General features: G+C 39.4%; 3 protein-coding genes across 10 annotated transcripts; 2 read left to right on the forward strand and 1 right to left on the reverse strand.

Moving 5' to 3' along the window:
* The first annotated feature begins 12,940 nt into the window (after window positions 1-12,940).
* On the forward strand, window positions 12,941-32,181 carry NTPCR (nucleoside-triphosphatase, cancer-related). Of its 3 annotated transcripts, none has more exons than XR_007903936.1 (6): window positions 12,941-13,043; window positions 15,564-15,726; window positions 16,830-16,923; window positions 19,669-19,878; window positions 24,440-24,631; window positions 31,881-32,181. XR_007903936.1 is itself a non-coding variant. In XM_051783478.1 (5 exons), the coding sequence occupies exons 1-5, from the start codon at window positions 13,010-13,012 to the stop codon at window positions 24,506-24,508; spliced, it is 570 nt and encodes a 189-aa protein (XP_051639438.1). In that variant the 5' UTR covers window positions 12,941-13,009; the 3' UTR covers window positions 24,509-26,906. The 3 variants fall into 3 exon arrangements, 1 of the variants encoding a protein (XP_051639438.1); XR_007903935.1 differs by lacking the exon at window positions 31,881-32,181 and adding an exon at window positions 28,697-29,649; XM_051783478.1 differs by lacking the exon at window positions 31,881-32,181 and having other exon boundaries at window positions 24,440-26,906.
* Window positions 30,502-186,678, reverse strand: PCNX2 (pecanex 2). The gene is made up of 34 exons (XM_051783458.1): window positions 186,502-186,678; window positions 180,179-180,378; window positions 177,649-177,763; window positions 175,365-175,401; window positions 173,719-175,008; window positions 163,426-163,573; window positions 163,112-163,257; window positions 161,811-161,904; window positions 148,603-148,738; window positions 145,364-145,506; window positions 143,875-144,028; window positions 143,748-143,780; window positions 137,223-137,394; window positions 132,177-132,287; window positions 130,519-130,610; window positions 119,791-119,900; window positions 117,369-117,465; window positions 110,697-110,789; window positions 110,046-110,196; window positions 106,148-106,289; window positions 102,507-102,684; window positions 90,095-90,204; window positions 85,324-85,452; window positions 71,629-71,687; window positions 69,047-69,262; window positions 57,944-58,197; window positions 53,345-53,578; window positions 51,076-51,179; window positions 43,499-43,643; window positions 42,255-42,485; window positions 41,633-41,907; window positions 40,443-40,630; window positions 34,322-34,770; window positions 30,502-32,301 (listed from the first exon to the last, which is right to left on the reverse strand). The coding sequence occupies exons 1-34, from the start codon at window positions 186,652-186,654 to the stop codon at window positions 32,128-32,130; spliced, it is 6,363 nt and encodes a 2,120-aa protein (XP_051639418.1). The 5' UTR covers window positions 186,655-186,678; the 3' UTR covers window positions 30,502-32,127.
* A 6,039-nt stretch (window positions 186,679-192,717) lies between these two features.
* MAP3K21 (mitogen-activated protein kinase kinase kinase 21) lies at window positions 192,718-242,608 on the forward strand. Of its 6 annotated transcripts, none has more exons than XR_007903932.1 (12): window positions 192,722-193,603; window positions 212,143-212,323; window positions 217,271-217,419; window positions 218,164-218,339; window positions 222,520-222,760; window positions 224,606-224,728; window positions 227,255-227,371; window positions 227,927-228,077; window positions 229,124-229,218; window positions 230,545-231,330; window positions 231,858-235,472; window positions 236,375-242,607. XR_007903932.1 is itself a non-coding variant. In XM_051783464.1 (11 exons), exons 1-11 carry the CDS (start codon window positions 192,868-192,870, stop codon window positions 232,020-232,022), a joined length of 2,670 nt encoding a protein of 889 aa, XP_051639424.1. In that variant the 5' UTR covers window positions 192,718-192,867; the 3' UTR covers window positions 232,023-232,152. The 6 variants fall into 6 exon arrangements, 3 of the variants coding, with proteins under 3 accessions (XP_051639424.1, XP_051639422.1, XP_051639423.1); XR_007903931.1 differs by having other exon boundaries at window positions 231,858-239,616; window positions 242,022-242,603; XR_007903933.1 differs by having other exon boundaries at window positions 239,515-242,600.
* Window positions 242,609-288,358: the final 45,750 nt, after the last annotated feature.

Genomic DNA, 288,358 nt, shown 5'->3' on the forward strand with positions numbered 1-288,358 from the left:
ATAAATCGTGAGATGCAATGAAGAAATTTATTCTCATGCTATTTAATTTTAGCAGCATAGGATAGTAAACCTATATAGCATCTCCCTAGATTTGACTGTTTCATCTGATAACAATCTGAATGCTCATTTGGACTGAATTTTAACTCCCTGAAGGTTCATCTATCACCAGCTTATAGACTGCAGGAACAAGAACACTATTTACTTTATATTTTGTTATTCTTATCTTTCTTCCCCCCCTCGCCCTCAAATTTGCTACTTGTGAAAGGTCCAAAATTACTGTAACTGGAGAGTAGACTGGATAAAAAGATATTCTCTTTGTCACCAGAAAAACTGCCCTTGTTCTCTCACAAAAACATAAGTCTGAAGCTTAAAACTAGCTGCCAGATTCTGACTACTAACATGTCTTTCATCATTGTGCATTTAATAGAAACTTTATGGCCCAGTTTGAAACTCCCTGTTCAGCATTCAGGGAAGTCAAAATACATAAAGAATTCTACAGCTAAGGACAAGACAAAGCTTCTAGGTCAATGTAACTTATTTTATTAGACCAACGGGTACAGCTTTTTGAAAAACCTGAATAAGCTTTTGGATACTCAATCCCTTCTTGGGGTATGAAATACACAGTAGAAAAAGTCTACTTAAGAACTACATAGCAATGGAGAAACCTGAGAACTGTGATAATTACAATAAAACATCATAAGACCATTGAAGGCACTAAATTGTGCTATTTGCAATTGAGACTACACAAGATAAAGGCAGTAGCCAAGTTAAATGTGACATCTCTTTCCTAAGAGACCATAGAGACACTGCTATTAGCCCTACAGTAAAAAGCATGTGACTAAAAGCTAGTTCATGTCCCAGGCTGTGCAACTATGCTATTCTGTTACTATGTGCAAAACTGTAGTAGCAACTTTCTACCTATTCCAGCAGAGCAGGTTCACCCCAGTTACATTAATATGTGTAAATTACATCTAGAACTTCAAAGGAAAGCACTGTGAAGTACAAAGGATTGTATAATGAATAGCACTTGAAAGAAAAGCACTAAGAACATACAGTGTTAAGCCCTAAATATTCACAATTATCCGACCACCGGGTTTTGCCTCTAGCTAGAGTTCTGCACAAAACTTTGGAAGAAAACAGTGGAAGCAGAAATCATGGATGACATAACAGGAATGAACCTTAAGACCATTTCATTTGTTGAGATCAGTGAGTCCTGCTGAAACTACAAGATCCGAGTCAGTACAGGTGAGAAGGGGAACTCTTCTGGTTTAAAGAGCCCTTTCCCTTCCAAGGCCAGCAACTATATCAGCCTATTTGGAGCAAAGGGGGGCTCAGACTTGCAAGCACAGGGGCAGCAAGCCTGCTGTCTCTCATGCTGATGGGATGTAACTGCAATCGCCCAGAGTTTCCAGTCCTTGAGGCAAGTGGCTCGAGTTTAAAGTAAAGCCCATCCTTTGGTTTGATTACGGTTGCTGGGAGTTGCCAGCAGTTTTATTTATAAGGGAGGAAAGAACAAAAACAACAACAAAAAACCCCAATAATAAAAGTTAAAAAACACAGAAGAGGGCAATAGGAGCCAGGAGCCAAGAGACAACATAACAAGTTATAGGAGGACAACATGCAGGATATATATGTACGTGTGTGTCAGTGCCTGTGCAGTACTAACCCTTCCCACAAAGTTTAGCTATATGCCAGAACTTGGCTTACCATTGATCATGATAATTTAAGACATCAGTGACTGGTATTCTCAGGGGACATTTAGTATCACTGTTCACTAGGCATGATTCCTAAATGTAATTCCATCCCTGGAGGAATTATATGTCAAACTTAAGATGTATATTACTTTAAATAGTGATATATTCTTTGTATGCAGCTTCGATTGATATAGGTTTTAAAGCAGCTAATAGCACCTACTGGAAAAGGCATTGGGACCAGTTTGTGCTGAAAAAATGGTTAGTTGTTAGAGCCAGGATTCTATTTAATCTCCTTAAATAAAACCCCAAAACATTAGGATTAAACAAAAGCAGAAAAAGCACTGTAGAACTAGCACTACCAGCAAGGAAAGGGTGTTAGAAGTATATTTAAGACTCTCCAAGCAGCATTCCAGTTTTATAACAGTAGCGATAATGATCTTACACTTACGGAGCATCTTTCATCCAGAAGGATTCATTTATGGGCTATGTGCATAACATGGGAATAACTGTCCTCCTTTCTGCCAGCTTACACAGTGAAAAGCTGTTTACACCTCTGGAGGAAAATGTTGTGCTATGCGAATTGCTACGTCACAACCAAAATGGATTAGGACAGGCAAAGCCAAGTGTTACAACAGTCAAATACAAAACATAGTGGGGAATTTGAAGAAACAGAACATAAATAGTCAAAATCATGTTCTGGTCAGGATGGTGAGATTAACAGAGAAACTTCTAAAATGTATCATGGTATCAGTCATCAAACTTTTGCTTTGAAATCCCCACTGTACCTTTTGGCTCTCAGTTTCTCTTAATGTAAATTCATATAGGCTGCTCTCTAAAACATTATCAACCAATCAGCTGGGCCTGACAGGGTTGTTTCAAAAACTTAAATAGCTACATTACATAAAATAGATGGTAATTGCTAGTTTTTTAGTTGTACTCAGTGTAAAACAAGAAGGATTGCAAATCAAATAACATGAACAAAAAGCATTTATAGAATAGCATTTATATTTTAAATGAATTAGGATAGTTCTCACTAGGTTCAACTACTCTCTTTAATTCAATCTGTTTCTGACTTAGTCCCATTATCTTTACTTACAGGAGTTGTTTTTTCCCTAAAGATGGTAAAGAACAGGACTGCCCACAGAGATAACAGGAGCAAACTCAGGATTTCTGCAACAGAAGAAAGATAATACGAAAATTATATGGACTGCAACATTGTAATTAAGGCTGGGGTAAATTTGCACTTGTCAGATTGCAGTGAGGCTTTGCGGGAGTGGATATGGGCTGAGGCCAGGGCCCTCTTAATGCATAAAGCAGAGACTGCACTTTGTCACATGGCAACCAACTTCATGGTAGAATACGTAGGGGACAAAAAGCTCAAATCCAGTCTGAGCTCCTTTTGCTCAATCTCCAACAGAGGGAAGTGTTCTATTTTCATATAACAAGAAGGAAGCAAAGCCACAACAAAGCTTTTCTGGCCTTGGGTCAAGGCAATCCAGGGTTATATCCTTCCAACTAACCAATCAACCAACCAAACTACTTATAAAGGCCCTGCTCTCAGGTTAGAAGCTAAGGACAAGAGCACAGACAGAATGGTTCTTGCTATTCTTTCAGCACAACACTAGTCTACAGCACAATCCAAATAAATAATGTAACCACTGATGTTTTCAATGAAGAGTCTTGGTCAAGAGGCTTATGACTGAGGGAAAAGAGAGCATCTTAATGAGCCTTAACTGTTTCCCCCACCTCCATCTTTTCTTCCTTTCGAGGTCTCTCCAATTAAGAAAGTACTTTTGTCATATAATCTTCCATTAACTTAACAAGTCAGAGCAGTCAGCTCTCCTTTTGACACCAGATTGCTCAGGTGAGCTTTAGATGTTACTTTCCCAAATATACTTTCCAACACTTAACTCCAAGTTAACACAGATTTTCCCCTCTATGGAATAGGAATAATACTAAATGGGGAAAGGCTTTCTAGTGCAAAGGTAGGTATTTTCAAATTAAATTGGAAGGAGGGAGCCTTCCACCACCCCTAGGAACAGATCATGTCATTGCTGGTCCATGAAGGACTAACAATGGCAAGGCTGAATACAAACCAAAGTGCTTTCAGAATGATGGCCAACCTCTAGCACAAGGTCATAAGGCAGAGATCTATTCTTTACTATATTTTAAAATGTTAAATGTGTTGCTTTGCTAAATTTACCCACTTGGTGTTGATCCACTTGCTTCACTCACAAAGGATTTTTACTTGAAAAGCACCTAAACTACAGATGGACTCCAAATATCAAATATCAGTCATGCAGACAAAGCACGTATTAAGAACAAGTAAATAACAAGCTTTTCTTCTGGGAAGAAAACAAATCCTCAATTCCTGGCAAGGAGGCAAACCACTGTTTCCAGCAACCAAGACTTCAGAACAACAATCTAAACTGATGAATCAGAATTCATAATGACAGAAACAGAATTATACACAGCTCTTTACAAGGGTTTATAGGAGAAATTAAACATAACTACATTACCAGTAACATGACAAATGCAGCTAGGCTAGAAAACACATGATAAAAAATGATAACTAAAACAAATGGTAACCATGAAGATGGTTTTATAATTTAAAAAATTAATTTCAAGCATCTGATTGCTCAAATTGTATTTTTTTCCCAGTAATATTGAGCTGAATTGGCTATTTAGCAATGTCAATACCATTAACTGCTAATGCTGAAATAGGGTTTTGTTTTCCACATGAGGCAATAAATGATTGACAGCCATGCCAGAGTTTGTATAGATTTAGGGACAGGAGAGACTGTTTGTTTACTCTCTGTGCTTTTCCTCATTGTGGCAGGGCAAAAAACATGGTGGCACTAAGAGGAATTTATTTAGCAGACAGAATTTCTTTCCTTTATTTCTTTTCTTGGTGGAAAAAGAAGGAATAGAAAAGTAAGTACCATTGACTGAATTTCTTGAGAAAATGTGTTTGTTCTTATAAAAAGAGCAGGGGTACAGGATGTCCCTTAAACTAACAACTAGGGTGAGGAGGAAGATGTTACAAGAGAAATGTACAGGCATTCCTTTGATGCTGACACAAATGTGAGTACACTGAGTATCAGATAAGTAGAACAGCATCCAGGTTCTAAAATAGACAAAGACATAGCAAGATTCACTGTTGTAAACCAGAAAAATCTGACCAGAAAGAGAAATGCAAATTTTAAATAAAGATAACAGAACACTGGGATATATTATTGAAACGTGTTGGTAGATTCCTTAGCATCCCACTTGGATAGCTTTCTATAAGATAAACCCTCAAATGACAACAGTGCTTTAGGGTTCACACAGAATAAGTGGGTACTGGCATCTGTTATAACACAGATATGAGTAGATGTCCATAATGGTCTCTGCTGACCCTGAATGATGAAAGGCTTTAATCTAAAATCAATATACAAAAGAACAAGAAAACTGTGGGGTTTGTTTATGTAGCTTTCCAACAGCTTCAGTTATGCTGATTAGTATCTTATTGGATAATGAAATCTAACTGAAATAATTTTAAGGTATCACTAGTGTAAGTAAGACTGGAAAAATAGGAAACTTCCTGTTTTATGGAAATTAGATTTTGTAGTTATGCCGTCTCTACATTTCTTCAGACTTAATAACTTTTGAAAGTAAAAACTAATTTGAAAAATAAATGGGACTCAGAAATTAAATTCTTGAAGCTGATGGACGAGGCACATAATTTGCTTTTCCTCATTGCCTTCAAGAATCAACCTATTGACATACTGTACTGGGTTTCTGTGGCTGGGTTTTGATAGCGGGGGCAGCTACAGGGGTGGCTTCTGTTAGAACCTGCCAGAAGCTTCCCCTGTCCACTGAAGCCAATGCCAGCTGGTTCCAGGATGGGCTTCCTGCCACTGGCCAAGGCTGAACCCATCAGGAGTGACAGTAACGCCTCTGTGATAACATTTAAGAACAGAAAGGTATTGCACAGGAAGAATTCCAGACAGGGAAGAGTGGAGTGAGAGCATGAGAACAACAATGCAGACACCAAGGTCAGTGCAGAAGGAGGGGCAGGAGGTGCTCCAGGCACCGGGGCCTCACAGCCCATGGAGGACCATCGGGGTGCAGAGACCCACCTGCAGCCCATGGAGGAGCCCATGCTGGAGCAGGTGGATGCATGAAGGAGGCTGTGACCCCATGGGAGGCCCAAGATGGAGCAGGGTCCTGCCAGAGACCTTTGGCCTGTGGAGAGGGAAGCCCACGCTGGAGCAGGTTTTTCCTGGGTAGGACTTGTGGCCCCTGTGGGGGACCAATGTCAGCACAGCTCATTCACGAAGGACTGCACCCCATGGAGGAGTGACCCACAGGACAGCAGTTTGGGAAGAACTGCTGCCCGAGGGATGGACTCACGTTTGAGAGGTCCATGAAGAACTGTCTCCTGTGGGAGGGACCCCACAGGAGCAGGGGAAGGACTCCTCTCTCTGGGCAGCAGCAGAAACAACAACTGACCGTAACCCCCATTCCCTGTCCCGCTGCAGTGCTGGGGGGGAGGAGGGAGAACATGGAAGAAAGGAGGGGTGGGGGGAAGGTGTTTTTAAGACTATTTTACTTCTCACTCTTTTCCTCTGACCCTGTTAGTAATAAATTCAGTTAATATCCCCACTTTGAGTCTGTTTTGCCCATGATGGTGATCAGTAAGTGACCTCTCCCAGCTCTTATCTCAACTTATGAATCCTTCACTATTTTTTCTTCCTCTGTTTTTGTACTGTCCAGTTGCAGAGGGGAGCTAGAGAGTGGCTGTAGTGAGTACCTGGTGTACAGCCAGGGTCAAACCACTACATACATTCATGTCTGGAGACTTAGTACAAGCATATGGTGTCTGGTCCTGGCAAGAAACCAGTCACGTTTCACAGATCTCCTAGATTTTGTTAGAGCATGTGGAAATAGATTATCCAAATGAAAAAGTTCATTTGGGTTTCCAACAGGCCTTGAAAGGTCACTCACCTAAGGTCTTTGAAGAGACAAACTGCCATGGAATAAATTCATCACCAGATGATCATCTGCATCTACACTAGGGGCTATTTTATTCAACTTCATCACAAATTATAGAGAGAAGAGTGAACAGCAAAGTGACAAAGCTTCCTGCTGTTGCTAAATTATTCAAGATAGAAGAAAAACTGAATGGCAAAAATTACAGAATTATAGAATCATAGATTTATGAAGGTTGAAAAGACCTTTAAGATCATCAATTACAACTGTCAACCTGGCATCACCACCATGTTCACCATTAAGCCATGTCCTCAAGTTATCCACATGTTTTTTGAACACTTCCAGGGATGATGACTCCACCATCTCCCTGGCAGTCTATTCCAATGCTTGACAACCCTTTCCACGAAGAAATTCTTCCTAATGTTCAACCTGAATTACTGCCTAATGCACTTGTTTTAGTATAGCAGCTTGTGCCAAGCACCCTGCCAACTATCACTCAAAGCAGTACAGAAATTCACTTATGTTGCTGCCTATTTAAACCAACAATCACAAGAATGACATTTGCTTGACAAAACTGTTACACCTTGAAAAACAGCAATTGAAAAATTTAGCAATACAATCAAATTTGTTCTCTATTGCAATTATGTTCTTTCTCAATTAAAGATTATTTCATTGACATCTGACATACAGCAGAATTCAGCTGAAATTTGAAATTTTCAGGTGTCTCTGTCAAAATAACAGATTAACACAGTAAATTTGTTTTTATCATCCCGTAACAAACCATGCTGGATTTTTTTTTTCAAGTGAATGTATCTTGCTATTTCTATTAAAAATATAAGTGTACTATACAAAATATCATGCAGTTTCAAGGACACTCTTTTCTTTTTTGAGAAGTATGAGGTGGAAGACTAAAAGAGCAAACAAGCAAACTATTTCACTGAAAAATGAAATTGAAACCTGGTTTCCTATGAATTTATGCAGTGGATTGAGCTCTGTGTGACTTCTTTCCTGCCTAATTAGTACTCTGTTTATGCTGCATAAAAGATCATTAAAAGGGTCTTCCTCTTATATCCAGCTATGTACATTTGAAAGAATGTATCGCAACTTATTAGATTTTTTTGACTTTTTCATCTCTGGCTGCAATTGCCCAGAAGGTTCAAAATGCTGTGCTGGAAGAGACAGAGGACTATGGCTCTCCGTTTATAGTAGTAAATTCAATTTCACAAATATACCCCATATAAAGGGTATTTACAACATTTGATATCATTTTTTTCTTATGGATATTTTCAGGAAATACTTTCCGGAATTTCTTCTGTTTTGGGGAACACAACTATTGGTGGAACACAAAGGATTTCTACTGCATGACTTACACAAAAAAAAGTTCTATAGGTAAATCTCTGAGAGAGGCTGTACCCAAGTTTTTATCTAGAGGAAGCCCTGCATGTAGCTAATGGTTTCTCTCTCTGGGAAGTTTAAGATTAAAGACTGGTAGGCTGTAGATGCTCAGTGTTTACTCTTAGACACCTGCTGATGCTATGATTACTCCAGAGGTAAAACAAAAGTCAACTCAGAAACACCATCACTAATATCATCAGATGGCCAGTGACCTACAGCTACACTCACTATCTGTAAGTCAGAACATTCTCTGCAGGTGAGAACAAGGGCAAAATAAGGAACTCTCTAAAATGAAATCTTATTTCTAAAAAAAGTGTACTTCCCTATCCTGATGTAAGCAAACTGCTGTAAAAGCTTGAGGTACTGTGAATCAAAAAGACAAGTTCTATTGGAGAGAAAGTAAGGGGTTTCAACCTAACCATTCTCTCTTCCATCAGTGGAAAAGCCTCCAAAACCTAACACCAAATAAACCAAGGACTAAAATTGTAACAAGGTACTGTGCCTTCTTTGAGGCAGTGCTGAAATGCAAACTCCTGCCTACTGAGGCAGGTCAGAGATGGTAGATTACACTCTCATTCCTTCCAGCTTCTACTCTAGGGAATACCATAAATATCATAAATGACCTCTTTTCTTAGTCACTGGTCTGGAAACTTGCAGTTAATTAATTTTGCCCCATTCAACATAAAGGTCTAGGACTCTATCCAAGTTTTTTTTAGTGAACATCCAGCAATAAATGCAAATTTCCCCAGGCTTAGCTAACAGTTTGTAACAATGATTGGCAGCTCCTCCAAAAGTCTCCACAGTCACCCAGAATCAGATCCTGCCCGTGGGGGGAGTCTTTTTGTAAATACTTCTTTCATGGCCTTGCCCAATCATACAATTCATTTCATCATGAGTGGAGTTTTACTGACACTCACCTAGCAAAACCAGAGTCTAGATAGTTGATCAGGAAAATATTTTGAGCTAAGAATCTCTCAGGAATAAGTAACTACAAATTAACCTACCCATACCCGCAGAGGAAAAGCTGAGGTTTTCTCTCCTCATCCTGGAAGGAGTAAAACCTACTTACTTATTTTCTTTTAGAGTTATCTATACTGCTAGGGTATGTGCTATTTCTACTTATTTCAGCTAACCATCTCCAGCCAAGCATGCAAAAATGTCAAGATCAGGAGAGCACACAGGCTGGCTCCAAAGACTACTGGTCATAGCATACAGGCACAGAGAAGACAACATGCACCCTGCAGCTCGTGCTTCTTGAACAACCTGCATCTTCTATGCAGTCACTGGATTATAGAATAAAGATACCAAAGGGAACAAACTTAAATAGTAAATCTTTGATAAAACATACATAAAAATTCCAATTCATTTAGCAAACATAAGGTCCTCCTAACAGCAAAAACTACAAAAGCACAATTGGCATATCTACTTCCTGGTTTTGGTGCTTTTAAATGACTTTGGCCTAGACAGAGTATCCAGAAGGAGAGAACATTTTATGGTAGAAATTACTATGGAAATCAAAGGGAAATGCTAACTAATTAAAGCCCTGGTCCTGCAACTACTTTATTCACACATTTGTTTGTAAGACAAAGGTCTCAGCCCCACAGTGAAATAACTCTGAGTCCTGTATCTGAGAAAAGGATGAAATAGTTCTTAGAATATGATACTGATGTCTAAAAGTGCTAAGGAAAAAAATCTCCGAAGTGCTTAATTGAGGGTGAGATAAGGAAAGGGTTTAATTTGTGTCTAGGCATAGATGTTACAGGACGCGCACTGGCCGTGCCTGAGATGTTACATTTTATAATACTGCCCGACCAATCCAAGTTTTGCCCATCCCGTAGCTTTTGCCCTGGTCCACCCCCTGGCCCACCCCCTGGGAACTGGGTCTGTGGGCTTTTGGGACCACTTCTTCATCATCTTCAGAGCACAAAGGGTACCCTGTTACCTAGTTCCTGACTGTGTTCTGTTGTTCAGGCCACAATATGAGTGTTCTCTAAACAGCGTAGGCCTTGCCTTGACAAAAGACTAAACATTTCTACTGAATTCAGGGGTAGGATTGATATGGGGAGCGTGGAATGGGGTAAGAGGGTTGAGGAATGTGTAAACTAAAGGGTGCTAAAGGGTGAGGGATAAGGGCTGCAGCTTCTAAAATCTACTTCTACTTCTTATAAAACTTATAAAGCTTACAAAATTAGAAAAATAAGAAACTAAAAGGGTCTTAAGGCATTAATACCAGAAAACAAGGGTTCTGTCAAACAGTAGCGATAGCCTTAAAATTCTCCACATGCATTTCTGAAAATGAAAGGTTGATTTGTAAAACCTAGTAAAACTCTGTGTGGAACAAAACAACATTGTCTGGGTCTCTTAATATGGCCTTCCTGGGCGACTAGCCAATAGACTGAAATAGTTTAATATTATACAGAAAACCTACCTGTAAAATCAATCACAGTAAGCTCTGCACAGGAAGTTCAGGGCAAGGGTGAAGTAGCCAGTTATAAAGCGTTGTTCTTGTGTTAATAATCTATTAAATATGCAGTTCTTCTCCGTGATTCTTTCTTTAGATTAAAGATGCCTGACAAACCCCACAGGAAGCTGTAAGTTAATATTACGATTTCATTGATTCTAAAAAAAACACAAAACAAAATACTGGAATGTAAACTATGAAAATACAGTTTTCATTTTAGATGACAAGGGAAGCTGTCTTGTTACCTCTCAACCCTGCAACCCCGCAAAAGGCATACCAGAGTTGTCCAGTTTTTTTAATTAAATATTAAGGATGAAACATGTTCCACACTACTCATGCTAAATGAGAAATAAAAGTCATTATGTTTAAGACAAAGATAAATTAACTGAATTGAATCATGGATGAAAGCAGAGAACAAGCAAACAAGAATTTGGAGTTACAATCTCCCTTCTGAAATGACCTCTGGCCACATCCAGTGAAACAGTTAAAAAATGTACAGATGTTCTAAACTATGGTAAGAACAATCCCTGGTCTGCTCAGAAGTAACACTTGAGTTTTGCTTCTCATGACCCCAAATTTTATGTAAACATAAGTATATTGATTATATCTAACATATCCAGTGAATTAATTATATGTAATATATCCACTGACTGTTCAATGTCAATGAGGGCAGAAATTAGGTCTTCCTTCCTCTACATTAACATCTTAACTGTGCTCTGTCTGGCCCAATCAGCTTGAATATGTGGCTCTACTGTGTCTCAAACTTAATAGGAAAAGCCTGTAAATCTGGTTACAAGGATACTCTCCTGGCATATGGACAATATGGATTTCAACTCCCTTAAGGCCACAGTTGAAGAGGATGCATGTTTTCTACCACCTGACTAATACAAGGAATAGTGGCCATATGAGATGTACACATCAAAAATATTTTGTTCAATTAATGGAAATACCCATCAATCGTGATGTGCAGTCTACCTGCTGATCTGCATATGCCATTTGGCTGTCAATGATACTCATTATCTTTGTGAAAATGATGAATAACCTTTACCTCCTCAGGAAATTACTGAAAATGAAAGCCAGACAAAAATGTGCTGAACCTGAAGAGATCTATTCTAGCTGAAGCAAGTACAAAATGGGACGTATCCTTCTCATAGCCCAGGATTTTTGGGTAACCATTTTAGTGCTTATGGCCAGGCAGGCAGCAGTACATCTCGGTGGCAGGTCATCACTTCACCCAGACAGAAGCCTGTGTACCACAGTCATCCACACATAAATCCTTTTCCCTGCTCTCTTACTGCTCCTCACACCCAAGTGTAAACAAATACAGAGGCCATACGCATATAGCATTTTGGGATGCAGATGTCTATCAGTGTCTTAGTTAAACCTGCCAGACCTTTTCATTTGTGACTCAATTCTCTCAGCTTTGTAACAACCCCCAGGGTGTGTATTAACCCCCCCTTATTACATTTGGTGTCTACACTAAGATATCAGACAAACCATTCCTCTTTTAATTGACGTGTTTGCTGCACCTTGGAGTACATTTCTTGCTTGTAACAGGTAAAAAGCTCTAGGGCGAGTTCATTATTGTAACTCTGCTCTCATGAGACCCCACCTGGAGTACTGCATACAGTTCTGGTGTCCCAAACATAAGGAGGACATGGAACTGTTGAAGCAAGTCCACAGGAGGGCCATAAAGTTGATAAGAGGACTGAAGCACTTCTGCCACAAAGACAGGCTGAGAAAGTTGGGGTTATTCAGCCTGGAGAAGGTTGTGTGGAGACTCCATAGCAACCTTCCAGTACCTGAAGGGGGCCTACAGGGAAGCTGGAGAGAGACTCTTCATCTAGAACTATAGTGGTAGGACAAGGAGTTATCAGTTAAAAATTGAACAGGGAAATTAGGTTAGATATTATAAAAAATTTCTTACTGTGAGGGTGGTGAGATACTGGAACAGGTTGTGGATGCCCCAACACTGGCAGCGTTCAAAGCCAGGTTGGATAAAGCCTTGAGCAACCCAGTCTAGTGGGAGGTGTCCCTGCACATGGCAGGGAGGGCTGGGATGAAATGATCTTTAAAGTCCATTCCAACCCTTAACATTCTATGATTCTATTAACATACTCATCAACGTAACAGGTCAAACTGACTAGACAAAGAAAACGCTGACCTCATTTAGGAACTAATTAGGTTGTTTTTTTTCCTTCTCCCCTCACGTTAAGTGCCGTCAATATTATGGAAAACACCACAGCACCCGCCCACCCTTGGGCCACGCCTCCGAGGCCGCCTCAGGCCGGGAACGGCCCGTCGTCCCTTAGCGCTCACCCCCCGACCCTGGGGGGGCACTGCCTGCCCCGGGGTTTAGTAATCTTCTGCTCCGGAGTTTGGGGCTGGGGCGATGCCTGGGTGTGGGGCGGGGCCGGGCCAGGCCGGGGGCGGAGCGGGGGCGGTGCAGCGCCGGGCGGGGGCGAGGGCGGAGCGCGGCCCCGCCATGTCCAGGCACGTGTTTCTCACAGGACCCCCAGGTAACGGGGGCGGGAGGAGCCCCGGCAGCGGGGCAGGGGGAGGCGGTGCGCTCGCACGGCCTGCTCTGGGGCACGGCGCGGCCCAGCCCGGCCCGGCCCGACCTGGCTTAGCTTGGTTTAGCCTGGCCGGGCCCGTCTCGGCCTCGGCCGCCGCCCTGTACGGTGCCGGCGGGGCTGTGGGGCACTTGAAGCCGGGTAAAGGCACCTGCTGCCGGGCCCCGCCGCCGGCCCGCACTCCCAGGTGCCCCGGGAGCGCCTCCAGCTCCAGCGGGGCTCGGCAGCTGCCTCCAGGGACCCCCGGCGTGTGGGCCCGGAGCTGCTGCGCTCCCCCTGTGCTGGGGTCAGAGCTGTTCCTAAAACGCTCATTAGTTTGTTCCTAATGAAAGGCAGTGTTATCTCTCCATCCAGTCCCCTATGTTACGTACTTCTCCAGGCACTACTAATTTGTCCCTGGCTCCAGCCCTGCAGTTCGGTGTTGGGGAAAAAACCTACCTCCCGGACAACTAATCCTGTTTCGATGTAAACTGCATCCATGAATAATTTCTGAGAGCTCGTGTTTTCTGTAACTTAATTGTAGTGATTTAGCACTTCCAACCTAAGTGACGTGCAGATATAGGTAATAATTGATATCCCAGATGGACAGGCTTTGACTGAAGCACTGCAGTAGTTCATCAAGGTAGAGGAATCAGATTATTGTGGAGGCAGAGTGGGGTATAGTATGAGGGTTGACCTATATGGTTGAGAAAGAAATTAACCAGTTATTATGATTGCAAACGTTTCTTTTGCAGTGTGGGAGTAAAGCAGTGGACCTAATTCTCCTTTCTGTGAACCTCTTGTAGATGCCTGTCTTGCCTGCAATTAATTTAAAATGCTGCTGCTAAGCTGAGATAGGAATACATTCTACCCCCTTCATTCTGTCTTTCCATCCACTTGAATGAAGGCAGCCCTCTGGGAGACTCAGGGGTTAGGCCTGCTTAGGCCTTGTCTCTTGTCATTTATCTGAAATTGAATGTACTGTTTTGATTAGCTAAATGTATAACTTCAAGCTTTCTTAAACTTAGTTTGAATCATTCTAGCTTTCTTCGGCAATTTACTGAATGAAGGTAACCAAATTAGAGATAGCAAATCCACTTAGCCAAATTAGTATAAATTCGCTTATAGAGACAAGGCCTTGGAAAGATGTTAGATACTGAGGGTGCCACATTTGTTATTTTATTGTTGTTCAACTGCCAGAAAGCCCTTTTCTTCAGTTTTGAAAAGTTTGTTTAAGAGTTTGGCTAGATGCCCTTGAAGGCACAGTGTATTTTGTCATTGATACTGACTGTTAGGAAAAAGGAGAAATTTGGTGTGTGCATGTTGAAATGATTTCTTTTGGCATCTTTAGGCATCTCACATTTGGTCTGTGTTCTTGGTCTCTGGGAATTAATTCTGCAGGACTGTTTTCTATCTACGGATTTTTTTAGAGCAGTGATTAAAAATGAAGTGATAGCATTAAATTTTGTGAGAGGTGATAAAGATGAATTTAAAAGGAGATTGTCAAGGGATGGAAAGGAGAAGAAGTTGCTCCCTTGGGGGACGTGAAAGGATGCCTGGGGCATGACCAGTGTTTACACTGTAAAAGGTATATCAGAATGTGCAAGGAGACATCAGGTGGTGAGGATTTTAAGGACCTGTCTTAGGGTAAGAAAATGGATTAAAGGGAAGGGTACCAGGATAATTCATGTAAAAGGAACTTCAAGAGATGTAACAGAGGGTCAGCTATGAGGCCAGACCAGGTTGCTCAAGGCCATATCCAGTCATGTCTTGAAAACCTCAAAGAACATGAAGACTGCATGGCCTCTACAGGCAACCTGTTTCAGGCTTCATTGGCCTCACAATAAAAAAGCTTTTCCCTATGTCTAGTCAAAATGTCTCTTGATTCAGTTACCAGAAGATTTTTTCTATTGTTGGGTATACTTTTTGCCATGTAGGACCTGGTATCTCACGGGCATCGAGTGCTTCTGATTTCTAGGACATCAGCGAAGGTAGTGTGTTCTTTGCGCCAGTTAGGCTTCTGTTAATAGCCGTCTGCTTTGACCTTTTGATCTAAAAAGGGGGTAAACTTAGCTCTGTTCTTAAAAAGGAGTGAATATCAGTGGTAGAAAGGGAGATTCATCAGTCAGTTTTCCAGCAAGCTTGAATATCAGTTGTGTAACAGTATGGCTCTCATGTATTTACCTGTCTTGGGGTAAGTTTTGTGGCCTGCCTGTGTGCTATCTAAGCTATTTCAGTGGTAGCCTGGGATATTTTTACCATTCTGTTGTGAACTTCTTAAATGCTAATAAAACTTTACCGTTTCAGTACAGGATGAACTTTAAAAGGTGCTTCTGTTCTTTCCTACCATTTAAAAAAAAATAATTTGCAAACTTCAAAAGTAATCAGTGTTCCTGCCGAACTGAATCATTACTGTGGTGTTTAAAAATGGGCTTTTAGTGCAGAAGAAGATTAATGCTCTGTGCTTTTTTTCTTCTTTATTTTTAGGAGTTGGAAAGACTACTTTGATCCAGAAAGTCACTCAAGCTCTAAAATCCTCAGGCATTCCCATTGATGGATTTTACACAGAGGAAGTTAGAGAAGGTGGCAGGAGAACAGGATTTGATGTTGTCACTTTGTCTGGAAACCGAGGACCTTTATCTAGAGTCAGGTACTGAGATTTTAATAACTGTAAGCGGCTTATTGTTTTATGTGTCTGCTTCATCCATCAGCATGTTAAATGCTCTTCCAGAAGGTGATTTCCAGCACACATATGGCTTTCATGGTCAGGTTCATTGTTTAGTTTTTGTTCCTGGCTGATACCTATACTGTATATGCAGGCAGTGTCTCTGTTGCATACTGAAATATTGAAAATGTGCTGGGGGGATGTTCTCTCTTACTGCCCATTTTACACCAGATAAAGAGTAAGCACTGACGAGCCTTTTATTATGAGGCCAAGTCTCTTTGGAATACAGTTAGTAGCTTATTGTAGGCAGGGAGGAAGTTTTTTGTGTTTCCACCGGCTAATTTTTGGAGACAGAGGTAGAAAATAAAGAGGGAAATTGCCTATAACATTGTTTTAAAGAACCATTGACTGGCCCTCAAAACTCACATGTGAATTTTAAGAAAAAGGGTTTCAGAGCCACACTAAGAGAGGGGCCTCTGAAGTGCAGAGGAGCTCACAGTCTCTCCTGATTCTCTAACCTTAGATTTTCCCACTTTGAGCAAAACTTAGTCCAGGTCCACGTGTGACCTTAGCACCTCACTCAGACAGAGCTGATCTGACTAAATAATTTACATTCTGCTAATAACAGAGCTTCACCTAGGATAGTGTGGTGCAGCACACGCAAACTGAGTATTTTTCTGGGATTGTTTTAGGGTTTCACAGCCTATACTGAGATTTGGGCTACTGCTGTGATGCTGTCTGTAGTGTCACATTACCAAATTCAAAGATCTGAACTGCAGACATGAGTTTTGATTTCAGTGTAAATATACCTGCTGACTTTTAGATGCCATTGTCCTTCCATACACTGTTCAAACTTGAGCTTGCATAGTTGTGAAGGTAGCTTATGGTATAAATATCATCTAAAAGCAAGCTATCTGCAATATGACTTAATCATGGTTTGCAGAGTTTATTTCCCATCCTTTCTTAGAAGAATTGAGGGCATTTGATTTATTTGAATAAATTCCCATAAAGCCACTTGAAATGACTGCAGTGAATTCTCACTAAACTCAGTACTGAGAAGGAATTTTGTGTCTCTTTTTCAACTTCAGTTCTAATTCTACTTCAAGATGTGAATACCGGGTTGGACAGTATGTTGTAGACCTTGTTTCCTTTGAGGGGTTGGTTCTACCTATGCTAAGAAATGTGAGTATTCTATGAAAGCTGCTGAAAAATATGTGTTTTATGATGATCAGTGTTACTGGAAGGCCCTTCTACAGCACTAGTTTTTGATATTAATAAATGACCTGTTTCTTGGGTTTTGCTGATTCTGATTGACTTGGGATGAGGAATCTGGAGGGAGAAGTCTGGCTTGTTCTCTTGTCATTACTGTGGTTTTGCAGAGATTGCAGTCTCTTCTTTTTCTTGATCTGATGTCATCCTGTGGTCAAGACCTCCTTGGCCTGAAGAGGCAGCTAGTAGAAAGTTTCTTCCTATGCCACTGTCTTACATATTGGAAAGCAAACAAAATGTACTAACAACTTAACATGGAGAATTGAGTCAGTGGGTGCAAGAAAAAGGCTTTTGCTGCTGCTCTTCTTTAGAGCCCTTTTCCCCCACTTCCTCTGATTTTCATCTTCTTCCAGTAGAAGCATTTGTTTCTTAAATCCGGTGGGTATTTTTGATTACCACTGTATCAGTACCTACAGACTTATAATAAGCAGCCTCATTATTTGGGATTTAGCCTGCTGCACAAGGAGTGCTCTGACTGTGACAAGACTTTCCACACAGTCTTTTTCCTATCCTTCTGCTAATATTCTGTTACTGCCTTTTTCCTTCTCTTTCCTCTCTCACTCCAACCTTTCACCTCTCTAAAATTAAACAAGAACAGATCTGATTTTGGCAATAACATCACAAACAGTGTGCAGCAGCTGCTGAACTGTACTACTAAAAAAATCCTATTGTGATTTTTCTACTCTGCCAAAGCTCAAGGGGACAAGGAAGAAGGGACTTTTTTGATGAACTTAGAACAAAAAACCACAGAAGTGCAAGGAGCAAAAATAAGATTGACGATCTGATTCTTGGTTTTGTCAAGGAACATTAAAGTCTGACAGTAGGGAAACAAAGATGTTGGGGCAAGGGAGAAAGGAAATATTAATAAAATGGAACTATTTTTATATGTTTAATTTTGCTGCAACTGTATTTATGATGTTAGTAAGTACTAAGATAGTTTAATATAAATACTTCATGTAGCCAGTACTGCATTTGGAATCCTTTCACTACCGAATTAATATGAAGTCCAGGAGAGATCTTCCTAGAAAATTGTTAGCAGTGTTGAATTTTTCAGTTTCTTATATAGCTTACTGCAAGTACAAGAAGGTGAAGAGAAGAACTGGGGCCAGCAGAGTTACATAGTGCATGATCCTGTGCTCACCGAAAGCACTGTTTGTCAGTTTTGTAGGAATGTGGTCATGCATGTAGGTGGCCCAAAGTGGAAGAGGAGAGTGAGGAAGATCACAGAACTGAAACAAGAAGAGACAAATGAAGAATGAGGTCAGGAGAGTCATAGGTATGGTCTGGTTTGATCAGAGAGCAGCATGAAATGGGCACATGCCCAATTAGTCTTGACGGCAGCTCTTACGGCTTTATTCACTCCAGTGAGAATGGGGTAGATCCTGCAATGGAAGATCTCTCTGGTTCTGCAAACTTTAGCAGGCAGGACTGATAAAGTTTTTTCAGTTTCTTTCAGAGCAAAGTGCTGTGTTTCTCGGTGTGTGACCTAGTGTCTGGTATTGGCTTTTTGGCTCACTGATCTATGAAAGGATTTTAGATAAAACAGCTACTCAGTAGGGACTCAGCTTGAAAAGATTTATACATTTTATACAGTTCTTTTACTTTCCCAGAAGCAAACACTTTGCCTTCACAAGGGAGAATGCCTCTATTTTTTTTAGGTTCTGTGTAATATGGCTTGTTTTGGTACATATTAACGGATCTGTAGTGATGTTTTGAATTTAGCTGGGTTCCTCCTTGCTTCTGTAAATAATGGAGCACACTTCTGAGTTACTTTTACAAAACAGGGTAGGCATTGCACTTGTTTTTCTGTTGAAAAGTTCCTCAGCTTTAGGAGCTGCTTTTTCCTCAGTAGCAGTCACCCATCTTTTTTTGCAGACATCACTGCTGCTTGCACCAGCCTGCAGCACGGTACTGTTTGGCACAGTATTCACTTCATGAAAAAAGCAAACAAACCACAAATGTGGTTAATTGTTAGTATGAGTCTCTCCTACAATCCAGGAGGGTGGCTAGGACTATAGAATAAGATAGATCTCAACAAAGAAATGGAAAAGAAGCGACTGTTCTGATGTGGGAAGGACTTGCAATGGCTTGGTTGTTATCCAGGTAACTTTGAAGAAAGCCAGTTGTTCTGAGAGAAGTGCTCCTCCTTCAACCCAACTGAAAGAGAAAAAAATGCCAAATCTAGAGTTAATGGAAGTGTATTTTTTAAATACTTGTTTTATGTAACTGTTGATCTATTCTGTCTATTCTAAATGCATAATTTGATGGGAAGAATAGAGTTTTTAAAAATTGGTGACCCTCAGAATGATTGAGAGCTGCTAGTAGGCAAAGTATAGTTCTTAATTGTCAAATAGCTTGTATGGGAACATTGTGAGAATTCTGCTTTGAAGGAAATCTGATATTATGGATATTTCCTATAGCAGGTGGTATTTACACTGTACATATATTTTCATCCTTCCAAAAATCTGTCCTGAAATAAAAATAGTAGATTTCCAAGTCTGTCATTTGCCAGCAGTAGCTTTGACTCTTCCACTTTCCCCAGTATTACAATTGAATTTATTTATTTAGGAGGTATTTCTTTTATCAGCATAGAAATTATTTCTGTTGCTTTTTCTGAATTCTGTTTTACTTACAGTTTCTTGATGCATTTTTCCACAGGTAAACCACGGCAGTGATACAGAGAGAAGAATTTGTGTCATTGATGAGATTGGTAAAATGGAGCTCTTCAGCCAGGCTTTTATTCAAGCTGTTCGTCAAACGCTGGCTGGCTCAGGGACTGTGGTGCTTGGAACTATTCCAATACCTAAGGGAAAGCCACTGGATCTTGTTGAAGAAATAAGAAGTAGGAAAGATGTTAAAGTGTTCAATGTGAGTAATATTTAATATCCTTCAAGAGCCTTCTGTTCTAGGTTACTGTTTTGTATTTGGCTCTGTTTAAAAACTGTTGCTGCCAATTGATTGCTGTGGGTAGCTTGTATGAAATAAGCTTTTTAGTTTCCATTTTATTCTTAATGGGCAGGTGCTCACATTATTAAAAAAAAAAATCCCATTTGGCACTTGATGTAGCAGGCTCACACAGCTGGCTTTGCTTGTGAGGGGCTGCAGAAGTAATGATATAGTTGTGTTAAAAGGTTTTCTTGCTGTAGTATTATTGCTGCATAAGTATTCATTATTCCTCAGAGTTAAATCTTTTAAAGTACAGTCAGATTTTTAAGCTCTTTTTTTTTTTCCCAGACTGACTTGCAGAAGTATTACCAGTAATTGTATTCATAAAAAAAATAAAAAAAGGCAGCAGTGGAGTTTGCAGAAATGATTTATAGAAGAGAGACACTTGTAAATGGAGTATACTTTCTCTGGAGTCAGTGAACCAATTTTGGAATTCATTATGTTATTTTTACAGACATAATTTTCAGAACACTAGGGCCTCAAAGTGCATTTCTGATCAGGTACAGGGAAGGTCTCAAAAGCTTACCACAAGTTTTTGTTCATAGGAATACATGCATGAGGTTTCCTTAACATCTCTAAGTGTCCTGGATACTTCACAAAATCAAGCTAAATGCATCCCTCACTCCTTTGACGTATGTTTCCTCTTCAAAGTTAGGTTAAAAAAGCTGCAGTGCTCAGAGAAGTTCCTCAACTTTCTTTTAGTTGGGGATCCCATCATCATCTTCAGTTTCTGTTTTTACATTAAATACCAGTTTAATTAAGTGCTAAAGCAATTGTAGGAGCAACTTGGAGAGGCTATTCCTTTTCTTTAATAAGCATTCAACTCCTGCTGTTCCTTTCAGAGATGAAGCCCCAGGTTTTCTACTACCAACCTGATGAATGTTCATTGTCAGGCTATTGAACAGAGATGCACATGAAGATGAGCTCAGTTGGTTAAAGCACAGCACTAGTAATGCCAAGGTTGTGGGTTTGATCCCCACAGGGGCCATTTACTTACCAGTTGGACTTGATGATCCTCGTGGATCCCTTCCAGCTTGGAATATTCTGTGATTCTGTGATATGAATATGAATTTTGTATGACTTGCTGTACAGTGGTAGGACTGGGGAATAGAGAGTGGAGAAGCCTTACTGAAAGCAACAGTCAATGCTTAGGCTGCAGTCACAGCAGGAGAGTAGTGTGTGCATTTTGTACTCTCGGGAGGAAACAGAGTGCTAGAAAATAGCATTTGGCTTTTCAAGGAAGCTTTTGAGGCTCCTGTTGTCTCTTTTTATCAGGTGGTGTTCCAAGGGCGTGTGCTACTCAACACCGGCTTTTTAGCTGTGTCAGTGTTCTGACACATCCTTCTCCCAAGTACTGACTGCAGCCAGAAAAAGTATTTCTGTAAATTTCAACAGAGCAGTGTTTTCTCTAGCTAAAAAATTTTTACTAAAAAAGTGACCCATCCTGTTTATGCTGCTGAGATTAGGACATGCAGGTTTCTTTGATTAAATAGAGTTCTCTGGTGAATCCGTTAGCCAAAAGCATGGATGTGAAATGTGTAACAGACTGCAGTCATTCCCCATGACACAGACCTGCTATGCTGAAGTCTTGTGCAGGAGAGCATCTGTCTCTCTTGCTCCAGTGACACACTATATGCTTTTTCCCAACTGGTTAAAACATGTGCATGACCAGGAACAGAACTGGCCTGTGGGGAGTCAGAAATGTTAGTAGCTGAAGTGAATGTTGAATCACCAGCTCACATATTCTTCGAGGACTGTGGCATGGGGAGAACCTGGATTGTCCAAACAGTTCATGGTCAGTAAGTTCTTACTAACTGTTATGGTGCCTGGAAGTATACAGAAGTAGGAGACTACCTTCCAAAAATATGCTGGCTGCTTCATCACTTAAAATGGAGATTGGCTGCGTTCAAGTAGCTCAGCAAAGTTTTTTCATCCTTCTCTTAGTGTCACAAGGACAGTTCTGATGTTTGATGCCAAGAGCACAGAGACAGCTGTTTGGGGTTTTACAGTCCCTTCTGTCTTGAAAGCTTATTTTGTTGGTGAATGGGCCCAGATGCCCTAAAAACAGTTGAACATTTGTTCTCAAATGTTTAATTTATTATGTTTAAGGCACTTAACGATAGGAGCTCTGATATTTAACACATTTCTTTCCATTGTTGCCCAATTCCATTTTGCTGAAAACTAAACTTTACAGTGAAACTACAGAGGCTCTTTTTGCACTGCATGTGTCTGTGTAGTTTTGCAGACATGGTGTCATGAATAGGATCAGGTTATCCTTAGCAGCTGGCAGATACTAATTTTCTCCCATTTTCCCCATCTAGTAATTTTGCCTCCGTGAAACCCATTAGTGAAGTTTGGTTGCATATGCCTATTAAGAAAGAAAATAGCTGAATGGATGAGACAAAAAGGTTCCATTTGAACAGATTGTAGATGAACAGTTTCCTTCACAGTACTTTTAACAGAGGAAGAGGCTTTTGTCCTCTGCAGTTGCATGCTTGCAGTCTAGGTGGTAATTTCCTCCACCTTACCTAAATGCTTAGTATAAGCAGCATCTACAGGTTTTTTTAACTCCCTGTCTAAAATTGTACCCATCTGTTTGTACATTCAGTACAGATACTGGGAGATTTGTTCTCTCTGGGAAAGCTGCCTGCACAGAATGTCTCCAGATCTTAAGAGGAGACTTATATCTATAAAGCAGCGTTTGTAAAACAGTTGTGAAAATTTCCCAGTGCTTGGCACTGTCTCTCTGCTACTCTCACTGGACTTCTGGCATATAGGTATGGAAAAGGGATAGATAAAATGTAGTATCGTTTTTGTTGGCTGTGAGAGAGTGGGAAGAGTATTAAATGTGCAGAAGGTCCTTTGAAAGTCAGGATATCAGTACACTTGCTGTGAGATTTAGAGTTTGGCTCATATGTGCTGTTTATTGTTTACTTTGGGGTCTCTCAATAGCCTTACTGAAGAGCATTCTTTGTTATCTTGCTCTCTTTGTTATTGTGAGGTTTTTTGTTTATCTTAGAACAGGCTTGGAATGATTCTCAGTAAAACCAGTGACATTTTCAGGCAGATCTTCCCTTTCATTACTCCCCCCCTCCTTTTTTTTTTAATGCCACTTATTCATTAGTCCCATGTTGATCTGCTGTCTTGAATTCAAGTGGGGTAGGTGAGACCATTGTCTGTAGCTTTTACAGACAACACAGCTTTTACTGTGTTGGTTTCCAGCATTTGGATAGGATGTCTGTGACTGTAAATAGTGGAAGGCTCCTAGGGTCAAATTCTTGAGGTAAGGTTGTCACCTATTGAATAATAATAATAACAATATTTCCTCTTGTTCAGTATTGACTGTAGTACTAGGAGGGATACAAACTCTTGTGCTCACATCTTAAATGCAGATAACAGGGAGTGCAGTGAAAACCTTGCTGGTAGAGAGTTTTATGCTGTGCACAGTGTTATGTGTCTCCTTTCTTGTCAAACAGCTTTTCTCCAACTTTATAGGAATGTCATTACTCTTTTTTTGGGGTTAATCTGTCTTTGTCTGATTTTTTCCTCTCTGCAGAGGTCTGAACACTGGGAAAAATTTCTTAGACTTTTTAAAAATGAGGCTTTTGCTGATGCTTCGCAATTGCTTCTTAACCCTTTACCACCCCAGTCATCTCTCAGGTTTTGTTTGAGTTAGTAATGCATGGCACTGTGGGTCACTGGGCTCTGGATCAGGACCTGGTCTGTCAAGAAGGGCTAATTTACACACCCAGAGCCCCCCCCAGCTCTGTGCCTCCAGGAGCTGAGCTTCCTGGCAAGCACAAGCATTTGGTTGGCAGTTTACAGTAATCTGTATGTGCTGGAAAGCAAAAAGACAGGGCACTGGACTACATGGATTTTCACATATGCTGGTCTTAAAGCCCAGCATTCATGGACTGGTCAACCGAGGCTGTTTCTCAGCATGCTACAGAAGACCCCAGCTTTCTCAAGTACTCTTATTTCTTTTTGGAGGTGTTTCTATCTTGCAGTACTAAGGTTTCTCAGAGTGCAGAGTTATGCTTCTAAGCCTGTTTTAAATTTTTTTTTCTCTGCAGATGTTTTTGGCTGGGTCTGTCATCTTAATAAATACAACCCTTGCAAGTAACAAAGGCGTAAGAACACTTTATAGTAGGAAAGTTAAATTTGGTGGTTGAAAACGATTCTAGTAATGACAAAAGTACACGCTGGTTCTTTGAGTGATTCTTGTTAGTTATTCAAGCCCTGAATAATACTGCAAAATGCCATGGATAATTAAATCAAAAAGATCATTGAATATTCAATTATGTATGTTTGTGGGTTTAGTATATTGTGTTCTCAGTAGCAGAAGAAGGCAGGTGTTTGACAGTCAACATTCCTGCACTGAAAAAGAAACGCATTTGAATTTCTCCTTTGATTGTTTTTGAAGTAAACACTGGTATAGAGGCTATTCATCAAATTACATCAGTTTTAATTTCTCTTTCTCTAGGTTAGTAAGGAAAACAGAAACAGCATTTTGCAAGATATCTTGGCAGCTGTGGAATCCTGCAGAAAATGAAGACCTTTTCTTTCCTGTAAACACTAAAGCTTTTATTTCAACAAAACATTTTGCGGATGTTTCAGAGTCTGTCTTTCCTGCTTTAGGCCCTGGAGGCTTTACTGGAGCCTTCAGGGTAGCAAGGTAAAGCTGGTAATAATCTAAAATGTGAAAATGAGATAGCGGGATTTGTGTTTATTTAGTTCACCAAATTAAAAAAATTGAACAGAGTTGTAGCTAACCTCCAGTTCTAATCTGGGTGTTTGGAAGTGAGGTGGTCTAACTCTGATCTAGGTCACCTCATGTAAAAACAATTAACTCCAAAATGTGTTTGAGCTTGCTCTGAAGTACAGAGAGCACTTCAGTGTCTGGAACTTAGCCCTGGTGTAACAGAACAGAACCTGTCCCAAATCTATCTGTGTTCTGCCTGGCTTATGTAGAAATGTCTTTGCTGTTGGCAACCCAGTTTATGTGCATCCAAGTGTGTTTCAGCATGGGTGCTGACAAATCATGAAGTAGAAGGAATAAGCTGATGATCTCTCTCCCTCTACTTCCAGACACCCTTCCCTGCAGTTGCAGTATAAGAAGGGTTAACTAAAGTTTCAAGAAAATTTCCTGCAGTCCCAAGTGACATTTACAGAATTCCACTTTGGGTGTAAAAATAACCAACTCTAACCTCTCCTGCATGGCCCAGACAACAGTTGCTAAGAGGCTGCATTTTGATTTTATTTTCAGTTTTCTGATGGTAATCCTGTCCCACACCCCTTGTAAAATTATATATATGAAACTTCAAGTCTGTGAAGTTCAGTCAAATATTGACGTGTTTTTCATGCAGAGCTTGTTTAATCAGGATTGACTTAATATTGCACTTATCTGTATTTGTTTTACAATCTGTTATGTTTATTGATACTTCTTATTTGTTTGGGTTTTTTTCCTTATTCAGTTCTGTTCATGCTTAATGGTGAAATAAGAAGTGTTTGAGAGTATTAAACAATGTGTTTCCCTATGAGGTGTGCAAATGTGTTCAGGAAAAGTGCTACCACTTAATCAGTTTTGCATGCTGTGAAAACAGAATTCCCTCCCAGGTGCACACTGTTCATTGTACAATTTATTGTCATCTCTGGTTGTAGAAAGTTGTTAAGAATTCAGTTGTTGCTTAACTTTTTTCTGTTCAGTTTAGTAACTTTTAAAATCAGCAAACTATTCAAAGCCATTTTCAAATATAATTTTATTTATTAATTTCTGTAGAACTGACACCCACAGTTGTACAGGGCTGGATGGGGACAGGCATTTTTACCAGGTGTCCTGCAAACAGCCGGGAGCATGGAAGGAATGTCCTTTCTCTTTCCTGTGTTCAGAACAAGGGGGTCTGGTACAAACATTGCCCCTCCCCACATAGTAGGAGGTACATGCAATGTTATAGGATGCCATGGCCTCATTCCCTTCTGCCCAAATCCGTTTGGATGGCAATATTATTTTCATCATATTTGGGAAAAAGAAAATTCCTCTTAGGGTCCCACTCCTTTGAGAATGTACAGCTCCTGGCTGCTTTTTGCAAAATAAGGTTGTGCCCTGGAGATATCGCTAATCCTTTAATTACTTCAGGCATCTTACTCAGACAAAACACCTTTTTAGAGGTGAAGGACTTGGGACCAGTGTAAACCTTTTCAGGGCTCTATGCCATAGATTTTTGAGCAGAAACCTTAAGTATTGGATGTCCTCCTGTTTCAATGTCAAGTCTCTTAAGCTGTAAAATATGCTGCAAAAGAACAGTTCAATGATTAAATAAATACCCAAAGTCTAGCAAGGTTTTAGTGGGATTGCTGTTAAGTCTTAAATGAGGATTGACCTTAAAGCTAAGTAAAGTGGAGAGATTTCACACTTCTCTGTTAGAGGCTGGGGAGGGAAGTTCCTTTAGGAATGATGGCAGAATTGAGTTTTCCAAATTCCAGCTCAGCCAGTCTTGTTGGGAGATGACTTAAAGTGGTATTTGTTCCCCATAAAAATAGATATATTGCCTTGCATATAATGGTATGGTGCCTACTGTAGTCTCATCATATAATAGAGTGGGAAAAAACCCCAAACAATTATAACAACAGGTTTGGGAAACCTGACCAGTACTTTTAAGCCGTTGTCTCATGGTACAAGGAAGACCTTTTGTAGTGAGGCAAGATGGCACTGGAAAATGCAGGTGGATTTTTTTCTTCACTGGAACTGTGAGTGAAGTATCAGCCCTTTTAAACCAAAGCACGTTTGCTACTGACATCAGTGTCTCTTGTTTTCTGCCACCTATCTCAAGATTGGTGAGTCTTTAATTTGGTGTTCGAGTTTTTTGGTTTTTTTTCCAAGTCTATTTTCTCTCTGAACTAGAGTGCTTTTCAAGAGAAATAAAGAGAAATTTTGTAGTCTCTGTTCAGCAGGAGATTGTAGATGACCTTAACACTCATGTCTGGCCTTTAAATGTGAGGCACTCCTGAAGATATGATTTGCCTCTTTCAAATATACTTTGAGTGACTGAGGAAGTAGTACTTCCAACTGAACATAAGTTTTTATGACAACCTATGTTTACTTTAGAGGTAAAAATTTATTGTCTGGTCTTGCACTAGTAAAATATTTGGAAGGCCTTGAGAGCACTGTAACAGCAAACAGAGCATTCACAATTTCCCTGATGGGCCAATTTTACTAATAGCAGACATTTGGTGAAAAGAACCTCTGATGTACCAGCTAGATTCCAGATGACAACATTAGTGCACCTGCAGGTTTTAATTGGTGCAAAAAAGGGGAGAATGTGAGGTACCAATTACTCTCTCAAAGCCCGAGAATCAAGGATGTTTTTGGCAAGGAGGCTTCTAATTCCAGCATAAAATTGCACACAGCATGGAATAAACAGGGCCTGCATTATTTATCATGCATTAGGCAATTTTTGACTTGTAAAACTTTGAGAAGCTGAGAGAGGGGAGTCTTTGACACTGGACCCACTGCAAAGTTAATTATAAGTGATATGTCTGTGTTGCAGATTTAAGGATGTACAAGCACAGTGAAACATGGTAATTAAATACCAGCTCCCAATTCTGGGAGTAATCTAAATATGGCAGTAATTGGGTAGTTGAAAAGAATGCATTGATGAGAAGATGATTATTACATGCTAGAAAATCTCCCTGGTAATTTTAATCTTCTAAAATGAGCTGCACAAAATTCAACTAATCTTTAACTTATATTCTCCAGCATGAGAAGAGCCTGGTGGGCTGGAGACAAATGCAGATGACATTTCTTGCCTTATTCTAATAAACAGTTTTTATAAAAAGCTGTGAATGACATCACAGAGAGCCCTAAGAACTTAACAGTGTAAGAATGTCATTCATAGATATTGAGAGTATCTGGTCATCATGTCAAGGGGAAAAGACTCACACTGATAAGTCCTTTTTGTTGAGATTTGTCTTAAATGCCAAGATTTTCTGCCTGTGGGAATGAGGTGAGACTTTGCAACGAGAACTTCAGTTCCTCAGAGAGAAGTTTGCATGACAAAATGGAGGGAACAGCCAGGACCTCTGGCTTTTATTTTTGGATGAACAGGAATGAACTTTGTAGACTATGGCCCTCACTGGTTCCTGCTTGCTTGCTGTGGTGGTGAACAGCTGGGCTGAAGGCCAGGTGGAGCTTGCTGGTTTACCCGGTGGATGTGAACAGTTCAGCAGGCTGTGGCTGGCTTTGGTAAAAAGTTACTGAAAATCTTTCTACCAGATCTTCAGGCTATGTTTCACCATTAGGAGTGTAGCACCTGGCTTTTACTGTAGGATGTAAACAAGAACCTGTTAGGGAATGGAAAGTTTAGGAAAAAAAATTGGGAGGGAGGTAAGTATCCCATGTTTAGTGCAAGGGCTGAAGTACTGTGTTTCTACTTGTTTTACCATATGCTCATTATCCTCCTTCCTGTAACCTGCTGTATTGTCAGTGTTCCTCTCTGGTTGGGAGGGCCCTGCTGAGCTAGTGTGGATAAAATAATTCCCAGTGTTTTTTTTCAACAGTGGTGATGTTATCTGAGGTTAAACTGGGGGGAGGCAGATAATCCACAACAGCATTTGGTACATGCAGTTCTTTCACAGAAATGTCAGAAGGGATGAAGAGATGGAGGTCTTGAGTACTTGATTTCCTCAAAGGATGCATTCAGCTTGCTAACGAGATGGGAATGTCACCGTTTTCACGTTGTAGAAACAAGAATGTTCTGGGCTGGCTGAATGAACTAAGTGGCCTCTGCACCTCTGGAAAAATCAAGCATAGCACCTGACTCAGAAAACCCTGATGGACCACCTTAGAAAAGGTACTTATGTGTTGGTGGTTGCCCTCCTTCCTGCATCCCAGCTGTAGTAAGAGATCAGCCCTGCAGGCAAAGTGTTAAGCCTGAGCAACTTCAGGGCCAAAGTTTTAACAGTGTTTGGTATTGCAAAACCCATCAGCAGTGTTGAAGATAACATAAAAGCAGTGAAAGTTACCTTTGCTTTTCATTCAGAGGCCAAAACTTACCAACAAGTGGGGTCCTGAGGTGTCACAGTTGCCTCCGTTCTTGCAACTCTGAGGCACCTGGAGTGTGAAGTTAAGTATCAAGCTGCTTAGGTCTTTCAGGAGTAAAGATATGACTCAAAACCTTTATGTGTATGTAGGCATTGGTGCTGAGAACACCATTCCTATGGACTCGGTGCCTTTTGGTGCCATGCAACAGCTGTTCGGAGCAGCTCACTGTTGAAATTAGGTCTTGTGTACAGGTTAGGTTCCTATTTGTTAGCTTTGTGTTCATCAGAGCCTTACATGCATTTTCTGTCACGTGCACAGTAACTGGGTGTATCTCTACCTCGTGCAAAAATGAAGGAGGCCTAATATATGTTTAATCAATACAGCCTCATACCTAGTTGCAGGTTTTATTTCTAACCATCATGTCTGATTATTCAGTAGGATTGGCTCATATTTATAACCACTGCATATAGCAGTAGTCTTATTAATATAAGAGCAGACTGTCTCCAAAAATACGGAGAAATGCAATGTGGGAAAGTTGTGCTCATTTTAATTTTTTTTTTCTGTCTTTGCTATGCTTGTTAGCAGTCACTCTTGGGTTTTTTCAACCCACTAAGCTACAATAACAACTTTAATGCAAAATAAAAACTCTGTAGGACATGGCTACAAAATTTTTGAATCTTGACTCCTCCTTTGCCCTGCTTGCACACTGTGCCTCAACAAATGAGTTGGAACCTGCCTTTTCTGGCAGCCACCCTGTGCAGCAGGAGGCTGGACTTCATGGCACACTGCTGTCCCCAAGGAGCTGTGCTCCAGGGGCTGATGGCTTGAACTAAGTCAGGAACTGTGAGGCAGCAGCATTATTTTAGGATGCAGTACCAGAGACCATGGCGATGGTAGTCTTGCAGAAGTTGTGGTGCAGGGGGAAAGGTGGTGTCACTGGGCCTCAATCCATGCTAAGCAGATACAGTGGCTTGCTATTGAAAGGATTTCTGCACCCATTTCCTGATCTGGTTTAGTATGCTTGAGTTGGATACACAGACTAGTTTAGGTTGATTGGGACTAATGGAATTACTTATTTTTGATGGAAATTAATTCAGATTTAAAGATGTGAAAATTGGAAGCCTAAGTGAGGCTAAGTGAATATGGGAGAGTTCTTACTGCTTTCCACAGCCCCCTGTTTGTCCTGCCTCCATGCAGGAAGACAAAGCTGTGATGGTTTGTCCTGTGGACTACCATGCAAAAGCTCCCAAGGCAGAAATGGGGCTGGTGGCTGTTAGTAAGACCCTCCACAACATCCAGCCTTCATTTGTAATGAAGCACTTAATGAACAGGGTGGTGGGACAAGAGTCACGATCTGCCAGAAGTGGTCAGAAGGGAGCAGCTGAATTCAATTTCCTCTTCCACATCACATCTGGATGCTAGAGGAGACAGTAGTAGGGCCTGAACTGCACTGATGACCATGTGTCTCAGAGGGCTGTACATGACTACTCTGCTTTTGCTCTTGTGAACAGGGGCAGAATTTTTCCTAGGTTCTGTTGACCTTTATAAATAATCAATTCATCAAGATCTGAAGTGAAATAAAAGCTACAGATTTCTTAATTTTGTAAGGCAGAAAGCGAGTGTAAACAATTCCAAATGGAAAAGAAGACCCAAAAACTGCTGTCACACAAAACATACTTGAATCATTTTATTTTCACTCGGTGTTATTTAGTTCTACTACTCAGATCTCAAGTGTGGCACAGTAGGAAGATCAGAATGCAACTGAGTATTGCCTAACAGTAATGAGACTTAGCTACAGCATCTCTTGTTAAGTCGTTCTTGTTAATTGGGACAAGACAGCCTGGCTGCACGTCATCGTGTTGAGATTTAGAAACAATCTATGGTAGTTACAGTAAAGAGGAACAGCAAGACACTGATAGCTGCAATTTTTTTTAATTAAAAAAAAAACGGGAACACACCCGTGTGTGTTTAGACTCTGTAGTAGAGTAAGGATTTGTTGCAGCGTTTTGCCTTCCAAAGTAGTCATGCATTCCTGTAAATCAGTGTTTCTCAAACCCTGTGAAAGTGTGGCCTTCCTTTTTGCATCATCTGTCTTTATGGCCCTATAAAATTGGCAGCAGCTCAGTTTCTATGGGGCAGGGAAATGAGAAGGTTCTGTAATTACTGACTACAAGTGTTTATGGACACTGAGCTGTGTCCAGCAATTAAAGGCATTTAACTGTTCCCTTCCTAACACAAACACTTTCAGACAATAATTACAGCCTGCTTTGCACTTTCCTGTCCTCCTCAAGGATTCCCCTGGGCCCTTTTACAACTCCTAAGGGTACTGTTGCTTGGAATTTGAGAAACACTGCTATAAATCAAACAGGAACACGAGATAATACCTAATTTATGCAAAGCTGCTTTGCAAATAAGGTGCACCATATGCTTTGAAGACTTTCCATGCACTGGATACTTTCTTTTCTTACACTTGACTTTTGTTAATCTGTGTAGCATGGCTCGTTCACACAGTATTTCAGTATGGCTGCATGCAGTATATATGTCTGTGATGCTATGTTGCTATTCAGCGTTAGCACCTGCATAACATGTTAAAGAAAAATAAGAGACTTGCTGTTGGAAAAAAAAAATCAGATTTAGCTCTAATGTTACAGCACATTGTACTGTCCTTTTCTGTGTTCCTTGCTTCTGTTCATAGTTGCCTTTTGCTATATGTTACATATCAAATTTCAGTTAGTTTGCATGCAATCAGCTGTTTAGTTATGGCAGGAAAGAGATGTCTTGTGTGCTTTTCACTGAGTTGTATTAATATTTCCTACTGTATTCATTTGTGATTCTAACCGTTCCAGGGGAAGGAACATTAAACAGGTTGTATTCATTGTTCTAGGATTTACAAGAACCTGAGATGAAGTGGCACTGTGTGTTTTTTAGGATATCTTCCAACCCTACCCATGCGAAGGCCATTAGCTGAAGAGCATCTGCCCTGTAGTATTCTTGTGTAGAAGTTAGAAAAATAAACATTTGAAGGTTGCTTATTACATTTGAAAGAACCTAAACCCGTGTGCAGCTTCCTGACCTAACTCTGTCTTTATTTAATCCTAAGAAGCGCATGGCCCTTCTGCTAGGAGTGCTCCTTACTGCTCCTCAGACAGGCTTTGCTGAGAAGCAGTGTCTTCCAGGGCCATATCTTCTTGGCTGGCCCTTCTGCACTCCAGGTTCCGACTCATGAATGCGGCATGGACTGGACCTGCCTCTCGCTGTGGTCTGGGTTCTGCAGCATCGGTTGCTTCACAGGTCTCAGCGTGTTGCTGGGAAGAAAGAAAGAAAAAATCAACTAGTTTAGGAAATTTCTAAGTAACACTTCAGCTATTTTTTGAAGTGACAGGTGAAAAAAAAGTTAAAAATTGATGTAGGAATGTCATTCTGTGAAACTCCATGGGATTCTTAACATGCATTATTCACAAGGGACTTCTGAAGAGGTACTTGTCACACTTTGTGTAACGCATAAATTTGGAAGGAAAAGCAGACCAGGAGCTAGAGGTTTAGTACCACAGATGTACGTGTATAGAGAGCTGTAAAATAATTTGGATTGAAAAGGACTTCTGGAGGTCATTCAGTCCAAACTGCTGCTCCAAGCAGGGCTGACTTCTAAGTTGTTAAATTGGGTTGCTCTGGGGCTTGCTTTATACACCAAATTTTAAATCCAACTTACAAAGAAACCTTTTCATCAAAACTTGAATGCAATTATCAGTCTGAAAACGTTAAGCACAGTGCCACCCTACTGTAAGGACTCCATTGGTATAAAAGCATTCCAGAACTGTGCTGTGCTAACATTTAAATAAAACACTTCCTCATTACTGCTTTGAATCAAACAGGCACCTGGACTCTGAGCAGTTACTCTGGGCAGGATTCACCTCATCTAAATTTAGCCATGTAACCTTAGTGTGTCATTTAGGCTGCCAATGGTTGGCAGAGAGAGATGAGTCTCCCAGGGGAAAATTTGTTCCTAATAGCTCTTAAGGATGAAGTGGATTGGCCTCTCCAGTGAATACAGAAGCCTCAACAACAATGTACTGAGACTTCGTTCCCAAATTTTAGATGGCTTAAAGTAAGATAAGGTGAATGCTACAATTAATACTTAGTATTGCAGACTTGGCTGAGTTCTTGCAAATTAGGCCATAAACTCGAGAGCCAGAATTATGCCTTGTCATTTGATATGTTCAGCTGCATGTACAGAAATACTATTAATGCTTATTACAGTAACAAAGCAGGATTGGACCCAGATGAGTGATGTTAGTCAACTCCTGCAGACGTTCATGGAAAAACTCGAGGGAACTGTACCATACATGGTATTTTTGGGTTGAGAGCAAAGTACACACAGGCTAAGGAGCTTTTTTCACTTGAGGTTTGGAGAATTATTTGGAAACTAGGGAAGTTATACACAGTTCTTAATGACAGTAACAGAAAAGTGAGTTGGACTTGGATATCCACAGTCTTCCCTTTTATCAGTTTGGTTTTCATTTTGATAGGCCAAATGTGAGTGTCTAATTGTGTTGTCTAGTCACAGTCGCCCTTCATTCTCTAGCTCATCTTCTCATGTTTCTGCTCTCTGGTGCTCAGGTCAAATTTTCAAAGTTCAGGACAGCAACTGATGTCAGCCAAATTTAAATGAATATACTTACATAGACAGTAAAAGGATAATACTACTATGTGCACTGAATTTTCCAGGGAAGATGGGAATCGAACTGGGAGCCTACTGGGAAGAAGTCTGGAAGTTCTTTGTGTGTACTGTTTAATCACAGGGCATGCAGGTTTCCTTTGGTAAATAGTTCCTACAGAATTCCTTTCAGCGACAAGGTTTCAGGTCCTGGATTGAATTTCTGGTCAGAACAAGTGTTGTGTTCAGGGGGAACTGTTGTTTTTCCTACAAATAATTTTAATTCCTGCATAAGCAGGAAAGGAAGGAGCTATTTAGTGTGCTTATGACGGTACTCAGCACTTGGGCTGCAGAACATGGAGATTTAAATCCCTGGTTTGAGTGAAAGAAAGGGACTTTGCCGAAGTTTGCAATTTCAGGTGTGTGAGTAACAGCCAACCTGTCATTTACTTACAAATACGCTCACTCTCATATACACACTAATATTAAACAGTCTCATTTTCATTGTGATGCTGCAAAATCCAAAACAAATACCAAAATCCTGGCATTGTTTTGGAAAAAAATATTTTCTGAAGGAAGAAACCAAATAGTGGTGAGGACAGTTGAAGAACAGGATGGCAGAGCAGTACAGGAGCTCACGCTTAGGGCCGCTGTTTTGGCTTCAGCCTTACCCGAGCTGCCTGACTTGCTGCTCTAGCAGAAGGACCCATGGCAATATTCATACTGCTGGATGACTGGGTGTCACTGGTGTTACCTCCATCTGCAGCTGAGAGCCCAGAAATCACCAAAGCACTTGAAAAACTTCTCTTGCCGAACAGCAGGCTGAGAGTTGAGCTGGTGGAAGAGGCCAGACTGGACCTGAGCATTGCTGCTGCTCGGTCCTGCACAGTCAGCTGGCCAGCAACAGGAACAGCAGGGGACTGGGAAAACACAGATGTTGCTGAATTGTGGAATGACAGCTGACTACTAGAAAGCCTTTGGGCAATTTCGTGAGCAGATGTAGATGTTTGGATGAAAGGCTGGCGGCTTTCTACAATTGGTCCAGAGTGACTTGAAGCTGGGGGCCTTTGGTTTAAAGCAGTGTGTGCCTGGACGGACTGACTCCTGGGTTTTCTCCTGCCTGTAAAAGAAAGATTAATATAGTTAAGTAAGGGGCATTCTGATGAACTCCATGCTATTGACAGTGACCCATGTGTACATATTACCACTAGTTTACCACCATAAGAATCTCAAGAATAACAGGAGTAACATACTGCCAAATCTATGAATCTTTGTGTTTTCCACTACAGGGGTTCAGAGTTTTGGTCAGAATAGCCCTAGTGGTTCTGTACTGCGTCAAAAGAGAGGGAAATAAGACTCCAGGGAAAGTACTCTAATGACAGGCTCACACCTATTCTGCCACATACATTTTAATAAGCTCAGTGAATGATTATGCATAGCTTTGCTGTAGCTGCTCCCTTTTGACAACCACACTAATGCTGAATATCTACCTTAAATGGCTTGGTGTAATTAAATGCAACAATAAAACCAAAAAATTAAAACAATGCCACATTAAAAAGAACTATTCCTGCATATGGGGAGAGAGAATTTGAGAATTCAACCAAGTGGAAGAATACAGCATTCAAGCCATAAGACAGTTTTTAAGACTCTATCTGAGTTCCAAGAGAGATATTTACAGTACACCACAGATTGAAAAGACATGAATGCTTCTAGTTAGGGTAGACTATTGGAGGTCTGAATGAGACCCACATAAGACTTGTCCCATTCTGTGAAGCATCTCAGTGCAACCACTACTGGATAGAGAGTAGATTAGCTATGCTATTCTGACACGCCTAGACAAATTCTTCCTGTGCATATACATCCCCATAGTTAACATTTATATCGACACCTTATGTCATTCAGGCAAACGATTTCTGCATTTCTTATGCTAGCATATTTAAATAGCCATAGAATGAAAAATAATAAAATACTGGCCAGTGAACCCACCAGATACCTGCCTGTACCCAGGCGTTCTGCAAATGGCAGGCAGTGGGCTGGCATGTGCCACAGGCCCCAGAAGAGTTTACTGTTTCTGCAGACAGGCTCTAACCCAGGCTTACACAGCAAATACCCCGTCACATGAGTGCCTGCTTGGCATTTTGCTTTCCAGAAAACTCCAAACATTAACACAAGCTGGCATTTTGGTTTCCTAGCTATAGTTGTGGGGTAGGGAGTTGATGCCAGAAGATCTGTTGAGAGCCATCAACACAGAAACAAGTTTTTCTGGCAGGCATTTCCAGGCTGTTGGGAATATTTTTTTTTTGCTTTGGTTTTCCCCAATACTTGAACTCCTCCAAACACTGAATTTTTGCTGGCATAAAGGAATATAAATCTCACACCATCTTCAGCAGTCACATGACTGCTGAATTCGTACAGGTTCAGCAATGCAGAATTTCATATCCAAGCTATTTACAGCATGTAGCTGAAATACGCTGCTTTACTTCCACAGACCTCCTTTCCAGAGGCTGGTATCATTATCCCCATTTTTCAGATGCTGAAGCAAAGAGAATTTAGGTAACTTGGCATGGAGTCAGATAAGCAGAGCTGGGCTACCCATAACTGGAGCTCTTTAGCTGGACTAAAACCTAGTTGGTTTGGCAAGTATTGAACACTTTCATACCTCATTTACAATGTATCTTTAGTTCTACTTTTATACTACAACCAATAAAATAGTAATTTTCCTAAGATGGCATGGAAAGCAGCGTTCTCTGTAATAAGAGCCCCAAGATCTCTGCTTGAGAGCGAAAGGACAGATGGACATGGCTCTTGGAAGTGCCTGGACAATGCTTTCAGGCACATGATGTGATTCTTGGGGTGGTCCTGTGCAGAGCCAGCAGCTGGACTTTGATAGTCCTTGTGGATCACTTCCAACTCCAGATATTCTATGATCCTATGGCTCCTGGGTACCACATTGCCAGTGTCCTCTGCCCTTCACCTGTGATCAACAGGGGGGCCGTGCACTGTGATGGGGGTCTGGCCTGGCTGCCATGCTGGCAGCTGGTCTCTGCAGGGATTCAGGTTCTTCAAACCCTGGGGTTTGGTTTAAGTGCTTTGGTTTCTACATCTGAAGGTTATTTTAATATGTTACATTTTTAAATAAAAAGAACAGACTGGAATTAAGAACAGAGGGGCTGCGGTGTGTTAGTTTGTGCAGGGGCTAACATGGCCCAACATCTGTTTGTGATTTAAACTGCCAAGCTGACCCCTCTCCAAAAGTATTCTATATTCATCCCAAAGGCAGTGGTTACAGCATTGGACAGGAGACCACCCGCATCTACACATAAATAACCCTGTCCCTGAAAACACTTAGGAAAAACAAAGGCTGTTTTACAAACTGCATCATGAAATAAAGACACTTTGGGGGAGAACCCCACACATTTCCAGTGCTCCTGATTTTGGTCGCACTTTTATAAAGGGCTTTCATTGCATATTGCAGACTCAGTGGCACCGGGCTGCAAAACAAAATATGAAATATGAAAAAATTAGATGCACTTGATTCATAGATTATGAGTCTAGAAGGAATTGCTGTGATCATCTAGTCTGCTCTCCTATATAGCATGGGCCACAGAACTTCCTGGAATTAATTCCTGTGTGGTATTATTAATTACTAGTGTGATTTTTAAAAATGCATCCAGTATCTCCAGTCATGGAGAATTCACCTTAATCCTTAGTCACTTGTTTCACTGTTTATTTATTCTCTCAGTATTAAAAATGTGCTCTTGATCTCAAATCTGAATTTGTTTAGCTTTGTTATATCCAAGTCTGCTAAAATCGATGGTCTTTAGTCACCTTTCATTCCCCAGGTAAGTACTTACTTACAGACTATGATCAAGGCATCTCTTACAATACCAATTGTTTGAAAGCAATGAATCTTTCACTACAGGACTTATTTCCCAGATCTTTGATCATTTTTTGGCTCTTCTTTGAAGTGCTTCCAAACTAAAAATGTCATTCCTAAATTAGGGCACTGGAACTGTGTGAGGTAGCCCAACACTGTCCTGGACAAAAGTCAGACTGACAGACATGCACTATGCAGATCACCCTAGTCATTCTGGTTTTTAACAGGCATAGCATAAGTTCTTTTCCAGTGCTCTGGTATTGCCTTAGTGTCCTGATGCTTATTGAAGATCGAATACACTTTGCTTTTCAACCAGCTCTCTTAAAAACGTTCTTGAATTAGTCACTTGGATTTGCTCAATTAAGCTTTGATAGCCACTATTTCATGTTCTTTGTAGCTGTTAGGATGGATGGAATTGTTTAATGATCAGATCATAGAAACAAATTATCTGCATTTTTCCCAATATAAACCAGAATTTTTTTTTTCATTTCTACAGATTGGCAACTCTACTTTTCTATAGTGACAGATCAAGACCTCTCTTAGGATTTCTTTTGCTTCTTAATACTCTTTAAAAATAAACAGCCACAAACTCACTTTAATCTTTTTGTCCCTAATGGTCCTAGCCAAAACCAACTTCCTTCATTCTCTGTAACCAGTATCTCAGGATTGAATATGGATTTGCATTTGCTATTTTCCACTTCCTTTCATAATGTTGTGCGTTTTGTCATTTTACCCAAAACCAGGTTGCTTTTCTTAACCAAGTGTGACTTTCTCTCTTGATAGTGGTTTTCTGGGCACCCAATATGTTATTTTAGACAACTCACAATTAACTTACTTTATTGTGCTCAGGATCATTATTTCACAATTAAGTTTGCTACTCTGATTATTGTGGTGTCAAGTTATGAGTATGCACACGGGGATTCCTCTAGCATTAGACTCAATTAAAAGCAGCAGTTATTTTATTCTTGTAATATGATTTATATTCAGGGTAAGATTTTTTCCACTTCTGTCCATTATCTTTAATGATAGGTCAAAATAATCTAATGGGAGACAAAGAAGTGTCATACCCCTCTAGTTCTCTGCTTTAATTTATACAGTACTGCCACAAACTTGTTGAAAGGTAGAGTTAATTTGCTTTACATTACAAGTCCTGATCCCACAGTGGTAGATCTCAGAGTGACTCACTGCCAAACTTAGAATCATAGAATGACTTGAGTTGGATGGGACCTTAAAGATCATCAAGTTCCAAACCCCTTGCCATGGACAAAGACACCTCTCACCAGACCAGTTTGCTGAAAGCCCCATTCTGGCCTTGAATACTTCCAGGAGTAGGACATCCACAACTTCTCTGGGCAACCTGTTCCACTGCCTCACCACCCTTACAGTAAAGATTTTTTTCCTAATATCCAATCTAAACCTACTCTCTGTTTAAAGCCATTCTCCTTTGTCCTCTCACTACATACCCTTGTAAAAAGTCTCTCTCCATCCATCTTGTGGGCTTCCTTCAGGTACTGGAAGGCCACAGTTAGGTCACCCTGAAGCCTTCCTTCCTCCAGGCTAAACAAACCCAATTCTCTTCACCTTTCCTCACAGGAGAGGTGCTCCCTCCCTCTGATCATCTTAGTGGACCTCCTGTGGACCTGCTGCAAAGGGTCAATGTCCTTTCTGTACTGGGGACCCCAGAGCTGGATGCAGCACTCCAGGTGAGGTCTCACCAGAGCAGAGGGGCAGAATCACCTCCCTCAATCTTCTGGCCGTGTACCTTTTGATGCAGCCCAGGACACAATTGGCTTTCTGGCCTGCAAGTGCACATTGCTGGCTCATGTCCAGCCTCACATCCACCAGCACCCCCAAATCCTTCTTTGCAGGCTACTCTCGATCTGCCCATCCCCCAGCCCATCTAGGTTCCTCTGACCTAGATGCAGGACCTTGCATTTGGTCTTGTTAAAACTCATGGGATTCCCATGGGCCCACTTCTCAAGCTTGTCCAGGTCCCTCTGGATGGCATCTCGTCCCTCAGGTGCATCAACCACTCCAATCAGCTTGGTGTCACCTGCAGATTTGCTGAGGGCGCACTCGATCTCTCTGTCTGTGTCATTAATAAAGATATTAAATAACACTGGTCCCAGTACGGACCTCTGAGGGACACCACTTGTTACTGATGTCCATTGGGACTGTGAGCCATTGACCTCTGCCCTCCAGATGTGACAGTCCAACCAATTCCTTATCCTTACTACTCAACATACATGTACAATGTCAAGGCCAGTAGTTCTACCCTGTGAATATGTTTGAAGTACTTTTGAATCCATTATTTGAGAAGGGCTCAGCTGTTCATTGACAGAATCATTGGCAGCATTTAATTTTCTCTTGGTAACTGCTGTATAGACATAAGAAGCTATTTTCCATTTGTTTCTTCTCTGCATGTGCTGATGAACAGCCAAACCAATTCCTCAAATAAATTGTCACGGTCCTTCCAAGATAATTAAGATTGTTGTATACTTTCATTCTGCTATTCCCAGCCAACAGTAAGCAGAGGTTCAGTGTGATGAGGGTTCCCTGCATCTCTCATGTACACTCTCTCCCATCTGCATTTCTCTTTCTGGCATTCTTAATGGCACCTGCTAGTCCAAAAATTATACCTAATGAACTTTTGACGGGAAGCTTTGGTGAATCACATTTATCTTACACTGTCCCAGTAAATACCTGGAACAGTATCAGGAAGCCATCTCCTACATGTTCTTGGTCATCAGAAAAGACAAAGCTGTGACAGTTTGAGCCACAATCTCGAACCATGACAAAAGTGCTCTCTTACTGAAATTAGTTTTCCACTGGATTTGAGCATGCCCCTGAGACATCTGCCTATGCAGCCCCTCAGGAGAAAGATACAGAAAAAGCCAAGTAAACTGCACACATACCTGCCCGCTGGTGCACCTCTTGAGACGAAGCTTGTAACTGAGGGGTTCCATTTCTCGTGGGCTGCGAGCTACTGCTCTGGCTTGAATTGCCTGTGGAATGGTTGCCAGATGAAGACCCCCCTCCACTATCCACCTCTTCAACGTTACCTCTCTCGTGGTGAGCTGCTGCATGGCAGTCCTTCCGCATTCTGTTTGCAGGAACACACGCATGGTCAGCCACTTGTTACACGTCAAAATTTGTCACCATTGTTAGGTGCCCTCAAAAATGTGTAATTGTTCTCTCTTACGCCAGTGCAGTCTTCTGACATTTTATGAGATGACAAAGATGATGTGGTAAGCTTACTTGGAACAAAATTGTATATGACACAAATCAGATCTTTCCCTGTCTGTGCTAAGTGGCTTTGAAATGCTGCAAGACCTTAGGGTTCTTTATCTAATGTTACAGTGGTCTCTAAAGATCAACTTCTGCATGAGGTAACCAAGTAGCAAAGAGAAATGGGCTGGAGGGAGCTCGAAGGGATGAGCTGGGTGGGAAACTAGCATGGTAAGCCATGAGATTTAATCTTGACATTTTAACACAGGTCTTAGCATGCGAGCTGGCTCCCATAGTCTCTCCGTGGTGCTCTGCCTTTCCTCAGCTCCAGTGGCAATAGGGCAGGTGGAGGGAATGAGACAAGGGAGTTACTGCTGTACCAAGAGTGCATGTAGGAACAATGTGGCAGGTACTGATCATGCATGCTTAGGGGAAGTCAGGCAGTTTTGGTTGATAGCAAGTATGTTTTCAGATGTGTTTTGGTTAAGAACAATGACTAGGGGATGATTATGTATGCTGCCAAAGCTTTGGAGCATAACCCACCAGCATATTTACTCGTGTTCTGACATGTCAGAGTTACAGAAAAGATACCCTTATTTAGAAGGCATAAACAGTAAAATTCCAAGGAAAAAGGGAAATGTCTGTAGTGCTAAGTGATTTGAATGAATCTTGCTGAACGTGTAGAAAGCTTTGCCATGAATGAGTTAATGAATTTTCTTTCTGCTCTATCTGCAGTACAATTTTGTTACATTTTCAGTTATTTGCAATTAATTTTTTGCTTAGAGATAACAGTACAGAATTACTCTCTTTTAACAGAAAATACAGTGAAACCACGACCACAGGGTCTCTATTGGCATAGCCAAAATTTAACACCTACCTTAACCATTTGGATTTGAACCACTTTTTAATGTTGTCCAAACTGACAGGTCCCCCCCAAATGTTCCTCAGTTGGCTGTGTGTCCCAAGGTACGAGGTGGTTAAAGGGGAAACATACATTGGATATCCCAGTGGCTGATCACATGAAGAATTAATTAAGTTCCGCAAGACCTGTTTATTGTTCTGGATGCTTCCTCTCTCCGGGTTACGATTGCGTAAGAAAATCAGTTCCTGCTGCTGCCCAGCCCAAAGCCCTCTGACGCACTCCTTGTTGACCTACAGGCAGGTTAAAAACATGCGGATCATGGGAAAACATTTGCTACTTAAGATGCAGAACTACAGCATCCAGCTAGAATGGCAGTGGCTGCGTGTGCAAACACCTCATGTCTTTGCACCAACAGCTTTTATGAAGGTTTGCAGCTACTCCCTGCTAAAGCCTGGAATTTCAGGTACACAAACAGGTAGGTGCAAAATGGATGTCAACTGAAGAGAACTTTTTCAGCCTCCAGTCCCTACTCCGATAACTACAATTGACCTCTCCTTTTGACCACATGACTCAGAAATAATATTAGTTACCACAGCCCTAAATTACTGCAATATTAAAAAGATGTTAGATGTTGTACCTTGATCACCTTGAAGCTCAGGTAGCTTTTGTGGAGCATGATAACTTTATATTCATCTGCTCCTTCATCTACCACATGTCTCAGGGTCAGCAGCTCCTCTCGGTTGGAGAGCACAGCGCTGCGCCAGGCTGGGTCCCCTTCGTGACAGATCACAACCTTTTCCTCAAAGGATTGGATTGCTTCATACAAAACTGCTGGGTCCTCGTACTCATCTGGGCAGGTGAACTGGTCCTGGTAGTACAGGAAAAAGTATCACAAAGTCAGGTATATCTGTGAACACACAGAAACTATTAACAATAAACAAAACCCTGTTTTTCAAACAGTTGCCAGCTGACCCCTCCAGTGACTTCCCATTTGATAGCGTGTGTCTTTTGGCAGGTAGAGCAATTAATTTAACGGTAATATAGAAAGATATGATTTTTGCTTTATTGTAACCTGTTCTGGTCTCATGTCTCCACTGGACAAAAACACTTGGAGAATGCCAGCTTACCCACTCTTTTTTTATGAAGTGCAAAACCATGGGAGACAGAACTTTTGGGTAACCTGGAGGGAGACTGGAATCATCGGGGCATTCCACAGTTCTTGTGGAAATCCTTGTTTTTATTCACAAAATCCACGAACAATAGCTGGGACTGGGTATCCATCAACAGATACCACAGTGTTGTAACTTCAGCTGTCCTGCAGCACCACGGCCAGCGAAAAATTATTGTGTCAAAGTATCAGATCAGAATTCACAGCAGTTCAGTAACATTCAGAACAATTATAAATATAATTCATTATAAAGGCATATGATACTAAATCATAACATGCCAGAGCAAGAATAAAATCAACTCCATATTCTATAGGGCCTGACCTGAAATTAGCAATGAAATCAGCTATGAAATCAGTATAATCAATGTATTTCCTTTCAATCTAGAAACCATATTTATAGTATCTGTGCAAGTAAAACATAACAAGACTGTCAGTTTTGTTTTGATAAAAAATGCAGGGTCAAGATCTCTTAAATGAGTGGTTTCAACTGGGCAGCTAGGGGATACAGAAAAGAAGATCAAGTGAATGCAAAATAAATGCCAAGGTTTTCCATCTTGGTGAAGGTGTTTCTCAGAAAAGGCAACAAGTACTCCATTTCTCTCCTTTCCCTCCCCGCCTTCCTTTGGACAGTTGGTAAGGTTTCCTGCATTTTCCTAAGAAAACAGATACAATAGTAAAGTTCAAATAAATAAGTAAATAAATAAATATGCTACCTGGTGTAGCTTCAGCGACATTCGGATTGCAGGGGCAACAACCTTATGCAAGAGATCCATGTCTGCAAAGACCCACTCATCTTTTGCTGCTATCCGAAAGTCTCCTTTGAACAGTGCATGGAGCCCATAAAGAAAAGAGTCCAAGCTGTGAGAGAAAGGCAGCAGTCATTCCCAGAAGTCATTCCCATCTCACCAAACAGGATCTGTCAGCCCCAGCCACATGCTGACTTGTGCAGTGGCCGGTGACCCTCTGGCAAAGGGTGAAAGCTTGTGGTGGGCATAAAGCATCACATATTTCTAATGAAAAAGCATTCCCTGGGGTAGGTGGTTTTCCTTCTGCTTGTGCTGTAAACGCAGACACGAAATGGATGTGGCACCTAGAAAGAAAGATGGCCTCAGGATGGGTGACTGAGTCACAGGGTGCCTCAGGGCACTGCTTCTTTGCAGCTGTGCCAAAGAGACCAGGTCAAAGAGTGCCAGCTGCACTCTCTGTGCAGGCAGCACAAGCTGCTTCCTTATTTGAAAGTTTATTGATAAGTTCTGTTAGCAGTTCTTGTAAGGTGAAAAATCATGATTTAAAAAAAAGCTGTAAAAAATATTTTCAGCAAGACTTTGCCGTGAAACTCAAACCTAAAAGTGAATATTAAAGCAGATGTACTGAGAATACAGTTTCAGGAACTGTGCAGCAAACCAGGTGAGAGCACAAATCAAGCAACACGCGTTTCATACTGAAACAACGAACCCTAAAGCAAATATGCACTAAGTTTCTTTTTTCCAGTCTAAGAAATGAGATGTAACTAGTTCTGCCAGACCTTGGATGATGGTTTGCCTGGACCTGAGACTTAAGCATGAAGTAAAAATTGAAGTAGTTGTTAGAAAACGGTTGCATGAGGGCTTTGTGAAGGGAAACAACCAGCCTTCAGCTCCAGCCTGCATCCCAAATTATGAGCTTCCCATGCCACCACCACAGCCACTTGTATAATGCCTGTAGCAGGGCTGCTGACCTAATGCTGCTCTGAAGAAGTGATCTCAAAATAGAGGAAAACAGACCCATCTGTTAAAAACAGGAATCTCTTGCAAACCCACAGGACATAGTTTCATCTACCTGCCAAGATTTTAGTCAGTCTTACAACAGTTGCTTTTTTAGATTGTAAAGGCTCTGAGGAGAAGCTGCATTAAGATGTTAGTGGTTTTCATTACTGCCCAGCCATTCTCTTGAGAACACATAATCTTTCTACATAATTGAGCTTTCTTATTTTAGAATAAGAAAAAAATCTTTTAAATGTTTTCCCTGAAAGGGAGAAGAGAGATTGGGAGAATGCTTGGTCTATCTTCAGCTCAAAGGTATTCTTATTTTGCTCTTGGTGGGTGGCATGTTTTAGAAATTAAAATGGAAATATATATGTTGTTACCAGAAAAACAGCTGGATACTGGTTTTCTCTGCAAAAGCACCATGTAATACAAATCAACTAATCAGACCAAGGCCAGGGAGGAAGGCAGGGCTGCTGTTGCTGCTGGGAACATGAGGAGTACAGGGAAGCTCCTGTGAATTCTTAAACTGATTTGCATTTATTAGTACCAAGTTACATATTAAAACATGCCTATACTATACAAGACAGGCACTTACACTCAGATCTCCAAAACATTCGAGCACTGATTTCAGTGGGAGTTATTATGTGTCTTCGAGGACTGGGTCCTGATCCCCACTGACTTTCAATCAATCATCTCCACAGTTCAGAAAATGATAATATATTCAAATCCTGCTTAATAACTAGGAAAGCCCCAGAATAAACCATTAAGGGGGAGGGAGGAAATGGTGAATGCAGCTATTGTGGTGAAATATGTGACTATCATCTCCTTTGAAAAGGCTAGACATCAGGAAGGGTCCTTTCACTTGCCTACCCGCTAACCAACATCAGCATACACAGCTCAATTCTTGCCTGGAAAAAATATTTCTGTACCTAAATATTCTTCCCAGGATGAAACTGTAAAAACTACCCTGAATTCTGCACCTAATGATGATCTATAGTATAGTATTTTCCCCATATAACCATCCCTGTATTTGGTCTGAAAAGTTGGCTGGGAGGATGGGAGGAGCAGGCAAGAGAGAGAACTGATTTTTACATCATTAGAGGCTCTCAGCACCAAATCTGAACACCAGAGCAGACAAAGAGTTTGCATTCACATCTAAGTGTCTTACAGGCATCAGCACATGCTAAACAGGCTGGTGTGAACAGCAGTATGTGCTGAAAGCACAGCCAGGACTAGGACAGCTGTGCGAACTGCAGCTGAGCATCAGCAGAGGGAGCAGAGGGAAGCACGTACAGCTCTCACTGGGCTTAGTTAGGGGAGGCTCATCCATTTCTCATCCCTCTGCATAATAAGGTCTCTACCCAGCATTTTTAAGAACAAACATGACTGCTACAAGGAGCAAATCAGTGGTAGGCTGAGAGTCAATTATTTAATGTATCATATTTTCCACCAGAGCAGTCTGGAGGAGATTGCTGTATTCACAAAACCATGGACATCTTTTATTCTCCTGCCAATCGTAATGAGGCTTTTGGGTACATTCTGCCTATAATGTGACACTATCTCAAGCCATTACTTCTGTAACACGCAGCTCTTAATCCATATAAGATACAGTTCTCATTATTCTTCCCATTGTTAAGCTCTCTCCTGAAGACAGTAATGAGATTATAACAAATCTGTAAAGTCAACTGCTTTGATCTCAGGCCTGACTCAAGGTTGTTGCTGCCGTCTTGGCCCACTTTTAACATACCTCAGTTAGTAATCTGCTGCAGTTACAGGCTCGTTCAAAATATTTTAAAAACTAGTTAAGGTAAAATCACATGTCAGAGAAACAACATTAATCTGTAAGAGACATAACTACTATTTCTGGCAACATTTCTAACCCTCTGAGCTAACAACCTGAAAAGCTGCTGTCACAACTGTGAGCTATTTTAGAACAACACTAGTAGGTGCGTGGGAACCGTCGGTCCCTTGAACGTGCAGAAGAGAGGGGATTAAGCAGTGCCACAAATACCAGAGGGAGGGCAACAGTGCCAAAGCAAATACTCCCTCCTACTGCATGCCTTACACTGCTCCAAGATCTGAAACTATAAGCATTTAATGTAATCCTGAAAACAGTATGGATGAAGACTAATGAGCTGATGAATATCTCTGTGTGTATTTTGCACATCAAACCCCATCCTCTGGCTGCAGTTTGTAGACCTTCTCCGATGTTAACTGTAGGTTTATTTAAGGAATAAAGAAACATGCATGTCTGAGAGCTGGCAATGACCTGAATGTTGCAGTTCACCTGAAGTATTTTTAGTGGTAGCCCTTCTCATTTGATATTTTAGACGACAGTGGTTGTGAGCTGAGACTCCACCTTTTATTCCCTCTTGCCCTGCTCACCTCTGGCAGGCATCAAGCTGCACCCTCTGCTTAACTCCTAGGAGCAGTGCAGCATCACCAGCAACATTGTGGCACCATGTCCCACACCCTCTATATCTTTCTCTCCCCTCAGATGCTGGGCAGTGCAATGGGATGCCCAAATGAGAAGGAGCAAGTGGGGGGAACTGTTTCCTTGGGCTTCAGCATAAGCAGTGGTTCCTCCAGGCAGAGGCATTCCTTGGAATGACTCTTTGTCCACACTGAGTGGTAAGACCCAGAGAGAGCTAAGGGAATCTGAGCAGCCAGGCTTGGTAATGTTGGAAGTATCTGATGAGAGATTTTTATATTTTCCCAAATTTGAAATGTATACTAAACATTTATTTACTAGTAGATTTGGTGTCCGAATAGAATTATTCTGTAATTTTTTTACAAATACACACCTAAACATATCACTCATATTTGAATAAACAAATGGTAATGTCATGTCATTCTTCAAATTGCATTTTGTGCAAGATGCCTTCAAATGACAGTTTAAAAGAGCAAATGATTTGCATAGCAATGTTCTGCCTTCTTAATGAATGCATTTATTGTGTAATCTAGTGGTAATGTTAGGTTTCTACTGACATTTACATGAACAGGTACACTGAATAATTATTTACATACATTATATAAGAGCATTTAAAATCTTGGTTTACACAGTGACATTTACTGATTAATAGATTAGACAAAATCATGTGTAAATGAGTGCAAATTGGTAGTTTACATACACAGTGTAAACTTGACTCTCAATTCTGCAGTGCACAGCTCAGTGTAACATTACCCTTCCTTTACTATTTCTGCACAGCAGTTGGATGACTGTCACTCCTCCAAGACACAGCAAGGACCTGACTTAGTCCAGAGAAAGTTTCCTACTACCTGCATAGTCATCCCTGAGAATGAAATATGAACTGCAGAGCACTGATTCTTGGCTAGTTTGCTCACACTGAACACCTGAAAAGCTTCATACAATGAGGAGGAGAAGAGTGCACCACCTATCTGGCCATTACTCAAACTCTAGCGATGCTTTGCAGACAGAACATGCTTTGCACACAGAGTTAATAGAAAGTCCTGACATGATGATCGAGGTAATTTCTCAGTGCTTACCAGAGTAATCTACATCTGCATTTTTGCAATCCAGCATTCAGGTATGACAAAGTGTGTGTTAGGAGCCTTGACCTCTGACAAAATGGGCCAGCTCCCAACAGCCATAGATTCATAGAATGGCCTATTTTGGAAGGGACCTTAAAGATCATCTAGTTCCAACTCCCATACATGCAGTACATCCCCCTCATGCACACAGCTGGCTTTGGGTCTGCCTGCTCTGACCATTCCCGCAGAAAAATAAACCCTCTTCAGCACCAGCAGGCTCCAAAAAGGTCCCCAAAATATCTTGACACCTTTTTAAGGAAGACTGTGAACCATCACCTAAGGAATGGTTCTTCCAGCTTTTGAGGACCTTAAGTACTTCTCCACCATCTGACTGAATGCAGACCTGCAGCAGCGTGGGAGCTGAGGCGAGGACCAGCAATAATGCTCCCAATTACCCTTGGTGAGAGTTGCTGTATCTCTGTCAAACACAGGGAGTGGGCAGGGAGACCTAACTTCAGTGCCTGAAGCTAATTCTTGGGAGCATCTCCTTCTGGCCTCATCAGTTGCACATGTTGGACAAAGTGTCCTTCCCCTGGCATGCTGTATAATTGTATTCCTCCTATCAGAGTCCCACTGACTTACTGCTTCATGGTGTTTAAACCACTTGTGAAGAACTGTATGAAGCAATAAACACAGTAAGTAGGGTTAGAACTTCCCTCCATGCTTAAGTGACTGTATTTGGGGGATTTCTGTTGATAAAGGTCTTGATGTCAGGGGTAGCATACCCACCTTGCTCCTTAGTTAATAATTTCTACTAAATTGGTTTTGTATAGATATATACATTCTCTAAGTCAAGAATAAATGTATTTCACCAAGCTAAAGTCATGTTTTGTAGCTGCAGCAATTTATAACTTCAATTGTGCTACTCAGATTCCTTTTCTATTTCTCCAAATCTTTCTTACAGTGGAAACGTATTAAAGGTAATTTAACCAGGTGGGGAAGTGACACAGTTTTTCCACAGTGAAACTTTTCTAAGGGAAAGCTTTTGTGAAGTAGCACTGAAAAAGATACTGACAGAAGGTTCCACTTAATCCCTTTTATGTCACAAAATACATTTTAAAAATACAATGATTCAGTACTGCCCTGGAGCACTTGTTTAATAAAAAGAAAACCAGGACTTAATTAAAGATAGAGGATTATATAGAATAGATTCAGAAAAAGAGGGACAGAGCTGTTCACCTCCTATGACTACCCCATTTTTTGCCTTTCTACAGACCTTTCTCCTCAAGAAAAATATTTTTAAGTATGGAGTGTCAACTCACCAAAAGATAGGAACTAATTTGGTTTATTGGTAATTTGCCAGATTTTCAAAAGACATGGTATAACTGCCTCCTTATTGTTAAAATCTTTACAGAACACTTAGCAAATAATTATCCTCAACATTCATACTTTCCATGTTAAGCTTTGGAAAATCTGATTTATTATCCCTTTGCATTATCTGCTAATCATGTAAGCCAATACAAATAGGTGACATTTTTATTGTATCTGTACTAGTGCCAAAATATTGTAATGAAGATTTAAAGATCCAGTGGAAAGTACATGCAATGGGATGGCAGTTTGAGGAAGGTTTTGTGATATTTTTAGATGCATTTCTAATATCTCTGTGACCTATCTATTGCATACCCTGATGAAAAATTACTTTAATCTTTTCTCAAACAAAAATCCTAAATGCACATAAACTTTTCCCCAACTCTAAAATCTGGATCATCAAGGAAAAAAAAAAGGACAGTTTTAGAAATATCAGTGACTTACTAAACATCACACTGATTTGAGTGAATTGAAATGAAGGGAGAGGAAATGCAACCCAGAAGAAAACTACTACAGGAAGGGAATGTGCAAGGACTAGTAGAAAAGACACAACAAAAGGCACTTCAGAAAACAGAAATCAGCAGCACACCAAGAAATAAGCCACGTGGACCACAAATATTTTGTGTGACTCACTGAAAGAGGAAGACATAAAACAAAATGTTACATATGTCTCAACAGATAACAAAGCTAGAATGAATATTTAAAAGGACTGTTTTATCTTATAACAAAATGCATTCAAAATCACACATGCTGTCTTTGTTTGCTTGTTAGTAAGACAAATCCTCTCTAAGGAGCACATTGATAGAGGTCTAGGTAGCTTTGCTCGCAGTTCTGTGCCAACATAGCAAGGTCACTTAGAAACTGTGTTTATTCAACTTCTCTATGGTTACTAAACTCCTGTGAACACAGGGAGTTCAAATAAATCTAATAAAAATCTAAAATTAGGTGAGAAGTTAAACTTCATGAAAATTAGGGTTATTACCTTGATAAAATGCCTTATCTATAGAACAGCGTAAATTGTACTGTATAAAACCCAAAAAACTCATAAGTCCTAGTGAAAATGGAAAAATCCCTAAGGAAAATAAAAGATGAAGAAGATATTCAGAAACAATCTTAACCAAACATATTTTAATTAACCAGACTTCCTAGGGAGAAGTGTTTTGAATCAGTGAACAAATGAGTAAGGTAGACTGTGAACAGACAAAGCTGTAGTCTCAGGAGATCCAAGGTTCTGCCTTCCTTAGTTGCCAGAATGAAGTGGCAAATGAACAGGAATACCACCCTAAGGAATACAGAACCCTTATGGATTTATTATTATTTAGCTAGCTAACAGTTTTTTATATATATATACATAAAATAGTTCCTCTTCTGGAAGTATCTTCCTTTTACTGGAATGCTGGAGGAAGCCAGCATTCCAATAGCCAGGCATGAGTGAACACAAGCAATAACCATTGGTACCCATTCTTTCAATGAAAAATTCTGCTTTGGCCTGTGAAATAAAGACTGGTATTAGCTATTTAGCCAACTACAAAGTAAAAGATGATCAGGAACAGCAGAAAACAAAGTATTTTTTGGAGGAATGAGACTTTACTTTGATCTATTATTCTCTTGAGATTCCATATCACGTGAAAAAAGACAAACAGGTCTTTGTTTTAGCATGAGGATAAAGGATTCCTAAAAATTACCTGATGGCCATATTGTGAGATGCAGTTCCCAAAGCTCTTCGACCCAATATACACAAGGCAAAGGAAAGCGTCACTAGAGGAGAATCTTCATCACTGTCCAGGTGCTACAAAATTTTAAGGTTAGCATGTTACTCTAAATGAAAATACCATCTTTTAAAGCACCACAATACTACAAATGGTAACACACATAAAATCTGCATGTAGCTGGACCTACTCACAAAAACATTCTTTGCAATTAAACAGAACAAGAAGGAAGATCATCACCATTAGAGACTTTCTGCAAAATACAACCTTATTTTGCCCACTGGCTAGAAACAGAACATTTTGTTCTCCAGTGGTGAGATCCCAAGGAAGTGCATCTTTGAGGGGGTGGGTATTTTTTTGTGGTGTTTTTTGTTTGGTTCCACTCCTCCCCGACATGACATTCTAAAACACATGAGGTTCCTTATTGTTGAGAGACACTGCAATGGGAGACAGCCAAAACCCTTCTCATGGGATACAGTTCCTATGAAACCCCGCCACAGATTCCAGAAGAACAACCTATCTACAAAAGTTTGGAGGTACACACTTTTCTTGAATAACAATATCTATCTAAATTGTATACCATTGATGACACTGACATCACATTTTAACAAGCAGCCAAAATATGTCATTTACATTTACTAGCTCAGGAGAGTTTCTTTTACTGAAATTTTCATAAAGAAATCAAGCAGGAAGAAAAAACTGAAACAACCCCTCATGCACATTAATTTTCAGGAGGATATGGATTATTATTTCAGGCCATGCAATGAATGATTTCTTATAGCTTTCTTTGACTTTAAAATTGAAAACAATTATAATGGAGAATGTAGCTCCTTCTAGGAAATACATTGATTTTCAAGGTTATGTATACAGTGAAGTTGTTTTTTTTCATCTCATGTCCTACATGAACTTTACCTCTCTATAGTCAGTGAATTAAAAAACAGAGGTAAAAGATGTAAAAAAAAAAGTGTGTGTGTGCATCAGTGCAGGCATTCATTTGTCTTTTTAAGTCTAACTTACATGTTTCAAGTCTATTGGCATCCCTAAGTCTGTTATGTATTTGAAAGTTTCAGCAACAGAACAAGTGAAAAGGTATCATTTAACAGTGCTTTCCCTGCACTGTGCAATTCTTTGTGTGTCAGAACTCGGGAGATGAGACACAGAGATGAGAAAAAAAAGAGGTGAAATGTACCCAGTAGGAGGAAATGGCAGGGAAGGGCTCAGATGACAATCTGGTGAAAACAATACCAATATAATGATAGGCAGAGGAACTGGTGGAATGGTATTTGGCATTACAGACATGAGAAGGAACCAAAGTGGAAAAAAAAACATTCAGTGATGTTACAGGAAACATTCAGTGATATTATACCAGCTGAGGTCAGTGGTAGCAAACGGGATGTGCAGTCTGTGATCCTGAGCGAAAAACACACCAATGTAGTGCCTGGTGGCCAGGAAAGATACACCTCTCCATTTTTGCCATTATCAGCATTAATCAGAAAATTAGATTGAGGCAATATGCTTGTTTGAAACTGTATTCTCCCCCTGGGCTATTTTGAGTATTCCATAGAAATACAGTAGTGCATTTCTGACAAATGACTGCTGACATCAGTAATCTTAGTGGCTCAAAGCATGCAAATGCACAGCTGTAAATCTGCCTCTGACCTTCGAGAGCTGCGAGGCAGTTCCACATGGTTTTGTGGCGTGGTTCACATTTGTTATGAGCTCTCAGAGGTGACCTATGCTAGCAGTGAGTTTGCCATGCACTTCCCTATCTTTCTATAACTGTACCCAAATATAAGCAAATGTTCGAAAAGGATACACAGACATCACAAATGTTTGGCAAATGTACCCAATCACTGGCAACACTGAAGAAACAGTAATTCTCTAATGACATTGCCTGAATGGAGCCAGCTTTAGCAGTACTTCTGCAAGCAATGGATATATCCATGCTTTCTAGAACTGACAAAATATTAACCTTGCTGGAAGCGTGCAAAATAAGGAAATGGTTCCATATTCAAAGACTACCACTCCTTAAAACTCTAGCTTCTGCACAAAGGTAGTCTCCAAAATATGGGTTTTTTTCATTCCACAAAACGTATATTTTCCTTTTATTTTAAATGTAAAAGCTTAAATAAATTTTATTCTACTAATCCTGAGCAAGCAAAAGAGTAACTATGCATCATTTAACTTCTATTCCAAGAATTAAAACTACTACTACTACTACTACTAAAAAAAAAAAGATTCTTACCTCTACTCTTTTTCTAGCACAGAACTGAATCCAGTCCAGATAAACACTGCAGAAACTAGCTCTCGTTATTCCTTGGAGACACGGAACATAATCTTCATCTATGTTAACGTTAAACATTGCAAGGTCACGTTCAATATAATGCCACTTCGCATAAGGCTGTAGTATCTTTTGGATGGATTCATCTTTTATCCAGTCAAGGATTTTGGGAGAACTTGCTGTAAAGTATATTATACTCTGTTGACAAAATGTGCAAACATTAGTCACTCTCATCTCTGATTAAAGCAGATACATTTTACACAGAAGAGAATAAATCAAATGTGATCCTAAATCAAATAGGGCCACATTAACTGAATATAATGGTACATATTTTTCCTATTTTTTACTGCTTGGTATCATTGCTTCACAAAAGTGTTCAAGTTAGAAAGATGATAATAATTGATATCTAAATAGCAGACAGAAAAAGAAGTAATATTTTTAATACTCTTCTAACTTACAGGAAAATTAATACAATTATAGGAATAGAGAGTTCTAGCATTCAAACATGTTAATTAAAGAATACTAGTGGGGTTCTAGAGTCTATCGCCAAGAAGGCAATATTGATAACAGTTTAGGCATATTTTGAAAAAACAGTAGTAGACAATCATATGCTCAAAATAGGGCTCTTTTTTCCTCAATGGACTTACTGTTTTATGGTGATGAAGCTTTCCTAATTCTTTAACAAAAACAGCCCCACCATGATTTAACCATAAAGGTAAGATGTCACAGATGTGTATGACACAGGTCTGAAATGCCCTGTTTTGATTGCTGTTTTCTTTTGGCTTTCAGTAGCACCAGTTTTGTTATTTGTCAATGCAGCTGGTAAAGAATAATGGATTTTTTCTTACATGTCAGTTTAAGAAGCTGATAACTGATATAATTGAGTTTACTTAAAGCACTGAAGGAGGAACAGCACTCAGCAGGAGCTCTTTTATCAAATGCATAAATATTAGAAGGCAGCAACACTGGTATCTCATATCTGTACCTGAGTTTCTAAGTTCTTCTAACCACTGTGTCTGGAGACATTAAAATATTAATAAAGAAAATAGTAATTAAAAAAAATCTATCCAAACAAAACTTAAAGCATATTTTCAAAAGAATATGAAGCTTAAGAAGAAGTTCCAATGCTTTCCATGAACTGGAAAGTCCCATTTTAATGTTTTATGAGTATAGTATTAATATATTAATTTAGAATTGGGTTCCAAAGCAAACAAGGAGCAAGTGTACACAAACGAAGAGGATGTAGTTCTACTTTACACAGTCAATGGAAACACTACTAAGCAAATAAATATATAAAATGAAAAAAGGATGGATTACAAAGGGCAGAACCACTACCAGCCCTTTTAAAACACCCAGATGCTCTCCACAGTTTATCTTTCAAATTGTACAAAAAATATACAAGTAAGAGGAGAATTAAGCTTCAGAGGAAAAAGACAAGTCAGACAGATACAGACTGAGGATGGACCTTTAATTTCTTGGCATGTGGAGAAAATACACTCTTTAGAAAAGATTCATGCAGAAACAATAGGAGCTGAAAATACAGCACTCAGCAAATACAGACTTCTTGAATACTAAAAGATGTTTAAATAAGAATATATTGAGAAGAGATGGAGGAGGCACAAGGGAAAAATATCACAGTAGCTGGGCAGGAAATTATTTCAAAACATATGCAGAAGGGCTACAGGAGCTGACCCACTTTATTTGTGGAGAATAAAAATCCTTTTATAAGAAGAAATATTTCTCAGCTGTCAATGAAACTGCAAATGAAATAAATATGACTTAGGAATAAGATGCTCAGTGCAACTCATTGTTTAAAAGACCGATATGGTAATTATTCTTGAAGGATAGAAGAGCTAAAACAAAGCATACATTTTCTCCATTGATTTTCAAGATAGAGTTTGTTTTTTTTATTATTCTCATCTGTGTTTACAAAGAAGCCAACTCAGCTGGGGAAAAAATCAGACTCGCAATCAGACACAGAAACAGTAAAAACTTCTGTCACCTAATTAAAGTTTGCTCTTGGTAACTCTTCCAAGATATGTTTTGAGCACAAGTACATCCTCAGCTACATTACAATTCAGAAATAATATTTACAATATTGTAAGCTACAGAGAATAAACCAGGAACACCCCAAATGCTCAGTGCAATGGAAGTGCAGTTCCTGCAGAAACTCCAGCCTAAGTGTTTTCAGAGTTTGTGATAAGGATGTGACCCGAATACTGCATTATCTGTAGTTCTTCTTACAATTAGTTTCCTACACCAATAAAAAGGAAGTGTCAGGGCTTTAAAATGTTCACAGTGAAACTGCATAGGGTCTTACTCAAGATTCCCCCATAAGAAAGAGCTGGGAAAGTAATGAATTCTCACCTCTGCTTCTAATACTGTTTGTTTGCAGGCAAGCATTAAAGAAAGAGGACAAAAGCTGATTTGATACATAACAATCTTCTCACCTTCCAAGGCTGTACTAAGGAATTTACCAAATCTTTTTAAAGCTCCTGTTGATGGAAGAAACTAATTAATTTAAGAATAGGAGAAGACAATCTCCATATAATTTCCTTTTGGGGAGTGTCATTCTAAAGAAAAGATCTCCTCAGCTCACTCTTCCTTTACTGAAGGAGCCCCAGCCCAGGCTACTATTGAAGTTGCCAACAGGTTATTATTATCTTTTGTTATTATCTTCTGTTCATCCTTCCCTTAGAAGAGAAGTAGACTAAAGGATCAACACCTTTCTGAGAACGCAGATCTGTCAGTGCAGTGTTATAGTACTGGCTCGACTAAATCCAAGCAGAAGAGATTCAATTTTCACACCTTGGGAGCCAAACATAAAATCTTCATATGGTGGAGATGGAGCCACAGCCACACCTCAGTCGTGTGGAGATCATTTAACCCACATCCCTATTACTCAAAACAGGATCAGCTAACCACACCTGTATCACATGAAAGTTTGTCTAAGCCATCTTACCTTTGTCAGCTGCTTCTCAGGTGTGTCCAGAACTAGAAGCCCTAAACTACCTTTCAGTTAAGTTTTACTTCCCATGTGATGAACCTCACACTTTCCACAAGTCCTCTATATATTAACTGATTTAAAGGTACAAAAAAAGTTCCAGTTTACAAAGCACAGTTCTTCACTGCTGTAAATTAATAAGATGCTCTTTTGACTGCAGCTTAGACTGGGATTTTTTTCAATCTCATTCACCATCAAAAGCTGAGTCATATGTCAGTTTGCATCAGTTTATGTTCCAGTTATTCAGGTTACCTTTTAAAGTAAAGCAAAGCAATAGTAGCAACATACTCATTTGCAGTTTAAAGAAGGGTTGTTTTTTTTTTTTTGTTTGGGTTCTTTTACCTTATATACCTTGCTTTAAATTAATTTATAGCCACAGAACCCACTTATAAAATGAAAAAATCATGCTCACATGCAGTTTTGTTTCTAATTAGTTAATTAAACAAGCAGGCTGGTTACCAGGCTGTACTGCCTCGAAAATTATTTATGAAATCTCAGTCTGCATTTTACAAAGTAATCAACTGCATGATCAAAGCAGTTTTGTAAGGTAATGAGCTTGCTTTTTACTACATTGGCTCATTTGCAAAAAATGGTGATTAACTTATTTACAACGGGTCTCTCTCTGAGGTTGACAGATTGATACAATTGCAGAGATATAAGCAGAAAGGAGATGTCAGGGATGGTTGGGAGCTTTAGTAACTGGCTTTGTGGCAATACCAGTGGCATAGGAAGCAGCATTTGGCTCTTGCTGTTTCAGTAGAAGACTATAAAGCTCAACAAATTCTTCATTTGATGGACTGGGAATTGTTTTGGCAGAGGATGAAGATGTCTTGCTAGATTATAAGGTTCAATTATTTCGACAAATTAGTATCTGTGTGGTTATTGTAGTCTTAATAACAGTGCAACCATAGAAGTGATGTAAATGAACTGCTGTTTAATCAGTGGAATAAACCAACTTCAAATGTGTTGTGCTACGTATGTAAAACAGAAGGTAAGGAGGGAGTTTGCACTACTAAAAAAGTGCATTTGAGAAATAGCTCTTCATATGTTTCCCAAGAACTTTATGCTTGTTAATCTCTTTTTTTTTTTTCCCAGAACAAAAGAGCAGTGGAAAAGCCAAGGCAAGAAGAAATAACAAACTGTCAATGAAGTTTTTTTAGAATGCAACAACAAAAGTAAGAACGCTTCCTCTGACTTTATCACCAGAGGTTGTTCACTCACCTTGATTTCTGCTGAAGCATACCTGAGATTTTCTGTAGTAACTGTAAGTGATCAGAACTAAATTTAGCAAAGGGAGATATGGATTTATTATCCCTATTCTAGTGGAAGGTGTCCCTGCCCATGGCAGAGGGATTGGAACTAGAAGAACTTAAAGATTAACCCAAATGATTCTATGGTTCTATGATCTAACATCGAGTCTGTCCACCTGCCAGAGTGTTGTGCAGATGAATAAACATAAAGCCAAAAATTTCAAATGCTCTTTCTTCTGTAGACAGCCAGCATTTCTTCTATTTGACAAATCTGCCTAGGAATAATGTACACTTTACCGAAGTGTTTACCTTGATATAGTATCTGATAAGTATTCTCCGCAGATCGAACACTTGCAGCATTGTTGCAGCGTTGTTATCAATGATGCTGTATCCTTCTAGGATGTACTGGGTTCGTGTTATTTCCCATGTCAGCCACCGCAGGTTAAAGGCTGCATTACATGATAACAAGTGAGGCAAGTGCCCAGGCTTACAACAGCAGCAGCCTTCGTTGTCTTCATCTCCTTCTGTTATAGCTTCCACTTCTCTCTGCTGGCAGTATGTCCCTTGGCAGTGAGAAAGAGAGAGTATGCTGCCAGTTACTGGGGGAGGAGGAAACAAAGGACTTCTTCCAAGCTGAAATTCAAAGTATGTTTGAAGGCTTTAAGCACTTAGCAAAAATCTAAAAGAGCGAGCCACGGCAACAAATTAGATGTGTTAATTGATCCATGTGCAGCAGCAAATAAAGAGGTGTACATTATTTATTTACTATCACCTAATAAAAGCCAAAAGGGCCTGATCTAATGTTCTGAGCGTTGGGTTCTGAGCGGAGCTAAACTACAGACTGCAGCTTCTGCCTTAATAAAAACTCACCAGGAAGCAACACTAAAGAGTCTCGCTCCATAAGGTACATTAAGCAAATTGATCCAAGTCTCAGTCTGCTTCTTCAACTAACATTAAGAACACAAAGAAAGATTTTACAGTGTGTCAGAGTACTTGTAAAATCTGGGTTTTAGCAAACTATCTTGGAAAGCAGGTTCCAAAAATAACATCTACTGGGTTGTTCTCTCCCACTGGAGTACAAGCTACTCTGGATCAAACATCTCTAATGAATAGCACTAGTGGCAGTACATCTTGAGAAGAGAGCAGCTTTCTAATTAGTCTATTACACAGGCTTTAGATCAGAGTAAATTTTTCTAAAAAAAAATATGTTACCTCAAAAAGAAATCATAAGGCAGATGCAGAAACAATAATGCAGACTCTGCATTTCTAGCTTGTGCTGCACACACTAGATGGTCAAGCTGAGCCCTTGGGGATTTGAAATCTAGGAATGTGGCTTCTATACCATGTACGGCACTACTAGTAAAAGCTGAGGCAGACTGCCATGTGCTCCCCCAGTACTCTCAAAATACATGATCTTTATGTTCATGATTTCTGCATCTTTTTAAAATTACTCTCTGTAGGCTGTTGCAGAGTTTGTCCATAAACCATCTTTCAAGGCCATCTCCTATGATGCAGGTTACACATGTCATGCACAGGCCTTCTGCCAGAGTTTGAGTATCACCCCACGGACTGCTGATCCCATCAGCTTCCAAACAGTCTCAACAGGAGAGGAAGATGCTAGACACTGTGCTGCAGTTTAACAGCTATAATTCCCTCCCTACCAGGACCCAAAGACCTGTTGTGTCACTGTAAATGGAAGAAGAATTTAGCTATGTTCATCACCTGAACGTTGGACCAGGAAAGAATACAATGCCAGCTCCAACTCCCTGCAGACTGCCAGCACCCCAAAAGAGAGCATGGAGCACAGCAGCATCCCAAAGGCCTTTCCATAGAGCATGACAATTGCTGGGCCCTTGACTGTCTATCCTAGTCCCATCACAACCATCTGGTTAACAACCTGTAAACTTTAGTTTGTACCAACAGAAGACGCATTCAGAATATCCCTTTCTCCTCACTAAGAAAAACCTTTGAAAATATAACAAAATATGCTTAAGTATTGCCTATCACCTTCTCTTTTTTTGCCTGTACACCTTCTAAAATGTATGCAACAAACAAAAACATACAAGAAAAAAGAACAGAAAAATCTGTAGGAAATGTGTGAGAAAAAACAGGGTTGTAATCTTAAGATATGGGGGGAAAAGATCCACTATATTCCAGTGATCTCTGTTTAGTTTGCTGTGAATGAAAATTTATACTGTGAACCCAGTATTGTTCACACACTGATACACATTCCTCCTTAGACTTCATGGATAAACAATACAAAAAATTATAAAATACCTTCAGGTCACCCAGATATGAACATCTTTCCTTTCAACACTGCCACGAAGTACAAAACATGACCTATTAAGCTGACATTTCCAGTTGGACTGGACATGAACTGGACTGCTTCTGCTTCATATTTCACATATTTCTACATGAATTAACACTTAATTCCTCCACAACAAAAAACCCAAGAACTGCTCTGGGTCAGCGAATGCTTCTGTGAAGTCAAGTCAAAAGACATCGTACTCAAAACTGAAGTAGGGAAAGCATACTCCTTTGTGCATTGCTGGCAGGAGTAAAATAACTACTCCATGCTGGTGCTGTTACTGTTGCTGTTATGTTTATTTTTGAAAGTTTAAAGGTCTCTCAGTATTACACTGAATTTAAGAGAAGATAAATCTTCATGCCAGGTGCTAAATTAAGTATTGCCAAATATTTATAACTGATGAAAAATGAAAAACAGAAGCCTAATGAACAACTGCCACTGATCCCCTTACAACCTCAGGAAACAAAGATGGCTTTGCTCAATCTGTGAAACCCTATTCTTAAATAATTTTTTTTCTTTTGATATGGAAATATCTCATTTTATTCCTATGGCTATTTCTATGTGTTCTCTGTATTACCTCTATTAATAAATACCAAATATTATTACTGCAGATTCTGTAATTACTACTTTTCTTAGAAGACATATTTTATAAAATACAGGGCCTAAAGAGGCTTCAAAGGCAAATAAAAGGCAAATTCAAGAGACCCTCAATGTTTAAAGGAAACTGTCATCACATGCATAACAAACAGAAGATAATGCCAGAACAATATTTGCATTCTCAGCTAATTCAATAGGATAAAATGTCTCTAAGTCGTCTTTGCTGGGTAATTTTAATCAACTAAAGTTAAAATTATACTACAGTGGGTGCAATTAATGTTGAACCTCAGAAGCAAGAGACATTTTAAAAGGGACTCTGTTATTACAAAAGCTCTGCGAACCAATGAAACGAGTTCATGTGTTTGTTTTACGGATTTATTCCAAAGAATGTGCTCTTCAACATCTGGCAAACATGCACTTGATTAACAAAAGCTGTTTGATGGACTTGGGTACTACCACCTTGGGGATTTGGCGTCTTTATTGCTTGCAGAGCTTCTGGGGTATCCCTGTTAAGTTTAAAGGTGTAATCTGAGCCATGGCCAGTGCTCTGACAAAACACCAAATCCTCATTCCTAGCATCATCTGCTGATTAGTATTTCCAAACAACATCTAGTAAAGGGACTCAAGTCTGCAAAGACAACATTCAGGCTTGATGCTCAAGTATATGTTGGTTCCCTCCCAGTTTTTGCAGTCAGTTCTAGAAAGACTGCCAGTAATTTTCTCTCACCTTTAATGAAGCCTCTCTTTAATCCATAATGCACTGGCTGGACTTCAATCTCAGACTGGCATTTTACTGAAAAATTTCATTTACCAGTGCCTACATCAATCCTTTTTGGCTCATTACTCTAGACTCTGGTACCGCAGAGACTAAGAGCATGCGCTCAGCTTCATGCATTGAGCCAGAAGGGACAAGACACATTAAATGAAGTTAAGCATTTGTGTACATCTTTTACAGAAGGATGACCCTAAACTTTTGCGTATATGTCATAAACTGATGATTTAAATGACAATTTTTTATATTGCTTCTCAAAAATTATCAAGTTCAGGCACCTCTGAGAGAATTATTCATAATACCAAAGAGCAGGGAACAGAACGTGCACTTCAGTTCTGCAATATAATTAAGTGTAGTACCATTAAATATTAAAATACAGGGAAATGTTTTCACTGGTAATTAGTCATTTCTAAATCTGAGGGAATGCTTTTTTTACATTTCTTTCTGCAGTAGAAAGAAATTAAGCTCATGAACTTCACTGAAGTTTAGTCATTCACTCTGACCCTTACTAGTATAGATAAGATCAATTCATTTGTAAAGTATCTAACACTGGATGGTTGCCAAAAATCCATCAGTGTAAAAAACATGTGCCAGCTGAATAAAGCAAGGTCAGCCTTTGTGAGCTGAGGAGAAAACCAGGGTGAGAACTTGGAGCTCTTTGTATTTTCCTGACGCATCAGGATTTCAGGACTGACTTGCGCTCTGCCAGAGTGATCTGACCTAAATGGAAATGGAAAATTGAAACTGAAGACTGTAATCTTGCTCCAAGAGGATACATAAAATACACCTAAATGAATGACCATCTAGCCTTCTAGAATTTAAGGCTGAAACCATAGTGTGTGCTTTTGAATTCAATTTTGAAAACTCAGTGAGTGAAAAGCATTTTTCAAGTTCTGAAGGACCAGAGAGAAAAATCTGTAACACAACCACACAATTCTAGGAGCAGTTTTAGTTTCCATAAAACACTTAAGTTTAACAACACATCCAGAATGGGGACTAATTATTGTGGCTGAAGGCAGTGATAGCTTGAGCACTGAGGATTGCTGACATATCAGCAACTTTGGTGCAAATGTACACAGAAAGGGCTCCGAGGGCTCCTGCACGAACCTCACCCCACAGACATTAAGATCATCATGAATCACTCTCCTGCACTAGGCACTTTAAACTCTGCGATCCCAATATCCAGTTTTGGGCTAGGGAATGTAACTAGGTGTTAAGTCTGAGAGATGGAGCTGGATATGGAAATGGGAGCCACGAAGAAGGACTGAAGCCCCGGGTAACTCCTTTTGTTGCAGCGATCTCTTCACAGACAACTCCACAAAAAAGCCTGGTTTCTCACTATTTGTTTGGCAAAACCACACACACAAATATTTTACAAACAAATGCATTACCGTGGAATTACATGACTCTGCTCCAACAAGCTCTGCAGCAAACATGAGTATTCCCAAATTCTGATGGATTAGGCTCACCCAACATTTTTTTTCTGCTCAGGATAGCAGCTTAATAAGCATCAAGTTATGATGCAAAAGAAGCACAGGGAGCATAATTACAGCCATTGAAAGGCCATCCTCTCCTGAAATACACATCAGATGTAGTTCTAGAAACACAAAAACCCAATACTTCCAAGAGGAGTGAACTGAGCTCACAAATGGAAACTTATGAACCCCAGAACTAGACACATACTGGAAACTAGTGACTTTTTTGGTTCCTTCCTGCTCTTTTTGCTTGTGGAACTGGGATTAAGAACAGTAATTTATAGGCTCTGATAGTCTCAGCTTGTTTCAAAGGAAAATCTCAAGATTTAAAAATGAGTATCAATTCCTCAGACATCAAAGCTGCTAGTTATAAAACTGTGGTTTGGTTTTCAACTGTTTCAGGTACTTGTACGCCTGGAAAATAATGTGGTTTTCAAACCAGATCAGTTGCTCTTATAACAGGCATCCTCTCTCCTCAGAAACCTTTCCTTTCCTTGGTCCACAGAGACACATTAAGAAAGGCCAGGTGGAAGAAAGCATTCTCCAAAGATGTTGGTTGTTAAACTTGCAGCTATGAAATACCACAAAAACCTCTCAGGTCACATCTTTTGGAGTGCAATCAAGATGCAATATTTTGTTTCTGGCAAAGACATTTTCTCAATAAAAAGACTGCAGTGCATCTATTTTTCTTCCTTCCAGAAGTCTTCTCCAGTGCACCCATATATACATATAAAATTGTGGAAGGGAGGAAAGGGAAAAAGACATGAAATATTTATTCTAGTACGTGTTACAGAAACTATTCAAGGCCTATTTGAAATTCACAGACAGCTTCCACCATTGCAGCATCACTGTACACCTAGGAAGGCTTGTATATCACAGATTTCCTGCATTCAACATAAGGTATTCTCTTCCCTGTTTCATGCCATTCTTCCCAATTAAATCACCAAGATTAAAGAAATCCCTTTATATCCTTTCTGACCATGCCTCTAGTATTTCCAAGCATTCTGTCTCTCTGTTCTTTCCCACAAACACTGTACTTTTGGGTTTTAACCTTCTCTCCCAAGGGATGTGTTTAAAATGGCTGTTTTTCTCTGAACTCTTTGTAATTTATCAATACCTTTTAATGGTCTGGTACATACATTGAACATACCTCAAGAGTGGTCTCAGGAAAGACATGAAGGTGGGCATTTTTATTTCCCAACAGCAAGAAGTGATTTGAACAAAGAAATGAAAGTTGCAATCACTCTTTAAATAAAAAACGATTCTTGCTAGTGCTACAGCGCCTTCAGACACAAAAATCAAACACCAATAAATATTCCTTGCACTGGTAATGTATTTGCTACTTTAATAAAACTATGCAGCATACACATATGCTGCAGAAATGAGTAACTGTCCTTATTTCTTAGACATCATTACTGTGTCTGAAGCGTATGTCCTAAACTGGCTTCCCATTTTGCGTGGGAACTAAGCTAGTGAATGCAGAGAAAGCCCCATAGGCGATGCCATACTGCTGCCACAGCTGCCTTCCACTATATACAATTACATCTGTCTCTGCCCTGTGCTTCTTGCCTTGATCCATCTAATGAAGTTCCAGTGAAGCATGGATATTGCATGTGCAACATGCAGTAACAAAAAAATCGCAGCAGAGGTTTAGAAGTGCATTACAAGACTGAAGGATACTGGGCATGAGTTAGAAAACAGCTCCTCAAGACTTCAGCAACACCATCAGTAAGTAGTTTCTTCATTACATTAGGCATTACATGTAATGCCTAACTGAATATTCTCCAAAAGACACTTTGCAGACACACAGACTAAACAGGAAAACATTTTAAATCTTCCTTTTTCTACAGGGAACTCATGCGAGAGATATATTTTGACATTCTTTCTGCTTGTTCCCTGATTGTTGGTTTCCCCATCTCTTCCTTTCAAATTAAATGATACATTATGTATTTCTTCTGGCAGGCTGCTTTTAGCATGCTGCTGTGGTCTAACACAGACAGCAGAGTTACGTTACTGAAGAGCTCAATTCCCCTGCACCAACCTGCAGCTCCTCAGAAGCGTTACCCTCCTCTCAGCTCATTACTACCTTCTCTTTGTTTTCCATGCAGGAGGACTCAGGCATTTCCTCTCAATGCCTGGAGGTCTTGAGCCTCCCCCTGGCTTTACACTCAGGATGAATGATACAACGGAGGCACATCCCCTCCCTGTCCATAGAAGAGGAGAGTGAAGAACTAATTCATACAAGGTGCTTAATATGAACAAGTCCAGAGATGGATGAAAGGAATTCCAGCTTTGCTGACTCTCTTCTTTCAGTCTGCACCTTCTTACCCTGCCTGCAGGGGTTTGTTTGGGTTTGTTTTTTCATTTAAAAGCTAAGACAAATGCTTCTATTACATACAGCTGGAAAGGCATCTGGATCAGTCACTTACAATGCAGACTCTCTATTAGGTTGGACTGCAAACGGAGGAGGCTGTAAGTACATCCTGCCCCTGTACACTTAAATTCAGAAGACTGAAAGATCCCTTCTTCAGGCACTACTGTAGCAGTACTGCCAGCACAGCTTTTCAGCTACCACAATGAGAAACACCCGTAGGAAAATCCAGATCTCCACAATGCAAATATTGCCTTTGGTTTAGTTATGAACAGAAAACAGGCACAGAGAGCACTGTTGTGATTCACTCGTCTCCAAAGCAAACACAGATTTCCTATTTAAGGAACAGCAGATTTTTAGGGCCCTCAATTAAAATTACTTGTTTGAAATTGAAGTTAAGCAGCCAAAGCTCAGAAATTACAGATTTCAAGTTCCTCCTCTAGCCCTTTTTCCCCCTTGCGGGAAACCATTCTGTACAATGAAAGGAATCAGGGTCCTATGTAAAAACAGTGCACGACCAGACATCTAAAAATAGAAATGCAAGATGCCCAAAGCAGAGGAAATGAGTCTTGTGCTTAACAACTGCTATTTGACTTTATAAACCATCAGGTTCTTCCAGGGCAGTTCCAAACACTCTTTCCCACTCCTGCAGAAAAAAAATCCTACAGTATTCAGTCGTACTGCACACCAGCCATTTGCAAGATTTGAAATGGGGAAGAATGTGCCTAGTCCTCACAGGGGATGGCTCTCGGTGCTGCTTTGAGGAAGCTTGCTCTAGTTCCTGTCCATGCAGGCAGCAATCCTGCTCAAAGGAAGGAGCAAAGAATGCCTTGCAAGGAAGAGTTTAAGTCTCAGCTTTCAGAGAACTTCCTTAGAACAGCCTTGGTTCCCCTTATGGAACTTCTGTGTTCAGTTCAGCCCCTCTGGCTCCTTTCACTCAGACTCAGTGCCCGAGTGCCTGGGCACCCTTGTGGCCAATGGTCCCAACCAGAGCAGCCCAGCTCCTGTTGACACAAGAACCAAACGTCTTACAAGCTTACAAGAAGAGGGTGGTTCTGCAGAATAGTTTATCTAAAGCACATCAGCCTTCATGGGTTACCTGGAGACACAAACAACCCTCTGGTGTCAACACACCACCTCAGCAAGTCTCCACTGGGCACACTGACCACTCACATTTTGGCATCCATCAGGCTTTTATTACAGCCTGCATCAGGCAGATCCACCTCATCTGGCTTGTGCCTGGTTCCCCACTGGGCTCCTTTGTTTCTCCTACTCTATCCTTAAGCAGGCTTGTAATTCATGTGGTTTCTCTGGCAGTGGGGTTCAGTTGGTATGTTAAATGCTACTTCTTTGAGCTGTTCTTTTCTAAGGTCAATTCCTTCATTCAACCCTACAAAGCTTCTCTGTTCCAGGCCAAGCAACATGGTAACAACAATCACACTCCTAGTTTCTCTTCCCATAACATCTCTACAAAATATTCTGAATGCTGGAGAAAACTTCCTTACATAGCATGTTGGAGAGGACACAAAAAATAACTACATATTTTCTCTTATTCTTGGAATAGCATCATCCGGAGAGGGAGGAGTGGAATAAGGGACCAAAGACAAGAAGAGATCCCAATTTTCCCACTCCTCTCCTCCTCCTCCTCCAGTAACTGATATGTGCTTTCCTGTTCACAGTTTGCTGTCGCTCTCTTGACCAGGCCCACTGAACATTCAGGTAAGAGGTGCTCTTTGCAGGATGCCAGCCTCCTCATGAGGACTTCAAGAAAGACTGGGAAAGAGGATATTCCTCACGAGAACTCAGCTGGCTCTAAGCAGCAACCCATGAAAGACATGAGAGGCTGTGGAGCTCAGTCCCAGCTGAACTTAAGGACCTGCTGTGGTCGGCAGACACATTGGATCTACGCACAAAGTAAAAACCACTATTAACTACAGTTAATTAACACTGAACAGTGTTGGGCCATCTGCATGGAAAGGTCAATTTTCAGATACATTTAACTACTTAAACTGTGATTTTAGGTAATATAGATATGCCTTGACAGGTGGCACACTGCAATTTTTGAGCTTTGCTCTCAGATCTAAATGCAAAATGGCACTCATTGGCAGTGAATGATTCTGGCTCGAAGTCAAGGAAAGTCTTCCCAAGCCACTTTGCAACAAAACTATTCAGTTGTTCCCCGTTCAACTTCCAGTTCATTAAGCCTGTCTGCTTGGCCCCTGATCTTTTTATCCAGCTAGCACGTGGCTCATATTGTTTCATCTGTTTCCAAGATTTACTTCAACTGCTTTGGGATGGTGATGACAGAGAGAGACCCAGCAGTAGGGGACAACAGCATAAAGGAAAAAAACCTCAAAAAACTCACATAATTTAAGTGGGAGAGTGAGATTTCTTTCTTCTGTCTGTTTCAAATCCTACAGTGATCTATTTTAACACAAAATGATGATCAGCAAAGATAATTTTCAGAAGGTAGAATGCAAGTACCTATCTCTGACACAGCAGCACCATTGTTCACCTTGGGGGCACACAAGGAGAAGGTAATACTTGCACAGATGTCCTAGAAATTGAAGCAAGCCTCAGAACCACACATAGATGATCATGTATCCCTCAACAGTCATCATCATCATCAACAACAAGAAATTATGAGGCTGATAAACAAATTCTCTTATCTTCCTTTCCAGCTGTTTTTTCTTACAGTTTGCCTTTGTACTGAATAAGCATCTCCTCAGGTATTACAATACCAAGCTGTTTTAGGTATTTACTACTGTTTTCTTTCTACATAACTCTGCTTAGGACATGGGAGTGTTATCTTTATCCCCACCATATAGGAAGGAAAGTGTTTACCACAACCTATTCAACATCCAACAGAGAGTCTTGTCACAGAGTCGAGACTGGAGCCCACACATGTTATTTCCTAGTCAAATCCTTCCACGCCTAAGTGCTTTCAGAGAGCCAGTCACGTATTTTCTCACACTCAACCTTGTTGAACAGTCATGTTGATTGTACTCTTCTCTACCATTGCCCATTAGATGCTCAGTCCTTGAGCCTGGGAAGCTGCTTATTCCAGTATTGCAAAACTCCCATCACCTGCAGTTGCAAAGTGGTATCTTTGAAAGGTTAAAAATCCAACCAACAAAACCAGGCAGCCAACATGTGTAGCATGAGCAAAATTTAAAAGCGGTTTAAAAGCTTTGTGGTTTTACTTTCATTTTGCTTCCTACTCCAGGACAACAATAACAACAGCAACTGGCCTCCCAAAAGCCACACTACCGAGGAAGGGGATGCAATTGCCATTCCTTAAAGACGAGTGTCCTGACAGAGGAATAGACTGAATGGTGAGAAAGTAAGGTTCCTTGTTTAACTGAAGGGACAGCATTTCCTAAATAAGAGAAATATGAAGACTTGATTAACTTGCTTCTCTATTGTTCTACTGTGATAGAGACCATGTCAGCACTGGCTACTTGCATGGTCTGACACATGCAAAGATATTTTCTGTGGAAGGAGTCTTATTTAATTTTTTTTTTTTTAAAGACAAGCTTTTGGGGGTTGAAAAATTTTAAGAACAACTTTGATTTTCAATGCTATAGAGGAAAGGAAATAATCTGAAAACATAACTAAGCATTACCCAAAAGATGTATGAACTAAGCAAACAACTCAACAAGCCTTCTTTCTGAAAGTCTTACAATGCTGTAGAACGTGACTCCAAATTTCTTAACATCTAGGTTTCACAGCATCATTCAAATAACGATACAAAGAAGTACCAAGCTTTTAGACAGACAAATATCTGTAAAAAGAGAAAGGTTCTTAAACTCTATGTCCTACTATAGTTTGTGATAAATTAAAAAGACAGAGGAGATTCGTTCTTATTTAAATCACCAGGGATCCTTACCTCGAAATTCGAGCCCTCTGAGCTGAAAGGTGACAAGGCCATTTCCAATTTCGATCAAGTGCACAAAGGCATTTAAATAATCTGATGCCAGAATAAAACAGTCTCCTGTGTTGTAGTTTCCCCAGCGGCCCAGAATCAAATCTCCACAAAGAGACTCCTGCAGAGATCTTGTCAAATGCTCATAAAAAATGGAGTTGAGATTATTGTCATCATTTCCTACAACCAGAGCAGCACACATTTGTAAAGAATGAAAATTATAGTATACAAAGCCATTCTGCATAAAATTCCATATTCATTTTCATTCCTGCTTAATGTCTTCCTGATATGTTACACAATCTTTATTTCCTAGCTGTCCCTTCAGAGAATCAGGTCTGAATTTTTTGTTTAATATGAGCATTACTGTAAACAAAATATCAAATTATTGATAACACATTTTTCAGGCTTACTCAAATAACCTCTATGTTTTACAACAGCGAGATTTTTTTGGCTACATAGAAAGTCTCTGCAATGATAAGTTAATGTCTACATACTGTTCTTAATTAAAAGAATCCAGAAATCATTATTATTTCATTACATATGTTTAAATTTGAATATTTTTTCTGAGATTTTTAAAGACTTTGGTCACACATCTTCCAATGATTTTGTTGGGATTTTTTTCTTTTAGACCTCCAGGAATTTTTCAAGGGTTTTTCCATTAAGTATCTGTTGGTACTTTAGATGATGATACTTACTTTAAAAGAGTTTACTTAGTATATTGAGTATGAATGAAACATTCACCACTAAAATTGCTACCACCTTAAAAACAGTAGCTGTCCAATTACACATTGCTTGGACCAAATGTCCAAAACACCCCATCACAGTCTGGAAGTTTTATCTCATAAAGGTCTATGTCATTTAACTGCATTAAAAGGATCACTTTATGATGGTGATTTGTGAAAGAGACTGAACTTTCACAAATGCCAAGATAGTGCCACATAATCCAACGTGGTGTTGTCTTGTGTTTGCACTCTTTTACATAATAATGTAAATTACATTAATATGCTTGACATATGAACTGTTTTTTTCTTCCATAATGCATCAATGTCTCACCTTCAATACTTTTAAAATGCTGGTGCATGAACACATGTACAAACCAACACCTTGCAGGTTTATTGGTATGACGGTGTATGTGGATACATATGTACAGATACCCTGTGCATATTTAGGAGCAGATCCAATGTGCAGGAAAAAGAAACCCAGAAGAGGAGACTTTCAGAGGCTATAGTTTCCTCTACAAATTGCTCTTCAATGCAAGAGGAGGAGCAGGTGTGTAACTATGCTGTTTTTCATCCCTGTGGCCATTAAGCAGCAAGCCCTGGTATGTACATCCATGTTGTGTGCGTATGCCCATGCAGATAAATTCAGCTATACACCTCCTGGAGTACATGTGGTCAAAATTTAAACAAGTCACAAAATTAATCTTTTAGGCACACACACAAAAGTAATGTTCTGCTTGAGCTACAGGATTAAAAATATAATTAACTTATCGCATTTATAATAATGCTAAAGGTTATTGCTATCAGATGGCAGAATGGCCTTGGGAAACATCCTAGCTCCCTGCCTCGAAATGATAAATAATTAAAGAGCACTATATATGCTTCAAATTATTAATACCTCTCTTGCCTACTTAGACACCCTGGATTTCACCCATTTCTGCTTGAAGACATGTATTTGTTCATGCTACTGATGTAATGGATAAAGGATAAAGGGGGGGGCATAACAGCAATAATTAAAATGTAAACATCTAACTTCACAATACAAGCCCCTGCCATCTCAGCAGCAAAATAAAATCAGCCACAGAATACTAAAGCAGAAGAACCCCATATATGAAACCTTGGCCTCTCTCACTGAGGCTGGGATTTGGTATGAGAGACTGGTATTGGTTTCCCCTGAAAAGGGCTCTATCCCACCATGCACTGAAGAGTGTCAGATGAGGTACCACACACTCTGTGTCCACTGACTTGCCAAAAACTGCTCTCACTTCCCAGTTCACAGGAACAACTGCTGTAGCCTGGGGAGGTGCTTTACACAGCCATGGACTGGTGCTCATTTAATGCATTGTTACCCAGCGGAACAGCCCACCATCTTTCCTACTTCTTTCTCTTGCAAATTTTTCAGTTTCACTTTTTGCCTTCTTTGAAAAGGTTTCTCTCCAGGGAAGAGGAGATACCTGTCAGCCCAAACTGCTCAGCAGTAGGGGCACCACTAACTTACTGCTTTTTTCCAAAGCCTTTCCCTGCCCACAGCTGACCTCTGAGTCCAGCTAGGTTGTCTGCTGCATGTTCCACACAAACAGCAATGTTACGATTAACCAAACAATTCCCAGCCCAGCACTATCTGATCAGCAACACATAACTGAAGAGCAAATTTACTTGTCAGGTCACACAACTTAAACTGGTGCTCTGCTAGATTTAAAATGCTCTGGTTTGTTCACATAACATTTATACCCTTTGCATCTCTTCAGCTTCCCCAGCAAAGCCTTACCAGTGTAAATACATCACATTTTGCAAATCAAACAAGACACCCAAACTCCCAGGCCGTACCTGCATCCTTTTCGATCTGAATTGCCAGTCTGGTGTTGGAATGGTCCGATCTTTTGGTGCTGGAAATAAAGACATGTTGTACAGACAATTCGGTTTTTTTTTTAAAAAAATACAATTCTCATAGTAAACACATTTGTTTTCTTTTTAACATATCTCCTAATTTTGTGTTTATATCATGCAGTTCACACTCTAATCCATTCATCAGGCATACAGAGTTATTTCAGGTCAGTATTGCTACTGATATTGGAGCTTGTCAGCACACAAAAGTGTCTGTGGCCTCTCCTCCTTTTCCTCAAGCCCTTTCTGCCGCATTTTCCTTCTTGTGGGGCACAGTACATTCAGAATTTGGCATCTGTGATAATACACAACACTATGTACTTAAATAATTGAACTGGCTTCAGGTGCCACCAAAACAGCAAATAGAAAGAATATTTAATCAGTCTTTCTTTCCTTCTAAGCCTTAAGGGAAACAGTTGGGCTCAAGGAGTTTTCTTTGTGCGAAAATATTTTTGTGGATGTGTAACATCTGTGGAAAAACAACAACAAAAAAATCACTTTACTTAGTTTGATATTTAGCTAGGCAGCAACGAGAGTGTCCCTGATCATTCTTATTGCTTGAAAAAGAGTAAATTACAGGGCCTTAGTCCATACAGACAGTAACCCTGTCTCCCCTATTAATGGCACATTCTCAATGCAGTATTTTGATTGTAGCGGTGGAACAAAAATACCACAGGAAAAATGGTCACAAAACAGAAAGCAACTAAAAGGTAGATTGGATTGAGCTTTTACTACTACCTCTAACAAACAACACTAATAAAGTCTGAATATAAGGAATGACTAAATCATTCTGGACCAGTAAGTGTTAAACAGAAGGGAGTGATTTTTGTGGTGATCAGGGATATTCAAGTCCAAAGCACCTCCCAAGCCTTCAGGGTACAAGTGAAAGTCTGGCCAACTGAAATGCTATAGTAAATACAAATTTCCCTGAAACACTGCTCTGGCAGGAGTGTTTAGGGATTTCAGGACACTTCATTAAGAATATTGCCTCAAGAGTTTTGCCTTCAACCACTAGCCTTAGCAGAAGATCTATCAATCAAATATGTAAATATTATCATTCCTTGGAAAATGGGGTTAAAGCAAAAAAACAGAGAAAGACCAAGCTCTTTGTCCCAAATAACAGTCAGCATAAGGTTACGTGTGACAGTGTCAAGAGTCTCATCTGTTCAACAGCCTGTAAGCACAGGGGAAAAGCGCCACAGCAGCACCTCCCCTAGCATGGGAACTGAGGGAGTCATCCAGGCGTGGTCCTCATTGTGTCCTTGGTTGAATGGTGATGAAGGTGGCATGGCAAGGTGGGACTGGCTAAGGTCTGGCTCGTGAGGGTGGGGAGCACAGGTCATAGTTGAACAGGCTGACGGCTGGCCAGTCAACTTAAAAAGCCTGAATTTAGCTATTCACTATGAGAAACTTAAGGAGACCACACCAAAGAGGGTATCAGTTATATGGAAGGTTTTCAAACACCTTAAATAACACTGAAAAAGGATGGCATAAACCCAAGTCTCTGAAGCACAGCAGAGACTCTCTGAGAGTCTTCATGTCCTCATCTTAGTACTGGTTCCCAGGACTTCCTGTGTCAATACACAGGTTATTTAAAAGCTTGGAAGTTTCTGAGCTGAAGCTATAAGCTCATGCTGAATCCAACTGTGGGAAGGAGGCCACTGACGTCCCTAATGTTAGAAAGCCTTTTCGTCCACTCCCTACAGTTTCCCCCAAAAAGCTGTGGAAAACTGATCGACAGAAAAATTGCACACGGGGTTCCATTTAGTAGACAGAAGAAGAATAGAATTGCTTTCCTTACCAAAACCAACTTATTTCTGCTCTAAAAAGGCATGTTCTCTACTTTGAAAAAAGCACAATTGGAGAAAATAAGAGTCTTAATTAAAATTATTTGTAATTAAGATACTATCTACATATATTAAAAAATTATTTGATGTATTATTTATCTGCTGGCTGCCGGTTGGTTCAGCTTATTGTAACTGCAATTTTCACTTCCTATGCAACAGAAAATGGCAATGGGGGTAGGGCCTTCTAAGCAGTTTGAAATTTAGAGAATGATTTTACTTCAAAAAGGTTGTCAGAATTCTTCTGCTCTGATACATATCTACCTGCATATGCAAGAGTAAGCATAAACATTATGTTAGGGAATTAAATCAATTTTCTATTCTCAGTAGAGAAACACTGCTCATTTCCAAATGCATATGTTTTAACATTATGAGACTCTTTATTAATTTTCAGTCCCTCTGAAATCAGTGCCAATATGAGGTACATATTAATACTATTCTTTACCCCAATTTTTTACCAACCTATAAAGTATTTCTGTTCTTGAGGCATATTGAGTCCCATACAAATCAACCAATACCCCAGAAAATTCTGATCTGTAATAAACAGGAATCCTTTTGCCCAGCATGCAGCTCTGGCTCCATTTCTTTCCCCCCTTTTTTGTTCAGAGAGAAAGATGCATGAAATAATCAGGGAAAATCACAAGTGCTTCAGACACCCCAAAACAGATAGTGCAGCCTGACTGGGAAGAAAGGAAGGAAATAGAAGATCTCACAAAAACAAAACAAAACCAGGATCAGTTGAGGCTTTATCCTCCATTCCAAGCACAGTAACGATTGTTTAAGCAGCTAAAACATGGGCCTCGGGACATGAGACAAGATTTACCTTTTCAGACACTATCAGAAAAACACAAATATTTATACAGATATTTCGAAATATAATTTTATTCCATTTTTTGAAGACCAAGGGTAATATAGGCAGTTTGTAAAGCAAACTTCTGTCCTAAAACTCAGTTTAGTTGAGTAAAGGCAATCAAGTAATCCATTTTGGATTTTGAAAGTCTCCTACAATTATTAGTAACCAAAGCAATGTTTATATGTTCTTGAAGGCCATGGGAATTTGCATAGGATTAAACTATAATCCTCTGAGCCTAACAATCAAACCAGCAATGCCTTTACTCCGAGGCTTTTCTCTCTCAACTAGGACCTCTCAAAGTGAACTTCTGGGATTAGTGGGTGATTTGGGCTTTCCTCCAGTGGCCTCTTCCTTTAAATTTGGTTGTTACCACTCATCCAATGTGATAATTAGTTCAGTAATTGAATTTCTTCCTGAATTGAATTATTCTTTGCAAACCAAGAGCAGGTCCTTCAGCAATTGGCCTAGAGAGCAAGTGATTGTGTTTGAACAACTTCAGCTATGTCTTCAGCAATTTTAAAGTCAACATCCTGCTTAGTTCCTGAAATATCTATTTCATGATCTTTTAATCCACCATTTACATGGACACTGACACAACCCACTGGTTTGGGTAGCACTGTCCAAGCCATTATAACCATTGCTTCCCTTTGCAAAAAGAAGATCAAGTCACTTCCTATAATCCCTTATCCAAAAATACTGCCTGGAAAGATTTTCTTCTCCCACTTCAGTCTCCTAGTTTCCTTAGAAAGGTAGAAAAAAGGCTGAAGGGGATTTAGGCAGTCTGGGGAACATACAGTGTATGGTGAGCATCAGGCAAAATGAGGGAAAAAATATAAATAAATCATTGATGTGTTTATTTCCAGAAGATCAAAATAAAATTCCACCTCTTTTATCTGCCTTGCTGATGCTGAGTTTTGCCCCAAAACACAAATTCAGGATTTCTAGGATTCCTGCTGTGAAAAATGGGATCCTTACTTTGAAAGAGAACAAAACAAAGAAAAGCAGTTCCCCTCTGGGAGAAGCAAAGATGCCTTTCTAGGGTGGATCCAAAATTTTTCTTTGTCTGTGTCCAATGAATTTTAATCCATCTTACCATGACATCTAACAGGCAAATCTAACAGAGAGAAACTTCACTAAGCTGCAGCCCTATGATTATTCATGGGAATCTGGAAAAAAAGTCCTCAGTATTTTCATGTGAATGTCTGATGCTGCTGGCACTATAAACAGAAGGCTTAGCATTAAAAACACAGTAGCAGTAGGCTACGATGTGAGGCTGGGGGGAGAATGACACGGCAGAATAAGCAGGCACCCACGAATATTCGAAGGACACCAGAGAAAAAATGATGTATTAATTGGAAGGCTAAGGATACCCAAGTAGTTTTAAATCAATTTAATCTAAAACACAGAATGATTTCAGTGTGATTATAACAGCGAAGGCTGACAGCCCCTTCGTGTGTAACCATATCCAGGTTTTCTGGGCAGCTGAATGAAAGATACACCTTAGGTTTCACTCACCTTAATAAAAAAAGATCTCTTAAAAATGAAAAGCAATTTCTCCTTCCTGATCACTCACTATGATTTTTATTTTTCATGCTTTCTTCCTCCTTTCCTGACTTGGCCAGTGTTTCATCTAACAATAATAAAAAGTGGCTTTAATTGTACACTAGGAAACTGGGGGAGGGCTAAGGTATAAGAAGTCCCACTTGTTAAAGACAGCGCTGTTGAAGCATCCTTGTAAAACACAGAAAGATCTTCTTATCAATAATGCTTCTTGTTCTTAGGGTTTATTTTCTTAAAAAGATTTTTATAACTGATTCTGAGAGCTTCTTGGGTTTACTTGGGGTTTTTTGGTGGGGTTTTTTTATGTTTTGGAGGGGTTGGTTTGGGGTTTTTTTTGTTGTTGTTGTTGTTTTTTAGTAGGTGTTAAAACTAGAATTGAGGTAATTTGCTGAGATACTACTCTGCATGCTTTTTTGGCATATTCTAGTACCTTTCCTGAAGATGAGGTTTCTGTGCTCCTGCAGCAATACAGATGAAAATGCAAGATGTAAATTTGAGATCAAAAGCTGAGTGCCCAAACACGGATTAAACAGTGCACCTAAGTGTTCTGACATTCAAAGGTTTAGCTGGGGAATTCACCTCTTATTTGTAAGTCAGGTAATTTAAATATCTGTGTACTTTCAAATATTCACTAATGCTTTACCAAAATGTCACCAATATTCCTGCATTTGTCTTATTTAGCTACTGTGCTACTTAATTTCCTTCCCCTTGTCCAAATATGCTGTTTCGTTTAAAAGGTATTTAATGACTATCTTCAGATATTTTATGGTAAGCAACACAAGACGCTTTATAAGTGGAAAGATTACGCCAACTGCATGGAGACGTTTGTGCTCACTCTTGCATAAGTGGAAAAGGTCTGGGACCCTGATACTCCTATGAGGATGGGGCTTAGCACAGGACCCTGCATCACAGCTGGACCTTGCTGTCTCCAATTGATAGAAATGCTTTTAATTTAAAAGCAAATGTGTTAACTACATTACACAGAAGCATGCATCTGAAATAGTGCGAGTGAGTGTTACTTTTCTGGTTGTCCCATCATGAGCCACCACAAACATTACAGGAAAGGTACGACGCTGTGCCCAGCTCTGGGCAAAGTGCTCTGCAGGACTGATTCACCTGGGCTTTGCACTGGCTCATGAGCCCATGAGTGAAGTGGCAAAAGCCTGAAAAACTGTAAGGACCTGGAGTGTAGAAAGGAGGTGATGAGAAACATCCTGTTGAAGTTTTCACCAGATAGAGAGCAAGAACAGGGAAAAAAACCCCAAAACAAAACAAATGTTGAGAGCTGATTCAGCAAATGAGGCCAAGATGTTTTTCCTCCTTGACTCCATTTCAGTGCTGTAAGTCTGCAAGTGCAGCATCAGTGACACTACATTAAAAAACAAGAAAAATTTTACTGCTACTGTGCAGTTGTACAAAATCCAGTCTAAACCAGGGATAACTTCTAATACCTTTTTTTCATTTCAAGGACTGTTGAGAATGTTAATAATTTACAGCAGTTGTTATGGTAGCCTCTACAGTACTCTTCAGACTGCAAACACCTCTGGTATTTTGAGAGTAAACACTTCTAGTCAAAGGACTTCAAAAAAAAAATCCCCCTAGCATTCATCCAGTATTTACCTAGTCCCAATGAGCACAAAGTTTCAGAGGCAATTCTAAATGCAATAGTGACATAATTCTGCATTACCTCAGAAAGAAGCAAGAGATAGTTTACATTTTGCTCTTATAACCCCCAAGGCAATCTGGGTCCAGTGCATACCCCTGTACACTAGGGGATAACCAAGGCTTGAGCACACTGTAGCATGAACTATTCCCTGCAGCTATCTGTACACAACTTACATATCACCTCTGTTAGGATAGTTACACTTGCTGACCTTCTCCTCTGTGATCTCAGCTTTACTAGTTTTCACATTTTGATAGATGTGGCTTGAATAAGCATTTCCTTGACTGGAAGGTTTGAGTTTAGTACTCTGAACCTCAGCTTGCCCCTAAATGTTTGATTCATTAAATCTAAAACAGGACATGGATCTACATTATCCAACTGAATGGGATGAACACTTCCTGAGAACACTTATTCTTACAGAAATTCAGTCAACCCATTTCAAGAGGTTTCCAATATTCAACATGACAGAAATCTCATGAGTTAAATTGATCTCATTAGATTTACATAATTTGGAAGCTAATCTTTAGATGAACAGCTTATAAATTTTTAGTGCCACTGTATATCCACAGAAGCCCTCAAAATATAACATGCTTCCTATTTCTGATTGGAGTCCATTCCCATCTTTCTCTCAAGTCCTGTTGCTGCCTTCCTTCCCAAATGTCTTTAAAAGTCCTCTTCTATCGTGCTGATGATTTTTTCCCCTCTATAGGTCTGAGTTCTTGCTTATCAATGTCTGTTGCATTACCCTCTCAGACTTGTCACTGCATGCCTTTTCCTTTTTTGCCCATCTATTTCCCTGTTCATTTATCCCACTTATGGTTTTGATCTCCACTTGTGTTCCTCCTGATCTCAGCATGCATTTCCTTTCTGATGTCTCCCTTCTGTCTCTATTCTGTCCTCTTAGAATGTTTCAGTGAATCTGACTTGTGAATGCATCTTTAACTCGGCAGGGAACTACAGAGCACTGAATCAGAATGCGCTCCCAATTAATTATCACACATATGGCTCCTATTCAATTAGCCTCAATTTGTTTTACTGACTGCCAGGGGCAAAAATTTGAGAAGAGATGTTACCGGTTAGAGAGATACTGCCAAACAGTTAAACTACATCTTCGAGTTTTGTATAGCCTCCCTTGAGTGTGAAACTCTGGGCAACTCAAAAAACACGTACTTTAATACCAGACCTATTTGACTAAAGGTGCTTTGTTTTCCTTGCCTATCCTTTCTCACCTTTTCCTAGTTGAGTGTGACTCCACACACTGAGTCAAGTGATGAGCTGAGGGCTGGGTTGGAGAGGAGGTGTGAATACCCCCATGCTACAGCAAGTGGCCAAAGGGGCACACAGGCACACAGGGTCACTTATTCTAGGGGGGGGGGTCACAGCTCAAGACACTGAGGGGAAGCTAGTTTCTAGCAGGGCTTATTTTAGCCTGAGGCTGTACCTGAAACAACACCTCCCACACCTGAATGCTGTGGCTCTGTCACTCCACAAAATCCTACATACCTCCTGAAAGGGATTAAAGACTCCAAAACCAAGCAAGTGTTGAAGGTACAAGTCCATGGGCAATACTGGTGGTGTGCAATGTGAAGACATACAGTGGTTAGGCACCACAGCAGGGAGGAGACAGGGAAGGGTCTTGAGAAGACAGTCAGATGAGTAAGTCTAATGAATAACATGTAACTTCAGAGAGTTCATGAAGAACTAAGGCTGAAGTACAGACAAAGACGTTCTTTGTTCTTCAAACGTTTTGGTTTTCTCTATTCTCTCTGCCAGTGCCAGAACCATGGCCACAAATGCACCTGGAGAACAGGGCACAACTTCCATAAGACCAGTTTATACTCATTGTTTAAACAGAGGAGCACTTTTTCTCCAAAAAATTCATATTTATTGGGAAATCTGCCAGGTTTAAGGGAAGAGCAATGAAGGAAAAATAGCAGCAGTTGTTGCTTTTTTACACCACTGCCAGCCAGGGAGTGCCACTACAATCAGCATGAAGGCTATACTCAAGGATACACAAGTCAGCCCTCAGTACAGGCTGGATTCTCAAGGATCTAAGTCCCTTTGAAGTCTCCAGAAAGACTCTCACCAAATTCTACGTGCTTTGTAAATAGGACCCGTCAGCCCTTCTGATTCGAAGACAACACACCAAAATTTCAGACTAAAACCCGTTAATTCACTGGTTCTATTTGTTTTGACTTTTATGTCCAAGGTACTAATAAGCACCTATTTTGGTTTTATCTACATGCTGATACTTATTTATGCTATTTTTGCAGAGTTCTAAATTAACTCAACTCTCAATAAAAGCTTGTAGGATCCCTGAGGCCAACTCAGTGAAGACCTCTCTTAAAAGCACCGCGGTCATCAAAGGAGCTAGCATCCATAAATGAGTAACAGCTCTGAACAAAGGCACTAGAACCTCAGTACCCTCTAAAGTCGTGCAACTCAACTACAGTGCTTCTTTCTGGTCAGTTCATAAAAAACAGTACAGGAATAGAAGCAGACAGAGAAATACAAAAATTAGCAGAGAAATAAAATCAATTTGGAAGAAACTAAAACAATCACAATGAAAAGTAAAACTGGCTGCAATGAGGCTTTCATGCCAGCTAGTTGGAAATATGTAGGAAAGTTTGAACCCTAAGTAAGTTCGAACCATAAGTAAGGCAGTGACAATAGTCAGAACACAATGCTTCTGAAGTGATATTTGAGGAAAAAAGGCAAACTATCTCCTGTCAACTAGGGGTAAAAAAGGTTCTCCTGTGCTGAGGCTTTGCTATAAATGTTGTCTTCAGAGGTTCATGTACCTTTCTTGAAAGTATTCATTATAAATCAATGTCCAAGCCATTACTGAACTATAAACATAGCTGCAGTTGTTCCTCTGTAAACATCACTACTATGGAGGTCTAAGAACATGTGAAAAGTCAAACAACACACAAGAAAAGACTAAAAAGAAGAAATCCAGTCCTAAAAAGAACAACTTGAAAGGTTTGAGTGTGCAGAACCCAAACAATGCCCATGGACAGTTATGGGTGAATGATATTTTGTGTTCAGAGCAGGGGTTTTAACAGCTGTAACAGATGAGCAAGCTCACAGGGAAACCAGATGCACTAGGGTGTGTTAACAATAAGTGGAGGGCCTGTTATTTTAAGGGAAAAAGGGAGGGAGCAGACAGGTACTTTTCACAGCTCCTTTCCCCACACATGTTCATAATGTGGGGTCTACCCAAATTACGTGTACACTGGGAAAAATCTTCCCATTCCACCTGCATGTTGCTCACAATGGGTAGGTTAAGTGAGCTGGTAGGAAAAGGGAAAAAGCCATCTGCACTACATCTGAAGCAGGGCAGGTTTTCCTCACCCTCCATTTCCAGCTGCATTAACCTTACAGGTAGTTTTTTCCAGACCACAACAGTTGGAACAATAACACAGTGACACAGTTTTTAAAAATATGGAGAAAAGAAAGGCTTCCTCACAGTCTCAAACACAGAGAGGCATCCTGTAATGCCAGTCTGAGATAACTGGCAATTTAATTGCAGCCTCTTTGGAGACACCTAATTAATTCAGTTACATCGCACTGTAATTCACTCACTACGCTTCAAAGCAAATGCAAGCTGTGCCTTACCCAAAAATAGGCACTGAACCAGAAGAACAGAAACAGGAAGGTGCAGGAGAGATGAACAGCTTGTAAACAGCCAAATCTCCAGACTCCTGGTGGCAGTTTGCTGTTTGTGGGGACAAGTCACAGCTGCAGCAGGGAACAGGCTGCTTGACGTGATCCAGCAATTAAACCCACTGGGGAATGAAAGTAAACTTCCTACTCTATTCTGTCCATTGTCATATGCAAGATACAAAGCAAGATAAGAGGAAGGGAGGAGAATGACAGAGTCAGGCTGCAGCATGGCAAAGTATTTGAGGGAAAAAAAGCAAAGCGGGGGAATTGAACAACAGCATTTAAACAAACACTTTATGCTTTTAAGTGCCTATACATTAAACAAGATTTACTGCTATTTCCTTTTCTCTCTCTGACATCTATAGCCTAATCATTCCAACAGCTGTGAAAATAAAGACTAAAACAGCACTCTTCAAACTGGGAAGCAGGACCCAGGCTAACAGCAGGGCAAAGCCAGTGTTGCACCAATCTTTAAAAACAAAACCAAACCAAAACAACAAACAAAAACAAAACCAAAAAAAACCCCAAACGACCACGACCGCAAAAATAAACAGAGAGGGAGAGAAAGAAATTTTCTCATAGTTAACTCCCACAAGGTGATCAGTTCATGAGGAGCAGGCAAACCCTCACGTTTTACACCCTTCTCTTTTCAACAGTGGCAGCAAAAGCTGTAAAACTGTGATTGCATGAAAAGTTGTTCTATCTTAACTTCCTTATTTTTTCTTCTTCTTAAAGTCACCCTTCCTTTTACCCCCAAAAAGATCCCTGACCTCAGTGATGTATTAGTGTGCTAGACTCTGCATGCAGTGAGTACCAAACTGCACAGTAAAAACAAACAGCATCTGCTGATTGCAGGGAAGAACACCCATGCTCTGTGCACACACTGCAAGAGCACAAGCAGGCACAGTATGATTCTTGAATTTTGAAGAGCCTGTTAGGAATTTCACAGTTTGCCTACTATCCAAATGAATCTCTTTTTTTTACCCACTTGAGTTCCTCCGTCTCCTTGAAAAAAACAAACAAACCATCACCTTAATTCTCTAAGACTTTCAGCTCCAGCTTACATCATCTAGAGTGGAAGAAGCCCAGTCAGAAACCTGAGCACTCAAAGTCCTCTTCAGCCAGCAGAAAAAGTGGGACTAAAAGAAACACTGGAAACGCAAGATATGTATGTGTGCACTCAGAAAATACCAGGTAGAGACAACCAAACCAACACTTTAAGGAATAAATGGAGTAGTTTTTAAATTTTTATTAAATTATAAAAAATATAACCCTGGAATTGACAAACTCTAACTTCATATAAATGTAAATGAGTTTTTTTGTAGAGGTCAACATAGCAAGGAAGTGTTTGGAAATGAGTATGCAAAGCAGGCAAAGCAAAAAAGGTATATAAAGTACATTGAAGGTAGCTTTCCCCTGAGCAAAAGTTCCTGTCAACAACAAGTATGGAAATGGCAAAAAAAAAAAATAAATTGAAAGCTTCTGTTTCGTATGAGCTTATCTCATACCTGTGACTTTCCATGAATACCTTGAACTGAATTTGGGAAAATTAACTGTCAAGGCACTCCAAAAAGGAAATCTGTACATCAACTTTCCCTTCTGTTTGTTCTGTCTTAGATGACCTTAAAATTCAGTGCACATTTGGCTGTAAGGAATTGCAGTCCAAAGACAGTGTAGGAGCCAGAACAACTTTCCATTCCAGCTCAAGTTCCTGATCCTATTTAACTACACAGCTCCAAAAGAAAGCAATTATGACATCCTTTTGACTTTTTAGATCTTGAAAGGTCAAGATTCAAAGCAGTAAGGCAACGCCCACTCAATTCAACTATTTTAAGTATTCTGTAGAAAATGTCATTATTCTTAATAAAAAATCACTCCCTCCCCTTGATTTTTTCTGTCTTTTCACTGTGTCCTTTTAATAAACCAGGAGGTTTTCAGTCCCACTCTCACTCACTCCGGTTATTTTCTCATGTGAGCAATAAAATACTGAAATGGAAGGAAGGTAAAGGAGAATCAGAAGTGTTAGAGACAAAATGAATACAAATTTAGGAGTCATCCTTACATGTGCATATTGTGGGATGCCACAGGTTCAGGCAAACATTTATTTCACTTTGACAATCTGAATCTTTTACAAGGCTGTTTTCTACTCCTGAAAGGTTTTTGACAGGTAAAATTGTGGGCTTTAAGTGAGATCCTAAAAGATACATTAGAATTTCTAACAAACAACAAAGCATGATTTTTTACAAAGAGTAACTTAAGCCTTCATATTGAATACAAACTTGTAGTTATTGTTTATTTTGCAAGGACAAGTAGTGGTGGATTAAAGTATTAAAATGGTTTGATTTTTTTGCACTTGGGGTTTTACAGTTTATGGGTAAAATAATTACCTTGCTTTCCAAATTTATTAGCACAAACTTCTTCACTTCCCTTAGAGAGAATAGCAGATGGGTGCTACTGATGAAAATAAGACACCAACGCCCACCCCACTCCACCTCCCACTCTCATTAAAGTATCAAGCATCAGCCATTTTTTGATATTTCCTTTGAGTATCTCCTGTTCATTTTGTCCCAAAAGATTAGACAGACCAAAAGCAAATACAAATGATCCCCTCTATTTCCTTCTACAATAACCTAGAGACTCAACACTAACCTAGCTATATGGAAGTGATGTGCCTACAACTGAGTTTGATTTTCTATTTGGTACCTAGAAAAGAAACCAAAGGCCTTCAGAATGCTCTGGTTGAATTAAAGTGTACCAGATGTTAAAATCCCCACTTCCTACTTCATATTGTTCAAAGTTTTCGTCCAAAAACGTAAAGCTGTCTGTGGGATTAGTGGTAGCTTCCTGCCTTTCCATAACTGCCCTCAGCTTCACTCCCTTGAAATAATTAATCTGTTGACCCAAGCTAAAAAAATGTGTGAGAGAGAATTTTGTTAAAATCTGGCCCCAGTGTACAAAACTCAGCTCCCCTTGAAAGGTTTCCACAAATCTCATCTTATTCAGAAACAAATACAAAGTCTCTCTATATGACTTGGCTCTGTCCGACTAATTTCTTTATAGATGAGTACATACTTATTCATTTGACACAGGTCAGAATCAAACAAAATAAAACTCTTCAAACTAAACAGGCCCTTTTCCCTAAAAGATGGAAAATCAATCACTGTAATTTCTAGTTTTGAATTCTCTTGAGGTTCTCAGATACACCAGCAGCACCAATACAAGAAGTGTGGCCAAGCACACAGCACTTCTCACTGGTCCGGCCAAGCCCTGACTTGGCCAGTATAATTTTCACTGTGTGTCTCATATCACTGTTCTGTAGCTGCAATAAGTTACTCTGAGCCTGCCTACACATTAGTAGGGGGTAAATAGCTCATGCACTGCCCAGAGCACAGGATTCAAAGGACTCACCCTGCCCACTCACTGAATCCAGCCACTAACATCGCAGATGGTCATCCCTTGCAAAAACTACCTCTACCTGGAAAAAGAAGTGGTTCCCTGTCTCCAGTACTCTTCTTGGGAGCCCATTTGATCCCAGTTACAGAGAGCTTTCAAATCCTACTGGGCAGAAGAGGCAGAAGTTATTCAATCTTTATGTCCTTCTTAAACTAAATGAATGGCAGCTAAAATCTGACAACCAATTCTTGAGTCAAGCTCCAAGATCGGACATAACAAGTAATGACACCGTACAATCATCATCACTTTGCTGTGAGAGTTACCTGCCCCACCCCAAAGGGTAACATTTAATCAGGCTAGTTAGTATAAAATGTATTCATGCAGTATGACACCTTGTGCCAAGGGCTTTACAGATTTAGTTGCTAACACTAGCTAGCTGACAGCTGAGAGTTTTACTAATTTTTTTTTTCACAGCTCCCTTACTGAATGTCTGTACAACAAATGCAACATGATCCCTCATCTGTAACAAACCACTAATTGTTTACATACATTTTCAGAAATAACCAAATAACCATGAAATAGTAATACCTCCAGAAATGAAACTAATGAGAGCAAAACCTTTACAAATAACAAGTGTAGAAAATTTCGAATAGTCTTACTTGTAATTTTTCTCCCAGAACTTGATCGGTCTTGCATATGATGCAATAAAGATGACACTACCCAGAAATGGACTTAGTGGTGTAGAAAAGACTGAAGTGGCCAGAGTTTGAAAAAAAAGCATAGCAGAGTCTGAAAATTGCAAGTTAAGGTAACACAAATTATTTCATTATATTTTAAAACACTCTTTGAACTACTTTTTTTGCTGTTGTTTATTTTACCAAAGAGGTGGTAAGTAAAGAAAAGGAAGGCAGGCAGTGCCAAATTACCCATTACTAGCATGTAATCTGTGGCTCTTCAATGTTGTAACAGAGCTGACATGTCTGAACAGAGTACATTATTATCAGGGTGTCCCTGCCTAAGCTCTGCCTCAGGTCAGATCCTGAGCATAGGCAGTACAGTTAAGTGCCCTTTTCCAGCCACCTAGTGTACCTTCTATAACACAGGAGTGCTTCTCCAGAGTCTGACACAGAGTTCAAAACCCACACACACAAAACCAAAAAAATCACTTTCTTGGAAATTCTTCGTTCTCTGCATTGGAGTCTTGCTCTCACTGTGTCCAGTGTTCCATTTCTGCTTGTTTTGGAATGGCCTAGTATGTGGAGAAACTATGCCTCTATAATCCAACCTGCTGGTTTAAAGTCATGCTTTCTTTCTCATGTTAATTCTTACTGACAATTTAATATCCATGCTGACCAAAAGGTAAAAAATGTTCAGCATTTCATACTTTTTGAAATATATACAAAATGAGAAGGTGAGGACAGGGGAATAGTAAATATCACACATAAACATCACAGTGAATGCCTGAATCCATAGCTTACTTTAAATGTAAAGTCATACTTCAGGTTGATGAAAAGCAAGTTAGAGATGGATAAGGATACTGAAAAAGATGCAAATCAAAAGAAACATGATTAAATAAATGCAAGCAAATAAAATGTTAGGCTTAAATTCTTCATTAATTCACACCACATCCATGAAATCTAAGAAAAAAAGACCTCCAAGTTGGCATAAGAGACCAGTTGTCCTTCCTTACACCTCTCTTGGGATGCAGGTGCAAAGTAAAGAAGTCATGAACTAAGGAACCACTATCCAGGTACAGTGATCAAGCGCATCTTAAACTAAATTTCAAGTTAAATCACCCAATAACCACAGTCTTTTAGCTTACCCTCTTATAGCAATATACTGTATGTGTCTCCCACAGTCTCTGAGACCTCACAAAAAACACTTTTACCCATGTAGCATCATTCTTGGTAGAGCATTTCCACATAGAGGCTAGCTAGCCATGCTTTCAAAGTCATTTGCAAAATCTAAAAACAAATGTTGGTCAAAAGATATCTCTCAAATCCCTCAAACTCACTAAAAGAGAATGGTCTGGAATAGTGTCTTTGTGCATTAAAGAGTTTGAAAAATGATCTGCCCTCAGAGTCTGAAGTTTAAAAAGTTGACAGAGAGCACAGAGCAGAAAGCAAGCACATCAAAAAAGTTAAACTGTCACATTACACTGTAGTCATAACCAAGCACTGGTGTGAAAGATGAACAAGAATTTACAAGTGTCAGATAAGGGAAAGAGGCATAGAAGCTGAAGAGACGAAAAGAGAACAAGGAGGACAGATAAGGACAGCAAAGCAAGTTGCCTTTTTTAAAGCAGGTTATAATATCATGATTAATTACGAAAAATTGCCACCATCATAAGTTAAGACATTTTGCACTCCACTGTGAACTGTTCATGTCTAAGACATAATCAGTAGCATCAGGGTTTTTTTCCTAAAAGACATAATACTCTACTAAATGGATGATGGAAGACATTTCCCATTTGACTTGTGAGGAGTGATTTTAACTAACTGTTTCATATCTGTAAGTGTGCCACAAGAGCAAGTTAAAGCCTGACTCTCTAATGTATAGTTGATGTGTGCAGTGGGCAATTATCTGTCTTCGGGGATTTTTTTATTTGAGGGTGTCCAATTTGTTTTTATTAGGTAATTTTTTTTAATAACAACGCTTTAAATATGTCCAAGTAAAAAACAGGAAAGAAGTGTCAAAAACTTAGAAGCATACTTTTTTGCACTATGTCCCAAATCAGGTTTCCTGTGTACTATCTTTGTTAGGCTATACCATCTAGAAGCAGAACTTGTTTCTTTGTGAATAATGGATTTTCTTTTAAAATGGCCAAAATCAAATTTTGAGAACAAAAAAACCCAAACCTAAAAAATCTTCAACCTGAAATAAAGCTTTGTATTTGGAAGATTAACTCTTATAATTTAAAAATCTGTTTAAATTCAAATTGGCTTCAAAACAAGTAATTGAAAGACTGACATTTTTAAAATCTTCCATCCCCTTCTTTTAACACAAAACTATGCAATAAGGCCAGCCAAAATCCTCTGTTTCTCAAACCCCACATTTTCACTTGCAATTTCTATAGGTCCCTGTCAGGCATACAATCACCTAGAGAATGGGAAAATTAAGTGCCACAGGCCTTCATTTTCTAATGTTAGAGCTGTAACCCTGAAACAACCAAAGCAAAAACTCTCCTAAACAGGACAATCTTGACTACAAACTCCTTCCCCACCTCCCCCCAATTTCACTGTTCATTTATTAGGTAAAATCCTCCTTTGAACTACAGATTACACTGACTTTCTCAGTGTGCTGATATTTATACATGCATAACCTCATCTCACCCATTTAAACACTAGGAAAGTTGCAGATCTCTACTCAAGTCAGAAGCCCATTGCCATTCCCATTCCTGGTCTTCTGGGATTAACAGGAACTTTGAGGGATCATCTATCAGACACAAGCAGGATCAGCTAAACCTGTATGATTCCTGATAGACATTCATCTAAATTCCTGAAGATCTCTAATGGTCGAGACTCCACAACCTCCACCAGGGAAAGCTCCACACATGATGCCCTTCATGCCCTGCATGCTGGAATCTAATGCATTAAAGCATGCTGAAATACTCCTATCACTGAGCTCTACCGCAAAAGTTCACCAAAGCACTTCAAAATTTAAACACTTACATCCTGTTTGCAGATGTGATTGAAGCAATCAAGAGCCACAAACAATTAACTCTGCAAAGAAATGGCAGGCTTAGTGCCTCTGCAAACTGGAACACACATTCACCATTACTGTTTGCAGGGTTATGATAACAACAAATAAAAATAATGTGCAAAGAGGTAGAGTTATTGTTGCTGTGGGAATAGTAACTTCAGCATTTAACCATTTAACTTAATTGCAACATTGCTTTAGAAGACATATTTGCATTTACAAAGCATACTACAAATATAAATAATAGAAAGCTAGGTTAGATCACCTTGGCAATAGCTCTGTAAACAAACTAAATCCTGGTTTAACTACTTTCCATTTTACAAAACTTAATCGTTACTTTTATCGAGAGCAAAGTTACCACTGCACAAAATATTTGTGACCAAAGGGAAACCTATTGAAATGTAATCTCAGTTCTTAAAGGTTTTGCTAAATAACTTCAGATACACTTCTCCTGCAATTCACACCTACAACAGAGATGAAAATATTTTTTTGTTGTGAAATTCTGGAATGATTTGCTACAAATCACCTAAAACTCTTAGATCACTGCTTTTATAATGCTTTTCTTCCATAACTAGATAGTTTAAAGCTTTCCCTCTGGGAGTTATTCTGTGTGCACTTCCTTCTGTTTGAGGCTCTTACTCTTTATTCTTCCTATCCAGAAACATAAGCATTGTTAATCAATATTGCATATGTTTCACAGCAAAGAGCAGAGGGAAGAAATCACTCAAGGGAAAAAAAATCCCAACCCTGTGGAATGAAAGGGACAAAGACTTAAGTGTGTATATCTAATAAACAGTACAAAGTAAACTCTTCAGTAAGTCTGAATTAAAAACACTTTGTCAACTCTTCTTCCACAACTTTGGTTAGCAGGGAAGGAAGAAATTAAAAGTTAGTATCTAATAATGCATTAGCTGTCAATAAATTTAAATTTGTTCAGTTAAAATGCTTTCTTTTGTATTAATTTTTTTCTGTATTCAGTCAAGTTTCTAACTGAATTTGTCTTTAAACAGAATGATTTTTGTTCAAAAAATTCAATATACATTTTTTTAACCCTAAAGAAATTTGGGGGGCATTGAACTCTGTGTTTTACTCCCCATACTCACAAACCCAATATTCACAGCCCTTGAACAGAACAAAACCAGACTTCTTCTGAAGGACTGCTTTGGTGTTGATGAATATATATTGTTACTCATAAGACAGAGTGGAAATGTTAAAAAGGAGAAGCACTCCAATGAAAAATTTGCATTAAAATGTTAAAACTCCTCTGCTTCTGAAATAAAATTTTAAAAAAATCAGGACAGTTGCAGCAGAAATTGGCTTACTGAAATCTGAGATACCAATTAGAGGCAACTGAGAAAGGAACTAATATTTGAGAGCTCAGTCAGCCATGAGCCCAGCACTTCACAATATGTCCATCACAACATTTCTTTCTGGATACATCAAAATCAGTGCTGAGGACTAGGGAAGTAAGTGATCTGCAGAATGTGGCTGGGTGGGAAGTGAGCAGGGATAAACACACCAGTTTGAGTCAGAGTTCAGTGTCCTGGTTTCAGATCCTATGCAGGGAAAAAAAAAAAAAGGAGAAAACTGTGTTTCTCAGAAGGTGTTCTAAGCATTTTCACATTTTAAAATAAGTTACCTAGGAATTTCACACCTTGTTCAAACACTGTAAATAAATTACATACATGAAGAAGAATTTAAGAATAAAGAAAAACTAATTTACAAAGGATATGAGGTATTGCAAAGAGCTGAGCAAAAACATGGAATGATGATCCCCAGGCAATCTGCCAGGGAGCAATGTATGTCATGATGAACTGCAACTTCTGCAGTAGGTCCCACAGCTGAAAAAAGAAAAACAGAAAAACAAGGTAACTTTTTAGGCACTGAGACAGTTTCAAAACTAGTATCTGAAAGAGACACTTTAGAACTGTGCCCTGGAACAAACATGAAATAAATTATATTGTGTTATTAGCTTTCATGGGTATAAAGGTCTTAACTTCATTACGGCATAAAAGTACATTCTTCATTCAAAATTCAAACGTGCAATGATGTATGTTTTTAACCACTATACTGAAGTAGTTCCCAGATTACCTTTAAAAAGTATGTCTGCTCTAATTAGAAAGTGGGAAAACAGGTTCTGATATTCACTGAATATAAATCACCACAAGTGAGATGGTTACAGAAGAGGAGACTCCAGGAGAAACTGGGTATAGTGAACAGAAAAAGTTCAATGTGTGACATGAGCGGCTCTGCACATTGAAATCTGACTTATTTCTCAAGAAAACAACATTCTTATTTGTTGACTTAATGGGAGAAGCCACCATGATGTAAGCATAGGCGTGGCATTAGTCATGAATTGTAGCTGCATTTTCAAGACCACTGTACCATAAAAACATTGCATAAATATGAGCTTTTATTGTTGTGCAGTAAAAACTGAAAACCACAATGAATTTACTTTTGCTTTCTGTAAAATATGCTTGGCGCTGCAGCTAGCATTTTCTGATTCAAGAATGATGTGTGCTTATTCCCCAGAATACACTTTTTTCCCTGCCATTTCTCTTGGCATCAGGCCAAAACAGATCTTATGTCTCATCTGCATCAGGCCATCAGATTCGTATTGCAGAGTGGGTTCCTGACAAACTGTCAGGAAAGATTTGGCCATCCACAGACATTAGTGCTCAACACACATGCAAGCTGACAGTGAAACAGGAGCATATGCGATATTTCATGCTTATACAGCAAATACACGTTGAATTTCTTAAAGTAATTTTTTATTTGAGTTAGTGAAAAACAAGATGTTGCCACCATCCTGAAAGACACTGAGACTATATCAATACTTGTACAGTAAAATGCTTCCAGGAATGTTCCCAAGCACTGCTATTGTACGTGTTTTTAAATTGTTAGAAAGGCTTCTGGGAAGGTTTTGGTCTGGCCCAGCTAGCACTCTTCCAAGCAATCCCCAAGAATCCTTTTGAATGAAAACCCTCCACTGTCCATTTTGCATACAGGCTGTGAGAGTTCATTAGCACAGACACAAGCTTCCCCATGACAGCTGGCCTCAGGGTCAGAGCGTGGTTCTAGGCACACTTAATGTACCAGTATGCTGACAGTCAGAGAGGATGCACCTTCTCTGGCCATCTCATTTCATCCCTTAGTTATCATGCCCAAAGTAACACTTGGCTGTCTGGATCAACAGTGGCGATGCATTTACAAGCTGTTTCACTGAGCTGCTCCATGAATTGTTGTAATTGCAAATTAACTGTGAGGAAAGTAAGAATGACTAATAGCATTGACCTGTTTTGGTCTTCCTGCTACCAAATGATCAGAGAAGCAGCTGCTAACTCCAGTTATAACTCATGTCATATTATCTCCAGTTACAATCAATAAACCTTCCAGTTCAGATGCAAGCAGTGCTTCACATGCTTTCTTTGCTTTGGCATGACTCAAATTAGCAGCAATATGCAAAGTATAGATTATATTAACTTTGCACATAGATATACTATTTAAAACAAGCAAAGCCCTGATAGAAACAAGCTGCTGCAAACCCTTCAAGGTTACCCCTACTTAGTTTGAGAAACTCATATCTTACTAACTTTGTTTTTTGTCAAAAATACTACATATGACTTGAAAACTACAGCATTAAAGTAGGCAAGTAAAACTGAACTGAAACTAGAACCAACATTTATTTATTTGAACCTTATTTAGCAGGTTGTGGGGTTGCTTTGTTTTGCTTTATTTTTATTTATCTGAAATGTCTCAATGAACAGCTGGAAGAAGAATTGTATCTGCTAAAGATTTAAATGAAGGGCTGGAAAAAGCTAATGACTTGCATCCGAAACCTCAAAAATTCAAAACTGCAGCACAACCCAGTGAAGCTCTGCCTGTTACAGATTGCAATCACAAAGCCATAAATCACCCCAGCTGTGCTCAAAGCACAGAGTTCATCAAAAGGTTTTCAAACCTCAACTAAAATTCAGGTTTTGCATTTGCTAGGAAACCAAATCCATGAGGACACCCTTCTGGCTACTTGTTCCATTACATAATTTTAAGCATTCTTTAATATTTATACATTCTTGCAAAACAGGCCATGGAGCCCAAGTTCTCTGTTTCATCTAACAAGTCCTACTACTTCTGCATTCACCACTGCTTGAACTTGCTGTTGCTTCTTTCAACACTTGCCTCTCTGCTAACACTTCTACAAGACAGGCAAAGGAGCTCATTTCCATTCACAAGAACATGAATGCAAGAAGAATGCTTTAGTGAACCTCCCTTAGTTTTTGAAAGCCTTACAACACCACACACAAAAGCCTGGAAATGTGTGATTTTCAAGCTACTGCTTTCATTAAGAGTTGTCAAGTGCCTCTATTACCTCTTAAATCCCTGCTTCCAGGGCACGTTCTGCAAACCACCTTTGGAGTAACTTGCCATTAGCATTTTACATATATATTTTACAACTATTATTGCTAAAGGTGATGTCCTCTTAACAACTATAACATTGAGATTTAGGGAAGGGGGACTTGGCTTTACAGTTTCTCTTTTTCATTTTGCTAGAACCATCTGAAAAAATATTCCTCCTTATCAGTTTTATCCAGTTTAAAATATGCTTTCTCCTATATCTAACACAGGAATTCCAAAGAATCACAAAGCTTTTCTCACGGAAAGAAACCGAAGCTGCTAAAAATTGCCTTCATAAAGAGGGGAAGCTTGTCCTCAGAAACAGCCATTCTCTACATGTAGCCATTTTGACTGCAACTAAGTGCGTTTCAGTCTTCAGTAATCTGAAGACACTAGCTAAAGAGGAGAACCTTCATCTTTTTTAAATTGTCAGAAACAATATAGAATTAATTAGAAAGAGATAAGAAAGCCAAGGCCCATCTGGAGCTGAATCTGGCGAGGAAAGCAAAAGGCAACAAGGAGGACTTCTACAGTTATATTGAGGGCAACACAGAGAATAGGAAAAAAACACGTGGATCAGTTGATGAATGGGGCAGGGGACCTGGTGACAAAGGGCACGGGGAAGGCTGAGGTACTCAATGCCTTCTCTACCTTGGTTTTCACTGTTAAGCCTTCAGGAGTCACCAGCCCTTGAGACTTGTGAGAAAGCACGGAGAAATTAAGACACCCTAAATAATGAAGGATTAATTAAGGGTATATTGAACCAAACATTTCCACAGAACTTGATGGGACACCTCAGCCCTTCTGTGATTCTGTGGGACACACAATTTATCCTCAGTAGAGTTTTGTTTGAATGAGGGTGCGAGGTATACTCATTGCGCTAGATACAAAGAGGGAACCTTCCCATACAAACTAACAGCAGGAAAAAAAATCTGCACTGAGTTTTAACTCTCTCTTTATAACCATTTCCTTAAACAAGTATAAAAGATTAATTTTTATTTAAGACTTCTGCATTTTAGTTTAGGAAGATTTATAAAAGAATATTTGTTTTAAGCCTTATTAGATCATCAATGTTTTCTACAGTTCACTAAACAGAACTATTATATGTGATATATTATTTAGGGGGCATGGAAGTTCTAATATTCCTAGATATCTTTACTCATGTGACAGTTTTGCACAGTAAACAGTTTTTAAAGTCTTTGACAAAGAGTTTAAATTATTGGTATGCTCAGTGAATTTCAACCAGCATATTCCCACCATTGACGAGTGAAAGTGCAGAACATGCATCTATCTTTCATATTTATTTTATGTGGACAACATTTTATCTTAATCATCCTTAAGTCTTCTATGAGTTCTGAAGCCTCTACAGACTTCTGGTGAATCAGCTAGCATTCTATATATATATATAAACAAAGCAAAGGCAAAGACTAATCTTTTCAGGACTTTTAAATCTGGTTATTCTTACTCAACCAAATTCAAGTAACATTACAAACTAGAAGTTAATGGAAATTAGTTAACATACATGAAAAAAAAAAAGATTTCAGGAGTCTGAAACATCACTAAAATGGGATCTCCTCAGTTTGGTAGATTTCAATAAACTAGGCAAAGATTAACACTTGAATTTAAATGACACAATGTGAGATGCAGACTACGCAATGCTTTCAGCTTTTGGCAGCCTTTCTATATGTTTAGCATCTGTTGGGACTCTGTGTGGGCAGACTTCTTGGCAATACTGGGACTAAATAATGCAAAAACATTAACATTTTCTTGCTAAGTTTGAATTTTGCTGTGTTTTAAAAAAACTGTATATATATATATTGTTTTTAAACAAAAATAACTGTTATATACATATGGCTATATGTTCTACATGCAACACAAAATTGAGAGATTTAAACAGTTAAGTGCAGAAAGCAATTATTTCCCCATTTCAATAGGTATTTCTTCATATTCCTCTTTAGATCTGAGAACTTGAGATGCTTTGAACTCAGACTCTGAGAGGGGTATTTAGTTTTATATGTTAAGCTAATTCTGGTCAGTTGGTAACTCCAACTCTTGGAATTAAATCCTAATATCTACTGGGTTTTGGGGGTTTTTTGGGTGGTTTTGGTTGGTTGGTTGGTTAGTTTTGTATGTCAATAAAAATTAAGATACATAAAGAGGGTAAAGTTGTGAGTAGGTATATGTTTATGGATACGAAATTAAACTTAGGTGGAATAATTTTACTCTTGTTAATGACTTTTCTTTGCAAATCATTGACTTTCTTGTTTTTATTTAGTACTATTTAAAGCAAACTTCACCTATGAAATCCTACGAAACAAGATTTAATGGAAATACTAAAGGTTTTTAATGTTTATGTCCTAAGTCATTGTGACATTCTATTGCTGTATTTGAACAGCACTATGTTTGAATCTACAACAAGTACTTTCCAGGCTGTCTTTACCTGCATATGCTTACAGACATTTGAAAACTTTATATTGAGGTTTTCAAAATCATTGTCTAATACAATATATACAAGAGGATCAAAACATAACAGAGCCTCCAAGGCTCTGTTATGAAACCTTGGAGGAAGGAATATATTCCTGAAACACAGCATTCAGCACTTAATTTAGACAGTGTACAAAACAGGTATGTTTTAAGCAGTTTGAGTAACAAGCCTTGGAAGCCTTACAATTGAGGTTAAATGTCAACCAGATGTAAGTATGATGAGGATTATAACAATAAGACGATCATAAAACCTAACAGCCCTGGATCTGCTCATGGCAGATGCTGCTTCTTCCTACACTGTCAGTTGATAGCAAGAGCCCAGGGAAGGAGCCTGCAGCACTGTAAAAAAGTAACTTCCATACAGCCAAAAGGGCAAAAAGGACAAGATCAGAGCTCATCAGCTTAATATAGAGAGGGTCAGACAACCAAAATAAATGATGAGTGCACTCATCAGCTGCACTGATCCAGCCTTTTCAGCGAAGCCTTCATAGGCATGGCTTCTGACAACACTATCTTCCCAGAAATTTCCTTTATTAAAGGACTGGGCTAGTGCAAACCTCATGAAGTTCAACAAGGCCAAGTGCAAGGTCCTGCCCCTGAGCTGGGGCAATCCTAAACACAAATACAGGCTGCTAGGAGAATGGATAGAAAGCAGCCCTGAGTAGAAGGACTTGAGGGCGTTGGTGGTGGTTGAGAGGCTGGACATGACCCAGCAATGTGCACTTGCAGCTCAGAAAGCCACTTGTATCCTGGGCTGCATCAAAAATAGTGTGGCCAGCAGGTCGAGGGAGGTGATTCTGCCCCTCTACTCTGCTCTCATGAGATCACACCTGGAGTACTGCATCCAGCTCTGGGACCCCAGCATAAGAAAGGCATGAACCTGTTAGAGTGGTCCAGAGCATGGCAAATAAAGTAATCAGAGGGCTGGAGCACCTCTCCTATGAAGACAGGCTGAGAGAGTTCAGGTTGTTCAGCCTGGTGAAGAGAAGGCTCTAGAGAGACCTTAATCAGCCTTTCAGTACCTAAGGGAGGTCTGGAGAGAGGGGCTTTTTACAAGGGCATGGAGTGATAGGATAAGGTAGAATATTTTTTAACTAAAAGGGAAGAAATATACATGAGGTATGGGGAAGAAATTCTTCCCTATGAGGGTGGTGAGGCACTGGAACAGGTTGCCCAGGGAAGTTGTGGCTGCCCCATCCCTGAAAGTGTTCAAGGCCAGATTGGATGGGGCTTTGAACAACCTGGTCTAGTGGAAGGTGTCCCTGCGCCTGTCAAGGGAATTGGAGCTAGGCAGTCTTTAAGGTCCATTCCAACCCAGACCATTCTATGATTCTGTGGTAAAAGTGGACAGAAGCAAAAGCACAAAGCTGTGCACTGAAATGCTCAAGATTTCTCTTTCAGTCCCTGCATCAACAGACACAAAACACACCTCTATCAGCATGAATGCACATGAATGTGGTCTTCAGTGACTAGTGAGCCAGACTGACCCACCAAGTGGGCGTACAGCTCCCTGAACCCCCAAGTGCATTTGTCCCATTCTAGTTAAAAAAAAAAAAGCCAAACAAAACACACACACAAAAAACAATAGAGAAAATTTAATTTGGGAATAGTGTAAGGAATTAAGTCTGACAAAGAGGTCAGTGATGGAAGGCTGAATGAAAAATCAATTAAACCATTCCTCCAATACTAAAAGGAAACATGAACTGTAAAGTGCCCAAGAGAGTTAAGGAGTCTACAGAAAATACCACTGGGATTATCCTGCCAAATATCAGATGTAGCCTTGGGTATTTTACTCAGCAGAAAGGGTCTTAAAAGGATTTATATGCCAGATATCAAAAGCTGAGGAAACAGCTGTGAGCCAAGAGAGTACACATGATTAAGACATTGGATTTCAGTATGCACAAATGGCAAGGAATGGATTAAAATATGAATTAACAACTTAGTGCCAAAACCTTTGAAGTGAAACATCAGATTTATAGAAGGATGAAAAATCTGAAAGGGAAAGGAAAAAGAGTGAGGCTTCTGACTTCTAAGTAGCACCTAAATCAATGGGACATGCCAACTAACCAAGAGTTTTATTGCCACAAAGGCAATAAAAAGATCCAATAGGTTAATTACTTGACTTCAACAAAGCACCAAGAAGGTCAATGAACATGGCAGCACTTTCTCATAAAATGAAGGAAAACAAGATGACACACATAATTTCTTTCCTGTCCAAAGGATTGTGTTGTGGATGTTGAAAGTTAAGCCTGATCAGCACGGGTCTGTCGAGTTGTTACAAACTGGTTGCCTTAGCTGGATCTACTTTGACATAAATATCATCTTTCAGAAATACATGGTCTTGGATACTATGGCAGAAAGATGTATACAGATAAGGGAAAAATTCTTTTAAAAAAATAAAAAAAAGTAGATTCCTTATTAGCTGGAAAATGTATTCTGGGAAACAAGAAAAAAAATATCAGACAGGGAAATTGTATACTTAAGTGAGCTCAGCAGGAGTAAGAGTACTTAGGCAAATGAATTCAGTGTTAATGAAGGCAAATTTAACAAGCTCTGCTTCTTTGATTTTTTTGCCTTATTCATGAAGACAAATTCAGAACCCTCAGAGGACTTGATGATAAGAAAATATAAGGTGATTTCATATTTTTGTATTGCTAATTAGTTCATCCACACACACAAATTAAGAGGCCATTAAACTGCCTGACAGTAGTATGTAAGACACTGAAAGAGATAAGAAGTTGTAGTCCTATACATTAGAGGGTTAATGATACTGGATCTCATCATTCCCATGCAGATCCATGTAGTAGATGAGTGTAAGCTATGGGTGGCTCCCTCTCTAGGCCTTAAAGGAAGCTACATAGATTTTTTAAAAAATCCATATTCCAAATTACAGGTATCATTTCTCAGTTGTGCTCTACTGATGAAAGAGTTGCTGGTAAAAGTTTAGCAGTTTGGCACACAGGAATCTCCAACATGCTGCTGGTTGCTCCCAGTAGTGAAGAGACTGGTAAAAAGACCCTACCAGCCCTTTGTAGTAGCCACAAGCATACTGCAGCCAGAGGCATCCACATTCACACTACCAGCTGGCTTTGCTCCTTCAGCTCAACATCAGGTCTACTGGAGGTTCCGAAAGCAGTTCAGGGAGATACTATGACCCCTCTCCACCAGCAAAATACAGAGGATGCCTGGGGCACTGGATCTAATGGAACACCACATCTTTAACAGAGCACAGCAAAACAGCTGGGGACAAGTCTTGCCCTGAGCATCTTTGTTACCATTCAGCCAGTTCCAAATTGATATACTTCTTGTTTGAATGATTTGCATTCATTTCTACTTCACACTTAACAATAGCGGTTCATCTTGACTTGAACAGTTGTTATTTCAGACATCCTTTAAAAGCATCTCACACATCTGCCAAGGAGGGCAGTGCTGGGTATATTCCTATTTTACTTTTTTTGTTTGCCTGAAGAAAAATGGACTGGATGAGCTATAATATGCACTTAACCATCCCTATGCTCTTCCTCTCATAAGTTTTGTGTGCATTAGAGTTTTTCCTAAGTTAAATATTGTCAGTAGACAGCAAAAGGATGCAAGAAAGGCCCATCTTTTCATCATTCCCAAATAGTTTATTCAAACTAGCTAATACTTCCACATTTTTTACTCTATTACAGAAAAAGTCTGAGGTTTTTTCTACCTTTAGAAGTCTAGGAAGAAATCTCTTGCATCCTATTATGTATTCCACTTTTGCTCCACCTATGAAGAATATATTCTGGTTTTTGTGGGTTTCCATTTTCACCTGATATGAACATTCTTATTAACCTTTGTAGTGACATTATCTCCTAAAAAGTCTGGGGAGAGCAACCAGCTCATTTGAAAAGTTTACATGGAGTCACGTAGACTGTCTCAATTATCTGGTTTGACTTCCTGTAGAATATACATCAGAGCATTACACCCACATATTTTTAAAAGGCATTCAGCTCTGATTTAAAGATTGTAGACAACAAGAGTTTTGGACAGGAGAATCCCAGGCTGTAGCCAAGGACACAATCTGGGCTGGCTACGTGGAAAGTCTCGGTGTAAGAAAGATGGAGAAGTCCTGTTCCACTTGAATTGAAAGCTGCAATCATTTTCAAAAACAATTAAGAAAGACTTTCCTAAATGTTTATCTTGCTCCCTTCCCAAGGCAATTTGAAAGACAAACCAGCACACTCTGCATATGCCTAATCAACTTTTAGTGTTTCCACATTCTGCCACTTGTCAAAATGCAAACAGCTAATCATTTTTAATATAGAAATTAATTAACTGTGTCACATTACTAAGTCCTAGATGTTAAAAAGACAAAAAAATCTAAGGTGATTAAAAAAATCCTTAGGAATAAACTGAATAGACTCTTGTTCTCTGTGTTATCTCAGTGTGGGTGTCTTGGCTATTTGCAGACAGAGATAAAAATCTGTGAGCAGCAGCTTGGACTTCTGTGTCCCAACTTGTTCAGGGAGAAATAGGCTTATTTGGAGCTTCTGATTTGACTAAATTACGTTAAATCAACATCACAACGAGGAAAACAAGGGAAGTAAAATCAGTGAGATATTCAGAAATACTCTACTCAACACTATCAGCAAAGTTTTATTCCATATAATGTGCATCAAGAGGCACTAGTGCAGTTGTGAATGTTCTTCAGAGCCTGGCAGAAGAAAAAAACATTACCACCGAGCTTTGAGAGTATGCAAATTTTTTTGGAGTAATCTTGCTTAAAAATTACCATCACTATGACTAAGGCACAGCACTTCTAGTGTTTCCGAATTCAGAGGGTTGTAAATTGATGTTTTCAATGTGCAAGCAGAAATTAGTGTAATAAATTAGTGTAATAAATTAGTGTAATAAATTCTGCGTAGCCAAAGGTGATGGTTATAATAGAGACTATTTCAGATTTTGTTTTTATTTGTTAAAATAGTTGCAAATATAAAAATGACTGAACTACAGACAGAACGTGTGAAGACCCATAAAGCTTTCAGGAACAAAGGCGGATGCAGCTTGCGTAGGGTCTGTAGTATGAAATAAACACACATCATCTTTATCCTCAAGTGATCATATCCTTTACTGAAGTTTCACAATACTGAGCTAATTAAAGCTCAAACCTTAATTAGGGTAAAGAAAACTTATGCCCCTTATGATTTGAAATTAAAAGGAATTTAATTGCTATCATCTGCAATGCTATTTTTCATATTGGCTCTAATGATCACTGTGTAACTGTGCATGTGCTTTTGTAATATAAATAATTCAACCACTAGACTTCAATTTTTTTAAATGGAACAAGGACAATTCCACTTGCTGAAATAATGACCTGCAAAATTTCAGATATTATTAGATATGAAGATGGTAGATCACTGCTAAAACTACATTTTCCAAATATGTCTGCAGTATAAGCTTTCAGTCTAGTAGAGCAGTAGCTATTCTAGCAAACATCTCTGTTCAATTTGATAAGCATCCTTTGTTATCTTACTCTTATTGCTAATGCTAGTCTTTCTACTGTGAACAGTAGCTTCCAACTACCCAAGCAATATTCTAAAAAAAAAAAAAAAACATTGAAAAGACTTTACATCTCTCTCTTACAAAAGCATGCAATAATCCACTGCAGTATTTTGTGATATGCTCAAAAGGTCACCATTTCCAAAAGAATTAACAAATAGTGAGACTCTCAATTTTGGTGTGCTAATTTTTTGATCCTGTAGAGAGGTTTTTGGAGAATGAGTTCTAGGATTAAGTAAGCCATTATCCAGACATGGGATGTCGACTGATGCACATCACTGACAAACTTCTCAGGAGATACAAATCTACCCCTTACTCTAGGGAACATGGTAATTGAACAAATACTGAAAACTGGCATAATGCTAGCAAACTCTGCATCTCTTTCACTGGTTATCTTTCACTCCAAGATAAGAAGGTTTAAAAATTACTCTAACCCTAAACCCTACTTTATGATCTTTGGAAGGAGATTCTTCTTAAAGTATAGCTTTGTATCATCTCTTCTACTCCTTTTCTTCTGCCCTTCCTCCCCTACCTTTGCCTCCTCACCCTACCAGAGAGAAACAACACGTCTGAGGGTTGAAGGCTTGAAGCAGGTGAAGCTCCTACTGGAGTGTGGTCCAAGAGTTCAATGAAAAGAGTGAGCTCACCAAGTTGCTCTTCATTCTTTCTCCTCCTCCCTTACAGCAGCACAGAAATAAACCAGGAAAAGCATCTAATTTCTCCTTCACTCTTTCCCTGAATGACTGTGAACTCCCAATGTAACACCAACAACCTGGGCCTCTATTTAAGAAGCCAGAAATTTCCAGGTGGGCATGGACAGCAGTATGAGCTGTTGCCCCTTGAGAAGAAGGCCTAAATATCTCCACAGCACATGCAGCAATTGATATGAAACCATGTCTTTCTCCTCTCAGAAAATAAGTGATGTTAGTGGGTCATACTCATACATGTAGTAAGAATATTTTAGAAAAAGAAACCAACCAAACAAGCCTGACAAAAAAACTAAAATACACCAAACAACATGAATAAAAACCAAACACCTTACCAGAGTTACCCTGGATCAACACTTTCAAGTCTTAAATATTTTCCCATGTTTTACCAAGGTATCAGTTAAACCTGCTTCTTTCAGTAAAACAGCACAGATTCCAAACCAAGATAGGATCTGACCTGATTCATGCAGAAAGGGCTTTTTTCTTTTTTTAAGTAAACTCAAAGAGAGCACACTTCAAGAGTTAACAATGTAACAGAAAGGAGCTCTGAGGTTAAGGTTAAGGGCAGCATCACAAGGATAACAGACTGAAAACAGGAAAAGAAAAATGTTAAGGCTGACATTAGGAAAACATTTATTATCATGAGAATGATTAGATTATGGAATAATTTCCCAAAGGAAGTTGTTGAGTCAACCACTAGAGGCATTCAAAGGAAACCTAGATAAAAACACCAGGCGATTGATCTGGAGGGCAGTCCTGCACTAATGACTCAAGAGGCTCTTTCCAATTCTTTGAGGATTCTCCTCTTGACAACAATTCTGAACTTTATAGAGAAACATGTGAATGAAAAGTAAATGGAAAACATTGCAAAACCTTGTTTTCATTGTAATAGATTTTTTTCTCTATAGTACCAACAATCTGTGTCTATATATGCATACATTACTTCCAAAAAATTCTAACACATTTTGATCAGCACAGTAACATAGAGAAGATATATTTACCAAAGACATTACAGGAGCTATAAAACTTGCCTTATGAAACACAATGGACATCATGAAGAAATCCAGCAAGAAATTTTCTGAAATGTCTCTGTAGTCAAATCGGAAGAAGATTACAGTAAAGCTCAAAGTAACAAACTGATTAATAGGATTACAGAATGAGGAGCGGAGGAGTTTCATCCCGGCAACTGTTATCAGGATAATGTCACAGCTGTAAGAAAGGCAGAGAGAAAAACCTAATCAAGTCACAAAGCAATAAATTATTAAGCTCTAAAATACAAATATCTGTATCAGTTGTATTTTAGATTGCTATGTATATCTAAATCTACACAACTTATTTATTAAAAGAGCATAGGATTAATATCAGAAATCATCACATTTATTTTACCTACATGCAACTTTGTGATTTTCCCTTATCATTATCACACACTGGTAAACTGTAATAAAGAACATTGTACTAAAAAGAGTAGTACTGACTACCAAACCCCAAGAATCTAGAACAGACATTTTTATATACCTTTAAAAATAAAACCTAAGTTTGGGAAATATCCTGGCACTTTCATTAATACATTACTGTAATTTGAAAAAAAAAAACTTGAACGTGATTTTTTTCTTTTACAAGAAATTTCACTTGATTACAGAATTTATAATCTTACTCCTAATCTCATTACACATTGCCAAAATTCTGGATAGCAACACACATAGATGTGAAGTGCTTGAAATGATCATTGTTCTTGACTGAATGGTTGAATACTCTATACAGTAATTCATCAGATGAAAAGAAATCGTGTTGCACCTACGTCTTGTAAAATGCAAGAACTTCAATGTATAATGCCTTACAGGTTTGGTATTTGCAAAGCACATGGAAGGTTCTCCTTCATCTTGCTGCGAACCAGGAGAATACTTGTTGCCATGACTGATACTTGACAGGCCAGAAAGCTCTAAACAGGTTTTCATCATTCTAGCAAGGTTCATAAGCCTGTGCTTTTCCAGGCTTATTTTATGTGGTATTTATTCATTATTGTCTATCTCCCATAATGCAGATGCAACTTTATTAGAGTGCAGGTCATTCTAAGGGATCACTGGGACCTCACTGTTGGAATGAAATGCCAAGCTTACCTTATCTTCCACCTTGTCAAAGCTGTTCTTTTCAATTTGCCCCAGATTTCTGAATGGAAAACCTAGCGACTATGCTAAATAGATTCTGAAGTCACTAGAAGCCATTTCAGTGTGATACCAGGCATCCTATATGAACCAGGTGGATCTCTCATTCTTCAGAAAGAAGAAAATTTTTGCAACACGGAGGAATTTTCACATGGAAACTTAAAGATCATAAGGCAAAAGGAAGACTTTTTCTCACTGTACCTGTTAACACGCAGAAAATGTCACCAAAAAATGACACGCTATAAATGAATGCCCTCAGAGGTAACAGAAAACAATTTGCTCATTATCTCTCTTTAAAAATACTGTCACACAAGATGCATTTCCTGGGGCTTTAACTTCCAGCAGAGAGAAAGTAGGAGAGCACAAGAAGGAGGGGCTCATTTCTGACACCTCTGTGGCAGGTAACAGGGGCAGGCATTTCAGCTCGTCAGCATGGGTCCCACTATAAGCAGCACATCAGCCTGTAAAGCTCAAGCAAACTCCTGGGTATGAAGGAGCTGTTCTACCTCCTCTAAAAGCAAACTATTTCAGTCATTTAAATCACAAAGCAAGACAAACCTTCTTTAAAAACATATTCAATTTGAGAAAAACACTAACATCAAATCATGCAAAACACACCACCTCAGACACTTTTGGACAGAGTGGGACAATATCTTCCCTTTTCTACAGCATGATGAGATCTGATCTTTGGGTGGTCAATAATAAGGAATGTTCCAACAACAGAAATCAGTATTTATGCATTAAAGCACAGAAAGTACAACCCTCAGTAACACTGTATATGAAAGCAGCAAGGAGAATCCAGGATCCCTTATGGGCTTATAGAGTTGAGAAAGAGGTAGGATCTGAAGATGAATGCTTCGTATGTGGCATTTAGATGGCAACTGCAGGGAAAGCATATCCAAGAGGAGCACCAGAGGAGAAGGGCTACTGGGAGCTTTGTGGATAGACCACAGTTACAAGAAAAAGGAGAAAACACGAGTTTTAAATCCAAGGTGATCACACAGACACAAGGGGGATGGGAAGGAAAGGACTGCCACGGTATTCCCCCACAGGCCAAACAATCAGAGGCAGACAAATGTAATTACTTTCTTTAATCTCAAGACTTCTGGGGGTCTGACTCATTCCTTCTGAACACTTGAGGGAGGTGAAACTTTAAAGTGCGATCTAGCTTGGAGGAAAGACTATGTAAAAATAGCACCTTCCTAACCCCTACATATTTGCTCCGTGCATGTATTCAGTCACGTCTTCTAACTAGTAACAAATGACATTTTGATTACTTTTAATTCTCCCAGCCTTGCAGACCTACACAGAGGGATGAGTGTGGACTCAGTTTCACCCTGGACAATACACCTAAACTCTTGAAGCATCTTCCAAGTGCCTGAGGGGGAAAAGGTCAATGGGGAACTAGAGAGGCTATCAATGAGTGACTGGTGAGAGTCTCTCTGGAAAAGTAGTTGTCTGGGAGAAATATGTAGAAAATTTGACTAATGCCCTAGTCCAAGTTTCAGGCCCTAAAAGCAGGGGGCACCTTTTCCTTATGTATCATATGTATCTATCTGCAGTTCCTAAAGCTGTGTTGCTCCTCAAGAGAGACGAATAATTACATTAACATGCAATTTTTCTATCAAAGTTTGTTTATCTAATACTTAAAATTAAGAATCTGTATTATTATAAATACTGAGGAACTGTCCCCCCACACCTCCTAGCAGTTTTTCCTGCTACTGGAACATTCCAAGGCTGTTTCTTTGTTTTATCATCTGCATCACTGTCATTCTGATAAAAGGACTGCAGAAACTCTGCTCACTGGGGATACTGCAGTCACTAAGCCTGCTGAATATCTGCAGTAGGCAAGTCACTGACTAAAATATTTACCATAAAAGGCTGTCTGCAATGATCATACTGTGAGACCATGGATCAGCATCGCCAGTTCTGCTTAATATCTGAGACATCAGACTTCATCAAAACTAGTATGCTTACCTTTCTCAAACACTCAGTGCAGGACTACCCACTATTCTACACTGTTTAATATTTTATTCAGTCTTGCCTTAAAAGACTTTTGTGGTGAAGCTTCTGATAACTCCTTTGGGAAACTACAGCATAGTGTTAAAAATCCTCAGATAGGAAACGTTTCCTGATATCCAGCCTAGATTTCTCATTATCATCTGATTAATTCCAGTTACCCCACTGAGTTTATGCCCATCAAACACCTGCAGCCTGGTATAGTGTGTCTTGCTTTTAATTGACATTTAGACGTTTCATATGTATCTATATATAGCTCTTTAATCTTTTAATTTCACTGTCTCTCACTGGAGTCATGTCTTAGTGTGTGCTAAGGTAGTTTTGCTTTTTTCTTGCAGCAAAGCCAGTTATTATTGTATACTGAACTAATACGCGTGAAAGCAAACTGCGACAAGATTATAGGCTTATTTAAAAACAAATTCCATTTCTCAACCTTCAGTCTGAAAACAAATATTCTACTAATCACATGCTTTGAGTTACAATCTACTTACTGTGCACCAAGCTTCTTGTATTTACTAATTGAGAAAGCATCAATCGTGAGTGCATTCAGTATTATAGCTGGATATAAAATGTATTTCTCAAAGCACTGTAGCCACACATAGAGCCTTTCAAACCACATCAAATGAGCAGCATCTGAAATAGAAATTCAGATTACAAATCATCATCAAACTATGAGCATTTTTTGCACTGCAATACCATAGAAGACATGAGTTAGCTCATATTTATATTAACTGCATACTTTTAGTGATGCAATGACCCTAGAGAGGCCATCTCCAGCTCTGGCACTGACCTGATCAATGACCTAAGGAACCTCATTTGACCTCTGTGCCTCTCCTTCCCCATCTTATAGTGGCCAAACACCGTTCATTAGACTGTAAAATATCACTGACCTCAAAAATGAAACACCCCTTAAGATCTAAAAACTGAAGAATTATCAGGAGCTAGAAATTTCCCATAGATATTTCATAGATATGTCCCAAAACATTTAAACAGCCAAAACTGTGAAAACTATCTGCCAGGATTACACCATTCCCCAGTAGGGAATAACTTTTTTTGCAGTAGACTTTTCAATACACAACAATACCATAGTTCTTATTATGAGTATTAAACAAGAACTGAATGCTCCATGCAATTCAACTGCTATGAGAACATGGGTAAACTGAGTGCAGAAACACTTCTGTACAGACAAAAACAATGTCTTTATCCTCATGTGAGCTCAGCTAGACAAGGTTATTGGAAAAACAGTGAATTCAAAAAGGCAGAACTTGCTATTGACTCAGAAATAACCATGTCAGTTACTGAATCCCCAATAATCTTCCCTGCAGAAATGAAAACAATTATGTATACACATCCCACTCTCCTATACACACCTTCTCAATGACAGGCAAAGAAGACATGCTGTATCAACAGATTTCTATGTTCTGTAGGCACAGTTGTATATTGGATAGATTCTAAAAGAAAGATCTAAAAACAATTCTTCCAAATCATCTTGAAGTCATGCTTTGCCAATACCTTAAGCTAAGGTAACGTCTTTGCAAAAAATCTTCCTTCAAAAAATATGTTTCTTGCTATAACATGAAAATATTTTGTCCTCTTACAACCTAAAGGCCACCTCCTAAAAGTTCCTACACGAAGCAAAACGTCCATTTTGGAACCCAGCTGTTTTCATCCATTCCTCTCTCCTCCTCCTGAACTACAGACTGTTCTCAGAGTTTCACTGACGAACTTCATCCATGTCCAAAGCTGAGCTCTGTGTAAGAACTCAAGCTTCAGTAAAGAGATATGCATATCACACAGACCAAATAGAAGGTAGTTGCATGAACAGAGAGAGATCTGTGCAGACAATGCAGATAGAAAAAAGAGCTCGCATTCAGAGGAACTCCAGGGAAAGATGTGGCTGATTTGAAAATGGCTTACATGAATTTGTGTGGTATAAAAACAGTAGTGGTAAGGAAGGAGAATTAAAAAACAGCCTAGTGTATTAGGGTTTCTTCCTCGCTTAGTCCTGCACTAGTTTCTACACATCTATTACACCACAAGCTCATACATCTTGAACTCAGCCTTTCCTCCTGCAGCCAGGCAAAACAAAGACAAGTAATAACTGAGTTATCTCACATGGGTATCATGACAACTGGTCCAATAATTGCTATTCTATGGATTATCTGAAAGTTTGAGCAGCTCATCCAGAGTCTATGATAAACAAAGCCAGGAATAAATTTGTGGAACTGTCATTACCAGTTGCTTGTCTAATTGGAAGCAGTAATTTGTCTCCCCCATAGCACTACCCTTGTCAAAAAAATAGAAAGCTGAAAAATTAAAGTCTATGCAGTAAGAACTCCTCACAGACATCTTGTTTTGTGTACTTGTCCTTTCATTGTCCACTCCTACCTCTATGGGATATTACTATCCTTTCTCCAAGCTTCTCTTTCTATACAAACAAGGAACATTTAAGTTCAGTTCCTACACTTTTATTACAGGGCAAAAGAAAGAAGACAGCCTGTCAGACATATCTATCAAAGGGATTACCTTTTCCTCAGTCTGTCTCATCTCAGAACATGATAAAAAACCTCTGCACCTCTGCAGCAGCCTAAGGGACTGAAATATATATTTTTTTACTCTTGTTTTCTAATACTCAACACCAGCTACATTGTAATAATTCTTAAGCCCCAAAGTGCAGGAACGGACCATATATAAATGAGGACTGCAAAAGAAGGAAAAAAGCCTACTGCCCACAGCAGGTAGCACGAGAAATGCAGCTGGATCTCAAAACAGAAGGAAACCCATCTGTGGAGATCAGTCCCGCAGGTCTCTACCTTCAACCTTTTCAAAAGCTGAGTCACCGCATTTAGGAAAACAATGTTTTCTGACAAATGAAGACAGACTTAATCAGGACAAGGCAAAGAAATCCTACAGTAGTCTTTTATGATTAAGCGATGAAACAAACAATAAAACTTGGGTGTTTATCAGAATTACTGGTTATCATGGACAGGAAGTCCTGAACACTGCTTTCAGTTGGGCACGATGCTTAAAAAGATTTATATTTCTATTACACTCACCTACCTAGGTGTATTGGAGGAAAAGTTAAAAGGCAATCTTCAATCAAGTCTCTTGGGTACTTTTTTCATACCCAATCCTTGTTTGGAAAGGAATCATTTTGAAATACATGACTTTTTAAAATAAGAGACATTTAAATCCTTAATGTATGGTTTTGCAGAGAGTGATCTAAACTCTTTTGTTGTCTAGTTGAAGAATAGACTACAGCCCCTCAGCAGACTGTGTTCTGACAATGCTGTCTTCAAACACTTCAAGAACATATATTGAGAATTATTAAGGCACGAGATCCATCAAGAAATGACAAGCAAGCTTTTGGCTGGTAGCAAAGGCAAGATGAGAGCTGGGGCAGAGAGGGGAAGCTGTGCTTCTCAAAGCACACTGCCTGCTTGCAGAAATAACTGTATCAGGAAATCAGATCTCGACATCCTAAAATATTGACTGATACTTGCATGTATCAGGGCACTACCCACTGAAGCTAGCAGACAATAGCAAGAACAAATTTTAAAGAAAATGTCACCATTTCTTTCAGCTGTAATGTTTCTCTAGAAGTGCTACAATTGGAAACAGAACTCTAAGTTGCACTACGCTTGCTGGTATGACAGAAAGTAGAAAAAAAATCTGCCTCAATTTCGTCAATCTTTTATGTTTTTAAATTACACAAAATGCCAAGAGATGAATTGTAACATATTAAGCAACACAGCAAGTAACAGTGCTGCAATGAAAAAACAAAAAGCAGATCAGACAGTGGCTCATGAAAGATCACAAAGGGCTGGTAAAATGATTAAGGGACAGGAGCATTTGACATAGATGGAGAGACTGAGAGAGCTGGGATTGCTTAGCCTGGAGAAGGAAAGCATCAGGGAGCATCTTATTAATGCCTGATGGGGCATTAAAACAAAAAAATATCCTAAACTAAAAAAAACTCCCACAAGTCAAAGCAACCTTTCTTAGTGTAAGGATGATAGAATGCTATTACAGGTTGTCCAGAAAGGTTCTGGAGTCTCCATGCTTGATAATACTAAAAAGTGGACACGGCCCTGAGCAACCTGCTCTAGCTGACCCTGCTCTGAGCAAGGGCGTTGGACTAGACAGTATCCAGAGATGTCTGCCCAGCCTCAGCCCTCCTGTACAGTGGTCTCAGAAGACAACTCCTACAGGGTCACAGATCTGTTGGTGATTGGGTGAAAAAAATGAAAATGATTGGCTATGTATGCTATTCAAAAGTAAAATCATAGTTTATTCTCCCTGCTTTTTTCCTTCTGGATTTTTTTTCCTGCAAACCCAGACAAGCTGAAAGTCATTGCACCATTGTTTAGAAAAGACTTTATTACAAACCTCTCACTTCCCGCTGCTGGTGCTCTTTGCTTTTAAGTATGGGATGGGAGATCCACAGCCAGGGGTGATGCTTGCGAAGCTGAGGAAGTAGGTAATGTGTTACAAATCCCACGGTCCATGCCAAAGCAAACAGGACAATGCTGAGAAATGGCTGGGCCAAAGCAAAAAAAAATGAAACATAGTTATAATTTGCAAACAACATTTTTATATATACATTTTAAACATTTTTAACAGTTTCCATGATTGTATTTTTGTACAGTTAGTATTTATTCCTGTGTTCAAACTCTGACTTCACAAGTGAATATGGATTTTTAGATATGTATTTTGCACACACAGTTAAACAATTTTTTCCTCCATGACTGAAGGAAAAAAAGGCAAAAGATCAGGTTTGTTCATTCTGTCCCCTGGGTTCCATATCTTAAGAGCTGTGGACACGCAGAGGAAAGAGACATTAAGTAAGTAATACTGAAATTAATACAAATATCCATAAACTAACAGCCTTGCACATATATAATAATGTTATAATGACCGGTAAATACATTTTCACTAACTTATCTTCCCACAAGCTCTATTCTTTCCAGTTAAGTACCCTGTGATTTTGCATAAAAAAGATAATATACCTTAAGGGAAAAAAAAAAGACAGATACACACCCTTAATGATAGAAATACAGTACTGGCACTGACAGCAAATGACAGAACAGCAGCCGCTGTGCAAACAATGAGATCCGATTTCAAGATTTCTTTCTGTGAAAATAATTATTTTATACAAAATTAGTAAGCTGATACTATTTTAACCAAAGTATATTACTCTGTTCTCAATTACTTACACTCTGCATTGTGATAAGGCTAATCAGCACTCCCTAATAAAAAAGTATTTTCTCCACTCTGCTTTGGAAAATTATTTCTTCACACTCAAGGTTTGTTGAAGTAATCACATTTTAATTCTTCACGCCTAATTTTGCACTATATTTTTAAATAACGAAGTTATAATACTGAAGAAATGAAAGCAATACATTTTAATACTGACTCTTCTTAAGGAATATAACTCTTTTACATTATGACTTTTTTATATTTGGAAATGAAAATTCTGGTTCCATTTCCTATTTGCAAGTATTAAGATTCCTTCAAATTTCCTTTCTCTTCCATTATCAAAATGAGTCACGCTTTTCTGTAATGTCTTCCAAGACACAATGTTAATACATTTTCTATGTTCTAAAGTGACATGTCCCATTCTCTGATTTTCTGTATTGAAAGTCAAATTTCAGGAAGATTTTATGGATTTTAGACAAGGCCTTTTTCTAGTGTCAGTGAACGATAATGAAAGGACACGTCTGCCTTTATGTAAAGATCTATAACTAGGGTAGGAGTAATCTTGTTTCTAAAGATTGGAAAATATCATTGTCTTTACAGCCCATTTTTCTTGTGATTAAAATGTCATTCTCAGTAAACAAATAAACAAGATAGCTTGCAATCTGTGTGGTCTTCTGAATTGTACTTCAGAGGTCACCCAAATGTTTTTGTGAGTAAATGAAAATCTTGTCTCAGATTTATCAGAAGGGCATTTAGGTTCAGAACTCAATACTGCTGCTAAATTACAAAATGAGTAACTGGTTTAGAAACTGACTTATGCTTTAATTCAAAGACATCTAGAAACAACATGTGAAAAGCAACAGTTTTGCTGGAATTAGAAGCTCATCTGATTTCATGGTGCTGCAGTCTAGGTAGGTTCATGTATCTCATCAGAGAAAAAGAAAGAAATCTAAAATAATGATAGGAAGGCAAATCCATGAATAAGGGGGATAAAAAGAAAGCAAGCAGAACAAGTGAACAACAGAAGGGTTGCGAATTACAGGGGAAGCTGGTAGCAACCACTATATTTAGGCTGCCTATCACTCCCTGTTATGAAAGATTCTTCTTAGTAAAAGGTCACCAGCGTCAGCACTTCCACTTACTGCAGCAGCCCTTTGAAATGCAGCAGGACTAAAAAGCCTTCAGGCTCAAGAAGTACTTTCGTTTTGTCCCAGGAAACTCCAATCCGATTTAGCTGAAATCTCAAGCCACCACCATTGTCCTTCGCCTTCCCAGGCTCTCAGGAGTATGTATGCAACTCCAAAAGAAAAGTGCTCCCTCTGCTCTCAGAGCTTTGCCTTCTCCAGACAGCTCTGTGCGCTACGTGGACTACATGCCATAGTCCATGAGGAAGGTGGAGGAGCAGAGTTAGGTCTTCATAACTCTTCCTGACCATCTTTTCAAAAACTACCTCTGATAGCCTTGCTCCTTGTTTCTTGGTTGTCACATTCAACAGCAAAACTACAACATAAGGGAGCTCACAGGAAAAGCCTTCTCTTCCCTGAACAAAACTGTGATCCCTGCCTGTCCCCACAAATCCTCTCCATTCAGTTAAAACCTTCTCTCACTAGCAAGCTGTGTATCCATCTCTAACTCAAATGGTTTTAGTATGTGGAGCAGTACTGAAAAAACACGGTCTGATAAAAATTAATAAGGAAATTATTACCATTGGAAGTTATTTTTTTAACCTTTCCAAATATTTTTAAAGATTACTGCAGATATTTAGCTTCTAAAATCTGGCATCTGAGAAAGTTAAGCTGTGTTAAATTTATATAGTACCATTTCAGCCCTTTGGTGAATACATAGTACGAAAAGTCTTGATCAAGTATCATTTTCTGCACAGCTGAATCCAACTACTCAACAGTCCAAAACAAGCTTATAAGAACAACAAACACACTCCAATCATATTTACATATTTCTGTACAATCAGAAAGGATTACTATTAAAATTATTGATTTCTCTCACAATCACGTGACTGAAAAAGTTGCTGTTTTAAGAACAACATCAAATATTAAGAATTTAGCTGTAAAATCAGCAGAGGAGATAACAATGGACATTTGGGGAGAAGCAGCATCCTAACTTTCCATTCCGTGCTAGATCACCAAAAAGAATATTTTCAAACATTACATTCAAAAGAGAATTAATTACACAGATTATATTGCAAAGGACTTGTATTTCCCACCTTTTCCATATTTCATTTTGTAACTGTCCTTTTTATAGTGTTCTCATTGCTTTTAACACATTAACAATCCCATACAGAAAATGTTTTTAAGGACATTATTATTATTATTATTATTCAGATATTCAAACCCAAATTTGACAATTGCATTCCAATTCTGGCAATATCGAAAGTGTTGAAAGTATCATATGTGCCCAGGTTTGTCCTTTTGCCCTTGCACTGAATTGCTTCAAAATATAAATGTACTGCTCAGCTGCTGACTTGCACAACGGTCCCCACAGGAGCTCCTTCTTGATGTGGCCAAGGCTTTCAAACTTCTCACAAAATTCACGGTTTTTTCCTTCTAAAAAAATCTGAGCAGTGGTTCCTTTTGTTTTGTGTCATTGCATAGTGGCCAGTGCCCCCCAGGAAATGGCTGACCCTGGGCAGTGATCTCTCTGGCTGAGGGGCACACAGAGCTACCTTCCAGGAGAAAAACTTAGGCATCCACCTACACCCTGCTGTGGGTGGATCTGTGGCTTCCACCCTTCCTGTGGAAGGCAGTTGGTTCCTGCAAAGCATGTGCCTACACTGGATGTAACTCTGTTCTCCATCTTGCCTTTAGACCCAACTGTCTAAAGCAGAATTTTGGATGCCATTCCCAAGGCATTCAACTTAGGAGTTGAATACTGAATAGCCCTACAACATGATGTTTGAGTCCATCACTGCAATTGGTCTAAAATGGAAAAATTAAGCTCTATTTTCACAGTTTAAATCTCTGCAGTGAGAGATAATGACTGTTATAGCTTGGATTGAAAGCAGGTTGTCTTTTTTTCTCCATTTTACACTTTAGGAAAGAAATAACCCCCAAATCAACATTGCTACATCTGATGCCTCAGAGATTTCATAAGCAGAAATTATTAGAGTGGCACTTTTTTTTTGGTTGTAATTATTATCACAAAATGTGTTCAAAAAGATGTTTAAGATCAGCACATCCAACCACTATTTTCAATTATGTTTTTGGAGCACTGTACAAATCCTTTTATTAGCTATCTAAATGTTTGCACTAAAGACCAGGAAGGATACTTGAGTTTTAATGTAACACATTATCACCCTCAGGCCACTGCTCAATCTAGTAATCAGCCATGTGGATGCCTACAGAAATTAATTATAATGGTAGGAAGCTCCATTCTCAAAGTTGAATGGTCAATTATCCATCACAGCTGCTTTATAATTCAGGCTTCCAAAACTGGCAATTCTTACACAGCTATTCAAGCAAAGGAAAAGAGTAAAGGTCATGTAACTAAACACTGGAGATGCTGTATTTATTATTCCTAACATTAACACAAAGCCACTGCAGAATACAACACATTAATTATCAATATTAACCTTCTTTGCTTTCAGCTCCTTGGGGAGGTGATTTGGTTCTGTATGTTTCAGACTTTCTGATTAAAATGGGTTTTATTTAAATGGCATGTTACATAGACCCTACATCTGTATGTAGACCAAAACAAGGCTGGCTGTTGTGTTGCATCCTGCCATCTCTTGCCACTGACAGGGGGTTAGGAATACCCTTCTCGCAGAGAAACACCTCAAGAAAACCTGAACTACCATCATGAAATCTCCAAATACTGACATATTGTTTCACCCAGCTTCCCCTTGCAAAAGTTCTGGAAATTACTTAAAATTGCCTTTGAAGAGTCAACTGACTCCTACATCCTAAACACGACTGCTATTGCCGAAGCAAGTCAGCAGAGACTATGGCTTAATTGTGCTCCTCAAACCTGATGCACATGCATTTTCTCCTGCCTTAATTCTTCCCTACTTGCTCTACTAGCACTGCACTGCGAGATAGCAGGAGGAGTCTCCTGGCAAACTGGTTAGTGTTTAACTGAGACAGAGGTACCAGATAACAGAGGGGTTAGACAAGGAACCCACATTAATCAGAAATTGCCCTCTCCTTCTTTAGGAGGTCTCCCAGTGTGGGGGAACTAACACTGCTAATTGACATAACAAGCAAACACTTTTACTTACTGTTTTTATAGATATTGAAGGAAGCCCAGACAGAAGGAAAAGAAAAAGAAGACAAAGAACTGGCAAGCTCCAGCAACACTGAAGGAAAGCAGCCTCTTCCTAACAGCAGTAGCAGCAGCATGGCATATCAAATGTACAGAGCAGAAAAGTACCAATTCCCTAAACCAGGCACATCCTGGAAAGCAAAAGGTGCCAGGAATCCCACTTAATTAATGCTAAAAAAAGTGTGGCAAAACATGACAGGAACAAGATGTTGTAAAGTGATGAACTGAAGTTCTATGTCTGGTAAATCCCACTGCAGTCCTCCCTATGCTTCTGCATCTTACACCCCAGTGGTCCAAGGGCCCAAGTGCAGTTGAACTGTGTTAGTACAAGACAACAATCCACACCACTGACACAAAAATAGTTCGAGAGTCTGAAGTATGAGTCCATTCTGAAAATACAGGAAGGATCTTAGATGCAAATTTGGTCATTCTTTTGACTATTTTTTTCAATATATTGAAGCCTTGCTCAAGGTTTCCCTCTGCACTGTGCAATGAAACCAGTTAAGTGGACAGCTGCAGTTACTGTTTCAGTCCTCTAGCTGGGCTCCATCTGCAGAACAGATGAGATCAGACTCCATATCACTCCTAGAAAGGTACTATCAGCAAAAGACAGAACTACAGGGGAACAGGAAGCTTTCCATTATATCTGCTATACAGTCCCCATGTACAGGAATGGAATGTCCATGAACCATGGCAATAACCCACACACCAGAAATATCACAGAATACAGCAAATATTTAACATAAATATTTTATGTTTACTCTGTTACTAGATGGACATTCATATTCCAGTGTCATCCTGTTGGAAACAGTTTAGTTTGCAAGGAACTGTAGCTTAATACAAGCAGCAAAAAATAGCCATATCACTTAATCTTAGGTGGACCTTATTAGAGTAAGCAGTTTAAAATAACATTACACATGGCAAAAATGACAATCTAAGCAGCAGCTTAGCAAAGAAAAGTAGAAAACATTGGTAGCGCAGCATCAACTCATACACTGAATGTAGTCTGTGTAATACTTTATAAAATGCCTATGGAATGATTTGACATGTACAGGAGAGATGCATCCCTTTGAAGTGACATCTGGAAGCCAGGTCAGCTACTACACTAGGCACTATGGACTCTTGGGACATGTCCACGAGTCAAAAAAGGCAGTCTGTCTTTCCAGAGACACTTTCTGAATGCTCCTTGCTTTTGCAAGAATTCAGAAGTTTAGGAGTAACTCCTAGACTGCAAATGCTTGGATGCAGGTGGTTGGGATGTGGTCAGGAGGAAGGGCTGTCTGACAGCCAGGAAGCAGGACAGTTCACATGACTCTAAGAATGTCAAACACCCCTTAACGTTACTGGAAACTTGATGATCTTCCCACATGAACTCCTTATAACATCAACCTCCCCTGGTTAACAGTAAACTTTTTTGTTTTAATATAAAAAGACACAAAAAGGAAGATGGGTCACTTCAGATATTTATGCTGAGGTGGGAAATAAGCTGACACAAACTTAGAACAATGTGCCAGACAGTAGTAAATAAACACCCTGCCAAGCAAAGAAGAGGTGATGAGATGGCAGCGCTTGGCACCAGGCATGTACTTCCCTTTCCCATACTAGTCCAATTTTATATGCTTATTCCATCTCTGGATGCCAAGTCTGCCAGCATGCTCCACCTGGCTTGGCTGGGGTGAAGGGGACACAGTCAAGGGTACTTCCTGGCACAGAAAAAGGTACTCCTGAAAACCAGGCCAAGCTCTAGTAATAGAAAAATAAAGAATAAGAGCTGTTTTAAATACAATTCTGTGGACTAAATCCTGTTCCTCTCCAATGCAGACAGGGAGTTTGGCAGGACTGCTCACCTTTTTGAACATTTCTGAACAATCCAGCCTACCTTGTACACATCAGATTGGCAGACTGTAACTCCAAGCACAGAACCTGCATTAGCTCTCCGAGTACCAGGACAAGAGATGTACCATTCTCCAAGCTCTAAGAGTGCATGTCCCATCAATTGTATTAAAGAATCAATGTTGCAGAGCCCTTCAAAGGAGCCCTTCAGAAAGGAAATTCGTGTATATCCCCCTTCTCGCTCCTGGCCTCACTTTGAAGAAGATCTAGAAGAACTTCTCTTCCCATTTTCTGTGCTTTTAGTAATTTAAAGTACTAAATGAGACTATTTAAAAGGTTCCTCAGTGGGTAAAATGGGTGAGAAAGAGAGTTTTGAACAGAAATTAATGAAAGAAAAAGTCTTACCACCGATTCTCTCATTTTTTCTGGGAGTGGATCTGCTGATGAATCTTCAAATCGTTGGCGTAGGTAGTGAGGGACATATTTGCATTGAATAAGGGACCTGTTTAAAAAAAAATCCTAGTTAGGATACTCCTGAACATGCCTAACAGATACAAATATTCCTGGAGGGTAGAAGAGGAAGAACAGCCTCAGATTTCCTTCCTCATGTAGTCATTAGCTATCTTATCTCTGTATAGTCAGAGACTGACAGAAACCAGCTCTACCTGTGATTAGGGTAGAAATTCCTCATCAAAAAGTCAAGGAGTCTCAGCAGCCCAATCAATGTGTCTCAGTCACATAGAGGAGTAAGCAGAGAGGGTTCTGTTCCATTTATGCCTTTTATTAATGTTTCAGCTAATTTGAAACTGAAATGAGAGCCCTTTAGACCCACATTAAAAAGGCCAAGGAAACTATTTCTGTACAAACAGTATATTAATCCTCTCTTCAAGATTTATGTGCTACCTCCTCCTTCATCTTGAAGTTTATGCCACAGGCCATCCCTTAAATACTGTTTCCAGTCTCCTTAACCTCCTTTAAATAAGTTCAGAGTTGTTTAAAAAAAAATCTTAAATCTCTTCTTTTTAAGGATTGTACATTTTTATGATTGCACAATAAACATTTGATGCTGATGTACACATATTCTTAATTTTAAGATTTTTAACAACCATTTTAGCTGTTGAAGATTTCATGAAGAATGTTATAAAATTAGTAGCTAGATTTACAAGTTAAAATGGATTTGATTGTTTAAGATTACTTCCTTAAAAAAAAGTTTCAAGGAAGACAAGTTTCTCTTTCATTAAAGAAGTTAATGAATTGGTGTGTCTTTCCTGGGGAATGGGAGAAAAGAATACATTTAAATTATCTCAAAATTGAAAGAGTTCTCAATTCCATGCTGATTTGCAATTTATCTGTGAATATTTTACTCCAAAGCAAAGAAATATCCCTAATACAGCACACAGCTTCACCTCCTTTCGTACCCAAGTTCCACACTGCAATAGTCAATGAACTGTTGATCCAGTTCACACAAAGTTCACACCTGATCCAGATCTACTTGACATCAGTGCCAGACACAGTAGGTTTTGGGTAAAGTTAATAGCAATAGATGCAAGCAATTCTTGTTGCTTTATCACACCAAAACCTAGTAATGTATAAATATCAGATTCCCTGAATCTTTTGGATGGTAAAGAAAGAATTTCTCAACTCTTCAGTAAGACTTACTGGGATTCCAATTTCCTACTATTGCTCCATATCCCTTCCTTCCTCATCAGTGTTGTTCTCCTTTTCCCAAGTTTCTCTACTCAAATAAAATACTGAATGCCCTAAAAAGCCCTCCACTTCCCCTTCCTTTCTCCTGCATTACAGAATTGTGCATCCTACTGCACTGACTACAAATGCCTATTGCACTGACTATATGCCTACTACAAATTTTCATGCACTTCAGAGCCTCAGAAATCACAGCTAGTCACAGAATCACAAAATATTCTGAGTTGGAAGGGACCCACACGGATCACTAAGTCCAACTCACCTCAAGACACATACAACACACCTCATGAATCAGAGAGAATCTGTGGGTTTCCTCATAGGTCCTCTGCACTGTTCTAGGATAAAACCAAGCTGTCTGTGAAGCAGAGTTCCAGATGGCATGGTGATACTGGCTGCACAAAACCCACTTGCTTGCTTAACCTCACAGCCACATATGTAGTCATGCAGCTGCTTGTGGACCACCCCAGCCCTCCTAACAGCCAGATATCGCACTTTCCTCATAGGAAAACTTGCATCTGCTGCCCCGAGCTGTGGATCTATGGGCCTCCCTTTCTCTCACATCATCTCAGCCCACAGATCACAGTGTTGGGACTTCTCCCCTGGACCTCCCTTATTTGCAGTGTCAGCTCTTAACACACACTTCCTTTCCTCAGTTCCTCTAGCAGACTGTGTCAGAGCAAAAAAGGAAGGAGTGAATCTCACACAGAAAGCCATAGTAATCCTCAGCAGGAGCTGGAATTCAGTCATCTTCCCAGCACATCAAATGTCCCTTCTCTTGGCCACAGTCCTACTCAATGCACATTCTGCAAACCCAGTAGCCTGAGCACCCCCTCAACTAAATCACTGTCTTCCAACCTGGCAAACACACAATTTCCCAGAGGGGGGAAATCTGCTTCAGAGAATTTGGATAGTTCTGTTTAAAGAGCACCAGCCTCACTGGTGCTCTGACGGCAGCACTTAATTTATTTACAGAACTGATACCAACCATGCAGATGTGGCAAGGAATTTCACCTCACCACAGTACTTTGAGGAGGCAATCCCTGTGGTGCTGAAACCCAGGCATCACTCTGGTTGTGTGCTGTACAGAGTAATCAATGAATAACATTTATGGATGGCAACTTACATCAGTACAGATGGGTCACTGCTTTGTCTGCTGAGGTGATAAGAAAGTGCAACTAGCAGACCACAGAAAGCAGAGAACAGCGCTGGAATGTGTTGTGCATCCCAGGGTTCCTGAAGAGAATGAGAGAAAATAAACTATTTGTAAGTTAGGAATGCAGAACTTGAAAAAAAAATAATTAAGTAGGTTAAGCCACACACACAACGTTAAATACACGCCATCTAAATTTGTACAACATCTACCAGGGACTGAAAATCCTTTTTCATATCAAAGTTTATTATTGTGAAAAAAACCCTGCAATTAAAGGCATGTTTTGTGCTCATATTATGCAACTCCTCTATAATCAGCAATTAGCTAGGAAGCCATATGAAAGGCAGGTTTTCTTTCCTCTTTAATGAAGCACTAGAGGAAAATTCTCATTAAAATGAGATCTGAGTGAAATCAGTTGCACTGTACTTATCTAAACGCTACATTGATAATGCAGTTACTTGACCTGTAGCCAGATTGCATGCAACAAATGACAATATCACCTAGATCACGCAGTGGGGTAGAGTTTTGGCACCTTTGACATCTTTCTGCTGCTTTGCACATTACATCCAGGCCCTGTCTGGATGCTAACACAGTGAGAGGGAGAGCGCTTGCCACTGTACCTGACATTTCTGAGTAGGAAAAGAAGAGACAACTGACACACTTGCCAGCACACTCTGGACATAACCAAGATGAGAAAATCTCTCTGACTGACTTAAACAGCTAGAAATTGGCTAGAAATAACAAGAGAAAGAATATGAAGCTTAAGGAATATTTATCAAGATTACCTTCATCTGTGAAGTCCTCAGCTACAAATTCAGGATCCTAAGACATACTTATGAGTCCTAGCTGTAAGGAACACAATTTTTGTCTGTGAAAGACAGAGACACTTGGTGGATCAAATCCATAGCCATTTCACCTATTAAATGTGTTCCGAGCCTCCACACAACTTCTACCTGATCATCAGATGTGAGTTCAGCAGATCCTGACATCAGAGTTCTTTCTGGGTAGGTTTTGAGAAACTATGCTTAAAAGATCAGTGAAATTTTAGGCTAGTACAAAAACAATGCATCTTCTGCACCATATCTCTCACTTTAAAAACTTCACAATTAGTACAGGACCAATATTTTCAGAGGATAAAGTAGGTTTATTAGTCTTATTTTTCCCAGTGATATACATGATTTCTTAGCGAAGCTGACTCACATTAAGAAATACTCAATTTCTTTCAGGCACAATGAATACCTGAGCAAGACAAAATAATTTTAAGTGACAAACATCCCCCCGACTGCAACATAGGATTTTTGAATTTAACTATGAAATTGTTATCATAAAAGTAGTATCACAAAAGTGAAATTTTAATTTCAAGAATCACCTTCCCCTCATCATAATACTGAACATCACAAAGATTAAAGACAGAATCATCTAGTTCTACTAAACAATCCTACCCAAAACAGTCATTATAAACAAAAGAGAGATTTACACGGTATTATTGAAAGAATCCAGCACCATCTATTTGACAACTTTACCATCCAATGCCACCTTTCATGTCACTGTTCCCAGTTTGGGGGCCAAATACATTTTGGTCAAATTTGGGCCAAATACTTTTCCCATGCTTAGTCTCTCATCAGAAATTCATATTCTTCAAAACATTGAAGAAAATTAACTGAAGCTAAAATATTCTGAAAATGGTTGAATCACAGCCTAGCCAAACATCCATTGCATTTCCAGGGCAATACAACTGTGTACAGTTCTATCCAGCAGCTTCTAGTGCATAACTGCTTCTCTTCGCTGCAACTTCTTTTGAAAGCAAAATACTATGAAGCACCAAGCAATATTTCAGGTATTGAAATATATCAGTAGCTAGTTCGAAAAATCATTCTGCCCTCCTTCTACTGTAAAACTGTACATGGTTGAATTTCCATATTAATATCTTCGCAACTCTTTATTTCCACATTTTCTGCATATTATCCACAGCTTATGCATTTGGCTGTGCTCCAATTCTGAACTGTCATTGTCCTCTCAAAACTCAGACATCAGGGAGCCAGGAAGGCAGGTAGGACAGGCATAATATATGCTATGTGCCTAGAGAGCACGATTTTCCAGAAAAAAGCTACACAAGGTTGTACAAAAGATGAGAATGAACAAAGATGCCATTTCTCCGATATCGATGTGATGTACCCTGCTCCATTTTGTCATTTTCCTCCCCCTCTAATGACACCTGGTAGCTTTAAATTAAAAAGATGAAAAAAACAATACAGCTGATAATTGGACAATTATTCTTCTCAGTGGGAAAACAGGAATGACGGGTTTTAGCCTTGGAAGCTGGTATTATCTGTCATACTAGACAGGGAGTTTGACTTCCTAGTTTACCATATTGAGTTGAGGTGACATGTAGTGCTTTCATATACAGTTTTGACTTCAATGCAGACACTCACGTAGTCATTTTTTAAAAAAAATGAAACAGAGTTACAGGGTTAAGGATGAAAGTGATGAATTACAACAGACCTAGTGGTGGGGGTGTTCCATTCCAACCACAGAATCACCTAATCCCAAAACCATCCACTAAAAAGGAAGATAAAGGTGTCTTTGAACTTATGAGCTTTTTACCACTGCTAGAGGTGGGACAGCAAATGTATTTTCAAAAAGTGGTGATATAGTTTTCTGTCCTACATTATTTATCCTTTTTACTTCTTTCTTCCCTTAAAAAAAATGCATGTAGTACACTTATCTTTCAGAGATATTCTCAAATCATATGTTCTACTCCAGAGACAAAAAGTGCTCTGAATGGAGTACCATTTGTGCTAAGCCGAAATTCTTGTTACCTTTTTTTTATTTCAGAGTATTCCTCTCAACTTGACAAGGACTTTTCAGACTGATGCAGTATTAGCATCATTGAAGGTGAAGGTGTTGGCATAGTGGCTGACATTTTAAATCTGGAGACAAACTCCGGTTGCTCTTTACGCACCTCATTTTCCACTCTCTCATGATTTCATCATTATTCATAGAGATATAGAACAGTTTGGGTTGGAATGGACCTTTAAAAGTCACCCAGTCCAAACCCCATGCAATTCAAACTTTCTTTGGTCTTTCTCCTTACCTTCACACCCCACCAGGGATCTGTGCTACTGTTCACGTATCAAGCAATAAGCAGGACGTGTTGACGATCAGCCATTCCACACATGTGATGGTAAAGTGAAAGATATATTATCATCCTATTTCTGAACATCTAAAACACTGGCTTTCTGAAAGAGGTGGTAAAAGGAAACCCTCCTCACCCCCAAGAGTATGAGAATATAGTAAGAACTTGTTCTCTACAAGGTTAACTGTAAGTTTAATGCTATATTGCCATGGATACTCATTTTTCAGTGAACACTAACAACCAAAAAATGTGAATTAATGAGCCTTGTTTTACACTGGTTAGAGACAAATTCTACAAAGAGATGCCCACCAGCCATATCTTCCCATCATCCATGGAAAACAAAACATTACTTTCCTAGATGATCTCCAAAAACTTGAGAAGTGACAAGCTACCAGAATACAGACATCAATGCCCATTACGAGTAACATTGTCTCTGTTCCTCTGCACTCCCACCTGCTATCTTGGACTGTATTTTCACTGCTGAAATTTAAACTTCATTAGGATAAGACTGACACAAGGGTGTCTATGTGCATGCACACACGCCACCTTACACAACAACAGAGTCCCAGACTGTGAGCAGGATTCCTTGGCTAAAAAGTAAGATGAGCAAGAGCTTCAGGCAGGAGGAATGGATACTCATGTTTCACATAATGGTGAGTTTATCCTAAAGAAGTGGTGCAGATTTCTACATTCCTATAGAGTGACATACAGTAAGAGCCACCCTGGGCCACGTCGGATTCTACAGGCATAATTTACTTTTTCTGTTATATCTGGAAAATAAGTCCCTATTATGCACTGAAAATGAAGACCATAACTATTGAAGTTATGTCTACAGTGCAAGGCTGCAAGACTATGGTTGCAAACATCATTTACTGAAATGTGGGGTATCTGGCAATACTCTCCAAAATTAACACCCCTAACAGCTCTTGTTTGAACCTCGGGGCTCTCTGAATTGTAAAGAACATAAAATTGATGAGCCCTGCCTTCAAAACCTCTGGAATTGGAGACAAAGAAAAAAACCAAAAAAACTGGAGATAAAGAAAAAAACAAAAACCCAAAAGAACTGGAAGTATTTTATGAAGTAAAAACAAAGCTGCCTAGTAATACTAGGTTTCCATTTTTGGTCACTTAGACATCCAGGAATTCTGTCTATACACATGAGCCCATTCAGTGCTGTTTAGAAATTTATTTGGGCAGTCTTAGCAGATTGAGGGAGACATATGCTTGCAATTCTTTCCCACTATAAAACCCGAAGACAAATATTTCAAAATTATTAGGACACAGATGCAGACTGCATCATTGAAAATAGGAATCAAGAAGCACTGTTATTCTGATTAATGAGTTTAAAACTCATTAAACAAACCAAACTACATCAGTGTGAGTTGAGAACAGTTTAAAATCCACACATGATTTTTAGTAACTGTTCACTGAAGTGATAAATAAGCTACCAGAAAATACTGTCTTCAGGTATGAGGTAACGGAAACTATTTAACTTACATTTTAAAATATATACACTTACTGGAATAAGCAACTGTGCTACATATGAACACATTCACATCAGTTTAATTTTTCTGACCCCCAAGTTGAAAAATCTGATTTTTTGCCAGGCAGATTAATATAAACTGCAAGTTCCTTAAAAAAAAATGCTGTATGACAAGTAATTAACTGGTTTTGGATAAGTTTCAAAATCAAGCCAACTGATTTGAACAGAAGGCAGAAGACAAAGACTGATTGATTCCAGAAACATTCAAGGATGTGCTCTTCTGCCCCACAGCAAAACACTGGAACACTGGAATGCTAAAGACTGATACCAGAATGGCTAAATTCCAGACTGAATATTTGTGGAAAAAGTGGGAGGGTATACCTGATTTTTTTTTTTAAATATCTCTTAAATATTTCTGCACAGACCACAAAACAGATGGAGTAGGAGACAAAAATCAGCATACCATGCAATTCTAGTCAAGTGAAAAAGATACCACAGAAGCTCCCATGTCTCCAATCTGACAGATGTAGCATCAGAAAATAAAAACACCTTCTCTGGGAAAAAGAGAAAATCCTTTTGTATATCAAAGCTAAGGTAGCTATTAGAGCTGCCAATTTCTTTTCAAGATTACAGGACCAAAGACAAAATCAGAAATAAAGCCAGGCTGAAGGTAATTTTAAACTAAACTCAGTTACACAATAGCTTCAAAAAAGTAGTGAGCTGAAAAATTGCTGCTATTAGCTGCAAGAATCTAAGGAATGACCAGAAGAGTTTAAAAACTATGCTTATGATTTAGAGCTTTGTATTACACAAAATTAAATGGAAGTTCATAGAGGACTTGGAGAAAACTCGAATAAGGAGTGATGATATCATTAAACCTGGGAGACAAAGAAATCTCAAAGCAAGGAGGAGAAACTCAGGTCTTTGTACTTCAGAAGTTAAGACATTTATCTACTTGCTTGTCTGAAATCAGGTTCACAGTATTGTTGTACTTAAGGCTGGATAAGCAGCTGGTATCTTGGTACTCATGATAGGGATGTGTCATGGGATAATGTGTATGACAAGATGCTTCACGGCACCTGAAAGTTGCAGCCAGACCACCTTTACATCGCTGGGATAATATGACTGTAAAACAAAAATCTGTCCATGTGACTTCACATCATCACCAGAGGGAACAACTTCTGCTCACCAGCTAGGTCAGACAGACACTTGTAAACCTGCTTCACTCACAATACAGTGTCCTGTCCATCAGTCCTCAATGCCTCAAACACACAGACAGAGATCAGTTTTTTTGTGTTCAGGATTTTTCTGGAGAAATTATCTGTTATAATTTTAGATGCAATACTCTGTACTTCCTACTGTGAACAAGTTTGGGCTTTCTTTTTTTAATTTGACAGCTTTGCAGAAAAAGAAAACTGATCATCCCAATAGTAGCACCACCAGAAGAGGTCCTGATAAGCTGCAGACCCACAGCTCCTCCACACAAATATCAAGCAAAGGCAAAGCTGCTGAGGAGCACTATGAGGAGGGGATCCAATTGCCTGGCCAGAGCAGCTGGGACCCCTTCACTTCCCAGTCACCTCTGAATAACACATTCCTCTTCCTCCTCCAAGTGTCCGAGTTGCACAACTCAAACACAGGTATTATCATATTGCGAAGAGTTTGTGCCTGACCCTGGTAACAGCTGGCCCTTGTTTTAGTTGTGTGAAAAATGCACATTTGGCCACACAACAAACACCGCGGGTCTGCCAGGTGAGCAGTGTGCAGCCACTCCCCAGAACACGTCATGTGCTTCTGATCAGGTCCTGTGATGGGACACGACAGCAGCCTGCCATCTGATCCAACCCACACACTCACTGTTCAGACAAGACTGGGGATCTGTCTATCCTCTTGTAGATGGTATGTGAATTTTAGCCATGAGAGAGAAATATTTCTGGTTATGTGATGTCAAATGTGCTGCAAGGTCATTCAGAAAGAGTGGCAAGGCCAGATTAACTTGTAGGGCACACCAAACCTTGTCTGCAGGTCACAGCATGAACTCTCAACTGAGAATACTGTACAATACTTTTCCTCAGGTAACTTATCTGAACAAAAACCCAGGACAATTATTAAGTTAAACTAATGATACATCTATACCACAGTTGCTTTTTTAGAAAGACTCTCAGTTGGTTTTGTACAACATAATTCAACACCAAAATCAGTCTGGACAAGGCACAGGATTTCAGCACAGGCCTATTAGTCTCAATTCTCAGAGTTTATATTCACATGCTGAAGGTTACCTGGAGTAACACTGTACACTGTTCTGTGGACATACCCCAAAACAATTCCTACTTCTTAATTTTTCTAAAATTGAAGTTCTAGAGCAAAGAATTAATCACTGTGAATTTGCTATTCTAAAATAATTTCAAAATCTGAATGCAGCTAAACCAAAACATTGTATGTATATATATATAGTTTATGATCTAAAAATGAACATGAAAAACTTACTTAAAAACACAGATATATTATAAAATAAATGTATTTTATTAAAAAAAAAAAGAAAATCATGTGGTAAGTTATTTATTCTTCTAATGAACTTCTTCAGGAGTGATATTTTTCCTTTTGGAATAGTTAATGTACACAGAGAAAAGAGGCTAGACTATTTCACCCTGCAAGATAATAATTAGAACACAAGAACCACTTAAGGAGGGAGAGGCTCAAGTTCGATACCACTAGAATGGTCTTCAGCCTGGGCATTTGATGTGAGCAGTTGTTCATCAATAAAAAGCACAAAACCACTGAGAGATCCATTCTGCTCTGCAATTTATTTCAGGAAATAGAACTCTAGTAGTTACACCTGCTGAGCTATAAGATGTTCTGCCAAGAAACAGAGTTTACATTTGAGGATGCTGCATTTCATCCAAAAAAGAAGCATTACAACCCAGAAATCCTGTGCCAAGTAGAGTCTGTCATGTTTCCCTGCCCTGAAAATTTTTTATTATAATGATTTTTTTTACCTCCATAAATACTGAAAATTGTGCTCTCTTTGTTTTGCCAAACTGACTAAAAGTGAAGAGTAACATAAAAATAAAAAACAGATAACAGCTATAAAATGCAAGCATCTAAGAGATGCTATTTCAAACACTTCAATGAAAGAGACTACAGAATTTGTTCAGTTTTGAGGTAAACTCTGCAATTTCTAATGCATCAAAAATCCAAACTTTCACTGGATTAAGATCAGAAATTGCTGCTCACTATATATCAAAACAGTTCTAGTTACTTACAGGGGTACTAGACCACCCTTCATAGTGGTGCCTATTCAGGATCAGATTAAGCCAATTCCTACTCCTCCTCCACCAACCAAAGAATCATTCTCTTGCAACATTACAGACATCAGTTCAAAATAAATAAAAAAATAAATGTCTGGACCTGACTGAAGAACAAGGAGGGTTAACACAAGTGCTTATTTCATAACTTCTGGAAGAAAAAATGTATGAAATTTCAAGCACCCCAGTAGACTGAGATTATGAGCTGAAGCAAGAGGAATCATCTTTACATGCTTTAAATTAACCTCCTCAGAAGCGCCTTCACAAGAACGGTGCCATTAAAATTCAAATTAACTGTAATTTCTGTGTGAACAGAAAGTCTGAACTTAATATTGGTAATTTACAACAAATATCTTGTAAATCTTTCACACTACTCTACAACTTCAGGGTAGCATTAAAAGCATATTTCTAAGCAGTTTGAAGCCTAATCCACACGGAGATTGCTTATCTACAAAGCCACCTGCATACTGTAATTTAAAGTATTATGCTGAGAAAAGAGTATGTAGACTATTTTAAGTAGCTTTTCTATGGTTTACAAAAAAACTTTTTTTGAAGTATCCACCACAGAACTTCGCCACCCTCAACTAGTGAATCACCCTCTGCTAACCTTAGGGAAAAAAAAAAGATCCTTTCCCCAGATATTTGCCTGTTTAACAGGAACTCGACTCCTCCCTTCCATATAGCTATTTCCTTTTTACTCATTGTTTCTCACTCCCATTATCCTTACAGAGCGCCTCATTCTCCATCCCAGCTGCCAGCATCTGAATCATTAATACAGCCAGAAAACAGTAGCAGGAATACTAGCTACTTTAGGAAACTGCACAAGTAGCAGTTAAACTTTACAGCATCACACAGGCTAAGTCAGGTGTAACCAGTATAACTGATATACCAGGTAAACCAGGTGATAGGAGATTCCCCACATGGGATTACACGACATGTTCAAGGACATTTAATTTCAAGTGTCTTAGCACTGTTCAGTAACTGAGTTGCTGTAATTTATTCTGTATGGACTCAAGCCACCCAGGGCCCACCCAGGGGCAAGATAAAATGGTGGTTTAACACATTTTACCTTACTAATGGGAGTGGTTAAGAACATACAGCCAGCTCTTATCACCTGCAAGCGACCATTAAGGCATTATAATTGTCCTTTTTTTAGATTTAAGGTTCCTATTCAAAATTTTAAGTGAAAAATTGTTAAAAGCCATTATAGAAACGCTAATGTTCCATGAAGAATTCCCTTAAAGAAACATGTGATTGCCCCTCTCATTTGTGTAAATTGACAGCCTGGGTGTTGACATGATAAATCCTTGGCTGGTGTAGAACCTCATATTGGGATCTCTGTGTGTGCTATGCATGTGTGCCACCACAAAGCATCCTCTGACATGTGCCCTGAAGATGTCAAGGGCAGCTTGTAAATCATGGCACATCTGTTACATCCCTCCATGGACACTGACAGCATCCAGACTGTAATGAAAGACTGTCCCTTACAGGGGAAATTTTATTACAAGTCTAACAAGTTTAGTACAAGTTCTGGTCTTGTTGTGGTCACTGGGAATTTTATAGTAGACTTGAAGGCAGAGAAAATTTAATTGCCATTTAAAAAAAAAAAAAAGAATGCAGAGGACACAGACATTAACTTAAAAAAAAAAAAAGCTTTAGATTGAATATGGCCCAAAATGCAGCAAAAACCCCCTCAACATTGGGCATCACTGGTAAGGGAACCAAGAACAAGGCAGATGGTCCTTTGCCAGCATACAGAACTGTGGCACAGCAGCATCTTGAGCACCATACAGAGTTACTCTCCACATCTGAAGGTCACAACAGAATAAGAGAAGGCAGAGAGACTCAGCTGCTTCTGAGAAAGCAGCTGCCTTATAAGGAAACACTAGAAAGGCTGGGAGTCTCTTAAGAGAAGATGGCTGAGGGGAATACAACTGATGCCTACAAAACTCAGAAGGTAGCAGATACAGTGAATGCAGAACAGGTTTTTCCACAAATCCTGCAATACTAGGCATAGAGAAGAGTTGGTGAAATTAACAGATCAGTTTAAAACCAATGAAGGACAGCACTGCTTTGCACTGAGCACAGTGAACATCTGGAATTTGCTGGCACAAAATCGTGGCGACAGACAGGACCAGCACATTCAGGAAGGGACTTGGCAAATTCATAGACAACAAGTCTACAGACACCAAATGAAATAATCACACTCTCCAACATCCCTATTGTAACAGTTGTGGGTACTGGAGGAATATTAGGGAAAAGAGTGGCAAACTCAGTCATCTGGCTTGCACTAAATTCCTAAATAGCATTCCCTTGCAGATGCAGACACATTACTGGGTTAGATGGCCCACTTGTATGCTCAAGCTGGACATTTAAGCTCTTAGGCACACTATTATGAAGCAACAACAAAAACCTTACTAGGAATTTTGATCAAATTCAGCCTGGCTTCTGCAGGTCAATAGAAGCTGCAGTTTTTTAAGTCAAGGCTGCTATTCGTCCTTGTAGAGAAAATTCAGTGGATCATTTCAGACTGATACATGTAAGAGGCAAACAGTCACAGGTATTAGACACACATTTACTTCAGAATTTCTACTACAGTTTCAGTCTATTTCAGTATAGCTAACAGGTGGAACTGGCAAAAGCTTATCTTGATAAGCTTGCAAAGCTTATCTTGATAAACAACAGCAATGTCAAACCAAACAATGCTGGTCTCCCTAGATTATATGAATTTTCAGCTTGAAATTTTGAATTTTTACAGTGTTGTTTTTTTGGTTTACCTTCACTGCACTGAAGCAGAAAGCATATAGGACAATCAGAACAACAAAGCTTCGGGAAATGCTGTATAGCGCAGATACGAACCCAGCGGCAGCTGAAATACAGAAATTACATGTTAGTTAATTTCTTCTTAAAAACGAACATGCAATCAAAAGAAAAAATGAAACAGCTCTTGCATTACTAGAAGTATAGAGATTTAAATCAGATATCATAAAGCTAGATATTAACACCTTCAATGCCCCAAATAAGCTCACTGTTTACAACTAAGACTGAAAGGCCGATGCCACGACACTTCCTGTTTTTTCCATTTTCCTGAGGTCCTATACTATTCCCTGTTGTTACTGAACATTGTTTTGCCAAAATATCAGTATGCCTCTTCATGTTGATACCAAGGAGGAATGCAGTGATCTACAGAATTGGCAGTTTTCTAGTCAAACTCCATGGGAAGTTTTCCTCCTTCTCTTTGCTCCTGAGGCACAGGCTCTGCTATCATCTAAAAGCATCCTAACTTGCTCAGTCAACCATGCTTTGCACCATATCAAGACACATAAACAAACAGAGAGAGAGAAGGACGCCAGAAGATCTCTTGCTATCACCTCCTTCGAGGGCTTCCAGAAGCCAGGTAGGAAAAGTTGTCAGACAGAATCAGGAGTTCCGAAGTCTCAACAATGGAGACATAGGGGCTGCAAAACCATGCTGTAATTAGGGTTCAACATACACTGGAATCATCATTATGATGATAAACACTTTATATGACACATTATTTCCTGCAGGTCCACTACAGAATTTATAAGACAAAAAGCAAAACATCCCTATCCACGTATGCTAGTTTCAACCAGTTGCCAAAGCCTATGTCTACAATAGCAAGAAGAATGATGCAGTAAGGGTAGGTCTGCGGAATGAGAGGTGCTAAGCACGTCATATCCATGATATACAAGTTTGAGATGCCTTACTGAAGACTGTCCCTAGTCTGGTCCCACAGATTGTATGCTCATTAGTGTTCAGAGTGCAACAGATGCACCCTACAGTTTCATCCAAATGGAATCCAGTTTGCATGCTCTGCCATCATTCCATGATGTAAAACATGTGGTAAATGGGAAGAAGGAGGAACTTTGTTTCTAACCCAAAATAAGATAACAGTGTAGATGGATCTCAGTCATCTCTGTTACTTAAGCCATAACGAAAAAAACCCAAACACACTACCAGTAAAAAATCCCAATGCATCATCTCTCAAGGGCCTTCTTTACTTTCTGACTGAAATAACATCAAAAAAATAATCATGTATCTTATCAATATGCCTTACTATGGAAAAATGCAAACTTTGTTTTTATTTTCTAAATGGAGTTATAACAGAAAAAAAAATTCAAAGGTTTTCTTTTTTAATAAATATAGTAAGAGTCACATCAGACATGCCAGGAAAGAGTTCTTTGATATCAACCAAATTCTGCAGCCTATAGCACAATTTCCATACAACTTTTCAGAAAAATAAAAAAAGAAATCGAATCAAGTGGCTCTTATTAGTATTCATCCCATTATCAGATGAATCCTATCAGCTGTTTGAGCTTTAACATGCACTGTGCTTTGAAAAATGCAATAATATATTCTAATCTAAGGTTATAAGTCCAGAGAGGGATCACTCAGGCTTCAGATTGCTACTTACCAGAACCTCCAAAAAGCAACATATCTATTTGTTCCAAAAGATATATGCAGAAGGTGTTGATTTGAGGGAAAAGTCCAAGCAGAGAAATTGCAGGAAAGCAATATAAAAACACTAAAGGAAAAAAAAAAGTATTTTAGAACACAGTCATACATCTCAATATATGGAAAACAGAGATACACGCATCTTACCAGAATAAGAAATTGTTGCCATAAATTCTGAAAACTTTTCAAATGAGCATACCTTTACCTTAGCAGCAGTGATTACATTTTCCTTCTCATGTATTCAAAACAATGTTATTTTACACATAAGAAACTAAAGCTCAGGGGTTAACTTTAAGATTTAGTTTGGATAAAAGCAGTGGCAGAGAAAATAGCATTATGTAGCCTCCTTAATGCTTCTCAAATCATTTCAAAGTTATATTTGTTCCTTTTAAAGTACAGAAATTGTAATTTGCAGACTTTGGAACTTCTTCCTTAAATCTGAGATTGTTTACGTGCACCTATAACAATTCAATATAAACAAAGAAAAAATACTTTAATGGCTAAGATTCTAAATATCTTGGCTATCACAATATCCTGCCTCTGCCAGAAATCGACAGAAGACACTTACAGCAGCCCATAAAAATGGGACAAATCTATAGTGAAACTTCCCCAGAATATTGCCCCAGCTTCCAGACATATGGACTTTAACTCTGCAGTAGGGAAAGAACACTAAAAGCAGGAAAAAAACTCAGGGGTAAAATCCAGTCTGAAAACATTACATACTCTCCTTCTAAACAGAAATGCTGATTTAAATGGTTGCCTTACAGTCAAGAAAAAGCAGGAGTCATAATTCTGTCTTTTGTTCTGTTCATTTTCATCCACTCCTCCTTCCCATCCATTTACTCTTAGCTCCACCATAGAAAATGCTAAGCAAGGCTGTCTAACAAAGCATTTAAAAACACACTTGACCCAAGTATCCAATACTGTAAACTTTCAAGGATGCATGCACATGTTTAATCATACCCTTACTGCTTCATTACACTAGCACCAGAATGTTCTGCGTGGTGATGGACAGAGATGTGTGTCAGTCACTCTTTCTTGTAAACAAGTATGTGTTTGTTACTTTTTATATGTTAGGAAGACTGTATCCTATTCATTCTCAGAAAGAGTAAATTAAACAATCACAAGCATGACTTACTCCCCTTCCCCCCAGTCAGATTTTTTAAAGGTAACAATAGGATTTATGTTCTTTGCTGAAGGCTAATTTCACATTTCCCAGTTCATTTTACTAATGAATATTGTGCTAAAGGGAAGCAATGCACCAAGTTTGATCTGACAGCTTTTATCTTCCTCTTCTTATATACTACTGCTATCTAATATTGTAAATCTTGCTGAAGAAGTCAAGCACAGGAGACAAAATGACTTGCTCAAGTGTTTTAACACAGACAGCACTTGCTTAAGCATACTCACATTCACAATGCACCCTTCAACACTACTTCCTGCTGCTGGTACAAATTACACATATGTAAGAAAATGAGGAAATACGGTCATCTCAATCTTTTATATGCAAATGTCGACATTAATTTCCTCTTCCTTTATTACTCTGCACTTTTTTAGATATTCCCTCAAACCATACCAAGCCAAGCAAGGACCGCTCTTTAAGATGGACAATGGCATGACAGAACAGAAAATTGCTTAGCAGGCCGTATAGAACTTGCCATGGGATCAACTATCCCAAAAACTCACTGCTGAAACTCATAGGTGATCTTGTTCCTCGGACAACAGGCTAGCAGAACTGCCAGAATTCATCTTAGACTACTGACTTACAGTCCAAATGACTGCCTTTGCTGTAGCAACCTCAGAAAAAGTGGAATAAGAGCAGTGGAAGGAAGGATGAGATTAGACAGTTGAAGTACACCAAAATACAAAGAGACAAATGTAAACAAGGAGGGAAAAGTTACTTGACTACGAAATTGTCCTCAGCTCACCCTCTCTATATTAAGACCTTGAACAATGCTAACAACTTCTTTAGCTAAGGCAGCTTTGTTTATGTCATCCTGCACAAAGGAGTGCAGAGAGGAAAATAAACAGTTTGCCACCTACGAAAAGATGAGATTTAGGAGCAATAGTGTCCTTTGTGGGAAAGAGACGATAAAAGTAACTGACTAATCCTTTAGAATTAGAGAATTTGTTTAAGCATCACACATTTCCATATAGAACACCTTGAAGACCTGGACCACAAAGAGATGCTTATGTGACCTGCTGGCATTTAATACCCCAGTTCGGAGGTTTCCTCTAAACAAACACCTATCAAAGCAATGTAAGAGGGTAACACAAATTTTAACTTTGGAAAATTTGGGTCTTTTGAGAAATGTAGAATGGCAATGTCACTGCAAACATTTTAGAAGTTTAGAAAATTATTAACTAAAAAAAAATTACATATTTGAGTATTAGTCCATTTGCTGTGTAATAATACATTTTTTTAACAAGGAAAAACAAAAGCATTATTTCAGTGAGAAATAGTCTTTTTGTTCTCCCACTCTTGAACATAGCAGAGGATAATATTGATCAGCTTCCTTCCCCTGGGAGAAATTTGTTAAAAGCAGCAGGCAGAGGACTTGCTATCACAAAATTTTGTCACCACCTGACACTTAGCCTTTTGAAATGTCTGCCAAATAACTTCGTCTGTTGAATGTTTAAATGATTTCATCACAAGAACTATAATACATTAAATGCGTAACTACTTTTATCACTAATCACACCTGTAGCACCCAGTGACTGAGGTTGGCTCTGTCTGTACCTTTATTTGCACTTCATATGTTAATGTAGCAAAAATAACGTCAGCTGAAATAAGAAATTCAAAATGAAAACCACAGGTAGAATTAAAGTCATGACTTCCTAACTAATGTAATTATAAATCAATAGCAGAATTACCACCAATTTAAAATAAAACAGAATCAGATCATAAGTAGGTCACTTGCAAAGAAATGGACCTGTTAAAAACCCCATTCTTAAGTAATTAGGTTACACATCTAACAAATTTCCAATTATTTCCTTTTATAATCTTGTTGCAAGACTTTTATCACAGTATGCTATGCAGCATCACGTTAGTTCCGTGGTAAGTTCTTTATATGTTTTCCATCCCTTTTGCTTCTTACCATAGTAAACACCTGAAATTGAAGACTTTTCCTTTCATTGGTATTTGTAACGTACAGTCAAAAATCCCTTGATTTCCAAACATATAAACTCTGAATATCACAATAAATTTTGATAAAAATATAAAGTAAAAAGTCACCATAACATGATAAACCAACAGAAAGAGATCAAAAATACCTAGCAAATAGGCACAAATGCAAAACAATAGTAACAGTTCATTGGTATGCAGTGGGACTGACTTCCCCCCTGATTTTATTGCCCAAACCAAATACTTCTGTACCTTCATTACCTAAGAGATTCTATACTCAAAGTGCAGCAAGATGCTGGAGGATGCCAGACTGCCATGGCTTACAGAGGTAAATGCACTGTGAACACTTGCAAGGATTCATGGCAGCCAAAAGTTGGGGCTCCCATAAAAGACAAAGCAAGGAATAGCCAGAGCATGGCACCAGACATCACTTGAACAAACATACCTTGAAAAACAAGAACAGGGGACAAGCAAAAGGAAATGGTTTCTTCTCCCCAGATGCTAGCTGGGGAGACGAGCCTGTATTTCCTCTCTCCCTCACCTCCTCCAGGTTGCTTCAAGAACATACTCTGCTATCTCTTTTGAGGCCAGCCAAAATTAACACATTTATAACCACATTTCATTTTCTTATAGTGGTTGCTATAGTTTTTCATTTATCTCTATCCCAAGTGTCATCTAAGATTCTTGTTGAATTATTTATCAGTAGTTTTACTGCTAACCTTTGACAGACAGAGAAAAGAAGATTTAAGAAGAAACTTTAATGAGACCAAAGGAAATGAAATAATGAAAGAAGCTAACTAAAATAAGTGAGATGTAGGTCTTCATATTCCCTGGTTTCTGGTCTGAAGAATTGGGAGTCAATGTAGCCATATAAAGGACGAGGACGCTTTCCTAAAACAGTATGCCTTTCAGAGAGTAATAGTCTGACTTGAGTACAGCAAAACACAAGTACAAGAGTCACAGGTGAACAAAGACCTCAAAGGTCATGCACTCTATACCACAGAAAGTTTTTTCTTCTACTACAGTAGGTTTTCTGGGTTCTAAATTCACAAAACAACAGGCAATCTTTGGTACACTACAACACAGCTTTTGGGCAATTTTCATCACTTTAACAGTAAACTTTACATCTCCTACCTCATCCTTTAACAGTGTTGCACTGTTGACATGAGTCCAGTTCAGCACTTGTATCTGTGACACAACTGGTGTAACATTGCAGTTATAGACTGCAAGTGTGGTGTCCAACAGGAAGAAGTGTCCTGACAGAACAGGGTAATGTCAGCTGTGGCCACTCCAAATTAGTGCTAAGGGATTGTCAGACCTGCTTTAGGGTAATATCTGAATATCCCAAACAACCTCAGAAGATGATTCCAAAAGGACACAGGTTGAAAGCTATTGGAGAGTGGCTGCTTCACACCATCTGGTCACATGGACAGTATGATTAAACCAAACCAAGAAAAATCGTGTTCTTCATGAGCAGAGGAATGTCCACCTGAGGACTTGGCATGGATTAGCTTTCAGGCATTACATTTAAAACTCAACTTTACTCTGCAACTTACTCAACTTACTCTTGCTCCATACAGACAAACCCTTACAAAGAGTAACTGCATTTCACAGATGATGTCTTTTGCTAATAACATCAGTGACTGTTAGTTTTCTATGGAGACATTTCTGTGATCCTCATTTCATAAAGAATTCCTTTCACATGAGGGAAGGCTGCCAGCTGCCCCCATCCCTGTCTTAAGTAATTGCAAACGTTTCTATCAATGTGACTTGGAGTTGTGCTTCCATAAACACACATTTGATTGCCAACACAGGAAAACACAGACTTCCCCGGCTAATGCTTAATTCATTTTTATAGTCCTAGGAAAAATACTGACTCACCTATTACATGGTCTCTGGCTGACTGAAGAGATCTAGGCGAAAAGAGCTTCAAGCCATACATTGTATACACAGGAGGATTAGTGTCTTTAGATCCAGCATCTAGCAGCAAAATAAGGCCACACAGTATACAAAAATATACAGGTCTGCTGTAGATTATGATTTTATTGTGTCCCTGGAAGAAAAAAGAAAGAATCTGAATTTTGTATTCATTCTCCTACTGTGCACACTGCATTGAACTAGAGAGAGGGTCAGGGGTCAGAAAAATATTTTAATGACTTATACATAATAATTAGTAATAAAAATGCTACAAGGTACTTTTTCTTCTCCAGAGAAAACTTTCAAAAGTCACAACGAGCAGTTAAGACTGACTTCAGCAATCATTTATGCTTTTGAAAATCTTATCTTCTGGACCTTTCAAAACATACTAATTGCAGGAGCCAAGTAAAAAAAAAATAAAATAGTAGAGCACCTCCTAGGTGCAGTGTGAGACATGGAAATTGATTTTTTTGCATCAATACAATTTAATTTTTTTGTTACTTTGAATCACTTGACAGCAAATCAGCATCCCCTCCGGAGGGAGTGACACTCATCAGCAGTTTCTGGTCTGCCTCTCATGAAGCACTTTGAAATTATGATCCAAAGGAATTAGGATGTGAAAGGATTCTCATCTGATGTCTTTCATGCACATCTTTCACACAGTTGATCCTCACTATTCCTACAAAACACTGCTGTGGGGCTATAGGCCAGGGAAACTAACGGACACTTAAGAAAAATCTAAATAGTAGCAAGTTAAGGGTAACTAAGACATTTTAAATGCTGGTGAGCGAAAAGATTCCTTGAGTGCGAAAAGCCAGGAGCAAGTGACCAGAACCCAAGTCTGCCTTGCATAAAGCTGCTGTGCAGCTGTTCTTATTTGTAAAATGCAATTCAAGTGAGTATAATAAAAGATTATGTCTTTTTTGAGTCCACTTACTGACTTGAAACAGCAGCTGTATTTGTTTGGCTGTCAGCCAAGCTCATGTGTTGGCATTGCTATTAACTGATCTGTACTTTTGGGATCAATCAGTTAACAAGGTGGCAGATTACAGGGAACTCAAGGGCTTATATCACACCTCACATCCACGGAATATGAATCTAGTCAGAGACAGAAATCCTTGCTGTTTCATCAGTTTCAATTTTATGAATGCCTTTTTTTTTTTTTTAACAGGACACATGTCCATGAAATAATCCATGGAGAATTAGAAAAATAAAAATCTGACCTTAAAAAAGAAAAATCACTTAAAATATTACTTTCTGGCATTTTTTAGATTTCAGTTCATTTATCTTAAATATGACCTGTGCCTTAGGAAAAGAAACCAATAAATATACACCTAAACAATTGTTTAACGTTTTATATCCTGATGTGCACTCCAGATCAAAGTCTATTTTCTTGTGATGTTAAATTCTTATCTTACCTCTTAAACTATGGAACCTGGTTTTATCTTTCCGTGGTAGTTATTTGAAGGTAGTTGGGTAAGACAGAGTTGATGATTAGAAGTCCAGAGGTTTAACTCCACACACCTTGCAGTTCCACACAGAACACTGACACACTCAATTAGGTTTACAGTGTATATTTGACTCTTACTTCTAAAGCAGTTTATAGTGCATTGGGTGAAGAACTGGCTGCAGGGCAGGCAGAGCTCAAAGAGCTGTAGTGGAAGGGGCCACATCTGGCTGTGGAGTTCCCGAGGGCTCAGTTCTAGGGCCAGTTCTGTTCAGCAATCTGGATGCAGGGATGCACCAGTAGTAAGTTTGCAGAAGACACCAAACGGGGGGTGCTGTTGACTCTGTTGAGGATCAGGAAGCTTTGCAGAGAGAACTAGAGAATTTGAAGCATTTGGGCAGTGTTTAATGTGATAACATACTGGATTCTGCACCTAGGATGGAGTAATGCTGGGCACAAGTATAAATTGCGAGAGGAGTGGCTGGTGAGCAGCCCTGCAGAAAGGGATCTGTGGGTGCTAGTCAGCAGCAGGTACAGTGTGAGTCACCTGTGAGCCTGGGCAGCAAAGAAGGTAAACCACCTCTGATTCATCAAACACAGCATAACCAGCTGGACAAAAGAGGGAATTATTCCTCTGTACTCAGCATTGGTGTGGCCCCACCTTGAGTGCTGTGTGCAGTTCTTGGCCTCGCAATTTAAGAAGGATGTGAAGGTCCCTGAAGACATCCAGAGGAGAGCAACAAAGCTGGTAAAAGGGTTGGAAGTAATGTCCTAAGAGAAGCAGTTAAGGACTTATGGCTTGTCTAGTTTGGAGAGGAGACAAGGGTGAGAGGCGACTTCATTGCGCTCTAGTTTCCTGAGGAGGGGAAATGGAGAGGGAGGTGCTGATCTCCTCTTCCTGGTAGCCAGTGATAGGACATGTGGGAATGGCTCTGCTGCCTCTGTCAAGAGAATTTCTTTACCAAGAGGGTGGTCAAACACAGGAACAGGCTTCCTAGAGAGGTGGTCGATGCCCCAGGCCTGTCAGTGTTTAAAAGAGGGATTTGGACAATGCCATTAACAACATACTTTAACTTTTGGTCAGCCATGAAGTGGTCAGGCAGTTGGACTAGATGATCATTGTAGTTCCCTTCCATCTTAAGTTAGAATAAAATAGACTAATTCACTCACTCTTACCATGCTAACTATAATAACACTTACTCAGATTGAGGAAGCAGCTTCCAAACGTTTCCTGAAAGCTGCAATATGTGAGCAAATACTACGTCCCTATTTTTCAGGTGGTAGTGGAGAATGAGACAAAATCCCGAAAAGGAAATCCTCCCTATGATCAGATCAACAGGAACAAAGCAATGCAGCAACAATGCTCTCAGGACAGTGGCTGCACAGCTGTTGCACTGCTTGGGATGCACTGGAGCTGAATGAGCTTCTTAGAGCACAACAAATACTCCAGTCCCTACCTATGACATCACCGTCATTTACATCCTTCATTTGAGGGACATTACATGTCATTTTTTAAGGTTTTAAAAACAAACAAACAGAGAAATAGGAGCAAAGTCCTCTTGAGCCTGCCACTGACAAGCCAAGTTACACAGCCCTTCACCAAAATAGCATGTGGTAGCACAGCTTGTTTCAACTAGATATTTTAGATATTAAGGGCTTATTTTGTTTTACTAGACAAGCTCACTAAATTTTGACATGCAAGACTGATCTCATCTTGGTGAAATTACTCCACTCTGCATTCTCCTTCAGAAGAATTTAAATAATGAAGCACAATTCCATTTATATTTTACAACTCATTTGTTGAACAACATTTTTTCCTTCACTGATAAAAGTTTCAGTGAAAAATCTCCCTTTCCCTAAATCTGATAAAAAATGTCACTGGCTTTTTCGAGTCCATATTTCTCATTAATATGTTTCAGAAACATATTCACATCCTACCAACACAACACCGGTGCACATCATACTTTAATAAAAATATTAAGACTTTCAGTAAAGATAGAATAATTTCAAACACTTCAATTTAGTAAAGCAGCAGTTTTGACTGCAAAGCATTTTTAATGGGAAAATTTTAGAAAGATCTGATGATATTTTTTTGTTGTTTGTGGGTGCACACATGCAAGAGGAAAAAGACAGAAGGCTTTTTATATAAAGAAATGTGCATGTGCTCAGTTCTACAGAAAAGCTTACAAAGACAAATTAAAAATACTTTTAAAGCGCCTTATGGGATTTATGAAACTGCCTGTAGTAGCTACACAACTGAGTTAGCTATCTGCTTTGGCAAGTAATGGGACCAAGACAATGAAGTTATGCAAGAGATTCTCTAAATCTTGTTAAGAGCATGACTGCAATCTTTCAAGCTCAAATGCCTTTGTAAGCCTGAGCCAGATCCTGAGCTATACAGGTCTCTTGTGAGGGACTTACAGACAATCTCTCCTGATCCTTCTATATAGCCATTTACTAAATGTAAAACCTTGTCAAGGCTTTGCCTAAAACCTTGAAATGCACATGACAAGGATCTATTGGATCTCTGAATTTAATACCCTGCAGTCACTGGGACCTCTCTTCTATCATGTCATTAACAACAAAATATACCACACTTAGGATGGACTTGATTTATTCTCTCCACCATTCCAGTGAGGAGGCTGTTTCCAAATTTCACCATCCCAGAACCATGTACCCCTGTGTAAACAGCAACTAAAGGCCACCACCTACCAATGGATCAGAACTGGAAAGGCTAAAGCACCAGCTGACAGTAAAATTAGACTTTCATCTTCTAGCAGCCAACAGTTCAAAAGCAGCAAGTGAATACATTGGCACTCTGAAGGAGTTTAAAACAAAAGCTTATGTGTCTCTAGGCACTGAATTTCTGAATTCACTGGATGCTATTTGAAAGCAGTCTTTCAAAATGGTACAGGCTAGAGATGACAAACTCACATCAAACAGTAACAAACACTGCATGTGAGAGATAGGGAAGAAGCTTGGAACCTCCTCAGCAGGCATGGATAACATAAGGCATTAGTGGCTACTCATGGATCCACAAACACAACTTAATTCAGTGTGCAGATCTGAGGTTCATGATGGCTTGTTTCACACTGAAAAATCTCATCTGCATTTTCATTCATGGGCATGGTACAGTTCATTCTTTAATCCCTCTGCTGTTCTGCATCCTCACATTAACATCAAGAGATGTTACACTCTTTAATTTTAATGTAGTCACATGAATTATGAAAAAGTACATGGAGTATCTTTTCTCGCCTTCTTGTTGTCCTATTTTTGAGGTGCTTAGCAGCTCAAGCAAGCCTTTAGAAATATCTACGGTGTTAAAGAGATACAATGTAGAAATAGCTAATCTTCCATTTTACCATAACCCCTCCCACCTTTAAAACTCTTAGTGGAAAAACTCTCTAAATTTTATTTTCACTGGAGTTTGCATGGTGCGCCAAAAAGTTTGCAAGAAAGTATCCTTGATAAAGTTTTAAGAAGATGGGGATAAACCTATTGTTACTTCACTACACTGCTGCATGACTTACAGAATACAATATGGTGAATAACACTTGTAACAGTATAGTGGGAGCCTGAAATTCAAACCTGGATTCTGCACAAAAACTGTTCCATTTAAACTCTAGTTTATGTTCAATACTATAAAAAAATATGGGCTAGATAGGTTTATAATGAAGTTTTGATTAAACTGTTTGCCACCCATTTTAAACAAATGTACATGTTACTAATGTCTGATTAAGTGTAAGTTATTTGATTACAGGTCACATAATTATGTCTAGACACATGCCAGCTGGACTGACAAATAATATTACTTTAGTCACCAAAAACCCCAACTTTTCACTGAGGTTGGAATATTTCTATAATATACTGAAAATATTACCCTACAATTTGCAAGTTCCTGTTTATTAGCTTTCCCTACTTTTTATGCAGACAGATATTTCCTGTGAATGCATTATAATCAAAACCATCATAAGTTCACCCCATAATAACTGGAATGGAAAAGAAACTGAGAATCTTCTGAAATCCATCTTAGTGAAGCGTGTACCAGATATTTGTAAATAATCTCCATTTCAAGTTCAGCCTGTATTTCTAGCCTTCAAACTGACAAAAATAATTGCTCCCTGCCAAAGGGAAATGATCCAAAAGACCTGAACTTTTCAACATGACAGTTTTGAACCCTGAGGGAAGAGACACTGCCCTCAAAAACATTCAAAGAGCTAAATAAGAAATGTGAGCAACTAAGCATCCAGTGTAAAAGCAAGAAAGGGACTTTATGACCGCTGAAATGTCTTCCAAGATCCTCAAACCAAAAATGCTGAGACTGTGACAGGTGAAGTGGTAAGGCTGCAGTTGTAGGATGATGCCTCTAAACCAGTACTGTGACGAGGACAGACTTGTTCTTCGCAAAGGTGTTTGGCACTGTCAGAGTTCAGTTTCATAGATACACTCAACAGACAAATAGCAACCAGCAAGGATCCTTACAGCCTACATTCACCCAAAGACTTGGCCATTTCTTCAGGAAACAAGCAGAAATACTGTGACCATATTATAAAAAAAAAGAAAACACCTGTGTCATTTGATGAGCTAAAAATACTATTGATAGATACATATGCAATACCAGATTTAAAAATTAAAAAATCAATCCCCCAACAAAAAAAAAAAAAAAAGACCCAACTGGCCAACAACTGAGCTGCTAATCTGGAGCTTTTCCTCTTCTGCTCTTCTCAGTTACTACTTCTAAAGGAAAGTGAAGAAAATCCTTGTCTGATGCCACAGGACTGAACATCAGCAAACTACTTCAGATGAATTTGTTTTACTGCATATTTCAGCTTAAAGAAATAGCATTTTTCTAATACGAGTGATAAATTCAAATACCTTAAAAATAATTAAACCTTGTACAGAGTCTCGAAATCACAGGCAACATCTTTTTCATTTCCACAAATCATGTAGAACAGTAAACTACTAATACCTGTATTTCACTGAACAACCATTTCACATTACACAAGTGATAATAAAGACTTGTTTTACTGGCTGAGACTTACATGTATTGGTGAAGCGGGATCAGGCTGAACACTCTAAAAACAAAACAGAAAAAAGTTTGCTTGCAGACTTTTGCCTTCAAAGAAGTTAGAAGAGAATTCAGCAATTGGCTATGAACCTGTGTCCTACCTTTAGAAGAGAATATTGGCAGCTGGCCATCACAAGACAGAATAACAGAACCCAAATGTCTTTACAGAAGCCTTGATTCAGAGTCAGGAATCCAAGAAGTGAAACAAGAACTACTAGAAGGACAGCAAATACATTCTCCTTTATATCTTCTGTCCTATGTGAATAAAAGTGTTGGATAAGTACAAATATTTATAGATTCATTAGAGCAAGGCAGGTGCATTTGTAGATGGTATGAACTGTCAGTGCTGCAGCTATCAGAATTTGCAGGATCCAAGGTTTCACTCCCATAAATACATTTCCATGTTCAATGGTATTTTACCCCCATGCCAAAAACCTTATCCAAAATGATACCTAAAATGTATAGAAAAAAAAGCATATGTGCTGAAGTCCAATATCACCTCCAAACTCACTTCCCAATTAGAACTCCACAGTAGAGCTGAATTTGAATGTAGGAAAGTATGTTTATAAAATGCAAACAAACAAAATCATCGAAAAACCAAACCAAAACAACAAACTACCACAAAACCCCACACAAACAACCACAAATAAAACCACCCAAAACACTTTTAAATGAGGAAATAAGACATTCCATTAATGAAAAACATACATCTGACAACAAAGAATTGGATAAAAGACCAAATTTGTCATCTGATGTTTTATTTGTTTTATTTGTTCTAACAGAATATGGAAGCTGAGATAAAAAGCAATGCTAATATTCAGGCTATAACAAAAGAGCTTATCAGCAGATGTTTTCCATGCAATTGAAACACAGAGATAAGACACCACACGTAAGTAAGTATCTTCTCTGGGCTTTTAGCTCCCTGACATGTAGCTTGATTTCTGTAGTAGGTAAAATTGTCATCTGAAATTTGGCATAGCATCCCCCCCAAAAGCAGAGACAGGAAAGTCAGCAGCCATTACGTATGTAAGCCAACACATCTGAAAATCCTAATTTTCAGATTACCAGCAGATTACCATGCAAGATCTAATAGCAAATAGTACTGCATGAGGAGTGATGTCAAGACAACAAATTTTCTCTAAACAAATAAAGTTGAACGGGAACAGAGGCAGCAGCTGAAAGATCTCCTCCTGAACACCACTCTAGAAATTATTTTCTGTTTTTTAAAGATTAGTGTACTTGGTTTACAACAGCCTAATACCCCTCCACTTCTGATTTTCTCATCAGAAAGCTCAGAAGCACTGAGTCTAACAGCTGTGAGTCAAATTACAGGCTATTCTACAAGGCTCATGCTCACACGAATCAAAATCTCTGCTTGAAGATAAAGGGTAGGAAGAATCACCGAAATCAACTCTGAGGAGAAACATTTTCTTCAACTTAAAGAAAAATGCACTTATCTACTCAACCTGAAAATAACGACACTAATAAAAGGCTCACTTTTTCCTTCTCTAGTGGTCTGCATTGCTTTTTGAACATGTGGAGCCACCCACTGTAATGCTACATAGAGCAGCAGTAAAAAAAAAAGCTTACCTGTCCAACAATGCCAACAAGGTCAGTCGATCATACCAGACCTTAATCCATTTGCCAGGGAATATAACAAATCTGTAAAACTGCCTGTTCAGTTTCCGTTGTGCTGAAGAACATGAAGAATCCTCAGGGTCCTGGTTGGGTTGCTACAAAACCAAACCAGAAATACACAAAGATCTCTCACACTGACATATAGCTGCCAGAAAAACAGATGTTTAAAAGGCCAAATTTACATGAAGAATTAGATTTTTTTTTCCTAGCATATTTACTTTCTTCATTTTAAATTAGAAACAAAAATATCACACCAGCTTAATCACTGCAGATGGACAAAAAATATACCAGTTATGGAGCTCAACAGTGACAACATGTTTTAAAAATGAATACTAAATATTAATTTAAAAATAATTATTTTTTTAGTCCCAATCCAGTGCTTGTCTAAAGTTTCTAATTGAAGATTTTTCATGTATCAGGTTCATTACAGCACAACACAAAAACACACATGACAGGACAAATCCTTGGCTTTAAATTAAAAAAAAATCAAGTAGGCTTTAGGGTCTAGAGATGTGAGTTATCAGCTCACCTTCCAGAACACAGCTTTGTTTATCTTTCCTGAGATGCTTTAAATACCACATCAGGTATGCCTCCTCAAGAACAGCAAGAGGAGAAAAAAATTGCAAACAAGCACAAACTGCATAAACATCCCTAGTTTAAGAGCCTCTAATCTTACTATCACAATCATAAATCCATCCTTTTGAATATCGCTTCTGTCAGATTCTAAGGCCTTTTCTTGTCTGTTTGAACTACAGTATTTCAGATCTCCCCAAACTCTACACCTGCACTCCTTCACCAACACTTGTGGGGAGAGAGGCTTATCTACAGACCATTAGCCAAGCCTGCAAAGCTAGACAACAACAAAAAAAAAACCTCTACAAAGCAGTGATTTCTTTCCAAGGTACACCACCATTAACTGATTTTATGGAAAGGGGAATCACTTATTCTTCCTTCAAGAAGAAGAATTTGAGATTTCAAATCACTGTGAAGTCTAGTGATTTTCAACCTCCTTCTAGGCAGCCTCCTCTTTCCCACCCCACCTCCCCTGCCCTATTAAAGATAATGGATCAATAAATATACCTATAATAGAACTCTAGCAATGTCTATGTTAGAATTATTTACGTTACATTAACTTTCCTAGTCAAGGAAGAGGAGTTCTGTGTGAAGTAACTGATTGTCATCTTGAATTGTAACTGTTAGCAAAACACAGTGTTTTAAACAACTTCTCCACCTCCACAAAGCAATTCGTAATTTTTTTCTCAGATTATCGGAATAATTCTATTCTTCACTTTTCAGGAAAAGGAATTTTACACACAGTTTACACATGACAATGCATTGCTGTGCATGGCAAACATGAGGTGAAACAGGATAGAGTAAGCTTTGGAGAAAGAAATTCAAGTTTAGGCATTTTATCTCATGCCTCCAGTTGACTAAAAGTGTACAACCATGCAGAGAAGCTCAACTTCTACTAGTGCAGCACAATAACTCATGTTTCTGAGGATTGAAACATGCAGGGGGATGCTGGACTATTTGGCATTCTTTCATTTATTAACAATTCCAAGTTATTTAAAAGCTGTGAGACCAACTGGAATCCTTTCACTATGCTGATTATAAAATCTAAAAGTAGTTTATGTAATCCAAATTTTAATATTTTTATTAACACTTTAAAAAGTAACTTAAATATGGGGTTGGGGTATTTTTAAAGAAAAAACATGTTTTAAAATATTACAGTTGCTAATACCGGCATAGTTTTGTTATTCTTGGGTCCTCTTACCCAAGAGAAAGTAAAGTGAAACTCAGTGAACCACAATCATTAATTTCACTGGTCTAATGTAGATCGGTCACCATAACTAAATAAAAAAATCAAAACGGTGGCAAAGACTTCATTAAAAACACCCGTGGATCTGATTGTTCAGTCTTCAGAACAGCCTAACACATATTTAGCTGAGTGCGTAAGAGAACATTTTGGCTCCTGAGAAACTGTAACCTTTGGATGAAGTTCACCACGTGAGGCTTGCTGTACTTGGGCTGGAGTCAGACTTTTGAGCCGCATTTGGGAAACTCAGATTAGCCCTGAGCAAGTCACTAAAGTCTAACTGTGCCTCCTATCAAAAAAGGGCTCATGAAAATTCACTTCATAAATTTATGTGGTGTCAGAGACAGCCTGAAACCCTAGCTTCATTGAAATCAATAACAACACTTTTTCTGACTTATGTCAGAATTTCATGTTTAATTAAAAAAAATCCAGAAACCAGGAAGTTCTGAAATTACTGCTTGACCTTGCTGCAAACTTGCTATGTGACCTCCAACAACACCTTTTACTTCTTAATGGAGCAGTTTTCCCAAAAGAGAAAGGAAAAAAAAGAAGAAAAAGATAAGCATGACAATTGTTCTCTAATTTACAGGCAGTTTACAAGATTATAAATATAATCTGAGCCTTTATATAGAAGACACTGTCCAAATCTGAAAGACACAATTTGGGACAATTTTCTGATTCTTAATTTAAAATACCTACTTGATTCAAGTTGCTTCAGCTTTACATTCCTGTGCAAAATCTAAGATGAAAGTTAATTAACTGTCATTTTAATGTTACTCATAAATATCAAACTAGAATTCGCTGTGGATTAGAGAAGGGTAAAGGAATTTCTTTTATTATAAAAGGAATTGTAAAAACAGATTACAGCCCTAAGCCACTGGTCAGAGACCCCAAACACTGTGCAGTTCATGTCCACATAATACCATGCAAAATGAAGTCTGAGGGCCTTTTTCTTTTGCTGTATTGAGGAAGTGGCTTTGACATTCCACAACAGACATTCAGAAGTCTAACTGCCCAACTCGGAAAAGTGAAACCAGACATAAGGTTTTATGATAGTAATGAATCTGGAATAAACACTTCATACTATTAAAATCTGGTGGTGTGTCTAAAATCCTAAGAGCTTGTGTCCTCTTCCAAATGAGAGAAGACTGAAGATAGATCAACTTTTTCGGTGATAGAGTCTTTAAGTACTCTCCTAGGACAGTAGGAAACAGTTGAATTGCATCCATCAATATAAAACACATCTTCTCCCACATGCGCAATACCAGGAAAAGTAGTATAGAAAACAAAACAAAATTGTCTCAGGAACAAGCCTGAAGCATTTGTTTACAGAGCAGCTCATCAAGATGCTAGAAATTCAGATATTACAATGTACCCGTGGGCTTTCTGAAAGGGTCCTTCGTGCCACCATCAGTAGGAGCTGCTGCTGAAGTGCACTTGCTGCTTGATCCCCAGAAGATGGCTCTTGGCTCTCTGAAGTGGTAGTACTAGAGGAGCTGAACTGTATTTCACTGTGCACAGAGGAGAGAAAGGAAAGTGACTGTTTTAAGCAGCAATATTTTCCTAGTATTTCTGAAACATTACAGGAGAAAGCCTGTAATTACACTACTGGTTGGCTCACAGGGCATGGGAACCTTCCACGTCCATATCTAAAATCTGGCACAGGCCCACAAAGCAATTAACACCCAAATTCAGATACACTTGGTTTACTACATCCATCACAGAAAAGGAGATACTTCTGTATCAGAATTTTTCTCATCCTGAGATGAACACCTACAATGAATCTCACTTCAGAAGTGCCTTTTTCTGTCCACTGACAATAATTCAGGTTTAGAGCTGCATATCTACAGAGCAAAACTGCAGGACTGCTACTGCAGAGATCCTGGAACAGCTTTCCAACAAGCTCACTTAGGTACCAAACTAGTCTAGTTTCACCTGCACCAAATTCAATGAGTACTAATTTACCCTACTGAGAATACAGGTTACAAGAACTTCCTTCTGGCCTAGCAAGACAATACATGAGCTAATTCACATAAGGCTAGCTCAGATATTTTTCATAATGAGCATGAACTCACTCTCTTTATTGTTTTTATCTTGTGTTTACTGCTTTATGGTGTAGGTAAAGCACTTAAACACTTTATTTGAGGAAATCTGCACTTACAGCAGCAGTGCCTGTTGGGCTGCAGAAATGGCGTGTTACCATAACATGACTGACTGGGTTTCAACAAGAACTGTATTGAAATGAAAAAATTATTACTTCAGGAAAAGATCTATTTTGAATATTTCTTTTTAATACCCTTCCAAATGGGGTTTATACATCAGGTGCTCTGCTCCAAGCTCATTACCCCCCTGACTCCGGATACCTGCCTTCAGCTCTTAGTCGTTTTCTATCTACATGAGATGAAAGCACCTCAGTGCTCATGCAAGGTAGAGAATACCTGTTGTTCCTATTTTCCATAAAGACAAGCAGGAAAAAAATAGAACAATCTGCACACAGTAAGCCTGGAAGTCTGTGGCAGTGCAAAGATTAAAACTCTTGTCTTGCATACCCTATGCCTGCCCCAAAGGCACCTTATTAATTTTAGTTAACTCATCCTTCTTTGCCTTTAGTCGGCAATTCCCAAAGCCTGTCACGTAACCCTTGCTGAGGCTTTAAAATTGTGGCTGTTCTGCACATAACTGGCTGTTAACTTAAGCTGCAGTGGTTGGCATTGTTCTGGGATAAAGTTCAATGTCTGGACAACTCAGAAGCAGGGCTGAAGTGTCACACCAATAGCTTGAAATGCACACGCTCTCTCCTTCTTCCTTCCAGGATTTGCTAGCTCTGCCTGGACCAACAGGAATACCATCAGCCTCGAGATGTCATCAGAGGAGCAATCCTGCCTCTGGTTTCTGAGCCAGGTAGTTTATGTTTTCAAAGCCTTGATTACTATCAGGCCTGGATTCCAGACCTGATATTCACCATCTGCCACTCCAGCAAAGCTATCAGCTGAGTAGAAATGAGAGCACCTGATCCTAATGGCTTCCTCTGCTCTCCCCATTCCCCCTGCTACAGACAGCAGCATGATCTGCTCCACAGAGTCAGGACATCTGTTATGTTCCCTTTGGACAGTATCAGGAAATCAGGACGTGGTCCAACACAACACACTTGATGTCCTAGCCACAAAGAATCCCTCTGTAAGAACCATCTCCTTTGTCAGCAGTCATTAACAAAACAGTACAGAAGGGTTGGGCAGTAATCCAAGATCCTGGATGACAACCAGAAGATGTAGGCAGGAAGAAAGTAGAGGAAGCCTAGAGGCACGCCTCCCGGGAGTAAGATTCCCACAGACATGGACTACAAAATATGTCTTTTGCATATTTTGAAACGTCCTCCTCAAGGGCAACCTCGTCCAGTTTGAAGGAAGGCAATGGATTTGTTTGTTTGTTTCCTATGATGAGCTACCCTGTTCCTTGTCATTGTGGGTGCAACCCTGGGACTCCCTGTCCACAGCAGGAAAAAGGCAAGTGTAGCCCATGTTACACAGGAACGCTAAGCTGGGAATTGCCACTCAAAAGGCGACCCAACAAAACAGCAGGGGAATAGAACAGTGGTTGCTCATGCCTTCCTAAATAAAGAGTTAATTTTCTCCAAATTTCTGCATTTTATCTGTATTTCTACAAAAGCCAAAAATATTTCTAGATTGGCCCACATAATTTATCCCACATTCATCAAAAACAGAAATAGCAAAAAGACAGAGTAGAGTACCAAGGGAGTCTTATCAGTTCCCAGAAATCAAAAATCTTTTACTCACAAGACTTCTTCTCAGAATAAACTTAAAAGATCAAACCATCTCCCATCAGATTTGAAGATAATCAAAAAGCCAAGAGTGCCTATAGTCTGTTTTCTGTTTACAGAAAAAATTCATAGCTCCACCTATCAGCAACTGGCAGAAGAGTCCACAAGCAGCTAGAACACTGACTGTGGGGAAGAGTTGGAAACTTCATAAGCCTGAAAAGACAATTAGGGCAGAGAAGTTGGGAAGGCAGAGCTAGTAAAACAACTATTACAAAATCAGAATCTGTCATCTGGCCTTCATCAGTCTCTCATCTCTCTGTATCTTCTTACTCTCTCCTCATCATCCATTTCCTTCAGCTCCTGTTTGCTGTTTTTTTCTCCTTATCCCTATTTTCCACACAACCTCCTCCTGACATTCACTTGCTATCTCCTGATGCCAAATCGCTTGCACAGCTACTTAGAAACTGTAAATTGATGACATTGCTATCACAGTGGCAGCAAATACTAGTAAGAAATGCAAGGTGGTGTTTGTGTTTTTGTAAGCCTATAAACTAGATTCTATAAATTTATTACCATATATAAATAGGAGCAAACACTCTCTAATCATAAAATCGGAGCTGATCGCAGTATAACATGGAATCTTGCTAAATAGAAAATCTCTTCATTTGCAGAATCAAATTAATGTTATCAAGATCTGTGACAGTAAACTGCACTGCTAATGTAAGCAAAGGTATAATTGAACTAAATTTTGAATAATAAATTATTAACTAAAAATAACTAAACATACAACCTATGCAGATCAAATTCAAAAGCTACATAGCACCCTCTACCGATAAGTGAATATAAAAACAGGAATTTTTTTCTGGCTCATAATTCCATTTTGTAAGAACACTGAGTAAACATAAGCTAGTGAAGCAATCATTTAACACAGAGAATGGTTTAGTATAACCACATAGGACTGGAAAAAAAAATCTTCCTTCTCCCTCTCTGATTAGAATCACAGAATACACTGAGTTGGAAGGGATCCATCAGGATCATTGAGTCCAACTCCTGGCCCTGTGCAGGACATCCAAGAATCAGTCTGTGATAGTTGCCTTATACGACAGATAATTTGGCCTGAGCCATTCAAATATAACCCAGCCTAAGTCATCCCCTTTGTTAGGATTAGCTAGCCTTGAGTATGAATACCTCTCAAGGTAAGCTCATTATACAGGCACACCTCAAAGAATTCCCTGTTAATAAAGCTTTTTTGCAGGTCTTGGCTAAATTTCATTTTAACCTGCATATAGGAGAAAGGACAGGGAACCATGTCACCAGTGTCACAACAGTCACAGTAACAAAGCACCTTCCTCTTGCTCCTTGTGTACTTAAAACCAGAAAGATCCCACTAGACTGCTTAATACAGCTGTCTGGGTCACTACAAATTTTACCAGTGTGTAATAAATATCCACAGCAATAAAAAATAATGTAGCTGAAAGCTGTTTGTAGTACTCCCTAAAACACTGCCTTTAAGTGGTGGTAAGCAGCTATGGCTGTGAAGTCTGAAGAAGAGCCAGAGGGCAGCTCAGAGTTGGGAATCTCTGGTCCTGCACATTCAACAAGCAGTCACTTCTGTAGTATTGATCTGAGGTGCATCCAAAGTGCTTGCCAAACTGAGACCTGAGCGATCTGGCTGTACAAGAACCAGCTAGTACTGAAAACACAGTAGGAACTCCTAACACCCACACTTTTGTGCCCTTTCAAAACACTCAGTTTGCAGCTCAAACGTAACTGTCCGGACTGACATCAAGAGTATTGGATCAACATCAGCCCACAGCTTACCAGTGGCACCTCTGTTACTCAGTGTCATTCCTGGTGTCTTCTTACCATCACCTCAGCAGCTTTGCTCCTTGTCACCTAAAAAAGTCTCCCTGCCATCTCGCATCCCAATCTCTTTCAAACTTCATCACACAGGCTTATCACTACATCTCTACTTATTGCTTGCTAGGTCTCTACTAGAAAGCTGCCAGCACTAATCTGACCAGAGTATTGCACAATTCAGGACTGACACTAAAGCCATTAGTTGTGGATGTTGCTTCTTTTAAGCAGTACATGACTTACAGTTCCCAAATGTACTACTGAATAAGAAGACAAACTCAAAAGCAATTTAAAGCATACAAGAAGATTGAAATATGCCAGCGATAGCCACAGTAAGACTGGATAATTATGTGACAAATCCAATCATACCAAACATAGAAAAAACATGAAGAGGAGGCACTGTTCACTTTTTTGGTAAGATATTAATAGTTTCATAAAGAATACAATTAATTCAGGATGTGTAGGTTAACTTTCCTCAGTGGTTACATCTGAGGAGAGCTCAAGCTAAGGACAAAATCTCTCTTAAATCTTGTTCGTACTTTGCTATTTCTACAAACATGTACCCCTACCAATAAAAAGACAGGCTATCCAAGTTTACAGAACGGGAAATCTGGATGTAGCGAGGTACTGACATAATAGACAGAAAGGATATCAAGATCACTGTTAAAGTTTTGCAATAGACTACAAAATGAGCAGTGGTACATATTGAGTCAGCTACTGAAGATGGACAGAAAGGCCTTACAAAGCATGTTCCCAGTGGCATTGTGGTCAATATGAAGGCAGGCGTTAAGAATGGGGTCCTCTTGGTACAATCTTACTTCCCAATATTCAGGTATTTTTATTCTGCTAATAAGCATGTAAATTGGTAATATGCAAGCCTATTACATTTCAAAGCTAAGAAAAATGTACTAAAATCTTTAAAAACAAACAACATGTGTTATCTAATAAACTAAAGGATGCATTTTGAGAAGACGCAGCTTTACTGGAATAAATGCATTAACAGCACCCAGGGTTCCATTATCTCCGGAGTATTTAAAAACATCCCTTTTAGCTCTCCTTATGAAAGGGCGGGGGGAGGGAAGAGAGGCCAATCCCAAAAGCTGAAGGACTCCATAAACTCCTAGTCCTGAGCAGGATTTTGCTGCCATCATGCGGCAGCATAGCCCTCTCACATCTCCGAGTCTTAATGTGCCAAAAACACTGGCTTCCCTGCCCTGTGTTCAGCGAAAGAAGGGCTAAAAACCCGTACACAAATACAGGAAAGGATTTTAATCGGCCAAGCCTAATACAAGGGTTTCCTCCTGTTCCTTGCAAGCCAGGAGGAAAATGCTACTGAGTTTGTAAAGAGTTCTTTTAAGAAAAATCCATGGCTCCATTATGATCCAAACATTACCATTTTCAGTGCACACACCACGTTCATTTATGAGTTCAAGCAGCACTGTGCCCAGGGGAGTGGCTCATCTGAAATCACTGAATCCCAAAAGAGACCATATAACATTTTTGCATCCATGCAACATGCTTGGCTGCAGAACTGCAAAACCTGACAGGCAGCATTAAGAAATCTTTAAGATTCAGCTGCCTATTACTAGAGCAGTGAGAGATTTTGTTATTTGGGTCACCTTGGTGAGAAACACAAAGATGTTTTAGTGATACACTATTTTGTAATTCTAAAACAACACTTTGAAACACCAACAAAAAAAAGAAATCTACTCTTAAGTTTACTCTCTCCTATGAGGAATAAACCTCAAAGGTTCAGGGGATTTTCCAGCAGCGAACATACTAAAGTATTAATGGATTTATAAAAGAGACATACAGTACCACTAAGGCATTCAGATAGACTTTCGTATAGTATAATGCACTCAAGTAGCTTATTCAGGGACGTGAATGTAAATCAAATAAGTTAACTCATTGATTTGACAGAATTCTCTCTTTTGCCCAGGGCCAGAAACATGGGCACTCAGCAGGAGTACTGACAGGTAGTTTAAGTTATTTTTTTAATACTTGTTAGTCACTATTTTGCTGCAACTACTTTTTTAAACCATTAGTCCTTCTGATGCTGAAAATAAAAATATTCTCAAAACAAACAAAAAACGTATGCCATTTTTTTAAATGGAAGTCTTTATGTGTACTGCAAAAGATTTTAGATTCCAACTATAACATAGTTATTTGGAAGCTTGGTTTTAGTGTCAGAACCTCATCTAAAAAAAAAGAAAGTAAAGACTATAAAGGATCAATTGCTCAGATAGAACAAGCAAAGTCCAATATGAATGCATGATTGTACTGGTATGGTTGAACCATGTGTGGTAATGAAAGATACATAAATATAATTTTATTCTACATAAAATTATATTATTTTAATAACATTACACTTAAATTCAAAGATACATGACCAAGAAAGCAGATAAGGCTCAAACTGGAATTTTTTTTTAAAGGTATATGGATTATATATATATATACAGTTGATTTCAAGTGAAAGCCCAAGTTTCACTTATGCAGCAAGGAAATCTGCACCTAAGATAAAGGTGCTTTTTAGTAAGAGCTGGGCAATCATTCTTTGTTTGTGTTGGTTTTGGTTGGGGTAGAGTTAATTTTCTTTATAGTAGCTGGTATGGGACTATGGTTTGGATTTGTGCTGAAAACTGTGTTGATAACCCTAGGATGTTTTAGCTATTGCTGAGCATGGTTTACACAGAATTAATGCCTTTTCTGCTTCTCACAGCACCCATCAGCAAGGAGGATGGGGGTACACAAGGAGTTGGGAAGCAACTCAGCCAGGACAGCTGATCCCAATTGACTACAGGGACAGTCCACACCATATGGCACTCCGCATATAAATCAAGATGAAGAAGAAGAAAGGTGGGGATGTTTGGAGTGATGGTGTTTCTCTTCCCAAGTCACCATGACACATGATGGAGCCTGGCTTTCCTGGAGGTGGCTGAATACCTGCCAGCCCAGAGAAAGTGGTGAATGTATTCCTCGATTTTCTTTGCTTGGGTGTGTAGCTTTTCCTTTATCCATAAACTAGTGGGTTGAGATAAAGAGAGTTTTTCTCACTTCTGACTTTTACCCCCCATCCCATCGGGGGGAGTAAGCAAGTGGCTGTATGGTGCATAGTTGCCAGCTGGGGTTAAACCATGACACTGCTCCCATTCTCAAATACTTCGGATGCAGGCCGCATCCATTTCTGTGGCCTATTTTACATATTTATTTTTAACTCCAGCTTTTACTACACATATGCAGCCTAGTAGCCTCCTGATGAAAATTATGGTTATTGCTGGCATGTTGTCAGACACATGAAGTGATAAACTGCAGCAAGAAGTCCAGCACTTACACCTACATATGCATTTGAATCAATCAAATGCTTTTGCATCACAAAGGTAAAAACTAGGATTGTTCTGAAGAGACATCAACTCTCCCTCTTAAAAATCAATACATGTGTATCCTGCACAGAATTGGGAGTTTCAATACGGTTTTCTTCTCAGGAATTTAACACAGGAGCTGTGCCAGGGGAAGTTTAGGTTAGATATTAGGAAGAAATTTTTTACAGAGAGAGTAATCAGACATTGGAGTGGGCTGCAGAGCTTAAGATCATGCCCTCTTGTCCTACTGCTGGTTGCCTGGGAGTTAACAACTTTATACCTAACAGCATTGGGGTTTGATATCACATGTTGCATTCACTGTTTCTCCAAGCATTATTTCTTTCATTACAGAGAACACAATTTTACACATGGAAAAAATTCACATACATTTGTGATAAGAGCAAAACTACATAAAAATTACCAAAATAGTAACATTTGTTACATTAGTGCCCCCAAGTTTATCGTAAACTTATTTTTTCTGTCTTTCACAATATAAGTGAAGGGAAACAGATACGGACGATACATTCAGGCAGTATATATTATTCTATAACTTGACACCTGAGAAAAGAAACTGCAACAGACTACATTATTCAGAGTTTTCCATAGATGTGAAACCAAGAAGGACAACCTTCCAATGCATCAAGTTCATATATTCAAATAATTTAGAAAGATAGAGCAGGTTTTATACACGTGCTGAGGACTGTTACAGTACTGAGCAGCAACAAGCATTGACATGCTTTTCTTCAATATTTATGTACACACACGCTGGAGGTGCTCAACAGGAGCCCCAGAATGCAAAGAAAGCACATTTAGAAAAGTAGTTAAACATTAAAAAACTTATTAGCTTTGTACAGCAAGTATGCACAAAATATGATTGCTGTTAAATTTATATGCTGGCATGGATATGTACTTTATGGCTCTTTTAGCCTCTGTACTGGGGACAGATCATGCAACTCATGCAAAAATCATTAATTATACTACTATAATACATACTGTAATTTTAGGGGTTTATGCTTTCACTGATATTTATGAACCAAGATAACATGATAGCTCACATATATCTTCTTGACTGCTTATCAAAATTAACTGCTATTTAATTGCAAGACATTCAAGGTAAAGAAATTAAAAGATCTGCTTTTTGTCACAGAGTGACAGAAAAGGTATGGCAGACTGACACCTCCTTATTCGTAAGACACTCACTAACACCACCTTGTTTCTCCTGAGCCCAGAAGATAACTGTATACCTATAATAATGCTTTAACTTATACATCCTTTCAGCTCACTTTTTTAAGGGTGTGTTCTTATTAATGCTCATGGGTTTTACTTAACATCACCAATCTTATATGAAGAACTTGAAATTCTAACTGTTCTGTATAGGTAAGATGAAAATTTAGAGGCCATTTGGTGAGAAGTGAAACTAACCATGACAAAAGGCACTTCGGGCTTATACCCAGCACATGCTTTACACAAATGGGAACTCTCTTACCATTATGTGCCTTCCCAGAAGCCAAGCACATACTCAAAACACATAGCATAGAAACATAAGGATTCACTGTAAGAGAGACCAAGGCTGGTAAAGAACTTAATGTAATGGGGCAGGAGAATGGCTTTCAGATGCAAAAGCCATTTCCAATTTCTCACTCCAAAACAAATTCAAATGGTCTTTCTGCACTAATTTCCAGTGTAATCCATGAGCTGAGAATACAGTTTACACTTTGTCTTGTCAAAGCCTGTCACAAAACAATTTATGGCTAGAGGTGACCTTGGCAGGGTAATGGGAGCATCAAATTAAGAGTCAATTAGCTCAGTGGGGAACCCGTTCCCCAGGGACTGCTGGCAAGAGGTGTTGCTGGCAAGAGAACAGCCAAAAATGGGGTCAGAGTAATCGCATGGACAATAATTGGGGAATTGATTAGCTACCTGCCAATGTTTAAATAACTCACCAAACTCAGTGATAAGAATCTCTCACCAAAGTGGGGGTTAAGATGGAAAAGGAATTATCTATTTTTGTTGATCATTACAACATAAAAGCCTCCTTGAAATTTATCTTGGCCAAGTGTTTAAATATTTTAAAAGCTGCACTGCTAGATCAGCGAGGACAACTACTGTAGTTGCAAAAGACAACAATAAAACTAAATAAAGACAAAAAATAGAAGCTGGTAGAATATATATTAACATTGATAAACTAGAGAATAGTCCAGTGATAATCTCACAACACTGTAGAGGCAAAAAGAGGTGATGGACCACTGATATTTGACAAGAAAAAGTGTAATTCCCTTTAACAGTATTGCCTGCCATATTAAGGAGTCTCTGAAGGAAAAAATCACAGACTCCTTTAAACTTGGACATCTGCTTCCTCTGGTACATTGTAATCCCTTGTTGTTCACCCATTGCTTCACAAGCAAAGGAAAAGCAGGAAGCATGCCAAAGCACAAAACAAAAATAAAACCATAACATATCCTCACTTCCGTGACAGAGTGGCATTGTTAAGATTTTGCATTATTTGTGAGAAATTATCAGAAGCCATGCTAAGATGATAAAATGTTTACAGATCATAGAAATACTAGTTTAATTTCAAATCCTAATAAGCTGATGTGAAATGCCATACAGGTTAAGACTTTATTAAAGGAGCAGACAATAATAGGACTCAACAGACAGAAACAGCAAGTTATAATTTGAATTTAAGACCATTAAACATTAGTTAGTCTGCCTCAAGGCTTTCTTTAATGGCTTCTTTCGAGTTATATTTAAATACTTTCTTCAGTTTTGCATAACTTAGTTAAAAGGTAGTTACCTATGGCCATTTCATTAGGCAATTATCTCACTCTCGATAAACCAGCCAGAGTTCATACCCTCTTCATTCAAAATTCCTTCCCCTTTCACAACTGCAGTGTTACCCAGAAAGGTCACAGCTCCCAGCACACCAGTGACTGGCTTGCTGACTCTCCCAACACCACCCCTAAAGCAAGAGGCCTCTGTCTGGGCCAACTGTCCTCATAAAGAAACACATCAGGGCACAGTCCACTCAAATCCACATGTTACTCCACTGGCTCAACTCAGTTTGACATTTTCCCTTTAGGAGCAAGTTAATCTTAAAAGTATAAAGCAAGTATGACTGGTGAAAAGTGTTTTAACAGCTCATATACCTATACTGCAAACCTATGTATTGTTCTCTACGCTTATTCTAAATTCTGAAATCTGGGCTTCCCAAGATCAAAACTCTACTCCTACTATTCAAGGAGAACGCCACTTCTTATGTCCAACCGTTAATTTTCTCCTGCATCCTTTGACCTCATAAAATCTAATTTGGATGGCTCATTAATGAATTCAGACACCAGCCCTCAAGCTGCACTGTCTCAATTGCTCATGAAGAAGTACTGTCAAAATCATTGTCTTCTCCTTAGTTAACTTTCTGACGGGCTGTGAGACAAGCCAAGTTCATCTCTGAGGTGGTTACCCTGTCTCATTCTAGCATCCTTTTTCATAACAGCAACATCTCCTGTTGGTATGGGTTACTCTCATAATGAACACTTCTACTAGAGGTAGGCCCACCCACAAGGGAATAATTTCTGCCAAGGACTCTCCACAGTCAGACACACAGAAGAGACTAAGTGAAGAAAGTACCCCTTGTGCTTTGTTTTATTCTATTTGCCTTTTTCTTCAGTAATAAAAAGATCATCAGTTAATAATAGTGATCATGTATTTTACCTTTAAGCATGGATAAGAAAGTAACCTGACATAAGTGATGTGCAAGCCTGCAGGTGAGGACAGGGGAAAAGGGGAAGGAAAGATGCCTCATTCCTGAACTATTCCTAAAGCACATTTCCCCCTCTGTTTTCTATATGCTGTGTTCCATACTGTCTAAATACAAAATTACTTGATAGTGAACACCTTAAGAAACAACAAAATCCACTTCCTTCCCATCATGCCCTCCATTCTATGTGCAGATGGTAGAAATTTCCCATTGAACAGAGCTCTCACCAGTCTCTCTAAACATATTACAAACTGCCCTTGCAAAAACCAACTTAACCATACTTAATGCTTCCCTGCTCCCTTTCCTTATTTTTCACATTAACTTCTGCTTTGCACTTTCATTCATGCTGCTCTGCTCTTGGAAAAGCTCTTCTGTTCTTTCTTCCCATTCACTCCCATAAAGAAACAGTCCTGGGAACTCACTTGTCTTTACCAATCTATTCTACTCCCCAGGCTAAACTGTCACTGTACCCTGAGATTTCCAGCAAAGGTGGTGATCTTTAGAAATTGCAAGCACATAAATGCCTGCAACATATATCTGAACTTGCTTTTGTTAACAAGATTTAGTAGACCCCTTAAAAATAATTCACATCCCTAGAAGTCTGCAAACCACAAACTAAAAAATAGCACTTAGCACAGGAAGACAGAGATGTCAATAAGCATCTATCAAAGGCAGGTTCAGCATGACTTCTTATATGAGAAGAAAGATTGTCCTTCCTTTGATTAAAAACAAATTAAGTGATAAAAGTCAGGGGACAGAAAACTATTTCTGAATTTAGGACAGATTCAAGTTCATAGTTATAAGAAGGGGGAGGAGGAGAGTGTTCTGTGCAAGGTGAAACAAAGACAGTTACAAGAGTTAAATAGTACCAAAGCAAAATGTTTCATTTTTCAGATAAACACTAAACTCTACCAAGTCAGTGTTTTTTTATTTTGCTAAAGACAGACCAAAGATTTCTACTGTAGATGAACTCAAATTATTTTATTTTACTCATTGCCTACTGACAAATAACAGCATTATTCTCATGTCTCTCGTAATAGCACTCTACCTGAAATGCTAACACAATTTTTAACATGGTCCCAAGTTTTTCAAGTCTCCACTGAAAGCCAAACACTTGAAGAACAATATTTGCTATTAACAAAGACCATTTTCACTCCCTTGCTCAACTTGTCCAAATGCTGTAAAACAGTATGAAAACCAAAATTATTTCATAAAAATACTTATGAATATTTAAAATTCTTTTTACAGATATGCAAACAACAGATCACGTAGAAGAGCATGGAAACCACAGTAATGAACACAGTATTTGTATGTATCACTCCAAAAAGACCTTTGAAAAATGGATACCTTATTAGAGTGCGAAACTATCATTAGGGATTTAATGCAAGGTGAAAGGCTCTGCTGCTAGAATTGACATGAAGCAGTGTCAGTGACTGATACTGACACAGCACTAAAAATCTTCAAATGACCCAAGAGGTATGGGAAGCAAACAAGACAAGGTTTAGAGAACAGCTGGTAACAATCCCACTTACTTTGTTTTATTTACAATCTTATTTATAATCTCTACACTTGACTTTGTCTATTCCCAGAAAGTAATGAAAGCACAGTGGATAGTTCTGGTTTTCATTTTCACTTTCTCTTTTCAATATTCTTATAAATCTGTCACTGTTTTTAGCAGAAAACAAAAACCAAAAATTCACGCTTTGACTTTTCTAGAAGTAGTTAGCACATATATTCTCCAATACCCCCCCTTCATGTGCATCTTTCACAGCTACAGTTTCATAGTTTCTAATAATGAAAACTCTTAACACTTCTAAAAATAAGGGCTTACTTACTGAGCATTTGACATACAATCACAATGTGATAGCTGATGTCTAAAATTTCCTTCCTTCTGACAGCCAGCTTTTAAATAGCAGGATCTAATTTCCCCTTTAGAAAATACAGAGGGAAAAAAATCAGTTCAGTGACATGATCATTTGCTTTATACACAAAATTTATAAAAAATACATTTTAGGACAGGCATACATATGAAGATATAGTTCTCAGTCTGTGTACTAGGCTTATTTTAGACTTCAGAAAGCAAAGTAACATTTGAACAACTAAAAACCTGAGACAAATCAAAAAACCACATAAGTTACAGTGAATATTTAAAAGGTAAATTAAACACAGAGCCCATTGATCAATGTAAGTTCACTGTAAAATGTGAAATAATCAGATTTTTCTCTTTCCATTCACAAAGGTGAGGTCAGAAGGTACACAGCAGCAAAACATTCTGCTACAAGTGTAGCTGCTGCTACTCCCTGCTCACACGTGCAGCACAAAGCAAAGGGTCGCTGCTCACTGATCTGGAGGCCATGCCACCTGCCTGACTGGCAGCTGCTGCCCTTAGCCCCACAGCAAGCCAGTGGCTGCAGCCAAGGCCAGGAGAAAACCAAAATATCTCTGGGGTCATGAACTCAGCTACCATGAGCACTCATTCCATGCTGGTTTTGAAGGCAGCTTCAAAGGAAATAGGGCTTGTGGGACAGCTGCCTTTCAGAGGTATGAGCCAGTACCTCACAGGAGTACAAGAGGCTCAGACAAACCACCACCAAGTGTACTATAGCTTCAGACTCTAGGAATAGCTTCAGAGCAGTAGCATTCCCAGTAAAGACATGGGGCAAGACTAGGTCACTCATTAATTCACTTGGAAAGGGTAGCAGACCATAACTCCAAATGAGAGCAACCATTACAATTATCAAAGATCAGTCTGAGTCAGCTGAATAAAAAAAACAGGAAAAAGGATGAATGTTTTGCCCCATCAGGCCAGTGCAAAACTCTTAGTCAGGTAGAAAACACCAGGAGTTCTTCTGAAGAGACAGAAGTAGTCTTCTGGCCTAGCCAGCATCTTTTGAGGATGATGTTTAGAAGGCAAACTTCAAGCAGTTGTGTAAGGCTCAGGTCTATGATGGTCATCGGTGGATTTTGAAAACTCTATTTATTGCTGATCTGACTTTAAATTACTAAATCCTTTTCTTTCCCCCACACAGAAAAACATGCAATAGATAACAGACAAGAGAAATATCCTTCCATGGCATTTAAATTTTCTTTAGAAATTTCCTCATGCATTGTAATTATCCTAGCTACATAAACTCACCATTTTCATCTATGAACACGTGCATTGCATCCACGGAGAGCTCATCTTGCACAGATGCCTCAGGTCCACTTATTACTTGCAAGACAGAACTGTCTTGCTGAGAAGTTACCCGGTAGATTATCTGCCTTTGCCTGCTGCCCTGGTAACTTGACACAAAAATGTTTCAAAACTACTATGAGGAACTTTTTTCTTGTTCTCAATAAAACAAAAAGAAAGAGAGGTTAATTAAAAGTTTATGTCATTTCTACTCAGTGAAACAAAACATCTTACATCATATCTTTGAAGTACAAAATTGTAAAGTAAACTGGCCTTACAGTGCTGCAAATTTGGCAGACTCTGGTAGCACCGGACTAGTACTAGCATGATCTTGGCTTTGCACATCTGATCTTTCCTGTTTAGGAAGTTGCTCACAGTGCTTTTCTGTTCCCACCATTTCTTCTTTTGTCTCCGTCATCTGGCTATCTGGAAAACAGGGCAGTGAAGTGGAGCCACTCTCCGCAGACGACTTTCAAGAGTTTCGTTCATCAACTTCTGAACAAGAGCATCTAAAAAAGAAAATCTAAAACACTGCCATACTTACTAGTTTTATGGAAAGCATTACAGTTACTTAAAACAATACAACCACAGAAATCTGGATGAGGAGGTACTCTGATTCGAGGAGTCTGTGTGAATTGGGTTGTTTCAAGAACACACTATGAAGCAGAGAACAAAAGAGAATTTCTGTTTTGCTTCTCCTATTGTTTCAGAGGGAACCAACCTGTTCCTAACCTAGAATGGTAAGAGGCTGCTTCCCTGGGGGCCATAATTTGTTCCCAAGCTGTGTATACTGGCAGTGGAAAAGTCGAAGCACTGGCCCATTCCCTTCTTACAAAAGGCAAAGCAGCACCTCCAAAGGAAATAGAGCTATTGAACAGGAAAGCAGGTAGCTGCCTAATCCCTCTTCCCCACTGGCCACACACCTGATGCAGGGCAAACTGTCAAAACAATTTTACAGTAGATTTTCCTATGCTAGGAAAATACAGAACTATAGATTTTAAAATACACATGAGGTATTTTTCTGATTTCTACTACTCTGAAAACCAATTACAGCAATGTTCCCTCTCTACCCACACATGTCATTTACATGTATACATGTACTACTTTCAAGCAGTACTCTCTTTTAGTTAGTAATGTTCATGGTAAACAGTGAAACATTTTGCAACTGTGTTTTGTGTATAAACTAAAAAAATTATCTGTTAGGATTTTAAAGGGTAATTAAGTGATTTCATCAGCACCATGTGCAGTTGTGCAATTAAATGTTTTAAATGGAAAGAAGTTCTTTCCTGGTGCTTGTTGGAGATGTTTCATTAAATCCTGTAGCCTTTTGCACTAAGCAAGGTGTATTGAAACATACTTATTCAGACTTCTTGCAAGACCTGCTGTTTAAACACCTTAGGAATTTAATCAAGAAAAAAAACCACAGAAATTTCCCTACATGGAAAATTCCATTTGGTAAACCATACTTCTCACTACTTTCTAAATCATATTTCTTACAATTACCATTCACAGAATCACAGAATCAACTAGGTTGGAAAAGACCTCCGAGATCATTGAGTCCGACCTATGACCGAACACCACCTTGTCAATTAGACCATGGCACTCAGTGCCACATCCAGTATTTCCTTAAACATCTCCAGGAACGGTGACCCCACCACCTCCCTTAGCAGCCCATTCCAATACCCAATCACTCTTTCTGTGAAGAACTTCTTCCTAATGTCTAACCTAAACTTCCTCTGGCACAGCTTCAGACTGTGTCCTTTTGTCCTACTGTTTGTTGCCCGGGAAAAGAGACCGACGATCATTTGGCTACAACCTCCTTTCCCGTCTCCTCTGAGCCTCCTCCTCTCCAGGCTAAACAACCCCAGTTACCTCAGCTGCTCCTCACAGGACTTGTGCTCCAGACTCTTCACCAGCTCCACTGCCCTTCTCTGAACACGCTCCAGCACCTCAATGTCCTTCCTGAATTCAGGGGCCCAGAACTGGACACAGCACTCACGGCAAGGCCTCACTAGTGCCAGGTACAGGGGAAGAACCACTTCCCTAGTCCTGCTGGCCACACTATTCCTGATACAGGCCAGGATGTCATTGGCCTTCTAGGCCACCGGGGCACACTGCTGGCTCATGTTCAGCTTCCTGTCAATCCAAACCCCCAGGTCCCTTTCTGCCTGGCTACTCTCCAGCCACTCTGTGCCCAGCCCGTAGGACTGCATGGGGTTGTCGTGGCCAAACTGCACGACCTGGCACTTGATCTTGTTGAACCTCATTCTCTTGAATTCGGCCCATCTGTCACAGTCCCTCTGCAGAGCCTTCTTACCGTCCAGCAGACTGACATTCCCCCCCAATTTGGTGTCATCTGCAAATTTACTAATGGTAGATTTGATCCCCTCATCCAGATCATCAAAAAATATATTAAACAGGATTGGGCCCAACACTGATCCCTGAGGGACACTACTAGTGACTGGCCAAACCTAACTTGCAAGAGTCACTAGTTAAGAAATGGTGGCGTCATAGCTAAGATGGTCTAAGGATAAAACAGATTCAAGGCTTGTAGAGAGATGTAATCCTTTTATTAGGTCAACTGATAAAATCGGAAAAAGTAAACAAGCTTTTTGACATACAGAGCTTTCAGATCATCTGTCTTGTTTTCCTCCAACTGCATCAGCTGGTGTACTAACACACTACTTCTACAAACAAACTTACCCTCAGGAGTTAAGACATTTGTACACCAGTTTCAATTTGCAGGACACACCCCTCTAATATCCTAAAGCCTCAGACTTACACTTAACAACTTTTTGCTGCAGACACTTCACTGAATTTTTTTTTTTTTTGGGGGGGGGGGGCGGGGTAGAAGGGGGCAGCATCCAGAAGCATAAGAACAACTTTGATTGTAGCACCACATCCTGTCCCAGCAGGCTCAGCCCTTAATGTGAAGCACAAGAAGCATCATCCAGCCTAAAGAGCCTCAGTGGAGCCCCAGACACTCACCAATCCAGGTTCCAGAAACAAGAGGGCAGCAGAGATAAAGACACCATGTAATTCTTGCTTGGAACAGCAGTGTTCCTTCAGCTTCCACAAGGAGGGGGGAAAAAAGGATCTCACTACAACACTGCCAATCTTCCAAGTCTCCTGTCCTCTTTCTGTAGCACATGAAAACCAAGGATCCTGACTCTCTGTGCAATAAATAAAGTGAAATGATTGCAAATCTGATTTAGGGAAATATTTTGTATCTGTTGTGCATGGAGGGAGGCATAATTCAACAGGTCTTCCAGATCTACCTTCATCTATTTAGGAAAAAAAAAGCAGTTAGGGGAACAGACAACAATTTTTTCCTTTCCTAATTAAAGATTTAAATTCCAGTTTAAGCCATTACTGAAGCATCTCCTTAATGATGTAATTATAGCTGCAGGAGGTGATGGAACCACAGACACCTAATCAAAAACACCTTTCTAAAGGCTTGGGCTGTTCAAGCTGTAAGAATAATTGATAGAGATCAGAAACTGTGGTTTTAATAATCTAATTGGTCCCATATTGCCCCAAACTAGCTCTAGGGCTGGAACAATTAAAGAGATTTTTAAAATTTCATTATCTAGTGGTTTTAGAAAATGCCTCTCTCTTTTCCATTCCAAACCACAAGCCTTGCAGACTTCTTTTTCCTGCCGTGGTAAAGAGTCATAATAATAAAAACCTAAACATACCGCTTCTTACAGGCTTTACATGTGAAAACACTACGGTGACAAGTACTTCCAGCACTGGAAAGGTGGGCCATGATGGGTTTGTGACTGGCTTTCATGATTATTAGTCATCTTCTTCCAAGTGACTTAGACCTCCAGTATGTAAATGGAGATAGTGATGTCTAGACTAGGAGTGTCCTGCCAGGGTACGTAATCGGCTCTACGTCACCCAATTCTCCTTGCATGGAAATTGTGCTGGCGAAGCTCAAGTACTAAGAAAAACCTCTTCCAAGAGCAAGAGCGGACTAAAAAGCACAACGTGGCAGTGTACTTGCACTTTCCCTGTGGTCTCCTAACAGACCCATTTACCCTGATCCAGTGCTCAACACATCTACAGTGTACGCGTGGCTGGGCTCACAGAAGTTTCAAGCTCAGACCCAGGCTCTGCAATAACTGCATAATTTGTCTGGAAATGATATGCCACATGACTCAGACATGTGAGGTGTAACTATCAGGACTCCTGGTTAAATCAGTCTTGGGGCAGGGTGATTCAGAAGAGTCCTGCACAAACAGCCAAGTTTCGGTCTGTACACCATTTTCATATTTTGATTGAGCAGAAGACACATCTTTAAGTTATCCTGGTAAAATACTTACCAAGATGAATATTTCTTATATGTTCCATATAGGTATAAGATACTTCCTATAAACATTTTTGTCTGCACTGAAGACTTTTAACAGCACAGCAACATTACTTAAAAACATCCCAGTGCTGACAAATGAGCTCCTTAAATTAAATGCAGTTACACTACCAAAACTTCCTTTGTCATGTAACTTTTTCATTTATCGAACACATTTTAAGCATCCCAAATTATCTTTATAGACAAACCTTTGGTCAACACTGGGAAGAGGCTGAAACCAGTTTTACAGTTGAAATGGAACAGCCTTTGTACGTATGTAAATACAATGAGTCCAGAGGAGGGCCACAAGGATGGTCAGAGGGATGAAATACCTCTCCTACAAGGAAAGGCTGAGGGAGTTGGCTGAGATTTCAGCCTCGAGAAGAGAAGGCTCCAGGGAGACCTAACTACAGCCTTTCAGTGCCTGAAGAGGGACTACAAGAAATCTGAAGAGGGCTTTTTTTACAGGGGTATGTAGTGATAGAACAAGAGGGAATGGCTCTAAACTGGAAGAGGGCAGGTTTAGATTGGCTATTCAGAAGAAATTCCTTACTGTGAGGGTGGTGAGGAACTGGCACAGATGGCCCAGAGAAGTTATGGATGCCTCATTCCTGGAAGCGTTCAAGGCCAGGTTTGATGGGGCTCTGAGCAACCTGATCTAGTGGAAGGTGTTCCTGCCCATGGCAGGGGTTTGGAACTAGGTGATCTTTATTAAGGTCCCTTCCAACCCCAACCATTCTACGATACAGTAATCATGATAACCAACTATCAGTGTACCTTAACTTTAAAGCTGCTTTATTATTAGGTAACTAGAATGAAATTTTATTGTTCTGTAACTTTTCAACAAAACATTTACTATTTTGTGGCCCCTTACCAGTCTTTCAGACCTTCTTCCTCACCTTCCTCACTTGCATGTCCCTATCCCAATCTCCACAACTCACTCCTGTAGATTAAAATGCCGCTGCTGTCATAATTTCAGATGCCATCTGGTTTGAAATCTGGTCAAGCAAAATTAAGCTAATTAAGCCTCTCCCTCTTCTGTTCATTAATTGCTTTGCTGCAAAATCCACTTTATTCCACAACGTTATGCTCCAAAATAGCAAGTTTTACTTTAAAATATATTTTTTTTTCTGTTTGGCCACACAGATAATTGATTTCAAATTGCTCTGTGCTTTTCTTAGTACCAGCATGAAACAAAAGTTCTACAAGTTTTGAACCATCCCATTCGTATATCTGGAGAATGTCTTAAGGACATTCCCAACCTTTTTTTAATCAACTGCTTTAGCAGAAACATCTCTCTTATGTACTTTATTCTCAACCTATAGATTCACCTGTTAGAAAAAACTGACATTAAAGCTGGTCATCCACCAAACAACGAGAGTGCCCAGGGAACATCACACAGTCCAAGAATTGCTATAAAAATTCAACATGGGCACTGAAGAAGCACATCCATTAATCAGGATTACCACATTAATCCTGAAGCAACAGGAAAAACTAGCAGTAGTCATTGTACCTGTAACAGGAAGTGACTTGCTCAAACAATCTCCTAGGTCAGCAGCAGAGCTAGGATTAAATAATCTAATCATTATACCTACCAATTACATCAGAATACAGACCTCTGAAATAACCCCATAGTTTCTTTGCAGATATCAGACTTGTCATCAAACATAGCATTGCCTCTTCAATTTAAAGACTGAAATTTTAAAACTTCAACCCATCAAGCCTTACACATTGAGTATCAGATCTAGAGAACTGAGTTCTACAAACCATGTCCTCCACATCCCAAGAGGGGCATCAAATGCCATATGGTCCCTCTCCAGCATGAGAGTCAGGGATGACACACAGCTGCTCTATCTCAGTTCCTACCCACCTGCCAGCAAACTGCCCTGCTATCACCTCCCATCATGACTGTCACCTGGACTCAATGCACAAAATCCCTCTTCCCCATGACTATATGGCAGGCAATAGCCCTCTTTCTCCCATGCAAGGGGAAAAAAAGGAAAAAAAACAAAAAAGAGGAGTCTAAAAATATCCACAGGAGTATGTTTTACTTTTTTATAGGAGAAGGGTAATTGCTTGGGATCCAGAACAACTCACTCAAAGTTGTGGTTTGTGCTCTGCCCAGAATGACGAGTACCTTTTCTAAAAAGAGCCTGGAAAACATCTAAATTCAGGTCATGCAGTCCTGGTTTAGTGTCTCCTGCACCAGTCCCCACCACTCCCACAGCAGGCTTTGCTCCCTGGATGATAACACTGCCTGTCCTAGATTACAAGCCAGCTGTGCCAGAGGGGACATACAGGAGGCTTTGCCCTCCATAAGTCTAATGCACAACTGCTCTTTCTTAGCTGAAGATACATCAGAGGGACCCAGAACAGCCAACAGACCCAGCTTTCCTCACACTTCTCAAAGATCGAGGAAAATTTACAGTTGCCCTTCTACACACTTTCATTACGTGGGTGGTACAAATTGGGTTCAAAACTGAAAAGACACTGGTCTGAAAGTAATTTTTAGCAACAGTATCAGTGGTACTTTCTCACCGTCTAGAAGAGGTGGAATGGCTATAGAACAGCTCTTGGAGATTTTATGTCCTATATTTTAACACATTAAATCTGGCATCCCAAGCAAAATAAAGCAAGACTTTAATTTTCCTGTACTGCATATTACCAAGCTGTCTACCGGCGAAGGCTTACATGGTCAGGAGAGTAATTTTTCTGTTTCCACAGAACTCAAAAGTTCTGTGAGGGACCACCTATAACAAAGACCCATCCACGACATTCACTCACTTGCAAGACTGTTCTGATGAGCAAATTTCCCCACCTTCTCCAAATTATGCAAAATACAAACTTTCCTATGCACGGTTCTGAGTATACAGCTTTCCAGGAATTTGCCAAGTTTTTCACATTGCCTAATAAACACCTTCGTGGGGTGCATTTCATGCTCATTTGGACCAGACATCTATTTTTAGCTTTTGCCAATTAGACAGTTTGCAAGGCTAAAAGAACAAAAAACTAAAAAAACCCAACTTCCTCCCTCAAAACAACTGGTGCATAGCTTGACTTGCTCTGTATTCACACACACTTTTTTTTTTGAACAACCACTCTAATGTGGGAATAATGTTTATTCAGATCTGTTCCAAGATGCTATTTTGTTAAAGCATATTTGCAATTGCAAAGTTGTAAACAAATTAAAGGCTTTCTTATTCCTAAAATTCAGTCTTGCTGTGGGGAAGCTCTCAGTAATGACAGTAATTTATTTTAGCAAACAGCACGTTCTGACTAGGTAAAAATAACTGCCTTTGAACTACCTCTCCCAAACTCAAGTTCAGATTGAGCCTCTTCTTTCCCACAGCACCAGTCCAAGGTGCATGAGTCACAGACACCATCTCTGCTCCTGCAGGGCACCCCTCTCCCAGTCCCATTCCTGCTCCAGGGTGACTCTTGTGGGGTCCACACTGGAAACAAGCAGGGATGCTTAATTACCCACGTATGCAGCTCAGCTTCACCATCTCACAAAAGCACAGACTTAAGAAAATAGGAATATAGGAAGATTTAGATTAGATGTTAGGAAGAAATTATCTGCTGTGAGGGTGGTGAGGCACTGGAACAGCCTGCCCAGAGAAGCTGTGAATGCCCCATCCCTGAATGTGTCCAAGGCCAGGCTGAACAGGCCTTTGAGCACCCTGGCCTAGCAGAAGGTGTCCCTGACCATGGCAGGGGTTTGGAACTGGATTATCTTTAAGGTCCCTTCCAACCCAAACCATTCTATGATTCTATGAAATTCAGTTCAAATCACTAAGTAAGAGCTTGGTTTAAGGGAAGAGCAGAATCCTACTGTTTCCTCAGGATCTCATATTTCAACAAGAAGAATCTTGTTTCCCAGATCTAAAGCACAATAACTACACATATATTAATAAAGTTTGGGGTTTAGAGTTGGGTTTCTCTGGTCACTATGGAATCTGAGTCTAACTTATTTTGATTGCCCATTGCTTTCTTTTATGCAGCAACCTTGCCTGTTCATATTATCCAAGGATACATGTCTGAAAGCCCTTTGCAGATTAGCTGCATGCTTTCTTTTTTTTATTTAAACTTTCCTCTGAACTTTGATTATCATTTTCTAGCGAAGTCACACCACACAGAAGTAAAATTATTGTGTAAATGCTCCTGTTTTATGATGGAGGAACAGTAAAAAAAAAATGACAATCTACTTGCTACACCCCTCATATTGCTGCATGCTGCAGCATGCTGCATGCACAGACAGGTGACCCTGCAACCCAGGGACACATCAGGGCTCTCTGGGCTCAGCAGGGCTCCGGTTACAAGCAAGGCTTGCTCAGCATATATGGGCAACCATACAGAATAGACTGGAGCCAGCTAGGCAGGCTGATAAACTCAACAGAGCAGGACAGAAACTGCTCTGGAGAATAAACAGTCTGAGAGGGTGTGAGAGATGGCTAAGATAGACCAGAAGAGAGGCATCAGGTCTAGGAGGAGCAAAATTTGACTGGGGCGTGGAGAGGAGGGTGAGTACAGGAAAACTGAATGCAAGCTGTGGGGAGGCAACAGCTTTAGGCAGGTTCAACAGAGTGGAAAAGCCTGAAAAAGCAACAGTGTGGATTGCTAGGAAGAAAACAGGAAAAGATGAGAGAGAACCATTATGAAGAGAAAGGCAAATAAGGAGAATGCACAGGAGGGGAGTGGCTAAACTGAGAAGGGATGAACAGAGAAGGAAAAGCACAGAACTGGAAACATAAAGTGGAAGAAAAATGGACACAACTGAAACATGGAATGCGATAAGGGTCTAATGCACTGGATAGGACCGACAAGAGGGCAGACTTTAGTAAAGGCACAGTGAAAGGTATATGAAATCTAAAGGAAAATGACACACTGAGAAGGTAAGTCTACCTGTGTTTTTTCAACAACATAAAAGTACAGATTTCACATTAGTTTTTAAAAAAAGCTGACAAACTTTTAAGTTAGCTGTGAGTTTTTCATGTAATGGAAGGTTCTTCCAGGAACAAGCCAGGAGAGCACGGAGCAGGTAAAATAGGAATACCAAGCTGTTCTTCTGGGCGCCATTAAGCTTCTTACCTCCCAGGCAAATTAGGTATTGAAATGGCATACTCTTAGGCTGTCTTAAAACAGCTTATTATAGGATCTAATGTAAACCAAACATTTTGGAGAAGGGGAAAATACAGGTTCTCTTATTTCACTTTGGCCCAGATCTTCTAAACTGACCGTGCTGGTCACTTGGCAAATACCCCGAGACTGCATGTGCCTTCACTACACTGTATCTCACATCCTCATTAAATGCCCCTACTAATTTTGCCTAGAGAGCTGCTAGAGACACTACAAGAAATAGTCCTTCCTAACAGAAAGGGGCCACAGAGTTCAGTGATAACAATGAGAATCCTGATTAAAACCAGATATTTCTATACAAGAGGTATAAATTGTACCATATATAGGTTTTTTAATTAGCTGGTTGATATTTTTTTATGTTTTAAAGTAAAGCCCTTTAATTAATTGGGAACTTGCATGGGAATATACTATTTTTCATTAAAATACTAGTGGCTTTCATTGAAAACACCCACCAAAGTTTCCTCCTTAAACCCCAAATAGTTTACTTTAAAGTAACTGAAAATCAAAACTCTTACCTATTGAGAACAAATACATGATTTTTTTTTTTTTTTTTTTTAGTTATAAGCAACCCACAACTATGCAGGAAGTTTAGGCATATCTGCATTGTGTGCACATATGTGTTATCTGAAAGTTGAACCATCACCAGTCACAATCCCAGCTTTCTACATACTTAGAGGCACACACAGACAACTATTCAACGTGCACCTGGTAAGATGGGCAAGGGCAGGTGTAATGCTATAGCTATACACATTTTTGCAAGATATTTGTGGTATTCCAACAATCCAGGTGCAGTATTCTAGTACAGAATACTAGATACATACTGGACACCTACTAAGCTTATTATTACATTTCCCAAAGGAAAATCTCTTCAGAAAATAAAAATATGAAAGAACGGCATCTGACACTATCACACTTTCACTAAATCACTTTGTCCCACCATGTCCAATCCTACCCTGGTCCTATTAGCAAAACCAGTCTTCCTCTGAGAATTTGCCCTACTGCAGATGGCCAACCAAGGGCCTATAAATAATCTAACTAGTCACAACATCCTTTTTCCAAAAGAATTGTAAGCCATGCATAATACCTCCAACAAGCCCATTTTCCTTTGTCGTCTCCGTTTTGACACTGGATTGATTAGATGTCTTCATCTTTGAGGTATTAATGGATTCCAAGAGCGATACAAATTCTAGAAAGTTAGATTCATTGGGCATCTGTCCTTCTTTAGCTTCTAGATCTGATTTAGAAGTTGGTAAGGTCTTTTCCTTGTCAGATACATCCACGAAATTCTTACTTAAAAGCACATCTGTCCCACTGTCTACACTCAACACCCGCATGTGCCTCTTTTCATGAGCTGTTCTACAGGACTGCGGGTCTAGGTTGTGCAGGTCTTCCTTAGAAGTTAAATCTACAGTCTGGACATTTTCCGAAGCATCTTCCTGATTTGGCTCCGAACGAGTGTTAGTTTCTAAAGGTGTATTTGCTAGGTTGCTGTGCTCCTTTACTGCATCACCCGATTCATAGCCAGAGCACTGATTGGATGACAGCTCTGCCCTTAACATTTCTGGAGTTCTTTCGCTTTCACTAAGTTCTGGGCAAGCCTTACCTTTACTGTCATCAGACAGGTCAAAAGTGATAACGGGGATTCTGAGCTGCTCACTAGTTTGCTGACTTGGCCAACCTGCTCTAACTACATCAGAATCAAGGGCTGAGCTTGTTTTCTCTGTTTCCAGAGCCTTTAAGTGGACAGATCCCGGTAAGTCGCTGAGGGTGGTGTTTGGTGTAGTACTCATTGTGATGACAATTTTAATGGGTTCACATAGCTGGTCTCCAGGAAGTGAGTTGTCCACAACTGCAACAGCAGTCTCACTGTCTGAGCAATCAAGGTCCTCATTGGTATTACTGGCATTGCAAGAACTTTCCATTTGCTCGTGATCTTTGGTTGCAATGGCATTCCACTGTGGGCAGGTACTGGTAAAGCCTGTCTGTGGTGATCCATCTGGCAATTTCTCTCTTTTGTAGCTTTTAGGATTACTCATATGGTCTGAAATAACTGAATTTTCACTGTCCCATGGCTCTGAAGAAACTCCAGTCCTTAAAATATCACCTTGTGATGAAGAAATATTGGAGAAGTTTTTAGCTCCATCTCTGTCCACAAGAATATCTTGGGACCCATGCTGTCCACATGACTGTTCATTCACTCCCTTTTCATTTATTTCATTACCAGAAAGTGTTTCCATAGCAGCTGGTTTTGTCACTATTGCTGATGTGGTGGCACCTGAAGTGGAGGTTGTATAAACAGGTAATATATCTGCTTTGATACAGGGTGAGGTAGACGAAACTGGTGGTGCAACCTGGTCTTCTAATACCATAACACCTAATTAAAAAACATATGGGAGTTAGGTCTCAAAAACATGAACACTATGCATCATTGAAGTATGCTCTTTAGGTAGCAAAATCTGATCCAGAGGAAAGAAAGCACAGATGATGTAGCTGCTTAAAACCGTTCCTAAGCAAGGAGCTTTTTGCTAGCTACATAAGTAATACCATAAAAGCAAGCTGGGACCCTTCCAGGTCAGGACAAGGGCAGCAGCATATCTATTTAACTTAAATAATCAAAATAGCTCAAGAAGCAGCTAGTATCAAAACAAAAATGTTTCACAGAATTATCCCCTTTTGTGTCAAGCAATGAGTGAACAATGGTTTAAGGGATTTATAAAACCTTTAAGATACCTCTAAGATCTTCAATAGTTTCCCGTGTTGGCAGCTCCTAGAAAAATAAAAGGAAACATACAAGGTTACCATGGGTGTTTATTACATTCTGCTGCGGAAAAACCAACTATCAATGCAATAGCTATCTAATCAAAGGTTAATTACAGCACTGGCACATTGCTTAACATCACTGAAATTTGAACATGTACCTTTCACAAAATGCAAGGGGTGGGTGAGGGAGATGGTTCTAGAACAGTCATGCTCCAAATTGCATCATTGCAACTGTGTGTGATGCTTGGGGAGGGGGAGGAATAGAAAGATCTGTTTTTCTTTTAAGAAAATAATTTTGTAGTGCCTAATCCAGATACATTTTTTTCTTTAGTCATTAATGAATAGAATGTGTTCATCTGTTCCACTTTCCCAGCTATATGTTTCAAAAGCACTAGAATGAAAAGTTTGGTGTCCAAGAAAGCCTTGGAGATCATTTAGTCAGAATCCCCCCTGCCACACACACACGCTCAAAGCAGGTACAGTTTGAGCAGGTTGCTCAGGGCCATCTCCAACAGAGTCTTGAAAATCTCCAAAGATGGAGATTTCACAACTTCTCTGGAAAACCTCTTCCAGTATTTGACCACTCTCTCAGTACGGAAAAAAAAAAACCCAACAAACAAGAAAACAAGTACACACAAAAGACATTAAATCTAATTAATCTGACTGTAGCTCTCTCCGGCTGCAAGTTGCAGCCCCTCTTTCTTATCCTGTCACTGGGCACCTCCAAGAAGAGTGTGCTCAATCTTCTGTGTATCTTACCATTGGAAAGCTAAAGATAGCAGTAAGCTCTTCTTCTAGTTTTACAAACAGTTTTAGCCTTATAATTGCTAAATCATCCCATTTGCCTGTCCTCATACATCATGTACCTCATTCTTCAATCAGCTTGGTGGCTTCTGCTGGTTTCTCATCAGCAGTTCAGTGTCCAGGGGAACTAACTGGGGAGCTCAAAACTAAACACAGTACTCCAGAGGAATATGTCAGGAGTCTAAATTCAACAGCCTAAGTGCATAATGAGAAATTAAAGCCATTGGGAAAAATGAATGTGGCTCTCTTCTGACTGACAGGCACCAAAATCAAGAAGAAATAATTATTATTTTTTAAAATTCCATGGTGGTATCCTGCCAGCATGAACAAGAGACTTCATTTGACAAGACCCAATCTACATGTTTGGAAGTGGGAGACTAGGATAAGATCCCAAGAAGAAATAGGTTTGCAGAATGGACAAATACTAGAATACTGGAGACTAGGACAGAAACAAGGTGAAAAAGTATTTTACCTCATCAAAAACCTCAAACAACTATTAATGTCTGTGAATCATACAGATGCTACAAAAGGGTAAAAACACTCCAGGAAATGAGGAAATAATTCTGATTCAGACCAAGATTGTAATAATTTGTAGTAAATCGGAATAAGGTGGGGGGCATGGAGGAATATGAAGACAGAATGAAATATCAAGTAGTCACTTATTCAGAAATCACTAACCATCCTCTGCACTGACTGAGGCAGGAGTCCTGTAGAAAAAAATAGCATGGGATCACATAATTAAACATTTTATCACAGTATACATAGGGAGTAGTTTAAGATTACACAGTCAGCATTATTCTGTTTCTTAATTTTTTGAATACTTAATTGTTCAGTCTTCTCATGAGGTTTCCCTATTGTTTAATAACATTTACATATGTCTCCTTCATCACTTCATACACTATTGATTTAGAAAGCATGGACAATGGCATGGAATGCACATGCATATACTTTTAACCTCCTGTAGACATCTCCTATATTTAAATGTTTTTTGTGCTTTTACGTTTAAATACTCAAGACATGTTTGGTTCATTTTATAAGCATAAGTCTAGTTACACAAAATCAAATTATTAATGCTCCAGAAGCAGATCCTTTCAGAGGCAATGAGAGGCTGCTCTGATTGCATTAACCTCTCCCTTCTCTCAAAGCAGCCACAAAACACTAGTTGCTCTTGGCAATATTTACAAAGGCTATTTGCTATCTATAGCAGGAGCAGACAGATCCCTCTTAAGAAGGGCAGAATTATGCATGCCAGTTTCAGCTCTGCAAAACCAAACCTTCAGGACAAGGCTGACTGACAGCAGCTGTATAGCTAGTAGATCCACAGAATCACCCCTCCTCCTTGGGGCAGACCTACGATCCAAGTGATCAGTACCTGGCAATACAAAACTCCGTGTAGTAAGCTACAGACTGCACAAAGTGGAGACACTGTTACAGAAAACCACATACTAACCATTGCTCCAGATGAGTTCTGCGAGTGCAGAGCCTGTACCCTCGAACTGTCGTGAATTGTTTGGGTAGAATCATTTTGGCTGGTCTCAACGATGACATTATCCCCTGTGTTATTGCTGAAAAGTAAGCAAATGAAAAATAAAGCAATGCTTCTTAGCCCAGTGGATCACAGCGTGTTTTAGGAAGTAGCTGAGGAGTAGAAACAGAATAGGAAGAAGTAGCACAGCACACTGAAGTGACAGCACACCTTTCCCCTCCAATGATAAAAGCACAAGGCTGTAAAAATACTGTAACCCCCTTCTGCACCTCCCTCCTTACCATAACAACTTGATAAAAATAAATTAATAAAAATCCCTCAATATAAAATGATTCTGGTGTTTTCAGAAGTAGAGCTATGAGAAATAAAATGACATCTCTTCAAACTCCCTATGCATATATAATGCCATTTAGCCTGCCTGACACACACACGGATTTATTGGCACAAAAAAAGACTGTTTGGGGCTTCTTATATAACAACCAAATCTTACTCCTTTCACAATTTTTGCTTTTTATGTCCTTGTGTACATATTGATTATCTAACTGCCTGTTTATTTACAAGCCTCCTATAAAACAATTATTTGAAATGCAACACAATGTGTATTAACATAATCACTAGACCACAAAACAAAGATTTTGCTCTGGTTTGGGCAAAGAAAACACATATCCATTACTTATCTCATATGCTATAAGGCAATTTGTTGATCACTTTCTTTGTGGGTGCATTAAAGTATCCACTAACTCTTTTTGCACATATTTTCTATGAACTTTTCCATGAATATAAGCAAGTATTTTTCGACAAAGTTCACTAATGAAAACCTACAAATGTTCTTTCTCTCAGGCATAACACAACAAAAATTCAGCTAAAAAGAAAACAACCAAAAAACCACCATAGTGAAATGTCAAAAACTGTGGGATTGGGCTTTTCTGTTTGTTTGTGGGGTTGTTTTTTTGCAAAAAACCTTTTTTTTTAAAACCCCACAGCTGTATACAAGCTATAAAACTATTTATCTGGGGGTTTCAATCATCTTTCCACAAAGTTTTTTCCATAGTAAACTGGCTTCAAAAACTTGTTTAACCAACCTGCCAACTAGGAGGGTCTGTTTAAAAAACTCTGTCATCTGTCTAGTCAAAATAACAGTAAGTTCTTTATTTTCTGATCAAGTACTAAATAATGGAATGTTGTGCATTCACAAACCAATCTAGGAGGAATAGTCATGTGATTTAACATGTAAGTTTTAAGTGATTCTACCTCTACTTCTTAGTCAAAACAGAGCCTGAAAGACATAACCCCATCTAAAATAAAAACCTTGCATGGTTAGTGGCACATATAAGAGGCATTTCTCAGAACAGTCACAATGCAGACAGACCTTGACATCCCCAGCAACATCACTGCCAGGAGTATAACACAGATGAGTATGTGTAAAGACACCAAAAAGCAGCAGCGCAAAGGTATATAAACAATCTCAATACTACTTAGCTGGCACAGAGATAGCAGCAGCAACTGCAAATACACCAAAAAACACCCTAAGTTCTTTTATACAGAGCTCTCGCTTGAAGTTTGACTGGTAGTTTTAACAGCTACTCAGCTTAAGCTTTGTTTAGACATTTCTGTGCTGCTGTCACTACTGGATGTACCTTAATTCAGCATTTTTCACATCTGTTATAACATCTGAGATCACTGGAAGCCACTTAACAGCTTCATTTGTTTGTATGACTCAAGCTTGAAAAACCAGCAGGAGAGGTCTCCATTTATTTCAAAGAGTGTACAGTGGTACATTCTACTTAAACACAAATCTGGAAAACGTCAGTACTAGTCTTCAGATCAATACTATTTTTAGCTTTAATACATCACAACCTGGATTGATTATTTGCAGAAAAGAGTACTTGGCTCCTCAGCAGAGAAGCTACAAATACCTACCAAACGCCCCAGAGAAATAAAAGTGGCACTAGCTTTCCTCATGAACAGGACACAAAAGCATCACAAGCAGTCACAATAAAACGTGAGGGGGAAAAGCAATTACATCTAGGTGTGATCTAGGGAAGTTACTACAAGCACACAAAGGCAACATGAGCTCAGGGTTCAAAAGCTGTGATATTAAAGTGTTTTCTTTGCCAAAAGGTGCGTGCAACTTCCTCGCCTCTTCCCAGAAGGTAAGCACAGCAGGAAGAGGAAAGAGCACGCGTGTGAGGCTTCCCCAGAAAACTTCTCCCAGGTGTTCTCCAGGATCTTTTAGCAGCTCTAGTACATGTCTCTTCTCATCACCTCCATGGTACCTGGCTGCTGCTCCTCTGAATCAGGTGCAGCTCTGCCTGCTTCACCACGAGCAGGCTTCAGCTATGGAATATAAAAGCACTAAGCAGGTTTTCAGAAGTGCCATTCCTCACACAACTGTAAGGAGTTTTCATACAGTCAACAGACATTTCTGCCATGCAGGACCATAGCACAAACATCCATTTTACAGAATGTGCCAGCAATGCAATGAAAAGCTTACCTACAATTAGAGGACTGAACTGCTTCTCCTTTTTGAACCTCTTTACATTGCCTTCCATTTTGTCTTGAGAGCTTCTGTTGAATTACTTCACCTTTATCAAACATAAGGTGCAAACGGTAGCTGATCACCTTTATTACCGTGAAGAACACTGTCACCAAGCTGCAGTACACAAAAACTGTAACTGCATTTGCTGGAAAAGCCTACAGAAGGAAATTAGAAAGACATAATGATAACAGTTTGCTTTGAGAAGATGCTGCTAAAATTTTTAAATACACTATATAGATTGAGTTCTGCTCACAAAAAAAAGGTCTAGAAGTTTCTTCAAATTTCAAACCATTTCACGAGATCTATTCTTTTGATTAGTTGTGGTTATTATTTATTATCAAAAATCAGTAAATCTCACAATTGACAAACACTGTAAATTTTTTTAAAATACTGCATTCCCATGTTAATGCAGCTGCAGCCTTCCTTACACTATGAATTTATAGAAATACAGAAATAAAATAAAACATTAGTTATCTACAAACAGGAAATCCCTTTAGAAAAATTCTGTCATCTTAGCCTGAATCTCAGTTATGACTCAACAGTAAAATGCCTTGGTTTGATGTCGTTTTTCTAACACCTCATAACATGTTCCCATGTATCTTACAGTGTGAAGAATTTCAAATAATTAGTCAGGACTAGTCAAAACAAATTAATAAAATGCATTTGGAGGGGCAGCCTGCCCTGGCTTAGGCTGGAGGAGTGAGCATTTGGCTGTGTGGTGCTTAATTGCCAGCTGGGGTTAAACCACGACACAACCTCTTTGAATTATTTTTCTAAAGTAGATAATTGTTAATTTGCAGCTGTCTGTGATCTGTTTGCTGATCTGCGATGAGCATCATAGTTCTTAATCATTAAAATTAATTACAGTTCAACTATAGTCTGCATAGTTCTTTCACAGACAGGACATACTAACAGCATTTTTATATATAAATGCTTCCTTGCAGTAAAGAGCAAATCATAGCAATGAACAGTCGCAGTTATAATCAAAGTTAGTCATTATAGTCATGGAACACCCTTATGTATTGTCACAACACAGCTGCAGTCTCACAATGAATTCAATCTCTCCTCAAGTTTTAGGTTTTTTAAACAGAGCTTTACTATATCCCTGCACAACAACAACAAAAAAGCCAAACAACAAACCAACCAACCCCAAAAAGTAAGACTTTCAATACTGAGGATTTGCTAAAAGGTTAATTTTTAAGAATGGTCTTTACTTTGGGAGTAAATCTCGTTTTTTCAGATTCATAAATAAATCACACCAACCACACAGGTAAAGGATAGGGAACAAGGCATGCTTACTTCATTTTAAAACAAGTCACTGCATTTATCTTGATGTTGAAATTAATATGTTGAATCATTTCTGTGTTGTTACAAGCAAGTGGGTTGCTACTCTGATGCTACTTTTGGCTTAGTGGGACCTCATACCCTCAAGATGTACATGTGAAAATTTTCAGGCAAATCCTTTTTTGTGACTATTCTGATTCAGATACAAAAAATCTATTGCACAAAAGTAGAGAAGCTATTTAGAATGTAGGTATTACCAATGATCCCTAATATGACAGACATGACTTTCTACAAGTTGAGGCTTAGTCTGTTAAGAGTACTTCATGGTACTATGTATATACTGACACTCAGTATACCCTTCAGTCATCTAGTGAATCCGGGCCAGAAAGAGGATCCACTTGCAAGGTCATGTTCTCAGGGTATAATGTTTGGTGTATGAGTTGAAGAATTTGTGGTTTATGACTAATGTTTTTGCAAAACGAGTTAGAAATTGCTTGGTTTCACAAAGAAAGATATCTAATTATCTGTAATGACTTGTTTAAGAGAAATTTGTTCACCTTCCAAGGAATCTCTTAAACTATACACTACAAGGCACAGATCAACCGCTCGTTATTAAATAACAGCTCGGAATGATCCACTAGAAAAGAAGTACTTTATAGGTGACATTCATAAAGCTTAATAAATATTACATGAATAATGTCAAGAGGACACAACAAAAATAGACTTCCAATGGTGCAGTCTTTGCGTGCATAGAGCATGCTACAAGACAGACTCAAAGGAAGCTCCTAGATTTCAAAGTGGAAAAGAAGGCCAGTTTTAGCAAATGCTGAGTGCTGCATGTCCTCATCCTTGCCTTGTGACCAGACCTACCGGAGCTGTGCCCTGAGCCAGCCTGTGGTCTCCCTGCCCATCTGTCCAAGACACACAGTGTTTTACCCACATACACGCTGTGCATGCTCGCAATACCAAGTCCCTCAATGTATAACAAGGCCAGTACATCCTTAATATTCTGAATCTTGGGGCAAGTTGAGCAGTACAAGCCAGCAGGTTGCTCCCTGCCCACATGAGGAATTAGGAGAAAGATGAAGCTGATAATGGAAAGCCCTCAATTTTCTGAATCAGGCATGACTGCAGTTGTTGTTCCCAGGTACAAACAGGTAAAAGTATCAAATCCACTTGTGCTAAGAAGGAATTAAGTTATAGACCACTGAGGAATTAGATGATAGAGTCACTTTTGATGCACTATAGTTATAATTAGCCTGGTTTCCTACGGAAACAAGGTTTTATAATCACATCATTCGTCTGTGTATTCATCATCTCTCTCCATCCCCTCAGTTGAAAGTAGCCAAAGAATTAAAAAAGTTATTCAGCAAACTTTGAGAGAATACACCCCACTGGGACAAGGCCACAGCAGGACACCAGCTCCATTAATGAGAGGAACCCACACAGCTCTCTGACCTTTTGATGCCGCCCCAGTGACAGGAAAAGCTTCAACTGAGCTGACACCTTATTAGAAGCTAGGAAAAAAAAATCCACAAATACAAATTCATTAGAAAGCAGGCTTCATGACTTCCCACAGATTTCTGTGGAAGCTGTAGTTTTCTTTGCTCTTGCCCAATTAAAAACTCTACTATAATGTACTTTTTGTTTTCCAGTAGCTTCTGTTGCTGTACCCTGCACCAGAATAGCGTGGGGTCACAGGCAGAAATGCAGGCTGGTGTTTTCCAAATGTGGCCCAACTTACTACTGCAAACACAACAGAGTTGACCTGACTGTGTAGGGAATACCTTCACTTGGGGCTTCTGCCTGCCCGGGGGATGCTCCCAGAGGAACGGCCACATTGTTCTTCACATGCCAACTAATGTTATTTGAGCAACACAAAGGTAGAGGTGGCTGAGGCATGCACTTCCTAATATTTTTTATTATTATGTGCAACCTTTGAACAAAATACCACACCTTGTAAACAGGGATGAAAAACTAGTTGATTAGACCCAGATGTACCCCACCCAATATTCGAGCCCCTCGGGCATCTAAAGCAAGGGGGTGCTGCACCTGGTCCTCACTGTCTTGGTGTGCTACAGAACACAAATGAGGGACCTATCAAACAAATATGCAGTCAGCCACTACCATCAGGCTTGCAGAGATATCAGTGGGAGATATAACACTGGGGCCAAAGATAAATATTTATATATTAATCAAGGTAAATCAGTACTAAGAGATGTCCAACTGTCACGCAGTATAAAACACGGGAAAGCGGGTAGCAAATAACATTCCAGGGCTGTACATTCAGTTCTAAGTACCCATCCTATCACACAATAAATACATGCTGTACAGTCTAGCCTACCTCTCTGCTGTGGAGATATATTTATATCTATATTTAACTTCTACAGAGAGATAGAGCGGGGTAAAACGTGGCTGAGTGGGACTGTAAGCAGCTGACACACTGCAAGTTTATTAGAGTTTACCTCTGAGTAATTTATGTGCCCACACCCTTATATTGCCATGTTGTACTTCTCCTATCACAGGAGAAGTACATGCATAAGAAGTAACAATCCTCTAAGTTCAAGGGTTTCATGTCCAAAAAAAGACAAGAGAAATACTCAGTATGCCATTCTGGGGACTCACCCAATACACTATAAGCTTGTACTATAGCTTATTGTAAAATAAGCTTATTGTAAAATAAGCTATAGTACAAGCATTTCCCAAAGTTCTCTGTGTCACTGGTGTTTTACTGGGTCTGAATTCAGCCCAGTGGCTGAATACAAATAATTATCACTATTTTCATGTGCAAACACCTAGGAACTCTGGACTGTTTGGTGGAATAAGATAACTTTAATTCTTAATCTATTATGAGAGTTGATATGGTAGGGTTAGAAGAGATCTCATTACAATTCTGAAAGTTGATTTTAACAGTAATGGTGCTCCAAATAATATCCAATGTACAAATGATAAATGAAAAAGAAAAGAAAGAGATGAAAACACAGATCTGTATTTTCAGGAGCAGGGGAGCTAATAGAGGAATCTTTAGTACCAAAGTAAGCTATGCTGACAAAGCTAGAGAAAGAAATCCTTGATCCATACAAAAGAAACAACTTGATACTTTAAGCTTCTCGATGCTACTGTCAGCACGCCTCTGCTGAGCCAGCGTGAAAAATCTAAAAACAGATGGATGAGTTTTGCCATTTGATTCAAATCAAACTGTTTCAGAGAGACTTCCTGGCTCTGACAAAAGTGTAAGATTATCCCAAGCAAAGGAAAATTTTAAAAAGTAGTACTTGGATCAGTTTCAACTTTGCCCAAGAAACATCAGTGACTGCTTTAGCTGAATCCAAAACTACTGTTGTCAAGTATGTAACCTAAATATTACCCCAAACATTACTTAGTATTATAAACAAAATGCCCCAAAGAAAACCTTTAGTTAAAAAGCAAGTTCAAGTTTCTAAGTGGCAAGAATAGATGTCTTGCATAAAGTTTATGGAGCCTTAAAATCAAGCCACTTAAAAACAAGTAAACACTTAAGGACATAATTACTGTCAAGCAGCCATCATAATAAATGCATTATTCTTATCAAGGACAAAGAATTCCCACAGCAATACGTTAGCTCAAGAACAGGAGTCCTGCATTTAACCAGATGATTCATCAGAAAGTCAGCCACTCTGCAGAAAAAGCAAGTCCATCTAGACAGGCAAAGATGATGCCCAAGAGAGTTCAGTAGATAAGTTACATTTTCTCCCGTTCCCTTTAAATAATGCCCTGGTTTTACCTTAGCTCTGACCTACAGTCCAGTGTTCTTTTGTGCAACCCCTCAGCAAGAAGCCTTCATCCATGTCATTAGTTCAGAAGTTTCCCACAAGGAAATACATATCTTTTCAGATACATACTTACATAAACTTGGAAAAAAGTTAACTTTCAATTTTTTTCCTTTTTAATCACACATACGACTTGGATAGTAAATCCTACTAAGCAAGACTCTTCCTGGTTTGCATAGGAAACAGACCCTATCAATCAGAAGAAAGCATATTATTATCTTGGTTCATTACCTCCAGGAGCCATCCTTACAGGAATTCACTGCAATCCATGCCACAAAATATAGTATTTCAATTCATGTTTAAAAATACAAAATTTGCTTTCCACTGGGATTGCAGAAGGATTCATATATGCTCTTTCCTTTTGAAAATCAGGCCAATATCTGACCATATAGGGTGAATAAACCTATTTAGAAGTTTCATTCAATCAAAGAAAATTCGTACAGAATTTAGTTAAGAATTTAGTTGAGTCACTCTAAGAACCAAATGGATGGAAACTGCTTCCAGTGGAAGCAACCTTAAGCTGTAATCACTGAAGGACACATCAAAGAACAGATGCAATGATCCAGCAAACTATACTTTTAAGCTTTTCTCACAAAGTAAGAAAACACACAAAAATAGACCAAAAGTTTCAAGCTTTTCAGGAAAATAAATTTTAAATTGCGGCAAACAAACTCTAGTTATTATTCATTTGCAAACTTTAAATTTCTTCACAAAGGGAGCTGCATGTCAGAAAAAGCCATGTGATTCACCAGTGACATTCAGCAAGGCATGTTAATTACGTGGTATTTGAATTTTTCCATTTATTTACCCTTCTCAGCAGGTAAGACTGGAGCAGACTTGGAAAAAAAACACATGTCCCTAAAAGAGGTTTTGAACAAATATCCCCACGGTCATTGAACAAACAACCCCGCGGTCATTCAGCACTTGCAGAGGCCAGCACTGCACCCCTATCCAACTCCTTCCAGGGCTAAGGGTCCGGCCCCTGCCTAGCGCGCCGGGTGGACTCACCCCGTTAACCTTTAGACACGAATGCTCAGGTAAAGCCCAATATGCCCCATTTTCAAGCCCCCCAGAGGTCGGTGCATAGTCCGTCCAGCGCACACGCCCTCGCCGCTGCTGCCTGCGGGCCGGGGTCCGCGGCTCCCACCTCGCCCCCCCCGCCCCTCGCCCCCCAGCCGCTCTCACCAGGTGCAGGGCCATGGGCAGCGTCAGCAGGAACAGCCACAGATAGAGGTGGCAGCTGTTGGTGAAGGCGCCCTGCTCCGGGTCGTGGTACCAGCCCCCGGTCAGCGCCGCCCACACGCCCTGCCCCACCAGCCGCGCCGCCGGCGACACCATGGCCGCCCCCCGCCGCCGCCACCGCCGCCCCTCAGCCGCCCGCCGCCGCCGCCGCCATGCCGGGCGCCCGCGGATTCTCCCATGGTGCCCCGCGACGCCGAGCATCCCGCCCGCCCCACCCCGGGCGCCGCCGCCGCCGGGAGGGCGCTGCCACGGGCCGCTCCCCGCCGGGCACGGCGCCCCACTCGCCCCCGCCGCGGGCCGGGGGGCGCCGGCCCGCTGCAAGGCCTGGGGGACCGCGGGGCAGCGCACGGAGGCCGCGGGGCGCGCAGGGGCCGGGCCGAGCCGCGGCGGGGGAGGAGGTCTGGCGCGGGGGTGTCCGTCACCGCCGTGTCCCGCCCCGGGCGGCCGCGACCGGGGGTGCACAGGTGCAAAAAAAGCGCGGCAAAGGGGCAGCCCCGGCGGCCGCCGGCTGGGCTGCGCCTCGCCGGCCACACCCCCACCGCCGGGTGCTCGTCGCCGGTTACTGATCCTGCCCGACACATCACGAGTTTCCGATCCGTGAGCTCTGCCCGGCTTTGGTGTTGCCCTTTTTGCGTTGACTTGATATCTGGTTTGGGCGGGATGTGGGAATATAACATTAAAAAAATTTGGTTTCTTTCAAGAATGAGTTCAGGGTAAAACCCAGTCTGCCTTCGTTCAAGAGTTTCACGTAGCTGACCTCAAATTAGCGCAGTGAGGAGTTAAGGGAGGGGTGGGGGAAGCATAGGCGTGCCAAGTACGGGAGAGCAAAGCTGAAAAAAGGATGGATTTGAGTGGAAGCCTTGAGCAGGGGAGGCCAAAGTCAGTGAAGAATGAGACAGAAGGATACGGGCATATCCTTAAGGAAACCCCTGAAGGGAGGGTCGTAAGGTTAGGCTGTGAACACTAGAGCTGATCATACATAGTGCTCCCCCTCTCCTACCTCTGACCATCAGAAAATAGCTCTGAACTTCAGTTCTATGTCTCTCATCAGTCCCTTTTAGGGACTTTTCCACACGTATACACCTTTGTTGCAGTCAATTTTGTGAACTATGTAGGTATGTAATGGAGGTAGCCAAGCAGCTTGAACATCACCAAATTCACCTTACATCCATTGCTCCTGACTGTGGCTCTGGTTTCATGGACCAAACACACCATCCCACTGTGCTCTGCATGGATTTTTTTGACAAAGGTAAGAGACCAAAGATGCTATTAAGTAATCGTACTTGTGTGATAATAAACCACAAACCTCAGCTCACTTCCTGATGTTGCAGGTGATGTGACCATGCTGGATGCCTGTGTTGGTTTGATGGCAGGGATGATACAGCACTATGAACAAGCAGTTGGGAGCAGGGAAAGAATGGCATCGTCTTTTAGCAGCACTGGCGCCCTTAGATGCTTGAGGACCTACAGCTACGTGGCTAGGGTACTTGCTTGGTGTGACCTCAGTGAGCAGTGAAGTTTATTGAGCTGTTCTTGAGCTGTATGAAGGAGGCACAGTCCTGGCCATGCCTTGTGCTACTGCTGTAAACACATCTTACCCAAACCTCTGCCTTGTTGAGTGAATTTTCTTTTTTTATCCTTTGCAGGTTCATTACAAAGGAGACAAAGTTTGTTCATACAAGTAATGGTTGAATCAAGTGCAATATGCAGCTATGAATGATATTTTTGATGTGTGATAATTAAAAAAGTTAAGTTTCAGAAACTATTGAACTAATTTTCCACAAGTATACTGGCGAATAAGATCATTTACATGCACAGCTCCAAAAAAAGAAAGATGAGTAAACAAAGGTTTTTTGAGAGCTCTAACTCATGTAGGTTATTGTGTGGAAGGCCCAGGTAATGCAGGCTTTACTGCAACTTATTAGGGTGACTTGTCCTGTTTTTGGCTGGGATAGAGTTAATTTTCTCAGTAGCTAGTATAGTGCCATGTTTTGGATTCAGTATGAGAATGTTTTGACTGTTTCCGAAGTCGTGTTTATCCTAAATGGAGGACTTTTTTGTGTCTCATGCTCTGCTAGTGAGGAGATACAAAAATGAAAAGAAAAGAAGCCTGTGAGGGAGCATAGCTGGGACAGCTGACCCAAACTGACCAAAGGGATGTTCCATACCATATGATATCACACTCTGTATATAAAGTGGGGGGAAGAAGGAGGAAAGGGGGAATGTTTGGAGTGATGGCATTTGTCTTCCCAAGTAACTGTTACACATGATGGGGCCCTGCCCTCCTGGAGATGGCTGAACACCTTCCTGCCCATGGGAAGCAGTGAATTAACTTCTTGTAGTGCTTTGCTTGTGTGTGTCTTTTGCTTTTCCATTCAATTGTCTTTACTTCAACCCACGAGTTTTCTACCTTTTTACCCTTCTGATTCTCCCTGGTGGAGGAGTGAGCCAGTGTCTGCGTGGAGGTTGATGGCTGGCTAGGGTTAAACCATGCCACTTGTCCACACATCACTCAAATCTTTCAACTCTTCCTCATATTTGGATAATGTTGACACCAAATATTTTTTGGTATAATGGTACTTGCAGTTTTGGAGGGTTCCTGTAAATTCCAGGTCAGGATATGTGTTCCAGACACAATGTAGATGCACGAGTACTGTAGCTACACAGTTGCAGGAGTGCCAAAGATGAAAAATGGGACCACTTTTCTCTTGAGAGATGCCAGTGAGGGACTGAGCCAAAAGCTTTGCCGTCTTCTCACCAGTAAATCCACTAGGTGGTGCCGTCAGGAAAGTTAAGGGCGCTTTGCACTGTTCGGGATCACAATATTTACATTATTGGAACTCCCAGAAACAGCAATTGTATATCAAGATCCAAGAGCCCTGGGTGCTGAAGAAACACTGAACAAAGACTAACCTGAGTGCAGTGATTGCTAATGGATAACAGTCCTTCAGACGGCAAATTTGGGAATAATAGCTCTAAATAAATATTTAAACATTTCACTGTACTGCAACCAATACCTTGTCTGACCCAAAACATTCCACACTTAATTAGTTCCTGCAGATTCTTTTAGATAACAAAGTACAAGGTGGAATTTGTGCGGCAGAACGCTTGTATTACAACATACTTTATGGCTTTTATAATAAGGCAAATATGCAGATAAGGGAAGGCTTGTAATTACCTCTCTGAATAGCTGCAAGGCAATCTTATATTAAAGGAAATGGGAGAAGACTCGATAGACATGCTGGTTCTGCATTCTTTCTTTTTGGTAAACATGGTTCAATAAGTCACTTTCAGCATAATTGTATTTTTGCCTTGTGTATACAACTATAAACCATGGCTAGGCTTCACAAACAAAGATTTGGGAAGGGCTCTACCCACATTTGCTGTAAGCGCGCTGGTGGCTAAAAAGGCCAATACAAGATAGACAAGTCCGGTTGCAAAAGGCACAGCAGAAAGACTCCTTAGGTGGTATTGGCAAGACCTGATTCTTTCTGCGTTGTCTTTTCTCCTCGAGAGTGATCCTGCGTGCGTTCTCAAAGGAAGCAGCAGCATTATAGATGGTGTGTCTCCAGACCTCTCAATTGGAGGCCAGAGTAGACCAGTTATGTTGATCATTATGGCCAAGGCTGAGATGTTGTTTCAGAGAGTCCTTGAATCTTCTCTTTGGGGCTCCTCTCTTGCGACAGCCAGTGGCAAGTTCACCATAAAGATCTTAGGGAGGTGGTGGTTCTTCATCCTTGAGATGTGTCCTGCCCAGCACGGCTGTGTTCTCAGCAACATGGCCTCAAAACTTGTAACTGCTGCCTGTTCTAGAACAGACGTATTAGTCACATAATCTGACCAGTGGATGTTTAGGATTGTACGGAGGCAGTGTTGATGGAAGTGTTCTAAGAGTTGCAGGTGGTGGCAGTAGATGACCCAAGATTTGGATCCATATAAAAGAGTAGACAGTACAATGGCTCTGTAAACACTGATTTTTGTACTTTTCTTCAGGTGTTTATTTCACCAGACTCTTTTATGGAGTTTTCCAAAAGCTCTATATGCCTTTGCTAACCTGTTGTCTATCTCTCTGTCAGTCTTACCGTCCGAGGAGATGAGGCTACCTAGGTAATTAAACTGCTGGACTGATTTGAGCTCTGATTCGCCAATGGTGATGTGGGGATGATGGGGGACTTCCTGAGGTGCCGGTTGATAGAGAACTTCAGTCTTCTTTAAGCTGACTTTCAGTCCAAAAACCTCAGCAGCATCTGCAAAGCAGGATGTTAAATGCTGCAGAGCTGCTTCTGTGTGGGCGATGAGGGTGGGGGCATCAGCATAAAGCAGCTCCCGGACAAGATGGTTTAAGATCTTAGTGTGGGCCTTCAGTCGCCTTAGGTTGAATAGGCTTCCGTCAGTACGATATCAAATGTAGATACCATCTTCATCATCGAGGTCTGCCATGGCCCTTTGGAGCATCATTCTGAAAAAGACTGTGAATAGGGTAGGAGCAAGAACGCAGCCTTGTTTCACACCATTCTTTATTAGAAAGGGCTCAGAAAGTGCATTGCCATATCTGACCTGGCCGTGCTGATCCTCATGGAGTGAGATATCATTTTAAGGAACTTGGGGGACATCCTAAATGTTCCAAAACCTGCCATAGACCTTTTCTGCTCACAGTATCAAAAGCCTTGGTGAGATCAACAAAGGTTACATAGAGACCTTTGTTCTATTCCCTATACTTCTCTTGCAGTTGTCTGAGAACAAATACCACAGTTGTCTGTGGTACTCCTGTTGGCTCTGAACAACTATAAATACAGCTTATGGGATAAACAAGAATTTATGATTATTGAATATTGTAATTTTAATTTTTTTTTTTTATTACTGTCTTTCTGTTGGAACCTTACTCCTGTGATATCCAGCTTCAAATTTTGTTTATGTAGGGATGTACAATGCTCTGCATGTGGGTTTTTGTGCAGGAAGTTGAGCGGCATTCATCACAACAGGCTATTTGGCCCGGCAGTGCAGTTTTACACCTTTCCCAAGCCTTTTCTGTGCACCTCAGGGCGTCTGCTGGCAGCAGCCACATCCGTAACCACAGGTCTCGCAGCACCCAGTGATCAGCTCCTGGGATGAATACACATCTACTTCCACTTTTAACCACTGTTTCCCACCACACTGACGAGACAGGAGGGTGTCCTCAGCCCACACACTTCCCTCTAACTTCCAACAAAATGCTGAATGTAGTTTAGAATGTGATAGGATTTTTCCACTTGAAGCCAGGAGAATCTTTATCCAGAAATAGCGTGTACACAGGATTGTGTGAATGTGCCACATAGGGCCAGGACTGTCTCAGTCCTTACACGGATGGGGCAGAACTGGAGTGGGTCCAGCAGAGAGGAACAAAGATGATTAAGGCCCTGGAGCATCTCTCTTATGAGAAAAGGCTGAGGCAGTTGGGCATGTTCAGCCTCGGGAAGAGATGATCGAGAGGGGACCTCATCAATGTATGTAAGTATCTAAAGAAGAGTGTGAAGAGGATGGAGCCAGGTTCTTCTCGTTGGTGCCAACCAATAGGACAAGAGGCAATGGATAGAAACTGATGCACAGGAAGTTCCACCTGGATATGAGGAATAACCTCTTTACTTGTGTGGGTGACCAAGCACTGGAACAGACTGCCCAAAGAAGTGGAGGCTCCCACACTGGGGATATTCAAGAACCATCTGGACATGATCCTGTACCATGTGCTCTCGGATTACCCTGCCTGAGCAGGGAGGTTGGACCAGATGTCCTACTGGGGTCCCTTCCAACGTGACCCACTCTGTGATTCTGTGAGAGCCCACGAGCGGCAGAGGTGGGTGGAAGCTCGGGTTTCTTCAGGAACTGCCTGGGGTTTGTTCCAGTAAAGTCCCATGACCGCACAACGCGGGAAAGGGGAAGCTGCCGACAGAGGCACGACCCCTCAGCCCGCTCTGCAGCCCCCGGAGGACAAGGCAGGGGCCGTGGGCTCCCCGGCACCCGACTCGCGGCCCCGCAGGGGCCACACGGGACCGCCGCGCCCGGGGCCACGTGACGGCCGCCGGCCAATGGGCGGGGGCGGGCGCGGGGCCCCGGCGCTCCCCTCCCCGCCTTTCCCGCACGCGCCTGCGCCCTCCCTGCCGTAGCCCCGCGGCGGCGGCGACCGGGCCGAGCGGCCCCGCCCCGCCCCCTGCCCGCGCCCCGCCCTCCCTCCCGCGGCTCCCGCTCGGCGGTGGCGGCAGGTGAGGATGCGGCTGGGCGGGCGCCCCCGCGTCGGCCGCGCTGCTGGTGGCCGCCGGGGCTGAGGTCGCTGCCATGGCTCTGCCGGGCGCCGGAGCGGCGGCAGCCGCCGGCGGCGGCGGGAGTTCGTGCCCGCTGTGGACGGCGCTGTACGACTATGAGGCGAGCGGCGAGGACGAGCTGAGCCTGCGGCGGGGGGACGTGGTAGAGGTGCTGTCGCAGGACGCGGCCGTGTCTGGCGACGACGGCTGGTGGGCGGGGAAGATCCGCCACCGTCTCGGCATCTTCCCGGCCAACTACGTGACCCGCCAGCCCCGCGGCGGAGCGGCGGCGGGGAGCGGCGGGCGGGGGGATCCCGCGGGGAGCCTGACGGAGATCGACTTTGAGCACCTGGAGCTGCAGGAGATCATCGGCGTGGGCGGCTTCGGGAAGGTGTACCGGGCCACCTGGCGGGGCCGCGAGGTGGCCGTGAAGGCGGCGCGGCAGGACCCCGACGAGGACATCACGGCCACGGCGGAGAGCGTGCGGCAGGAGGCCAAGCTCTTCTCCATGCTGCGGCACCCCAACATCATCGCCCTGCACGGGGTTTGCCTGCGAGAGCCCAACCTCTGCCTCGTCATGGAGTTCGCCCGCGGCGGATCCCTCAACAGGGCCCTGGCCGCCGCCCCCGGCGCCGCGGCCGCCCGTGGGGGCCGCCGCATCCCCCCGCACATCCTGGTGAACTGGGCGGTGCAGATCGCCCGCGGCATGCTCTACCTGCACGACGAGGCCATCGTCCCCATCCTGCACCGGGACCTCAAGTCGAGCAACAGTGAGTCCCGGGCGGAGTGAGGGGGAGGTGAGGAGGGGCCATCGGAGCGGCGCGGCAGTGCAGGCGACAGGGGTGTCCCCTCGTCCCTTCGGGTCCTGGCCCGGCGGCACTGGCCGTGTCCGCGTTGCGGGGGCGGGCGGCCGGGCCTGGACGGGCGCCGTCCGGGAGCCCTGTTTCACTGAGAGATGGGTGTCGCAACTCGGGCACCCTGTGCCAGGAGCTTGGGCGAGCGGCAGGTTGGTTGCCGCGGCTGCGAGCTGGATAGGGACTCGTGGAAGGGTCGGGAGGATCCGGGTGTAGCTTTGGTCCTGCCCTCTCACTTAAAGCGGGATAAAATCCTACGCGGAACCACAGTTTCAAATCCGCAAAGCTATTTTTACTCTGATGCGTTGCGCGGTCCTGTCTTTTAAAACTTACAGGGAACCAAGCGCCTTGTAAAGGAAAGTTTTAGTAAGGGTATCGCTTCTGTTTCACTGCCAAGTAATCATACGTGTTTCTGGTTTTCCCTGCATGGATTTAGCATCGCTAAAATTTACCCACTTGGCAAGACATTGAGGTGGAAAGGACAGTACCTTAAAACAGTAGAAACTGTTGTGCAGATGCCAGATTTTGCTTTCATCCCTTGGCATTGACAAATGCACCTGCAAGAGTGAGGGAGTTGCTCAATTCATGCTTGATGGCTCCTCGGTCCATCTGACAATACAGAAGCATCTAAGATTTTGGCAGCTGTGGTTTTGGAAGGCTGGCTTACTAGAGTAGATGTGTTTATGACTTTCTGTTATAACTGTGTTTTGAACTGGTGACCTGAAAGTGGAAATCTGTGCGTTTGCAAAAGTGTCTGAAGCCATCCCTACTCTTTCCTTTTTGTTCTGACTGTACCAGAAGTGCAGCAATATGCTAGTCTTTTTTTTTTTTTTTTTTTCCAGTTAGGAGTCTTTAAGTAGTGCAGTAGAAATAAAAAAGCTTCATTCAACTTTGAAGCACTTTGTTTAAGAGGCTGTGTGTCTTGAAGGTCACCATGCATGGGCTATTAAGACAAGACTCAGTCATGGGACTGACTGTTCCTGAAAGTACTTTCACTATTTGATAAAGAAAGGACCTAGCTCAGCTGTGTTTGTGGTTCTGTTTGTAGCACAGACGGTGAACTTTTGGACTTCAGCGTCGTGGCCGACACCTTAATTTCTAACAAGTTGTCTGTAGGCAGCTTGTGCCCTCCTAATTTCCTGCTGTGTTCAGAGCAAGCTGCTGCACCTTGAGTATTTAGTGGCTTTTCTTAGAGTGGGTTGCTGCATGCTAGCAGCGTGCTAAGTGACAGTGGCAAAATTTGTGTCTGAAGTGAATTCATAACACCGTGGTTGAGCATAACACCTGGAGTTGAGTTGGGTACTGCTGAGAGCTGATTACCATTATCATCTCTTTATATATGGATAATGGCAGAGCATTTCAAAAATACACTTTTGATTATAACCTCAGTATATGTGCCCATTCACTGCTTCCATTACTAACTCCTGTTACAGATGCACTTCACTTGAACTATTTAGTTCTCTCACCCTTAGTTCTTAATCTTAGCAAAGTTTGAAGACAGTATTGAATATGCCAAATAGAATTATGTCTCTTGATTATCCAACAAAATGATCATGTTGGGAGATGGTGGTGTGCTGGTGGTACTGTTCAACAGCATGAATTTAAAATTACTGCAAGTCATAACAGTATCCCCTGTTCTGGTAACTCATCAATTCATCAAAGATTTCACTTCATTCTTTTACTGTAGTCTTTTGCAGTCTTGCACAGCGGGAGTGGAACACTGCCAGGGTTGACTGAGCAACTTGCTTGGTGTGGATAGCAACAGTTCCACAGTGGCTGGAGCAGCAATTTCAGCACCCATTCCTCACCTGTTCATTGCTGCTTTCATTGCTGGTCCAGTGCTCTCGATTAAGCCTGTCTAGGTAGTATATGAATGTATCAGTTCTGTGCTAGCTTAGTTATTTTTGTTAAGAAGGATTTTTTTCTTCCTCAGACAACAAATTAGAAAAATGGCTGCCCTTAACATGGCATGGTAAGGAATGCTCCTCAAACTATATCCCTAGTAAATTGGCAGGAACTAATTTTTCCAGCTAGGGAAATGGAGCCCCCTTCCACCAGTATATTTGATCCAGAAGGGGTACATGTCTGGGCTTGTGGTTGGCAGGTGATAGGCAAAGCAAGTGTCTCAAAGGCAAGTGTGTTACTTCATGCAATTTTAGGGAGCTGGGATCTATAGGATAGCATATCTAGTGTGGGTTTGCTGATACCAAATCGACAGGACTGGAGAGAAAGTGCCACAAATAGAAGAGCCATGAGAACCAAAAGGGTTTATTAACAGCAGTGACCATGTAAGTTTGTGTGCTCTAGTTTCATTGGGCTCCTTTGGGGAGATGGGAAAAGGTTTTTGCTTCTGCCAAAGTAAGGGAAATTAATAGATACGCAAATGTTTTTTATGTATATTGGGAAGAAAAACTAACAAACTTGGTTTTGAGGGCTGAACAAGGAAGTAAACTCCTGAGTTTTGTTGACATCAGTTTCTTCAGTCCAGTAAAATAAATGTAGTATTAAACGTAGTATTTAAAGGTTATTCAGAAGTAGACAAAACAAAGGTGTAAAGAACACTTTTAGCTTTAGATATGTGTAATAAAGTGAAACATAGTAACCATGGTCTCTAATGTTAATTTACAGGTTGTGGGTGCTTTGTAAACCTGGTTTGGCTGACATGGGGAGAAGTGTCTCTGACAAGGATCATGGTCTATTTTGAGGATAGCTTCTCATAAACACTTCTTATGTTCTGCAGTATACTTTAAAGAATAAAGATATAATGTAAAATTAAGGATTAAGAGGTGGACTTTATCTATGTAAAATTGAAATAAAAAATTTGAAAGAAAATCTGAGTTTTTAAACCATTGTTGATAGTCAGTGAATTCTGGATTAATCAATACTTCAACTGAAAAGGAGATGTCTTAAAAATTTGTGAGAATATTTGAATATTTTTAACTGTGACTCCTAGGTATGAGCTTAGTCTTGATTAAATATGCCAGCTGATTAGGAAAAAATTATGTTTTACTGAAAATAGAAACTCATCTACAAGACAAGACACTAATAGTTACATGTATCTTTTTACCACATCTCAGCTATTTTGCTGACTCTTTGAAAGGGCAACTTTTTTTCTTGGGGAAAATCAAGTTGCTTGCTTCTGGGCAAGGACATCCCATTGGTTACAAGACATATGGTTGTATAAAGGTTCAGTGTAGCCTCTCCAGATTCTTTTTTTAGTATCCTGAAGAAAGCTAGTAATGCATTCAGGTAGAGTATACCAGGTTTTCATCTTCTGAAGTCTAGTGTAGAGAAAGCAGAGATTTGTGATTCTGAGGTTGATTTCAGGCTATGCAGTACTTCTGCCTTTTAAAAAATGCACTTTATCTCTAGTGCAGAAGCCTTGTGTACTTCTAGGAAACATTACAAAAAGTTCAGAATATCTTGCTTATGGCATAGACCCATCCATGATTACAAAGTTGATTATGTGTAGGTTATGTGTACTAAACAAGGTACAGATAAAGTGCTCTGTTCTCATTTGTTGTAGGATATGCAAGTAGGGTTCAGTTTGCTATGGCTTTCACCAGCACCTCCAGCCCAGGATCCTTTGCAGCCCTCAGCTCTGTGAAGTGGTTAAGTTTACATTACTTTTTGAAATTGTCAAGGTCAGCTTGAGTTTCAAGGATTGTTGAATAAGACCGTGGACATGGCAGTGCTAATGAGATCAGTACGTGGCATCTGAAGGAATCAAACATAAAAGAGAGCAGTGCAACTGCAATTGGACAATCCACTTTAATGTGTTCTTGAAACTGGTATCATGAAAAGCAGTCAGAAAACAGAAATCATGTGGTTTTAAAACCTTAAAGGGAATTGCAATGTGTTTTGACAGAACTGTTGAATTGGTTGCTTTTGATGAGGCAAGGTGTCCTGGAGTTTGAGAATAGCCAAGAACAAATTATGTTTCTTTGCTTTTACAGATTATTTGCAGCAGAATTGCTGGAGTTATGCTATTAAACACCTTTAAAATAAGATGGAGATGTTTTCCAGAGTTCATAAAATCTAGTTTCTCTGTAACTTCTCCACCTAGCAACTTTAGGCTAGCTGTTCAGGGAGAGGAAGAAACTAGCTAAGCCTATCTGCTATCTTCTGAACTGATTTTACTTATTCTGCATAATTTCTCTTAACTATTTTAAAGAGGCTAGACTTGCTTGCATCACTAGTAGAGCTGTAAGGATTACCTGTGTGTTTTTAAATGTTTGAAATTCAGAATCTAGTACAGTTACGAAGAGAATTAAAAATTAAATTCTATTAGAATTGTCTTCGGTAGTTTGGGGGGAGAAGAGAGACGGCTTTTCAGCAGATTTAATCTTCTAACTTTATTTGGCAATAAAGTTCCAAGGTGTCCTCTAATGGCAGTGAAACTTGGAGGTTTTTCTGTCAGTAACACTGTGCTTTTCGCTGCTCATCTGTCACTGTAACAAAACGGGAAAATCTGATGTTCTATAGGTATGTATCCCATATCTCTCTCTTCTCCTCCTGGTGCTCCCATTCATGGAATTTGCACTCTCATATTCCCTTCCACATCCCCATTGTCCCTGCTGGGCTTAGCCTGGCTGCCCCAGGGTGCCCAGCTCCAGTACTAGGTAACTCTTGTACCTCCAAGAGAAGGCTGCATATGTTGTAATTGGTTTGAAACTGCTTGTATTGCCTGGCTGGCTGCTAAGCTCCTAGTGGCTGGCCCCTCCGAGGTCTGGAGGGGAATGGATGTTTGTTCTGGCAGAACTAACTGAAGTTCCTACTCCACAAGGCAACTGGCTTTCATAAAACCCATAGGAACTATATCTTTGAGAACGTGGTATTGCTTTGCCAAATGTTAGTCATGTAAAATAGTGGGACCAGAAGTTATTTAGCAGTTTAAAATTCATATGCTGTAATTTCCCATGCTGTCTTCATATAGGAAGTTATGGTACTTAAATGCTGTACACTATTCTTAATTACTTAAAATTGCATACAGCTAGCAACTGTTCCAAGTAGACCAGCTTTCTATCCCATCTCTATGAGAGACAGTAGTCCTGCCTTGTGCTTTGCTGTAGAGATAATGCTGCTGCGTTACAACCTAAGAACTGGTCATACATCTGAAGCATCTGGAAGTTGTATAAGCAGGAAATATTGCTTCCAGTAATTTGTTTCATTATTTGATGAGTGCTCAAACTGTGTAGGTAGGGATTTTATTTTTTGAGAGGCCCTGAAGGTTAGTTTGATTCTGTGGGAGCATCAAATGCTTAGCAGCCTTGAACTAGAGTATATCTTTTTCCACTTCATCAAAGGCAATGTTTTGTATTATGCCTGTTTAATATTCACTTGATATATTTACTCGTTGCATATAATACGTTGTATGTTTTGTGTTCAGAAAGATACTGGAATTCAAGAGAGAACAATTTTGAGTAACTGATAGCTGTAGTTGTCTCAATCTACAGTAGAAATAACTAATGCTAAAATGTTGTAGAGGCTAATTTCCAGCTGAAGGATGTGTTTCAGCATTTAAAAGTAATATTTAGGAACTTTATGATTTTAGTACAACATCTGTCAAATGAAATTTTGTGAACTACTCCTCTGTAAAGCAATACTTGTTTGTACAGCCTATAAGCTTCCAGAGGAGGAGTAACATCCAGAGTTATTTTATTTGTAGATGAAGACTTAACTGCAATAGCTATTTATTTCACCTCAATTACTGTCTTCTAAATTTGCTTCTGTTTGATGTTTTCTGTGTCTCAAGTCTGGACGTTGACAGGTGGAAAAAATTGCTCATTAATTTAGAACAAAGTCCCTCAACAAGGCTGAAGTATATTTACATATAGTCCTTAATGCTGAAAACAAGACTCTAGGCTGAAACACTAGCTAAATGTAATATGATTAATTAAAACCCCATGAACTTTTAATACCCCTATTTATAACTCATTTTTAATGCACACTTTCATTTTAACGTTTCCCCAACTATGTCCATCTGACAACTGTAGGGAGTTTTTTCTTATTTGGTGTTGAGACTGCATTTCTAACAGGTAGGATTATTAAGTCAAGAATAATATTACTTTGATCTTTCTCTGGATCTTACTTGGTTTTTCATGTCTTTCTTCTCTCTGTCTTTGTTCTCTCATTGTCAAACATCAAGTGATCTGGTTTACAACTGTTGGAAGGTATTTTTTTCATTTTTTTCTTTTTTTTTCCTTTTTTATTTTGCTTTGTGTTTTATTCTTTCTTAGCAGGTTTCTGCAGGAGTTTCATTTGCAACAAGGTTTCTGGTGTCCTCTTTATGAGAAACATAGGGAGTCGCATTCTAGTCTGTATGTCATATTTGCTGCCTGTCTCTTCTGCTTTGGGGTAGCATTATAAATTGAAGTATAGGACTTTCAGGAAGAGTTCTGGTAATATTTGTATATTAGAGAAGACTTCAAGCATTACTTGGCTGATTTTTTTTTTTAAAGCTGGTACCCTGAGAATATATTCAGATACCTACCTGCCTCTGAAAACTGCACTGAGCAAGCAACCCATTTCCATTAAGGTCAATGAAAAAACAGACAGCTAAATACCTCCCATTAGCTGTTAAAATACTTACACGATTATGTTTGTTCCCCTAAACAGGGAGAAATAAGTTTAGCTGCTGACTGTAACACTTGTGAAATGAGGTATTGTCCTTTAAAAAACAGACTGCAAAATGTGGTTAGAATTTAGTTATTAGTAGTGTAATCCAAGCATTAGAATAAAATGAAATACAACAGAGTTTTCAGTAGCAGGTCATTTCCCCACCCTTGCTGGAACTGCAAAGTCTTTGGAGCCTCTTACCAAATATTGAAAGTTCCATTAAAAAGTTATGTTCTGCAACCTCAAAATAATAGAGAAGCAACACATCATTGAACTGTACTTGGATGTTGAATGCTGTTTTGTGGTTTCTTTGACCTTAGAAGAGAATGGCTTTTTGTTTGCAATCTGTAAGTTTTCTTACCACTAAGTATAAACTTTCTTCCAAACTTGCTTCAGTGTTTCAAGTTCTGAAACATGCTGACCTTGTGCAATGAACAGTTGCAAGGAGTGTTTGTAGCTCTGACCTTGAGTTTTATTTCTGATTATTTGTTAAAATTTAAGGCATTGAAATTCGTTTAAATGGCTTTCAGTAATAATGCTTCTGAAAATGCAGGGGGTTTTTTTTGTTTGTTTTGTTTTTTTTTTTTTTTGGTTGGTTGGGGTTTTTTTGTTGTGGTTTGTTTGTTTGTTTGTTTGTTTGTTTTTGGGTTTTTTTGTTTTGAGCTTTGGGGTTGTTTTGTTTGTTAGAAGCAAAATTATGGCATTGAAGTAAAAAAAATACAGATTATATATAGATAAAAATAGATTAAAAATTAAATACCAAATGACTTGGCTGTCAAGCAGTAAAAAAATAACAACTGGTGTCATAAATGCACATTCCTGGGTTGACAGCTTAAAACTACATTTCACCATTTTTGTCTTGCTTGACCCTGTTAGTGACAGCTTACCTCAGACCAGTCGCTGAAAGTGAGTGAGTGTTTAAATTTTGACCCACTTACTGCATCTTAAATTAATGGGGTTTATATGGTAGGTCAGAAAAGTTACATAATTTGTATAATGCCACAGAAGTATTCTTCCTTCTTGGAGCTTCCTGCCAAGTTTAACCTTTTTTTTTTTTTGTGTGTGTGGGGTCATAGCTCCAGTTAAATCAGTCCTAGACATGCCAGTGTTGGCTATATAATCATGCTTTGTTCTCTTCATAGTGACTAAAATCTGTGTTTTGGCAGCTGTGCTATTAACTCAGAGCTGATAAGTCGGCCCTCCCTCTCAAAAATGCAGGAGTAAATGCTTCATTGCTGTAGTTCATTATGGGACAAGTTAACCCTCGGAACTGGTTATATTTTAGTTCTAAATGTTTAGGCAATTTTGTGGTTTTCTATTAGGATTAGATGCCAGTGTTCTTCCTGAAATTAATTGTGTTTACTTCCTTATGTGTTATGTACAGAGGAAAAAAATTGTACTTTCTAACTCATTGCTGAATTTTGACTAATTATTGGGAAAAAACAGCAGGTTTTCCCTTTCATTTTCTCTTCCCAAGAGACCACTGTCAAGTTTGCAGAGTTCTCGTTTCAAAATAAGTGTTTTGCTTTTGCTATTAACAAAGATTAGAGTTCTTGAAAGTGCACGGTCCTGAGAGGCTACTCCTCAGCTATTGAAGAAACTGCAAGGATGGAATGCAGGAATTCTATCCCACAGAATATATTTTGATGATTTTTTTTTAATCTTTTTTTCTCCTAAGTCTTGTATTAAAAAAAAAAAAAAAAGGGGGGCTCAAAAATGGTCCAGGTTTTTTTCTGCTTTGTTTTGAAATAGGTTGTTTGGCTTTTTTTTTTTTTTTTAAATAGTAAGACTCTTTCAAATATTCCTTATAAAAGAAACTGACAGCCTAAGTCAGAATTCTTTGTAGTGGAACTTATTAAAATTCCTCATAGAAATTAAAGGATTTCATGTTAATGGATGAGATTTTAGGGGAACTCAATGACTAAAATTGACTAAACATCTACAACCAGAGTTTATATGGATTCACAGCAGTAGGCATCTTCAAAGGGACCAAGAAAATTATTTTTGTCTTCAGTTTATTCAACGGGTTCTTTTCAATAGTAAATTTCATCAAAGGTGATTTTATGGTGGAAAAAAGTGGCAAAGCTGGATTCTATCTTTAAAGCTCATGACTAAAACTAGATGTAAAAGAGTTAGACGCATTATTTCTGAAAAGTTGCTTGACTTCCCACTTGTTACAACAGGTGATGTGTGGCTTTGTTTTGCAGCTGCAGGAGGAGGCTTCCCCACCCATCCCCAGACACAGGTTCTCTCCCCTGACACGACAGCAGACTACACATCTCTGCTTGTGTGGTCAGTAGGTCTGGGTTAAATCAGCTCAAAGATCCAGCAGGAAGCTACTCTAAGCTGTTTTATTTGCAGGCATCATTTTCTGCTGAGCTATCTAGCTAGCTGAGTCTCCCAGGACTACCCAGTTTCTAGACTCAGTCTGCAGGGCAAAAAAAAAAAAAGCTGGGAGGATGAGGGGCTATAACTGAAAAGGAGGTTAAGGTAAGTATTTTAGTGAAAGCAAGCTCTTACAGTCTTGGTTGTGACCTCAGCCTACACCCTTATCCTTCAGATTGGTTAGTAAGTCACCTTTAAAGGTAGAATGTGTTTTTAATTTTTTAGGTATGTATATATTTCTATTAAACTTTCTTTAATTTTCACATGACTTTTTTTGTATTAAATATTCTAATTTCAACACATCAAATGCACCTCGATATAGATCACAAAAAATAAAGCAACCAGGAAGTTCATAATTGCCGAGTGTAATATGTTATGACCAGGACAAGTATGCCAACTATGTAAATACTTCCGCGTATTCAGAAGCTGTGTGTTCTTCTGGTTAGCTTGAAATATCCAATTGCATCAAGTCACGTTCTGTTTACTTAGAAAAAAATAACTATAGATGCAAGCCAAGTTTGAATGAAATATTCATGGATTTAAAATATTGAAAAAGTGATTTGACTAATGATACATGTTAAATTTTTAGTTCTAAAGGAAGGTAGCTACTGTCAGCTCTTGCCCCTGGATGAAATTTTTGAGATTATAAACCTTGTCTGCATTGCCCTGTATGTTGTATGACATATATTGATTTACTTTGTTTTGAAGGGTATTGCCAAATCTTGAATTTGGAGTTAGGAGGCAATTAATATGTTTTCTGAAAGTTTCTCTTGAAGGAAATTGTACCTGATGTATTATATATTGACTAAAATTTCTCATGTAGTTTGAACATAATACCTTTAGTTTGCCTTATATTTTGTTTCTTTCAGGAACAGGATGATGAAGTTCCTTAAAAAAATAAATCACTTTCATAACAAGGGTGATTTTCTTTAAGGAATGGATACATAGCCACTTCATTCTGTAGAGTTTGAAACTAGAAGAATATCTTAGTCAGGAATGAGTGATTCACCACCTAACTATTAATGCTAGTTGTTCTTAGCATTTCCTTCTCATCTGCCCGAATTTTGGTCACTGGTTTTTTGGGTTTGTTTGGTTGGGGTTTTTTTGCAGAGCTACCTTTTAAAAACTAATAGCAAGGAAAGAAGAGTGAGCTTAAAAGAAAGTAATTGCTGTTTCAAATAATATGGAAGTTCCTGGTGGATTTCACACAATTGAGTGTTTTGAGTTTTAAAGCTAAGTTTCAGTATTGACTGATTTCCATGTAATTGTAAAATTATGGAGGAATTGTTTTAATGATGTTACTTTTCTTAAATTTAGTATTTAAATAGGAGAATTAAGTTTAATATTTTATTAGACAAAGAACTTGAGAGTGTTTAGTGTCTGGTCTGCTTTTGATTTTTTGCTGATGCAATATCCAAATCTTACATTTTTCAGAATTTACTGATGATCTACTGTTTAAATTATGACTATTTGAATGTCTAATTATAAATGCTCATTACCTCTGGTGCTTCCTCTTACAGTAGCATCTGCAGTCTGTGCCAATAACTTGTTAAAACTGCTTCTTTCTCTCAAGTTTCCATTTGCCCAAAGTTGCTTTAATAATAGTTATTAAAGAAGGGAAGGGGAAGCAAAAATGGTGACGCAAGCTGTGTTGAAGCTGTCGAAATCTCTTGTCTCTCTTCCTCTCTCTCCTTTTCCCTCTGTTTCCTCCAGACAGGCAGATGACTCCTACTCATTTTCATCCTTTGCTGGTTTTTTTGGGCCACATGTCCCACTACGGGATTTGGGGTTTTTTATGGGGTTGATGTGTATTTGTCAATTCATGCTGTCAAGGACTTTTTGTGTCAAGTTTTGTCTTGTTTTGGCTTTCCAATTGGGAACACTTTGTTCAGGATTTCTTTTATTTTTTTTTAATATATGTTGGCTCCTGTAAGCTACAATTTATTTTTTTTTTAAAGCTACATATTTTTAGACAAATACATTTAAGAACAAACTGTTCCTTTCAGTTTAGTGTGAAGATTAAGAACTGGTTATATGCCTGCTGCAAAGGGATGTAGATGTCAGAGGAGCACGGTATCCGTAGAATAAAAAAGTAGAGAAATGCCTTCTGCATATAATTGGTGTTTAAAGGATGAAATTTCCTTGCTGATGGTGAGCTCTAAAATTAATCTAGTGAGATAATCATGATCTGACAGATAATGGCTACAGAGATAGTAGAACCCATCCTGAGAACCCACAGGAAAAAATGAATGTATTTAAGAAGCGGGGCCGTACAGACAGAACTATCATCTTCTGTACATACCAAAGATGTTCTGATCAGTTAATCTGTTTACTGTGATAATTAATTTATGGTTCACACACTTAATGCTTTCACTTTGATAGTTAATTTACAGTTTAAAAACCGGACATGGCTTCTATAAGTAGTGTTTAAATTTTAATTTGCAAGTACAATTGGAGTCAGGTAACAGCTCCAAATAATGGAGGCAGGTCTCTTAATGTTGCAAGGTACTGTGTTTCATTACCTGAATATGCAACTTTTAATAAGGTTTTTTTCTTCCTATTTGTTTCCCAGATAAAGATGCAAGGTCATCCTGCTGGTTTTGTTGCTTGTTGATTTAGTGAATTAACAGGAACCAGATTCACTTGCAAACAGGTGGAGAGGGAACTGACTGGGTGCAGGGGGAACAGAAACAGTAGCAGCATTGTCTGAACAATTTCTGTGCAAGTAGAGTTATATAGCATAACATCTTTCTTTTCCTTCTGGTATTCTCTAAGAATGATTTTATGAGTGGTGGTGAATGTAGGCAGTCTTACCTATAATCATAGTAACTTAAATAGATGTGCTATTAAATAGCTTATATTTGCAAAACCCATGATAGTCATCTATTTAGCAAACGGCAGATAAGGTAGCAAGAAGCATTTGGTGGCGAATAACTAACTTAGGAAAATAAGGTTGCTTAATGTTTTATTTTTAGAAGTAATAAAATAGATAATATAAAGAGGGTATAGTAGAAGGTGTAAAGATGATAGAAAGAATTTCCAGATGATTTTTTTTTAAGTTTAAGCATTTTGAGATTAGTTTGAATTCAGTACATCTAAACTTTTGAAGAGGTGTTCAATCTGTTGTCTTGGCTTCTCTCAGAATACCTTGTTTACTTATTTGTTTTATATGGCTGGTAACTGAAAATGGTCACCTGAAAGTGCTGTAATGTATTATGAATGCAATAAAACTGCATTGAAGTCTTCACTGCATGAAGTCTTTGGATTTCAATAAATCTTTCAAATGAAGTGTTGTATTAAATGGAGACTTTGAGATAGATAAGGTTGGAGAAATACAATCTGTATATACTTAGTAACCAGAAGAAAACAAAGACTGTAGGAAATAACCTACATTGAAAGAGTAGCATTGAAGAGCTTAGTTCTAGGTGGAGGTTTCCTAGGTGTGCTGCCAACTAAAACATCTGTCCAGGCTTCCCTCAGGCTTGCTGTAAATAGTTTCTTAAGCTCCGTGAATTTTAAGAAATAAAAAGGAGAGAAGCTGAGGCAAGAACATGAGCCTTTGATTTAAAATTATGCTTTAAACAAAGTACTTGCAATTTGAACGAATACTTCTGGTTCCTCTCTAGGCTTTCAGCTCAGTCCTAAAAGTATGGGGGTATAGTTCGGGACCTGTCTGAATTTGGCAGACATGCACATCCAGGAATCTTTGTCTAAATGTGCTCTGTTCTATTATTTCTGGCCTATCTGTCCCTATGCAGGCTCTCACTTCATTTTTTTCTTTTCCCCAATAAAATTTCAACTTAAGCTTACCAGAAAAGAGAAAGGTAGCTCTTGTCAAACTCTGGCTAGACCTGGGCTGCCACTTAATGTGTATCTTACCTCTTGCTCACCTCAAAGAGAGCTTTTACTGCCAGAGGGGAGTTTGGAGATGGGAGTGATGTGAAGGAAAAGGAGCAGGGACTAGGAGCATTTGAGTGGGATTTTAACTCCTCCTTTTCAAGCCTAAATTCTGTGCCTTTCTTGACTAAGAACAGCTTGTGTGGGAACAGTAGTGGTTTGACGAAGAGTTGTTGCTGGTTTTGTTTTAATTAGAGGAACACAGACTTGGGAAGTACTGGCTGGTTCCATTGCAGTCTTGGACAACTGTGTGTTAGATTTTAGTTTTTGAAAGTGTGTAGGACATCTTATCTTCATACTGTTACACCATGAAATATTTGCATTGTGTCATAAGATTAGTAGAAAAATACTCAAGCTGTAACTATGATAATGCAGAAAGCAAGAAATATTAATGGCACTACTATTTCAGGAACCATTAGGTTGGGCGGGAGCATATGTTGATCTTTTTTGAGGACTAAACTATGCTTTACACTGAAGAGGAGGGCCAAAAAGGGGGTTAGGAGAAAAGAGGCAATGAAAAAATTGAAATTGCATATGACTCCCTACCCTGGTAGCTCCAGATCTAGAACTGAGTTTAATCACAAGCATGCCTGTAAGACAGATCAGCTAGGACATCTAGGAGAATATTTTATTGGTAAGAGCACCAATGCTCTAAGTCTGCGTTCTGTTTCTAGGTATGGCTAACTTCTGTTCTCATAACTTCTCTCAGCCTTTGTTTAGCATAGCAAAAAGGACAAGCTCTTCTGATTTTATCTAAATGAAAGACGTTAAAGGATCCTGACTATTCTGTTTTCTGCATCTGCTTCAGTTGCTGTTGTTGAACACGTATGTGCAGGTTTAGTCATTCAATATTTCATATGAGATGTTTTGCTTTGTAAAATTCTATTGATACTTCCCTGTTTCTACTAAACAAAGCCTTTTCTAGTGCCATTTAGAGTTGCGTGAGCTACTTGCACAACTGCATGTAACTGCTAGTTTTCCTTCTGTTAGCCAGAATAGCCAGGCTTTTCTTCTTCCTTCACCTGTACTTTATCACTGTAGATTTTATGATTGATCCCTTGCAACTTTGCATGTTTTTTAGTATTATGGTTTGTTCTTTCTCGACTGGGCATTATCTTCTGACTATGCTATCAGTTCTTCAAATGCTCCTTGTATTTTTACTCTATACATGTGAAATAAAACAGCTTCCTAATAAACACCACTGATGGTTCATCTTTATCCCGATAATTTGTCTTTTAAGATTTTCCTTTATAAACCGCTGTATGGAATGCATTGATTAACCCTTATTCTGTCTGTATGATTGAACTTTCTAAAAGGTATTTACATCTGCTCAGGTCTGCTACCTTATTGCTTTCTGAGAAACCATCTGTTGGCTAAAATGGGACTAGTGTGATGTGAGCTATCTGTAATGTGACTCTGCTGTAATTTTGCTGGTTTTTTTCTGTGCGTTGATGTCCTTGATTAGTTTTTTCAAAATCTCTTCTAAGGTGATATTTACATTAATATCTGTACTTGAGTGAATTTACTTCAGTTTTAATATAGATATCTTTTACTTTTTTCTGCCATAGAGTGCCATAGCATTACAAATTTGTAAAAATATTTCATAGCAGATTTAGACTTTTTACAATGTTAGCCCTGCTTTTGAGTGGGAGGTTTAACACCTTGAGGTCTGTTTCAACCTGAATTATTTCATAATTCTGTGAGTTTCTTCCTTCAGTGTTCTAGGGTGAGTAGTACTTGGATTTCTAAGTTCTTTTTAGATATGTTAGACAGCTGATTAGTGTAAGATTTTGTTCAACTGTATGGTAAAGTAGCAGTCTCTTTGTTATGTATTCTGTTAGAGTCCTCATGTATGCTTGCTGCGCTGTCAGAAGTGTCTTGATTCTGCAGAGTTCTGTACTTGGGTCACAACCACCCCAGGCAGCGTTACAGATGGGCAAGTGTGGCTGGAAAGCTGCCTGATGGTAAAGGCCCTGAGAGTGCTGGTTGAGAGCAGCTGAACATGAGCCAGCAGTGTGCCCAGGTGATCCAAGAAGGCCAATGGCATCCTGGCCTGCATCAGCAACTGTGTGACCAGCAGGACCAGGGAAGTGATTCTTCCCCTGTGCTTGGCAGTGGTGAGACTGAACATCAAATCCTATGTTCAGTTTTGGGCCCCTCACTTCAAGAAGGACATTGAGGTGCTGGAGAGTGTCCAGAGAAGGGCAATGAGGCTGTTGAAGGGTCTGGAGCACAGGTCTTGTGAGGAGTGGCTGAGGGAACTTTGGTTGTTTAGCCTGGAGAAAAGGAGTCTCTGGGGAGATCTTATCACACTCTACAACTACCTGAATGGAAGTTCTAGGCAGGTGGGGGTTGGCCTCTTCTCTGAGGCAACAATAACCAGACAAGAGGAAAAGACCTCAAGTAGTGCCAGGGGAGATTCAGATCGAACATCAGGAACAATTTCTTTATGGAAAGGGTTGTCAAGCATTGGAAGGGGCTGCCCAGGAAGGTGGTGGATTCACCATGCCTGGACAGTGACATGACAAGGAATGACTTGAATGTCAAAGGACATAGCACTTAGTGCTATGGTTTAATTGGCATGGTGCTGTTTGGTCAAAGGTTGGGCTCAATGATCTTGGAGGTCTTTTCCAACCTTTGTGATTTTATGATACATCTACCACTTTTAATACCAGTTTACTTCTCATTTTTCTCTCTGTCTTAAGGAATTTTTTTTGCTTTTTTCTTCAACTTGTCAATTTATATTTCAGGAGTTATTGAAAAAAACATGCAGTAACATCTTTCTTCCCCAGCTGTAAATGGTTCTGGGCATGCACTGTCTCTTATATTCAAGCAGTGCCTGATCCATGGCATCCTAGCTCCTACTCTGTGATATTAATAAATTTACTTTCTTGTTGATCTCATTGCAGAAAGGTAGAGTCACAAAGAGAGATGTACTGACTGAGAATTGAGTTGAAAATTGTGTTACTGGTAGAAATAATTTTTTTTTTTTTTTCCTGGCTGTAGTAAATGCAATGTTTGGGTAACAGTCCAAGGTGAAGTTTCATATTAGTTTGATGCATAGTTTTCTCACATCAAACATAGTCTCCTTCTCTTAGATTTGGTATAATTCAGAAACATGTATCTCATTTTGCTTATGTAGAAATAAATAAGGTTATATAAATATCCTTATCCTATATCCTTACTTATATGTAAATAAACAAGGACATAGGATTTCCCTGCATTTCTGCATTCCTAATCTAATCCAGGATTTTGATGGGTAATTTTTCAAATAGTCTTTGTACTTCTAAGTATTTAGGGCTGGTTTGCCAGGAGTAAAGCACTGATGTAAGGAGAAACTTTATTCTTTGTCGAAAATAAAAAGCCTGAAAAATGTTAAAGTAAACCCAAAAGTGCTAAACTGGCTCTTGCCCAGCTTAACATTGCATGTATATTGGAGCTAGAAAAGACAACTTAAAGCATTTGAAAAAGAAACAAGGGGGGGCTGAGTAAACAGGGTAAACTGGAGACTGTAAAATAACTTTTCACAGGTTAGCATCCAGCAAGAGCTATGGAAGTGGCATAAAGATGCTATACTAAAGGTTGCTAGGCTACTGCAAGGTAAGCTCTTATGCAGTGCTGCTCAGCTATGCTGATCATTTTTACTACCCAGCTGCTAAGTAATGTGTGTATAGTATTGTTTACCTGGCTACCGGCCGGAAAGGGAAGTTTGAACTGCTAAGAAACGTTGTCCTGTTGTAGGATGAAACTTGGTCACCTGCCAGTTATTACCTTTTGCAAGACTGACTGTTTTTGGTTTCGGTCACATTGACTGACAAGGAATGTCAGGAATTCTGCTGAACATGTTTGAAATAGAATAGCAAACAATAGGTCTTTGATTCAAGTATAAAAGTATAAAAACTATTGCATGAATTTAACTTGTTCTGGTGGTTCTCATTGGTGAGCTCTTGGTTTGTCTGTACCATTTTCGCCTTCGTTTCTTCTACTCAGTGTTGAGAAGGTTATTGAAAAGGGAATGTGGGTTCTTTGTCTTTTATCTGGATTTGATGTATTTTTTTAAATACTTGTAAGACTGTGATTAACCTCTACCAGTAAAAATTATTTCAATTGCAAGTGCAAGGTCATCAGTTTTTCTTCTGTAAGGGAGGGTAATTCTTCATCTACTCTTTTGTTAATGGGTTCCCTGTACTGTGTTTTGCCATACATATAGGTAGAAAACACATATGTTTATGATTTCTCTTAGTTGTAATTTAATCTTTGGCCTTTGTACCAGAAAGTTAAAATTAACAGTTGCTACCACAAGCAGTGACAGGACCTGAATATAGAGTTAAAATTATGGTGCATTAAAGTGATTCATTTCCATCTGTTGTCTCCCTGCTCGGGAGCTCTAACACAATAACCTAGTTCTCTTCTTTAAACACTGTTTAGTGAAGAGGTACTACAGCTCTGCCAATTCTGTTCTGTTGCAAACAAGTCCAACACTGCATATACACTGTGGGATGCAACAGCAGAAAAGGATAATTTACTCTCTAACATTTGTGGAAGTGCAGTGTATATAACATAACAGGGACTCGATCCAAGTCTAGTGTCCTGTTGTCAGCTGGGGACTCCCAAGACAAACTGACTCTCCCAACTTGTTCTGATTTGTGGCCCAGCGATTTCTTGAACATAAACTAACTTCCTTGATATAAATTTCCTGTATCAAGTTGACTTCTGTGAATTTGTGTAGGTGCTTTGTAAAATAATAATATTCACATACTGTGCCAAGAATTCCAAAGTTCACCTACCTGTATGTTGTATGAATGACTGCCATGTGTTTGATTCTTATCCGCTAATTTTACCCAATGGGCATCCATTTCTTCTATTGAGAAACTGTGAACAATTATTACCTATAATTTTCTTCATGACGTAGGTGTTGTATAGATTTCGTTCACAAATGTTTCTTTTCCTGGGGGAAGGCTTGTAGCTGTGGATATTGTTTTGAACACACTGCTTGTGTCCTTTTCCATGCCACTTTCAGTTCTGTTGTATACTTTCTGAGATGAGTGGGAGCCAGGATTGGGTGCAACATTAAGGATGGATTTTATACAGTGACCTAATGTATCCTGATTTTTTTTTCTATGTCTTTTATAAGAATTCTTTACATTTGTTTTTTGTTTACTAGTGCTAGTATTTTTTATTATTTCAGAATCTTGTTGCAAAGTGAATACTTTTCTCACAGCCTGTCATCATTTGGGATATTAAGATTCTGGGCTTTCTTATAGTTATGTGATTTACTTTACACCTCCCATGGATTTTTTTTATGCTAGTTTAATATATGTTCACACAGTTGCATAAAGAACTCATGACACTGTAGGTATTCTAAGCTATGAAAGCAAGAAATAGCTTAGAATTACCAAAAAAAATTTTCATGCTTATAAAAATTGCAATAATATTTTCACAACATTTAAAGTATACAATTATCTGTGCTGTACAAATTGTATGTGAAATTAATAACAGGAATGGGTATTTTTTTATTTGCCATTGCATTAATTTACAAACTCAATCTTTTGCAGTTTTGTTGCTAGAGAAGATGGAACATGATGACATTTGTAATAAAACTCTGAAGATTACAGACTTCGGTCTGGCTAGAGAGTGGCACAGAACAACCAAAATGAGTGCAGCAGGGACTTATGCATGGATGGCTCCAGAAGTTATCAAGTCCTCCATGTTTTCTAAAGGAAGTGATATTTGGAGGTAAGAAGTCTGTCTGCTGAAGACCCTGTTTGCTGGAACTGTGTTGAAGTTTTTGAGAGAATTTTGATTTGTGGTTTCTTTTTTTTTTTTTGTGGTTTGCTAGGTTATTGTCTCAACATATGGCAAGTTTAGCTCTACTAAGAAGCAAATGCATTTCTCAGTATCTGCTTCATTTTTTCTATCTTTTATTATCCATTACTTACATGTTGGAGGAGGGAAAGGGAAAATAACAGTTGTTTTTTTTCTTTTTTTAAAGCAAGGTCTCATTAAAAGAAGCCTTTAAAATACCTGTTGATTAAGATACCCAAGTATTTATCTGGACTCTTAATATAAACAACTGTATGCTTTTGCCATATTAATGTGTGATTGTTCTCACATTGGTAGGTTTACCTTATATCAGATGTCTGAAAATTCTGAAACTGCTTGAAGAATGGGACCAACCAATTATTACCTTATTTGTCTGATAAAGAAAAATAAGCTGCAAACCAGAACTTTGCCAAATGTTAACTTGAATTAGTGCTGTTTTTAGGACTCCAGAATGTGATTGTGTGTAAAAGTTTAAGCTTCTACGTTTATACAGATTTTGCTTCCACTAGCTGGAGTGAGGAGAGTGTATTCAGCACAAATTGTTTTAACTTGCTCTCTAATTTTAAAGATGGGAAACGCCCTACGTTAAATTTGTGAATTTCTCGTTAAAGACGTTATTGTGGATAATATAAATAATATGGCTCTCACTAATGATGCTATTTTTGAGTGATGTAGTGTGGGATACGTGTACCATAGAAGGGTAATTTAAACTTTAATTTAGTTGTGTTTTGTGAGTACAGAAAAGCAGTGATTGCACAGTAGGCTCTACAAGCTGCTATGCCTCACCCTGAAAAGTCTGTATTTCCTTTCTTTTTGATATGTTTTCTCTGAAGGATCCAAGGCAGCTATTTGGGGAAGGAGGGAAGGAATTCAATCTATTTTCTCATGCCGCCTTATACATGTTCTGTGTTGTATTATTCAAAAATAGGGTCCTGTTTTGCTTAGATGCATGATATTCTGCAGCATGAAGTAATACTTCTGGTATTCTCAGGATGATTCTGTATCTGCACTGCTGTTTTGTGACACTCATTTGTCTGGAACCAATCTTTTTTACATCAGTCTGAGTTGATGCCCAGTTGGGCAACATCTTTTGCTTCATTTTTTTTTTTTTTCCATTCTTACTTTTTTCTTTAATTTTTTTTTTCTTTTGCGGGGTGGAGGTTGCGTGTAGGCGTTTCCCTAATCAGCTGTATTCCATGCTTAATTACAGGTCCTGTCCAGTCTTGTTGCTGTGATTTTAGGTATCTGAGGGGGTATGCTTTGGTGCAATTATTTTATATTCTGCTGCAACATTAGTTTACATTTTTGGAACCTACAGTATTTCTCTTCTTCGCCTTCTCTTCTGCACGCCTCTCTTGTAAAAATGTAAGTATTTAGTTCAATGATGGAAGTCTAACAGGAGAGGTTTTTAAGTAGAAAGGCTGCGTTTTACAGTATAGTTTATACTTTCTTAGCTTCTAAAGATTTTCTGCTTACTGCACCTTGATCTATTCTTTTGCTTATCTTTACTCTTTCTTTAAAAGAAAAGCAAGTAAAGAATACCCTGATTACAAGAGTGGTTTTTGCTTTAAAAAGTATTCAGGTTACCAGTTTAAGTATGGGTCTCTCTAGCGTAAGAACACAGTATGTCTCAAGAGAAATCTAAACTTCAATTACACATACCGAATTCTGAGACTCCAAATGGTATCTGCAGACCTCTTATTAGAAAAAAAAGAGCAATTGAGGCTACTCAAGTTGAGGCAACTCACACTTGTAACTAGCCTTCCAGAATTTGCCAGTGCTTGGAAATGTTGTGGGAGTATTTTCATGCAGAGCCTTCCAGGCTGCATGTTCTCAGGTGTCATCCTAGATAGCAGAACTAGTGCTTTCCAGGCCCTGCACGTGTATCCTTTTGCTTTCCAAACCAGAGTTTTAACTACTGGATTTATTATTCTTTGGCATATACTTCCAAATTCCCAAACAAGAATTCTACTTTTTTAGCCCTACCTTTCCATCAATCATCATGCACTTCTAAGTGGTACATTGGTCTTAGTTTTGTGTATGGAGCCTGAAAGTGCAGATATGCCCACAGATCTCCAAGTGCTGATGGTGTGCTTCAGCAGTGGTCTTTACAGTAACATGTGTCTTGGTTGTACAAGCCCTGGGCAAAGCTGGGAAGCATTTACTATACAGCAGAATTTGTAACTGCTTTTGCCCAGCACATTTGTATAAATTAGAAGTGATTCATATAGCAGTGCTTACTGCTCTAGAAGATGGATTGTAGAGTAAAATAAACTTTGAGAACTTTACCTTCAGATTTTCTTCTTTTGAAATATGTAAAACCAACAAGTGTTCATTGGCATGAGATATAGTAAGACTTAAATCACATTTGACTGCAGGAAAATAATTTTAATAGTGAAAATATTTACCATATTTTTGAAAGTGCATTAGTTTTCGTGGTTTAAAAATGTGTATTTCAAGCCTGTGTTTTTGGCCTTTTGCTGAAATTGGAAAGGGACGTGGCTTTTGTTCTTTAAAAAAAGGCTGTTTCTTAGAAACTCTGACTGTATACACAGGACAATTGTGTGTGAAATTTAATACACAAAGTAGCTACTTCTGTAATTGAGAGTTAATAAGTAGTTGTTGTTCTAGATAAAGATTAGTACTTCCGAAACACTCCAGCATGGCAAGACTATAATGTGTTGAGGCTTCCTCCTTACAGCTTTCCCCCCATAATGCTGGCCCTTGGTACTTGATATTAAGACTGCTTTCATTAAAAGGCTGTTACTGTATTGGTCTGTTTAAAACTTTACAATCACCTTATTTGCACTGTTGAGAACTATTAAAGATTAAAGGCTTGAATTGTAAATACAACTAAAGCTAATAGTATGACACAACTTTTTATAAAGGTGACTTCTTTTTAGTTAAATTTAATGTTCTGCTTACCTTCAGAATTCATGCTAGAATACATATAGAATAGTCTGAACAAGGGAATTCCTTGAATTTAGAATAGTCTGTGCTTGCTGAGAAATTTTTTACTCTTTCTCTAAGCACAAAAATGAGCTCTAGTTCAGTATTCCTCCATCAGGCATAACATACGTGTGTACTGCAGGAAACACTGTATTCATTTTTGTCAGAATACCACTAATTTAAAACAAATTGGAATTCATTATTTTATTTTATCCTTCTTCAAGTATACAAGCAAATGCAGAGATTAGACCAGAAAAATAAGGAGGAAATTATTAACCATAAGACTTTTTTATTCCTTTGTCTTTTATAGACAGGTACAGACTATTTTCCTCCACTTTTGAATAAGTATTGGAACTGTAAATTCATTAGTTTTATAAGATTTTGTGAGACACAAAAATTCCTAGACAAACAGACCACAGATAATAAAGCACTGCTGATATTTGTGCTGATACTGTGTAGTTTGCTGTTTTATTGTTTACTAAAGTGATGTTGGAAGGTCTTGTATAATGCTGACTGACTTTCCTCATTAAGCAGAGAGTGATAGAAAAACTTAACAAGCTTGTGTTCTCCTCCCTGTCACATCTGCTCTACTTGTACTGCTCTAAATCGAGTACTGAGGGGTACATAGCCATTATTTCCTCAGTGCAGTATACATTTTTCCTCATGTTGGAGAGTTCAGTCTGGTCTTGCAAAACTTGCATGTGGTTTCTTTGCACATCTGGAGAGAAGGGGCAAAAGCAATAGTTTGTATTCTGTTTTTTTCCCTTTGCCTGCTCACATAACTATTCAAAAGCAGCAATAGGTTGTCCTTTGTATCATTATTCTACTCTTAGTGGTTCCCTGACCAGAAGAGAGGAGGGGAAGTGAGGTGGAGGGGGCATACAAAAAACAAAACCCAGTCATAAAGTCCACTTTAGGCTTAGATTCTGAAAGGAGTAGTTCCTACTTCCACAAAAATGGCTGTGAAAGATACCCATTTAAGTGGTGATGGAATAGGAGCTGTAGAGCCACGGCAGCAAGCATGCTGTCCCAGCCCTTTGCAGGGGCTTGGATCATTTGAATAAGCCAAAAGTTTGGCATACAAACCCAAAGAAGGTAAAAGCAACACTCAGCTCTTCTTTTAAAGTGAAGAGCGTAGCAGAAATTCTTATGGTTATTGTTGCTGCAATAGGAATTCCTGTAATTCTTGATTTCTGTACCTGACACTGAGAAAAGATTTCTTCATTCCACCAGCTTTCACTGGAAACAATGTTGTTCTGTTTGATTTTTTGAGGTTTTTTTTTTCTCTAGTATGGAGAAATTAGTTGTGTGTGAAATAATTTCTCAATCTCGTTGCATCTTCAGTGGGAAGTGACAAGTTAGCTGGCCTTTATATACACACAGGGGGATCAGAAATGCAGACTTCCAAATAAAGCTGGGGGTTTTCTGTAGTTTTTATTACTATTATTTAAAAAAAAAACAAAACAAACAAACATGTACATCTAGGTAAATTGTTGTGAAATGTTTGGAAAGGACTGAATGCTCTGCTGAGGATTTGTTTTTATTGTTTGTTTTGGTTGGTTGGTTGGTTGGTTGTTTTTTGGAGGGGAGAAGGTTGCTTGTTTTCCTGTCATTCGGATTTCTGATTGTTAGACAGATTTTTGTGATACAAGCATTTCTATAGATTTGGCTTCAGGCTTACACTTTGAATGGGAGCACGAGCCAGTCCTGAAGTCACATCCAGTTTGGTTAATCGCTATTAGTGGAAAGGTGTAAGATGACAAAAGTAGAGATGACTCTTAAAGGCATTCGCCTTTGACTCGGAAATCCTCATGAATTTCAGTACATGATTGGACAGCTATTTGTTTGTTCTTGAGTAAACAGTGTGTCAATATTCAGAAAATAACTGTTAAAAAAAATTACCTTTTGTAGTTACGGAGTGTTGCTGTGGGAACTGCTTACAGGAGAAGTTCCTTACCGTGGCATCGATGGCCTCGCTGTGGCTTATGGAGTTGCTGTCAATAAACTTACTCTGCCCATTCCATCCACGTGCCCTGAACCATTTGCAAAACTAATGAAAGGTATCTATGTTGTTTCTTCCTATGTATTTAAATATTTACATTTTGGGGGTATGTATCCTTGCTTGTAATAGTCATGGAGTTGCAAAATAAATACCTCATTTGATAATGTGCTGTGTACCAATTATTTTGGTGGTTTTTTTTACACAGCAATCTGGTGTTACAGACAGTTGGGTGTGTTTCGTACAGTTATTACTGTGTTGCATGTAAGGTCTTCAGTACTGATAGAGTACAGTTTTTGCTCTGATTTTTACAGGTTTCCTTTTACACTGAAATTGCATTAATTTTCACAAATTACAGAACAGACTACAGATTAATACCAGATCAACATTAAAATCCCAAGAGGAAGAATTGCAAATGCCATTTTTCCTCATTGTTTCTTCTTGAGTGTCAAAAATGTTTTGGAAATCTTTTAGAGAGAAATAAACATTGCTTGCTAATGGCTATTTCCATGTGTTTAATGAATTTCTTTACCTTTTATATGTAACCCTTCTGAGCAATACTGCTAGATTTGCTGTTTCAGATGCTAAAGATAGAGATGAAAAAAAAGTTTACACTTTATACAAAAGCAGTCCTCTGAGTACGAGTAGTAGATGTCACCTCTGTAAGTTGAAAAGAAACTAGGGAAACCTTGCAGGTAAAGGGAACATAGTAGAAATTGAAATGCAGTAGTAACTTGAAATTCATGTAGTTCTTCAAAAAGTTCTCTGTACTATTAAAAACTGACAGGATTTTGATAAATTCTAGAATGCTGGGAGCAGGACCCTCATATCCGACCATCGTTTGCCTTAATTCTTGAACAGCTTACTGCCATCGAAGGGGCAGTTATGACTGAAATGCCTCAAGAGTCTTTCCATTCCATGCAAGATGACTGGAAATTGGAAATTCAGCAGATATTTAATGAATTGAGGACCAAGGAAAAAGTAAGTTGATTTTTCCAATCGCATGGCAGTGAAGGAAGTGTATGTGTGTATGTATGTTTACGTGATAACAGCCATTTTGAACTTTTGAATTGTGGCTTACCAATGTACTCATGCAAGTATACAGGCAGTTGAAAAAGAATCATATCCACACCTGTCTCCCCAAAGAAAACAGGTTGTAGATCTGTAAATGGGGCATTCTAGGCTCTTTTTTAAAATGTGTTTTTTTCATGTATGTTTGAATGTATCACTTCAGTTGCATTTATCACTTAGCTAATCTTTATAACCACTGCAAATTTTCGGCTGCTGTCGAACATTCTCCTCAGCTGTGGGAACAAAAAACCTTTCATCCTCTTATATGACTGGATCCTGTGGCTTCTTTTCCAAAAACGGGACAGTGCTTTTATCTCTCTTCTTCCTGAACAGAGTGGTAATATGGATGTCTTTCAGTGTTGCAGTTTGGGACACATTCTTGCCAGATATTAATAAGGTCAAACTCATATTCATGAATCAGCAAATCCAGTTTCTATTGTTTATCATTCAGATTTCTGTCACTGATGTTCTTTCCGTACTCTCATATCATGATATATTTGTACTAAATGAGTACTCACTGTCAATTTTCTTTGCCCTCTCTTTTACTTACTTTAACTTGGTTTTAATTACCCTAAGTTTTATGTTTTCCTATAGACAACTTGATAAAGATAACAGTTAGAATAGGCCAGGTGTCCTCTCAAGTCCCTCTTAAAAATACTTCTAGAATCTGTAGAAACAGATTCCTTCTTTGCAGTATACTTATTGCCCAGTATATATTTGCTATTATTTTTCATGAAGTGGTAATAGATAAGGAAGACAATAATTGAGATACCATGATTTGTGAAGAAATCTTCATAAAAGACGTAGCTGCTTAACTTTGACAAAACCAAGAACTAAGCTCTCATCTTGTGAGTCATTCTTTGTACCCTTTGTCCTTCACTCGTCCTCAAGTGTCACAAGTGGCTGTTTGAGGACTGTTGGCTAGTGATGGGCCTGACATTACTTATCTACTGTAATATCAGCATATGTGGTGTTAGAATTTATTGATTACCCTTAAGATTGCAGTATTTTCAATAATAATTGTACACACTTCCTATCTACTGTTTGTTCCACCCTCTGCATTTCCCTCTTCCATTCCAGTTCACAGAACTGGGTAAGTGTTGTCTCTGTAGTCTCTGTCCTGCCTGCACTGGGCATACAGTGTGCTAGAGCTGGGCTGTGTGCCTCAGTAGCTGTCAGATCTCTTCCTTTGCAGATGAGTTATAGTCCCTCTACAGAGAGTAGAGGCTTCCTTTTTTACTTGCCGTGGGGTCACTGTGTTCACTTGCCACAGCCTGCCACAGAGCATACTCTCTTTTCCGCCCCTCCAGCTACAGCTCAGTCAACCATTTTCCTCTTTTTACTCTGGGAGCGATTGTAACAGGCATTCTCATTCAGGTTTTCTATTTGTTTTTTTATTTTTCTGGAGGCATTAGTCCAGTATGAGATTGCCTATCAAAGGAAAATGTGACTAAATCAAGTTTAGGGTTAAATAAGCCAGTGAAAAGATTTGGGAGGAGAGTCATATTTTTGTGTAGAAGTGAGTTAAGCTTAATTAGGGAGGGGAAAAGATAAAATGAAATTTACTTCTTATATGCCAAAGTAAGTGCATCTCCAGAGGCATCTACCCTAATTAGGTAAACTTGTTTAAGAATGAAAGCACGTAACTTTGGCTTACACAAGGTTTTCATGCGTGCGGGCTTATTTAATTTGGCACAGTATCAATTTTGCTGTCAGCTACTAGGGGAAAAGTAATGTCTATCAAATATTTATATAATAATAATAAAACAAACAAAAAACCTCTGCATGGAGTCTCATTCCTCCTGTAAAAGAGGAACTTCTGTAGCTGGAGGAATTTCCTCAAGGGCTTGCTGCAAATGGGTGATGGTAACTCCCACTCCAAGAGATCACAATCTTCTTCTGACAAATGTTCTTGAGCAACTTAAATATAGAATTCTTTTCTAGCTTCCTTACAATGGGTGTTTTAATTGTAGAGCGGTGTGGAAACATTGCATAACTAATTGCAGTAAGTGTGTTTTTAATTAGTTTATTTTGAAAAGAGTAAATACTTAATCTCTCAGTGAGGAAACACTTTTTCTATACTGTCTACTGTTTCAGTTCAGGCTCTCAATTTTTGCATAGTTACTGAGTTTTATGGCACCTGGATTTGAGGGCAGTGAAAGATGGAAAATCAACAGTGTCTCCTAATGCACTGTTATTACTGTACTGATAAAGTAATAAAAATCTTCTCTATTTCAAGTCTAAAGTACCTTTATTCTAAATTTGAATTCATTTAACTTCTGCTTTCAACCCTTGGTTTAGGTTGTCCTATTTTGACTGTACAGGAGGAGGAGGAAAGTGAGGATTTGCAGCAGTCTCTAAATTAAGTTTTTAAATATCTTTAGAAAAAACAAACCAAACAGAAGAACACAACTCAAAGCCTTACTTGCTGGCATGAAGACAGATTCCCTTGAATTTCAAAGAGACAGAATTGCCTGTAGCAAAACAGTCTATGTTAAGTGGGTCAGTTAAATTTTTTTTCCCAAATATTGTGTTAAAACAAGCTCACTCAAAATTAGTAAACCATGTGAAATTTGTCACTCATGTCAATTAAATTTTAAACCCCTCATAAGCAGTGTATGTATGCTATATTTGTAAGTAAAAAAAACAACCCTTCTCACTGAACCAGTTTGCTTCAGTGCCAACCTGTCTTTTGACATTGATAGTCTTTTTGGCAAGAACATTTGAACATCCCCTTATTTGAAAACACTGAAGTAGTGTAGTTAGTTCAGGAATTAATTTATTCAAGGCAAAGTAGGAGTTAAAAAGGGAAAATAGTTTGGGTTTTTGCTTTCACAGTATGCAATAAGGAGTTCTCCTGGCATGCAACATTGCTGGACACTGGGGAGCAGAGGTAGGCGGCCTACTCTGAAATAAAAACAAAACAAAGGCACACAAACAAAGAACCCCAAGCAACACCACAGTTACAGAATTGTACAGTGATAGCGTTAATTCAATTTAAATAAGATTCTTAGGTATCCTGAACTTTTAGCATAGCTTTATTTCAAATGATGGTATTCTACTTTGAATTGAATTTCAGTTTAAATACAGGTAGAATTTACACAAGCATATGGAAAATTTATGTGGTGAGAAACATAGGGTACAAGTCACATTTAGTTCTTCTTTTCCAGTACTTTCACTACAGTATTATTAGCAATACTGAGTACAAGACTTCTGGGTAAGTCTGCTTCCTACCCTGTACTGTGAAGGAAGGTCTAAAATTAGGAAGATCTTTAATTTCAAATGTATTTTAACAGATTTTGGAAACTGAAGAATAAGATAATTTTACGATGGTAGGTTTACAGCTGTTTGGCTTTGGGTGTTCACTTAACCTGAAAAATTAACTAGCTTCCTTACTAAAGCATTTCTTTTTCAAAAAAAAAAAAGAATGAAAAGAGAACAACTATTTTGAGTGTGATGGTTGGGGAGTCTGTGTTGCAATTCAGTGGTTAGTAGCTGTTTGATGTTGCAGATACCTGCTGGATTTTAATTAAGAAACAGCTGTCTTCTGTCTTATGACTTAGTTTATCCTATTACACTAATCCTCATTCAGTGTAATACTGATTGCTGTTCTAGATAGAAAAGTGCTACTTAAGACATGGCTGAAAAACAGGAAAGGTTAGAGAATTTAAGATAAAGGCAATAATTTGTGTATTTGTCAGGTCATTGGCTTTATGTTAATGCATAGAAGCTATCTAGGAGCAGCCCTCATGCTATGCAATAGTTTCTGATGTGAAATACTTGGAGAAAATTTTCTGCTAGGCTGTAAACTGATAATCTTTGATTGCATGTGCTGTCCACATTGCCACTGCTTATCTACCTTAAGTAAAGTGACTCAAGTTATAAGGAAATCTGTATAATGCTTGATTCTGAATACAGAATCTTGGCTTATTCAGAATGGAGGACCAGCAGAAGGTCGTATGTGCATGTTACATGTGTATAGTGCATCATGAAAATAAAACAGGAAATAAAAACTACTGTGCACTTTATATATCCTTTATTATTCCCTCCATATAATTACTTAGTTTCACTTTGTGGATCTTACCTTCAGGAGCTTCGATCACGGGAAGAGGAGTTGACAAGAGCAGCTCTTCAGCAAAAATCTCAAGAAGAACTACTGAAGCGCCGTGAGCAACAGTTAGCAGAACGTGAGATCGATGTACTGGAGCGTGAGCTGAATATCATGATATTCCAGTTAAATCAAGAGAAACCAAATGTAAAGAAGAGGAAGGGGAAGTTTAAAAGAAGCCGGTTGAAACTTAAAGATGGACACAGAATTAGTTTGCCTTCAGGTTTGCCATTTTTCTTAGAGTTTGCGATACATGTAACAATTAAATATGCGGGCTTCAGTTCCATGGTTCACGTTTTCAATGCTGGCTACTATTTTAATTTGTTGCCAGGTCCTTCTTCCATAAATACATAAAAAGATTTGGTAAGAATTGTATAGCTCCCTCTCCCCAAGGAATCAACTTTCACATATCATATTCTCATGGAGTAGTCCTCGTTTTAGCTGGAAGAAGCTTTCACCTGATTCAGCTAATAGTCCATCGTATCTGGAGAGAAAGGTTACTAACATGGGAGTTACATGACTTAAGAGTGTTTCAAAGTTTTGCTTTTTGTTATCGTGTCTGTGCAGACAGAAAAGTACCTCTTTAATATGTGCCAGAACTTTCTAACATGATCAAATATTAGTGCTGTTTGCCCTAACTTGGAAATACTGAGCAGAAAAACAGTATTTTGTAAAGGCTGGGGGTACAGGTGCAGTATGTTCAAATTGCATGCTTATTGCAGTCACAAATATGACACAGCAGTGCCTCATTTCTTGCAAGAAAACACTCTGATAGCAGCAGAAAATTATTTCAGAATACAAATATGGTATAATTTGAATGTTAGAGCATTTTATTCCACTCGTGAATGCATTACAATGTCCCCTTTGCAAAGGAGACATGTTTGTAGCAAGTTAGGTCCTTTTAGTTTTGTTCTTTTAGTTCTTTTAGTTTAGTGGTGCTGGTTTAGTGGTGCCATTTCAATGTTACCACAAAATAGCACTATGCAAATTCAAAGCTTCACCAATGATTGGAAAGCCTTCGTTAGTGGTACCAGCATCCTGGTGTTGATGGGCTTTCTTTCAGTGGCTTCCAGGTCAAGTCTGTCAGTTTATTACAAATGCGGTGAGAACTTCATGCTGTGCTAACACACATCTGACCAAATCATAGCTGTCTGGTAGGTGGAAAGAGACAAAGAGGGCAGTAAGTACATTTAGAGTACTATTTCAGCACAAGTGAAATAAATTTATTTTTCCTTACTTTAAAAATAAGAGCAAATAAGATAAAAATCACCCTACAGTCTCAGAGACAAACATATTAAATAGGTTTGTGCTCAATCACAAGCTTAAACTAAATACTTGGTCCTTTGTTCCCAGTTCTGCTTATATTTAATTTCAAAAAGTGATAAAATGAACAGTTTCATTCAGAATACCACTTAGCTACTTGTTAGCAAGAACATTCAAATGAACTTCCTTGAGACAGTTCTGTTGTAAGAATAGTGTACACTATAATTGCACTATGATGGGGATTGGAGAGGGGCATATTGTCAAATTTCATTTCACAAATTTTTTCCTACTCATCAATATTTGTCAGTTGGGTTTTTTTACTACTTTGCTATAAATATTTGTAATTCTGTAGTTTACTGTCATGTTTTTCTGACAGGTGAATAGATGAGATTTCTTTGTTAAGGCTTTTTTTATGGTGTATATGAATTACATGTTAAAAAAATAAGGCAAATCTAATTGCCCTGAATATTGATTGATTTGAGATGAAATACTGAGATTTTTCTTTCCCCTTGTGACAGCCAACGGGAATGAATAACAGCTTGTGGTATAGATGTGTCTCAGATTGGGTCCTCTTGGACCTACTTGCTTTTGTTGATGTTATTGTAAACTTATCACATAAAGGTGTGAAATCCTGCCTGTTTAACTCAATATCTAAATTGTTACAATAAGAGTTAGAGTTTTTCAGTGATTTTAATATGAATATCTCTTATACAGTCAAGTCTACTTTATTATATAACTTTGCTTTATTCTTCTGGAGAGTTTTTTATTCAGAACATTAAAACTGATTTGGTTTACTCTCTTACAGATTTCCAGCACAAAATAACAGTGCAGGCATCCCCCAATCTGGATAAGAGGAGGAGTTTCAACAGTAACAGCTCTAGTCCCTCAAGTAGCCCCACAATAATTCCTCGTCTTCGAGCTATACAATGTAAGTCTCCACTCGCTTGATCTAATAGAGAATGTTCCATATACTTACTGAAATGCTGGTAGTAGTATCAGATTCCAAGCAGATTTCTGTCTGATTTCCACATCCCTTAATTTGTTCTAACAATTGTAACTTCTTTGAAAGGAAGGATGATCTTGTTAAAATGCTAAATAATTTTCGGTAATTCTAAATGATTGTGAATGCTTCAAATCATATCTTAATTACTTCAGGAACTAATTTGTAAACTACTGGGATAAAACAATGACATAAATTTATGACAAAAGGCAAAGCATCATATTTAGAACCCAAGTAAAATGGGAAAGAAGCTTTTTATTAGGTATTGGAGTCAATAAAGGAAAAGAAAGGTTCAGAGAGTAAAGGAATAACCTAACTTTATGTCGAAAGAGAAGCAAGCTGTAATCAGGTACAAAACCAGAAGAAATCTTGCTTTAGGTTTTTTGAAAACAAAAATAAAATTGTGGGTACGTTTGTAGGTCTACATTATTATGTATACTGTTGACAGAAGGGAAGGTATGTTCATGCTCACGTACCATGAATATGGAAGAAAACTGATAATATTATTATAGTGAAGCATGTATATATATTTGGGAATGACAGAGGTAGAGACAGAAAACAGTTCCTATGGGATTCACTGCTTGCATTTGTGCTGTCTGATCTCTTGTGCAAAGTAGATTGTCTAATTATCCATATTCAGCAAGGAATGCCTTGAGCTTCCCTGTCTTTATGAAATCAGTGGAACCTGTTCCAGCTGATTGCTTGTGGATGGTGACCCTCTTTTCTTGCAGATGTAGTCACCTGTGAGGGAAATTACTTCAGAGTCTGGCTTTGTCAAATGTAAATAAGGAGAAGGGGAAATCAGAATGCATGAGGATTTTTTTTCTACATACTGTTCTGTAACTACTTTAAAGATTGATTGATTGATTGATTTTTAAACCAGCCTGAAACTTTGTTTAAAGTTTGGATAGAAATCAGATCTGTCATCTCCTATGAAACACCTCTGCCTTATGAAATCCTTTTGGTTATTAATGTCTAAAGGGGAGAAGTGATATCTGGCAGTAACTTCCTTATTTGTTTGAACTATAGCAGATACAGTTCATTGGGCTTAGACCATTAATACCCATATGTTGTGGATGAAGAAGAGAGGTGGACAAACCCTGCCTTGCTTTTCTTAATGAAAATTTGAGGTGGAAGTAAAATTAAGTAAAGTCTTTTTCAGAAGTTAGCTGACACGGTATCTGTGTTGTCAATGGTTTCATGGCCTCAAACAGTGTAATGGATTTTTCTGGTTGCTTGTTTATTTATTGCAGAAAGATAAGAAAGGCTTTTATTAGTAAAATGTCATAATTATGTATAAACTAGACTGTCTCATTTTATCTTTGATTCTTCTTGCTCTGCAAGGAAATGCTTGGAAATGAAGAAGGTATCAGGTATTGGCATGATTCTTGAGTTTTCTTTGGTGTTTTTTTTCTTTGGTTTTTGGTTTTGGTTTTTTTGTTGATTTTTGTTTTAATGCATAGCCTTGTGTAAGCTATAGCAATGCCACTACTTGCATGTGTGCTAAGTGTCACTGGGGATTTTTTTTTTTATTTGAGTAGGCATTTGTATTTATAGGGCTTGAATATACTGGACAACATAAAGGCTCTCCTTTAACAGAAGCTCATGTCTGCTTCTGAGTTTGGATCCCTAGGTTTTACCTGAAAGCTTATCAGATCTCTCAGGAGTATCTAGCTGAAACAATTTAGCTTCCACACCCATCTGCACCTGTGCAAAATAAATTCTCTTTCCCACAATAATGTTTTATCTTGATTTAACTTCAAAGTGTCTTTGTTTCAAGATGGCTTGTTCAAATACAGGTGATTTGAACAGGCATATATAACAACTTTGTTACTTGACTGCTTCACTTTGTCATGAGTTAGCTTTCAAATCAAGAAGTTCTTTAAGTTAAAAAACCAATCTAGTTGATTTGTTATTAAAACAAGTTCTGCTGATTTTGAAAGGAATTTTGAAGAGAGGAGGAAAACCACTAAGATATATATTCCATAGGTCCTGGAATGTGGTTGAAAATGGAAGTGTAAAGAAGGCAAGTGTAGTGCTGTGCTACAGTAGGGTAAGCTGTGCTAGTGAGAAGTGTACAGTGAGGAAGAGAATGCTGTGCAGTGAAGGAGTGGCAGAACCATGAACATGTGACTGCCATCTCATTTATCATGCTGTTTTAACTGGCTACATTCTTTTTGTCTTAGGTCTCTCCATCAGGGCTGTAAGCACACCGGGTTGATAGCGAGCTACTGCTTCAGTTAGTCAGTCCTATGTGAAAATCTACTTTCCCAGGTCTGGTCCTAGGAAGAGAATCCTTTAAACCCTACAGTAAAACCCCACCATCAGAAGAATGCTTAATGCCTTTATAGATCCAGGCTTTACAACCCAAAGATAAAAATATGAGGGAAACAGTTCCGTTTCTGAAATCAACTTGACTAAGATCTCTACTAAGTTCTCTTAATTTTTCCTCAGTGATTCCCAAAACAGATACAAACACAGCTAATGGCCGAAGAAACAGTGTATATGTGTACCAGCAAGATGTAGATATCACAAGTGAATATGAACTTCCCAGTGGGGTTGTGAAAAAAGGCAAGATTTCATTATGTTTTAAAGGTGCTGGTTCTGTTTAATTTATCAGTTGAGACAGTGACAGACTAAGCATTTAATGGAGGTTAGACATTTTAAAAGTATAATTTGTTTCGGTGTAGTGAGAAAGAAAATGTTAATCATGGTCAGAATTGGAATATTCTGTATCACTCGATACCAGTTGTTCCACAGTATACGTTTTCTTCGTTGTAATTTAAGTGCTCAGTCTAACTCACTCGTCTGAATTATCTAAATATAAGGTTCTCAGTTAAAGGAAGCATGGAAAATATGATTGCTTTGCTGCTTTATCTTTAATCTGGGTCTCTTGTCAGCTCATAAATTACTTTTCTTGCTTGCTCATCTTTTTGGATCAGTGCAGTTTGTGTGGTGGTTTTTGTATAAGAAAAAAATCTCTTTTTTTTTTCTACTCCTTTGTCTGTTACTGTGCCAAAATGGTTTTGCAGTGGAGAAAATATTCAGTTCTGTCACAATATTTTGATTTTAGAAATATTATTTATGTGTGTGGGCTTTGTTTGTGTTTTTAAATCCAATCTCTAGTAACTTCAGATGAAAGCAACAGAACTTGGGGAAGGAGCACAACTTATCACCAAGAAGAGTTTGAAGACGTGAAGAGAAGTTTTAAAAAGAAAGGTTGTACATGGGGACCAAGTTCAGTTCAAACAAAGGATTGTGCAGATTGTAAGGACAAGTATGTCTACTACATTTTGTTTGTTTGATCATACTGAAACATTCTTGGTAACTGAATCACTGGCATAAGTAGTGAGTGTGAGAAGTTCTGCATTCTCTGGTCACAGCGAAAACTCTTACCTATTAATTTAGAAACTACATTAAAGTAGTAGGAGCTCCCCCAGTTAGACTTGAAGATAAAATGCCTACTTATCTTAAAATTTTAGTGACTCTTATCTATTACCCTTTGTCTCTGTGTTTTGAGACTTGGAACATTCTGAGATGCTGGGCTACTAATGCACACCTGACATTCATGGCCTGTCTCTCTGCCTTCCTTACATTAACTTGAGGAACTGCAAGCATGGCCCCCAGTGGGCCCTTTCATATGATTAAATATGACTGACTGACTTGGCATATGTAAGGGACAATTCACACAGGCAGCATCACTTATGCTGACAAAAAGAGGGTGAAAGGGCTCTGAAAATCAGTTGAACACCTTTACTCTCAGATTATTTTTTCCAGTGGCTCAAAACTAGAGATAAGCAGCTTTCCTGAAGTAAAAAATCCTTTTCCTTATTTCTTCTAGTATATACAATTATAAATAATGCCTTTTTTTTTTCTTGGCAAGGACATCCACTCATTTACTTGTGTCAGGAGTTGGTTCCAGACCATCTATTGAAACTGGCTTTATAATATTTTTGTTTGCTTTAAAGTCACTATGTTTAATAAACTTCCAATATTCACATCATTTCTTTGACACAATGAAACTCTTGTCCAGGTTTTCTCCAACTTGCATTGTTCAATAGGTAGTCAAGGCCCAGTTTTCATTGCCTTTCTTTTTAGGCATGCAATTTTCATCATGTAAGGAATATCTGACATAAAGCATGTATGCATTTATAATCATATGAATCTATGCTACTACATACTTCCTTTTTATCTTTGGAAAGCTTTACTGTTTTCAAGTGATGTCCTACATGTTTATAGTTTGAAAAGAAAGAGTAATTCTCTCACGAAATATATGTAAGCACTGTATCTTCTCTAATGTCAAAATAACTATTGTTGTTGCAGAGTAAGACCCCTTTCAGATGGCAGCAATCCTTGGTCAACCATTTTAATGAAAAATCAGAAGGGTGTTCCCTTAGCTTCACTCTTTGTGGACCAAGGTAAGACCTATCTTTGAAAAAGTTAAAGTTGCTATATAATGGCATAAACTTTACCTCTAGTTTTATAGATTGTATTGCTTGAGCTCCTCAAGGATTATGGAGATTATTAGAAGAGTAGATCTATAAAAATTGCAAGTGTTAGCATCTTTATATTTCCATCATTGATAGCTAAGAAAATACATAGTCTGTGAGCAGTACCACATAGAGATTTTTTTCCATGTTTTTGAGTTGCAGGCTGATCTGTATATGAGGTCTGCAGTCATCACTTCCTCACTTCTTTTTAAAAGAATCTAAATCAGTAATTGTCTTGAAATTTAAATGATCAATAATGATATTCTTAGTGGGCTCTGCATAGTAGTTGAAAAAATGCGTAGTTCTTTAAAAACCTGTTAGCTGTGATGTATTCCGTGATATTAGTTCCCTCTTTTTTTTGAATAAGACCTGTTCTCTACATTTTCAAGAAAGAATGTATAGACTCCAAATCCTAAAGTTGTTTAGGCAACATTTGGCTATTTACAGGTAAAATCAGAAGGAAAAACATACTTAAGCTTCTTAGTATCAGGAACATAATAGCTGCATGTTGCTTTTTATGTCCATTGCTGTAATGTGCTGTGGCTATACAATATTCATAATAATTTTCAAATTTACACGTACTTCCTATGCTACAGATTCTCTTATCTGAGAAAATTAAGTTACCAGTGTCAGGGGAAAAACCTGTGATATAACTTGGTGTCCATACCAGCAGCTGGATTTATGCCAGGAAGAGGAAATGGTAAGCTGCTTGGACACCACTGGAAAAACGCATTTTCATCTTCCTATATACTGGTAGAGGAGTATAAATTAAGCCTTCACAAATAGTAATTTTGTAGATTTATTAGCTTACTACTAAACCCCCTCATACAAAGTTTATATATTTGAATTTCAAATATTTTGGTATACATTTTACTCTGGACCACAAGACCTAATGAATTAATTGGAAAAATTTCTAGTAACACACTGGGTTTTGGAATGCAGCTTAATTGAAAGTGCTGTAAAGAATGTATTCTAGATCTTACCTGGCAGTTCATGTATAGTAAAATAATTCTCTGTAATCCATACACAGAAATATTTTCTGTGTTATTGGAAAAGCACTACCAAAGTGTTGCAAACACGAAGTAGTTTAGGCATAGGATGTATTTCTGAATCTCACAATGTGAGTCTGAGCTGTACAGTATCCCTCAAGATTAATACTTGTGCAACTGAAAGGCAATAATGATGCGCATATGCAAACGTGCAATACCAAAAGAGGTGAATTGCAATCTTAAAGGTTACTGTGATGTTTTACAGGTGTCTGTACTGATAAGAAACTTATCCCTGAAGTTTTGGACAGTAAAAGACCAAAGCCAATTAAGTTGCCCAATCAGGCCTACATTAATCTACCTCTTTGGAAAGATGATCAGGGAGAGAATACAGTAGAACATGAGAGCTTTGAAGAAGGAACTTCTGCTAGTTCTACAAATAGTACTCCTCAAATGACACCTACAAACAGTCTGAGCAGGACGCTGCACAAAAAGAAGACTGATTCAGTGCTGTATGGGTGTGCTGTCCTCCTTGCATCTGTTGCCCTGGGCTTAGATATCAGAGAGCTGAACAAATCGCAGGGTCCAGATGAACTCTTGCCTAAAGATGAGAAGAAGAAGCGTGATGGAATATTTCAGCGTGCTTCAAAATTTCGCAGGAGTGCCAGCCCTCCACGACTGCAGTCCAAGAAAGAGGAAACAAGTATTCCATCTCTAAATTCAACTGCAAATACTGTAAATCTTCTCTCTATGCCCTCCATTTCCACAAAATGCCTACTTCAGTCTGACAGTGAAGATGCTTTTGTAAGTACTGTTCTTGGTGATTGTGGTCGATGTGGTTCCACTGATGTCTTTTCATCTCAAACTTCTGAAAGTAAGAGAGAACAGAGGATACAGCTGGCTCCCAACACAGTTTCTACACAATTGAAAAATCAGCCTTTTAATCTTGGTCTGAAACAAGAATCTCAAAATGTGCCAAAAGATTCCTCCACAAAGTTAAGTGTGTTGGGTCACAGACGAACCTTATCAGATGGGAACCGTTTTCAGACCACAGGTGCGTAATTAAGAACTTCCATGAATCCTTAAGTCAAGCTGTTGATAAAAATTTAAGCCCAAAATAAAGTCTTTAAATCTGACTAAGTTCATGATCAATGAGTTTTTGAAAAGAAGTTCTGAATTTCCATACTGGTGTTCTGTGATGGCTTAAATGTAACATCCTTTATGGTACTCTCTGCATGTGTAATTCCTCATAATAACTGGATGAATTCATGGGGCTTTATTCCAGTATTAATGTCCAGCCAGTGGCTGAATAGCTAATGCTTTCTCTGTACATCTCTTTGGTAGCAATAAAAAATAAATTGTGATGACCAGTAGCAGAGAGCATAGATGCAAACATGTTACTTGAGCGCTGCTGGGCTTGTCCTAGGAGATTTCCCAAAAATGTACAAGCATCTTAACTTTTCTGTTGGGGAGAAAAAAGCTACTAGTGTTTATGACAACCCAGTTTTACAAATGGCAAAGAATCCAAGTAGTCACATAGTTTAAATTGGCGTTTTTATTTTTGTACTTTCTTTCCCCTAGCTAATGGAGTTGCTTCAACCAATGATGTCTCCAGACTACCAGTTCTATCAGTTACTGGAGCTCTACACTCTCCGTCTCTGCAACAAAGAAGCAATCACAGTGGTGTTACAACTGAAAAGCAAAGTGCTGTCAATATTGTATCAAGGCCTCGACCTTCTTCTCTAAGAAGTAAAATCGATCCCTGGCAGATTATTCCACGTATTATTAAACCAAACTCTAAAGACTCTGAATGTTTAGAGGGCAATGTAGATCCAGATGTTAACTTCTTGCCAGATACGGAGGAAAGAACTAACTGTCACATGCCCTCATTACTTGATATTGATGTGGAAGGTCAAAACAGAGACTGTACTGTGCCTTTATGTAGAATGAAGAGCAAAACTTGTCGGCCATCTATATATGAACTGGAGAGAGAGTTTCTGTCATGAGTGCCTTTCATTTTAAAAATGTTTGCTTCTTAAAGGGGAACAAATATGAAATTCCTGTCTGTGTAATGCTTTGTGCTGCTGTTTTCTGATGTACTGTGACAAATAGTACCAAAATTATTAAAAGGGGCATCTAATTAAGTAAGTGTAGTAGGTGCCTTTTTCAAATGTTCCTTGGAATCCCACCTAGTTACTCTAAAAGCACAGTGCCGCAAAAGGAGTATTCTAGGTGAACTTCATAAGTCTATTTTGAATAACTAAAATAACATGCCCACCTCCCTCTGCAAAGAAAACCTAAGTTTTCTTTAGGTTTGAGAAGTTTTGCTAGAACTTTAAGTCTTGCACATGGAAAAAACAAATGACATAAAGCCAACTCTTCTGTGAAGAAGAGTTTCACCTAAGAAGTGGTTGTCTGCAGCTTGCCTCTGTGGCCTGTAGATTTAGGGAGAGGTACAGCGGATTTAAGGTGCTGGTACAGGAGGCTCTGTTCACCGTGCATTAGGGAGGTGGTTACATGTTGGTATTTGATACTGAAATTGGTTGAGGACCAGCAGCTGAATTTGCAGTCTTTGCCCTTGGTTTTTGGGAAAACTTTCAACTATGTTCATTAGTTTCTCCAGAAAGTTACACTGCTTATATAAACATTTCGGTTTCAGCCATCATATCGATTTGAGAGAGTAAACTTTAGTATTGTGATTGGAGTAAAGGTATTTGACATACTTTGTAATGTGAAACAACATTCCTTGTAGGTAAGGATACACTGGAACGTAAATATTTGTACTCTTAACCTTTTGAAGACTACAGTGTTTGCACTGAAAGCAATATTCTTGGGTTTGAATTTTTTGTTTGTGGTGGAGGGGTTTTCCCACCTTCTTGTTTTTTAAACTGTGCTGCACCTTGTATTAAAGAAAGATGGTGGGTTTTAAGAATAATTGGTTTTAAGTGAGCCAATGGTGCATTTTACTGCACTTAATTTTAAAACTGCTATAATTTATTATGAAATCTTTCAGTATAATCTCTGTAGCTTTTCTTCCTAAGGTACTGCTGAGTGCCTGCTTACTCATTTAGGAATCAAAGGACAAAAACAGATGTGCTTGACTGGTTTTCAGTGATAGAAAGGTTCCAGAAAATTCCAAGTAGTTAATTGTGGGGGGAGGAACTTTTAGCCTTGATAACACTGGTAGTTAATTTTTTATAGTATCACTAAGTGAATGATTAAATAAAACCAAATGTATAGTATCCTTTCCCTGATGAAAGCATTTTTAGAATTGAAGGAACAGTCCCTCATTTTCCAGTATTTGAAGTTTTAATTTTGCAGATCATTTGACATTTAAATAGTTTTCATAAATAAAATTAGATAATGTTCAATTAAAACTACTATATTCTCATCAGAATACTGTTTTGTTCAGACCTTTGTTTGACATGTTTTCTTCTCCTTTGCTCTGCAGTATGGGAGCTTAGTTGTTAAATAGAATACACAATTGCTTAAAGCTTCAAAACCAAGAGATTAAAAAAGAAATTTTGTGTTCTAAGACTAGTATGCAGTATTGTGTCTACCTTGAGGATGACACACAGTTATACAAACAAAATCATGAAGGTTTAATCACACAGAGCAGAATGCAGAAAATGCAACTTTCCAGCTCTGAAACTGAACATAGAAAAGGATTTCTTTAAGTATTAGTTTACTTAAAGACAAAACCACTAGTTGTCTCTAAATCTAAATGCTTGCATGACAGATTATGAAGTTACTACATTTTGTTCAAATCTGTTTCAGTATTCTTAGTTTTTCGTTAACATGATTCAAGTCACATACTGTTCTTGTCTTTCCTTTAAACTTAAATTTCACCAGAACACTTTCATAGATTGTCTATTCCAGTTTTAATACAAAATATTTTTCTAAAATAAAATTGTGAATCAGATTTTAAAAGTATAGCTTGATAGCAGATATACCGTCAAGGCTTAATTAGAATTTTGGAGCATTATGTATATTTCAACTCTTGCTTGATCAGTTGTTCCTGTGTAATACTGAGAGAAAATGAGCTGATTGTATTACATGTTTCTGAAGAAAGTATCTTTGTTTGGCTTTCTACAGGAAAATCTCAGGTGCTGAAGTATTTTGACTTGTAAACTTCTGTTAAGTTCTGTTCTGTATTTTTAAGGTTTGTATAATTTTAAGTGTTGAATTTTGCACCCCATGTTTTGTAATCAATAGCATCAGCATAAAAAACCCCTTTGAGTTATATCGTTTTCACTTATTAGTGGCTTATCTCTCTTGCAATTAAACGAAGATTTCTATTCCTGTTCAGTGGATAATTTCCCATAAGATTGAGAAGATTGGGACATGTGATATGGCCAGCCCAGTGCGTTCTAAGTAAAGTTTTTAAAAGTTTGTATTCCACCTGTTGTTCTGAGACAGTTTAGGTAAGCCATCTCAAATATTTCTCTGATGTGATGCAATTTTTTTAAGCTGTAGTCTGTAGTGCTTTATAATTGTTTTTTATAGTTTAAAATTATAGGCCAGTCTTCACTGTAATTAAAAAGACAAAAAGAAAAAAATTATTTCAATCATGGTAGCACAGTCTGTATTTCACTTGTCACCAGAGAAACTTTCTGTAAAGTTATCGGAATCTGGTATGCATTAAGTGAACTGTCTTGGTTAAAAGGATATTTATTTCGACTTAGGTTAATAGCCTGACCAAATAATAATTTATGTTGATTGTTTTAGCATAAAACTCAAGGTGCTTACACTACAAAGATTAAGATAAACACTTGATATTCTGTTTTACAAAACCTGATGATTTAAATGTTTTTATTTAAAAAAATAAATGTTTTGTAGCTACTGTATTGCAAAGTGACCTGAGTTTTCTTGAAAAATATATTTTAGTGCTTTCTTAACACATACAAAGGAGTTCTCTGGTGAATAACCAGGAACTATAAACTCTGGCCAGCCTGTTCTTGGAACATTATAATGTAATTGTTACTCTAAGATTAATTATCCAGTACAGTAACTTGAACATTCCCGTAATTTCTTGTATTTGATATGGGCTGAAGCATATGGCATAAACTCGTTTTTTCTTTCATGTGACCATAGTATGTCTTTTGATGTCTTTTACAATGTTGGCTGGGTGTCTTAGAGGAGATAGAGCAGTGAATATAAATAAACTCGGCATCTGATTTAACATCAGGAATACAGGTAAGACATAACATCCTTCTGTTGTGGGGTTTTTGTTGGGAGGGTCTGTTGGTTGTTTGGGGGATTTGGTACTTTGGGGGTTTTTTTTTAGTTATTTTGGGTTTGTTGGAGTTTTTTAGGCAAATGAAGGCAGTATTTTCCTTATAATATTTTCTGACACCTTCCTTTGTGAGTTTCCCTCTTCCTGCATCATGGCATGAGTGAATTAGCCCATCTTTCATTTTGGAAGAGGAAGTATCCATCTGCCCAGCAGCAACAGGCAAGATACAGCCAAGCCTCTAGCAGTGCAGTGAAATTCAAAAGAAATTATATTGAATGATATATTGAATTTATAAGGTTGCAAGCCCAGTCTTATAAAGACATGCCTATGCAGAACTTTGAGTGAGGCTGGGTACATAACAAATATTTAGATGGCCTGTGAGTGTCAGTATTGAGCACAGATTATAAGACAAACTGCAGAGGCAGTTTATTTTTATACACAGAGTTATAATGGTAATATTACAATCTGCATACAAGTGTGGAGTAATGGAAAAGATCCCATTCTCACTAATCATCTTCCTTTTTAATGTAATGAGTCAAATCACTATGGTGTATGCATTATGAGAAGCTAATGAGACTGTTATCTAGTACATTTTTGATGTAGTACTTAAGCTTGCTGTATTGGGTATTATAATTAAGGCCAGAGTCCTTGCAACTGTGTAGTGGATTTCTTCCTGAACATAAATGAACATGAACAAACCAAATAAGGGTCAGTTACCTCAATGCTGTTAGAAATCCAGTATGCTTGGTATAGCTAGTTTGATAAAATAGTTTCTTTAACCAGAAGTGCCTTTTGATCTAACAAGCTGGAGAATACAATACAGAGCTATGCAATAGGATGGTTTTACTTTTCTATTTCACAGAATCACAGGATCACTTAGGTTGGAAGAGGCCTTTGGAGATGAAACAGTCCAAACTCCCCAGATAGAGCAGGTTGCTCAAGACCATGTCCATTGAAGTTCTGTGTATCTCCACAGGTGGAGACTCCACAGCCTCTCTGGGCAATCTGTTGCCATGTTGGACCACCCCCACAGTAAAAATATTTTCTCGTGTTCATACTGAATTTCCTGTTGGTTTTGGGTTTGGGGTTTTTTGTTTTGGTTTGGTTTTATTTTTGTTTTGGTTTGGTTTTTAGTTGGTTTAATTTTGGGAGGGGGTGTTCATTTGTGGGATTTCATTTGTTTCAGGTTTTTTTGTTTGTGCCCATTGCCTCTTGTCCTGTCACTGGACACTGCTGAGAAAAGCCTGCCTCTCTCTTCACCCCCCCTTATCAAATATTTATAAACAATGATAATAAGATCCTCCTGGAGCCTTCTCTTCTCCAGTCCCAGGTCTCTCAGCCTTTCCACATATGCAAGTCCTTTACTAGTCCTTTGTAACCCTGCACTGGATTTGTTCTACTGAGTCTATATCTTTCTTGTACTGGGGGGGCCCAGAACTGGACTGAGCATTCCGGGTGGGGCCTCACTAGTGCAGAGTAGCAGGGGACAACCTCCGTCAATCTACTGGCACCATTCAGGGCACTACTGGCTGTCTTTGCTGTAAGGACTCATTGCTGGCCTCTGTTCAGTTTGTCCTCTGGGATTCTGAGGTCTTTTTCTGCAAAGGTGCTTCCCAGGTGGTTGGTCCCCAGTGTGTAGTGTGGTGCCTGGGCTTGTTCCTCCCTAAATGCATTTCTACTTCACAGGATTTCTCTAAGCGAAATTTTCCAGCCTGTCCAGTTCTCTGTGAATGGCAGCACAACTATCTGGTGCATCAGCCACTCCTGCTATTATAGATTATCTGCAAAACTACTGAGAATATGCCCTGTCCCAGCATCCAGGGTTTTAATGGAGGTGTTAAACAGTATCAGCCCTTATATCAACCCCTAGGGTACTCCACTGGTGACTTGGTGACATTTAAGCAAGTTGTAGTTAATACCATCTCATATTTTATTCATGCAATGCAAAATATTTTTTCTAAGTGATTTTGGTAATTGCAATTCTTCAATTACTTTCGAAGGCATTTTCCCCATTTCAAAAATAAAGGCATAACGGCCATTCTCACATCTAGGCCTTAGTGAATTGCTTCCATAGTTGAGATCTGGCATCAGGATGGTCAGAGTTCAGCACTTCTTTATGTAACAGCTTGTATTCGTTCACAATATTTACAGTGTGCTTTAAAAGCAAAGTCATCAATTCACCCGAGGTGACCGAACTAGTCAGACTTCAGTCAGATGTCAAATTTGGTGTTACTTCTTTGAGTGATCATTAATATGGAGTCTCATGCTCTACAACACTGCTAAATAGACTTCTAAAACATTTGTGTTATATCTGAGAACATAGTCTTCCCTCCCACCACACAAATTTTGCAGTTACAAGGTCTGACATGAGTCTCTTACAGCTGCTGAAGACGATGAATACTCTGATCTCCAAAGGGGAGGTGGAGAGGGCACAACCTGTGAACTCCTCAGCAGAACTCTGTTAGCGCTTCTCCAAAGAAAGGTGCCCAGCACAGCTGTTCTTTCTGTGCCAGCGAACTTGCACATGTGCTACTGTCTCCCTGCTGAGTTCAAACATACCTAGCTAAGGTCTTTGATGTAGCAGTAGTCACTATGAATAGTCTAGTCATTTGAGGGCTTACCAGTCATTATGAAAGCAGGTGAAAGTCTGCGTATTTGGAGCTCAGGACATTCCCCTCACTGTTTTGCAAATCACTTGAATAATTCAAAAGTTTCTAAACTCCCTTTTATGGCAGATGGGATTAGGCAATAATATTTTACAAAGACTTTTTATTCTGCTGCCTTACTCTGCTACCTTCCAGACCAAAAGTGATGTTTGTTCCTTGTGTTAGACGCCACTTATTCTGCCTGATAAATGTTATCAGTGGTCAGAGGGATGCACAATTTTATTTCCAAGCCTGATGGAGAGACGTAGTTGTGCTAAGAAAAGCAGGTGGATCAAACACAGGTTGTATTTGCTGGTAGTCTAGATAAGTCAAAGATATATACTAGACATATATTGTCCAGTCACTTCAGATATATTGAGTACATCGTTCCTGAGAGAGCAGGATAGTGTCTTACAGGCTGTTTCCAGAGGTAGGGTATTCACCCAAAGGGAATTCACCTTCTGTTCCAGAAGCAGCCTGCAAGTGATCATACACTTTCTTGACCCTGTCATTAGGGAAATGAGTGTGCATCTCCTTCAATGCCCATGCCACCTGAAATGTTTAAGGCAGAAGTAACAGCGATTCTATCAGTCCCTGTAATTCTCATCAAAATACTTATTTTTCTCACTGTAAAACCCCTGAAGTTATTCACATTGGTGATTCCACTTTTGATAGTGGAAATTTTTATCACCAAGGCCCTGATTCATTCTTATTTGTGATGCAGCTACTTGATGGTTGACTTTGGGGCTAAGATACAAACACCTGACTTTATCCACAAGAAATACTTGTTGGACAGATACTTGTGAGCAAGGGAATAGCCCTGTCTAATTTTTTTTTATCATACCTTAGCTGACTTTGACCCACCAAAAGCGTTATCTTTTAGATGCTTTTTCAGGTTTGGCTTGTTTTTACTGTGGTGGTTCTTCTCTCGTTAAGCAAATTTTATTAGTTTATAGAACCCAGCTATTAAGAAGAAAATCTGTACTGTCATTATCTATTGCTAGAAGATGCAAAGAATAGATACTATCTAAGGCATATTAAGAGTGTCGTAGGATGGAGTCATCTTACTTAGCAAGTGTGGGAAACTCTACAGAATGAATATGTTCTTTCAGGCCTGCAGAGCTACCACAGGGTGCCGTTTTCACAGCTGTATAGTATATTTAGAAGCAAAGTGTGCCTGTGACCATGGGTTTTTTTTTTAAACAGGTTTCTGAATTCCTTCCAGAAAGTCAGGGTCACTCACTGTGTTTGCATATTATGTGCTTGTCGATACTAAAAGCAGAGATGCTCTTGTAGCTGTAAATATGCTCCTAGAACAGTTTCCCCCCTTTATCATAAAACATTTTAACACTTTCAGGATTTGCAAGGAAGAGGAATGGGCAGTGCTCCTGCTTTCTAGCTGTATGCCAGACAAGTAGAGGGGTCTGGCTTTTATGTGCCCCAACAGATATTGCTGAAGGTAATTTTGTGATGAAAAACACTGTGTAAATGTGTATATAGTATGAATATATATATATATATAGTAAGGTTTTTCAAAAAGAGAAAATCACCTCATCTTTTGTATGCAATGATTATAGTGCTTGTTTTGAAAATAATTTTTTTTTGTGATACCCAATGAATTTTTCTGAATACTGGTAGAAGTCAGAATAGAATGTGGCTGCATTACAGTTGAAAAGAAGCCTAAGTAGGAAAGTTTTGTCTTTACTTCCTCCTTTTCTATGTAGTCCCACTTATCCTGCTGATAGCAGTGAAAAATCCAGGTGGTCCTGTAGTCCACAAAAGTCTTCCTTGTAAAATCAAGTACACTAAAAATAGCAGTTCAGGACTGACCATGTGAAGCAGTGAGATACAAGTACTTTTAATATCTGATTCTTGTAATGCAAGCCAGTTAGCTTTTTCTCCTTGGAAAGAAAGTCGAAGGATCAAAACTGAAGAGTATTGGTTCACCATGGTGTAACAGGTTGGGTGACACTAAGTTGGGTGGGAGTGTTGGTCTGCTGGAGGGTAGAATCATAGAATATGCTGAGTTGGAAGGGCCTCATCAGGATCACCAAGTACAACTCCTGGCCCTGCGCAGGACACCCCAAGAATCATATCCTGTGCCTGAGAAGTTCAACACTTCTTGAACAGTCAGGCTTGGTGCTGTGACCACTTCCCTCAGAAGCCTGTTCCAGTGCTCAACCACTCTCTGGGTGAAAAACCTTTTCCTAAACCTCCCCTGACAAAGCTTCATGCTGTTCACTTGGGTCCTGTCACTTGTCAAGAGAGTGAAGATCAATACCTGCTCCTCTGCTTCCCCTCCTGAGGAAGTTGTAGATTGCAACGAGGTCTCCCCTCAGTCTCCTCTTCTCCAGGCTGAACAGAACAAGTCACCTCAACCACTCCTCCTCATACGGCTTCCCCTCAAGGCCCTGCACCATCTTTGTTGCCCTCCTTTGGACGCTTTCTTAAGAGCTTAATATCTTTTTTATATTGTGGTGCCCAAAACTGCACACAATATTCAAGGTGAGGCTGCACCAGTGCAGAGCAGAGCAGGACAATCCCCTCCCTTGACCAGCTGGTGATGCTTTGCCTGATGCCCCCCCAGACACAGTTGGCCCTCCCAGCTGCCAGGGCACTGCTGACTCATATTCAACTTGCCATTGACCAGGTCCCTTTCCTGGTGCTGTTCTCCAGCATCTCATTCCCCAGTCTGTACACACAACCAGAGGTGCCCCATCCCAAGTGCTTGCCCTTGTTAATCTGACACTTGCCCTTGTTAAACTTCATACATTTGGGGTTGCCCATCTCTCTGATTTGCTCTGCAGGGCCTCTCTGCCCTCAAGAGGGTCAACAGCTCCTCCCAGGAATACTCTTGCATAGTATTCCTTCAAGTTCTGCGTCTAAGTCATTAATGAAGGCAATTTTTCCTCCTGAATAAATTCCTAGAAATCAGATCGCTCTCTGGACTTCCTATTGCATTCACAGTTTGAGAGCGAGGTAAAGCAATGTCCAAAAATCTCCAGCTGAGACTTTACTTGCATCATCTGTGCCAAATGTTAAAACCTTGTCATGGTCAAAATATAGCTGCAGCTTCTCCCATTACCAGAAGAGTTGTTATGCTGTCCTAAAAAGAAATCAGGTTAATTTTTCAAGTCTTGTTCAACACAGAGTAATTGTCACTTGTCATCTTTGGGGTGCTTTCAAAGGGTCCTGATTATCTTTTCAAACATTTGAAGCAAAATTGAAGATGAGCTGCCTAGTTTGTAAAGTACCACCTCCATACAAACAAAGAAAAGAAAATTGAAGCAGCACTATCTGTTGTTTCCACAGTCTTTTGATTTCCTGTGGTCATTAGAAATAACTGCTCTAATGAGATCAATTTCAAAACAAAGTTCATCAAGCACAACTAATTAGTAATGGTTGGGTGGTTTTCTCACTTTCTAAGCTTTCTCTCAGCTCCTTCTTACATCCTTAGGTTAAAGTCTTAATTGCACTTGTAACTGTTTATCTGACCCTTTTGCAAAAGATTGTTGCAGATAAGATAATATGATTTCTGGGCATCAGCTAAAGAGGTGATGTCTTTGCCTACCTGCTGGGAATTGTATCACCACTTTCTGGTGGGTTTTTGTTTGTTTGTATTTAATACTGAGTTTATAAGAAATTGTTTTGGGGTTTTTCTTCCAATTTCATCTCTTTGTCTCCAGGTACTCTTACCATTTTTAAACTTCTTTTTCTACAGACTTTTCCCTTGAGTTTGGTATGAATAAAGAATTCACAGTTTACCGAAGTCAGTGGTCTATAATTTCATTCCTCACACTGAAGTTGTTTGAAGCCATGCCCTTGATCTAAAGTTTCTAACTTTTTTTCCCTTTTATTTTTCAGCCTATGCTCAAGTTCTCCAGGTACTGAAGTCTGATTTTGTCAGTCTGGAGAAGGGAGATTGAGAAATGTCCCCTTTTGAAATAAGTTCACAGAGATTTTCTTCAAAAACCTGTAGTTCTTCCTGTATTTTGGACTACTAAGCAAGCATATGAATCTCTGACAAGTAAAGCATGATTTCCATCAGTTCTCCATTTTTAATAAACCTTGTCTCTTGTGATTTGTATTCTGGTACTAATACTTCTCATACTAATTGATTTATAATCTTGTTCATTGTATTAAGACTTTCAGCTTTTCCTCATCTTTACTGTGTATTTATACAACCATATAAGACTGGTTTCATTCACTCTTCTCTCTCATTGCTTAATTATTACTATATTTATAAATAAATAATACATTTTAGGCCAATGTTCAGGTTGCCTTATTATTTTTCTAACTGCCCCATTCAATCCTTATTTAAAATGCTCCTCACTAGGTTAAGAAATCAATGTGCTAGATGGAATCTTTGTCTAATAGCTTGTCTAGGTAGGCTTGTGCCCAGAAGTGTCCAATATCAAAGAGTTAAAAACACTATATCTAAGTGTTATCAGTTCAGTGACCTCTCCCATGCCACTTTCAACAATAATTAACAGTACTGTTTCAAGGAAGATTTAAAAAAATGTTCTTACGGGATTGCATTAAATTGATGCAGCCAGTTTAGTTCACATTTGGGATTACAAAATTCAAGTACTTTAGGAAGTTTACAAATTGTTTAAAAGGCCAGTTGGATGTAAGCTTCTGAAAACTTTTACTTTACTGTCTTCTTACTTTGTGGCATGTTTTAATACTCTGTCTTGAAAATGCAACATTGAACAGCATCTTCTAAAATGGCTTTACTTTTCTGCAGTTTTCAGTGCAATGAGTTCAGCAAGAAAGTTGTAGCTACAGGCAGTACAAACTGGAGATCAGACCCTGATTCCAGGACAAGTTTGGCATTTGATGTTGGGCAAGTCACTTAATTTTTTTGTAGCTTACACTGTAGCTGTGGTCTGTAAGATGAGTGCAAGGGCTTCATCCTTTTTTGTAAAGCACTTTTAGAGCTGCGATCAAAGGCACCATGTTTCAGTGGTAAACAACAGCTGCAGCAGTTAATGCCTTGACTTCACACACAAAGGGGAGCTCTAACACTCAGCCTCTGAACTGAATTAACTGCAGCTGTACATACTTTTCCTCCACAGCACAGGTTTCCTGCAAGTTAAAGTTTAACTTTGGTGAGGAATAATTCCAGTCACAACTGGTTGCAATGACTTAGCCAGTAACTGCCACATTAGGGATATAATTGCACAGAGTTCAGTGGGGTTTTTTTAAAGATTCTCATGATTGATCAAAGCTATTACAACTTAGCATTGATTTCCTGTTTCATGCAACAATGCTGTTACATTGTTCTCTGCCACACTAAATTCATCAGGATACTAGGTATTTTCTTTTGTCTGAATTAAAGAACTCTATTTAAACTGCTGCTGCTTAATGCTACTCTTGTAAATCTTGCAAATGGAGTTGCTCCCCATTTATGAGGGGGCAGCAAATATGCTAATATTGCTTAAAGAAGAATGATGTTGCAGCTTATTGCCCTAAATGTTAGGATAAGTGCCTCACACTGTCCTTTACCATAGCATTATCTCTTAGAACTGCTCCATCTTTACCTTGGAGAAGGAATTTAATAAATTAATATGAAACATAAGGATGAGGGAGAAGAGTTACTCCATCATATAGATTTAGGCATCTGACTCTATACAGAAATAAGTACCTGCTGTGAATTGGAAGAAGAGCGAGCTCTGAATGGGTCTCTGAAGGCTCAGCTGATGGTATAGAAAGTCTTGGCTCATAACTGAGCTGCAGAAATCGAATGCCTAAAGCTATGCTGTAAATCTCATCTCCCTAAAATACAGATCATGCAGTAGTACATTGCAGAGCTGGTGGGAGAAACAGTTCATTACTACTAGTGTTGATGACCAGTATTTATGTGTGTTAAAAGTAGGAATATGAGATACAATTAGTCAATAAGCTTGAAAGAATGTGTGGTTTAAAGCCTCCAGCTTCAAATTCCAGAGGTAAGCAGCCGATGGAAGAACTGCATGATAGCACTGTGTCACACCAAGAGTCAGTTCCTTAAATAAGCCAAAATGCAGTTCTCTGCCTTTAAAGCTAAACACCTAAAAAAGCTGAGGAGATGTTTCCTACAAAGTCTCTACTGATTAATAGTCTCCTTTTTATTATCTTTATATTTTGATCATGCAGCCTTCAAGTGGGCAGGTAACCTGCCTACCGTGTTTGTACACAAATGGTGGGACAGTCAGGGACCCATAGGAAACCACAGCCAATCCCTTTTATTTCATTGATATATTGCTTGTACTTATATTTAGAAGCAGAGCAGGTTGAAGCTTTTCAATGATACCTTTTTGACAAAAGAAAAGCAAAATTGTCAAATCCCAAAACTTTTTGTCAACACGTGTGTTTGATAACCAGCATATCCTTGCTTTATTTCTGATATCCTAATGTTTTCCCACCACTGAGAAATTATAAGTCTCTTTATTGAGGTAGAAGTGTCTTAAAGGGACACCTCGTATTTACTTGAGCTTCATGTATCTTCATGGATTTCTTACATTACAAGTGATTTTCCTGTTAGTGGAGTGTTTTGAAGTGAAGTTCATCACACAAAAACTTGAAATGAATAGATGCCAAAAGCTCTGAGTCTTTTCAGATAAGACAAAATAATTCTGAAGAGGAATCTACTTCTAGAGAACATACTTTGGGTATGGTACTAAAAACTAATTTCTTAACCTCTTTTTCTTAAGAGTAGAAACACAGCACTCACATCATGGCCAGACTTCAACATACTTTTAGTTCTCTGCTTGTCGAAGAAAAAGATTCTACTCCTCTTTCTCCGGATTACTGTAGAGAGTTGATAGCTGAGCAAGTCACAACTGATTGCATTTCAGCAATAACTGCTGCTTTCTTCTGCGCCCTCAGCCTTGTACCTTTGTCATAGGATTTTAAACAATGTTACAAATGCCTTTGGAAGGTGTTGTAGAAGCCTAAGATTTTCTGTATTTAATGATATTTCAGTTGCTCGCTCCTTGATATGCTAGATATGCTCATTTGATGGACAAGTATGCTAGTTTTCATAAGACCTACTGTAATCAACTTTCAGATGTAATTTGAATCATGTGATGAGTGGATGAGAAATAATAAATGAAAAGTGATATCTTGTAAACCTGTGAACTTAAAACCAGCTACTACCAGAGAGAAAGTTTGCCCAGTGGCACTTCATGCAGTAGGTTAACTTGTTGAGAGACTAAAGAGGAAATCAAGATTAATCTACTCTCCTTGGTGAACCTTGGAAACTGTCCAAATTATGACAACTGCATTAGCTAGGATGTGCAAATGCAAGGGGTTTGCTGTGAGGAAAAACTTCAACAGTCATTCTGTTGGTACCCAAAGCTCAAATAGAGGCAATTGCCACCTCCTTTTCCCCCTGCCCCATACTGATAGTTAGTATAGCAACAGAACAGAGCTGTTTTCTGTTAAAATATAAATACTCAAAACCTGTTTGTCCCTGCTGATTAGAGGGAAAATTGAACTTTAACCCATCCAATTATCAAACCCAGTTAGACTCCTTAGACCTCCAGTAATCATGGAATGCTCACAATGCCAAATTCCTCTGCTGCTCATAGTGATGAAGTTGGGAACAGCAACATCAGCTGAGGAAAAAAGTTGTCTTTGCACTTGGAAAAGTAAGGATCATCTTTCAGATTAGCTTCAGGGTAGAACACTGTTCCAGTTAATTAACTCTTGGAGCATTTAACTGTCAGGTAAGAATCCTGACAAGAAAGTAATCTATTGGAATTGCATACAATGATGTAGCAAACCCAAAAGCAGATAAAGAAAATCAGAGTTCCTTTACCCAGCATGATTAATAGGCATGATGATGTGTGTGCAGCAATGCAGCAGGATTATTAAGTAACTCACATTTGCAAGTAGAATAATTAAGGAAGCTAGGACTGCATTCCAAACACAGTAGAACTAATAGACTCAAAACTGTTTTTTTCATTTGTTGTTTTAAAGCTCACAGGGTTGTCTTCCTGCTTCTGCAATATGGTATCATAGAATTACCTGGGGGAAATTGTATTTGAGCTTCCTTCACTGAGGTCTTAGCTGACTGAACTAGAGTATTTGTGGTTTGAGGGGAGGTTGTAGGATGACTGTCGAAGAGTAATTCCGCAGCATTAATTCAGGGTTGCACAGGGTAGGGGGGTATTGCAAACAAATTGGCTTGGCAAAAAATGAAGGTTGATTGAATGCAGTTCCCATACAAATGGGTGAAGCCCTAACAAGACATTCCAGAAGCTGGAAGGCCATCTGCTGACTGTACAGAAAGGGGTGGCTCGTGGGAGTGATGCTGCTGCAAGGGACCTGGGGACCTGATTCTGGAGTGGAGAAGTCACACATGTGGCTGGGTGAAGAGTCCAGCTTTCCCTGGATTGTGACTACGGGGAACTCTATCGTATCAGCATTGTGGATATATAACACTGCCACACTTATTTTTGAACAGTATGTCTAAGGCTCCAGGAAGGAGGAGACGCCCAATTTTTCTGCCTTGCTGCTTTAATTCCCCTTTAAGACTTTGTCAAAGTGCCTCTGTACAAATTATTCTCTTGCAAGTTCACTAAAGTGTAAAATACCAGTCTCTTAATACATACTGTGTAAATGCTTCTGGGGAAGAATTAGTGGGGAAATTCTTATTTCAAAACATCTTAAGGCTTCATCTCAGTGAACTAAAAGTTTTGTTCTCTAAAATCAAAAAAGAATTAATAAAAGAAGCATAAAATTGCTACAAATGTAGCCTTGCAGCTCCAAAAAAAGTTCTAAAGTGCCTTTAAATGATTTTTGTAGCTGCATAAAAATCTCTATGTTCTTTGAAGCTTCAGTCCTGTGCTTGAACTCTGGAAGTAGGAGACTAATAATAAAGGTTAAAAATTTGGCAGATTTGGTTGTGCTGTGTAGATGTAAAAGAAGTTGGGACTTGAATCCTGAGAAGTGATATAAACCATTTACTCTACCAACCTTCCATCTGTCTTGTCAAAGCAAAGTGAGCCAATTTGCCTTGTAGCATCCAGCTATTTTGTTTTAGTCTGGCATTTTGATTAGAAAGTCCTCTCCTCTATGAAAGGAAGTGAGTGGGGAGAGACTGGAATACAAAGGACTAGGAGAGCAAATAAACTGTGATAATTTCTTTCTCAGATGTTTTTAAGTCAAAATAATTACAAAGAAACCAAAACCAAAAACATCCCCTGGGACAAGCACCCATTCAAATGATGAGCTTAATAGCTTACAGTTATTATTGCTCATCTGAAGAGGCTTGGGCCAGTTGAATCCATTTATACAGGCAGAAGGTGGAAGTACCTGCAAGTAGCATAATTTCATGGCAAAAAAAAAAAAAAAAAAAAGCTTTTTGACAATAGTTGCAGACTGTTTTTCTCCACAAAAAGTTTGTTATTTTAAAACCACTTCTGATATAGTAGATTGCTTATACTTTTAAAAGTTCATCAGGAGGACTTGCCAGCAACAAATCCTGGTATGAAAAAGGAGAGAAAGAAAAGAATGGAAATCTATCTCAGGAATATTGTTTGATATTCGGAGGAGCTTAACACAGTCAGATGTTAGGTTTGGGTTCAAGTTTGTGGTATTTTGTCTCATGCCAATGGAGAAGTTAAGCTCGAGAGAATAAGGGCAAATATTTTTAGGTGGAAAGCCAAGCCCAGCGCTGCTTTCACGAGCTGAAGTGCTCAGGGGTGGCTTGGCTGTTGTTCCGCGCGTTGTGGCCACGAGATGTCACCAGTGTGTGCTGTTCCAAGGGCACGGAGAGACTCGGCTTAACCGACGGTGTGTGGAAATTTGTGGGCGTGGAGGGTTGGTGTTTGTTGGAAAACGGGCAGATAGCGGGTGAAACCATGGCAGGGAGAGGGGCATTGCACATAATAAAAGCTATATGTTATTGGTTTAGGCGTTGTTGTCTGATAAGGCTCTGCCATACGCTTTGTAAACTCTTCCATCTCATCTCTTCCCCTATTCTTCCCCAGGACATTCACCAGATAATGCAATGAAAAGTGTGATTTCCTGCACACTCCTGACCATCCGGAATTGTCTGGGGGAGAGTAGGTTTCAAACGGGAGGTTTGAAAACATTCGTGTGCTTCACTGTTGCTGGTTTTTACCACTGCCGTGTGCATGACTGGGTAATGATGGTAACTAGCTGCAGCAACGACAGGGAACAAGCTTCAAAGTTTAAGCAGAGAAATATGCAGTACAGGGTGGGTTTCCTAAAAAGTGAATCTCTAGTCTTGGGCAAGTTCCTTTAGCCTTAGATCCAGAGATTGAGAATGGCTTGAGGAGATGCCATGAGATTTAATTATCTCAGTTTTTCAATTTGCTACCCTTTGATTTAAAGAGAAGCAGCATTAGGCTTAAGGGTAGTAAAAGGCTTTTAAATATGAACAGAAATATTAAATCCTAAGTATTTTTATTTAAAGGACTGAAAAGAAAGATGAAAATAACAGAAATACCCTCTTTTATAAATTTCATGGTTTTCATAAATTTATTTTGGTGAAAGTTTTCTCATAATCAAGGAGAAAGAGGTCTTTTTGCTGAAGCCCCACCTCTGAAAATGGGAGATATGAGTTTACTTCAACTTCTTCTGTGTGACTCTGTGAGCAATGTTCAAGGAGGAGACGTAAGTAAATGGACAGGAGAAAAGAAAGTAAAGGTCTGTTTGAGGAAACCACGTGCTCAGATGCCTTTTTTTCTTTTGATGCCTTCATCTCTTGTCCTAACTGCTTTAGGTCAGGTCTGTCTCCTAATATTAAGCTCTTCTTGAAGCAACAGTTGCTATTCTTTACCTCTTTTCCATTCTACCAACAGAAAATTACCTAATGTTACTATTGTATTGCAATACTCATTCAGCTATGTGGACTGCTTATCAGTGCTTATTATGCCTTCTTATCAGTGCGTGTTATGGCCTGTTGTATGTCCTGGCTACTCTCCTTTTTTGATTGTTGTTGCTTTTCACTCTTTTAGGGCTTCTCCAAGACTTTTAGATTTGCTTCATTTTGTGGAGATATTGAAATAAAACAGACTCTTCTTCTGTATACTCATTTCTAGAAGGAAGATGACACAGGTACTTCTGTTAAACCATGATCTTTTCCTGTCTTATATTTTTCCAATGCTGAAGTTTCCCATGGGTTGACAGAGAAAACACAGAACTAGGCAGTACAGTAGACCACATGATTTTTCTTTTGTGTTTTGCCTGCCACTGTGACCTTCATGTGTCCTTAGAAGCAGGTCAGACTAGTGCCTCTGGCAACACTTTTCTCTCACCCATAAATAGCAAGCCAGCAAGTACAGAAAGCCATGGTGATTAGAATTGGTAATACTGCCTTGGTATATAATTCCACAGCCACCCAAGAAAATAAGCTTTAATGACTTTCTGCAACTATCTAATCTCCTATTATTGCTTCTGTACATACATTCTATGTCATTTCTATGATTAGTTAATTCTCAGACATAGATATTACATGCTTTGTGTCATTTTTCCTATGGTTCTCAAGAACAGATTGACCAAATGCTCTTAGGGGCATGTCTGCCATCAGCAGCTGATGTTGCTGTTTGTACAGTGCTGACAAACCTTACAGTAGCAGCTGGAAAAGGCCAGTTTTCTCAAGGTGTAATTCTTTATGAAGCAGCATTTTCATTGCCAATCTTTGCCTGAACTGGTCTCCAACTGCCTCTGTGCCTGTGAGCAGTAACACTCTATTTCAGTAAGTGTTCTGGGGGCATATGTTGCTCACACCCAAAGTTCATGATTTTCTTGCGCATATACTGTGCCTTATGCTGCCTTTTGAGGTGTTTGTAGAAAACTTGCTCTGTCTTTTGGTGTACAAGCACGCAAGGATGATAGCTTCATTTTAAGCCTTTTAAAGTAGGGAAGTCCCTCTCAGGAGGACATTCCAGCTCCTTTTCTCTGTACAAGGACGTGGAGATGAGCACAGGCTCACAAGGCTGATATGGATATTGCTCCAGAGTTCACTATGCCTGCATGCCTCTGCATTAGTGTATTGTTTTCAGTCTTTCTCCTAGTGATATTATTCTGATGACCTTCAAGTTATCTCTCAAATTTTAGTTCTGTTCCCTGAGCCCTGTCAAATGCTTTCTGTAACCTTTCATTCTGATCTGTTTTTGTCCTTTCAGGATGCTGTCAATACTTTGTCCTCTCTTCCTTCAGGAGACTGTGATACTTTCTTCTAGGGAAAAAAAAATGTACCAAGAAGAGATTTTAAATGATAGAGTATTCCGTAGCAGTATTTGCTCCCATATGGCATACTGGAAGTGCATACTGAACTCCTCTTGTCTCAGGGAATGTGTCAGAGCCATCAAAAATTATTTAAAAATATTGAGCTTCAACCACAATGATAAGGATGTCTTGCTAGTTGGATGCAATTGTATTTTTCAAACATTTCATATCCTAAATAATTGCTTCACTTACTACTTTTCCTTGCTACAGCTGATAAATTCAGTTAGTAAACTTTTGAAAAACATTTGTAGAGTTATTGACAAAGCATATTCCTGGTAGTGTGAATTACTGGGCAGCAGAGCACTAAAAATCTACCTGTCACATCAAAGATGTCTGAGAATTAATTTTGTGAACATTTTTTTATTCCTTCATTGTATGCATTCTCTAAATCAAATCCAGAACCAATCACCCTTAAAAAAAAATATATCTGATATTAGCTCTTTGTTCCCAGATGTAACAGACTGTTCTTTTAGCTGTGATTTTGTTTCTCTGTTTCCTCAATTCAAAATCAAATGATTCCCATAGAAGAACTTGGATTCTTCATATCCATTTTCAGTTTTCTGGTTTTGCCAATAGAATCTGTTTTTCTTAGAACATGGGCTTATCTAGATGTAATTTGCTTTCCTGTGAAAGAGTTAATTGGTGTGTTTCAGCTCTTGCAGATAGGGTCCGCTTGCAGAAGTCTGCCCTGCCACCTGTGCTGCCTCCTGCTCTACAGCATTACAGTATTTGCTGGATGGTCCTCACTGCACATGGTTCCAAAAAATGTGCAAAGTTATTTATTTGCTTCCATTGTTTTCCAAATGCTGGAGATATTCATCCTCCTATGTCTCCCACACTTTTTTAATTTCCCAACTTCTAGCAACTGGCTTTATGAGGTATCTTCTGAAGCTCATTGCTCTGTGGGAACTGTTTTTCAGTTTCCTTTATCACAGGTGCTTCTCATTGAATGTTTCTCAGCTGAAGGAGCCAACAGCTTGACAACCTTTCCTGTGAAAAAGCCTATCCCTTTAGCCATCTGGTCGCACCGTGAATCTCTGAAATCTGACCAGGGAATCTGTCGCATCTGACTTAATTTATTCGCAAATACATAGCTGTAAAACATTAAAGGAGCTTTTCTGTCACTGAATTTCCAGCAATTTCTTTTCTTTTGGACAAGAGTATCTCTGAACCTTGTTCCTGCAGGAATCGTGGTGCTGCTGGCACCAACTCACCAAGCCGGCAGGCAACTGAGCCTCTTGCAGGGATGAGTCATTGCATCTTCTCTGTGAGTCTCACTCCTCCTGCAGCTTAGCTGGTGAGCAGTCACGGCTGCCAACAGGGCAAGTCCACCCTGCACCTACCCCTGCAGCCCCGCCTGCTCACAGCCCCAGCCCTGCAGCTCCCTGTGGGGCTGTAGGTACCACTGTGGAAGCAGTGTGAGAAATCACGCCTTTTCGCGGTCAGTGTGCAGGTACTGTTAACCTCCCCTGACCCGAGACCGACTTGATTTTTTTAAATGGTTCGCTGACTGTAAAAATAATTCTTGTATTGTTTAGTCAAAGCCAGAAGTGTATAGAATAGTTATGAGTGCACATGGGTGCAGAGGAAAATGTTTTAATAGGTTACAGAGCTGTACAATGGGGAGAGCACGTTCAGCAGCATGTAATTAACTGCATAAGATGAAGCTCACAAAAAGAAATACAGCTTGTCTACAAGGCTTCTTTGTAAGTTACAGCACTTTCTGTGTTGTAATAGAGAAGTCTTTTAGGAAAAAAAATATCTGTAACAGTATTTTATGGAAGGACTTGGAAATGCTTCAGTGGTAAGATTATTGAAGATGTGCTGGAAGAAGAAAATCATATTATTTTAAGGAAGTGATTTCTTTTGAGCATTCCTCAGGGATTCCTTTTTGAAATGTTGAAACTCTGTAGTTTGGTTTTCCCGAGCGTGGTGTAATAGCTTTACATGGCATCACAGCACAGTCTTAATCTGAGAAATTAAAATACACCTTTCTGCAATTAAAAAGTAGAAAATATTTATTGTGTAACTCTTTCATGGTTATGCTGATGTAATACTTTGGATTTTTTTCTCTGAGGACATATTTCTTCCCACTTCCATGGCTACTGATATTCTCTGTGAATACAATGAGATACACAGAGCTGGAGCTGCTGGAGACACACAGAGGAAGAACAGTGTATCCTTTTCCCTATTTGCAAAGAAATAGTCCCTGATGAGAACTCCAGTGAGATAATTAGCTGCAGCAAAGGTGAAGATTTGATGGAGCACTTGCTAGGGATTTGCAGAGTAGTCTGGCTCTCTCTGTCCCTGACAAAAGACAAAACATTTCTCAAGGAGAGGAAAGTAAGGGCAAAGTGGATTTTTATCTACCAGAAACTTGCCAGTCTCTTTTGTGAGCCCAGCTATTCTTTTGGTCACAACAATATCCTGGGAATCTCAAGTTACATGAACACGTATCCCTGTGTAATAATTTAAAGCCTGAAGTCTCATACCATAATTTGCTATTCTGATTATAGCAAAGCAGTCCTTCTTCACTTTTCCTGGCCATCAAGAAGTCCAGGCTGCTCTACAGTCCACCTCCACCATTCATTTTCAAAATGAATAGCTTTGTATTAGCAATGCTGCAGAGGCTAGAAGGTGCAGAGTCAAATGCAGATGGATAACAGCTTTTTTGGTATTTGTCAAACTATGTCGCCACAAAAACAGCCACTGAAAGATGAACTAGCTACCTCTGCCTTCCAGCACTGGGTGGGGGCAACCCTGGGGAAGGAACCACAGTGGAGATTGTCCATGCCATGCAGCAGCTGCACAGCTGTTTTCTCCTGCATCTACATCTGGTGCAGAGGGGCAGAGAACTGGAAACATACTGTGAACCACCAGCTATGAGCAGTCAATGGGCAGTGCAAGGCTGGAGTGCCCTTGATGGGGACCTTTGGAGGGCAGCAGGCAACTAACTTTGCTGGAAAAGGAAAGATGAGCTGTCAGCCATAGATATGACAGGAGAAAAAACTGACATGAAGGAGGAACACTCATTACCCAAAGGCTGACTGAAGTGCTGAAATCTGAGAAATGCTGTTTGCTTGTCAAATGAACAGAATCAATACTGTAGGGATTTTATTAAGTTTGGTTTTGACAAGAACCTTTATTCAGATGAAACTATTACTCCTACTGGCTGCTTCACAATAGTATTCATGACTGCTCCAAAAGCCTGTGTCTTCTGGCAGATGCATGGAATCTAAATGTTAGTGGTGCATTTTCACAATGGTGAATCATTAGATCTTGATGGAATTGATCTGTTTAAGGACTACTAGGGCTGGCAGCTGTCACTGTGATCAACATTTGTTTGTCATCTCTTTGGGAAAAATGCAGTTTATTCACCTCGGAGCAAGGGAGAGAATTGGATTTTCTTCAGATGCAAATAAATAAATAAAAGAGGTTAAATTAAACTCCATGGCTGACAGGAACTTTATAGAGTCCTGTAGCACCTTATTCAGGCCCCCTTTATCTCTGTACCTCTCCGCATGATGGGCAACATCTTATTTAAATGATCATGAGATTTGGATTATCTTTGCAGTGAGCCTACAATATATTTATTGCTCTCTTCTAAAACGTTGTCCTTTTCCTGTAGAATGATTACAGAAATGGTGCTTTTTGAGTGACTATCCAACAGCTTCAGTCACCACATTTTACTAACAGGTTTTAAAGGTGAAGATTCCCAAAACAGGTTAGGCTAGCCGTCCTCAATAGACCTGTCTTCTGTCCCCTTGATAAAAGACCTGACACTAAACAAACCAAGAAAAGTTCTCCCCAAGCCTCCTCTGCCAGAGGCCCAGGGAGAAGGAAAGTGTTACTAAATTGAATAGGCTGACCAGCTGATGCAAATATGGTGCTTAATATATTAATAGTTTTATTTTGTTAAAGTGAAAATCCTTCTGTCTAACGATATAAAGCATGCCTTCTGCCACCCAAAGCTGGTTGAAATGAGGTCAAGAAGCAAAGTTAGAATCTTCCTTGCTCAGAGTAAAATTCTGACCTTAAAAGGGGTTCTTAAGAAGCAGCAGTTATTTCACTGACTTCCACGGTACATGATGAAGGCTGAAGTAAGAAACCACCTGTGGGTTTTTTCCTATTGAAAGAAAAATAAATTTGGGCACATTTTATTGTTTTCTAGACAGTATGGTAGTATTATTTCAACATGATGAAGCAGAAGAGCATTAAAGGAATACTCCTTTATTTTAAGGAAAGTGCTTTTAAGGACTCAATTAGCCAGAGGTAAGAGGTATTGCTAGAAATGCTGCATTCAAGCTTGAGGAGAGACTGACTTCATTTTTTTTTTTTACACTCCTTGGATAAAACAAACCTCTGGACTCATGGGTTTATGTCACATTGAATCTGCAGGGGAGCCTGTGATGGTCTCAGAGAAAGCAGGTGGTGGCCTCACTTGCCAACAATGACCACTGTGCTGAGCTCGCTGTTGATAGAGCAATGGATGGGGAAATCGAAAATGGGACTGACAGCGGGGTTGTCATTCCAGGTAGTGAGTGGGGAGCTGAGCTGCTGGCAGGGCTGCCCTGGACTTGTCCGTGGCAGTTTGCAGAGAAGGGAGAAAAGATTTTGGAGCTCAGAAGTCTGGATACCTGCCCCCATTTCACCCCTAGCAAACCCACCCGCAGAACCCCGGAATGGCCGCAGCAGGCTCAGGTCTGTGCCGATGGAGAAACACCTTGCCCTCTTTGTGCCAGAGAGAGGCCATGGCTTGCAAACCTGCCACACAGCCCATCTAAGCTAATAAAGGTGATTTTTCCAAGTCTTAGGTTTCATCACTAGCTGAAGCCTGGAAGACCTGAAAGGTCTTGCTGAATGTGGCAGAAACTGATATAAGCATTAGGTAAGTTTGTGGTCTCTGAAACAGGCCGGTGTTTTTCTCCTGTGCTTCCAGCTGAGCCAAATGGTACAAGAGCACACATGTACAGTGCTGTGCAGTTCTTCAGCTGGCAGAAAGGTGATTTTTTTGTTTGTTTGTTTGTTTCACTATTGCTATTCTGTGTAAATACAAATGCTTTCTAGCAGATTTGTTTGCAGCAAAAATTTTCTTTCTAGTTAGTATGAAGTAATCCGGCAATAGTAGGGGCCAGCTGAGAGGAAGGTGCTGCAAAGTAGTAATTAATTAGTCTAATTGAAACAAGGTTGGGCTTAATGACCTGTGGATCTGGTGGTGGCTAGCAAGGTTGACAAAGCTGATGATTATGTTGCCTGAGTGTCAAGGTGCCTGGGCCAGACTTGCTGGACAGTGTCTCAGGTTGCTTGTCTTTACTACCCTTTAAGTCCTTAGAACTGGATACTCAGAGGTCTCTGGGTTTCCTATACTTCACTGAAGTTGGTGGGATTTGCTGAACTGCAGAAGTTTCAGTCTCTTATGCATCCCAGGAGAAGGTATGAGGGTATCTGGGTAACTCCGCTAGTGTTCCCTTGCTGAGGGTTTTTGTGACTGGTTTTCTGCTGCTTGTTTTAGGCTGTCAAAGCCTGAATTCAATTCTCTGGCTAAAAAAGTCCTTAAGGGGGTGTGTGTGTCTGTGTGTTTGTTTGCATATGAAATCATGTATTAATCCATGCACACAAAGCTGTGTGTCAGTCTGTGTAAATGCACACGTTGTCCACGGCTTTTTAATCACTTTAAGTTCTGAAAGGTCTTCTACTACAACCCTGTCATGAATGAAAAATACTGCATTTGCCTGTGAACTAACAAGCCACCCTGTTTTCCTGAGCTGGACATCTTGTCAAAGGATAAGGTAATTTATTTATTCTTCTGTAAGAGTAAATTATTTCCTCTGATAGGAAATTTTAGAATGGTGTTTTTTCTCTTTAAAAATGTTATAAACCTAAATTTTAAGAAGGTGAAATTTCAAGATAGGGAGAGAGAGGAAGGTAGAACAAGGGACAGGAGAGTAAGAGAAGCATTGGTAATTGCTGGCTCACTTGTGAGCACGGAGGGAAATGGTGTGCTCTACCCAAAATGATAGTGGTTTTATCCTCTTTAGTGGGCTTTGGGAATGGGTCTGAATCAATGTGTGCTCCATACTGAACCATGTTGATTTCAGCTGATGGCTGCAGAGACTGAACTTCAGAGTCTATATGTGAGCACAATAGAAAAACAAATGATAAAGCTTTCTGTTTCTGCTCATTTCACCTTTCCTAGCTCAGGTCCTTGTGCTAGTGGCAGAGTACAAGTCTTGTCAAAAACATTGTTATTGACTTAGCCTTTAAATCATGTATGTATCTGCAAGGTAGGACTGGCAACCATCCAATCCTTTTGGGGGTCGTTTCAACATGCTTTTATGTTGCGTAGCAGAATGAATCTCAGTGGGATTGCTTAGGCGTTATTGCAATGAAAATATTGAATTATAATTACACTAACAAGCACAAAAACGCAGTAGATGCTCTTCACTTGAAATTAGAGCTCAAAAGAGCTCCTGTCTTCAGTATGCTTATCACGCACCTTCTACAGCAGCATCAGTCTTTCTGTGGAGAGAAGAGGCAAAATGAATATTCAACAATTGTTTTAGTTAAGCTGATGCTACTGTGGACTCTGTTCTTTCTCTCTGGCTTATTCTTTGAAATGCAAATTTTTTAAAAACAGAGAAATCAAGTGATCATAATCAATCTTTTCTCCAGGGTAGGAGAACTTCTAAAACAGTAATTTTTTAAGCCTCTTTTCTCCTTAATTACTTTTTTCTTATGTAAACACTGATGATATTTGTGGGGGAAGGGCATACAGAAGTGTGCACGTATCTGGAAACAAGACAATTGAACTAGGATCAGAGTAACACTTGCTAGCTCTAGGAAGACATCTAGTCTTTCTCCTATTCCCTCATTGAATGCTCAAGTTTCTTTTCCTCTGAGGAATTCCAGCTAGGCACCGAAACACTTCCACTTGTTGTCAGCCTCAACAAGTGCACTTACAGAATTGAGCTTAGTCCCTCTGCTACTTTCTCCCTCTGTTTTGCTGACCCTACTAGGAGGTCAAATCCCTAGTAACAAATGGTGGTTTCTGCTCAGTGATACCTTTCCCTGTTGGGCCTATGAGCAATGGAGAGGAAGCACAGCAAAAATGAAAAGCAGAAGACGTCTAAAAATGAATGTTTGCTGAACTCTGGCTTGTCTTTCATAGTCCTGGAGTGCTTTACTAAGGAGAAACATATATAAAACTTGGTCCTTTTTCTCCTTCTGTCTGATTAGTTTACCCTTATAAGTGAACGTTGTCTAAAACTGCATTATACTTGTTCTTACCTATAAACTTTCACTACAGAGGACAAATTCTATTTTCTTGTCCTGCAGAATTCTGTCATTAAAACTGTGATTAAAGTTTTCAGTCCAAATCTCTTTGGACGATTACACAGAAATTTGTTTCATTCAGGACCTCCAGGCACAGACTAGCAACCAATTTGTACTCTGTGGCAATTAGCACACCGAAGTTTACCCTGTTAGAGATGCAGTCTGCCACCAGAGGTACACTCTGCCTCTCCAAATCTGTTTAGCAGTGACACAAATATTGGGTTCATCTACCATCCATCACTTGTCTTAAATTGCTCGAGAGATTAATATGTTTTATTGCCCATACTGGGGAGGCCTGTAGTGATCTAAGCTTCTTAAAGGTGCATTGAAAAAAAAAAAAGGAGAAATAATAACAGGAAGTAAGCGGGAAGACGACTATCTCTATGTAAGAGCAAAGAGATATAGCACTAAACTTTAAGCCAGGAGTGTGTGATCTCAGCCTCCAATGGGTTACAGACTGTGGTAGCTATGGCTGCTGTATTGCTGCTCTCCTGCCTGTGGATGCTGGGGCCTGCAGCAGAGGGGGTCATCTCTGGTCCTCCAGAGATGATTAAGCATCCATTTTGTATTGAAGCACAGGGAAATTTAAGAGATGCCTAAACTTAATTAAACCTACTCGTCTAAGTTACTGGACCTCCAAGATGAGGTCTTTGTTTTGCACCTCGTTTTGTTATACTGGGAGACTGGGTGCCTTGCCCTACAGCCTTTCTGTGCCTTGCCTGTGTCTTTCTGTCAATGTTTGGGAGGGTGGGGCTCACTGGCAGAAGAAAACTGCGTTGTTCTTTGCATAGTAACAATCTAGAAGAAAGAAACTTTTCCTAAAAATTCATTCCTGCCTTGACATACACAGAGCAAGGGGGAACATTTTTTCCCCAGGAACTGTTCTGTCTTGAGCACACCAGGTCTGCGTTCTGGCAAGCTCTGAAGGCTGTTATAGTACTCTGCCAGTGTGACTGTACTAATGTAGCTGCTACAGAGATATATTTAGTGGCCAATTATGTAAGGTATAACTAAGTGTTCCTGCAGTGCTTCTAAGCTCTCCAAAATACACAACTGCTCTTAAAATTTTTAAGAAATAGTATTCTGGAATTTGTAGTGTGGTCATTTTTTAGTTGATGATTTTTGTTGTGTGTTTTTTTAATGAGCTTCAGAATGATTGCAACTAGTTGAATGTAAGTTAGTCTCCTGTGAATTTCTGCTCATATAACCTAAGAGAAGGAACTGCAAGTTCCTTCTTAGTACTTTGAAATGCCATTAGTTTCTCTTTCAGATTTCAGGGAGCCATTTAAAGCCTACAGACATTCTAGAAGCAGTTGTATAATGCTGGTAGCAAAAGTCACCTAATACTTAGGTACATGGTGAATTATTTTGCTCTTCTTACTTATTATCTATTTTTCATGATTCTTTCCTTGGTACAAGTCAGAGGAGCTTCTCCTGAGCCTTTCAAATTCAACTGCACAGAGAATGAAGACTTGCCCAGGGTTTGACACAGAATTCAGGTTCAGCTCAGTGCTCGTTCTTTAAAGATGCTTTGGCTGGAAAACAAGGTCTCAAGAAAAAAAAACTGCACTGGGTGTCTTCTCATGGAAATTCTTTGAATTTCCCCAAACATTTGGATTTCTTATGTTGGCTTTCAGTGTTCTGATTTCTAAAATTCTGTATCAAAACTAAAACTATATAAGTGTTCAACTAGTCCTTTTAATAACATTGGAGCAAAATTATTTCTTCTTGTGAAAGTTTCCAAGATATTTTCTTTTTAGTGTTTTTGGAATGAAAACACATTTTGAAGTCCATGCCTTTCCTCAGGGAGAAGGAAGCTCCTTTTCAATCAGCTCTACAGAGAGTGATCATCTTGGAGCCTTGGAACCAGCTCCCTCTTGTCACAGGTGCAGTTATAAAAGCAAAATTGTTAGAGATAAATTCATTTTTTCATGGTCCTCTAATTCTTAAAGGAAATCTCTTCTGTCCTTTCCAGCCACCTTCCCAAACTTATTAAAATTAAAGCTCTGTGTAAGTAGAGTCTTAGATGTTGAATCTTCAGCTTGCTGACCTTTTCCCTCTGCTCTGGAGAAGGTGAAGACACATAATGTATTGAAACATCTTTAGGCTGCAGCCCTGGACTCTGCTCCCTTTTTGCTCCCTGGAAATCTTTTTGCAGGATTGTAAATGACCAGTCATGAGCTAAAAGCAAAAATATACCTGGCCAAGATAGAGAGGGTCTTGAAAGTAGTGTTCTTAAAAAATGGTTCCCTACACTTCTAACACCCACCATCTCACAAGCAGTACTATGCCATCATGACTTTCCCTTCTTAACACCCATTAAAGAGAATCCCTGGCTAATCCTTCAGAGATAAGGAGCAGAATGATGGTAGTCATAGAAACTGCTGCTTAAATATCTATGTTTTGCACAAACTCCAGAGTATGGCTAATTATACAAGTGATGAAAATCTGTTTCAGCACTGTACAAAGCACTGCCATTTTATTAGCTTTAAGCAAGTTTGCTGCTCAAAAATGGTATAACTACATCTGTTCTTTAGCTGGGCTAGTTGGTAGCGAAACTAAGGGGAAATTCTTAACACAGTGTTTGCCATCTATTGCTAAACGGCCCCTTGAATAAATCTTCAAGTACAAAATAATAATTGAGGTGGCCATAGAAATAGGTGCTTCATACATGTACCCATTGTATCATAAATAGGTTCTGTAAACAGATCCTGAATCCAACACAACAGTTTAAAGCTGCTTTTTCCAGTGAGAGTTCAGATCCATTGCTCTGATAGCTGTAGACCTGTTGTGTCCTTGTAGCTTCAGGCTGGGAGAACGGGCTGATTTTCAATACACCCACAAGTCATGTGCTACTTGGAGTAAGTAAATATGAGGATTGAGCATGTTTAATGAGCCTTTAGTCTACAAGGGCTTCAGACTTCCTGGGCTCTGGCTAGTTTAAATTCTCTTGCATAACTCAGTACAGCTGGTGAACTACTAAGCAGAGTTTTATAACAATATCCCTCTACCAGCACAAGGGAGAGCCCAGCAGAGTGTGGCTAATGTGACCAGAGCCCATTGCATGGGATATACAGGGAGAGGCTCAGGGAAAGGGTCTAGTTCAGCCTGAAGAAGAGGTTAGGGAAAGGCCTAATTGATGTCTCCCAGTGCCCGATGGGGTACTGCAAAGGAGATGCAGCCAGGCTCTTCTCAAGGTGCAGAACAAAAGGACATAGAGCAATTGTCACAAATTGCAGAAAGGAAAATTTTGTTTGGAGGTAAACCCTTCTGTTGTAATGAACTTTCTGAGCACAGGAACAGGTACTCAGAGTGTTCCCAGGAACTCTCCCTGAGAACCTTCAAAACTCAGCTACGCCAAGCCCTGTACAACCTGGTCCAACTTTGAAATTAGCCTTGCTTTGAATAGGAGGTTGGACTGCCAGATATCCAAAGAACTAACATGTATTTTTCTAGGATTATCTAAAAATGAGGCAAGGAACAAGTTACTTCAGGTCATGCAACAAACTTGTGCTCAAGTCAGGAATATGCATTCCCTGATTTCAAACCATTGTTGCACTGAGTAGGCCATGTTACTCTTCTGACAGAACAATATTTCCCTGATGAACCTTATGTAAGAGCATTCATGATGTAGTAATAAACAACTTTTTGTTATCCCTTGTAAAAATACATAAGGGGATGGAGAAGAATATTTTAACTTTGATGCTTCTGGAGTATCATAAAATGTGATGCTTTTAAGCCTCGTGCTTTGCCCTGTGGCTTTTGTTATGAAACTGTGTCTGTGTTGAGCGTCCTAAAAGAGTCTTCCTTTTCTTCAAAGACATTTTTCTTCAGAAATAATAATGGTTAAGGTGCTTCTGCATGCCTGGAAATTATATTTAAAAACCAAAATGGTAAGTATATTCAAATGCTAATATTTTCTGTCATGATCCATATCTTGGTTACCTCTAATGATGCCATGGAAGTTTTTATTAGCAGACAGGAAATCTTTCTTTTTCCTGCGGTTCATGAAGTAGCTGATGTTATCTCAACTGTTGTTGCTGAATTTTAGTCTGAATGGGTTCTTCTAGCTGTCAGTGTAAATTGCTACAACGTGTTATGTATATGTGTGGGGATATTTTTTGCTATAGTAAAATATTTCATGGAATGCAGCTCCATGAATCTGACTTAGTTATTATGAGTATTATTAAAATTTATGAAGACATCTGGTAATAAAGCTGCAACATCTCCAAGTCTTGGAAGGGTGGAGAAGAACCCAACAAAACACCACCTGTATTGACTTTATTAATAAATTTTTATTATCAGGTTCCAGCAGATGTCTCTCATAAACTACATTTGCGGATTCCCCCTTCACCTATAGTACAAAACATGTGTGTTTACTACTGCCCACCCCCTTTCAGCTGGTATAATAATTCTTACCTAACTGTCTGTGCTGTGCTGATCAGACTCAGGAAATACAACATAGGCTTGTTTTTTTCACCTTAGCAGAGCCTTTGGCTGCACTACGGTGTACCTTAAAATAAAATAAAAATAAATCATAAATTACACAGATTAAAAGAAGCCAGAGGAAGAAAGAAGTGACTTGCTTATTGGCTATGGCTCTCTGAGCAGGCTGCAATCCTTGCCTCTAGCAAAAGTCTTAGTACTGGAAAGAGGACTTCCACGCACAGCTGTGAGCCTGTTAGCAAGGGAGGTGCTGGCAAATTTGGCTGTCATCTCTTGTGCAAGACTAGGGACAGGCCAGACCTCTCTGTGCTTCAGTGTGCCCTCCTCACTCCAGCTCTGGAGATACCAGCACACTTGCTTTGCTGCAGAGCTTTGAGCTTTCTGCTACATTTGTAAATCTAACTCCTTGGTTTAGGCTCTTTGAAGGGACCCATTGCATCTTTGGCCCCATCCTTCTGCAAGCACTTTTGCACTTGCTTAGCTCTTTAGTTCAGAATACCCATTCCTTATAATCTTTGAACAGCTGTAGCTCACAAGAATGCTACATTTCTCCCCAGGGCCACCATACTAGCAACTGGAAGGCACTTTGAAGTGCCTTCATGCGGGAAGGATATATTCTGCACAGAGCATAAGCTTTTGGGCTGAAACAGAGACAGCCAGCTTGGGTGAAATCAAACTACTAGCAATTTAAAAGTTAGTCAAGATCACCTCTTTTCTATTTCTTCATCTCATCTGAAACTATTTAGGTTAATGTCTTTCCTTCTGTTGATCTAAGCACTATGAGGTGACCTGAACCTTACTGACCTCATGGTTTTAGTGTAGGGTAAATACTAGGAAAATGGCAAGTATAAACTGTGAAGCTGAAAAAGCTAGACACAGCTGAATAGTGTTCAAAGTAAGCCTTAATCTTGGCATAAAGATGGACAGCAAGGCTTAAGTTTTTGATGGTTTTTACTTGTTGTGGTTTTTTTTTTTTTAATCCCTCACAGCCAACTTCAATAAAAATGAATCAAGAAGGTGAAGGTGAGGAGGGGGAGAGAAAGATGGTGGTGGTGGTTTGGATTTTTTTGTTGTTTGTGGGTTTTTAAAATTTTTTTGTTGCTCAAGAGGGCATGTGGGTGTGTTTTCAGTTATCCCAGTTTACTGGGAGATGCTGAACTGCCCCCATGGCATCTATGAAATCCTAATGTTGAGTTGTTTTAATGGCATTTTTAACCATCAAACTGATTATGCAAATACGAGTTAGGGGGAACAGTTTTAAGCCTGCACTTTCATGGGCAATAACTCTTCATTATGGAGCAAACACCTTCAAGATCAACTTGGTAAAACCTAGATAAGTTACGTGGGGACAGCCATAATGAAAAAATAGCTTTCAAATGGAATTTATTTGCTGCTAAGAAGTTCTCATTAAGTTACAGTCTGTTTCCTCTGAGAGGGAAGGGAATGGAAGAGAAAACCACAGTGTCACTCCACTGGCCATGCAGACTCTCAGCTCACTATGGGCACTGACCTTTGTGTTCCTCTGGAGAGCTGGGGGCTGAAAGAGCTGTGAAGACTTGGCCTGAAGGTGTCTGCAAAATAAACTTATCTTCTCAGTTGATGATAGTATCCCCCTTTGCCACAGCCCAGCTGTGCTGGTGACAGTGCTCTCTCTAATCACTTCAGTTTCAGACAGCCGAGGGTGAGCAGCTCTGAGCTGAGGCTATGGAGAGGTGTCCTTCCCTGGAGTTACCTGTATCTGTACCTTGCTCCAAATGTTGACCACACTGCCTGTCTCTTCCTATCCTCTGCTACTAGTGGTTACTAACCACTTTGCTTTCCTGCACTGGCTGATAATGTGAACTACGATCTGGCAAAATCATCTGGCCTAATCTCTGCTCCCCCAAGGTGCTTAGATGCCTTGGATGTTCAGTTATCCCATTAGGCATTTGCTATCCAGCAATGAGCTACCCAGCTGCCATCTAATCTGTTGCTGGTGAGAAACTGATAGAGCCACCTATGCTGTGGTTATCAGCAGTTTTAGCAATAATAGCACAGTCTCTGAAGACCTCAGACAGGGTTTTAAAACCACCCCACTGCCACCAAACAGATTATCACACTGGTGTCCCAAGAGAAAATGAAAACAAAAGATGGTCAGCCAAACCCCTAGCTTCTCTTGGTAGGCTTACAGGAAAGATTATGTCCAAACTACCATGCTGACTAGAATGAGAGGCTTCTATTGTATTCCCCCACGCAAGTGGAAACCCTAATCCCACGTCCACCACTGACCTGTCTTTTCTCAGACTGAACAAAACAACTTCTGACTAGCACTCAAACACCTTTCTCTGTTCATTAGAGGAATCAAAGTTAGGTTTTAGGCGGTTTGGTGTACTCTGATATGTCCCTGTGAAGGAAAGATCAAAATAATGTTGCTGCTTTATCTGTAAAGTCTGCCTGAAAGCCCAGTGTGAGACACATCCATTGAAAACCAACATTTATTAGTGGTCCAACTCCATTAATGAAGGACATGAGAGGAGATCAGGTACAAAACTAAATTCCTTGAGTCCTCATCCTCTCTTCTCAAACATTTTGATAAAAAATATAAGGATGTGAAAAGGAACAAAAGAGAGACAACACTTTTGAAGTCTCTCCAGCAACTTATCTATTAGTTGATGCACAACTGACAAGTGAGGTAACTTTTGGCCTGCACTTCATTAGTTATAGGAAATAACCTGAAATTTAGTAATTTATACCTTGCCTTTTTAAGAAAACACTTCCCAGTGTTGGAAGGAAGAGCACATTTTTTAGCCCAGGTTTTTTATTATAAACTTTTCATCGTCTTTTGTGTGACAACCTAGTGATGGAATAATCCCCAGTTTCAACACACATAATGTTTTTGTAGCTAAACTCACTGGTTGGTAGACAAACACACTTTTGTTGTTGTTTTTGGGTTTTGTTTATTTTTAATCAATCCCAGAGGTACAACACCAAACCTTGGTTTACTTTTCCCTTCAGAAAGTCAATACTGTGTAGTATCTGGAATATAATATTTAACATTTGATGTTAATACTGACCTGTCTGATGATGTAACAGCAGTCCTGCAACTTCCTAGACAGATCACAGAGTGCCCAGTGTATCAGACCTTCTACATAGAGATTATTCCAAACAATAGGCACAGCTTAGAGGAAATCGGGAAACCCAAATCTTGAGCCTTGAGCTGACTTTTGCTGAGGATTGTCTCCCTGGTAGCTAGGGAGTACTTATGATTGCAAAATGTTTGTAAAAAAAAAAAGACTGGCTGTAAGTAGCACTATCTATACTATTAAAAAGGAAAAAAAATCCTTTTCTCACAACTAAACAATGAGGGCAGACCTCTGCATCAAGAAATGGGAAGTGCCCAAAGCAGGAGATGGTTCAAACATCTTAGTGTTCCCTTTGCAGCTTGGCTTGACAGCAAGATTTACAAAGGACTGTAGGACTTCGCTGTATTTAATGAGTTTTGGAAAAGCAGACTGTGTATAAGAGCAGCCTGGAAAGGTTAGGCAGCTGACATTTCAGGAGGCAGCAAATAACACAAGTTGATAATGTCAAGGAGCTGGTGCAAACAGTCTTTTGAGAGCTACAGGTGGGTCCTAGATAAATGCTGCAATAACTGGCAACTTTGATTTAAAAATTATGTTTTGGGTAGCAGTATTATTTCCTCTTTGCCTGTGAGACTCACCTCAAATGTCAGACAGAGATGGTGATATTTTACGTACGACATTTTTCTTCCTAGCTCTTTTTAGGGATTGTAAAGATCTTCCTCGAGGACAGCCTTCATTGCCTTCCTTCCTGTGTTTGTGAGCAGGAGTTGCTTGCAGAATACAGACAGGGTCTTTTGGCTCCTAACCTGCCCTCCAGTACTTGTGCTGACCCCGCGCAGATACTTGCCCGTGATGTGAAATGAACAAGGTGCGATGGCATCTGAAATACACCATCTCACTGAATGTTTGTGTTGCAGTGCATAGCAAAGCAGCCAGCACTTGTAATTAAACATGGTCAACACCAGTACATAAAACTGGCTTGGAAAGATTGCCTTGATAACAATCCAGAGCTATCCAAATCTAACAGACACCACTTTCTAAAGCTATACAATAGAATTCTGTAATGTAATTTTGCTGTTGGAAAGTGGTAGCTGAAAACTTTCAGCCTTTGATGTAACTAAACTCAAATATTTGGGGATAATTCCGTTAGTGAGTAGTGAATTCCTGTCTGCCCATCCAAATGTATTTCCTAGAAGCTGCTAGAGACAGGGTGGGGCAGGAGACTTAGTCAAACAATATTAAGTGATGGATAGAAGACATACATTACAAAAAGGTGACCTCACTGTAGTGGGTCAGATTCACACCCCTTGGAGCGAGATAAGAGTACTTCTGAATACCTGTAGCAAGGAGGTGATACTGCTGCACCTCACAGGTACATTGAGGGCTGGTTTTGGTTACAGACTTCCAAAGACCTGCAGGCACTGGGTTCTTATGGCAAATGTCATGTGAATTTTCATCAGAAAGGGCCTTCATACTTTCAGATCCCAACAATGCTGATTTTCTTAAAGCTGCAATTGAAACTGGCCTATCCAACTAGTACTTTGTTTTGGTCCTGGTGTAAAAGTTGCAGTCAAGTTTTAAAGGTTATGACTCAGTAACTGAAGTCACCAGTTTTTGTAATTGATATTAAGTGCAGCAGATGATAGAGATTACTTTTTATGTGTGTCAGTGTTTGCAATGGCAAAGCTTGACAGTTACTGTATTCAAATGGCTATGGCCAAATGCACTTCCATGGCAAAGACAAGTTGCTGGGTTTGCACATGTAAACCACCTTGTCAGTTAAGCTCACTGTATCAAATTGACTGCATGCACATCCAAATGCCAGAAAGGTGGACACAGCATCTTTTTATCTTAGAGAAACAATATATAAATTTATTTTTTGTATACTTATAAACAACAGGTACACATTTGCTATGTAAATGCTTTTCCCAGACTTGTCCTTTTTCCTTTCTTGGTATGTAGTCAGTCCCTTCCGTCTGACCGATACTGATACAATCACCTTACTGCTGATTTTCAAAACTCCTTTTGTCCTGGCACTACAAGGTTTTAGGTACATAGGCAAGGTATATCAAGCTATATACAATGTGAGTTATATGAGTTACTTTCCATTTGCTGAAGCTCAAAAACTTTTTCCCAGTGAAAAAAGAGTCTGTTAGAAAAAAGCCCCTCCATCCTACTCATACAAGTAGATATTTTGATGTCTTGAAAATAACATTTTTTTTCTTATTATAGGCATTGATGGCAAGCCATGGTGGTGACTCACCTAGCACATCAGTTGAAATATGGAATAGTAGTGAGTTAAATATATTGTCAAACAAAATAATTTCCATGACAGGGCAAAAGAGGGGTTTGTTTGTTTGTTTGTTTGTTTTTCCCACCCTAAGTGCCTAGAATACTTAGAAATAATGTCTTTGCATCATCTTATCTGCTCTGGGACTGAAGACAAGTTGTTGACTAATACTCCAAATATGATGCTCTGCAATTCCTTTGCAGAGGCCACTGCACTATCTCCTCTTGAAGGTCAGCTTGTTTGTTTGACCTCTTTGGATCCAGTGGTCTCTGAGGCCCTTGGTGCTGTGCCACTTTTTGCAGGAGACTTGCAGTGCTCTGATGGCTCAAGTTGTGTAGCAGCCAGAGACAGGAGAATTTTTACTCAGAGAGGTGGTAAGCAAGATGGTAACCATGTACCTGTATATATTATGGACTGATATGGATAAAGCTGTTCAGTTTGTCTTTACTAAACAGTACCGAACCTGCGGGGAGAAACCAGTCCTGTTACCCTTGACAACTGTATTTTTGTCAGCAGTTAACTATGTTGCATCCCAGCACAAACTTTAACACTTTTCTGGAAGCACAAGTATGTGCTCAGAAGGATAAGAATAGCAGCTGTATTTCCAGCCCTTGCTTCTTGCACAGCCAGCATCTAAACATAGAAGAGCCTCCATTACCCTTGTCTGGACACAACTGGCTGCACTCTGCTACCTCGAGTTTGGCAGAACACACAGCTAAACAGCTGGGAATGAGCTGTATATACCACTGTATATGGTCTATGGTAGCATGCTTAATTTTCTTGTCTTGGCTAGACTATGGGCCTGGTGCTGCGTGCATCCCAGCTGGCTTGAAATCTGTGTCCATCTTGGGAAACACCTGACAGCAATGGGATTGCTCTTTGGCAGTGAGACAGGAGTGTGTGGGGAAAGTGCTCATGTCCTGTCAAGCAGGAGTGTCAGAGGCAGCAGAGCTGGAGCAGTACATAGGCAGCTCATGCAGGATGTTGTCACCCATTGCCAGCAGAGGCTGGGAGAGGCTGGGTGACAAAGCACCTGGGATGGGGCAACCCTGGGTATATGTACAGACTGGGGACTGAGACGCTGGAAAGCAGTGCCATGGAAAGAGGAGACTGAGGGGAGACCTCATTGCAGTCTGCAGCTTCCTTTAGAGAGTAAGAGGAGGGGCAGGTACTGATCTTTTCTCTCTGGTGACCAGTGACAGGACACAATAGAATGGCCTGAAATTGCATTAGGGGAGGTTTAGGTTGGATATCAGAAAAAGGTTCTTCACCCAGAAAGTGAGCAGTGGAACAGGCTCCCCAGGGAAGTGGTCACAGCACCAAGCCTGACAGAGTTCAAGAAGCACTTGGACAATACTCTCGGGCACATGGTGTGACTCTTGGGGATGGTCCTGTACTAGACCAGGAGCCAGACTCGATGATCCTTGTGGGTCCCTTCCAACTCGGCATATTCTGTGATTCTGCAGTGCTGACTTCTGTGTAATGGAATACCTGAGTTGTACCAAGCCATCAGTAATTGCACGTTTGATGTATGCTTGGTCATGTTGCCTCAGGACATCCTGCTGAGCAATAGCTGAGCTTCTGCTCTGACATGGTTCCTCCCATGTTCTTCCAAGACCTTCTCCTGTTGTTGGCAGAGACGACTGTTCTCCCTTTCTCGCAGGAGGAGGTGACCTCACGCAGAGCTTCCATGCTGATGTAGACATCTTGCGCTGCACAGATCTTATCTAGTTGCAGAGCCTTTCCATTCAATGTCCACTCCAGTCCTCCCTATTGAATGTCTCTAATCTGCAGTTTGATGTCTTTATTGCTATGGGGTGTGTGGGAGGTGGTGTTTGTTTCTCTTACACTTATATATATGTGTGTGTATGTGTGTGTATAGCTTGTTTGTTTGTTTGTTTTTTGTTAGAGGTAGTGTTTCAAAAGCCACACTTGATTTAAATCACAGATCACTTTTAAATCACGCAACATTCTGAGTTGGAAGAGACCCACAAGGATCATCAAGTCCAGCTCTTCAGTGAATGGCCCATATGGGGGTCAATTGATTTCTAAACTTGTGACTCAGTTGAGGAAGCAAGAACCTAGATGGGCTTGTTGCTGCTTTTTTATCCAGATAATAAATGTACCTTTTTTCTTCTCCATATTTGTTTGTGAAGATTCTATGTTGTAGCTGTGAAACTGTTTTCAGTCTTAATATCTGAATAATTCTCCATGAATGACATGATGAAAACATTGAAAATGCTGCCTTGTCCTGAAATAGTGTAGTTGAGTCAGAACTTGGTCTGCAGGAAAACAACCAGAAGACATTTCAGTGTTTTGCCAAATGGTGTGATTTCATCACTAGAAATGATGAAATGAAACCATCTTCTGGCAGAGGACATGTGCATAGGCAGGCCACCCTACACAACTACTCCTCTTAATGTTTTTTGTAACTAGTTTGCATTATTCATTTACATTTGATTGAAAAGATCATCACTTCTGGAACTATTTGTACCTCAGAGTCCTTCTTAATCATCATGCAGGACAACTTCAAGATTTCTTAACATGACCCTATTCAAAGAGAACTTGTTGCTTGTTGGTAGCTTGGGTCTGACACATGACAATGCTTATTGCAGATGTTTCTGAAAGGCTGCTGAAATCCCCTGTGGCCTGGAAATTGTCCGCTACACAAAGGACACAAATGGTGTGGGAACTGGTTGCCCTGTGACATGGTGTCATGGACAGAGAGCAGGCTGGGCTGCGCTTCTTTTCGTGGGGAAGGTTTGACAGGATGAACACGGGCCAGAAACCAATTTGGTTACACTGCATCAGCAGTTTCCAGGAGAAAATTACTACATTCTGGTCTGCTCTAGTGAATATTAGTTCTGCTCTATCAAGTAATGTTTTGAGTCAGGATGATGGAATACTAGGTGTGCTCAAACACCCCTTTTTACTTAATAAAACTTAATAGTAGGATTTTTCTTCTTTAATGTGGGGAAATGAAAAATCACTCTTACAGTTTCTCTTTATAAAAAGTTACCTTTCTCTCTCTCACACACACACAAACACACACACACACATGAACATCCATCCCATACAAGATTGCACAGATTTCACAGAATATTCTATGTTGAAAGGGACCCTTAATGATCATGAAGTTCAACTCTTAAGTGAATGGTCTATACAGGGATCAAACCCATAACCTTGGTGTTATTAGCACCATGCTCTCACCAACTAAGATGTTTTCAAGTCTTCTGCAATGAAACAATTGTAAGAGGTAAAGAAAAAAGAAGTTATACAGTAAATGCAGGAGCCAAAATTTAAAATAGTCCACTGTTGAATTTGGCAAATGTAAGATGGGACATTTGACATCTAACCTTTCAGAGCAGCTCTTGTTAGATTTTCCAAATCCCATCCACCCTTACCTACCTTGCATGACACAAACACGAAATGAAACATTTTGGTCCAATCAGTCACATTATCTATTTCAGCACCAAGCTGAAAAAAACAACCTCTTAATTCCACAGTCCTGGTATTTGGTAACCTGCCACATTCACACTATGTAATTTAAGCCACCGTTCTGCATCGTAACCATTTAGTAGAGTCCTCAACAGAGAAATGATATGGCCCTTGTTTATGCCCAGAGAAGACACATCTGCCTCCAAAGTCAAGGGTGCTGAAATGCTCCTATTAGTGGATCAGTGTCAGCAGCCAATGCAGGGCTGTATTGAGAGCTGTTCAGAGAACAGCATCACAAGACACTTGATTTCTGGCCACTGACAAATGCCTCTGTATCCTGACCTTCAGTTCACAAATAATTATGTCTCTTGGTTTTAATCATCTGGGTCAGATTTGGGATGCCAGTGGGATGGGACTAAAGGTCAATGCCCATTTCTCTATGGTATAGTTGACAGCACAAAGTTGGACTCCCTGTCCATACAGGATTCATAGTAAATCCACTTTTATTTAGTCTCAGTGTGAGGTGCCCAGGGAGCTTGGTGAGGGGAAAAGACAGCTCTCTTTCCAATCCTGACCTCCTAAATCTGTCTATCAAGAAAAACAGAATGTTGGTAGGGAGATAAACTGAGACATCCTGCTACCCATCTCTAATGCTCTCACTGTTTGCTCCATGACGTAACTCAGTCCTGCTGACCTACTCTGTTCTCATTTGGCTCACCATCCTCCTAGTAGCTCCCTTCCTTCTTCCAACCCATCTTTCTCTCTTCAAAATTCCTTAACTTAATCCTTTCAGAACCCTTTCCAAACTTTGTCCAAACCACTTTCAGGCTCAACAATTTTTTGCTTCAATAGCAGGGCATCACTGAGACTGTTCTTCCACAGCTCATAAAAGCCTAGGTTTGGTGATTCCCTACTTTGTTCCCAAGCACAAGAAGTTTCTTCTATTTAATGGAGGAAACTCACAGATTTTTGAAGGGGAGGAAGAGATGTCATGTTTAGACCATATCCATTGCTGAGAGAGAATGGAGAAAGAGAACCTTGCCCCATTTTTGCACTGAGCTGTAGGAAATGGTGAAGGACTGTTCTGTGATACAGTTGCTGTAATTTCTTCATTAGGTTAAATAGTTTTGACATAGCTCTGTAAATACCTCAATTAATAGAGGAATCCAGAAAACCTGAATGTGTATTTAATACGAAGAAGCTAAAATAACTAACTATTAAGCATGGATAGACAATTTCATGAATTTCAGTGAAACAAATATCTTTCCTGGTGAGCTACTGTACATCTCTGTAGTGATTGTCACTCTGGGTTGCTAAGGAACTTTGATTATCTACATTTCTGCATTTAATGTTTGCTTTTTTCCTCACACTTCATGTGGAGCTTTTTCCCTCTGTATTGGTGCTGACCTTTTTCTTCTCCCTCATTAGCAGAAGCAACAGCTATGCTACATTTATCCTCTCTGTTTCTTTAATGCTTGGGAACTAAAGTACAGAAAACCTTTAGTCCTGCTGACTCTTAATGATATGGTCATTATGCACAATAATACAGTGGAGAAAAGTGGTTTCAAAGGGAAGGGAGCTCTGCTTTTGTTATTAGCAGTTGTAGTGTGGGCACTTAGAATAAATAACTGAAGACAGATAAAATAATGTAATCAAAAGAAATCAGTCTCCAAAAGAGACGTCAAGAGGCCTGCTGCCCTGCTCTGAGATGCCATTAGCTTTACCTGTGTAATCCCTCACAGCTGTCCATCAGTTTTACAGAAATAGTGCTGTTTTGCAAGAAGTTGTTCAACTAAATGCCTTTCTTTCCTATGTGGACATGGAGTATAATTTATTACTTTCTGTCGCTGTTGATAAAATCCCTTTTTATGTTTGGAGACTGTTAGTTCTGTTCTCCTTTTCCTCTGGACATTAAAAAAATCCAGCTCTTTCATCTTTTCCTTACAAATAATGTTTCTGAACCTTTGATCATTTAAGTTGCTTCAGTTTGGATTCTTCTACTTTTACCCACGTTTTATTAAGTGCAATTTCTCCAGGAATAGGCACGTTATTTATTGTGATCCTCCAGTGCTGAGCAGAGGAATAATTACCTCCGTTATTTTGTAAATTATTTTTTCATCTAATGTACCTAAACGGAATCTACCTTTTTCTCTTCCAACAACAGCATTTTGTTGATGCCTTTTCAGTTGGTATTAATATGCCCGGTATAGCTCTTGTGCCTATTCACTGCAACACTGCAGACCAGAGGAACCCTCCCCTTCCGTTTGAGCAGAGTTCATCCCCTTTCTTTCCCACTCTAGTGTGCTGTTCTGCACTTCTTGCAATCAGTTCTAGTTTGTTGACTTGAGATTGAGCTTGATAAATGGGAGAAGCACTCTGAATTTTAATCCTGCCCTTCAACAGGATGGAGCTTTGGTTTGCACTCTTTGGAAGCTTATTTGCTAGTCCATCGCTCAAGCCAGTAGCATACAGTAATTTCAATAAAACTGCACCTGATCTTTCTTCCATCACAGTTCAGGTGATTAATGTGTAATTTTATAGGAGCTTCTATTTTTACATTTGTTTACTATATCTTGATGGGAAGAGTAAGCATCATAGCCATTGCTATGGGACCTTTCCCATCTTCCAAAGTTCCTCAAGACTGTTCACTGTTTTAGCTGTCTTCACTCCTGGGTGAATGCTATCCAGCACTTCAGGTAATTAGAGGAGGGAACACAGGCCAGATGGAGAAAGGAGATGTTAAACAATGAATAGGTATCTAGATATTATTCCACTTTCTTGTAAAGAATGAAACAAAGAGCATATGATAAATTCAGCCTTTCCTGGATATAATTCCTGCCCTTCTCAAACTTAAAATGTTGTGGAATTTTGTTTCATCTCTTTTGCTCCCCAATACTTAGTCAGCCCCTCTTGTGACTTTTAATGATTTCCCATTATGATTCCCATTAATGATTCCTACATGCCTGTGTGAATATTTTAGAGCTGTTATTGACATGTTCTGTGTTTTATATTTTCTGCTTAATTCTGTTTAACTTCTTAGAAATCTCATGTAAAGAGTTCTTTGTGCAGCTAGAGAAAGAGTGTGGTTATACTTTCCTCTTTACTGGTTAAAGTGTTGACGCCTTTCCTGAGGGTCAATAAGATGAGGTAAATAAGTGCAGAACAGCCAACTTGTCTCCTTCATTTCTGTAAAGTTTGCCAGTTTGACACTTACTTTCACTGAAGCAGCTTTTCCAATCCAGTTTGCTAAAGATCTTTCCTATTTGTAACAGCCAAATCCAGAACGGTCACCATTCAGGGAACTTGCTGACTCTTGCAGCATACAGCTTTTGAGTTTTGGAAAGGACTCAGCAGTCTGCAAATTGTCAACGCAAACTTCTTCTTCTTCTTTCCCCAAAGCCCAGTGCTACAGAAAAATGCATGTTGTGCCCAGGATCAGATGGAACCTGCAGCAGAACCATCGCTCTTTCCCTCCACCTTGTGAATTGCCTTGTGCTCCGTAACTTCACTTTTGTCTCTTCTTCCTCCTTCCACTCACTAGCCATGGTGGTAACCCTGTACAGAAAACCTCACTGTAAGAAGAGATGCCCAAATCTCTCCTACTTTAGCAAAAAGCAGTGATTTTACGCTCTCTATATTTTCTTTTCTGAATTGTTATAAACAAAACAAAATGGTAAAACTGGTAGAATGAACATTCATGACTAAAGCTGGCTGAAGAAAAGAACTTGTTCTGACATATCCCAAGTGAAAAAAAAATACTAATTCGTGTGAGGTGCTTCTTCCTTGACCACTTGCAGAAAATGGCCCTTTGGAAAGGACAAATAAAGTAGCCCAAGAAAATACCAGGTTCATTGAGGCATAAGGTATACGCCTTCTGTTTCTTATCAAGTACAGAGGGGTGCTTGAAAGCCCTCAGAAGAGGCTTCACATCACCTGTGCTTCAGCAGGTTGGAACCAGACACAGTACCTGAAAGTACTGCCCCAGAGCTGAGAGCTAAAGCTGATGCAGATCTTACGAATTTCTTGGTCCCAACTCTGCCTTAAGAAGTTTTGGCATAGTTTTTGCTCTCAAGTTATTCACAAATCTAACATTCCCTTGCAAGGACTCAGGTACTTTAAGTCTCTGCTGGTGCATCTGTCCCAGCTCTGAAGTCTGAGAGCCTGCAGGATCCATAGCCTTTGGGGAGCATTGAAGTACCAGCTGCATGAGTAGAGGCTAAAGTCACTTCTTAAAGATGCTGTTTTGCCATGAAAAATAGATCATGCCACTGGAGCTGTCAAAAATTATATTTTGGAAATATGTTATCAGTGCTGACTTGCTCCTCCTGGAATTAGTTCTACTCACTGTGGAGTATTTTTCAGAAAGCATGTTCCTGTGGCTTGTAATGTTTGATATTCTTTAAAGGGCTCCTGAGAAACCTATTTCCTCAGAGACACAAGGAAAATCTGAAAGAGTATATCAAAGGGGTACAGTAGCATCTGTTTCGAGGAGTGTGACGGGAACACAGCTCAGCTTTATATAATTCTAATGCTTTTAAAATGCTATGTCTCTCTTGTTCAGTAAAAATCATAATTCATCATCTGTCTTCAAGCTCAAATCATGATTTCCAAGTTGAATAGGTGAGAGATGGACTCAGAAATTGAAATAGAAGTCCCATTGAAATCAGTAGGACTTTCATTGACTTCAAAAGGAGTGAAGTTTGGTATGCAGCTGAAATCAGAGGTCCTCCTAAGCATTTGCAAGTTGTGCTCTGAATATACCTGCATCCATCTGACATGCACAGCAACAGTCAGATGCTCACTGAGAACTTATGGAGCATGAGGCAATCTCCAGGGTGGAAGGAAAGAGCAATGGTTCTGCTGCAGTCTCTATCTGATCCTGGGCACAACATAGATTTTTCTGTAGCACTGGGCTTTGGGGAGAGAGGAAGCCACCCCTTTGCATGATTTCTTGATCCAGGTCACCCTTATGGAGGACTTAGATCTGTCACTTTAGTGACAATCTTCACATCCTCTTCTCCTGGCTGTTTGTTTACTCTCAGAGCTGGTCAGGACTGCAGACACTGTGCATCTTTGCTATCCTTGGAGCTCATATTGTGGCTGTGTCTTTGCCCTTTGCTAACTCCTGATTAGAGCTGTCTGCTTGGTTCCCTGGTAGGAAGATCCTCTCTGTGACTGGCTATGCCACAGCTTTGCTGAATTTTCAAAAAAGGGCATTTTTCAAGGTTAGCTTTCATTTAAGTTGTTCTCACAGTAGGTTAAAACATTTCCTTCAATGACGTAAAAGCTGCTTTCTAAACAAGACAAGTAATTCTTGAGGATTTTAACCATACTGCATGCTTTATGCCCCCTGCCTAGGCTCCTTGTACTTTATACTTAAAACAAGGTTCTCTAAATGTATCTCAATAAATAAATAACCACCCAGACTAGCTTTACAGTTTCTTGTCTCAGAAAGTGGAAGTTTCTGAGAAGTTGGATAAACCAGTGAGAAACTGAAATAACAGCAGGATGAAAACAGATTTAGTTTAAACTCCAGGAGCTGCTATATCTGATGGAAACTGAATGCTAAGTGAATCATCGTGACTCAGTAAATAGGATAATGGTCTCCCCCTCTGGGATTTCTATGCCTGCCTGAGCAAATAGAAGCCTTGCTAAGACTGCAGACAAGTGAAATCCAGCCTGCTCAAACCTACACCTTTTCACCTGCTGCCATGGACCCTGATCTAATACCATTCTAGTTCGATCTGAATGGGTCAAACATATACTGCACATCTACCCTGTCTTCATCATTCTTTGTCTTGAGTGTATGAAGAGTCTGAAATCCCTGCTCCTGTTGTAGCAGGAACACCACGTGTTCACCACGTGTGTATGATGGTAGGGATCCCGTGGCCTTGAGGTTTCCTTAGCGCAAACAAATTTGGTTACTCCTGGTGAAAACTGCAGAAGATAGAAACCTGCTTCTGTAAAAATTTGTATTGTATTTTTTTAAAGCATGTAGAATCATAGATTTGGAAGAGAGGGAGAAAGTGGGGTTGGCGAGACAGAAGGGGCTAACTTAAAAAACTGAGAGACAGAGAGAGCACACATGCAGTGAGGAGAAACTAAAAAACCATGTTGGACAGCCAGAGTTGCAAAAAGACAGCTCACAGCACGCACAGCACTGCAGACAAAAGAGTAGGGAATGTTCACCTGGAGCAGTGGTGGCAAGTCTACACAGACCGATAGCACTGCTCCAGCTCTCTTGAGTCACCTCAGAAGGCTGAGACTACTCCAGAATCAACCCAGTTTGTGTGGTGCTGCATCTTGTGTGCATGCCTGTTTCATTTGTTGTAGGAAGATGCATCTTCATTTGCCCTACAAAAGGAGGGATATGTTAGTCATTTGTGTCTAAAAAGTGTTCCCTATACCTTGCTTCCCCTGAGAGGTCAGACGCATAGATAAAGCTGCACCTGTGGGAGGTGAGAAGACCACCATTAAGTGGGCTTGAAACCCACCTCCAGTGGTGTTTTTTGTTTTTTTCTTTTTTTTTTTTTTTGGGGGTGGGGGGGCTTGTTTGTTTGTTGTTGGTTTTTTTTCCTGACATATTTGGCAAAATTGTGCTTGCTGGTCTCTGCCCTCTGGATGTCACCATTGTGCTCACTAAGATTCCTCTTCTTCACAGTCCTGGGTTATCTTTCCCTAAGTATGTGATTAAAAAAGCTTGTAAGAAGTTAGTGTCTCTTCTTCCTTGGCCTCTCAGGGTGTCTTGGATGGAAAATGGGGAAAAATATCTATCCAGACCATATTGTGCAGATCATTTGAAAGGGCAATTGCCCTCGGAGGTTCAACTAAAACACACCAAAGGCAAGTGCAGGACCATCTGCTCCAGTCAGAACATCCTTGGGTTGTCAGAGCTATCTTGCAAATGCTTCCCCAAGACTTCCCGCCCTTGGTCCTCTCTGCACAACTCCTTGCTCCTTCCAGACAAAGAGATGATACTGTGAGATAGAACAGCAGTTGTAATGTCTTTAATTTTACTTTATTTCTGTCCTCTCTTTAGAAGTGTCCAAGCTGCACAGCTACAGAGCTTTTCCAATATCAAACCCCTTGACTGCAGTAGTTTCTACATTGGGCAGTAGAAATCTCACCTTGAGGCAAGTCTCTTAAGAATGGGTAGGAAAAAAGTAAAAAAATCCTGTTCCCTGAGGAGAGTTAAGTTCACTGCAGGAGAACCCTCCACATTTTGCTTTTGTGCTGAAGAAGCCAAGCAACAGGGACAGGTATGATGTTGCAAATGGGGAGCAAAAATAAAGATTAGGCAAAGTGGAAGACAGTGATGGTTGACACTCTGATGGGGCAGTGGTCAATACAATGGGACTTTTAGTGTCTAGAAAACTAGACAGTAAGGGAGCAAAAGATAGATTTCAAATCTGTGATTTGAAGTCAAAACCTGTCAAGGACAGGGGCCTCATTCAATTCCTTTTTTTTTCTCTCTCTCTTCATAATGCACTCAACAACTGAAATACTCTCCCTGGCCAGATTTCCTGCGCTGTTGGAGGCAGCAGTGTTTGGGGGAGCCTTTAGTTTGATTACTGCTTTTCTACTTGTGCTTTAGCATTTTATCCACAGATCATAGTGGTTTCTTTAACATTTTTCTTATTGATCCACAAGGGAAGATTTCTTTTTCTCATTGTCCCTGCTAAACCTTATGGGACTTATGTTCACCAGAAGAGGCATCCAGCCCTGCCTCTGGTCTTTGTATGTAGAAATGGGCAAGCACTTTGGGATGGTGAAGCAGGACAGTGAAAACTTTAAGGAAAGTAGAAGTTTCTCCCAGAAAATGCACGATCTCACCACTTCTTTTTGTTGTTGCTTTTAAGTGTGTGAAGTGCAGTGATGTGAAAGGAACGTACAATCAAGTGCTCTTAAAGTCCACTTTGTAGGAAACTGGCTCTTTCCCTAGGCAGCTGCTTTGAGTGACAGCCTACAAGGGATGTCAGCCTGCATACTGCAGTGTGAAGGAAATCATGCCAGAGAACTGTCCCAAGCTCCATAGGCTCCTGCCAAGGCAGATGTGCATGGTTTGCTTGCTCCATGGGGGCTGTAAGGGACAGTTATCAAGATAACATAAATAGCAGGAACCGCTTACTGTTTTTTTCCGTGTTTCCCACCTGGCCTTGCCCTAGCTTTGAGTCTTTTTGCACGGTAGGGTCAAGCCATGGTTTTAGTTCTGGTGGTGGGAGCAGCCTCAGAGACAGGTGGAGGCAGCTGCTTATAGCAGCTTGATAAATGTTGCCTTGCAAGGACAAGAAATAAGGAGGCTCAGTGAACCTTAGACTCAAGGTTATTCTTACATTGAAACATTCACTATCAGGCTCTGTACAATATGACTTTACTTTTGAGTATCTGATAGAAGCACTCTGTGAGATGTGTGTTGCTTAACTTGCCAGCGTAGAGCTGCTGCCTACCCACAGACATAGTGTCAGCAGTGGCACTGTGACACTATGTGTGGCATCACGTCCCCAGGCAGACCCTGCTGGTCTCTCCTAGTGTAGTCTTTACAGCTGACTCTAAAAATACACCACTGGAATTCAAGGTACCATACTAATATGAGAAAAAATATCTGGGAAGTATGACAGATAATCAAACAAGGCTACATAAGGACTATTGTAATTTAGAGTAGATACCTATAAATAAATCCATTGTGGTGTTTCATTGTCCCATGTGCAGAGATGATTACAATGGTAAGTAGTCCGTGTGAGGTTGGGTTTGTTTACTCTCTCTTGATTATTTAGCATACTTGCAGTTATCCCAGATTTACACTATTTCTGCTTCTTGTACAAAGGAACATTTCATTGCTCTCTAGTGTGTCGTATTGTCTTTCTGCCTCACTGGGCTTTAAACCTCTGTGTTCCTCAGAGCTTATATCTCCAGCTTCTTCTGCTCTGCCACATGGTCCTTGACTTGTCCTTTTTCTCAATATATACGAAATATCTTAATTTTACATTCTCCGAATCTTCACTACTAAGCTAAAAGGAAGTATCAGGCAATTAGCCTTCCCCACCAGCTAATTACCCAATCAATACATGTATGAGACTGTCTTTGAGACATGTTTGTTCTACTGAGGTCCTTCTACATGGAGACCAAGAGGTTTCATTTTTTTGTTTTGTTTTGCATCCTCTTCTTCTCCTCTCTTGCTGGACTCAATGTCAGTGTGACATGTACTTTTTCTTTTGTCCATTGAAGGGCGTATTTAAAGGTTATTTAAAGGCACAAAATAAGACAGGCAACAGAACAAGAACGTACAGCAAATAAACACCATAGATGTAATTCTCCCCCCTTGCAAATACATATTCATTTTATGGAGGGGATGAGATCTTCCAGTTTCATTAACTGCAGTTGCCCACAGAAACAAAGATGGGTTACATTTAATGGTTCTGTGACCATTTTTCAGTTTGTATCCAAGTGGGTTCTCATTAAAAGTTTCTGAGCCCTGGAACTTGGCTTTTCTTTGTCCAACCTCTAATATAGGATTATCTATTATAGGATTAGAAATCCTATAAAGGTCAGAAATTCTCTTTTTCAAATGACTAGCTGGTGCTGATACAGTTATTAATTACACTGTATGATATTATGGCCATTAGCTGCAATGATCAATTATTTCCTCAGAGACAGATGCTCTATTAAAAATACATCAGTAATAAATGACCTTCTCTGAGGTTCCTGCTGTAAAAGGTACATAGCAGCTCTGAGAAGTACCATTTTAATAAAAAATGTGAGCTGTTACAGTTGAACCTTGAGAACAGGACTTTATCTTCATGTGAATACCAGGGCTGGTGATGAGCTGCTGCCACTGAGTTTGAGTGTGCACCTTGAGCCCTGTGCTCTCTGATCTAGGACCACCCCCTGTTCACAAGCACATTCTCCATGACAAGGACCAATCGTCATTATCCATCTCTGTGAACGTTCTCTCTGGAGTTCAAGTATAATGCAAGCAGTAAATGCAGATCCTACAGTCAGGTGGCCAGTGTGCAAGATGGGTGGAGACGACCATCACTCCTGCACCCAAAAAAGGCTGTACTCTTCATCTGCCTCTCCAAAAATTATAATGTGATACTGGGGTTTTGACTAGAATGAAACACCACTGTCTGCAGCATCATTCAAATTATTTCTCTCCTCTCTGACTAATTACTTATTCTTAGCAGACTCTGACCACCAAGGGAAAAAAGGAAGCTCTATGGCTGGATGATACATAGGTTATAAAGTGTTGGCAACTTTGGCATTCTTCAGTTTCACTCTGATAAGTGGACAATTGTACAAATATTTCCAAAGTCTTATTAGCTTAAAAAAAAAAAAAAGTCTGGGATTTTTTTGTTGGAAAATTTTACAGATATTTGGTGATTCTATGAAAGGCCCCAAAAGCGAGAACAGTGAAAAAGTAGGGATAAACAAACCTCCTGTGCAGATATTTTCAAAATAGTGCTAGTGAGCAGTATAAGATTATCTTCTCACTCCTGCAATTTCCATACAACGGAAAACTAACATCTTTTAAAGTATTTCTTGCATGAGGAATTGCAAACAAACAAAAAATAAATATTTTGATCTGTTGGGATGCATATGAGAGAAGGACAGAGACAGAGAAGAGGATAATTGTACTTTGAGATATTTAATGGTTTCTTAGTCCCAATTTATCAGTGGGAAATTTGGATCTCCATGATTACTCAGCTCTTAGAACTAGAAATTAGTGAACAGCACACAGAAAACAGAGAAAGCTAGTGGTCAAGGATTGCGCTTTGCTAAGCGTACATACAGTAAAGCAGAGAAAGATTCTTCATGGTTGTCCTATGATTGAAGTGATTTCTTCATCAGGAGAATGCCTATATTATGAGGTTACTGGCTTAAGAGTGCAGGGGGGAGTTCATACATCACTTTCACAATATTGCAGTAATTTCATTTCGTTGTTTACCCTTGGTGCACTAAATACATTATAACCAATCCATTTTTATGATAAACACCTTGTGTCAGAGACTGAAACGACTGATGATTTATGCGTTCTAGGATTGCCAAGGGACTTTTGCAGGCTTCTGCAGGACTTTTGCAGTATACCTCTGATGACCCATCAAAGCCCATCCCCCCCTCTGCCAGTCTTGAAAGGTGGGAAAAACCCTTTTGCCAGGCCCCACACAGGAACTCTGAGCAGGTCCAGGAGATGTTGGAGGCTCGTGGCATGGCCCATGACACTAACCATGGATATAATAACTCATAACTTCTTGGTGTGTGGGGGCTTCCCTCCTTCACCCTAACGGATCAAGGCCACCACTTCAACTGATAGACATGGAAGCTGCAACTACTAAGTTTCATCGCTGGACCTCATGGGCAGTGACTATATACATCTTTCCACTCATCTTTTCTTTCTCTTACTCTCCCTTACCCTTATCCTGTCTTTCCTTTCCCTCCCTTATGCATTTTCTCTCCCCCCAGAGGTTATCCCTATGCCATATTGCTATAGATGATATAGATGATAACACCCAAAATGCCAACATACCTGTTCAAACAAAATTGCTAAAATGAATCATACCTATATATGTTTAAAATAAACCCTACCTATATATGTTTTCAAATGCTGATTATTCAGTGTCGTTTTACTCTAATCCACCCCAAGGGAATTATTGATAAGAACCTGGGTTACCCGTTGCCCCCCCCTTTTTCTGTATTTTTTCTCAGCAATCTGTAGTGAGACTGAGTCATATATTTCAGAAACATAACTTTCCTAGAGGCATAACTGGCCTCCTGATCTAATTTTCTAAGGAATAGTTGATTGGCCCCAGCTGGGTGAATATGGACAAGACATGCAGATTTTTTGGCAGAATACTCACCTCTGTTGCATTGCAATGCCCATGATGGGTGGGAAAAGAGCAGACTGTACATTAAAATCTTAAGTTATATTGTTTACTGGGGGGAAAAAGGGAAGAGTTTGAACTAAAATAATTATATTTGAGGAGCAAGAGACAAGAGCTCCTCAATGGATAATAGGTTTCTTATTCATACACTCACCCACTAAAATGCAATCAGCAATAAAAAGCTGTTCCTTAAAAAGGCACTCCAGTACAATTGTTGCAACATAAAAAATTTGTTCACTTATTCCAACAGCTATTGAAGAAGCAATTAGTTATGGTTAAACCTGAAGAAAACAAATCTTCACAGACGAGAGTTTATTTATTTATTGCTATCTCCTTCATAATTAATGGACTTTCATTTAGTTGAACCAGTGACTCAGTCACCCAGGAGAGCAAGAGCCATCATTCCTGCTGTGTTCTCAACCTCTGGAAACCACAAAGCCAAGAGGAGAAAACTCATGCTGGTTAGTGCTGAGGCCAATCCAGTACTGCAGATGAGAATGCTTAAATATATGCCTATTTGTGAGCAGAGCAGCCTCTGTGAGGAGGAAGGAAAATCTATTTAAAATGTGAGATTGAAAAACCCAGTGGCAATCAATCAGAATAGGTAATCAGAAGCAAAGACTTTGTGACCAGGTTCAAATGAGGGAAAAGGAGATGTAATTCTCTCACCCAATTAAACCTCAGGGAATACTTTTTCAGCAAACAAATGCCACTGCATTTGGTTTTATAAGGAGTCACACCTTTCTCTTGAAATGAGATAATGATTCATCTATCACGGGGAGAGGAGAAGGATATTACACTTAATCCATTGCATGGCAATTAATGTGGAGCAGATGATACCTTTGTAAAGGCTAATATGGGCATTCATCCTAAATGTTCCAACCTACAAATATTAATCATGGAATAATTTACTCTGAAAGGGATATCTTGAGGTCATCTGGTCAAACTGTCTGCTCAAAGCAGGCTTTGTCATTAAAGCAGGTTGCTAGGGGTCTTGACCAGTCAAATTCTTATTATATCCATGGATGGAGATCCTGTTGTCCCTACAATGATTCAGTTTAGTGAATACAAAGTTCAGCAGAGCAAGGGAAGAAACAAACAGACAAACAAAAGGGAGCAAGCTAATTGCTGGCACCAAGATAAGGGTGGGAAAAAATTATGATTGATGTACTTGAGAGAGAAAGGGTAGAAAACTATTTCTCTTTCCCATAGAAGTGCAGCAGACAGAACATGTCTTGGACCAGTCAGCAGTATGTGAGGTGTATGGAAATGGCTGTCAAACTCTTAGATGACAGCTGGAAAGAGGAGGAAAAACTTTTCTCTGGGTTCACTACTGATGTAACAGACCAGCATGCAAGTAGTAGGTTGACTTTCGAGGAAAACTGTTCTAATAGTACAGACAGTGATACTGGAGTTCTGTCTTAGTGTAGGTTCTCCATCATGGAAAGTTTCAAATAAAATGCCAATCTGTCCGGAATGTATTATGCAAACAATGACCTTGCACTAGGAGGTCAGACTCAGCAATTTCCCATTTCACCTCTATTTTCCCTGAGTCTGTGAGGGAAGAACAAGAACATTGAACCTCTTCTAAGGTGGTTTTGAGAGCCATGATTCAAGGATTAGGAAGCAGTAGACCAGATCACCGCTACAGATGTAAATGCATAAACTGAATGCTCGTAAACCAAGCCCTATAGGCATGATTTACATTAGTTTGACTATTTTAAGAGTAGAGAAAACTTCATTAACGTACTTAGCAATGGTTGACATACCAAAAAAAGAATGTTTTGAGATGACATTCCTTTAAAAAGGGGTGTACTCAATGATACAGGATAATTTTTGAAGGTTAGAAAACTATAACCACTACCCTATCCTTGCTTTCAAAAACTCTGTGTCTTAGATCCTATTTATAAAGCTAATATTCTTCAGTGAATGATAAAACGTCCCAGGACTGCACAGTAGCAACTGAGTAAAGGAACTGGTAAAGCAGTATGGAACATCATATTCAAATCACTGCACTAAATCCTGCCTTTCTAGTGAGTTATAGCTATTTATTTGGTATCTGTTAAATACAGCCATGATGTTATTTGCAGGCCTAGTGGAGAAGCACCCAGATTGCAAAACTGCCCTGGCAGTAATTAGTGCCTTTGGCAGTTCCTAGAAAGAGACTAAGGATTGAATGGGCACATAGACTGAATTATGTGCTGCAATTTCCATATAGATGCATCTGTTGCAGCTGTAGTCTCTTGTTACCAGAGGATCCAACATATAGTATTCTGCAGATATGGGATTATGAGAGTTCATAATTGCACTGTGGGTTCCCTGGAGATCTATCCAAATGCTTAGGTCCTTAACAACTATTTTTCCTTAAACTACTGTGATTAAAATAAATCTACTGCAATCATAATATTATGGAAGTGTTATCAATGACTCTAGAGAAGAGAAGAAGCGTAAATTGTGGTCCAAAGTCTTACTCCTGTAATTAGTGAAGCAGGTTCTTGAAAATCGTGATATTCACCACAGGTAGAAAAGTTCACTTGAGTACCTTCACTGTCCAACTAAGGATTAAAAAGCACTTTTATGTGAAAGTGAGTATGTGTGAAAGGCAATTTGTATCCCATGCTCAAGAAAAAGATACCCACAAAAAACCCTGCATATTGTTCAGCAATATTTCTGTTCTGCATCTTCACTTAGAAACCAAATGTCATTCATAGGCCCAAGTATTCACCTAAGAGCATAATTCAGACTTATTTAAATTGCCATGATTCTAGAAAATAATACCTGACTTTGGCAGATCTCTATTTTGAGCTGCAGTGACAAAAATTGACCAAGACCAAGGATTTTTTTTTTCAATGTAAGTTGTGCGCATTCTTTTTCACCAAAGTTCAATTGTGTCTAAGTATAGTTTGTAAAGACTGGAATGATGATGATAAGTATATGAATTAATGAAATATGCAAGTCTTGAAATAAAATGTAGGTATTTGGAGGCAGGACTGTCTTCAAAAATTTTTTTATTGGTAAGTTTTGCACTAAACCTCATGTGGTGCTGATATATAGAGGAGGAAGAAGGTATTGTGAATGTAGGTCAGAACTGTATTAACTGTTTGCTTGATAGGTTTGTTAATTTTTTTAATTTAAGTGCTTAAAGTGATGACGTACTAGAATATCTCCAATTGTTAAGAAATTCATTGCAATTAACCAGGATGGACACTGCAGGATCACACTTCTATCTCCTAGCATAGTTTTGGTTGCAGTAATATTTCCACTTTGGAAAGTGCCATAAATACACAGAATATATGCTATTTCTTACATTTGAAAGAGAAGAGGCAGGGAATTTCTAGTTGTAAAAACATTTATAAAATTCATAACCTGTTACAAGAGAGGGTGTTTTATTATAGAAATGGACTTTGTAGTGGCACCCTGCAAGAGAGAATGCACTAAACATTTTTCTGTTGGCTTTCCTGGTCTTTGCCACTTCTCCTTACCACTCAGCATAAAAAATTTCCCAGGAATAGAGGGTTCCTTATTTTGTTAGGTTTGACAAATTTCATTAATTTATGGAAAGAGGAGATTGGGAGAGATGAAAGAGGGGTCTGTATGTATCTTTGCGGAGAATCTTGAATAAAAACTTTCTTTATAATAAAATGCATGTTGGAACTAAAATCCCAGACTCATATTGTTGCCCCATTAGCAAATAAAGCAAAAGGGGGATTTATGTTCCTGCTGAGTCTCCCATCTCAAAGGAAAAGGATGGATGGAAGTTTTCTCGATCTTCCATTTTTGCCTATTTTTGGCCTCTGAAAATGCTTTACTGTTGTTGTTGTGCCGTGGCACGGTGGCAGCTCAGTCAGAGTTGCGGGACGCTTTGTTATCAGAGAGACAGAAAAAAAAGTGATTCCTCTTCCAAAGAGTAGAAAGATAAAGGCAGACAGAAGGTAGCAGACAGATGCAGTCAGAAGAGAGGCTAAAATGAAACAGTAAGAAAATATTGGCTGCTGTGAAAGCCAGCAATTCCCAGCAGAATTAATTGCTGTTAAATTTCTTAGCTGTTGCTGTTAAACTAGAAAAATAGCTAAGGAAGGCTTCAGAGGTGATAATCAATTAGCTTTTTTTGAATTTGTTCCCTCTAAGCACAGAAGGGGAACACAAGGGTCCTTAGAATGTGACTCCTTCAAAATGTTACAAGGGGATGAAGATGTGGGTTGACCTGGGGACGAAATCAGTGTTTTTTGATACTCTTTATCAATAAGTCTGCACGTAAGCGAGCTAGAAATGGTGGAGTTTTTTTAGCTTTCTCTTGCAATCTCCTAGTTCATCCTACCCAGTACTTCTCCTACTGTGCCTGGGACAAGTTTTGGATCCAGCTATAGCATACTTCATCAGCTCTAAGCAGCATGTTACACCAGCTGTTTTTTAAAAGTAAATCACAGTGTTATACAGTTTGGGAGACTGCTATAGTTCTGTAGTTTTTTTCTGAGAGTTAGAGAAGTTTAAAGCAGTTAACCTCAAAGTCTTCCTTCATAAATTCATATGGATCTGAAAATTCTTTTCCACTGGCACTTCTAGTGAATGTGGAATGTTTCTACCACACAACTTTTTCTGCAATTTTGCTGTTATCGGTGTCCTAAGGGGATTCAATTGGTTTGCTTATTTTAAAAGAATCCTATTTGTCTAGCATCCCTTACACCTCCAGCAACCTTCAGAATTTCTTATCTACCTTTGCAGTTTTCCCTCTGCTGCTGACAGTAATCTTATTATAATCTATTTCAACCTGTAGAGAATTCTAATGAAATCTCTTCAATGTGCCTCAGCACCCTTGTTAGAAAGGCAGGGTGACTCACATGCTGAAGTTTTTAAGCAGTATTTGAGGAAGGAGAGAACTAGATAATCTGGCGAATTGGCGAGGTTATCATGACAACTGCATCAATTTTGAACTTGTGAGAAGGAATCAAACTACTGTGGGTTGCTGACTCTTGCTGCACAGTGTGAGATATGATCCCTGCCTCTGCTGAGTATCCTTCATCCAAGAATTTCAGAACATTGCATGAGTGTTCAGCCAAAAGGAACTGAAATAAACACACAGAACTGAGAGGGAAACATACAGAGAGGACATCTGTAATAGACTGAAATCACGGACCACGATGTAGTGTTGTGTCAAGCCTGCAACAAATTTTCTTGTATTTCTTGATCTTACACTGTTGACTGATTAGGCTTAATTTGTTCAGTGCACTCTGAATGAGGTATTAAGCGCACTGCAGAATATGTTTCAGCTCTTACAACCAATGGAAATAATCCTGGTAAGGTGATTTGACCAAGTCCCTGGATGGTATGCATAATACTGGCAGATATTCCAGTATGCTGAATTACTTTTCTTTCATACGCAGGCATGGCCATATTTTTGTAAACCTCATGTGCAACAAAATGAGCAAGGCATCACCTAGAAAAAGATCCTGCTTGCTTTCTTCAGGGTATTACTATACTTTTATAATTGAAATCCTATCTACTAAACTA

This window comes from Manacus candei, unplaced genomic scaffold, assembly GCF_025592945.1.
Source record: "Manacus candei isolate 608988 ecotype Guabito, Panama unplaced genomic scaffold, ASM2559294v1 h1tg000017l, whole genome shotgun sequence".
Classification (NCBI taxonomy): domain Eukaryota; kingdom Metazoa; phylum Chordata; class Aves; order Passeriformes; family Pipridae; genus Manacus; species Manacus candei.

Excerpts from the sequence above, each read along its gene's own strand:
- NTPCR (XM_051783478.1), top strand. The coding sequence starts at position 13,010 with ATGTCCAGGCACGTGTTTCTCACAGGACCCCCAG. Across the intron at positions 13,044-15,563 it reads GTTTCTCACAGGACCCCCAG|GAGTTGGAAAGACTACTTTG; the intron begins GTAACGGGGGCG and ends CTTTATTTTTAG. Across the intron at positions 15,727-16,829 it reads GGACCTTTATCTAGAGTCAG|TTCTAATTCTACTTCAAGAT; the intron begins GTACTGAGATTT and ends TTTCAACTTCAG.
- PCNX2 (XM_051783458.1), bottom strand. The coding sequence starts at position 186,654 with ATGGTGTCGCCGGCGGCGCGGCTGGTGGGGCAGGGCGTGTGGGCGGCG. Across the intron at positions 106,290-110,045 it reads CCAGCAGCGGGAAGTGAGAG|ATGCTGCTCATTTGATGTGG; the intron begins GTTTGTAATAAA and ends TTTCTATTTCAG. Across the intron at positions 58,198-69,046 it reads CAGAGGGCTCGAATTTCGAG|GGACATACTGCCAGCAGAGA; the intron begins GTAAGGATCCCT and ends CTCACTGCCAAG.
- MAP3K21 (XM_051783462.1), top strand. The coding sequence starts at position 192,868 with ATGGCTCTGCCGGGCGCCGGAGCGGCGGCAGCCGCCGGCGGCGGCGGG. Across the intron at positions 212,324-217,270 it reads AAAGGAAGTGATATTTGGAG|TTACGGAGTGTTGCTGTGGG; the intron begins GTAAGAAGTCTG and ends TACCTTTTGTAG. Across the intron at positions 229,219-230,544 it reads TTCACTCTTTGTGGACCAAG|GTGTCTGTACTGATAAGAAA; the intron begins GTAAGACCTATC and ends GATGTTTTACAG.